We start from the raw sequence: 287101 nt of genomic DNA on the forward strand, positions 1-287101 counted from the left end.
CGCGAAATATGAGAAAAATAATGAAAATATAGGAGATTACGTAAATATTTTCATTATATTAATGACATACACACACCTAAAAATTAATTTAAAAATATCTACATAATCTAAACACCATGATGAATCAAATGATATCAAAATCACACAAGTCCGTGTAGCTGTTTGTAAATCACAGCGACAACAAAACAAGATATTGAGGAAAATTATTTGTTTTTGGTTCGAAAAAATAATGACATCACATTTATTTTTTTAATTGTATACAAGAAATTTCAGAAAAAAATGTTGGGGTTATTCTGCTATTTTACCCGAATTTCGCTGAAAAATTGACATATATAATAATAATCACTTTTTGTGTATAAGTATACGCCTTGCGGATTATATCAAGACCCTTCCGATAAATCTTAGGGTTCTTTAAATAGGAATAAATCTTAAAATAAAATAATATTATGAAATATACATTTTAAATTGCGTCTAAGTCGCGTAATTCTCAAAATCATTTGATGCGCATGCGGTTTCCAGGAAGTACTGAAGTTTATCTTCCAATCCATATATATATTGCAAAATTTCATTTGACGTTACATTGAAGTACCCAAAAAACCGTAAAACGCGAATAATTTCCGAAAACTCCATATGTCATTAACGCGCATCCGATTTCAGTGTGCACCCAAAAAAAATTCATCGATCTATACCGATTTCAATGTGGTCCATTAAGAACCATGGATGTGCCAGCTCACACTATTTTTGAGATAAATTGCGTCTACATCGCGTAATTCTCAAAATCATTTGATGCGCATGCGGTTTCCAGGAAGTACTGAAGTTTATCTTCCAATCCATATATATTTTGCAAAATTTCATTTGACGGCTAATATGTGCCGCACGTTACATTGAAGTACCCAAAAAAACGTAAAACGCGAATAATTTCCGAAAACTCCATATGTCATTAACGCGCATCCGATTTCGGTGTGCACCCTATAAAAATACATCGATCTATACCGATTTCAATGTGGTCCATTAAGAACCATGGATGTGCCATCACAATCTCTTTCGGCTGAAGTTTTTAAAGTTCTCTTTTCGAAAAAGATCAAAATCCGTATGAGGTCATTTATTGAAGCGGAAATGATACACAGAAAACGCAAATAAATCCGCGATATTTTCAAAAACATTTTTTGCCAAATTTCGTGTTTTTGGAAGGCCAGTTCCCGCCGTTCTAGTAGATGGATTTTCACGAAGAAGATTTTATATCATCCGAAACGGAAAAAACCTTATTGATCGCGGGTACCCATATCATTCAGTTGACAGATCTAAAAATTTGGCCCGAAAAATAGGTTTTTTAGAAATTTGATCGCACAAAATTCGCACCTTCGGATGAGTATTACTCTGAAGCTGTGCATGCTACATACACAAAATACATATCAAATTACGCAGATTCGCGACTACAATAATCGTATAATCGATTTTTAGAAATTCCTGTTCGCGTATTAATGCTAGAACTAAAATTCAAAAAACACTCAAAATCGAGCTTCAAAATGTCAGCATCATTTAAAGGTAGATGCAGTTAAAATTTTGAAAAATGATACATAAGGGGCGTAGTCCCCATTTTGTTGGCTTCTAGTTTTATTTTGACACGAAGGCCGTGTAATGAGTGGCTTAGTCACAAATCGATAGAGAACATAAAAAAACTGGTTCGCCTCAACCTGTTTTTACACATTTTTTACATTAAAGTAGACACAGCTTCCACCAAAATAAAGTTTGGAGGTCAATATCATGAGCAGTTTGCAACGACAGATCAATTAACCCAAAACTATTCACTTTTTTTCATATACTTAAGTAGTTCCCGAGTTATAAAGGTGTGAACCTCCGCTTCAGCTATGTTAAAAACTTGGCAATATTGCCCATATATCTCCAATTTTCATGACAGTTACGGATTCCCCTTGTTTTCAATTATTTTTCATTTCTATACACATACATACGTAAATACGTTGCCATGTATGTGTGCCCATTATTATTTCATTTTCGCATTCTTCGTGTTTTTACTTTCAACTTCAACACCTTTAATTGTTGCTATAATAAGTTTAGTTCAGTTTCTCCTTTTCTATTGTGTCGTGAAGCGTAACAGGTAAAGGCGAAGAAGGGTGGAAAAGTTATTCAACCACATATTAGAGGCATAACATTGAGTGTGTCGGTGGTTGTGTTCACGACGATGATGATAATGATGTTGGTATTTTGGTTTGGTTTGTTGGCAGCTTTTTTTTCTAACCAACAATTATTGCTATTTATGCTTGAGATCATTTTCCCACACATTTAGTTTTTTTCTCACATAAGACTTTGAAGTGTTCAGACGTTATACACTCAGGGTAATTTATTAATAAAGGGGTATTAATAACATAACATAATTTTTGAGATATAAATAATAAAAGAAAAAAAAAAAATAAAATTGACAATTTAAGAATTATTTTCTTGAATTGTTAAATATTTTTTATGAGGCATACAATTTTTTTTTTACATTGTATGTCTAATTGAATAACCCTTTGTGCACAACTTTTGCACAAACCGTAAACAATTTCACGCATATATATATGAGAGAATAAATTTACTTAACCCAACTGACTACTATTTATTTAACAAACTTTTTTGGTTTTCTTAGTAAAATTGCCGACTCAAAAGAAAAAGAAAAATAACAATAAGTAAATTAATATTTAAATATTCGCATGGTGGGAAATTGACGCAAAAAAGGGTTGTTCGGTGGAATATATTTTACATGTTTCCCAGATATAAGCTTCTGTTCAAATAAATGGGATGTATGATGGACAGAGAGAACAGGAATAAATTCATGCTGATGGTATGCTAAACTGGGGTGTAGTAGTTCTTTAATGTAGCGGTAGATTTGTAGCCAATAAAATTTTATTTTAATTTTGGATATAAAAATAGCATGGACAGGCGAGAGACTTTGTAAATGAAAGTATAATTTCTAATTTCAAATATTTTTTTATTTTAAATGTGAATTAAGATTCGAAAACATCTACATTTATATTAGTAGTATAGCATTTTTTGTTGACTATGACTGCCCATAACCAAATTTACTCAACAATCTATTGTTACAACACACATCCATTTGCAAAATATCCGCAGAAAAAATATAAATTTCGTATTGACATTAAATCCCTGCATAATGAAATTTACGATGGACTGGCATTGATTTATGTTGACATGTGAAAATGTGTGTCAAATGAAAATTAAAACTGTTACAACCAACAAACAAACAAAAAATAACAATAGGAAATATACATTTTGTGGGAAATATACATTTTGTGTGTATTGTAGACAAATATGTATGTATATTTGATTGAATTTCAAAGGATATGAATTCAATTATTTTGTTTTAGTGCAGATTTATTTTGCTCTTATTTTATTATATTTTATTTATTTATATTTTTTTTCATTTTGTTATTTGTCTTTCAATTCTAACCACGAACTGAAATGTGTACAAATAAATTTATATAAAATTGCATTTGTTTTTAGGCGATGAAATATTTTGATTGCATTTTATGTACATAAATTAAATAATACAATAATACAAATTCAACACACTTTTGCATTTTTTGGCCTTTTTTAATGATTTGTGTTTTGTAACAGAATCGATGTGAATAGAGGTAAATTTACGCGAGTATTAGTTGCTGGCACCACCAAGGGCTTTTGTGTGCTATTGCATAAATGAAACAGTTCTCCAATTGATAAAATTGTGATAACTGAAAAGGAGAATTTTTGGCAAACAATGTCAAATAACGCCATTGCAGTGTGACATGTGCATAATCACGTTTTTCTAAAAAAAAAATCATGTCATCAATTGACAAAACTAACACGACACCGAGATTTTAAATATTGTCAACATCGATGTGAAATTAAAATTTTTTTTTAGATATGCAAAAACGATATGAAAAAAGTGTATGAAATAAATAATTCGTTACAAAAAGAGTTTGCTATATCCGTCGTTCGCTATAAGAGTAAAAATTTGTGTAAAAAATATTAAAATGCGAAAAAAGAAATCCATTATTTTTTCGCCAGGTGGATGTACTCATAGATTTCTCGTAAAGTATCGATCAACAATTTCAGATTTATGCTCGTTGGAAGGGTGACATTTCGCAGTAAAAAAATATTTTTCTGTTTATACCCTTCACCACACTGTGGTACAGGGTATTATGTCTTTGTGCATATGTTTGTAACAGGCAAAGGGAATCGAGATAGACCCAGGGTTCCTTTTGAAAATATGCATAGAATCACTTTCTAAGTCGATTTACGAATGTCCGTCTGTCCGTATGTTCATGTTAAATTGTAAACAAAGTACAGGTCGCATTTATTATTCGAATTGGATGAAATTTGGCACAGCTCATTCATTTGGCCCAAGGACGAGCCCTATTGAAATCGGTTCAGATTTAGATATAGCTCCCATATATATTTTCGTCCGATTTAAGGTAAATGGTGCACCAAAGTCCCTAAATAACTTTCGATTTGCACGAAATTTTGCACAGCGTACTGAATTAGGCCTAGAATGATGTGTGCCAAGAAAATCGGTCCAGATTTAGATATAGCTCCCATATATAGTTTCGATCGATTTAAGGTAAATGGTGCACTAAAGACCCTATATATCTGTCGATTTACACGAAATTTGGTGCAACGTACTGAATTGAGCCTAGAATGATGTCTGCCAAGTTTCGTGAAAATCGGTCCAGATTTAGATATAGCTCCCATATATAACTTCGTCCGATTTCACGTAAATGGTGCACCAAAGACCCTATATATCTTTTGTTTGGGCCAATCACCCAACTTACCACGGCTGGCCACCACGGATACTCCTTCCCTGGACAGCCGAGTCTACCTGCACCTTCTTCACCGTCAATTCGGTAGTCCACCGTAGGCGCGCACAAGCAGATTCCCCTGCGGGCTAGTGGGAGACGACAGACAATAATCGTTGTTCGCCGCACAGCGCTTATCCCCCAAAACAAAACACAGGCTGCTCGAGCCAACACTTTCGATCTCGAATTTCAATGTTTTATTTGTATAAAATTATAGAATAACAATTCAGTTTTTTCTGGGGCACTTATTTTAAAATATTCGTATTATGATTATTAGCTATTATTATTGTTAGCTAACACAAAACTTCAAAAGGAACGTTGGCTCGCGCACAAATGAACTTCTCGACGATAAGAAAAGGAATAATAAATTAAAAAACTTCCAACTTCTTGCAGGTGCCCAATTCCCTTTCTCTCTCTCTCCCCCCACACTCCGGCCTCTACCCGGTGTCACCACAAAACCGGTCTTTGTTCTGCTGTGTGTGTGTACATATGTCGCGAAGCGAGAGAGAAAGAGGGAGAACCAGAGCCCAACAAAACCAAAACAGCGATATTCTATGTTATCAATGTAAATAGACAAGTTCTATGATCTTTTGTGCGGAGAGCCAACGAAAAGCAAAAAGCAATCACATAAGCAAATGGAGAGCCAACGAAAAGCAAAAGGCAATCACATAAGCAAATGGAGAGCCAACGAAAAATAATAATGTAAACAAATAAGCAAATTCTATACTGCTTTGTGGGGGCAGACGACGAACAGGCAAGTGTCGCTTTGTAGCGTTTTTTCTCCACTTCTTGCGTGTTCATCCTCCCCCCCTTGGGACTAGTTCCCAACTTAAATAAAATTAAATGAAATATGGATGCCTCTGAAGGGCAATATAAGGATGAAAAAGGCAGGAAATGAATATCAATTGCTTAGGGCAAACTAATAAAATAATAATAATTCATTTAAAATGATTCCATCGTCCAACGATCCAGCCTTTGTTGTGGCACCAAATCAGGATGAGCCAAATGAGGTAGACGTATCAAGGTGCTGTCTTAAGCGCGGTTGAGGGGCACCTCCCCGAAAAACGCCCATCCAAATATAGTCTTCTGGGCATGTGGTAAATCAGGACGGAAGACCGGCAGCCCCATGAATATTCCTTCGGCGGCATTGTTGCCCAGAACTAGGTGGATGGGTCCAGGCCGAAACAGAGATTGGTCGGCCACTTCTGCCTTAGGGTACAGCCCTTTAAGACAGCGTAAATCGAGGGGACGGCGGGGAATTATGCTCGGAGCCCTTCGGTCTACTCTCAAGGTTGCCGTGTACGTAAGAACCCGGTTCCGGACCGACGTCATCACCACTCGAACCGATGCACCAAACTCCGGTCGATACTCCGGCAGAGGACCACCAAATCGGATGTAACTTCTAGTCCGTACTGGATTTATGTATGCCCGAACCTTAATGGGGACATCAATGATGCCGGGTATATGGACCAACATCTCCGCCGTCATTTTTAACCAGGCATGTGTATCCTCTGCAATGGGGTGCAGCATGGTGTGGTGGTGCTGTCGGCATCTTCTGCACCCCTCGAGCGATGGACAGTCTGTCGCCTGATGAGACATGCCCAAGCAGTTGGCACAATACTGCTGGACCATTACGCACACCGCCTTCTGGTTGGGCGTCATCTGCAGAAATGTGCGACATTTCCTCAAGCCGTGGCGGGCATGACAGAAGGGGCACATATACTCCTCGTTATAGGCCATCTGTAATAGAGAGCAGGAAGATAGTTAGGTGGGACAATTACCGAGACAACTGGGATGCGAGAGTTATGGGACAACATTGGCTGGACTAAGAACGTTTACGCCTAGTCTTGGCGAGGAAGCAAGACAAGCTTATGAACAGGGCGAGAGATAACCCCGTTCTGAGTCCGTAGATCCACGACCCGGACCCTACCATCAGACCCACGGTACAACCGTATGACGCGACCTAGCCGCCACTCATTTGAAGCCATAGAGTCATTGTGAAGCACAACCAAATCGTCCAACTGCAGATCGTTTTGAGACCTCTTCCACTTCGTCCTCTTATGGAGCTCCTTGAGGTACTCGGACTTCCAACGCCGGCAGAACTCCTGAGCCAACAACTTCAACCGCCGCCAGCGATTTTGCAATGACATCTTTTCGGACATCTCTGGCTCCGCCGGGGCCAACAACGGTCCTCCGATGAGGAAATGTCCCGGAGTTAGTGCACCGAGATCATCAATATTGTGGGACAAAGGGCTAAGAGGCCGCGAATTGAGGCAACTTTCGATACTGGCCAGTATCGTGGCAAACTCCTCGAATGTATGGCGGACTTGCCCCGACATCTTCTTCAGGTGGGCTTTACAGCTTTTTACCCCCGCCTCCCATAGCCCACCCATGTGAGGCGCTGCGGCGGGGATGAAGTGCCACTCCAACTTCTGGAAGCCGTACTTCACGACGGCTTCGTCTTTCAGCTCAGAGACAACCTTCCCAAAATTCGCTCGGAGCTCTCGATCGGCGCCAACAAAGTTCTTCCCATTATCTGAATAGATGTGGAGCGGGCACCCACGTCGGGAAACAAATCGGGACAACGCAGCTAGGAAAGCGGGAGTGGAAAGATCGCTTACAGGCTCAAGATGGATCGCCTTCGTGACGAAACATACAAATAGACAGATGTATCCTTTAGACAATCGACAGCCACGACCATTAAACGTTTTGATCTCGAATGGGCCAGCGAAATCGACCCCCGAGGTGGCAAATGGTCTGCTAAAGGTTGTCCTCTCAGGAGGCAGAGCCGCCATGAGCTGAGCTTGGCGCTTTTTCTGAGCCATAACGCACTTGACGCACTTGCGGTAGCGATTCTTCACGAGATTCTTCCCTCGGATGATCCAACACTCAAGCCTCGTCGTGGCTAGAGTCAACTGAATGCCGCCGTGATTGGTCAGCCGGTGGATGTGGTCCACATAGAGCTCTGCGAACCGGCTATTGTACGCCAGGATAATCGGATGTCGCTCGTCGTATGGCAGAGACAACGTGTTCTCCAGGCGCCCGTTTGCTCGGATAAGCTGGTGTCGGTCAAGGAACGGGTTCAGGGACAACAGAGGGCTACCCGAATCGAGTGGTAGCTTCTTGCTGAGACAATCGTAGTCTTGGGGGAAATGACTCCTCTGGGACATTGACATCAATCTGTACCGAGCGAAAACTATCTCTTCTGCTGACAAACGGACAGACTCAAAGCGGGCCAACTTCTTTGTAGACGGGTGCGTCCGGCGGAAAAAGCGGAACACATATGCTATAGCGTGAACCGCGGTCGACAAACGGGAAAACCTTCCCAACACTTCATCTGGGATGGCAGATTGAGCAAGATGGACCTTGACCAGTTTTGCCTCCAAGGTGGTTTCTGGTACCGATGTACACGTGGGCCATTCGTTCCTGTCCCGTATGAGCCAGTCTGGCCCATGCCACCACAAAACAGCCTCCTTCAGCTCAGAAGGAGTCCGCCCCCGGGTTGCCAAATCTGCCGGGTTATCATTCGTTGGCACATGACGCCAATTATCACCAATTTTTTCCTGGATCACAGCCACCCTATTGGCCACAAACGTCGTCCAACTATACGACGGTTTTTTGAGCCAAGACAAAACTATAGTCGAATCCGACCAGGCCGTCAAAGTGGCCTTAGGGAGATCCAACTGCGGGACAACTGAACCAACCAACTCTGCGAGAAGAAGAGCGCCGCAAAGCTCCAAGCGAGGCAACGAAGTTCTTTTCAATGGAGCAACCTTGGACTTAGCCACCAATAAGTTAGAGACAACAGAACCTTCACTTTCTACCCTTAGGTATAAAGCAGCCGCATACGCTGACTCTGATGAGTCACAAAAACCATGCAATTCAATCTTGCTATTTGGGAAATACTTCACCCAGCGGGGTATGCTAATCTGTCCTATTCCTTCAGAACTTGAGACAAAGGCTTTCCAATTTAGAAGAGAAAGGGGCTTCAAAGGATCGTCCCATCCAATATCGTCCAACCATAACTGCTGCATAAGAATCTTCGCAGTGACAATTATGGGCGAGAGCCATCCCAAAGGGTCAAAAATTTTGGCAATAATCGAAAGCACCTGTCTCTTGGTATAAAAACTTCTTTCTTCTATTTTGTCCATCACGAAATAGAAAGAATCCGTTGAAGCGTTCCAGCGAATGCCCAACGTTTTCGCCGAACTTTTGTCCCCTAGTTCCAAAAATTCATCATTTAGTAGATCAGAACGGGCCAAACCTTTCAAGATCTCCTTAGAATTCGACGCCCACTTTCTTAGTTCGAAGCCAGCGGAACTTAGAATATTAATCAATGAATTTCGAGCCTTTATCCCCTCCGGGACAGTATGTACGCCTACCAAAGCGTCATCCACATACATATTGTTTCGCAAAATTCTAGAGCCAACAGGGAAACGATATTCTTCATCATCCGCCAGCTTTAGAAGCGTCCTAAGGGCCAAATAAGGAGCGCAATTTACACCAAACGTCACCGTTTTTAGCTGGTAATCAGCAATTTCATGCTCTGGGGTAGGTCTAAACAATATGCGCTGATATCTCCAGTGATTCGGATTCACCCATATCTGACGATACATTTTGGTTATATCCGCATTGAAGACGTATTTATATACGCGCCAATTTAGGACCAACGAAATAATGTCCTTTTGCAACGTAGGGCCAACATACAACGCATCATTTAAACTCCTTCCTTCCACCGAAGGACAAGAGGCATTAAATACGACCCTCAGCTTCGTCGTTGCGCTTTCGGGCTTAAAAACGCCATGATGAGGCAAATAATAACAGTCCTTGTAATCGACTAAGCCCTGGACCTTCTCCATATGACCTAGAGCCAAATATTCCAGAATCACTTCATCGTAATCCCCTTTTCGCTCGGGATTTCGTGCCAATGACAATTCGTTACGCAAAAATTGCGACAGGGCCACATATCGACTAGATTTACTAGAGACAGAGAAAGGCAACTCAGTTCGGAATGGTAAATCCACTACATATCTTCCATCAGGGCCACGGATTGTAGTCGATCGGAATATTTCCTCACACTTACGATCATCATCTGAGACAACAGGCACTCTGGGAACTTCCTCTATCTCCCAGAACTTGGTCAACTCATCTTTGACATCAACCCTCGAACAATATGAAACCCTGACCCGTTGGCGATCGACCAAATTTGTTGCTGGGCCGGTCAAAATCCAGCCAAACACTGTTTCCTGAGCCAAGAGAGAGCCAAGAATATCCTTTTTAACGCCATTCAGCAAAATAATGGGATATACATTTCCTCCCAATAATACATCGACTGGGGCACTCTCATAAAATTTCGGATCCGCAAAATCCAAATCAGGCAGTTGATCCGACGAAATCTCATCAAACGGTTGAGTGGGAATGTCTCCAGTGATTTCTGGGACAACGAAGGCCTCCAAATCAAGAGCAAACGATGAATTTTTACACGAGCCAATCGTGATTGAAGCAACCTTTGAGCATTTAGTTAGATGCTCACCCCCTAAACCGGAAACATCCGCCGAGACCGAAGTAGTGGGCAGCTTCAGCTTCCTCTGAACCCTAGAGGACACAAAAGTGTCATCCGAACACGGGTCAACCAATGCGCGGACTTTGTATGAAGCCCCATCCTTCAAAATATCTATCCACGCTGTGGCAAGCATTGTTCTCTTTGAGACTGATGTGTGAAAATTTCGTCCATTTGCGGAAGTTGTCGGACTAGAGGCAACATTCGAACTCGACGAAGCGACATGAGACACATTGGGAGATTCATTCACACTCGGGCCATTATTTTGAGAACTTTTGTCCTTATGCAAAAGGACGTGGTGTCTTCCTTTACACCTGGGGCAACCCTGCGCCTTACACTCTGACGCTCTATGGCCATGAGTCAAACAATTTAAACATTTATTTTCCCTCTTAACCACGTTCAATCTACCCCTGAATTCCATGCTCAGGAATTTCGGGCAAGACTTCAAAGTATGTGTCCCTTTACACAAACTGCACTTCGTCTCGCTCACCTTCGTGTGATGGACTTTAAATTGTTTCGACTTTTCGAATTGGCTTACTTTCGGCCGAGACACTTGACTTGGCTGCGCGCCATTCGCCGAAGTTATGTCCGCCACACTCTCTAGGGCGTGAAACCTATCCGTTAGAAATTTGTTTAAATCTTCCCAGCGAGGCAACTCAGTTCTATTTGCTATGGACTGCTCCCATAGAGACAACGTAAGCTTGGGCATTCTAGAAGAGCACTGGTAGACGAAAATCGGATCCCACGACTTCACGTTAATTTTATAGAGCTCCAAGACCGTAATACAATTGGTCACGTCCCGCTGTAACTTTTTGAGACAACTAGCAGACTCTTGTCCACAATGGGCCAAATTAAAAAGTATCCTCAGCTGCGAATTTACTAAAATTCTTTTGTTCTCATACTGATTGCGTAGGTTATCCCAGGCAATCGTGAATCCTTCCGCCGTTAAGGGAATATGACGATTTATTTCCCTTGCTTCCCCCTTCGTCTTTTGGAAAAGATGGTAGAGCTTTTCCACCGGGCTAAGCTTTTTGTTGGTAGCGTAGATAGCCGTGAAAAGATCTCGGAAGCTGGGCCATGAAAGATAATCTCCCTCAAAAACTTCCGTATCACACGGAGGAACCACAACGGAGGACGACGGTCTTTGGCTGACAGTACTCGGGACAACTTTTACTTTCTCCATCCTCTCTCCCAGGAGACTCGTACATTTTATATAACTCTGATGAGCGGCCTTCTTCTTCGTCTTGAGAACTTCCTTATTTTTCTTGGCACATTCGGGCTCTTCCATGCACTTTTTATAAGCATGCCTCCATTCCGACCATATCCTCTGCAGCTCCGCCCTCTCGGCCTCCACAGCTGCCTCATTATAAATTGATGCATCCGACGCCACCAGATCCTCCTCAAAGGATGTGATTTCATCACATTGTAGCAAAAAATCCTCCATTGGCATCTTTAATTAGCCCGTCCGTGAGACAAAACGGAATAATCTAATCCCAAGAATCAACGTATTCACGAGACAACAATAGCAAGGGGATGATACCAAATTTCCGTAATGCAAAAAAGTACACACCAATATGCGACAAAAGTTATCTCAAGACCACTGTGCGACAACAGCTCTCCCAACAAACAGGCTAATCTTCAATTATAGAATGAGCCAACGAAATCGAATCCACAACATATGCCCAACGAGCCAAAGAGCCACAATTTCTGCCCAGGAAGCCAATAAACCCTTGAGCCAAAAGAACCAATGAGAATATCCCACGGAACGGAGCAACAATTTCTGCCCAGGGAGCCAATCAACCTTTGAGCCAAAAGACCAAACGAGAATATTAAACAATGTACGAAAATCTCGAATAATCGCACCAATATGCTTCGAAAAAGTCAACCTTTCAAAATGAGTCAATTCTCTCCCACACGAGTGGCCAATACTGACAAACAGTTCTCCAAACAAACTCAAAATATCGACCAAATCTCCCAGTATTTATTTCATTTATTCCCAATCGTCAAACAATTAATCGTTTTTGTTTGTCTCCCAATTGAGCAAAAATATTATACAAAAGAAATATCTCCAAAATTAATTCCTTTTATTTTGTCAACAGATTTTTATTTGAATCACCAAATTGAGCCAAATAATTCTATTCGTTGAAACAATATTCGTTGATTTCCTCTATTACCACTGTTTCAACTTCCAAAACATCAAATAGTCCAAATGACCAACTGTTGATCTATGATGTAAGGGAATGGTTTTACTTGTTAACATATGGCCGCCACAGTGTTTTCAACAAAAAACACCCCAGAGTTAAATTCAACGTTGAGACCCAGCGAGCCAATACAATATTTCTCCACAGAAACAAAGATTCATAAATTCCAACAAGAATTTGTTCACATCAACCACCTTATTCAATAGTGGAGATAGCCAAAAACAAATCAAAAAAGTCACAACGTTGCCTTTGCTTTGTATTCGTATTCCTTTTCTAACGAGCTATTTGCCTACAAGAGACAACAACAAGGCAAACACCATACACAATATGCAAGTGCTCGAAAAATTATCAACAAAGGCACTCAGCGCGAACAAGCATACAAGCGCGCCGAGTCAAACGTTAGGCCGTCACCACCGCAACAGAGGCAGCGCAATAAAAGCAGCAACGTCACCGCACACGCAGCGAGCCAACAACAACAATGTTCCCCAGAACATAAAATATCCAACGAGACAAATCAGAAGTGCAGGCAAACAAAAAAAAATTGCCGGTTTAGCACACAACAATAACAACAAGGAAGGGAGCCAAAAAACCGTATCAACGGTATCGTAGGTGTCAATCACCTATGCCAGTTGATGCACTATTTTTCAATCAACAACTTGCCAAGTTTCCCTCATAAAAAGGGTTCAACAGCCGGACCAACATTTAACATAATACACAGTTTTGCAATAAAAAATGTGTGTACTCACTGTTATCAATTTACGCCTTTTCTTCCCTGTTCACTTTCAACGGCTTCTAAGGACCAATGTGATATTCGATCCGGCTCGAAGGACCAATGTTTGGGCCAATCGCCCAACTTACTACGGCTGGCCACCACGGATACTCCTTCCCTGGACAGCCAAGTCTACCTGCACCTTCTTCACCTTCAATTCGATAGTCCACCGTAGGCGCGCACAAGCAGATTCCCCTGCGGGCTAGTGGGAGACGACAGACAGTAATCGTTGTTCGCCGCACAGCGCTTATCCCCCAAAACAAAACACAGGCTGCTCGAGCCAACACTTTCGATCTCGAATTTCACAAATAATTCAATGTTTTATTTGGATAAAATTATAGAAGAACAGTTCAGTTTTTTCTGGGGGCACTTATTTTAAAGTATTCGTATTATGACTACTAATGATTATTAGCTATTATTATTGTTAGCTATCACAAAACTTCAAAAAGGACGTTGGCTCGCGCACAAATGAACTTCTCGACAATAAGAAAACGAATAATAAATTAAAAAACTTCCAACTTCTTGCAGGTGCCCAATTCCCCTTCTCTCTCTCTCCCCACACTCCGGCCTCTACCCGGTGTCACCACAAAACCGGTCTTTGTTCTGCTGTGTGTGTGTGTACATATGTCGCGAAGCGAGAGAGAAAGAGGGAGAACCAGAGCCCAACAAAACCGAAACAGCGATATTCTATGTTATCAATGTAAATAGACAAGTTCTATGATCTTTTGTGCGGAGAGCCAACGAAAAGCAAAAGGCAATCACATAAGCAAATGGAGAGCCAACGAAAAGCAAAAGGCAATCACATAAGCAAATGGAGAGCCAACGAAAAATAATAATGTAAACAAATAAGCAAATTCTATACTGCTTTGTGGGGGCAGACGACGAACAGGCAAGTGTCGCTTTGTAGCGTTTTTTTCCACTTCTTGCGTGTTCAATAACTATATAATCGTATAACGGTAGCCCTACTATTAGATACTTTGAGAATTTCAATAATTTTTTTTTCACGTATTTTTCACTATGTTCATGGTCCTATCATAACATGAGTTTTCTCCTAGGAGCCCCATTCATTTTAGATATTTTGATTGTCAGCCTCTTGGTATAACAGATTCCCCAATAATATATTCACATATTCCATACGTTCATCTGACTTTTATAGCTAAAATGGTCATTGTAACGTTCTAACTAATCATATTATTACGGTATAGATAAATAATTCATTACCTATTACAAACTTATTAACTTTTTTGGAGCATTGTAATCGAATTTTTATCAAAAATTCTGTGTACCATTCAACAAGAGACTTTTTTGAACGATTACGAAAGTGTGCGGGATCCAACAAGAACGAAAATTTTTTTGTCAACATTGACTATATCTGGTCTAAGATTATGTATACGGTTTGCCAGTTCATACACTGCTCCAATGTTCTTTTCAGTGAACCCTGGCCACTATTAAATTCATTGATTCAGTTTTGCCAATGCTACAGAAAGATGCTTTATTGCCATAGAAAGATTTATGTTTATCAATGTCCTCTTGCCGTGATCATCCATGAACATTGTGAAAAATTATCGGGCAAATAGGTTCACTAGTTAATTTCAGTGTTCTTCATATATGTTCAATAAACATTGTTCAATTTTTTTATATATAAAAAATTCCAATATTAACCCTGATCCAAAAAAAGTTACATGTATGAGATCTTAAAAGAACACATAAATTAAAGTACACGAACACATATCTGTGTGCGAACTAAATAAAGTGAAGTGTAACCATTGTGTATTGGTGTGATGAAATCTCATGCACATTGCCAGGCTAAAGTTGCACAATAACGATGTTAACTACAAAACTGGATCATTTCTTCGGGGGTAGCAGAATTTATTCCTGCCGGGCTTGCTTGTGCGTCAAACCCGAATGACTACTTTAGAAATGCGTGTAAGGAATTTTTAAGTATGTATGCGAATGTAATGTCGTTAACAATGGTGTTGAAGTTCACAACTTCATGATTTAGTCGCTAAATGTGTGTGCATAAGTGTTTATATATAAATGCAATTCAGTTAATTTTTTAGTATTTTCTTATATATGCATATGAAGAATTATTTGGAAATCAATTATTGTTAAAATATAGCCAAAGAGAGGAATAGCCAATGAGAGGATATCTTTATAAATTATTTATTTTTTTAAAAAGTAAAAATTTCAGAAAAAACAAAAAAAAAATAATAATATAATTCTTTGATGCAGCCACTGAAGTATTTTCAATTTATAATTTCTTTAAATAACATTCATTATATTTAGATGATATTTCTTAAAACTCAGTACAAGGATTAAGATTTTTGACAACATGTTTTAGATTTGAATATGTACGGTATTACACAAAATTCGGATTAACCAAATATCAGATTGTTAACAGCTACATAATCATGGGTAAATTCCTTTCCCATATGATATTCTGTTTCGAGTTGAAAAAAAAACGATTAGAGCTATTAATCCTGTTCTAGTCAACATAGTTGTTTTATGATATTTTTTTATTTAATACCCTGTTAAAAACACATGTTATTCTATTGTAAAGATATCAACTGTTTTAAATAATGCCCACAATTTTCCCACTTTTTTATAAAGTTGTTAAAAATAGCAAATATCGTTATGCTCCAATTTTCTATAGCATTCAAGCATCACGCTGGTAATATATGTGAACGCTTTGCTTCGTTTCGTTTTTTTTTTTTTTTTTTTTATTTTTGCTGTCTTGTGCAGAACTTCTTTTTTTTTTGCCAAATAACAGCACGTCTTTAATGCATAAAATGTGCACAAAATATTGTCGTATACACTCTCCCTTGTTCTTCTCTTTTCGCTCGATTCTGTTATTACATATGCTCATGGACAATGAAAGGAAACAAAAAACGAATTTTTATAACAAAAAGAAAAAATTCCATGTCCTTCAAGACTATCCGTGTCAGCAAGGAAAGTGTGATAAAATTTAGAGAGATTTGTATGGCAACAAAATTATCTATTTAGCACATAATGATCAAACTTTTTTAATGCTTTGGGTGGAAGAGATGACAACAAGCACGATTGGACAAGATTATGTTGTGCCCAAAGTTTAAAATGTTGGTAATTTTTTGTTGTTCATTTTTTTTATGTAATGAAAGTGATTTTGTTTCCAAGGCTTCTTAGTGAAAAAAAAACTAATATTTGACTGATATGTAAAGTTAATTGCAATTACCATTGTTAAATATAATACTTAAATAGGATACCATACCTTGCCATTGCATATAATAATTTCCATACATAATATGCTCTAAATCACACTGTTTGCTTATGGACAAATATTACCTTTAAACCATATGCATATATTTTCTTCAGCAACAACAACAAATAATTGTGCACATTATCTACATCCAATTAAAAGTCCACAACTTACACTAAAAATGAGGACATACTATTTTTAACGTTTATGCTCATTACAATGAATGTGAAATTGTGTACAATGCTAATCTACTACTATTCTATGTAAATTGCTTGTAAAATATAAACGTTTTGCTGTTAACAATTATCGTCTATTTCAACAGTGAATAACGAACGACCGAACCCAACCAGCCTGGTAGTCAGCAACCAGCCTGTCAGTCAGTCAGCCGGGCAGGCAGGCAGCCCATAAGCCAACTAGACAGATAGGGGAAATCATAGCAACACAAACACATGAATATGATGTGTGCGTTTTTTTTTTTTTTTTTTGTTTGTGTGTTTGTGTAATACCACTCAGTCGTATGTACCAAGCGCCGCAACCATTTCATGCCACTTTACACACGGACTAACATTCCACCAGAATGCACACAACATGCGTGTTCTTTATGTATGACTTTTTGACTGAGGCAAACACGGCCTCTAATACTAATCATAAAATAACTAAAACAATGAGCAAGAACAAAAACTAAAAACCCACCCAAGAGGCATTCACATGTAAAGTTGCTCCTTCCTACTCGGTGTGGCGATGTAATACTACTACAAGCACCACATATATACATATATCATTTGTTATTTAATTTGAACAAACCAAATGTGTAGGTTCGAGTGAGTGTGCGTGTGTGTGTGCATATTCAGGGCATATGATGTAAAAATTAAAAATTTACCATTTTTAATGTTAGGGACATAAACAATGTCGTTTTAATTATAAAATAACCTGGAACAGTGGTTTTTTTTATGAAATTTCACATCAAAATTAAAAAAAGACAGGAATTAAAAAAAGACAGGAATAAGTTAATATTGATTGTTTTTGGAACGAAGATTTCACACTCAATGTTGATTCAAAATACTAATTTACAGCCAATTTGGATCCCTATTGTTTTCGGCAAAGATCGGTTAATATTTAGGGGATGACATGGATCAAAAACACTTAATTTTTGTCGTTTTTTTTTTTGCTCCATAGGCCGCAATTATGGCCCAAACATCGCGTGAGAAGGGGATCGGGCCAAAGAATAAGCATGTCTGTTTTGATAAAGATCGGTCAATATTTAGCGGGTCAAATGGACCCGCTATATTTACTCCTGAAGGATATAGACCGTAGAAGTTGATAGTATATCCTAGAGGATTGTTTGACTATTAAATTGATAGCAATTATATTGTCGGATGTGCTCAGATATGGGAGTTATGCATAATAAGGTAAATGTGACTATGTGCATAGTATTACTATTACTCCATTAGAGGACCGAAATGTCGCGCTGATTGCTTTGAAATTGCAAAGAAAGTTCCGATTATGGTCAAGGACGACGCCTATAGTTTTCGGTGATGTCGAGATTTCATTCAGTGGATGCAATGAACGGAAAACTTTAATTTTGTCAGATTTTCTAGTCGCTCTATAGGCAATTATTATATGCAGAACATTGCATATTTTACAAGGCGAAGGGGATGTGACCAAATACTTAGAGCGGCTGTTTAGATGATGATCGGTCAATATTTGTAAAGAAAGTTCCGATTATGGTCAAGGACGACGCCTATAGTTTTCGGTGATGTCGAGATTTCATTCAGTGGATGCAATGAACGGGAAACTTTAATTTTGTCAGATTTTCTAGTCGCTCTATATGCAATTATTATATGCAGAACATTGCATATTTTACAAGGCGAAGGGGATGTGACCAAATACTTAGAGCGGCTGTTTAGATGATGATCGGTCAATATTCCGAGGGTCAAATCAACCGAAACCTAAAGTGACCAGTTTTTTATTTTATGGCGTAAAAATTCACTACAAGATAAAAATGGAAAATATGCCAGGGTTAGAAAGTGAAGCTGTTGACTTATAATCGATCAAGAGGGAGCAAATATCACGAAATATTGCCCAGTTTCAGAATATTGAACGGCATATAGAAAGTTAGAGTTTCGTGGTAATTGTGTAGGGTATCATATGGTCGGCCCCGTCCGACTATACTGCTCCGCTCACTGGTTTTTGAGATGAATATGTGCTACTCAATGAGAACCCAAAAAACCTTTTTTCAATTTTGACTTTGACTTCATGTCACTTGTGTGCAGATCCAAGTTCCCCGATTTGAAATATATATAGTTTTTGCCTCTCTACCTGAAATTGAGTTTTGCCAAAAAAAGACAAAAGTTCCAAAGGAAAAAGCATAAAATTTTGATAAACCATTTACATCACATCGCATACAAATATATAGGGATGCTATATATTTATGAGAAGAAATGTCAACAAAAAATAACAAACTTCAATAACATACTTCACAAATTGAGTCTTGCTCAATTTGTTACGCTGAAAATAGGAGAAATGTATAGTATAAGTTGATTATATCTTGTAAAAATCGCATTTATTGTTCGATTTATATACAATTTGCCATTCACCATGTTATTGGTTCTAGGAGTAACACTATGGAATATGAAGAAAATTGGTCCAGATTTGAATACAGCGTCCGCATATGTTATAACCACACGTCGGATAAATTGATACACACATCCACAACTATCCCAAAACAATGTGGTTCGGTTCGCATATATAAATCCAAAATCTTCTTCATTTTTATTCTGTTCTCATTACTCGTATTTAATTTGAGCAACGGACGATTTTTTATATCAAATTTTATGATTTAACATGATACACTACAGTTCAATGAATAAGTAGGAAAACAATTAGAGTTGGCGAAAGATCCCAGGGTGTTTTTCTTACGCCCTGAAAATTGAGTCCATATTTCAAAAAGCTTTTAGAGAATACTTCGATGTTTATACTCTTCACCACACAGTGGTACAGGGTATTATGTCTTTGTGCATATGTTTGTAACAGGCAAAAGGAAACGATAGACACATGGTTCCTTTTGCGAATATGTATAGAATCACTTTCTAAGAACCCTATTGAAATTGGGAAAAATCGGTTCAGATTTAGATATAGCTCCCATATAGATTTTTGTCCGATTTAATGTAAATGGTGCACCAAAGTTCCTATATATCTTTCGATTTGCACGAAATTTGGCACAGCGCAATGAATTAGGTCTAGAATGATGTGTGTTAAGTTTTGTGAAAATCGGTTCAGATTTAGATATAGCTTTTAGAGAATACTTCGATGTTTATACTCTTCACCACACAGTGGTACAGGGTATTATGTCTTTGTGCATATGTTTGTAACAGGCAAAAGGAAACGATAGACACATGGTTCCTTTTGCGAATATGTATAGAATCACTTTCTAAGAACCCTATTGAAATTGGGAAAAATCGGTTCAGATTTAGATATAGCTCCCATATAGATTTTTGTCCGATTTAATGTAAATGGTGCACCAAAGTTCCTATATATCTTTCGATTTGCACGAAATTTGGCACAGCGCAATGAATTAGGTCTAGAATGATGTGTGTTAAGTTTTGTGAAAATCGGTTCAGATTTAGATATAGCTTATGTATCTGGCCAAATGCACAATTTAGTATCGGTTGCAGAACGGCATGTTTACAGATCCAATTTCATTTTACCGATCCTTTAAAAATGCAACGTCTGTTAGGATTCATCTGTTGAATATACCCAAAGTGGTGAAGGGTATCATGTAGTCGGCCCCGTCCGACTTTCCTTACTGGTGTTTCATTATTGAATCTGATGCTCTAGAATTTGAAAAGAGCAGAAGAAACTACTCTTGGCAATCGTTGGCAACGCGAACTTTTTTCCCATTTAAAATTTAAGTTGTCTTAAAAATTATATAAAATATATTCAAGGCAAAGAAAAGGTAGCTCTGCAAAAACTCTTTTGGTATTTGTTAAAATTGTCTTCCTCGGGAAATATAACAAAACATTCTTTTTTTTTTGAAAAATTGAAGTTATCACTAAAAAATATGTCACTTTGATTAATTCCAGTCAAGAAGATAAGTTACTGGTAACATAAAATCATTAAATAAAATGCGATTTTAATTTTTTGAGTTTTGTCCAACTTTTGTGCGCTGTAGAAAATGGAATTTCAATCTATCAAACGTCTGTAAATTTGAATGAAATCTTAAAACTTAATACAAGTCCTTCTTAACTCTATTTGTTAGTTAATCCACAAATTCGTCTCAAACACCATACTCGACTGATTTGCACGAATTTCAATAAGGTTTGTCCTTGGTCCAAGTATATAAACTGTGGCTTGCTATAATACATGGGTAAAAGGAAGGACATGCATAATTATTTCTATCCATATCTTCAAAAGTAACTGTGGGTCTATATCGCTTCCCTTTTCATTTGCCAAACTTACGGAAAAGGTTCATGTTTCACTTTTTAACAGTGTGTTCTATGTGTACATGGTGGCGTATGATTCCTTAAGTTCAGTATTTTCAAAATGCTTGTGGGTGCGTATGAGTGTTGTCTTTTTATTTCATTAGTTCGTAAACGCAAAATAAAATGTTTACATTTTTTTTTTTTTGAAATTCTCACGTTTATGATTTGCTGAAAAAGGTTAGAAAATTTTTTAAATTTAACTTAGAAAAATTTAATTCTACAATCATTATAATACAGTTCACAGTTAAAAATATTCCCGAATATTTTAACAAACAAATTTCTTATATTTTTTATCTTGTAAGAATTATTGCTTAAGAATATTTCATAATAATATTGAGCTTATAATTATACAGCTAAGTAAATGCCCTACTTTATAAGAATGTACATATTAATATTTTAATTCTGTCCAATAAACCTATCTCTATCACACAATTCCAATATTTTAAAAGTTTACGAAATAACACATTTGCAAAACGTTGCAAACAAACTTTATCACATACATGAAAATATTTGAAACCCACTCAAAGTTTAAGCAGCTTTCGCAGAGCATTTGCACAGCATATAAAATCAATTTAAATTTTATTTTTCTTTCGATTGGGACACAAGTTACTATTCCACTCCCTCAAAAAAAATACCACCCAATAACTTTTCAATAAGACGTTTTAAGTTTTTGATCGATTTATCGTAATTGACTCACAAACTCAAATAGGAAATGAATGCATACGCATCATGTATCTTATATATTACCTAATGAAATCATAGATATGTTAATCGAACTGTTAAAAGGGAACATTCAAGGATACGTAAATTGAAATGAATGGAAATGAATCATTATAAAAAGTTTCAATTAGTTTAAATGAAGGAAAACAAATTAAATTAATTTACACTATGAAAATAGTGCAAAGTTACATATATTTCATTTATAAATAATAATTATTTAACTCTAATATTGATAGTACTAATTATTTACCGAATTATTAAATGCATAATTGCATAGACAAACGTATATCATGAAATTGTTAATGACAATAAAGAGGGAAATTATTATTGATTTAAAAATATTCAACATTTTGGTATATTTTTAAATTATTTAAAATTAAAATATTGAAACATTAGCTTTGTTACAAATACCTTCAAATTATCCTCTCTTACAGCATGTTTTTGTAAAATTCTAAACGAACGAATTCGAGTGACTTACGACCAAACTCCTTGGTTTTGAAAAATATGTCATTTATTTTTGTTTTGAATCAAGAAACATTTTTTTTACATAAATAAAGGTTTGGTAGTTAATCGTTCGAATTGTTTCGTTTCGAATTTTACAAAAACAGGCTGTTACAAGGCAAATTGTCTACCCTATCCCATATTGAATAACAAATAACATATTATCGCATAAAATATGGTTTCACTTCATGATGTCTACCCATAATTATTAATGTCAAATGTTAAGTGTTATAAACCACATTTCCTGCCTCATAAATCCACCACAGCTAATTAGCAATGACAAAATACTGTTTGTTAATGGATGCTGTTGTTAATTTATTAAATCATGATACTTTCTTACAAACGGAAAATAAATTTCATATTTCACCATTAAAACTTTATTCATTGGCCAGGCGTTTAATGAATTTGTACTTAAATTCAATTAAAAATTAATTTCGCTCATTTTCCACAACAACAAAAACAACACCATTACCACACACACAATGATCGACCATGTGGCACCACCAAAAAAGCCGCAAGACATTAAAAGGACTTAAATTGCCATTGAACAAAAAGCCTACTTGAGAAACAAACACATTTCGCTACATATACGCACAGACTCACACACACACACAGACCAACCCATCCGCCCACAACACACTGACTGTCTCCAATAACATCTGGATTTTGAGATAATAAATGTGGCGTGAAGGCCAGGCCCCATGTATGTGTTTAGATACTCGAACACGCATACGTACCACTTCAAAGTACATGAGCTCATGACATAAGGCTGGCTGGTTTTCTTTGTATGGCCACAAAGCGTTTTTCTTCTAACACGAACACTCACTCACCCACCCACGCACACATTCACATTATTTTCTTAATACACACGAAGACGTGGCAAAATGAGAGCAATATAAGATGGTAATAATTTAGAATCATTATCACATCACGTAAATTATAATCACAATACCGCAGACTGTCTACCCCGCCGCCTCATGCCGCTTAAACAAGAGAAATAGTGAACAGTGTAAAAACAATGAGCAAAAACTATAAGCAAATAACAAAGGCACATCCACTTCAACAAGAAACATGTACACACAAAAACAAATACATTCAAAGGCGAAACAATTATGAAAAGTTTTCATTTGCTCTCAAATTGCGGCCTCATAAAGAACGCAATATAAATTTAGCTTCCTCTACAGCCTTCGTTTTGTTTAAAAGTCTTTGTCAGCCATTGTGAGGGTAGTATTGTGTGTGTGTGTGTGTGTGTGTGCGTGTGTATGTTCCTCAAAAGAAAATATCCATATGTGGCTAAACATCAATCTCGCTTATTCTTTAGTTTAGCTAAGCCAAAACCAACAAAGAATGCATAACCTCTCCCACCCAGCCCCATGAAAAGGCCTGTTTATAAAATCGTCCTAACATTATGGTGCTTTGCAAAGTTGTTGGTTGACTGGCTGGCTGACTGGCTGGATGGCCACGCATGGACGCATTTGTATGCGTTATTTTCCACTAACATTGCCTACCTTTAATAACATGAAGAAAGGTCCTGTGCCTATTAGTGTTTTAGTGTATATGTTTTTTTTGCTCCTTATTTGTCTATGTATTCACAAGTCATGCAAGTGTGAGGTGGTACGACGACCCCCACAGGCGTATATGCTACTTGTGCTATTTTGCTGCCCCCCATGTGTCCTTAATGTGATTAATGGCATTTTTAGAAGTGCTTTCAAAACCCCTCCCCCCATTCTTAATTTTGTTTTGAGAAAATTATTTAAATGTTTTATTTTTTCCTTTTTTCAAAAGAGCCATATTGTCGAGACGTGTATACATGAACATTCATAAAACATACATATACACACATGTGTAGGTGTTGTGGAAAACTTGTAAAAGTTCATACAGGTCAATTATAATTTGCTTTTATATATTAAATAGTATATAAATATTATAGTAAGTTCATAAGGTAGACATAAAACATAGATGTGTGTATGTGTTTATTTTATTTTTTTTTAATTTAACACTCATAAATGTATATACATTAATGATATTTTAATATTGTGATTTGCTTCTAAATATATAATTAAAATCAAATTAATTTTATGGTTTTACGGTTCGATATTGGTCACAGGCAACAACATGTTTAGAGCTTGCTAATATACAGCTAAATAAATATTGAACATATATAGATATTTTTTGGTTAGAGGAAAATTCTAAATCAAAATTATAAATAATTCAAGTTATGAACCCTTAAATAAATATTTGGCGGCAAAAACCAGTACCAAGCTTTGTATACACTCCAAGTTATTTGAATGGTTTTGAAATCGAATTGTGCGAGTTGTGTTCTTTATTGGACTCCCGAAAGATTGTACCGTAATTTCTGAATGCAATATGTATTACCGAAACATTTTTTTCATGTTCTATGAGCACAGAAAAATATCTTGGCTTAATGGGTTAAGAAAAAAGAGATGAATTAAATAAATAAATTAGGTTTGTATTCGAAATTTCTGTTTTGTAAAATATACAGACAGCCGCAGCTCGTCTGTACTCTAAATAATTAGACACGGTGCAGACAGCTACAGCTCGTCTGTATAAAAATTAAATAAGACTCGGTGACCGACCGTTCTATTTGAGGGTTTGTAAGGCACTCATTTATGTCGCAGCCAATTTTCTATGGAACCTCGATCGTCTTTCGTAGGCATTTTTTCTCTCCACTCTTCGTTAACCGGAGGTTTCTTCCCACGACGATGCACACCATCGACTTGCTTGAGGCGTTGTCCTTCACTTATTCCTTGACTTCCACGTCCATTGGGACAACATCACCCTTATCTTCTATCTTACTTTCTTCTTGGGAATAAACAACTTATTTTTCCTGTTCCCTAAGATCAGTTCCGCCATCTTCCTTTTCCTTAAGTTGGTCCGTAGATTCTGCCTCGCTAAACTGCTGGGTTTCTTCTTTTTTCTGCTTTACGTAGAATTAAGTTTCTAATTTATGTGTTTTCTCCACTGGACTTCTTACCACTGAACTGTTACTAACCAGCACTAATGGACTGTCTCCATCTTTGATGTTTGTTATTAAATTCCCTTCACAGTGAGGGCTTGCCGGGTGCACCAAAATGTCATTAGAAAATCCCAGGTTATTATGCAGCTCCTTTCTTACATCGGAGTATATGTCCGCCATACGGTTCAATTTGAAGAACATATCTTCAGAAAACTCCACATTTTAAACTTTCATATATGATGCCTTCAAATATTCCATTTCGGTTAGGGCTTTCTTTGTTGATATTATAGGCAATTTCATTTTCAATTCATCGCATCGACTTATCACATAATCGGCTTCATTGTATATTTCCTATAATGCGAAATCATATATTCTGGAGTTCTTGGCGTAGATCGGACAATAGAATTCAATATAAGCCCGCTTGATACCATCCACTTCCTTTAGAATGGTTTCAAACAGGTGACCCTGTTGCAGATCTGAATTTATATCTTCGTCCTTGACTTCGGATGCAAGTTGCTTCAATTCTTTAATAATATTTACCCATTCCTTTAGTAGACCTTCTGGCCGGAAGGGTATTCTTTCAGTTTAATATGCACATATGGCGTTTAGCTCCTGTGCGTCTCGATTAAACCGCCTGTACATTCTCGTTCTCTCCTTTTCAGTCTTCTTTCCAAAGACTCTATGGAAAAATCTATCTCTTTCTTCATTTTATTACTTTTTTAACAAAAAAACTGTTCACCTCGTGGAACAGAAAATTAACACTACTTGAGCTCCTCACTCAAAATTGCTACATTTTTTTTTTCAAAGTCAATCGCTGATTCAACTGAGTCTCCTACCATGGTTGGGGGAAAACCGCAGCTCGTCTGTATAAAAAATAAGACACGGCGCTCCCGACCGTTCTGGGTGAGTGGTTGTAAGACACTCCTCTGTACACAGACATTGAGACACTGTGACCGACCGCTCCTTGTGAGTGATTGTGAGGCATTGTTCTGTACAAAAAATTATTGAGACATGTCACAAAATCTCAACACCAACAACAACAGTTATCAGCGTTGCATGTGCAATTTTAGACTCTCATCTTAAAACACTCCAACGATAAAATCGTCTGTAACATAAAATTATGTTCAAAGCATTTTGAACATATATATATATATATATTTTATATGTAAAATGTAATTAGGAGGTCCTTGAATAATAAATTATTTTGTATCATTTGTTTATTAAAAAAATGAAAAAATGAAACGCACCTTTCTGAAAACACATTTTTAGATATAGTCCCAAAATTTTTGTTTGTAGCCCTTATATAAAATAGGACAAGACATACACTGAAGCAAAACATAGAATATTCGTAGAAGACTCCATAAAAGTCGACTAAGCCATGCCGCCTAACTGTCTGTGTATAACGACATATTGGCTACAAATTAAACCTAGAATATACCTGGACGTCGCTCAGGGTCTGTTGAATATCGTCAACGATAATTCAAAAAGGTCATATTTAGTGAAGAACTGAAGTCTTCTAGCTTAACATTGACTAGCGATATAAGGCTTTCATCTTATTTTATTGCTAATATTGACAAAAATTGATATTTATAATTGTAGTTGTTGGTAGAAATTGTTGGCTGGGTTTCTTCCTTGTGAGAGCCAGACGGCATTGTCAATACAGAAAATAAAAAAAATCAAATTTCAATATATAGGACTCGAATTAGAAACGCTATTCTATCAAAAGCTTCTATGAACAATATTTTATTTTAGTTTTTAATTTAAGTAATAATTTTTCAAATATTTTAAGGCGGCAAAGCCATGTAATTGGCATCCCTTTATTTAAAAAAAGTATACATTTACAATTCTGAACTTTAACATTAAACCCAAGGCAATCATTTATTCAACCTATTTGTTATAGTTTATTGAGAGAGAAATTTCAAATATCGACTTTAAACTAACCAGAATGTGTACAATTAGTAGTGGCTTTTGGTACCTGCAATAGTCACTCTATACTCGTTTAATCATTGCCTATGGCAATCACCGCAAAACCATCTGTCATATCTGTCCGTCGGTCCGTCCAAACGTTCATCCATCTACTAACCAAACGACCATTCCATTCATTATATATTTAAATTTTTGTTTCGGCTTTTAATGATAAAAGCCAAAACATTTGCAAAATGTTCATCGATACACATAACCGCAACACATGAAATGTTTAATAACACCACGAAATTTCGGTTATCAAATACCAACCAATCCGACAAAATAACAACATGACAAAAAAAGGGAAACAACAACAAACCAAAAAAAATGCAATACAGTTACCGTTCGAAAATATCTATCGGTATAAATTGACCATTGACCATATATTTAAGCATTGCCCCTATGTATAACTGTAACAGTTTGGAACACACACACATGCTTAAATACATATGGGTTTGGGGGTATATGGTGTATATATAACAATGTGTGTAGAACAGGTTAGCTGTTTGATTTTTTGAACTTACCTAACCAATTGTTGACCGATCCATTAAGGCCGGGGAATTTGTTAGAAATAAAATTCAGTCAGGTGTTGCAAATTTTATCATAACATATTCTAATTTAGAATTACAATATGTGTGGAATGGTAGTTATTGAAATGTAGATGAATGGGAAGGGGAGAGAAGTGATATCATGAAAATAGTTTGGCAATTATGTAGGTATTCAAATGATATGCGGCTTTCCCTGTATTAAATTGTTTTAAAGATTAAAATTCGTTTTATTTTATTCAAATCGTAAAATTTTATATTTATACATTTTCCGTAGTTTAGTTTTTTTTTATTTCACAATATTACATCTATATAGAGCATACATACAAATATGGAAAATCAAGTTAAAGTTTGTTCTTCGAAAGTTTTCTTCTAGTGTAGCAGTTTTTAAATGCAAAATTCGGGTTGTCCTTCAAATGGTTTAAATGTGTAGATGGTAATTTTAATCAAGAGATTTTGTTGTTTGTCACAATTTGAGTATGAGTAGTATGATATATTGAGTTTTTAAAGGGTACAATATCTCATCGAAGAAATGTTTTATATGTGGGCCCATGTTTTGACATAGTGCCCATGAAAAGTTCCCGCTTTTTTACATTATTACCATATTACCTGAATGCTTTTTTATATAAAAACAATTATTGGCTTGAAAATTAAAAATAGCTTGAATAGGGAGAAATTAAATGTTGATCTAACTAGATATCTAAACCAATTAAAAATGCACATACCATTCTGAAATCAATGAAATATTGCATGCCAATCGGGCAGACATGGATCCTTTGGTGTACCATTTGTATGAAACCGGGCAAAATTATGTATGGTAGCTATATATAAAAACACGTATTGGATTTGGTTTTTGCAACTTTAATGCACATCATACATTAAATCGGACGAAAATATATATAAGACCTATATCTAAATCTGGAGCAATTTCAACATGCCTTAACATACATCATTCTGGCCTCAATGGCATTCGCTATGCAAAATTTGGTTTCAATCGGACAATTTTTGGTGATAGGTGCACTTTTTACAAAAAAAAAAAAATCGGACGAAACTATATATGGGAGCTATAACTAATTCTGAGCCGATGTCAGCAAAACCATTCTGGACCTAATTCAGTACACTGTGCTAAATTTGGTCTCAATCGGACAAATATCGGGAGTATGGAGTTTCACTCACATAAATCGCACGAAACTATATATGGGAGATATATCTAAATCTGAACCGATTTTTAATAGTGTTCGTCCTTGGACCAAATAATTGATATGTGCCACATTTTGTCCAATTCGGATTGTAAATGCGACCTGTACATTGTTTACAATTTAACATGGACAGGCGGACAGACGGACGGACTTACATGCATAAATCGAATCAGAAAGGGATTCTATGTATATTCTCAAAGGAGCCGATTTCAACAAAACTTCGCATAAATCATTCTGGACATAATTCAGTACGCTTTGCAAAATTTTGTCTTAATCGGACAAATATCGGGATTTTTGTGTCATTCACATAAAATCGTAGGAAACTATATATGGGAGCTATATCTAAACCGATTTTCAATAAGGTTCGTACTTGGACCAAATAAATTGATCTGTGCCAAATTTTGTCTAATTCGGATTATAAATGCGACCTGTATTTTATTTACAATTTAACATGGACATGCGGTTAGACGGACGGACATGCATAAATCGACTCAGAAAGTGATTCTATGTATATTCTCAAAGGAACCATGTGTCTATCTCGTTTACTTTTGCCTGTTACAAACATATACACAAAGATATAATACGCTGTACCAAAGTGTGGTTAAGGGTATACAAATTAAAACACGCGTATTGTAATTAGAGCTAAACATATTTTTTGTTGTAGAAAACAAAGGACCACATCAGTTATTTATATTTGAGAAAAACAAAGTGTTCGACTCTTGTATTAACAAATGTTTAAATTTGCAATGAGAACAACATTGCAATTATGTATTCAAATTCATATTTGAGGAAATATATTAGGAAAAAATATATAAACGCGGCGTTGTCATATTTCAAGCATTTTCAAAGTTAACCAACAAAAGTTACTCTATATATTTTTATTCCTAAATGTTTATTAGATATGTTATTTATTTTTTTATTCCACACATTAAATTAAGCGTTATTTCCCACTTTTTTATGGAATTAACGATGTGAAAATTCTTGCAATTTTCTTTAACCAAGAAGTCTTTCATGATTAACATCGACAATACACCGTTTGATGCAATTTTTAACCAGTCATATGTATACACTAAACAAAGTGTACTTATACACCACTCGCACATAGAGTTAGAAAGGGTGTGCTTAACATATACATATCCTGTTAAAAAACCGTTAGATTGCTTTAATAGCGTTTTAACTGATTGCCTCTAACAACAATATTGATGGTTTTAGCTTACAACAAAACCATGAAAATACAACAAAAACCGAAGACCCTGAAACGCTAACCAAACTCAGTCCAACACTCATGCCTTCACTCGCCGCACTCGCACTCGCCCTCACACACAACACCAAACATCAAACTTGATTGATGTACATATTACAAAAATGTTTGTGTCAGAGAGATTGTAAGCTTACTAAAGCAAAAGAAGAGTGGTAGAGGCAGAATAGTAGTATGAGTAAAATATCAACATACAATGAAAGTGACCTTATAGACCTTTTATGTACACACACACACATACATATGTATGTCCTTCGTGCATACAAACAAGATCTCTGTCCCTAGCATATGTACATGTTCGTGTTTTTGTGTGTATTCTGCCACCACACATCCGTGTGTACACGTCCAAGATGAATGGTATTGGATTTTGATGAAAGACATAAAAATTTTCACCCAGCCAAAGTATGTGAAATATTAGGACCTGTGCTTACCGCGCGGGTGGGCCGGCCACCAGGTCAATGTGATGCAAGCGGAAAATGAAACAGCAACATTATGCTGCCAATGGCTATATCGGCCTGCCATCGTCAACCTTTGTCGATGTCAAACTGTCAAATGCCAACTGGGGGAACATTTTAGTGATGCTCATCTCATAGACATTCGTTGGAGAGCGTTTGTTTGAATGTGTTTTAAGTTTCTTCGAACTAAAATCAGTTTGCACGGTAGTACACTATTCGGCGTTATTTTCTTTTAAGAATGAAATATTTAAAAAAAGAGTAGTTAAGTATTGGTGTATGAATGTTTTGATAATTGTCCGCAAATGTACTGAAATTATTAACCCTTTGTGGCCCAATGTTGCCCACAGGAAACAAAATGTTTTAGAACTGTTAATTGATATGCATCTAGCAATAATATATTCTTTGGATTTCATATGTCAAGCCCTGATTATAGACGAGACATATAAAAAATCTACAGTACTACTTTGTGTATACAGTCCAAATTATTTAAATAGCTTCGTATTCGAATTGTACGAATTCTGTCATCAGAATTATTTTTGAGTCTTGTAAAAAATATATATATATAGAGAGAATAATTTATAATGATTTTTCTTGATATTGAACTTCTGTTTTTCAGAAAGATATCAATTTTTGGTCATATCCTATTTAGGACAGTTGCATTAAATTTGTGAACAGTAAATAAACGATTAATAATGCAAATGAATATACGTCCTATTTTTATTTATTGAAAACTGTTAAAAATTACCCAAAAATAAAATTAAATTTACTTATTTAAAAAAGGAAGATCTTCGATTAACCTGAAATTAATGACATTTTTAGTATTCTATCAGACATACTTTTAGAAAGATGTGCCATAAGAACAAGTTCAATAGATTTACAGAAAATTTGTTAAAACTAGCATCAAAATTAGTTTTTGTGTAACTTGGGAAAAATAAATGACACGTCTAAAAAAATAGTAAAAAAAATTAATATTACAATTCCGACTTGTCTACAATATATCAAGAACTTTTTGTAAGCTTTTGACAAGAATATTGATTTAATTAAATCCAAAACACTACTAAAATCTTTCAATTATAATGAGACCAATCATTTATGGAAATCATTATTATTTAATGATACTTCCATAAATATTACAATAGTCAATATGTTTAAATTCTATAATATTTAATATTGCATATTAAATAATAGTTGTTTCTTTTTTTTCATTACAGGTATGTTCACCAAAACAATGCTTTCCAGGGTTGGGTAAACTTCTTCATATTTCTTTAATTTCTCATAAATTTTACTTGTAAAAATTATTTTAAAACAGCCATATTTTATTTTTCGAACACACTGTAAAATTTTAAAATAATCATTTAAGTATATACGTATATTCATGAATAAGGCGTTGTGCACATGATTGGGTGTGTGTTTACGTATGCTTAATAAGTTGACAGGTGCCATTTGACATTTGGTAGAAGGAAAGGTGACCTGCAATACATTCTATCACAGGAAAGAATAAATATATACATGCTCGTATATATACATACACACAAACAATGTTGATGATCTTCATGTGCTGGGTTCAGGTGCAAGAGTATGTCACTAAATGAAAAGAATTGTGAAATCTGATTTGACAAAAGTAACATTTGAGTATAGAGTTTAGAAAAATGGAAAAGGTCAGTTTCCTGAATATTCTGAGAAGAAGAGCAAAAAACAGTAAAAGAAGAAGAGTAAAAGGTAAATTGTTAAAATTTTTCAAAAGCATATTATTATTGCTAATTAGGAACGTATTTTCAAATATATTTACAAATTCCCAATTTATTATGTCATAGTGTTTCCAAATAATACATACAAAAATAGTTTAGCTTTGAATAAAAAATGTGTATAAAACCACTGCAATAATTGTCAAAAACCCTACAACTTATAGGAGGATTACTGACGATCCATCAATTTCGCATTGTAACTGATCAATAAGGCACTGATTTGAGCCGATGTGGTGCACAATATTAGTAATTTGACTTGCCTTTTTCAAACACCGAATTTACCATCATACGTTGCTCAAGCGGAACAGTTACAACATAACAATATACCATTTGCTTTACGGTTATTTTTCAACGAACTACTTAAGTTGGATTTGGTACGTCTACGAAGACCCACACGGCCGATTGCTCTTTAGTTTTGGGCGCATAAGCATAGATCCATGATTCCATTCATGACGATCTTATAATTGTCTTCGGAATCACCGTGATTTCCTTAATGCCATTGCATGCATGTGTCACCAACGAGAACAAACTTCACGACTTGATGTTTATGCAATTTCGAATCGCATATGTACTTAGCTGGCTTGAATCAGAACATTTACTCCATAAGCCAAGCTTAAAAAGGATTACCAGGCGCGTCGGTCTTGTGAACAGTTCTTCCAATTTGACCATGTTTCGAAATGTTCCGCTTGTTCTTTCAATCGGATTTGTGGCCTTCCCCTTTTGCGTGGGTCATCAGTTGGCTCGCTTTTATATGCCTTTTTTCCGTATCTGATTTCGAATTGTATACCATGACTTAATTTATTAAACCAGCTCATAACAATGCTGTAGGATGGCGTTTCATTGCAGTACACATATTTATGTGTATCGATTCTCGATTTTCTTGAAGTATTATTCACGACTTAATTCCATTTTGTGACAAATTGATTTTTGACGTCAAACCGTCAACGTTTATATTGACCAGTGAGCAGATAGTTGGACGGGCCGACCATACGATACCCTATACAACTTCCACGCGTCTTCATTGGCCAGAAACCATCCTACATGCACAGTTTCATAAAGAGTGGTCCATAACTGTGGCCTGTGTCGTGTTTACAAATTATAATGGACAGACGGACGGACACACATGTCTAGATCGACTCAGCTAGTCGAGATATGGCGACCGGTATACTTTAAGGTGGGTCTAGGACCAATATTTCGCGGCGTTACAAACTTTTGGGGCTGCACAAAGCTATAATACCCTGACAACATAGGCTTAACAATTTGGAAATTTCAGGCAGAAACAAAATTGTATACATAGGTATCGTTTTAAGTTTCAGAAAAAAGTTTCAAATACATTTAAAATCTGTGGAAATTTTAAAAAATATTTCATTTGGATACTCAATAGTTCACTAACGTAAGTGCAACGCAATGTATGAATATTCAATCCTGCCAAAATACCGGCCTGAAGCATGCCAAGAAGTATGTCCGTGATCTGGAGAGAAATGTTCAGAGGTACAAAAAAACTGATAGCAGCAGCTATGTACAGCCACAAACTAAAGTGGTTTGTTCATAACATGGTGGGTAATATTTATTTATTTCATTCGCGAGCGAATTTTTGCGCACCCTGCTATTTGTATACACACCTTGAAAAATTAACATAATTTTGTTACAAAATTAAATCTGCTGAAAGAAAAAACTTCAAAAATATTTGTGAATAGGGGTATTACATGATTGATCCCATACGAGAATACTGCCCTGAACTTTATATTTTTTAAAAAATTAAATCTTCTTTACTGTTTTTGATCTATTTTATATAACCACAAACAAAATAAAGTCTTGAAATGATATCTCTATTGCATTATGCAATAAACATGATTAAAATTATATTCCAAATTTCAACAACAAATTTGTTCACTCTTGTTATATAAGCAACATGCATATATACAATATATTTCTATTTGGCCTCCATCATGAACATCAACAAATATTTGGACAAAATTGTATTGCAGTGGCTTGTTGTTTCATATCACTGACGAGCTCCTTTATACAAAACCTGTCCTGTCCATAACATTAGTACCCTTAAGCGACTCTGTGCGGGCATGTTTACATTTTTGGCATCATTTCAAATGGCATTTACAGGTTGTGTCAGGGCATTTCCGTCAAGTTCGTTCTCGTCCTCCTCCTCCATCTCCTGCAGCCTTGTGACGTTTTCATATTATATAGTATAGATGTTTCAAAAATTTTGGTCGGTATATTGGCATTGGGCAACCAACCGATACTACGGGCACTTGTGTCAAAGTTGCTTGTTGTAACATTACTGACATTAAAATGTATTATTACCACAATATCTAAAGGACACTGACTCTAATTTAATTAAAAACCAACACAATGTCAGAATTGGGTAGAAATAAGAGTAGCGAAAAGAAAATAATAACAATAATAGAAAATACACCATCATACCACCGACCGACCAACCATTCATTGAATCGAAAACAAAAGTTGATATTTTTTGAATGATGCAATCGTTAAAATTGACAATGAAATAGCCATCATGAAATGATTCATGGAATAACGAAACTATATTGACATGGAACAAACAGTATTGATATTTGATTCGCATAAATGATGCAAGAGGAAATATGTTTTTTTTTAATATTCAATGAATATATAACATGTACTACATAGAACAGACTTTCTAGAATTATATTTTTTTCGTATCAGTGGAAATTATTAACGTTATTATTGTGGTCACAAAAAAGAAAGACAAATGTACAATACTCATTCTCACTCAATATGTGTACAGTGTTGTTGTGAAGTTTTTTATTTCTCTATAGTTTGAAACAGGGTGCGAAGAGTGATTAAAATAAACTCTTTCTCACGAATGATCACGGGCGAGAATTTGAATGTTTTCAATTCAATTTTTCACGAATGATAAAGTTACAATGGATGCACAATCATTTGCATTCTCTCGCGAATTTTCGCATTGTACGAAAAATTCACGAACGATAAAATTTCGCTGCAAGCGTCGTCGATTCATTCTTTCGCGAGAATTCTTTGCTAAAGAATATGATCGGTGGTTGTTTCCTTTCACGAACGTTTGTTGTTATTGTTGTTGCCGTTTTGAGCATTCTCGAGAATTCGGGAATGTTTGGTTTCATTCGTGAGAGAATGTCAGAAAGAATTTCAACCACCAAACGAAACGAACGAACGTTGTTGTGTGCTCTCATTCGTTTGTTATGTGTGTGCGAACATTCTTTGGCGAATGCTCGTTTGGTAAAGTATTTATCGCCATAAAATTATTCTTAAAATGAGCACAAAATAAAAAGAATGTATTTTGAATCATTCGCGAGCGAATTTTTGCACAACCTGGTTTGAAATTAACATTCTAAATAACCGGCAATACAAAAGCAAGAAATACTGTACAAATGGTATTCATATCAACCTGTCTATTGAAATAATAGATCGTGTTAGAGCCCTTAGAGAACACTCACCTTTGTAGCATAGAAGAATGTCGGAAAAGTGGCAGGAGAAAAATGAATAAAAAATCCCCCTGTAGCTCATAGAAAACCGTACAGCATGGAAAACTGAATATTGCCACAAAATTTCACACAAAAGAAAAACCGAGTTGCAATATGAGAAGGAATTTTAGGGAATCCAATATACACCATTGACCAAATACTTCTACATGTACGCAGGGAGCATTTTGTTCTTTTTTGTGTACTTTTTTTTTGCACACATCCACAAATCACCCAGAGGTTGATGAATCACATGAATTTTGCTTGTAACAACAGAGAACAAATAACAAGAAATAACAGACCGTGATGGGGTCGGCAGGAAATAGCTCACATACTCGTACTCGCACATGCCAAGCTAATACATTAAGCCATTTAAAACGGTATGCCATAAAAAAAACGAAAGGTTCATATACTTTTGGAAGGGATAATGGCATGAATGGTTGAGTTGATGGCTTATTGGTGATGTAATGTGTTTAGGTTGTGAAGGTTAAACATTATATTGAACTTGCAGGGACATGGCACAAATACATGAACGCATCCTGGTATGGTTTAATAAATGATTTTTTTTCTGTATTTTCTTACGTTAAAAAAAGTGTGTCTAAAGGGACTTTGGCATGGAAAATTAAATTTTATATGGGGCAAATATTTTTTTTTTGGTTTTAGCTCTTTTTTATAAATAACCAATTTGTATTGTTACCTATTTAGATCGAAACATTGGATTTTGTAAAAAAAAAATATTTTACTTGATACAACTATATTTCAAAGTATTTGCATCCGCGTCTCTCTGTTCAATCCAGGGTGCGAAGAATGATTAAGATACACTCTTTCTCACGAATTCGAATGTTTTCAATTTATCGCGAATGATAAAGTTACAATGAATGAGCAAGCATTTGCAACCTCTCGCGAATGTTCGCATTGCACGAAAAATTCTCGAACGATAAAACTTTGCTGCAAGCGTCGTCGATTCATTCATTCACGAGCATTTCTTGCTGAAGAACATTCTTTTGAAAACCTCAAAAAAAAATGTTCGCGAATTCTCGCGAGGACTGTTAAAAACAACAACAAAGACAAGTACGTGAGAACCGATTTTTTACGCTCTCCCCGTGCCTGGTGTGGAATAACAAAACACATGTCCAACAACTATTAAGTTCACAAACGTTTGTTGTTGGTGTTCTTGTTGCTATTTCAACCACCAAACCAAACGAACGAAAGTTGTTATGTGCTCTCACTCGTTTGTTATGTGTGTGCGAACATTCTTCGGCAAATGCTCGTTTGGCAAAGAATTTATCGCCATAAATTCATTCTTAAAATTAGCACAAAACGAAAAGAATGTATTTTGAATCATTCGCGAGCGAATTTTTGCGCACCCTGGTTCAATCACCCCAGAACGACCTTTATCGAAGTATTTTCCGGAGACCCAATAAATTATACATATTCTTGATTCGAATATTTTCTGTAAAAAATATGTTACTTGACACAACAATATTTCAAGGTATTTGGATCCCTGTCTCTCAGTTCAATCAGCTCAAAAGGACATAGTCTTGATCCCAATAAATGTCTATATTAATTTACCTATATATGTTTGCCTGTTGAAATCACGATATAATTCGCAACGGTTTGCACATACTTTACTAATACTCCTAAGATAATTGCATTTTAATGCATTTTTTCCAACACAGGTAGTTGCACTTTGGCATTCCAGACCTCCATGTGAGGACTCGCTTAAAGTTTGCTATCTTGAAGTTCTTAACCCAGTTTTTCAACCTGAATGTCTGTAATTTCATATTTATTTATATTTAATACAAACAACCTACTAGCCGACAATTATCAATGACATATTCCCCATATAATATTTCCGATATAGATGAGTCTAGCACATATTGGGCAATTTTCCGTTTACCCTGTGTTTTTTTTCAACACAGAATAATATTGTCATTTTTGATAAAAGAAAGAAGCTTTGTCTGAGAAATTTAACTAATCCATAATCAAGTTTTTTGTAATTTGGAATTTAAAAGATGCAGTTATTTCAATTTCCTGAAAAAGTAATTAAATTAATTGTATATAATGAAGTTATTAAAAATATTCAATGAAAGTCTAGTGTTAGTCAATAAAAAAAAATACTTTATCCATTTACTTTGTCTCTGAGAAAAAACTTCATTTGGCCATTTACATCGAAAATTGATTTCACTTAAAGCAATCCCATTGAAAACAAATCATTGTTCAACTTTTACATTTCCAATAACTAGTTTTGCTTGTTTGTGGAATGTTTGCCTGTAGTGCCCTATGTGTAGCCTGCATGGCAATTTGCCATTTCATAGAGTTGCAGCTGTATATTGTGTTTCCTTAATATGCCTTACTACTTCGTACACATTGAGTATTTTTCATCGTCTCCTTCTACCTTCATGTTTTTGCTTTAATGTAATGAAAAAAGTTTTACCAAAACATGGACGCCAGTTGGTTCTTTTTTTTCATTCTGAATCATATTTTATACCAACAACAAATGCGTTCAAGGTTGTCCGATTCAACGCCCGTTAACAATATGTTTCCCTTGATATTTTTCTAGATTTAAAAAATATCCTTAAGTATTTTTCACCAAACATCATTTACATCAGTGGCAGGCTGCTTGACAGACTTCTTGTACCCCGGGAAACATCATCAAACAGGCACAGTCATCTAAATTGAATTCTGCCGTCCATCTTCCATTCGTTGTCTCTTATCAATGAAGCATTCATAGAAGAAAACAAGTTCGTTCATTTTTATTTTCTTCTTCTTGTTGATACCATTGAGTGATATTGACGATCCTGAATTCTTTGTCATATCCTATTTGCATTTGCTACCCTATCGTTTGCCTTCTTTTCGTATTTTTTTTTTTCTATTTCATCTTCATTTCTATTCGTTTTGCAAACAATAAACTTTAGGCATTCACGTACATACATACATAAGGTTTGGTTACGAATTTGACATAACATTGAATTTGACATGATGTGGTGCCAGGACCGGTGGGGCTGTTTGAGGTATTCTGCGTTTTGTGGATTAAAAAAGTACACGTTTTGACATGTCTGCCAAAATAAGCGGAACAAAAAACGCAAATAACTACAGTCGTGGTTTTGACAACGGCTTAAAAAAAAAACAAATAGGAACGCAAAAAGGAATCTGTCAATTGCAATTATGATATCTAAAACAATGACAAATAAATGATTATTATTCTAAAATATAAAAAATAAACTTAAATATATAATAATAAAAAAAATACACTGATTCGTTGACATCGGACCTTCCATTCGCCTGATATTGGATTTACAAATATTTTGAAATTTGTGTGGGAGGTACTAGAAGGGGTCCCATATTCCTACTTGATCTAGGCTTGGTAAAGATAATAGGTTGTACAAAATTTCATTAACAAAGTTGTACAAAGTTTAATTTGCTTGTTATTATAAAATTAATTTTTAGCACAATTTTGACCATTTTGTGGGGGATTCCAAACGGCTTTTAAAGCGCTCTTGCAATTTAGAATTTCATCACGACGATTAAGTATCCTTCAGAGAGAAAAATATGTTATACAATGTACAATCGAAATTCCTAAGGGACAGGCGAAATTCGCCGCTGTAATACACTGCGTATCATACGGACGAAATCACGATATTTCTTAAAACGATATTTCGATGGCGGTTCCTTAATGGTCTTGGGAGCATTTTATAGCCACGGAAAGCTTTATTTGACATTTCCTAGTTGTCGGATGAATTCAATAGGTTGTTCAAAGATTCATTAACATCAAATAGTCCGTTTGCTTGTTATTATAAAATTACGTTTTTCAGAAGGACAACGCGCCAGTTCATAAAAGTCGAAGTTTAAGTTTGGTTAAAAAATAAATATTGCAAAGTTTGAATTAAATCGGTTGCATGTGTGGAAGTTATCGTCGCGTCTATGCAGAAAACCGACAACGCATTTTACCGGAAAAGGATTATCGATGAATGGCGGTCAAACGCATTTGGAAAAAGAAACAGTGTGATGGATAAAATTTTTGAACTTATGCATTATTTATAAAAGTTATTTATAAAAGTTATTTTATTTAAGTTTTAAAAAATAACTTTATCTAATTTTTTGAAAGTTGACTTTTAAAGCAACACCAGTAATTTTGAAAGTGCAGAATTCGGCGAAACCATAAATAATAAATTAATTATTTTTGTTGAATGATATGTGTTTTTGATCGTTTTATTGTGAACCATAACTTAATGGGTCCATTTTATTTGTCTGATTGAATTAAAGTTGTGTCTATAGTTATTATACGCAGTGTATAGGGCAGAACTTTTCTCGCGACTTTTGGATAATTTTAATGTATATCTTAATGTATTAAAGCACTGTTTTGGCATATTCTGGATACGCATTTCCAAGTTTTGTTTCAGCAAAAGATCACAGGTGTTAGCCGACGGTTAAAGCTCGGTTACCCATGGTGCACAATAATTCGTCACCTCTTTTTTGGATTTAATGATTAATGTTTATATACCCTCATTAGTCATAAGGTTTGAACGTATCTTACTATGGCACAAAAATTCTAAAAGTGGGGTCTAAAACCTATAATTCGGTGAGACATATTTTGTCGTAGCACAGTGTATATAATCTCATTAACCATAAGGCTGAACGCATAATACTATTGAAAATTCCTTATGGAGATGGAAGCCCTTGGCGTGTATAACACTATGAAAAATTCCTTATGGAGATTGAAGCCTTTGGCGAGTATGTTAATAATCCAGAAGGACAATAAATTTATATACTCGCCAAGGGCTATCACCCTTCATAAGGAATTTCGTATTGTGTAAACATCAACTCGAGTTCTTGCGAGTTTTGAAAATCCTAACAAATTAAAAAAATGTTAATAATGTAAAAAAATGTACACAATAAAATGTATGATTAACCATATAAAATACGACTTATAAATGTACGTATTTATAAAAACAACAAACTGGGATTCAACATGACTATTTTGCAAAAACAAGTTCCCTATATAAAAAATCGGTACACCTCTGATAACAAAATAATAGAGAAAACACGACGATTTCTTCATTAAAAATACATGATTTTCCTACAAAAAAAAGTATACAATTTACGATATGTTCAATTTGTTTCCATTCTCTGTCACTTTGCATAAACATATTCTAGCCATGTAGAGCTGCTATTATATACGACAACTCTTTTCACGCTCAATAAAATATGTATATTAAACTTCCCTCTTTAGTATTTTATATGCTCTGGCTGGCTATAGAGTTGAGTTCTTAAATTGTCAACACTTGGTATTATCTTTAACTTTGGTTTGTCATCTTATACACAGCGTCGAGCAGCTAAAGGGTATATACATTTATCCCAAGTATTTTAAATGTAGCTTCATTTTAACCGAAAAAAAGAATGAAAATGCAAATGCAAAAACCCTCGGGTTGTTTTAATTTTGTTAACATGTTACCAGTGAGTCAATGTAAACATCGCTCGCTCGCTCTGTGCATATCGACGATACACATGCAATGTTATGGTGACAATTCGCTTAAATATACGCAACATGAAATGGTAGAAAGATTCATATCTCAATTTGGCCCCCAAACAAGAGGGAAAATGTATGGTGCAATACAACCACCACCACTACCAACATTGTACTTCAGTAGTTTCCATTAAGTATGGCTCTTAGCTTGAATATTCTCCCACGACCCTCAAGGTCTTAGTGTTGTGCGCGATATCATCATCATCAGCGTCAACTAGAAACATGTTAATGTGCTTTCTCTTTTCCTAACCCCCCTCCAAACCGTATGGTAATAATATTCCTAACCATTTGTAATCTAGAGAAAGTGTTAAATACGTAGAGAGGTAACAGAATGCGCGTTGCCTTCATTAAGAACCGCAATACCTTCCATGACATACTGGCAAGGGGGTGCGATGATATTGTTTCAGAATTAAACGAAAAAAAACACAAAACATTTTATGGCAGAAAGTTGCCACTCAACAATGCCGAGGGTTATTAACATATTCAAGGCTTTTCAATGTGGAATTCATTTTTTTGTCGTTTCTTGCAAGGAATAATCCCTAACCAGATAAATAATATTATATAATCAAGATTTATTTATGTTTTTTTTTTTAGAATTGGGAATGTAATAATACTGCAATTCTAATTATAGTTTTAATATTTCTACATTAATTGGGACATTCCATTGAGATGATGCTGGGGCTGCCCATGAGAAAAAAAACAACCTCTGAATTATACATTTCTACAGATCAAAATTCCATTTTGAGACAAAATTAAAGTATTTCTTCAAGGAAAATTAAAAATTGCATTGTTTATTAAAATTTTAAACTTATTTAATATTTTCCAAATATTTTGTAAAAAAATATGTTAATATGTTAATCCACGAACACATGATATAAAAACATTAAATTATACATTTCTCTTTAGAAAATTTAATATTCATATTATTAAACATGATTTATATATACCCCCATTATCCATGACTCACTCATTTCCCCATTGTCTCAGTCTCATTTCCTTGGAGGGAAATATCTCCCAAGTTTTACTTTGCCCCATACATTGTCTGTGAATGTATTTGTGTTCTGCATGGTATGTACAATGCCACCATCATCAATGCAAGATATCCTGTATTGCCTAAGCAATACTCCAACCATAGAATACCACAACCGCACACAACTGCGGAAGTATAAAAACGAATGAATCGTGGCACACCAATACCACTATAGACCATTCCAACAACACGGATTTGGCGATGGTTATTTGCGAATTCAGTTATGCGATAAAATGTTCAGTTACTTGTAGTGTATATATGTATGTACGAATTTGTTACCATAAAGTCATATTGAAATATCAATGCAGTTATGTCGCTAAGATTCATAGAAATTTCCTTCGTACTTCTATTACTGTGGGCTATGTGTCACGGATAGTTGTAAGCTTTGGGGTTTGTTGTTATTGCAATTGTTGTAAGTTTGGTGTTGTTACAGTATTTTAGAATATTTACGAACATATATTAAAATTGTACATATGCGTGTTTGAATTGGACTACAAATTCATACTTATATGTGATCCCCTATTAGCGGCAATAAATATACACTTGGCACCATATAAGTATATACAATTTCAAAAAATTTAATGTTGTTTTTCTATTTAATTCGAACCTACACTAATTCAAGAATATCACCTTAAAATTTCAAGTGAATATTTTAACAACTCTTGAAGATATGGCCGATTTGAGTTGATTATTTTGATAGTGTATTAAGGGAACCCCCCATTCTCGATTTTAATTTTTCAAGATTTTCAAAGGGCTGGTAAATCAATACCAATGCTTTTTAAGGGCCCCATACACTATACATCATGCCGTACAGCATTTATATATATATATATATTTATGTATGTGTGACACACACAATGCATGAAGAAAATCAAAATAGTTTTGATTTTGAAAATGAACCCCTATCAATCTGGTGAATAATATTCATTTTGAAAGTTGTCAGTAAATAATTTTGTGTACAAAAATAATAAAATTGCGACGGAATAAAAAACAACTTAATTTACGACTCAAAATTCATTTTTTGGGACAAAAATCGATTTTTTGGAATAGTGATTGAAGAGTTTGCCATACACTAGTCAATCTCACATATACAAAAAGGGGTTCATCGGCATGACGGCATGATTTATAGTGTATGGGGCCCTTTAAGGTATGTAACTTTGCATATATATACATATATATATATATATGAGAAGAAACATAATTTACAAACAATTTTTGTTATTTCAGTAGTGTTTGGCGGGTTATTTGGGATACCATTTGTATTTTGTTTTTGCAAAATAGTCAGGCTTAATCCCTGTTTGTTGTTTTTATAAAAAACAACTATTTATTAGTGGGGAATGTATGGCAAAGGGGTAAGGCAGGGAAGACTATAGTTTCGGATCTCGCCACTGATCCTCATCAGGTCCCTTAGTTTTTTGTTGGGATATTCTCCCCAGAAGCTATTAATAGCTTCTTTACAAAAAAATGTCTCTTGTGACAATTCGAAGTTCTTACGTTACCAGCGATACGACCCCAATGAGAAGTTCGTTTCGTTGGCGCCTGACTTCGTGGTCAACAAGGCATTTACAAAACAAAAACAAAATACAAATGGTATCCCAAATAACCCGCCAAACACTACTGAAGTTGTAGACGAGGCACGGTCATACTGTTTGGTTTATTGCTTTAACTAGCAATACCAACAACAACGTTATGTGCATTCGTCACAAAGTGACGACACATAGCAGTGGGAAATGTATTGTAGTTGTCTGTAAATGCCTTGTTGACCACGAAGTCAGGCGCCAACGAAACGAACTTCTCATTGGGGTCGTATCGCTGGTAACGTAAGAACTTCGAATTGTCACAAGAGACATTTGGGTTTGAAAGGTTTTTTGTAAAGAAGCTATTAATAGCTTCTGGGGAGAATATCCCAACAAAAAACTAAGGGAACTGATGAGGATCAGTGGCGAGATCCGAAACTATAGTCTTCCCTGCCTTACCCCTCGGCGGACAATGCCATACATTCCCCACTAATAAATAGTTGTTTTTTATAAAAACAACAAACAGGGATTAAGCCTGACTATTTTGCAAAAACAATTTTTGTTATTGTTTTGTTGTTGTTTTTGTAATTAAAGAAAAGTCCTCATTTTTGATGGCGGGCATGATAACTCCTCACTGGAACATCGGAATCCGAAAATTCCAACGGTGTTAGAGAGAACACATGTATGTCTCTCGTATGAACCAGGACTATTGACTTCGCTTTAAAATTAACAAAATGGCGGACCTTTAAAAAAATATTTTTGGAAAATCGCCGATTTTTGACCAAAAATCAAGTCAATAAATATGGAAGTTCTTCACCGATTGGCTTTATCCTAGTTCATACGATAGCTATACACTCACAGAGAAACGTGTAAAAAATTGGAACCGATTGGGTTATTAGTTTTTGAGTTATCGTGCCCGCCATTCGCAAAAGAGAAAAACGTGTTTAAAGTTTGAGAAGCCCTTCAGCCGTCACTTGATGCTGACAGAATAAATCGGCTATATCTTCAAGAGTTCTTGAGATTTTCACTTGAAATTTTGTAGGGATATTCTTGAATTAGTGTAGATTCGAATTAAGTCATCAGTACGTATATAGCTATCGTGTGGACTATTACAAATGTAATCGGTCTATATCTTCCTTATTTTCTAATAGGTTTTGTTGTCAAAAATAGGGGTTTTCCAAAAACCAATTTCATATGTCCGCCATTTTTTTAATTCTTGGGCGACGTTAATAATCTTGGTTCATATCAGAGCTAGATGTGTACTCTTTCGAATATATATAGGGTTAATGTCTTTGTAAATTGTCTGCCTTCAACACACCGAAAATCGGTCAGATCCTTCTTTGTCAACAATAAACTGTATTGACATTTTTGCCATGAAAATATCATAAATGGTATTGTAATATGGGAGATATATCAAAACATGAAAAAATTGGGACATGAAAATTTTCTGCTAGTTTAAGTTTTTATTCCAGAACTGGAAATGCAATTTTCAGCCTTTTGGTTGTAAAAAGTGGCTGAAATCTTCAAAATAGAAAGAAGAGGACAAGATGCAGAATGATATAATTGACATAGAATTTTATGATGATAGAAATATTGAAATATGGGCAAATCGGTCTAGATTTCCTTCATTTGTAGTAAAATGTGTGCCAAGACGATTTCTCCACGTCAGCAAAAATAGAGTCTGAAAGTCTTTGGTTCAAATAATTTTAGTTGTACCACTATTTGGAGCTATGCCATCCATCCTATCGGAAATACGACATTTATCGGAAATACGACATTTACACCCAAGTTCAAATCAAATGAACATGCCAGGAAGATATCTCCCTCACTCAAAATAATGTTTTAAAGTTGTATAAATATAAAATGGGGTTATATTTATAATGGGTTGGCGACAATTTTCTAAGATGATACCATTTCCAAAAACTTGTAGCGTATTTCCCTTTTTCATACCAAACCTATACCATTCAAGCTTTATCATAAAATTAATATCAATTTAAAAAAATGTATTTATATATATATATATATGTGTGTGTGTGTGATCATTACTTGCCTTTTGTCATTTATATCATACGTCCTTGCCCAGCCTTGCCTTGGCTGACATAAAAATTCTATATAGTCATTATAAAACTGCAAGTAAATTAACTTGAAGCAAAGACAACGTTGTTTAGGCCCAAAATTATATTTTTCGGTTAAGATTGAGTTTGTTGGCAACAACATTTGATATCAACTACATCGTTATAACCATACACGAGAAATGCAAGAGCAAATCACCATCAATAAGAACGACATTAACATCAACCAAGCAAGCAACCAGCCAACAGTGCTTGCCAACTACCATCTGCTATAAGCAAATGTTACCATGGCCCATACCAACACCATGAACTAGCATGAACATTATCATTAGTACAAGTATCAGTATTACAACCACAATTTGAACCTACTTCTTTCTCATCGTCTTGCTATAACATCTCTTACCATCGAACTTTAAAATTAGGTTACCACCATATTATAATGCTTCCGTTAATTTCCTCCTTTTTGCCACATTTTGTGTTTATACTATCAGCCACCCTCCATCCATCCATCCCTCTCAAATCCCTTGCAACCTACTACACTATGGAATTGGTTTTGGTTTTGCTTTGGTGGCTGGTCAAGCAATAAATTATGGCAACCAGCCAGTCAAACAATGACATAAAGTTCGATATTAACTTTAGTTTTAGCCATTCAAGCAAATCGCAAAGGCTGAATGGCCATCATCTTGGGTTGGCTGGTTAGTGAGCTAAGTAGGCCGCCAACACAATGTACACAGTTCACGAGTGTTGATGGGGATTTAAAGTGTTGCTGTTAGAGCTAGAAATCGATAAGAATATGAATTATGAGCTAGTTAATGAACAAAATCTGAAAATTGTTATAATTAGAAAAGGGGAACAAATATATTGTCGTAAGAAGGCAAACAATTATGTATTTAATAATATTACAAAAAAAAAATGAAAATTAAATATAATCTAAGGCTACTGTCTAGCTTGGTTAGAGTTTATAGAAAAAGAAACATAGAAGAGTATTTTCTGAATAATTATATATTATCGCTGATATTATAATGGTATTATCATCATTGTTTTTTCGATTGTCTCCGCAGAGAAGAGTGTGCATAGTGTACTATGCAACATTTTCCACAATAACTTCAAATGTAGATTTTATCTTTAATTATAATTGGTCAATTCTAGACTTTTCTAAATGTGTAGAAAACATTACCGCAAAAATGGGAATTATGGGTAACCCTAAATAAAACATATGTACTATTTTTTCATAAAATATATTTTTTGTTATATAGTTTAAATATTGGCATTATGTATGAAACACTACATCATTTAAATGACCTGCGCGTAAACTGTTGCAAGCATTGATTATTTTGAGGTAATTTTCGATCACTGTTTCGTACATATTGGGCGGTATCTCAGCCATTGACGAATTTTGGTTTTTAAGTGCTCAAGAGTTGAAGGTATATCTTCATATACACGGTCTTTCGCGCTGCCCCATAAAATAGTCGAAAGGTGTCAAATCGCTTGATCTTAGTGGCTAGTTGACGAGAAATTACGTGACCACGAAATGACTCCTGCTATAAAGCCATATTTGATTCAATATTGTGTCATGTGGAACCGACCTTTTTGATATCACATATTATCAAAGTCGTATATCGGCGCTTCAATATCGGGCAAAAAAAGTCTGTTAATATATGAACATAAGGCTCCGATAGACGGTGACAATCGTCCCGCGATCTATTCGAAAAAGTAATGTCCAATCATATCTTCGGAGCAAATAATAGACCAAACAATGTTTGTTATGTAATGTCCACTCTTCAATTACTTGAGGATTCTCAATAATGCTATATTCATCAGAGTATTGTAGCCTATGGCACCGACGTGTTAAAATCGCATAACCCACAAGTCGTATTCGACTCCACAGCCCTTTTCACCCCGAGATTGAGCAAAGCATGGGTCACAAAAATGGAAATGATATTTTTGTTGAAAATAAATTTTGTTTCGAGTGGATTTATTTCTGCACACATATTGTTATCACACATTATTTCCACAAGTACCCTCCTCAACCATCCAACAAAACTTCCTACATACCCCGATCCTACACCCCCCACAATGATATACATTTCAGGATTCCAACTCTATTGGTTCACCCACAATTTAAATTGTGTCAAATTTAGTACACATAGTACGAATTTCCAAAACATCCTATTTAACCCAAACCTACACCCCGACAATACTCATAAATCTAACTTTCAGGATTCCAACTCTATCGGTTCATCCGCAATTAAAATTGTACCAATCTACACCCCGACAGTGATTCTAAATCCATGTTTCAGAATTCCAACTCCATAGGTTAAAAATTAAATTGTACCAAATTTAGTACACAGTAGTACGAATTTCAAACACTTCCAACTTAACCCAAACCAACACCCCCTTAGTGATCCTAAATCCAAGTTTCAGGATTCCAACTCTATCGGTTCAGCAACAGTTCAAATTGTACCAAGTTTAGTATACAGTAGTACCAATTTCCAAAACTACCTATATACCCCAAACCTACTCCCCCACAATGATCCTAAATCCAAGTTTCCAACTCTATCGCTTCACCCACAATTTAAATTGTACCAAATTTTAGTACATATTTCTAAAACTTCCTACATACTTCAATCTTACACCTCAACCGTGATACTGACTCCAAATTGCATGATTCTAGCTCTATTGTTTCACCTAATATTCAAATTGTACCAAATTTAGTACCATTTAGTACCCAATACGTATGGGTACTAATTACTAATTTTTTTAAACTGAATCCTGACACCAATCCCAAACCCCTACAGTTATCCTGACTCCAAATTTCATTGTTACCGCTGTATCGGTTCACCCAAATCTAAACTGTACCGATTATAGTACGATTTAGTACTTTCCGTACACATAAGAAACAAATTTTCAAAACTACAAATCCCAATCCTACACTCCGACGGTAATTTTAATTTCAAATTCCAGGATTCCAGCTCAATTTGTATCTCCAAATTAAATTTGTACCACGTATAGTACCATATAGTACTTTTCGTACACATGAGTACACGCTTTCAAAACCATCTCCTTAAATGGACCCTACTTCTCAACCTTAATTCACACTCCAAATTTCAAGTTTTTAGCGCTATCCGTTCACATGCTACATAATTGTACCAAATTTAGTACATTTTCGTACTTTTCGGATAGTTATAGTTCGAATTTCCAAAAAGCCCTTTGCTTTATCTATTCTACACCCCATCAATGGCCCTCCAAATCCAAATTTCAGAGTTCTAGCTCTACTGTTTCGCCAAATACAAATGATACCATATTTAGTACTTTCCGTACCGTTCTAGTACGAATTTCCAAAAACGCAGCCTTATCTGTCACATTTGTACCAAGAGTGACCCTCACCAAAAATTTCAAGGTTCTAGCTTCAGCCGCTTCGTCTGGGCGTTGATGAATCGTTAAATCAGTCAGTCAAAGATTGACTGACTGATTGACTAACTCTTTTATTAGTATAGATAAATGACTCGTCCTTGGTGGAAGCCCCAACTTCATGCTTCTGAAATTCATGACAATATCTTTATTAATGCGACAAATTTAAAAAACTGATATGCCAATTGATATTTCAAAAATGTGAATCAATCATGCATTTCAGTGCTAAAGCATTCCAGTTTTAAAAGTCGACCATATGTTGCTCCTTGAATGTTTGGTATTGAAAAAGTGATATACATTCAACTGCTTTGACTTCATTTTTTTCCTGTAATCAGGAAGTTTTGCAAATGTTCTAAAAGTTTCGTCCTCATAAGGGATCTGGATAATGTAAAGTAAAATGTTTTTCCTGTTTTGTTCACTAAAAATAAATGTCTCGTAAAAATCATAGCAAGCTATTTATGTGTGTGTTCTAGGATGATATAAAACGTTTCAAAAAAAAATATCAATCGACTAAGTTATATTAAAATATTTTTCAATTGTTTGCTATAATTTAGCAGCACTCTCCTACAATTACAGAATGATAGTTGTGTGTTTTTATAACTTAAACACCATGAAATCATGCATGTTTGTTCAGGACTACCCATTTCAAAACCCACTACTCCAACATACCTTTGTAGAGGTTTTTCACTTGCAGTGGTCACCTGTTTTGCACAACATAATGTCTTTGATGTTAAATACTTGTTAACATTAAACAAACAATACACTGATTAATCAATTTTTTTTTCGGTCGGCATCTATTTTATCTGCTAACAAATGGGGTTGGATCACTACTACTATGCGCAACTTGGTGCAGTATTCCTCGTTAAACTTAATTTTAATTAGCCCATTTTTTTCAGTATTGATGCGTTCGATGCGAATTTTCATTGCTGAAGGCTTCGAAGTTTACACACACCGCCAGTTGTTCTAAAACATTCTACTTGTTTTCAAAGTGGTCAAGAGTTCGAAAAGTTTTTGCAACCATCTAAACTATTGGTAGTTGTTTTTTTTTTGGAAAAACAATGCAGCAATGATTGTTTTTGGTTAACGTTAAAAGCAAGTGGTTGGTCGATAGCATGTTGCTCTTTAGTGGTAAATAAGCTGCAAACATTGCCTTTGAAAAATGCCCTAACATTAGAAAGCAGTATGGTAAACACTCCACATAACCACAATGAATTGAATTTTCGCAAAACAGAAAATTTCTATTTACGGCTATATTGCAAAATTTACGACGATTGAATTTAAAACAGAATAGACTTAGGCTGTCTTCAAAAAAAAAAAAAAAAAAAAAAAACCCCTAGTAAAATTCCTAATTTACATAATAAATATTTATATGAACTTAACTTTTAAATTAATCTTTTCATTTAACACGAAATGTATTTTATTTTTTTGCTTCCTTTTGCAGAAATATTGTATACAATATAAGTATACACGATCTACAGGAACAACAGCGTCTTGTATGGAACTCCCCAGAGGATGATCAGAAAATGTGTGTCGTCAAAGGCAAAGATGAGGTAAGTTCGTAGTTTTCTATTGTACACCGTTAAGTAGGCACTTAAACACGCAAAGGAAAATACCTTACCCTTAAGTAACTAAATAAACATGAAATACGATTCAACCTAAATACTTGGATACTTGACACCAAAGTCAACGCTCCTTAGAGATGATGTAAGGTTACACTATAACAAAGATGTTATGAGACAAATGTGGATTCATTAGGAAGAATAACAAATCCATTAAAAATGCATAAATATAAAATAAAGCAACAGTAAAGACACTTTTTGAACTTTTTGCCATAACAAGATGCTCTTTAAACTAACACACATATATATTTTGAAAGCTTATAATCTGAGCGTCAGGATATATACACTAATATTATAACATAAATACCGGAACGGTTTAAGAGAAATTTGAATATTACCCTCCGTACAAAGGATGTGGGATAGAATTATTTTAAACATAATTATTTCTAAAAAAAAAATTAGAAAAAAAATATTTATATTTCCTCTGGAAATAATGAAATTATGCCTTCATTATAAATTAATTGGATTTTTATTTTTACATTTTATTTGATTTAACTATTATACTTTTTTACTCTTTACTCGAATTCGAGCGAGCATTTCGGAGCTCTGTTATAGACACATTTTCCCTCCTAAATAACTGTAATTTTGCATTGCGGGATTTTGGAGACTGGCATAGCCCACATAAAGCAGTATCGCCCAATTGTTGGCATATTGATGGTTTCAGGCGCAACCTCTCTTGAAGTGTCTGAAATTTTCTGCATAGGTCTAAGTTTAAAGATAGCCCCCATATACAGGTTCGGTCCAAATTGTGTACTTTTAGGGATTTAGAAGCATTTTCCATATTTTACAAAATATGTTTGCTGAAATTTGTATGTAGGTTTATATTTTGATATAATCCTCATGATTTTTACATCGCTCCCATTTAGGTTTAGAGTAAAACCCTAAACCTTTTAATAATTTGTGGTGAAGAATATCAAATCATGCTATCATCATTAATTCACCCAATCATGGAAGACTCGAAAAGGTTCGAAAAGGTATTCATAAACTCATCTGTCATCTTCATATAGCAATACAAAAGATTTCAAATGGGAACAGATTTCGTTTAGAACAGTTGTTATTCATGCGTAACGTATTCCAGACCTACTCGTATTATTATTTTTATCAAAATTTTAAAACTAGTTTAATAATTATAAAAAAAAAACAATTTATAAAAATTTTCTACACATGGGCATTCATGTGTCTACAAACATCTAAATACAACGAAATTACGTAAAGACAAATAAGCGTATGTATTTATATGCATTACGTCTTATGTGGCACTTGTCGAATACCACTTTTATTGCGAACCAACGATTCCCATAGTTATAGTGCGCACATATACATATGCAGTTTATTTTAAGTATACTTAAGCATGCAAGCAATTTTATAACAAAAACGGAAACGGAAGTAAGAAAAAAATATAATACGTTGAGAGTGCAATCTACAATTAAGCATGCTCTTATATAGATATATAAACATAACAGCACAACACTTAGACATTTACTTGGGAAAAGAAAATATACGTCAAATACGAGCGGGTTATTTCTGTGTGAAAAAAAATAAATGACAACAAATGTAATTAATACGAAAAAAATATATATGTTTTGACATTAAATATAAAGAATTTTTTCAGAGGTCATTTGTAGTAATTGAGACTTCATATTAAAAATGGGAATTTATGTGATATCCCTTTAGGTGAGCCTAAACGACGCATATCTGGCATACTGAAATCAGTTGAAAATTCATAATTTTTTTGCACAATATCGTTGGATGCAACAACTTTATATAAATGTTTAACATTAATTTGTTTCAACTTTTTACCGTACACCTCCGCTATATATGGCTTGAACTCAACAAAAAATGCAAAAATATGGACATTCTTCATGAAGGAAGTAGCGTAGGGGTTTTGGTTAAATATATAAATTATTATCTGTTTCCTTACAGTTTCATTGGACCTCTCCCGCATCCTTTCCCTCTCCTATTGGTGTTAAGTGTATGCTCTTGTTCTTCATAGTTTTTTTTTTATAGCAAAGACGGGCACTTGACAACATACATCCATCCATTCCCTCACACAATGTGAGGGGCAAGAAACTTTCAAAAAGTAAAATTAAGTAATGTTTTTTATAATAAAACAGCGGACTTGAAGTACTTTCTCTTAAAATGTAGGTCAATGAATGTAGTGTTGTAGATATATGAGGTATTTATTTAATAATACTAAATAATTAAGTAAATCCGAAAATATTGTCTTCCCTGCCTTACCCCTTGGTGGACAATGCCATACTAATTAATAATTTTTTTTAAACAGCAAACTGGGATTAAGCCGGACTATTTTGCAATAAGAAAATACAAATGGGTTTTCAAATAAACCGCCAAAGCTACTAAATAAATATGAAGCGGATCAACTCTATTTTTATTCAAATGTTAAAACTTTAGTATAAACACATACGTTTTATTGATCATTTGAATACTAAAATGCAACACTTATTTAAATATTTGAAAATTAATGGTTATTTATGTAAATAGTCTGTAAATAGTACCAAAACCTACATCTCTGATATTACTACATTTTTATACAACCAATACTAGATAAATGTAGTACATAAGCAAACCCAAATTTCAATAAAATCGCTTCACTCCGAGTCCGGACCCCCCGATTCTAATTCGTTTAAGCGAACACTGAAGGCTTAAAATCATTACCCACACTTGCCCAAGTTGATCGACTAGATCGTAAGCTGGAAGTAGTTCCTAAACAAGGAGTAGCCAACATTATTGTAAATCTTGTTGTTTCGAGTTTCTTCACTGGCGCCCAACGTGGGGCCAGCTTCATTGATACACAACGTGCAGCGAGTTTCTTCAAATATATTTTTAATACGATTTTTTTTTTCAAGTGCCATCGGAGGAAGATTGAAATGGACACATAGGCAGGCAAACTCTATTAACCTATTAACATTTTAAACATTATAGAAGAGGTCGGCCTTCCGATTATTAATAGGTTATTTCTAATCGGTTATACAGTTATTATAAAACAATATTTGCAGCTATAAATTGAAATTTTCCAAACAAAAATATATTGAAATATTTTCTGCGAAGAAGTATTATTTCCCCATGAATCGGATTGCCAAATGGTAGCCACTTTAGATGAAAAATGTAGCGAAATCCTCCAAAATACCTAAATGTTTGACGTCACGAATTTAGGTGAACATTTTATGTGCGAAATTTTTTATCTCTGTATTATATATTACTAGCTCTATTGTGTCTTTGACAGACGGATAAAAATCGACATTGTATTTTACTTTCTTTTTTCTTTATATCGATCATGTATGGGAAGTCCTTTCTTAGTCTATGGGAAGATCATTGACTCTTGTTCTATGAGAATCTATTATCGATCTATTATCGATTGTTTTTCTATAAAGAATTCGTCCAATTATATGAATACTTCTCATACTTTACCTTTTTTTGTGTTTCTATTCTACGAAAATTTTCTAAATTTTCTTATTCCCTGATAGGAAGTTCAGATCATATGTGTTCTTTATTTGAAGATCTAAAGCAATATTGTCATGCCTAAAACTTTTTATTTAACACTTAATACTTTAGTATCATATTTATTGATATTTATATTAACTTTTCTCTTACGGTAGAGTTGGATATTTCCCCTATTTCACATATACTGAAATAACATGCCGATTTCAACAAAAAGTCAAACAATTATTTATATAGAAATGTTATTCCCTGAAATTGATGTGGATTTCGAGACTGATTTGGAGGTTAATAAAATATATAAGTATTTTTAAAGAAGGTTCAAATTTTTGGGATACATTTTAAAATTCTTACAGCTACATTACGCATTAATAATTGTCGTATAAATATATACAGCTCTTATAGAAGACCTCTTCATTATACTATGACATAAATATAAAGATAAAAATACATTTTGTTTTTATCTTATTTAAAATTTCTCAATGCAAGCAAATGATGGTTTTAAATATTCAGCATTTTTCTCCTACTTGTCATTATCATTCACCTTTCTTTTTTTTTTTGAAAATTATGTCTCTATTTGAATGACCATAATTTTACAAAAGATATACATCCAACCATAACTCTCATAGAGATCCTATCAAAATCTAACAAAAATGGAGGAAATGAAAATCCATTTAACATTTCTCAACCCTTCCATTTGCATTAATGCTTCATGAAATAATTTTGTTACTACCTTTACATTCACTCAGTCATCCATTCTTACATTCATTATGCATTGGTCTGACCAAGAATATTTTCCTTTCGTAATTTCGAATACAAATCGTCCTTATTTACGTTGCTTTGCATAATTTGCAATGCACAAAAAAACGAAACAGAACACAGACAGAAAGCAGAGCTCAATTGCTGCACTGCCACGCCAAACTATGTTCGGGGCAAAGATGTGAAATGTGTAAAGGAACCGTTGGTGAAAGAGTTATTGTTATAAATGGGTAACTTCTTGACCCAAATAAATCTTCCAAGCTACCTCAACTTGAAATTAAGACCAACTAGTCAAGTCAGAGTAAAACCAAAAACCCTTGACCAGACATAGATATATAGATGCATGTGGATATGGGTTTGCGTCATGGTGAACTATGTGTGTACGTATATGTGCTGCTTGTTGGCATACAAGTAAACAACATGAAAATTAACCATAGTGTGGTTATAGTTAGTTTGATTGTTATTGTTGTTGTAATTTTTTCTTCTATTTTATACAGCATGTGCATGTATGTATGAAACGTAAACGTTTTTTTTTTCTTTTTTGTACCTTAGCTTAGCAAATTTATTTACAGCAAAAGGTGTTCGTTTAGGTTGAGATTGCAGTTTTGTCTGCACGAAGATGACTCAGTTAGGACAAAGCAAAGCAAAAAATAAAAAAGTGGCAGCGGACAAGTGTATAAATACCAAACAAAATTGCAGTACAAATAACTAACAATGTCGAAAATGTAGCAAAGACTGCTTGAACTAACTCTATACACCGTCGGTATTATCAAGTGGCCTAGAGTTGCCATCATTAAGTTAGTTTGTTGAATGCACGCCATACGACCACCTTGCTGCATTACCACCGTCTCAGGTGGTAATACAATGTTTATGTGCAGAAATGCAATTAAGCTAAAGAAATATTTTGCATAGTCACGCAATTAGTAGAGTACAAGGAGTAAGAGTAATAAGAAACAAAACAATCACACACACACACGCTTACAAAAGAATGCTTAGAAATCTGCAGAGCAATACCTTGACATAGTATTGGGATAAATATAATTGGTTATTGTAAATTTAGTAAAAACGTTGCTTAAAAAAGACCAATATCTATTTATTGTGGTCTGTCATTTCATGTTCTTTTGTAGAGCAACAGCAACACTTAAACAAGCCTTTATTGTGCTCTTCAGGAATAAAAAAACGGTATAATGGCAATATTAAAATTTTTTAACATTCCATTTTCAAAAATCGGATTACTACATGATGACTTTTGGTACATATATAGAGAAAAACGTTTTGACTCCGAATCCGGTCTCGATCAAATTGTGCGCGTGAAAATTATGGAAGTTTTAATTTTTTACATAAAAAAGTCTTAAAATTACGCTGTTTATTATATTGATTTTGCTATATGGTCTCCCTCGTGAAATGTGAATATTTAGATATTCTAAAAATCGCGAAAAAGTTTCGCAAAATATGAGAAAAATAAAAATTCGTAGATTCCGTTCAGGAATTTTTGATGTTAAATATGCACCTCGTACAGGAAGGCTGGTTGTCGAAAATGTCGATAAAATCGAAGAAATTATCTAAGTTGACCGGCATGTCGTAACATCGCCCAGGAGCTGAAAATCGGACATAAAACTGATTTAATCCATTTTCAATTGACCAGAAACATACAGAATTGGCCAACAGGAGAGGTGTCGTGTTCCTCCAGGACAACGCTAGGCCCCACACGTCTACAGTGACTCGGCAAAAACTTCGGGAGCTTGGTTGGGAAGTTTTAATGCATCCGCCATACAGTCCGGACTTGGCACCAAGCGATTGCACTGCCAACAGAAGAGGTGTCGTGTTCCTCCAGGACAACGCTAGGCCCCACACGTCTACAGTGACTCGGCAAAAAATTCGGCAGCTTGATTGGGAAGTTTTAATGCATCCGCCATACAGTCCGGACTTGGCACCAAGCGATTGCACTGCCAACAGAAGAGGTGTCGTGTTCCTCCAGGACAACGCTAGGCCCCACACGTCTACAGTGACTCGGCAAAAAATTCGGGAGCTTGATTGGGAAGTTTTAATGCATCCGCCATATAGTCCGGACTTGGCACCAAGCGATTATCATATTTTTCTTGCATTGCAAAATTCTTTAATGGTAAAAAAATGTATCTAAATGTGCATCTCGCACAGGAAGGCCAGTCGTCGAAAATGTCGATAAAATCGGAGAATGACCTATGTTGACCCCCATGTTAGCAGTCATAACATCGCCCAGGAGCTAAAAATCGACCATAAAACTGATTTAAATCATTTATAATTGACCAGAAACGGCCTGAATTGGCCAACAGGAGATGTGTCGTGTTCCACCAGGACAACGCTAGGCCCCACACGTCTACAGTGGCTAGCCAAAAACTTCGGGAGCTTGGTTGGGAAGTTTTAATGCATCCGCCATACAGTCCGGACTTGGCACCAAGCGATTATCATATTTTTATTGCACTGCAAAATTATTTAATGATAAAAAAATTGGTAGCTAGGGAGGATTGTGAAAATCAACTACTAGAGTTTTTTGCAAATAGAGAGCAGGCATTATGAGAGAGGCATTATGAAGTTACATTTAAAATGGCAACAAATAATACAAAAACGGTGCATATTTGGCTCAAATCGGACATTCCGAAGCATGTTCAAAAAAGTTCTATAGTTCATATAAAAATAATAGATTTTCTTTTTCCCCAATTTTTTTTTTTTTTTTTTTTTTTTTTTTTTTTTTTTTTGTTGCTGAATTTACAACGTATGAATTAAGCTTTACATCTTTATTGGGGATATGACAATTTATTTTGTGACGGCATATATTCTATCAAATCGATTTTTTTTTAATGTTCTCCTTCTATATTGGACCTTTGTACTTTCTTTATTGAACCATAAACTCAATGCCACAATATGAGCTTTTTGACATCCAAACATTCTACAAAAATTTCGCGCGAGAATCGAGAATTCTGATTCATATCGAAACAGGGTACGGTGTAGTAATCTATTTATAATAGATTCCTCTATTTAATTGATATAAATCGCTACATTTGTAATATGCAACATTTGTAAAATTTTACAGCTGTAGCAGCTTTATTTAAACTTTATTGAATTATTAAAAATGCAAACGGAAGTAAACAATGGTAAACCGTTGAATATTTTTGTTGCAGTGAAGGGAATCGGTTCTTTTTTGTGTTTCCAAAAACAAAAACAATGTACGTTATTCACATTTACACAATATTGTGTGGGTTTTTGTTTGTGTAGCCCGATATATTGAGACTAAACGACTTACACCAATACTGTCATATTTTTTAATTACTCTTTTAGTTTTTATTATTTTTTTGTGGTATAAAAATATGCCTTCAGACATAATTTGCTTTTTGCTATCTTTTCAAATGCCAAACGTATATTCCCGATTGCCGTTATAGCTACTTAAAATATATTATATTAATTTATGCAATATATTTCATGTTAGTGGTCACAAACAGATTAATGTTGCTTTTGAATTGCCATATCGCTTGCGTCCATAAGAGTAAAAGCAAAAAACAGCCACACAATAACAACAACAACAAACAAAAATAAGTATATACCCGAAACAAATTGCAAAAATCGCTGTATCATATTAAAAGTTTTTGTTTATAACCGCACTCAATCATTTAATTAATAAAAAATATTTTCATTATGCATAACATTAAAACCGGCAATATTCCAATACCACCACCCATAGTTACCACAATCAGAAATACACACACACTCACACATTGCGAAAAAAAACGTTAACTGATTATATTCCTATCCGACCAAAGCTAGAATTCCGTAATCAAAGTAGGGATGTTAAATATTTTTGCTTTGTTGTTGTTGTTTTTATTATTATTACGGTTGAAATTATTTCGCTTTGAATAGGGAAAGTTTAATTTCCTGTATTCGTGTGCAATTTCATTTTAACAAAGGCCGTTTATATATAATTTTTTTGCTACGACGGTATGGCATAATGCCTGGATGATATGAATTTTTGTTAAAGTTTGCCATATTTTGGTATAAATAAAAAAACAAAAGGTAGGTACATGATATTAAGGTAAAACAACAAAGTCTCCGGCAATTCATTTGGGCATTCATCCGTTTATTGTGAGTTTTTGTATTCCCTGCTTCCACTCTTTGATGATGTGATTATGAGTTTGTGTTTATGTGATTATTTCATATGAATTACAAAAAAAGTGTTTTCCGTTTACGATTAAAACAGTCTATTAAAATGTTTTCATAAATAATTTGTATACGAATATTTTTCAATAAGGGTTTTTTTTAAAATAGGAAAACACTAACCTATGTAATATTTAATAATAAGTTGGACCATGGAAGAAAAAAATATTTTTTTTGTAAAATCTCTATTCGCCGATATAAGCCTTTTGTGGTTAAAATTTCTGACCAATATAACCAATATCAACCGAATTTGGAAAATGGAAACATTTTATAATAATTGAAACATTTGTATGTCCTTCATAAACTTTTGCAAGTATTACACTGTCCAACAAGATTGGTAAAATTTCCTTGGCGAGTTAATCAAGAACCCATAAGGACACATTCGCCATAGGTCATGTTTACGGCGTCAGGCTTTTTTGCTGGTAACTCTAAAATTGGTAAAATTTCGTTGGCGAGTTAATCAATAACTCATAAGAACACATTCGTTATAGGTCATGTTTATGGCGTGATGCATTTTTGCTGGTAACTCTAAAATTCATGAACAAAAAGCTTTATATCATTATTTGCGTATATTGTATGTTATTTTTAAGATGTAATGTTTTCAGTTAATTAGGAATATATTCGAATTATTTTACGTTTTTGTCTTTTACCTCCAAATATTCTACAAAAATTAAACCTATAATAGTTTAGATAGAGTCCTCAATGTGTTTTCCATTTTTACCAGATATTCGCTCCGAAACCCTTAATCTATTACTCTAATAAATTTCGCATAAGTTGTACATTGTGGCGGACTATCGGACTCCAAAGTTTTTCCATAAATAAATCTGGTTGATAACATATATGTGCAGTTGTGTTATGTTAAATTACGCAAATAATTTTAAAGCTATAAACATTGCTATTCTCATGGAATCCATTTTCATGATCCGCTGCTAGAAAAATAGAACAATATCGTTTTAAGTCCACCACCACAATTTATCGTTATAACACCACTATTATCCAAATAATTTTCATCCAAATTATGTCCGCTGATATAGCTCGCAATATTTAAGATAGATATTTGATATTTTATTATTATATTTGATTTAATATTTCTGCCCATTTTTTGACGATCACCTATATAACGGTATCACAAAATATCTGCACTTAAGGTATTTGAGACGTTTTTGAGTCGTATTGCCTGTATTTTAATATCTTGACTTCCATACAAAAATTATCAATATCAGTCAACAAGAAGGAAGGTATAGCGCCCATACAACATTACTCCACAAATTTCGGTTTTCGAATTTTTGGTACGAGTTTCAAACGAATTGTCACTTAATTTGTATTAGTTTGTGAAATTATCCATTATTTTTATATCAACTATAGGACTGTATTTAACATGCTTCGGAATGTCCGATTTGTTCTAAATATGCACCGTTTTGTTGTATGATTTGTTGCCATTTTAAAGGTAACTTCATAATGCCTCTCTCATAGAAGTCCTGATCTCTATTTACAAAAAACGTTAGTAGTCGATTTTCCTCCCTAGTTACCAATTGTTTATCATTAAAGAAATTTTGCAATGCAAGAAAAAGCTGATAATCGCTTGGAGCCAAGTCCGGACTGTATGGCGCATGCATTAAAACTTGCCAACCAACCTCCCGAAATTTCTGGCGAGTCACTGTAGATGATTTTGTGCCATTTTAAAGGTAACTTTCTCATAGAAGTGCTGATCTATATTTACAAAAAAAGTTTAGTAGTCTATTTTCACAATCGTCCCTAGTTCTAATTTTTTATCATTAAAGAAATTTTGCAATGCAATAAAAATATGATAATCGCTTGGTGCCAAGTCCGGACTGTATGGCGGATGCACTAAAACTCCCAACCAAGCTCCCGAAGTTTCTGGAACACGACATCTCTCCTTTTGGCCAATTCTGGTCATTTCTGTTCAATTGTAAATGGTTTAAAACAGTTTTATGGTCGATTTGTAGCTCCTGGGTGATGTTTCGACTGCTAACATGCCGGTCAACTTCGATTGTTTCTCCCTTCCAACGAGCATAAATCTGAAATTATTTGATCAATACTTTACGAGTAATCTATCAGTATAGCCACCTGCGAATAAAAAGAAGGGATTTCTTTTTCTCCAGTTTTTTATATGAAGTTTTCTTATGTTTCGTCTATATATATTGCGCATATAACCGTATCGCCACATTTTCACATAAAACCGTAACGCGCCATATTGTAGGTTTCGGACGCATTTTCCAACACAAGGCTCTATAAATTTGCATTACGGATTGTTGATTGGTAAAAGCCATTTATGAAAAAAAATGTTCAATTTATATTTCAGTTTTTTGTTGTTTAAAATCCCTCTTCACATTTTTGTTCAATTTGGAACTATAACATAACGCTTTTGAAGGTCCCGTCCACTTTTAAGTATAATAAATTTCTAGCCTATACAAACCCAGTCCAGGCTATACACATTTTGGCCAGTTTTCTCTTGCCATTGTTATATTTATTTGTCTATTATTATTCCCTATTCAATTGTTTAAACAAACCATTTCCCTAAACACCGGTCTTTTCAAACTCTTTATTTTATTTTAGTGTTAATGTCCATTATGTGAACATTAGAACAAGTACCCTCCTGATGTCCATGCCAACAAAAAATAATCACAATTTAAATTATTATAGTAACGATGTTGTTTTCTATGTTTGTATTTATAATAATAAAATAATATGTTTATTAGGGTTATGTATTTTTTGCAATCTCGTAGTATGATACTTTGGTGAGTTTTTACAAAGGACTAAATAAATTGTTAATGATTAGGTGATTCTAAACAAAAACGTTACGCATAAAAATTTTTTGAAACTTTGTTATTTATGATTTTTTATAACATAGCAAAAAGACATAACATAAATGACATAATGTCTTTAATTGTGAAAATCATGAAAAGTAGCAGGATTCCATAAAAGCAATTGTAAATAATAATATTTAGTGTTGTAAAATGTAATTTTAGCGAAAATAATTACTATTTAAAAACCAGTGAGCGGAGCAGTATAGTCGGACGCTGCCGACCATATGATACCCTACACAACTTCCACGAAAAACTAACTTTCTGTGGATCTATATTCTGAGCTTGGGCAATATTTTGCGATATTTGAACCATCTGGACCAACTAGAGACCGACAATTATAACTAATGTTCAGTACAGCCCTTCTAATTACTTGTCCAGATTCCCATCCCTTGTGTCGTGATCTTCTTATTCCCATTGGATCCTATAGATCGACTCGAAAAACACAAAAATTGTACCATAACTGGAACTTTATGGAACATTCTAAAGCGATCAGGGCTATACTTCCGCCCTCTAGTGTGGTAAAGGGTTACTAAATAATATCTGAATACATAAGCACCTGTAAATATTTAAGTGTAACTCCCACATCTGAGTACATACGACCATATAATTGGTATCAATTTAAAGGTCAACCACTGCCTTTGGATATAACAAGAACTTTTCGGGTCTATGTCCTTCAGGGGTAAATCTATACGCTATAGAATACAAATTTTGTAATTTTTCACACAAAGGTCAGGGTCCATTTGACCTGCTAAATATTGACCAATCCTTATGAAAACCTGCATGCTTATTCTTTGGCCCGATCCTCTTCTCTATGTAAAAATTCGCGATGTTAAGTATTTGGTCCATTTCATCCCCTATATATTAACCGATCTTTTCAAAAAACAATAGGGGTCTTTGTTGGCCAGAACCCATTCTACATGCAAAATTTCGTGAAGATTGGTCCATAACTGTGGCCTGTATCGTGTTTACAAATTATAATGGACAGACGGGCGGACGGACACACATGTCTAGATCGATTCAGCTGGTCGAGATATGACGATCGGTATACTTAAAGGTGGGTCTATGACCAATATTTCGCGGCTTTACAAACTCTTGAGGCTGCACAAAGCTATAATACCCTGACAACATAGTTGTGTATGGTATATAACGAACTATTAGCTTATTCTATGTGTCCGTCCGGCCAATACTAATCTATAATCAAAGTACATGCCACAATTATGGATCATGTCTTGATAGATGATCGGTTAACATTTAGCTAGTCAAATCACCCTAGATTTTGTGTGAAATTTTTACTTGTGTGTAAGGATTGGGGAAGTTGCCAACATGTTTGTGAGGATCTGTAAAAGATTTTTATTCGGTGATTGCTAATAATATTTTTAATTAATTTTAATTTTTAATTAAAATTTACGGTATTTTCTTCAATAAAGCTATTCGGTGAGATTTTTAAAATGCTATATAGTTTTTCATAAATAGCCCACTGTGATTTTTTTGTTTTATTTAGAAGTGTCGAATTGTGTGGTATTGCATGTAATATCATAATTTTCATTTCTCAACAACATGCAATACCCAATAATTAGTTTGATGTTTTAGCTCTGTGTTAATGTCCTTTTTAGAAAATTTCAACAAAAACCAACAATGTCAATAAACAACACGCACTCCAAACCACGTTGTCTAGCAGTATTAGAGTGAGACGAAATACAGTAAAAACTCGCTAATCCGGATAATTGATTGCAGACCCCAATCCGGATTATCGAGATTTCCGGATTATCGAGTTTTATTAATTGGTTTAAATTTATATTAATTTGGTGATAATTTAATTATTTTTATGTTTTTATTAAAAATGAAAATTATTCATTTCAAAAATATGAACATTGAATATTATAGGTACCATTTTCAATTAAATTTGCAACGATTTTTTTATTAAAATAAAAAGTAACGTATCTTTACAGTCCGGATTTTTGAGTCAAATAGGTCAATCAATCCGGATTATAGGATACGCAATGGGTTGTGAAATGCAGTCCGGATTACCGAATAATCCGGATTGTCGAGGTCCGGATTATCAAGTTTATACTGTATGTAGCAGTTCAATTAAAATTTATAAAACTACAAATATTTCAACAAAAACCAACAATGTCAATAAACAACACGCACTCCAAACCACGTTGTCTAGCAGTATTAGAGTGAGACGAAATATGTAGCAGTTCAATTAAAATTTATAAAACTACAAATATTTGACGTTATTTACAACGCGTTATACACAAATACAAATATAGCATAACAAAGCTTTCAAAACATTTTATTTGATTAAATTGTGGAAAATTAGAATGCGTACTGAGTAACCATTTAGAAAAGCTAACAAGGCAATGCCAAAATACCAAAACTTATTTTTCAAAAAATAGAAATATTCACCTCATTCTAATATTAAACAAATCTCATGTAATAAATGGTTTGTAGATGTAAATGAACATCAATATGAATTTTTATGTAAAATATGGTAATAATAGTTTACACAAATAACAATAAAGAAACCACACCACACACACACAATTTTTAGTTTGTTGTCATTGCTTACATAATTGTACACTTCGTCCCTTTGTTGTAGATATCGGCTTTTTTGTACATATATACTTATAGGCTGCCATGCTTCGTTTATATATGTCTCAATATATTTTTGTTTTAGGTGTCTTCAATAGAATGTATTTGATGTGGACAATTTAAATATTTGTCTACATAAAAAAATCTATATAGTTTTTCTTCTGTAAGTGTTGTTTGCGTGTTTTCCCTTCCCCCTGCACTCAATACATACCATACACACACACATATATAAATATATGTATAACTATTTACATTACATTTATTTGCATTTAAATTTGTATAGTCCTCATGAAATATAGAGGTTTATTTACATTTCATTTCGTGTCATTTGTCTTCTTCGTGTTTACAGGACTGTAATTGTAGTATATAGGTATAAGTGTGAGTGTGTGTGTGGTATATTGCTTGGTTTATTTCCTTTTCCGCTTTCTAAAAGTTAAGCCAAACATTGTTTTTTCTAAATCTTGTTCAAAAACTATATCAATTATGGGACAAACAATTATTTAAATGAATTGTGTAAAAAACAACATTACAAACATCAAGGATATTTTGTGTACAATTTTAGAATTAAAAAAATACGTATGTATGTATACATAGTTTTAGCATAACTTTATAAATTCTTTTGTTATAAATTTCAAATGATAATTTATTGTTTATATTTCAATGAATAATGATTGTACATATATGAATATAAATTTAAAGTTATAACTTCTATATATTTAAGTTCTGTTAGCATAACAATGAAAACATTTTAAAATTTAATAACACAAAATATGTTGTTGACTGCGAACCAAATAATTATGAACAATAATTAAATATTATATTTTAAATGGTTTAAAAATTAGATATTCAATTCTTAAATATCCATTACAATATGTGTGTAAATTCCATTTTAATTGCTATAAAGAGAGGAATTAACAAATGCTATTATCGATATACTTTGATTATGGTTTTTACACAATATTTGCAATGAATTAACGGTATGTAATAATGAATGGAGATTTTTAGTTAATATTTAGAGGATCAAAAGAGTTCCAAGAAATTTCAAGGACAACTTTTATTCTGCTGCTTATATTTTCAATATTAAATATATTATCATTTGGAGGTGGACTTAATATTGACATTAAATGTATTGCTTCTATATGTAATTGTTTAAACTAAATATTTCATTAAGCTTTCGTTTTTTCAAACTATTTTTTATTTCATTCACCATTTTGTGAACATTAGAACAAGTACCATTCTGATACCCATTTCAACAACAAATAATGTAATTTTAAATCATTTTTTGTAAAAATGTTGTTTGTCTGTGTAATAATAAAACAATATATATATATATATATATATATGCAATATTGCCATTTTTTAAACATAGCTGAAGCGGAGGTTCACCCCTTTATAACACGGGAATATGAAAAAAGTGAATAGTTTTGGGTTAATTGGTCTGTCGTTGCAAACTGTTCATGATATTGACCTCCAAACTTTATTTTGGTGGAAGCTGTGTCTACTTTAATGTAAAAAAATGTGTATAAACAGGTTGAGGCGAACCAGTTTTTTTATGTTCTCTATCGATTTGTGATTAAGCCACTCATTTCACGGTCTTCGAGTCAAAGTACAACTAGAAGCCAACAAAATGGGGACTACGCCCCTTATGTATCATTTTTCAAAATTTTAACCGCATCTACCTTTAAATGAAGCTCGATTTTGAGTGTTTTTTTTTTTTAATTTTACTTCTAGCTTTAATACGCAAACAGGAATTTCTAAAAATCGATTATAAGATTATTGTAGTCGCGAATCTGCGTAATTTGATATGTATTTTGTGTATATAGTATGCACAGCTCATCCGATGGTGAACATTTTTTGCGATTCAATTTCTAAAAAAACCTATTTTTCGGGCCAAATTTTTAGATCTGGCAACTGAATGATATGGGTACCCGCGATAAGTAAGGTTTTTTACGTTTCGAATGTTAAAAAATCTTCTTCGTGAAAATCCATCTAGTAGGACGGCGGGAACTGGCCTTCCAAAAACACGAAATTTGGCAAAAAATGTTTTTGAAAATATCGCGGCGCCAACGAAACGAACTTCTCATTGGGGTCGTATCGCTGGTAACGTAAGAACTTCGAATTGTCACAAGAGACATTTGGGTTTGAAAGGTTTTTTGGAAAGAAGCTATTAATAGCTTCTGGGGAGAATATCCCAACAAAAAACTAAGGGAACTGATGAGGATCAGTGGCGGGATCCGAAACTATAGTCTTCCCTGCCTTACCCCTCGGCGGAAAATGCCATACATTCCGCACTAATAAATAGTTTTTTTTTTATAAAAACAACAAACTGGGATTAAGCCTGACTATTTTGCAAAAACAAAATACAAATGGTATCCCAAATAACCCGCCAACACTACTGAAGATATTATCATTTTAGATTAGTCGATTTACTCGTCGTTCCTTCTGTCCATTACAAATTGTAATCAAAGTACAGACCGCAATTTTGAACTAATTGTCATGTAATTTTACATATCGGTTCTGGTCATAGACATTTAATGATCGCTTAATATTTAGTGGACCAAACAGTTTTTTATAGTTTGGTATTCATGTCGTTCAAGAGGCCACATTTCTAATATGAACATCACGAAATTTTACATCAGAAATGGGATTTGATCAAAGATAAGTATTGCTGTTTTGTGTAATGATCTGCCAAGATCTAGCGAGTAAAATTGTCCTAGGGCTTAATATTGACAATTAATGTTATATGCAATCGAAGATATCACGATATCACATTAAAATTATTGCTGAAATCTAGCCCATATGTCTATATTGTAATGGAATTAGAAACATAAATACGACAATATTTTAACGGTCGAAAGAACGTAAACCGATTGAGCCTACCAACTATGCTAATTGATTTCACCATGATTTTATGTCCTCCACCATCCCGTTTGTTACAGCCAAAATATAAATTTCTACGATTAAAACTAATCCGTCTATACGTATGCCTTTAAATGGAACGATACATGATTCGACAACGCATTGGATTGGGCGCATTTAATATTCGAGGAGGCATTATATCCTCTGAAAACTCGATATGCGAAATTACAGGTGCTTCGGTTGGACAATGAAGCAAGGGCCTTCAAAATACCGCAAATGGGGCGGTACCCTTAAATGGGGGCTATTCCAAAACATGAACCCATATATTTTTGCATTCATTGTTACCCAAGAGTTCAATAAATTGAAATTTATCACAAATAATCCACAACCTACCTTTAAATTACTGATCCTCATTACCCGCACATACGGGTCCACATTACCCGCCAGGTTATTTTTATTCGCAGTTTAAAGTTTTTTGAAATATAATGCAATAACATTTTTATAGACAAATATATATAATACATCGATCATGCACAACCTGGTATATTGCTGTCGTAACCCAAACAATTGAAGGTTCGTCCATTTATGGTCGTTGTTAAGAATTGGATATTCCACAAACGCCATTACATCGTGTTTTGTTATCGACATCAACGATGGGTCCTTTAATTGCATGAACATGATTCGAAATTGCATAGGAAGTATAACTCGGTAACTACGTCAATAAATACATCAAAATTGACTTCAACAAGAGTTATTGTTGAGATGCCTATCTTTTCTCAACGTGTGACCATTTGGAATGAGTTATGGTCCGGCGCCATGAGGTCGGAACAGGTTAATGATTGGTTATGGGTTTTTATGGTATTGATCGATACACACATTTTTCAACTAGACGAAGCAACGAGTCTAACAGAAGACGAAGACGTCGTTTAAGGGATATTCTCTGGGCTGTGTTATCTCTCCAAGAGATAACATATAAATTTCTGGCGTCATCTTCTTTGGGTGCAACATAAATGATAATGTCTATGACAAAAGCCCAGGGCCTACAGATGCCAGAGGGCAAACACCTACGCATATTTTCATGAAATTAATAAGGTCCTGTAGTATTGATCGTGAAGACCATTAGCCTGATATGGCTTTTCATTATTAACGATATACCATTCTCTTTAATATGAAATAAATACTTATCTAAAAAATACATTCTTCATTTCATTACAAAAAAAATACATCTTATTGTAAAACCTGGTATGTATTTATAAATTTAATATTAGACAATTTCAACAATGTATTTAACCAGACCGTAAAGACGCCATGACAACAAACAATAATTTATAAAATTTGTTATTCATAATATTCCCGAGGACATTCGGTTTTTTATTTATCCAAAAAATTTGCATTAAACATTCATTTTGTAAATAAGTGGAAAGTTTTTTTGTTTTTTTTTTTCTTTCTTTTCATTCATTCAATTCTATCCAACATTTTAAGTTCAGCGAGTTATATGTTCTAGAAGTGTATACAATTAATTTTCTATTTGTATTCATTGACCTTGAAGAAATTAGTAATAACTTTTTATAACTTGCAGCTATAACAGTAAGAAAGGTCAACGTAGTAGGTACATAATTAAGTCTTTATTTGTTATTGGCTGACGTAAAATCGTGACAAATGAAATACAAAGAAAGAAAAAACAGTGGAAATAAAATGTTATTTTTAAAAGAAAATCATAGGGTCAAAGAATGTAAACAATTGACATTCTCAATGGGTAAATAAATTAACTTATTGTTTAACGGTTATAGAATTAATAAAAAAATAATAGCCATAAAAATACTGAAAATTTGGTGGTAAATAACTTAACTTAAAATAACTTATTTTTTTTCAAATCAATCCGAAAATTCCAAATTAAAGGGTCCAAGGAACAAGTCTAGTTTAGGGCCCCCTTCCGGATCGTTTTGAATTTTTTACCACATGTAGTCCTTGGGGCCCTGATTATAGCAGTATATTTTTTTTTTCTTGCGGAAGTCGGTATTTCCGGTGATATGAGTCTCCAAAGTTCCGTTGGGACCCTTGTACTTTCTCATAAATTTTTGAAATCCACTAAGGCTATATGGGTATAATTTTAAATCATTTGAAGCCCTGATTACAAAAATATTATATTTATATCAAATAAGTCCAGAATTTTTGAGATTCCGCGCGATCATTCAGAAAAACAATATGGGTATCAATTAAAAGCTGCTGAAAGACAAGTTGCAAAAATGTGACTACGGCTAAGCGACAGAATCTCCTTTTAATTAGAATAGTGTTTGTGGGTAGCGGGCCTTCGGCCGGCGATTAAGACTTTCCCCAATGGACAGATGGCAACACCGGCTACGCGACAGAATCTCCTTTTAATTAGAATAGTGTTTGTTGGTAGCAGGCCTTCGGTCGGGGATTTAAAACTTTCTCCTATGGATAGATGGCAATACCGGCTACGTGACAGAATCTCCTTTTAATTAGAATAGTGTTTGTGGGTAGCGGGCCTTCGGCCGGCGATTAAGACTTTTCCCTATGGACAGATGGCAACACCGGCTACGCGACAGAATCCCCTTTTAATTGGAATAGTGTTTGTTGGTAACAGGACTTCGGCCGGGGATTTAAAACTTTCTCCTATGGACAGATGGCAACACCGGCTACGCGACAGAACCTCCTTTTAATTAGAATAGTGTTAGTTGGTAGCCGGCCTTCGGCCGGGGATTTAAAACTTTTTCCTTTGGACAGATGGCAACACCGGCTACGCGATAGAATCTATTTTTAATTAGAATAGTGTTTGTTGGTAGCAGGCTTTCGGCCGGGGATTTAGAACTTTCTCCTATGGACAGATGGCAACACCTTTTAATTAGAATAGTGTTTGTGGGTAGCCGGCCTTCGGCCGGGAATTTAAGTCTTTCTCCAATGGACAGATGCCTACTCTGGCTACGCGACAGAATTTTCTCTTAATAAACATTGTATCACCATGCTTTTCATGTTCTTTACTCTTCAATAAATATATTTAACCTTTAAAATGATAACCATACCGCCTTGACCAATATTACACATGGAAGGTACTTACCGAAATTTGGAGACCCACATCTCAGAAAGTGTGGACATATTTGATATGAATATAAAATGTTTGTAATTTTGTAATGAGAAAATACAACGGTCCTAGCGGAAATTTGGAGGCCCATATCTCCGGAAATACCGATTTCCGCAAGAAAAAAGTATACTGCTGTAATCAGGGCCCCAAGGACTACATGTGGTAAAAATTTCAAAACGATCCGTGTGGGGGCCCTAAACTAGACCTTAGCCCAATTATCTTAAGTACAGTTTTCCATAGACAATTCCATTCCACGAAATCTCCCATTTTAATTTATTTAATATGTAAAAGATCACCTTATAGATTTGTTATTACATCCGTATTTTGATATCAAATAAAATCAAAATATATTTCTTTTTTTAGCCATACTAAATTTTGACAATGCTTTCTAGTTAGATTTTATTTTGATCTAACTACTTGCCCATATCAAACCCTAAGGGGATTTCTCGCCATTTCCCGTGTAGAAGAGATTTTAGTTTATACTATCCGTAACTATTTTTTTGTTAGTTTTGTTGATGTTGTTCTCGTTTTTTATTTTCAAAATAATTTAAAACATGTCACATAGATGGCAAAAGCGAAAAAAGTTTCACGTAACGTTTCGCCTCTTCGCAAACGTGTAGTTGTTATTTTTTTATCTGGCACATCAAATTGTTTGTTTAGTTTTATTGTTTTCTTTTCCCTATAGAGACGAGTGTGTGTGTGTGTGAGAGAGTGTGTGTTTGTTGCTGCTGCTGTTCTGTTTCAAACAAGAGGATATTTTAGTATTCAGATTCAGTCATTCATTAAGTTTTAGTTCGTTTGTAAAAAACAGAGCGAAACTGTTTCTGTTTTCATTTTGAGTTCTGCTGCTCTCGAATGCATTGCATTTCATATGAAATATTTTATATATTTTCACCGTGGATTTTCATGTAGTTGTTCTGTGTTCTGTTTCGAATCCGTTTGTTATGTGTGCATTTCTTTTTTTCTAGATTGAAGTTGTGTGTACGCGTGGGGTATATATTTTTTTTATAACTATCATGTTAAGCTGTGCAAGTATTTCCGGGAAAAAGGGTCAAAAAATGTCGGCCATATCGTTTTTATGTGTTTTGTTAGTTTGCAACTGTTTCCACATACATATGGGAGTGTGAGTGTGTGTATTGGAATACAATGGTATGCATCAAAGTTTGCATTGGTATTGGTAAACTGTGTTATCTGTACAGCACTGTGTTGGCATGCCGAATATCAGTTTACTTCATATATTGTAATAAGGATTGTATGATCAAATTGGATTATTTTACTCAGTTGCTTCGAGACTTGATTTTACATCGTAGTATTGTATATTTTCAAAACTGAGCTTTGAATTTATAATAATTTTCACAAATATATATTCAAAAAATTACTCATAAATATGATATTAGTAAAAAATTCAAGAAAGAAATCCAGTACTTAGGTTTCAATTCATGCTGCTGGAAGATGTGATGTGAAAAATAAAACCCTTGCAAAATTTGACGAAAGAAAACGATCTATAAATTCATTCTGCGCCCTTACAACAAAAAAATTTAAAATTTTACAGTAGTACTGCGAAGACACGTCCACTCTTCTACATCTACTCATCTTCTCAACTGAAAAAGCTAACCAAAGTTGTTGACTCGGCTGAAAAACAAGGTTGCGATATACAAAAGAATGGTTACGGGTCGGACAATTTTTTGAACCGAGATTTTGTGGGTGCTGTTTAAATGTGTTCCCCTCTCCCGTACTAGGTTGACCTATTTTTTCGACACATACACTGGTACTCACATAGCCGTTCTAAGATATTAAAAGGTTTGGGTTGAATATGTTTCAAAAATATTGTTTATTGGTACCAATTTTGTTCGTGGATTTGTGCCCTTTAACATGATAGAATATATAAGTAATATGTTCTGTAAAATTTTCTAGAAACTCTGGATTTGTATCAGAATCTAAAATTGTCTTAAACCACTTTCAAAAAAAGCGACTCATTTCTGCCATATATTCTAATCGAACGAGCCGATAAAGATTCAAATTTCTCCAACATAATTCGTAGGTGTTATAATTTAACGTTCATTAATTTGGTGTTCATATTTAATAGGAAATAAAAATACACTTCCCAAATCCCTGCACTGTTTGGAGCTGACAACATTTTCATTTGGGAACATTTTTTGATCTACTCATCTTCTATGTTTAGAAAAATTTAACTCCTGTTGAATTTACAAATATTATGAAAATATTGATATAAGGAAATATACAAATTATTAGTAAACCCGTAAAATAATAAAATGCTGGCATTTCAAACCAGTAGGGAAAGTAGTAAAGTCGGACTGGGCCGACTATATGATACCCTTCACCACTTGGGGTGTGTTGTACATATGTATCCTTACAATTGCATGTCAACGTTCCCTCGAAGGAACATATTCATGCCCTTCTGCAACCTATGATAAATTTAATTTCATTCGGGCTTATTTAGAGTCATACAAGTCTCATTTTGATACGTTGTGCAAAATTTCGTGTTAATCGGACAAACATTAGGAGTTTGAAGCGATTTTCCCGAAACTTAACAATCATCACTCTACACTTCATTCAGAATGCTATGCCAAATTTCGTGGAAATCCTAGGATATATAGGGACTTGGTACAGTTTTTACATGAACTCGGACGAAAATATATATAGGAGCTATATAGAAATCTGAACCGATGTTCCCGAAACTAAATTTAGTACGCTATGCCAAATTTCGGGCAAATCGAAATATATATAGGGACTTTGGTGCACTATTTACATAAAATCGGATGAAAATATATATGAGAGCTATATCTGAATCTGAACCGATTTCCACGAAACTTCGCACACATCACTCTGGACGTAATTCAGTACTCTATCCCAAATTTCGTGCAAATCGATGGATATATAGAGACTTTGGTGCACTATTTACATAAAATCGGACGAAAATATATATGGGAGCTATATCTAAATCTGAACCGATTTCCACGAAACTTAGCACACATCACTTTAGACTTAATTCAGTACGCCATACCAAATTTCATGCAAATAGAAGGATATATAGGGACTTTGGACCACTATTTACATAAAATCGAACGAAAATATATATGGGAGCTATATCTGAACCGATTTTCAATAAACTTAGACTTAATTCAGTACTATATGCCAAATTTCGTACAAATCGAATGATATATATGTACTTTAGTGCGCCATTTACCTTAAATCGGACGAAAATATATGTGGGAGCTATATCTCAATCTGAACCGATTTTTCCCAATTTCCATAGGGTTCGTCCTTGGGCCAAATAGATGAGCTGTGCCAAATTTCATCCAATTCGGACAATAAATGCGACCTGTACTTTGTTTACAATTTAACATTGACAAACGGATAGGCGGACGGACGGACATGCATAAATTTACTTAAAAAGTGATTCTATGCATATTCTCCTTTTACCTGTTAACAAAAAAAAAACATACAAAAAAACGAAGAAAAGTAAGTTCGGCCCTCCACCCTATAAAATGTCTATAGTTGTTCGGTATCATTATATATTGCATAGGCTGTGCCATGATAACTTTTTGGTAGGAAGATTGAACACACGATGAGAACGAAATTACAGACAATTGGCCTAATAAACGGGCCCATAATCCTCAAAATACCCAATAATAGCTGATACCGTTATATGGAGAATTTCGTAAAAAGTGACCCAATGTTGATAAATTTTTTGTGGGAAGATTTGCTAACCTATTTAAATTCGAAATACCAAATTACAGGCAATTTTAAAGAGTGCTTTAATATTAAAAAGTAATACATAATGAAAACACATGATACAAATTTAGAGCCAATTCGGTTTAAAAAAGTACAAAAAATTTCGAATATCTCATTTTTTTATGGTCATATATACTTTATTGAATTTCCGCTGAATATTTCTCGGTGTAGCAAACGGAACGACAAATTTAATATACACTCAACCTTATTGTGGGGAGTATAAAACTATCATGAAATATTACCTCCGCTTAATCTAATATATTCTATTAAATCCTTTGGCCATAACAGCTGCATAGTTTAATTCCTCGTATTCAGTTAGTAGTCCCAGTTGTAAGGTCATTCAGCGTAGTAGTATGTGTTCTGATATATTCATGTAAAATGCATATGTATTGCAATAACAGCAACAACAATCGTTTCATGTTACCTTTGAGTTCGTTTTCTCTCTCTCTCTCTCTCTCTCACACACTATCTGTGCAAAACAAAACATTGGGGCGGAAATATTCGTTCTTTACCTTTGATCCTCTTGTTTATCTACTATACACGGAGCTACCCAACAATCGTCCCTTTTCTGACAGGAATTCTAGAACAATATTTTTCCGTTTTTTTTGCTTTTGTTGTTGTTTCATACATACTCAATGTTGGAGGTTGTTTTGCCTTGTTAGTAAAGCTTATTTTAAGTGGATTTAAGGTGGAATCCGTTGACTCTATTGTTTCTTTTGAATGTGGTTCATTTTAAGTTCGACTATTTTTGTTTTTTTTTTTTTATGGTTGTTTTTGTTTGAAATTGTCATGTCTACAGTTCTATTGTCCATTATTGAGTAAAGATGCGCTGAAAAATAGACTGAAATGGAGGTTAGAAGGTGAATCTAGAAAATAATGATTAACTACTATTTCAAGGATACTCGATTCAGTGTGAATATTCGTTAAATGTGAGTCTATTTTTCCTTTTTACGTGTGTGTGTTAAAGCTCCGATCGAATATTTAGTTTATTATTAGTTTTATTTTAAAAATCCCGAAACTGTTCCTGATTTTATATACAATAATGATCTTGAAATTCTGTTAGTGACATTCTAATTTTATGATTCTTTTTTAGTTACTTTTTAAGGTTTGTAAACTATTTTTATATAAATCCGAGAGTTTGTAATAACATAAAGTATTGGTCCAATACCCTCCTTATAGTATACCGATCGACATTACTGAATCTATCTACCTCCATATAAAGGTCCCGACTTTTTAAAGATATGTATGTTGAATGTGAACCACATCATGGAGGATATAAAATTTCCGCGGGCCAGGCCGCCATTTCTCTGTGAGAATTTTTTTCCAACACATCAATTAAACGTCCATAGAAAAGAAATAATGACAATTTATATCTTCAAAAGACATCCACAAAATCTCTCTTGGAATTTTAACCAATTTTCTACTTGCAAATTCATTAGGACGACTTATAATAAATCCAGTCCAAATACTATTACATTCATTAGTCTTTATGAAAGTTATTGACACGTGTCAATAATTAAAATCAACATCTATGAAAAATGCATATAAAATACCCAGGCAATTAGTACCGGACATTATAATCATATGTCAGGCACAATATATAAATTTGTACATTTGCAATTCCATGTTCAAGTTCCGTTTTCAATTTAAAAAGGTAACAGAGTTGAATACACATTTCGTTACTCTGTGTTGTGGAGGAAATAAATTGTTGACACATTTTAAACTATGATGTCCTGACGATAACGATGATGGTGATGGTGGTGTATGGGATATACATTTTTTTAATTTGTTCTTTTCTATTTTTTTGTCCATTGCAGGAGGCGTGCCAAAATTATATACGCATCATGGTCGTGACTTCGCCAGGACGTTTATTTGTATGCGGTACAAATTCATTTCGTCCCCTGTGTCACACTTATATAATCAACGAGAACAATTATACCCTGGAGGCAACTAAAAATGGCCAGGCTGTGTGTCCATACGATCCGAAACACAACTCTACATCGGTATTTGCTGGTGAGTACCATTGCTTTAATCCATCATTTGCCATTCCAGTCTGTGTTACTTATTTTTTTATTTTATTAAAAATATACAAATTTTACGCATTTTGTTATATATATATTTTTTATTCCGGCTATAATGAATTAAAAAACAAACAAATATAAAGGAGGGAGAACACACAGAAAAAGTAAATAAGTGTTATGGGGATTTTGTTGCTGTTTTTTTTTCGTTTTTCATCTCTTAACTTTGGTGGTTTATACAATGTTATATTTACATATGGCCCCCAACGACCAACCACTAAAGCCCAAACAACAACAACAGCAACAAAATCCATGTGCGGCTATACCCGTCATGAATATCAAAATAGTAGAATTTACGATGATGATGATGACGTTGATCCATACGGCCCAAAGATAAGCGAAAAATCACCACGTATAGGATGTTAAAATATTTGTAAATCATATGGTAGCCTTTGCAATGTGTTGTTGATTATGTTACATGGTCGTCGGGGCTTTGCCTATGCTTCTTCCGACACCGCCTGATGGTGGAGGCGATGGTGGTTGCATCGCTAAAAAATATAAAACATAATAAATATTTGCAAATTTTTATTGTTTATATTTGTTTTATACATACTCCCCGTTGTATGTATGTATTTATGTGTGTATAAAAACGCCACTAACTCCCACTACATTTGTCATTCCATTTATTTATGTTTGGATTTTCTGATTTTTTGTTCGTCCTTTTTGCAAAAAGGAAATACCATTACTCTCTTATGAGTGCTGACAATAAACAGAAAGGATACATTTTTGCGCCGTTGATTGTCTTTCTGTTTTTGTTGTTGTAGTTGTTGTTGGTGTGTGATAAGTAGTCACTATAACCGCACATATGAAAAGCAATCATTGACGGGTTTTATTTTTTTTCGCAAATTTATAAGAACAAACATCGTGGGATGTTTTCGATTGTCAGAACAGTGGATTGATTGGGATTTTTCGGTTAAATTTTAAATGTTGTCAAAACTGACAAAGACTTAAAATTAGAAAATATAAAAAGCTTAATGGATTCCTATAAGTTATTATACATATCATAAGAATGTTTAAGCCCTTGAAAAGTCAGCTTGTCCATCAAAACAATTTGTATGTCCTAATTCGAACTAGTATTTATTCTATGGATCTGAATATCTTTGTTTGCTGCTATTGCAAGTTATTTTTGAGATCACATGTCTTCAGTCAAAGTGAATGTTGACTATTTTGTTAAAGCATATCCTCCTTATATCTCGAGTCCTTCTGAGCCTTTTTAATCCTTATTTTCTAGAATCGTAATCTAAAGATTTGTTAACCTCTAAATATTCTAATAAACTGTCGTTTGAGGCGTTCAAAGCACACATTGATTAAGTCTACTATTTTAAAAATTATACTTAAAATTATACTAAAAATATATTTAAAAATCTTTCCTGAATAATCAAGATTATCGCCGTTATGCTTTCTACATTATGAGGTTGAAGTCATCGCTTTTCTCAACTTTTTGTTTTAGAGAGTTAATCGATGTGTGCACTGAGCAGCTCATTTATAAGATTTTAGATAGGGTCCTCAAAGACAAGAAATCGATATACGCATGTTTTCATAATCTTTTTATCTACTTTTATCCAATCCATCATTTAGTCAACCGATTAAGGTTATAGGCGTTATAAAGCATTACCAATCACATGGAAGTAATTGTGTGCTTAATAGTTAACTGACCCTCCCTATCGATTTTATTCCATTTCCACTAAACAAAACAGCAAAGTACTGAGTACATTTATGATAAAGAAAAAGTCAAACATTCTAATAGAAATGTCGGAGTAATAAAAATGTTCGGAAGTGGATTAGATGCCAAATTTTCTAAAGTAGAACAAAATAAATCGATCCCATGTTCGTACAGGAACGTGGTATTCATTAACGGGTCATATTTGTAATTCTTCCACCAATGACGTTAAATATTCTTTCGTCCTTAACACTAGATTGCCGAAGGCGATCATTTTGACCGTTTTTTAATTTCAAGTACAAAAACAATTGGGTATATTATGATACAGCTTTTTAAAATTTTGTGACTTTTTGTACCACATAGAACTACGTTTATTAATCATTGTTGGTGCTCCCTCCCCTCTTTCATTTCCCGTATTAATATTGCCTAAAAGCGGTCATTTTGACCTCTTGGGAAATTTTAAATAACCAAATTACTTTTATTATTGAATAAAGAAAATTTCTTATATGACCAGATCAGTACAACAACACGAAAACACGTTTGTTACTCTAGACACACAAACGAACACACAAATAGGCAAAAATCAATTTTATATTTCCAGTCGATTTCACTATTAGAGTAAACACTTACACTTTTTCGAACATTTTGACTCGCGTTCTTATTTTTCTAAAAGAGAATCTCGTGAGCCCTCCCACCGCAAACAAATAATAACAACTTTTTATATGATTGTAAATAATGTAAAAATTATTAAAAAATAAGTTTAAAAAATTTTCTTTACATAATAAAAATTCTTTCAGAATGAGGTCATTTTGACCGCTTTTCGGCAATATAGGTATATACAAAATTCCAGTCTTTCTAGTGTTAATGATTAAATTATTGTATCTGATGATCTTAAACTTAGAATCCAGCATTTTTTGTAGATTCACTATTTCAGATGATATTTATTATTTCGGATGGATTTAGCCATGTTGGCCTGTCGGCTTTTCGGCATAATCACGATAGATATCGGAGTAAGATTGTTTAAATATGGGCACACTTTTCGGCATAATCACGATAGATATCGGAGTAAGATTGTTTAAATATGGGCACACTTTTTTTTAATATTTGCGGATATCAGATATATTTTTAACCGTGTTGGCTCTAAATTGATACCCCACCACAAATTATTTCTTTTAATTATTTTGAATGTCCTCCTTATGATATAGCTCCCATATATATTTTCGTCCGATTTAAGGTAAATGGAGCACCAAAGTCCCCATATATCTTTCGATGTGTACGACATTTGGCATTATGTACTGAATTAGTTCAAGAATGACGTATGCCAAGTTTCGAGAAAATCGGGTCAGATTTATATATAACTCCCATATATATTTTAATCATTTTTCTCTAAGGTAAGGATATCGACATAAAAACTATATATCTTTCGATTTGCACGAAATTTGGCATAGGGTACTGAATTGGGTCCAGAATGATGTGTGCTAAGTTTCGTGAAAAGATACATAGCTAGGCCGATTGACACAACGTACTGATGTTATATAAATTAGTCTCTGGCAAGTTTCCCTGAAATCGGTTCAGATATAGATTTATAACAAAACGCGTCGTCTGTTATGATACATATGTAAACTATACCCAAAGTGGTGAAGAGTATCACATAGTCGGCCCAGTCCGACTTTACTTCTTTCCTTACTGGTTTTGTACATACATTCTAGCTACTCATAGCATGTTTGATATTTAAAATTGCTTATATCGGCCCACTTTTTGCTATAAAGCTTTAAACTAAATTTTGTATTTGGATTCTCATTGTGTAGAAAATCTTCTCTTGTCCAAAAATTTAAGAATTTTTTAATCAGTTCTAGTAAGGAATAGTCAGGTATATGTAAGAATAATATATATTCTTGGAAATAACTGTATATGATAACTGTAACGTTTACACCTTTTTGACAGTCGAAAACCTAAAAATTCTTCACACGGACTATCTCTGGTTGGCTCTAATGTGATAACACCCCACAAATTATTGCTATTAATTAGTTTGAATGCCGTCCTCGTTATAAATTGTTTTAAAAGGTCGGCCCGACCGAACATCCTTTTTACTTATCCATTTAAAATTTATTTACACCCACACATGACAACTTTTTCTTAAATCTCTATTCGTTATTATTTCACAGTGCCATTTTCGAAATGTTTACAAATATTTGCGATTTGTTTGTATAAATCACATCACGCATTCATTTTCATCAGAAATAAAATCCATTTAACTCCATCACATGAAATCATACATTTTCGGGTTATTGTCAACAAAGTCACCCGCTCCCACCACAACAGATTTATTGTAAATTATCACTGGTTCTTATATACAAACATACGTCAACAAAATAAAATCAAAACTGTTACGATGCGAACAAAAAAAAAAAGTTATATAAAAAAGGGGGACGATGTTTAAAAACCACCGAGCTATTTGTTTTTGTTTGTTTTAACGAAACCATCATAATTTGTAAATATTAAAAATTTTGCAATTTTTTTGCACATTTTCCGTAGGTTGAGGAAAAGCCAACAAACAATTTTGTTTATTGACTTTTCTTATTTTTTTCGTTTGTTTGAGTGTGAGTTTTGAAAAGTTGACGATGACAGAGCGAGAATAAATATTTGTCTCTTTTTATTGTTTTTTTGGGAAATGTATAAATATTTTTATCACATTTACATGAACACTTCAGATAATGGTTTTTTAGCCATTTTTGTTATGGCCGTTTTGTTTGCTTGTTTGTGTGAATGGCTGGCTGGCTGGTTGGTTGGTGTTGTCATAAAGCCACTAAGGAAACGATTTGTTTCCATCATTTCGTGTTTACGCTTAATATTCTAGATATTTTTATGACATTTTTGTTGTGTCTGTTTGTTTATTTGTTTCCCTCCCTCTCTTTCATGTTGTGTCTAAATATTAGTCTATATTAATTTTATTGTTTATTCGTGATTGTCTTATGTATTTAGTATTATCAAGGTTTCTGTTTAAAAAATGGCGTGGACAACAACTGTCCCATGTAATAAGGACTCTTTGCCCTCAACTCCATATTTTATAGTAAAATAAATATACAATATATTATCAATTTTCTACGTTTGGTTGCAGGATAACATGACCAGAATTCAATTGGCACACAAACACAAGTTCAAACTTTGTTTGTTTGCTTGTTTTTAATGGTGTCTATTTTGGTAGCCCCCTTGAACTTTCATTTCAGCAATGTCCAGTATCGATGTGTGGTAAATTGTTTAAGTTACTTGCAAGTTATGATCAATAATTTTCATAAATTGCCATTGAAACTTTCTTCTGGTCATAGTTTATGGGATTTGTGGAATGTATTTGGGTCTCTTTTTGGTTATTATTAGCCATAAATTACCGGTACTTGAAATGCTGGAGGTGTTGGTTTTAATAGCTAATACAAAATGGTAGATAGGATCATTGAGATTTATTGCGTGTGTATATTGTACTTGAAAATTGGAATAATACAAAAATTAAAAACATGAAAAATCAGGTTATCTCTTATTTCGAACGCATTATAAAATTAAATTAAAGTTTTGGTAGATAAAATACTTTTTCGTAGAAAAACTCCAATGTAGGTCCATGTTTTCTCATAGTCCCTTACCTTATGTTGGGTTCTGGCCTCATGCTTCAATCATTATGGCTATATAAGTGTTTCGGTATTTCAAAGATAAAATGCCTTTAGGCAGAATATTTTCCAAATGTTCCGCACATTTTTTGGTACTTTCGGGGTTCTAGGAGTATTTGTATATCCTCCGCCCAAAAGGTGCAGTGTATATTAAAATGTCATTCCGTTAGTAACACCTCGAAAAATGCTCCCACAAAGTATATATATATTCTTGATCAGAATAAAATTCTATGTCGATTAACACAGGGACGTCTGTCTGTTGAAATCACGATAGAGATTGCATTTTTTAAGATCTTCTCTGAAATTTTGCACAGACATTACTAATACTCCTAGGATGTTTGGTATTGCATGTATTGGATATATCGGTCCACGTTTTGGTGTAGCCCGCATATAACGGTACCTCCCAACCGATTTGGCTATAATTTCGAATTTTGGGTTCTCATTGAATTACACAAATTTAAATGTAGCCCCATAATATGGTACCCCCCTATATGGGGATTTTTTGGTACTTTGGGTTCTCACAACGTTATCACCAAATCTCCGCCATAAAAATTATTTATATATTGAAAATTTGGGACACGTTTTTCTACAGAATTTGGTATTTTATACTACCAAAAAAATATCGATATTGATCTTCAGTTAATGTAACATCATATATAAGGTGCGCAAAAATTCACTCGTGAATGATTCAAAATGCATTCTTTTCGTTTTGTGCTCATTTTAAGAATGCATTTATGGCGATAAATTCTTTACCAAACGAACATTCGCCAAAGAATGGTCGCACAAACATAACAAACGAGTGAGAGCACACAACAACGTTCGTTCGTTTCGTTTGGTGGTTGAAATTCATTCTGACATTCTCTCACGAACAGTGTTGCCGAAAGTGGGCATTTATGCCCAAAAATGGGCATAAAAATTGTAAAATTTTGGACTTGGGCGGATTTTGGGCATTTTTTCGTTTCCGGAACATTAAATTTTTTTATATATTTGTTTACCCTACACAAATATGTTGTGAGAAATTTTATTGTCCCAAGAATTTGTAAAACTGCGAAATAATTGCTCCAAGACCACCGATATATTTCGACTAGCTGATTCGATTTAGACCTGTTTTTCCGCCTGTCCATTATAATTTGTATGGATTAATCGCCATTTGTATGTGGATCAGGTTCTATCCAAAGACGACTCTTATATGTTCAAATGGATCTAAAACTTTACTTTTGTCTGTAATTCTGGTCGCTCTCGAGATCACAATTATGACCCGAACAAGACTAAACTTTACACGGGAAAAAAATCATGGATGTTTATGTTTGATTCTAATCGCTCTATAGACCATATGTATGATCTGAAAAACATTTAATTTAACCGGAAAGAGGATATGGGCATCGAAGATCATGTCATTCTATGGTGGACATGTTTTTCCACGAACATATGAAATAAAATAAATAATTTGTACTTTGAAATCATTTCAACTATCTTGACGTATGTAGTCGGATATACCAAAATGTTCATATGTGGACAAACGTGACTGAAAATGTATATTTAGTGTTTGTGTGTAGGGTATTGTATGGTCTGCCACGTCTGAATATTCTGCTCCGCTTCCTGGTATTATTTTAGGTCATTCAGTCGGTTTTCGACATATATATACCCTGAATCTAGGTTTTGAAATTACTCTATAGCCAAGGTGGAACTTTTTTATTATATTGTGACCGATAATTGCACCAAAATTTATATTAAGTATAAGTATTAAGGTCTTTCATGTTTAGACCACACATTATTTACATTCGGATTAAATGCAAATTTGGTGAAATATTACCATGTACAAACAATGCATCAAATCAATATTTACAACCTTTTAATATGTTGACCTGAAGTAATGACCCGTGGGTTCCCATCTTCGAACTTGATTTAGGTTTGGTAAAAGTAGGTAGAATGTTTGAATCAGATATTCCGTTCATCTGATATAGAATGAAAAAAATTTCGACGCAGAAGGTTTCTCCATCTCCGAACTTGATTTAAATTTGGAAGAAATGTGATGATGTGCTAAGTTTGGATGAGATCGGTTACTTCTTTCGAAAGACATCGTGCGCACCGGATGACTGGACTGACAAATGGTCATTTGTAAATGGAAAAAAATTAGAACAAAAAGGACCCTTGCTTTTAATATTTAACGTCAGTGTATACTTTTTGAATTTTTGGGCATAAATTGTTGATTTTGGGCACTTTTTGGGGAAATTTTGGGCGGAAATAACATTTTCAAACGGCAACACTGGTAGCAAATCTCTCCACTAAATTAAGGGTACCCGCAATTTTCGGTATTTTGGTTTTCAACCGCCGTCGTATATGGTAACACGTCTCCCAATAATTATTAATATTCGCCCCCCCCCTTTCGGGGGTAGTCTCCATATAACCCCATTTTTATACCTTTCACCTCACTATGGTACCGTGTATTATGTCTTTGTGCATATGTTCCTTTTCAGAATATGCATAGAATCACTTTCTGAGTCGATTTATGCATGTCCGTCAGTCGGTTGATGTTAAATTGTAAACAAAGTACAGGTCGCATTTATAATCCGATTTGGATGAAATTTGGCACATAGCACTTATTTGGCCAAAGGACGAACTCGGTTCAGATTTAGATATAGCTCCCATTTATAGTTTTGTCCGATTTTATGTAAATGGTACACCAAACTCCCAATATTGGTCCGATTGAGACAAAATTTTGCACAGAGTACTAAAGTAGGTCTATATTGATATATGCTAAGTTTTGTTTTAGGTCATTCAGTCGGTTTTCGACATATATATACCCTGAATCTAGGTTTTGAAATTACTCTATAGCCAAGGTGGAACTTTTTTATTATATTGTGACCGATAATTGCACCAAAATTTATATTAAGTATAAGTATTAAGGTCTTTCATGTTTAGACCACACATTATTTACATTCGGATTAAATGCAAATTTGGTGAAATATTACCATGTACAAACAATACATCAAATCAATATTTACAACCTTTTAATATGTTGACCTGAAGTAATGACCCGTGGGTTCCCATCTTCGAACTTGATTTAGGTTTGGTAAAAGTAGGTAGAATGTTTGAATCAGATATTCCGTTCATCTGATATAGAATGAAAAAAATTTCGACGCAGAAGGTTTCTCCATCTCCGAACTTGATTTAAATTTGGAAGATATGTGATGATGTGCTAAGTTTGGATGAGATCGGTTACTTCTTTCGAAAGACATCGTGCGCACCGGATGACTGGACTGACAAATGGTCATTTGTAAATGGAAAAAAATTAGAACAAAAAGGACCCTTGCTTTTAATATTTAACGTCAGTGTATACTTTTTGAATTTTTGGGCATAAATTGTTGATTTTGGGCACTTTTTGGGGAAATTTTGGGCGGAAATAACATTTTCAAACGGCAACACTGCTCACGAATGAAAACAAACATTCCCTAATTCTCGCGAATGCTCAAAACGGCAACAACCATAACAACAAACGTTCGTGAGCGCACATGTGCACTCGGAAAGAGCGCGAAAGAAAACAACCACCGATCAGTCTCGTTTGAGCTGTGGATGAAGATGGTTGTGGGATCGCTTGTTTTCATGATTTTGATCGTAGGAATGTATTATTGCAGACGAAGTTTTTCGAGAGAGCAAGAGTTACTCTCACAAACTTTGTGTGTGGGGGACCAAACAAATGCGTATGTATTTGTTGCCGACCGCTGTTCCACACACATTCTTTCGTTGTTGTGTGTGTTTTTATAATATAAAAATATGAAATTTATATTTTTGTTTGTTGTTGTTTTTAACAGTGCTCGCGAGAATTCGCGAACATTTTCGTACAATGCGAACATTCGCGAGAGAATGCAAATGCTTGTGCATTCATTGTAACTATATCATTCGCGATAAATTGAAAACATTCGAATTCTCGCCGTGAGCATTCGTGAGAAAGAGCGTGTTTTAATAATTTTTCGCACCCTGCTCATATAACGGTAACCCCACTATAAGACGTGTTTCGATGTTAGTTAAGCGTCTAATCTAGTACCAAACGAGGTAATCCAATTGACCCATCTTTAGCATTGATGTAGATTTGGCAAAAGTTGGAATTTCAAATGTTGGAAGTGTTTCTAGAAGGAGTGGACCGATAAGGTTGTGCACACTTTGGTTGAAATCGGATACTCCGTTCGCATTATATTATAAAATTAACTTTTAGCAACATTTTAACCATATTTCCCATATATCTGAAAAAGTGACCGAAATTTCCTATTTTCGAACTTAATCTCTGTTTCGAAGAAGTATAACGATGTGCAAAGTTTGGCTAAATACGTTTAATTCCTTCTAGAGTTTTCATGGTCACCAGTCTAACAGAAGGGCGATGGATATTTGTAAATCGTTTCCGAGTTGTCTGAAGCGGGTGTAGTCGAAAGAAACATGGGGTCTAAAATCGATATTTTGGATTTAAAGCTCCAACATATTCATACCCCGAGTTTATGGCTAATGAGGGTATACATATATATACACTTTGGACTCCAAGTTTCGATGAGACCCGTTTTTTTCGTAGAAAAGTATCTATACCCTCATTAACAATAAGATTGGTGGTATGAAAGTATTAAAATATAGTTTCAATAAAACAATATCGATAGCTCGTCTTTAAAGTTCCAAGTTTTAGACTCGTCTAGGAAATCTATTCTAACTATTCTATTAATTGTTCCCTCACATGGCTACATTTCGTAGCTTATACTCCCCCTTTATAGACAACAAAATATTCAACATTCATCTCAAAGGATTCTTCTTATTGCCTGTTCGATTTTCTGCGAATACAAAATCACTATTATAATGATGCCGAGAATGAAACGAGACGGGAAGAATCATTAAAGTAAGTAAAGGAGGATGAAAAAGAAGCACTAGAGAACCAACCATTTGGTAGTCATTTTCTTTTTTATATAATTTTCTGTTTCTGGTGATGAGTTCACAGCTTCAATGAATCGGAAAAAACGAACGTTTAAAATAACAAAGTATTAAAAGCACAAGCAATACTTCGAACAGATGCAACGAACAAAATTCAAGAAACAAAAGACGATCAAACAGATTGAAGATGAAAGAACACACCTTAAGAATGGCAGCAGCGCTGAATCAACATTGACAATTGATAAAAGTCGAAGGAGGAATTTTCGAACTGACATCAAGACTATACAGTGCCAATGAGACGTGAATCCATATAAATTGAAAAAAATCGAATTTTTGGCTAAAAAATATTTTAAATGACTGAAATTATTCGCTCGGATTATATATTAGGAATCAATATAGAAATATATAGCTGGTAAAATACAAAATTTTATCGTTCAATATATACTGGAGAATTGAATTATATTTAGTCCTAGTGGGAACATTATCATTTTTATAAACGATTTGTATTTTTCTAATATTGCGATATTATATAATCATTATTGCATTTTCCATTCTTATTGGTAAACAAATCTATAAAAATCATTAATTTTACATTAAACACACCATACTCAAAAAAATATATGCATTTTTTATTTGTATCATTATTGTAGAATTTCCATTGTTAATGTTGTTCGCAAACTGCATCTGTTGTTAACATTCACGACATTCTTACATTTTTCCTTTTTTAAATATATATTTGTAAGCATATTGTTGTGGACATTTATATGAAGATATAAATGTACGTTTGCATATCCTGTCATCCTGGAGGGTGATAACAAAACTGTCACAGTTGCCACACACACACTCACATATATTTATTGGGCATGTCATTTACATGTTACACATACAAAATATCTTCCGGTTTTTTCCTTAACACTTCTCCTTATTCTTCTGTGTTTTTATTTCCTTTCCTTCTTGGTTTTTTGTAGCCTTTGACGGAAATTTAATGATTTCAACCGTAATTTATCATTTATACTGTGTATCAAACACATTTTTTTCTTCTTCATACTGTATGTGTCCTGTCTTTCGTTAATGAAGCAATTTCAATACGTGGTGAAGTCATGTGTATAAATGCTATTGGCAATGGATTTTATAGAATGATCCTTGGCATGGATTTTAATGGTATTTACCTTTAATGTGAAATATAGTTTACTTATGCATTTAAAATTTATTTATGGAATAACAAAAAAAATAACTTAAAGCGTTTGTATTTTTTCGGTTTGATTGTGAGAAGAAATATTTACAAGGTTTTTTCTGACAAATCAATTCGAATAATTATTTTTTTTAAAGGCTTAAAATATGTTTGGTGAAAGTATACATTCTTATTGTACTTTAAGTATCAATCGACGTAGTCAGGTGTCCGATGTAGTTTTTTCCAGAATTTATAGTAAGGGAATATCGCCTATTTTTGACCACAAACTATCGTCCTAGTTCATACGATAACTATACACTCACAGAGAAACGTCCCAATATTTGAAATCGATTGGGTTATTAGTTTTTGAGTTATCGTGACCGCCATTCGCAAAAACGCTGTTTGAAGAAAAACGCGTTTAAGGGGACCCCCCATTCTCGGGGTCAAAAAGTATGTTGATATAATTCGAATCTACACTACTTAAAGAATATCCCTACAAAATTTCAAATGAAAATCTCAAGAACTCTTGAAGATATAGCCGATTTATTGTGTCAGCATCAAGTGACGGCTGAAGGGCTTCTCAAACTTTAAACGCGTCTTTCTCTAAACATTTTTTTGCGAATGACTCAAAAACTAATAACCCAATCGATTTCAAATTTTTACACGTTTCTCTGTGAGTGTATAGCTATCGTATGAACTAGGATAAAGCCAATCGGTGAAGATCTTCCTTATTTTTTAACTTGGGTTTTGGTAAAAAATCGGCGATTTTCCAAAAATATTTTTTCAAAGGTCCACCATTTTGTTAATTTTATAGCGAAGTCAATAATCCTAGTTCATACGAGAGCGAAAAATGTACTCTTTCTAACACCGTTGAAATTTTCGGATTCCGATGTTCCAGTGAGGAGTTATCATGCCCGCCATCAAAAATAAGGACTGTTTTTTAATTACAAAAAACAACAACAAAACAAAAATTTTTTGAAAATTATTTTTCTTCTATTTTAATTCTTCAAGTATATATGTGTAAAGTTACAAACCTTAACAAGCATTGGTTTTGATTTACCAGCCCGTTGAAAATCTTGAAAAAATAAAATCGAGAATGGGTGGGGTCCCCTTAAAGTTTGAGATGCCCTCTTGTTGTCACTTGATGCTAACACAATAAATCGGCTATATCTTCAAAATTTGTGAGGTTTTCACTTAGGGACATTATAGGGACATTCTTGAATTAGTGTAGGTTCGGTTAAATCAAAATACAAAATTAAATTTTATGAAACCGTGAATGGGGGGTTCCCCTTAATTCGAAATATTGGTGCTGCATAGCAAGGAGTGCTCGACTGCCACTATAAATTTGGTTCAAATGCAGGTCGATTTTATATACCATTAATTATTCAGCCTGAATCCGAAAGAAAGAACATTTTATCCTGCTTCGTGAATTAAAAGCTAGATTGCGCTTTTTGCTTATATTGGTAACAAACCCCATATTCTTACAGATGGCAATGCTATGTTATTGTTGTAATTATCAATTCTACGTCGTCATATCCACATCGATCCTTCTGTAAGTGGCCTAGAACTGGCTGTAAGTTTGGACACCTCAAACAGTGCGACATTACATCGACAAAAATTAATTTAAAAGTCGGAATGCTGGAAGAAAATGGGCTATATAAACATTTGGGCTATATATTGGGCTATATAAACATTTCAAAGTAAAACTTGAAGCAAAGTGCAGCCAAGGAATAAGTTGAAACATTATTGCACCAGAGACGTAAGGGACTTGAAAATAGTTTTAAAAAATGGAATGGATTCAAAAATCACCCGAATAGGGGTCTACGTGCGGTCATAAAACAACAACGATATTCAATAAAGTATTAATATTTACTAGAATGCATATATATTTATTTTTTGTAGCTTTTTTGACTCTGTACGAATCTAAATCTAAATTAAATTTTAAAAATCTGCTCATTGGATTGAATACTTCGTAAATTATTAATTTTTAGTGGGTGTACGAATATGAAATTCGCCATATATTGGATGTTCGGTATATTTTCCAAACGTATTGTCTACCTTTTGACAGACTGAATCATTTATTTGCAAAAACATTTCCATAGTCCATGTTCGGCATACGTTTTCGCGTGGACCAAAGTAGCGTTCGCAGTTTTACCACATAAAGCGAAGAATATTGGTCCTAGAACCAAATTTTTATATACCAATAGTCATTTCTCGGCTAGCTTAATCGATCGATTATTTACAAAATAATTTTTGTTATTGTTATTGTTTTTTTTTTTTAATTAAAGAAAAGTCTTTATTTTGGCTGGAACATCAAAATCCGAAAATTCCTAATTAATTTAGGAAATGACCGGTCAATATTTTAAGATCAAATGGATTTTATTTTTGTCTGTTTTTCTGGTCGATTTCTATCACACGCAACTCGTACGTTTCGCCAACTACATCTTTGTGTTTCTTTATTCGGAATGTTTTACTTTAAAAAATAAATTCGATTCTCGAAAAAATGCCTTTAGCAACAATTATTAGAAATGATGTAGCGACGTCCTATTTTGTAATACTGTGTGTTTAAAGTAACAAGTTTGGGGCTCAAATGGTAACCAACTTGAAATAAAGTTCAAACATTTCAAAAATTATGTAGAGCTTCTTTTATATATCTAGCGGTTTGAACCCGACAAAGGATTGTTTTTTCTTTGTAAGAATTACAGGACGTCACTGTGACGTTATGTAGACAGTGTTATTTACATTTATTGTGTTATACCTTCTATGATAAAACAATAATTTATCATTAACGTATAATATCCGAATGCTGATAGCATGAAAATAGGGCGATAGCTCCCACAATTGTTAGGTGGCGATTCTCTCTTCAAAATTGGCACTACCATGGCCTGTTTCCACGCCTTAGGAAAATAACCTAAATTTAGGCAGTGGTTGAATAAGATTGTGAGGTAGCTAAACACAATGCTATTCGTTTTCTTAAGTGCTATGTCAGGTATTCGATCAAGGCCACTAATTTTTTTGCTGGCCTAGAAGCAATGGCAGAACCAATATCGTCTGTTTAGATGAGACCCGCATCAGACCAATATGGCCTATCACAGATCACAAACCCATCAGCTGTGAAAGAGTCATGGAATGTGACAATAGGAGATACATCGTTCAACCCATCGACCTCTTGACCTTTTTTGTCGATTAAATCCAGCACCTAGGATGATTCTATGGACAATTCCAAGCAACACTAGTTGAAGGAACCGTAGGTCTATCTCGATTTTCGAGTCTCCCACTTTTTAAGAAAAACAATTTTTCCTATAACATGATTTTGATTCAAAATTCGATTTTTTATTTAAATTATCTTTTTTATGTGTATATGGGTTTTTTTTGGGTCGATAAATTCATTTCTGATATTTAGTTTTACCTATGAACGCCAGAGGTCGTTTCATACATATTTTAACTATTTTCGTTTATTTTCTGAGAAAATTTACAAGTTTTTCGGCAAGATTGATAAAAAGTCGAATTTTAAATTAAAATAGGAAAAATTTCATTTTTTGAAAAATGGGAGACTGGAGAACGGACCTATGGTTCCTTTACCAAAATTGCTTAGGATTGTCCATAGAATCGTCCTAGGAGCAGGTTTTAATCCAATATTTCGGCTCCATAAAATTTGGCCCGCCCTAATAACTATTTTATTTCATTCATTTAAAAAATTATTAATTTATTTATTCTCATGGTTTATTACGATCCTTTTCATACCCTGAGGGTATTTCATAATAAATTAATGTATTATTACATATTTCATCGCCTTCGCAATTTATATAGTTATAATTTTAATAAATTATCATTTCCCTATTATATGTGTTTTTCTAGTGTTTTTCATTCTAATTTTCCCCTATATTACAAGTGATATGCTTAATTCTGCGTATGATTGCAATTCACTTGGTTTAGTTTATCCCTTTTAAAGCAATTTTATCCCTGACCGTTACATTCTCTGCCCTTCCCCCACTTTTTAATTAACAACAAGAAAAAAATATGAATATCTGTTCTTTTTTTAATTGCATAATCTCGTAATTATTTTAGAGTTATACATACATATATATATAATAATAATTTCAATGATTTGTATGCACAAGTAAGAAAAAAGAAAACATGAGAACAACAACAACGCGGAGAGCTCTTTAAATATTTCAATTAAAAAGTTGGTTGGTTGCTTACTTGGCATTGCAGTGCGTTAGTGTTCCCCAGCAACGTTTTACCCTGAATAAATAATAATAATAAAAAAGAAAAATTACTATATTTACTGAATAAACATTTTTTACTCATACCACTCATTATTCACTTGCTTCAAATAAATATTTTCATATCCTAGCCATTTTTTTGGTATGGGGTGTAAATAAATTGTGCATTTATTTGAATTGTATTAATGGAAAAAATATAGTACAGTCATATGCTATGTGTCAATATGTTTATCTATTGATTGCAAAGAAAATAGTTGATACTGTCTTCAGATGGATATTCCAATTTTGAAGGACTACGTATTGATTATTTTCATTTAAGTTGTTTATTATAATGTTTGCATTCAACATTTTTTTACGAAAATGCCAAGCGGTAAATTAAACAAAAAAAAATATTGCATATTTCGGCGATATTAAATTTTGCGAAAAAATATACAAGAAAATAGACATATGAGTTACCAACATTGTTAACATTTTGTACAAGTCTAAAAATTCTTTGTTACATCTGAAAATTTTATTTTGTGTGTGTTTTTCCCCCTCCTTTATTATAATATTTTATATGAATATGCAAACGAACAAAATTGTTAGCATCATAACGTTTTTTGCAAGTGTGTGTGTGTCCTCTACATGACAAGATAGAGGAACGAATAAAATATTTTCGTTTATACAATGGCGCGGCGTTATTTAATTGCATATGTAAATTAATTTACATAAGTAATATTCATTCTTGGTTGTTGTAGTTACTGTCACCAAATTGTACACAAAAAAAATGTTGTCAACAGCTGTCGACATTCCAAACAAATAGTGTTTTTTGAATATGAGGATATCTCAAACAGAACAGAATGGAATGAATGCATGATGGCCAGTATTATTTTGGATATTTGACAGCGGTGTGTAATTGGCCCTGGTCTCAGTTTTCCAATGTTTTGTTTCAATTCCGGTTCCGGAGACTGAAAATTTTCTGAAAAGACTGGTCATTTTTTACCTTCCAACAAAAGGAAAGTTTCAATATATACAATTTGGGATTCGTATCTATCAAAACCATTGATAGCTCAATTGTTTAAAGAGGACTTTCATTGCGCCGAAAGCTCAGCAATTATCCCTTTCGAAATAACATTTTCACTACTACTTCTTTCTAAAACTACCTATGATCATAGACCATATGCAGAAATTTTCAAAATATCGAAAATTAATCGCTACCAGTATAAGTGGTGAGTAGTTCTGAAACTAGGACTTTAAAAAAACTTTAAAAAAAACAGAACCCGTCTGTTGATGTTAAAGTGTAAAACAAAGACGAACCCATATTGAAATTTGTGAAAATCGATTTTATGTAAATGGTGCACCAAAGCCCCCACATTTCTTTCGATTTGCACGAAAATCGACGTAGTGTGCTGACATGAGTCTAGAATGATGTGTGCTATGTTTCGTGAAAATGGGTTCTGATTTCTGTAAATGTTGCACCAAAGTCCCTATAAATCTTTCGATTTGCACGAAATTTTGCATAGCGTACTGAATTAGGACTAGCATGATGTTTGCTAAATTTCACGAAAATCGGTTCAGATTTAGATTCAGCTCCCATATATAAGTTCGTCCTATTTAATGTAAATGGTGCACTAAAGCATTTATATTTCTTTTGAGTTACACCAAATTTTTCATAGCGGACTGAATTACGACTAGAATGATGTGTTCTATGTTTCGTGAAAATTGATACAGATTGAGATATAGCTCCCATAAATACATTTTCTTCCGATTTTATGTAAATTGTACACTAAGATCCAACGTTTACTGAAGTTAGTATAGCCTTGAGTGTCATGTTTTACTGACATCGGTTCAGATTTACATATAGCTCCATATATGTTTTCGTCCGATTTTAAGGAAATGGAGTACTAAAGATCCAAAGCTAGGCCGATTGACGCAATATTTTGCAAAACGTACTGAAGTTAACATACATTAATCTCTAGCAAGTTTCGTTGAAATTCGGTTCAAATTTAGATATAGATCTCATATTTTCGTAAGATTTTAGATAAATTGGTGCAACATTTATCTAAAACTCCTAATGTTTGTCCCATTGGCAAAAACAATGTGCACAACGTTTCAAATTGAGGCTAGAATGACGTTTTTGCTTTTTGATTAAATTGGTGTAGATGCAGACAAAGCTTCGATATACTTTGGAACTAATTCATGTTAATTATGCACAAAATAATCAACGGGTGTCTGATTGAGATTAAAGAGTTATTCTCAAACTTTAAACGCGTTTTTCTCGAAGCAGTGTTTTACGTATGGCGGGCACGATAACTCAAAAACTAATAATCCAATCGGTTCCAAATTTTGTACACCTTTCTCTGGGCATGTATAGCTCTCGTATGAACTAGAATAAAGCCAATCGGTGAAGAACTCCCTTATTTTTTAACATATTTTGTGGTCAAAAATAGGTAATTTTCCAAAAAAAAAAAATCAAAGTTCCGCCATTTTGTTAATTGTTGTGCGACATCAATAATCCTAGTTCATACGAGAGCCAGACATGTACTCTTCTAACACAGTTGGAATTTTCGGATTCCTATGTTCCAGTGAGGAGTTAGGATGAGTGTGGTTATTAGGTACCAACACAGCACTCGAAATGGCAGGATTAAATATGAGAACTATATTTAATGTAAAATTTTCTTTCAACTACGCAGAAGGGCATGCAAAAATATTCGCAAAAAGTTATTTCAAGTGCGTTTAGTTATACTACCAAAACACTATTATGATTTTTAAACACCTCCCACCATCAAAAATTATAAATTAATAAAAAAAATACTCTAACGCAATTGCTCCCTCTAAACAAATAAAGCCTTTAATCTGCTAAATGATTTTCTCTTATTTTCTTTAACTTGTCATATTCTGACCAACAATATTATCGCTCAAGTACACTTAACCAGGCATACTTTATGAAAAAAAAAAAACAAAAAAATAATGTGATTATAAAGAGATTTTGGTTCATAAAGCCATCTACCGTTTCAACACACATTTTAATCCTATTTAAAATGTATGAAAGGCACACGACCATAGCAATAACTCCCATACATACTTACGTGCATACGTGTGGACATTATTTCCCCACCCAATACAAATACAGAGAAGTGAAATACGATTTTTATGCAAATCATGTGAAAACATTAACGTCACGCTGTAAGTGGGAGTCAAGCAGGACCTTAAAAGGTCAAATTGTTGACTCACATTTAATGCGTTATACATATTACCAGAAACAAATCCAGGGACTTATTTTCCTTTTTTGGTATTTTTTAGCTTGCCTCATGGCATGCAACAAGGACGACCGACATTGACGCTGCTGAACGACGAGCATCGTCATAATGCAAATGTTTTTGATTAGCTACGACGACGACAGTTGGCAACAAAAATAAAAAGCGTTTATTTTATGTCTGGGCACACCGCATGCATTAAAGGAATTAAATTTTATTTTTATTATTTTCTCATTTTTTGACATAGAAATTGATTCCCTGGAACAAAGGGACTTTGTGAGACGCATTGCAGTTTTTGTGTACTTTGTGTGTTTATTTTTGAAAAGGTCAAACACGCAAGTCATGTCTGGTATTTTAAGGTCAAAAGCTTATTGTTGCTGTTGTTGAATATTTGAATATTTAATTTGCATAAAAAATGTAAAATGTCGTCAATGCCATTTAGAAGACCTTATGACGTTAAACATGTATAATGGATTTAAATTGTTGTAAATTTAAAACTCAATGGGTTGATTTAGGAAATGAAGGTAATCAATATTTTTTTTACAATTTCCGGCCAAACTTTGTTTTCTATTCTGTCTTTCAGAATGCAATACATAATTATTCTTATTATTTGCATTGGCATAAACTTATATTCGGTCAGGTTAAATGTAATTTTTAAAATTTATTTTATATATTTAAAAACAGCGAACAATTATAAAAATATAGTATTTCAATATTTTTTTGTTGACTTCAAACTAAATATTAAAAAAACTGCACACACTCGACCTAAGGGCAATTTGATCAGTACTTCAAAAATTTGTACAAAATAATCAGAGAATAATACTAAGAAAAAAGAAAAAAACATTGATTATCCAACAAAAAATTGTGCAAACTCTTATTTATCATCAATAAGCAATCAGCGAATCAACCAAAGCCAACAAAATAATAAAAAAGTAAACACTCTCACACACACAAAATCATCGTATAGTGCAAATATTTCTTTAAATTGAAAATGCATTGCGATACTACAACAGCGACTGCTATACCATCCCTCAAATGGCCTTAAACAACAGAGATCTAGAGGGAAAAAACATTGCCAATAAAATTAATACTAATTGCATTTTTTTTAACAAAAAACTAGTTTAGTCTTTGGCTATGGGTAGTATGACCTCGTGGCTGTCCAGTTCGCAATGGCAAAAATTGTGTGATATTCATGGTTTTGATGTTATGTACATACATACGCCAAGTGATGTTGTTTGTTTCATATTGAGGGAATCATGTATACATTCGGTCATCATCAATTCGTATTGAGTTTTAAAATTAGTGCATCATTTATTTTGTTTTATTTCTCTCTGGATCTGAAAAATATTTTCTGCGTTTATCTTTTTTATAAGAAATAATCTTCATTACTGAACAATTGGGAACTTAAGTAAATACATAAAAAATTTGTCTACTACACTAGAAATTTTACTAATTAAAAAGAAAATAATAATAATCAACTATCTACATATTAAAATTGCCTTGAGCAGATCATATATTTTTTTAGAAAGAAATCAACTCATTCATGGTCATTAACATACCGTTAGGCAAACGACTGCATCATACTCTCTTCAGAGTAATTTAGTTGTAAAAACATCGGCTCTCTATCAGACCCTGAATTAAGGATTTCACTCCAAACCAAGAACAAAATTTTACATATACTTAAACAAGTTTAGAAAGTGGTTCACATACCAAGGATCTAGAAAAAATCCGCAGTCGAGAGTGCGTGACGAGCTAAGTTCAACGAAAGTTGTACCTGTACCTTATATTATATAAATAGTGTTCAGAAAGTGTTGCCAATTTCCCAATTTCTGTTTTTTATGAAAATATTATTTTCTTGTCAGAGAGAGCAAACTTTTTGTCATTTTGATTTTTCAAATTTTAATTTATGTCATTTTACCTTCTTCTTCTTGTTTTGTAACAATCCTATACAATGTTAAACATTCGGTTGAGTTTGTTGACCGTATCAACACTTATTTGTCATATTGTATTTGGCGTTTATATCGAAATATATTGGAAAATACATATGCGAATTTTATAACACCAATGCAGAGGTTGGTAACAGTGTAACAATGGAATGCAAAACTTGCAACCCTCGAGTGAATAGAGAGTCCGCGGTTGTAAAGAAGAGAGAGCTTTTACTAGCTTCGTTGGAAAAGGTTTCGATAGGAGATACGGAACTATAGCTGTGTCGTTAGATATCGCCAAGGCTTTCGATTCAGTCTGGCATGATGGAATTTTATATAAATTCCAGTCGTTTGGCTTTGTTGATAGTCAAACATGTAGAATGGTCGCTAATTTCCTTAGAGATCGCGTTTTTAGATTGAGGGTGGGTGATCGGCTCTCTAGCCAACTCCCGATTTTTGCTGGTGTTCCTCAGGGTTCTTTGCTCGGTCCTATGTTGTACAAAATTTTTTTCGTGCGACATTCCGGCTCCTCCCGCTGGTGATCTTCTTTTGACCTATGCCGATAACGTCCTGTTAGCATTTTCTGGTCCACTTGCTAGGGCGGTTAATAGGCGCACTAACGAGTACCTTGGTGCACTTCATCGGTACTTCGTTAGATTGCGTCTTAATTTGAATGTAGGAAAATGTAGCGCTGCGGTCTTCCGTGGTAGGCCCTAATTCGGAGCAGTTTTCAGTTTCGGATAAGCTGAAATACTTGGCGGTAGTATTTCAGGAATGGTTCGATTTTATATATGAGAGGTGTATAATGAGATGAGAGGTGGTATTTTCCAGGAGGTTAGGCTTTTGATCTACCGGCAGGTGATCAGGCCTACCATTGCCTATACTTTTCCTGTCTGGTATGGCATTTCTTCACATCAGATGGAAAGGTTAAGGCTCTGGGGAAGGAAAATACTATCCTCTTGTCTGAGGTTACGCCCTTTTCGGTTAGAGGACGGTTCCTTTAGGAGGCACTCTTGTAGGTCGATCTATGAAAAGGCACAGATTGATAGGATTGATGTTTTCATGGTTAGGTGTGGTCTCGCATTCTTAGACAGATGTCAGTTTGTTGAGAATAGCATCGTTGAGGAGTTAATTTGCAGTGCGGAGGGATCAGATCGGCTGCGTGCTCGGAAGCACCTGCCGCCCGCAGCCCTCGCTATACTTAACGAGCTAGGCTTGCTCTACGGAGAGGAGGGTCTTCTGTTTTACCACAGAAGAGCTTTCTCTTCAGACTGGAGCAATTTGGTATATAATACCGCCCAGCGCACCTAAGTTAGCTTAAGTTATTGTAAATATATTTAGTTTTAAGATTCCAATTTAGTTATAAGTTTTTCATAGCCCTTTTTTAATTATTCTATTTTTCGGGGCATAATTTGTAGGTGGTGCCATAGGGCATAGTCTTAGTGAGTTGGTTGTGTCCTCTGCTAAGCAGAGACACTTATTGTTAAGGGTAAAGTAGGCTCTGAATAAGTGCATGATAAGTTATGAGGTAAGACAGGTTTAAGCCGTTTAACCTGTTATAGATGTAAGATTTGAATTAATAAAATGGGCGTAGGCTAAAATCGCAAAGAAGAGAGACGGTAGACAAACCAAAGATTGCAAAACTAACAACGATACCAAAACAAATCACAGCCGAACAAGAATAGTGGTGCCTTTTTTTGTTATGAGCGCAAATTGTTGTGAAGTAGAGCGAAGTATGAAAATGGTTTTGATATTATGGAATGTTAACATTTTTTGGAAAAAATAGTGGCTTTTTCAAGATTATAAGAATTGTTGAAAATATTCAAATATTCAAAAATATTCTGATTATTCATTATATGAACGAACATATATAACAGTGCACACTTAGGTTAAATTCCTTCATTTTTGATTATTCATTATATGAACGAACTAACCATCTGACAAATTCCTTCATTTTGGGACCCCTAATTTTTTTTTTTTTTTTTTTTTTTGAATGATCTTAGTAACATTTTCCTGGCACCCCAGTGTGAAATTCAATTCATTTCTCAATTTCACAGTATTATCGTTATACGATCAGCATATACATATGTATATGAACTTTGTGTGTGAATCACATTTTTCTACTACACCCAATGCATTTTGCGGAACGGCAGTTTATTATTGTGTAAGCACACATTGTTGGCATTGGTTTTTGGTCCATTGAAAACATTGCTTTATTTGTTTCTAATCAACAACATTTTTCGTGTACTCAATATTTTTTCCATTTATTTATTGTATTTTGTTGTTGGTGGTATATTTGTATGTGTGTGTGTGTCTGTTCAATTTTACCATAGTTTTTGATTATTGTTCTCTTTGCTGCAATTTCTATTGTTATTGTAAAAGCCTTTTTTGCCTCCAGCCAGCAGCCACCAACTAGTCAGCCGAGGTAAATGACTTTTAGTGTCCCCCACAAAAATATTTCAATATAGAACATATAACTGCTAGTTACATGTTTTTTGTTGTTTTTGTTTTGCTCTTCTTCTTTTTCTACTGCTGCTCCTATCGCCGAACAATACTATCGATGTTTTTGTACATGATATTTGGGAAGTTTCGTTTTTTTCACACGATTTAAATTTATGATCCAAAAGTGATTTTTGATTGCATTTGTTGTTCACTCACACAGGGTTGTGTTGTTGACTGACTGTTGGTTGGTCGGTTGGCTGGTTGGCGGGTTGGCACAGTCAGTTCCATGGGGTCATAATAGATTTTTATGCATCAAATTTTTATGATTGTTTTAGTTATTTAGCGCAAAATGATTGGAAAAGTTTGTTCTTTTTTGCCTTGCATATTTGCTCTTGTTGTTGTTGTTGCTGTTCTATTTGTTTCGTTCATATTATATGAATGAGTGAACGAACAACAGAAATAAAACAAAAACCAGGTCAATACATGATTTACACACTGAATGACAAAGCAACAACATATTTATTTGCTAAAGGATAACACCACCATAACTGCAATAATCAAAATTGTTGATAGAAGGCCAAATATAATATTTTAAATATATAATGGGTTTCTTTTTTCCAAACAATAAAATGGAAATTGCCAAAAACTAAAACAAAAATGTTGGACTGGCTAACAGAAATTGTTTATTTGACAAATATCAGTTTTGTTATTAATAATTAAAATACATATGTATATATTAATAATTCATATTGTTGATGAAATTGAAATGAGACAAAAAACAAATTAAAATAGTATAGTGGGCTTAAAACAGTAATGTAGTTTAGTGGTTCCTAAAAATAGTAATGTTTAAAGGAACAAAATAAAATAATTCGAAATGGCATCCAAAATAACCTATATCTTTTTTTCCCACTTTGATCAAAATCGAATATAAAGAATGGCGCACCACTACTTCTAAGGACTCCCATAGAAAGTCGTCAACATTTTGTAAAATTTTAGATCTCATATGAACGAATGGATTATGCGAATTGATTCTACCCTTGAATTTCGTATTACTAAAAAACAAAGATAGACATAACTGAAAAAGCAATAAAAATCTGTTATTTAATATTTTATTATTGTCATTATTATTTTATTAATTTAAAATAACATTTTAAAACTACGAAATAAAAACTTCAAACTGGTTTCCATAATATATATTTAAACCAGTAAGGAAAATTCAAAAGTCGGACGGGGCCGACTATATGATACGCTTCACCACTATGGGTACATGCAAGACATGTTCATATCTACAATATCCTGGAACCTAGTTCAGTACTCTGTGCAAAATTTTGCATTAGTCGGACCACTATTGGGAGTTTGGTGCACTATTTACATTAAATCGGACGAAACTATACATCGGAGCTATATCTAAATCTGAACCGATTTCAACAAAACTTGGCATATAACTATCTAGACCTAATTCAATACTCTGTGCAAAATTTTGTCTCAATCGGATCACTAGGGGGGGTTTGTTGCATCAATAAGTTAAAATCGGACGAAAATATATATGGGAGCTATATCTAAATCTGAACCGATTTTCTCCAATTTCAATAGGGCTCGTCCTTGGGCCAATTAAGTGACATGTGCCAAATTTCATCCAAATCGGATCATAAATGCGACCAGTACTTTGTTAACAAAAATACATGGACGGACTGACAGACGGATCGACTCAGAAAGTGATGTTTTTGCCTGTTACAAACATATGCACAAAGACACAATACCCTGTACCACAGTGTGGTGAAGGGTATAAAAAGGGGGTTATATGGGGACTACCCCTAAAAGGGGGGCGAATATTAATAATTTTTGGGAGGGATGGTGTTACCATATACGACTAAAAAAAACAAATTACAAATAATTTGGTTGAAAAACGCACTCAAGAACCCCAAAATAACCAAAAAGGGGGGTACTCTTATATGGGGGCTACCCGAAAAAATAGTCCTATATTTATAAATTATAGTGGAGAGATTTGCTACCTAATAAGAACTCGACGTTCTAAATTACAGTCAATTCGGTCGAAAAATACGATCAGAACCCCCAAAATACCAAAATTTTGCGGGTACCGTTATATGGGGACTACCAGAACAACTGGACCTATATTTATAATTTTTAGTGGAGTAATTTAGTACCCAATAAGAATCCAATGTACAAAATTTCAGATAATTCAGTTATAAAACGAGCCCAAGAACCCCAAAATACCGAAAAGTGGGGGTACACTTATATGGGGGTTATCCGAAAAAAATGTATCTATAATTATAATTTTTAGTAGGGAGATTTGCTATCCATTAAGAACTCAAAGTACCAAATTTCAGCGAATTCGGTCGAATAATGCGATCAAAACCCCCAAAATACCGCTAAAATGGGGGGTACCCTTATATGGGAGATATCCGAAAATACGGACCCATATTTATAATTTTTAGTGCAGAGATTTGCTACCCAATAAGAACTTAAAGTACCAAATTTCATCGAATTCAGTTAAAAAACGCGCTAATGAACCTCAAAATACCGAAAATTGGGAAGTACCCTTATATGGGAGCTATGCCTAAACGTGGAACGATTTTCTACAATTTCAATAGGGTTCGTCCTTGGGCCAATTAAGGGACCATAAATGCGACCTGTACTTTGTTAACAAAAATACATGGAAAGGAACTATGGGACTCAGAAAGTGATTCTATGCATATTCTCAAAAGGAACCATGGATCTATCTCGATTCTTTTTGCCTGTTACAAACATATGCACAAATACATAATACCCTGTACCACAGTGTGGTGAAGGGTATAAAAATATTAACATGACTGCAAATCTTTTTCGTTGAAATCAAGCCATATTTTTAACAGGAAAACAATGCTTAAATTCACTTGGAAAACAATTTCTTTTTTCCAACCATAACTTCTGTGGTCCCCCGAAACAAAAAAAAACTTGTTTCCATTTCCTCATAAACTTACCTACCTTACCAAGAAAAGTTATTTTTCATACAATTCTAAGAAAATTAAACTAAAGTCCTTCGAAAGTTTTTACTTTCGTTCGATAGTGTTTGTGAACACTGCATACGAGTGGGTGTTAAGTTTCCTTAACACCAGATTATACCTCTACGATAGAGAGGAAAAATAGGATGTCGGCGGGGTGGCAACACAACTCATGTGTATAAGAAGAAAAGTTATGTTGTGAATGTAGAATTTAAATGTAAAACACATATAAATTTGTATGTATACATTATTCTACATTTGTCTTAGTTTGCCGTTTTTATTTCTCTTCTTGTTTAAGACCTTGATAAGGTTATCATGTAATAATATCATGACATGACAAACTCACAATGTCATATAACTTTTCTGTTTATTTCTTATCATGGCAGAAGATTTGCTGCTTGTACAAGTGTTAAATGTTACTGAAAAGATTCAAATGCATTGGAAACATAAAAATAAATTCCAAGAAATTCTAATGTGGCAATGAAATTTAATTTACAAAATAGAAAAGAGAAATTTAGTGTGTAGGAAACTAAAACAGGACAGAGATGCCATAAAGTCTGCGTAAATGTCATACGTTTTAATATATATGTTTAAAAATTAAAAAGGTCTTATTATTTTAATGTTCTTCTCACAATCCATATTCATTTGTACAAGGTTTATTTATGTTGACACAGTTTGTTCTCTAATTAAGCACCATTGTATATTATATAATACAGTGGTCCTTTGTCAGATAATGATTACGTAAAACCAAAAGTAAATATGTATTCTAAAATTGTATGTCTTTGACATGTTCATGTCAAGGTTACTGATGCATCATTATTTCTTTATTTAATTCTAAAGTTTGACCCATAATCCAATATTTTCATAGAAGATAATTGCTGAACTTTTGACATAGAAAGAAACAAAGCATGTTTGTTAAATAGACAAATGAATTAATGAAATAATGGAGATAGAAGACTTGCGAGGGTAGTTCTGAAACTTCTTAGCTTAACACAAAAAGGAAACTTCTTAGCTTAGCATATGTCGATCTGGCAACTCCTTCATATAGAAACAGGAGTTCAAAAAAGACGCATCCGCAATTGTTTTACATTGGAAAAATAGTGATGAAATTTACAATGATATGGTGAATTGGATTGCTGTACTTAATCGTGGTTGCAAAAGCATTGTAAACAGGGATGGTCCGTATGACGAATTTTTAGGTTTTCGACTGTCAAAAAGGTGTAAATGTCGAAAACGTCATATACCTGTATGTAGAAATCGTTATTTATTTGAATATTATCACCATATATCGATATATACAAGAACATATATTATTTTTACATATATCTGGCTATTCTGATAAAAAATTCTAAATTTTTTTGAGAATAAAATTTTGAAATTCAACATGGATTTGGATAAAGCATACGTTTATTCCAAATCCATAAATGGAAATAACTATTTTGTCAAAAACCTGATGGTCTTCGGTGGGTTTCCGACGTTTCTGACGTATGTATTATACGTCAGAAATGTATGTCATTTACGTCACTGTTCGGACAGGCCATCCCTGATTGTAGATGAAACACGTAGTGCCCGTCCAAAAACAGCAACAACAACAACAGAAATAGTAGCCAAAGGTCATGATATGGTATTAAATAATCGACGAATAAAAGTGCGTGAAATTGCTAATATCATTGGCATATCAAATGATCGAGTCCATTTAATTTTGCATGAAGAACTACAGATGAAAAAATTGTTTGCTAGATGGGTACCGTATTTGTTAACAGTCGATTAAAAACGCATAATAATAAACATTTCTCAAGCTTGTTTGGATCGTTTTAAGCGAAATAAAATGGATTTTAAGCATCGTTTCATAACTGTTGATGATACATGGATCCACCATAATACTCCAGAGACAAAAGAACAATCCTAACAATGGACTGAAGCTGGAGGAAGTGTCCCATAGAAGGCAAAAACAATTCAATCGAATGCTATGGTTGTGGCAACGGGGCATTGGGACTTCAAAGGTATTTTATTAATTGAGTATCTGCAGAAGGATAAAACAATAAATTCAGAGTAATATTGCAACCTTTTGGATCAATGAAATGTAAAAAATCCAAGAAAAACGTACTGGCTTACAACACAAAAAAAATAATTTTTTATCAAGCAACGCACAAGAGTATTTTAACAATGGTCAAATCAACAAATTAAAGTACGAGTTGCTTAACCAACCACCTTATTCACCTGATTTAGCTCCAAGTGACTTTTACATGTTCCCAAATGTAAAAAAAATCCTTGCTGCCAAGCGTTTTACCTTAAATAAATATGTAATTACAGTTGTAAACCACTATTTTGACGACCTTGAGGAAAACTATTTTAATCAAGGGATAAAATTGCTAGAAAAGCGTTGGACTATAGGGGAGACTGGGGCACCTTCGGCAATCGCGTTTTCGATGTGAAGCTCTCACCGTACATCACTAGTTTCGATACATAGGTATCGAATATCGAAATAAATAACTGTCGCAAAGTTTGAAATCTCTAGCTAATAAACTTATTTAGATGCACTGGTTTTTGTAATTTTAGAGATGGTCGGCGAATGACTTTTGTTACTAAACTGTAAAAATGTTTAATCTAATTTTTTATATGAAATAAATAACTGTCGCAAAGTTTGAAATCTCTAGCACATTCACCCACTACATCCTTCATGGCAAGAATAATATGGCATGACATAAATTTATATATTATGAAATTGGCTGTTAAAAATATTTTTCCCAACATTCATTTTGGTCATATATTACTGGTCTTAATGTGACATTTATTAACTAATCTTTCTATTTAGAATACTTTGAAAATGATTATCTATACATTAGTCAATTTCAAGAATTGATCGCGATAAACAAATGAAAACAACATTAAAAGTTCATTAGCCATTTTGAAAACAACTTTTTATGTAGTGTTGGCGGGTTACTTGGGATACAATTTGTATTTTGTTTTTGCAAAATATTCAGGCTTAATCCAATTCTGGTTTTTTTTTTCTTAGACTTCTATGTGTAATGACTTTTTGCAAAAGCAACCCTTTAGAATTGTGTACCCTTTTTGTCGACATAAATTTGACCTTGGCTTAACATAAATCTAGAATGATTTGTGAAAATATTTCGAAGGGATTTTTGGCTGCGGGCAGGATAGTGGCATATAAATTATTTCTGTCACAGTGATGACAAAAAATTACGACGAAAAATAATATCATACAAATTCGTATATAATATCGTAGGAATATTGCTATAGAATAAATGTTGAAAGATACACATTTATACAAATGGGTCAAGATAATATCAACGAGTTTCACTAATTTTTGATTTTTTAAAGAAAAAGTGTTTTATTTTTATTTTTTATTAGAAAATTAGATTCTAATTTTTTCTTTTCTTTTCATTTATTTAAAGAATGTAAGTCATAGTAAAAAACTAATATTCATAGTACTTAAATGCTAAACACATATAAGTTTTGAAATTTAAACCTATTTTATAGAATACGCTGTGTAAACGTGCCACATTACAACTACTAACAGCTCACAAAACACAAACTATTTCTATAAGATCTTACTTTGTTCATTCATAACAAACTTGAAGAATTTTTTCCAACTATATCTAAAAAAGGCCACTTAAAAGACTAGGTCAAATTGATGATGAATATCTTGGCCCTTGGTTATTTACTTATTTCACACAAGCCACGGCTTTGGTGACTTACTGCCTGACACAACAGCTGAAGGTAAAACCTATTTAACCACAAAATGTGCTATCCCTTGTTGAGGTTTTAATGGTTTTTCCCCCCAAAAAAAAAACATTGTGAACATTTTGATAAATGGTCAAAATGTTTAACGTTAAACGAAACTTTAACGGAATCATTGTACCCAACAAAGGAATTTTTGTTTTGTAAGTTAATCCTCCATCCCTCGTCAGTGCATGTTTTGAGCAATAAATTTAAAACACAAATGGTCAGTTTAGTTTTTTTTTCATGGATTCAGGACATTAACACACACATCAGAATACTGACCCATTTGTCTAACTAAGGATGTAAAAACACCTATATATATTGCGGTGAATTCTTGAATATCCTTGGCTCAAAAAGGCAGGCAATAATATTACACAAACACCTTCCCTTGGGAAATATTTAGATTTATAATTCACGTATTACACTATTAGATATAAAAGTCCTCGTTCCTTAAAACAATTTAGCTGTTCGAAAAACCATTTTAAATTTAAATGAAATTTTTCAAAATAATAAATATTGATCTAGCCCTAATATATACATTTGATTTAAGAAACTCTCAAATTTGGCGCTATTGCCTGCAAATAAAGCAGATCAACATGAGAAAAGCAACCCATAGCTAAAACAAACAATGTTAAACATTATCAAAGTCATATAACACTTTAGGCAAACATATAATTTATTATAAAATGACGGAAATAAATCCAAACAAACTGTAAGAACGGTAGAACGATGGTTCTCCTTCACTTCTGTTATTTTGTGTCAAATACAAACATCGATAACGATAAACGGTTATAACGACCTTCAGGAAATGGATCAAATCACAACATAACATTGAACAACGACCCGGGTGCAAGCTAGCGGATATGTTATGTAATAATAACATATACACACAAACGCGGGCGCGAATTTATTACTGGGGAGTTTAATACGAGAACAAAATTCTCTTTAACAAGAGTCCGTCAGTCAGTCAGTCAGTCAGTCAGACAGACATCATATCAACGACAATATTGGTGACTGTGACAACAAACAAATAAATAACTGTCACACGATTTAACATAAGGCTGTGTGAACAAACATACATACAATAAATAATGTCTCATATTTCAAAAAGAAAAAAAAAAACAACAACAAGATGACGTTAAAGGACTCTAAAAACAACATTCCCATTGAGCTGACTGACAGCCTGACAGTGTAGCCCCCATCTCTTTTTCGCCTTGTGACAAGTTGTGCATGCTAGTGAAAATCCATAAAAATGATGAGGGTTTATTATGGTCCAGATTCATCATACGGAAATTTATGTGTGTACGTACATGTTTATATATTCCTACATGGTATATTTTTAAAGACATATTTGGCAAACTGAAACACTCTAAAATTCTGAGGTTAATTACCTAAAATCGATGGTATCTAGGTATTGGTATCAAATAAAAACTATCTGCGGACTTTGGGGGGTTTGGGGTCTAGGCATAATATATCGCCCTTGGTATTTTTTATACCCCGTTATAAATTCTTTCTATCATACACCCTGGAAGTATATACTCATTAAAAACAAATATGAACGTTTCGTTGTCTCTTATTGCCATTCCGTTTGCAACATTTTGAAAAAATTATCCTATCAGAATAAAATTCTATGTTGATTTAGTCATGGTCTTCTGTGTGCTATATTAAATATAGAGCACTGAAATGTGTAAATACATTGCTAGTACTTCTAGGAAGGTTAGTACTTCAAACGAGGTATATCGGTCCACGTTTTTTTTAAAGCCCAAATTTAACGGTACCCCCATAAGTCGGTGTTTTAGGGATGTATGACATGTTTTTCAGCGATATATCCCAAAAATTATCAATGCTGACCCAAGTTGCAAGGTAGAGCCCATATAGTCACAACTTCCAATTTATATTTTGGAGAGTTTTGAAACGCTTCTCCCGGAAGCCCGGATCAATATTAAATATCAAAAAGTCACAGGGTCCAGATTTGGAAAATATCGGTCCACGTTTTTGTAAAGCCCCCATTTAACGGTACCCCCCACAAGTCGGGGCTTTCGGGATGTTTGACATGTTTTAATCGATATATCCCAAAAATTATCAATGCTGACCCAAGTTGACCCATTAATTAATGAAAAAATTAATTCGAATCCCGCCGATTTGATTTATCCAAGTCTATGCCATATTTATTAATTGACATATTGAAATTTTGTACAAATAATGGTTGTAATTTTATCGTAAGAAAAAACATGCATAATTTCATATCATTGGCCAGAGATCTCATAAAAGAGCAGTGGGTTTAATTTTAGAGCAGTGAGTTAATGAAATAAATGTCACATATAAGGGTTTCATTACGATTCTGCAAGAAAAAAAATAGAAATTCAATAGGGTGGATCGAAAATGGTGGTCAAATTTTTTTTTTAAGTTAAATTAATCACATTATTTTTGAACACGTTTTGTAGAGCTATGGTCACTACACACAAATGTGAAATCAAATTTTGAAAATCAAATAAAATGGATCCCAAATGTCGTATCAAACATAAGAAAACAGTAAGGAAAGTAGTAAAGTCGAGCGGGGCCGACTATAAGATACCCTTTACCACTCTGGCTATATTCAAGAAATACATCCTTACAGACCTTGAATTTTTGAAGGACCATTGACATGAAATTCGACTAAGTTAAATATGTGATCTGTGTCTATATGTGAACCGACTTAACCCAACGCTCAATAACCGGATATATTTGTATAAAGAATATATATATTCTTGATCAGCGTAAAATTCTATGACGATTTATGCAGGTCCGTGTTTCTGTTGTAATCACTCTAGGGTCTAAACGAATTGAGATAGATCGCCAAAATTTTGCATAAAGTTGTCTATTGCTGCAGGTCCGAAGATGAAGTTTATCGGTCCACTTACCAAATGCCTCCAATAAAATTATTTACATCGGTCCCTCATGAACCGGGTAACCCTCATGAACCGATTTCAATAAAACTTGGCACATGTTAGTCTATTCTAATTTCAGTGCGTTGTGCAAATTTCGTGCCAATCGACCTAAATTTGCCTCTTTGGTGCACCATTTGCGAAAAATCGAGCGAACATATATATGGGAGCTATATCTAAATCTGAACCGAACATATATATGGAAGCTATATCTAAATCTGAACTTATTTCAATAAAACTTGGCACACATACGTTGTGCAAAATTTCGTGTCAATCGACCTAAATTTGCTTCTTTGGTGCACCATTTGCTAAAAATCGGGCGAACATATATATGTGAGCTATATCTAAATCTGAACCGATTTCAATAAAACTTGGCACACGTTTGTCTATCCTAACTTCAGTACGTTGTGTAAAATTTCGCGCCAATCGGCCTAAAATTGACTTTTTGGTACACCATTTGCGAAGAATCGGACAAACATAAATATGGGAGCGAACATATATATGTGAGCTATATCTAAATCTGAACCGATTTCAATAAAACTTGGCACACGTTTGTCTATCCTAACTTCAGTATGTGGTGCAAAATTTCGTGCCAATCGGCCTAAATTTGACTTTTTGATGCACCATTTGCGAAAAATCGCACGAAATCACAACGCATAAATCAACTCTGAAAGTGATTATATGCATATTCTCAAAAGGAACCATGGGTCTATCTCGTTTCCTTTTGCCTGTTACAAACATAAGCACAAAGACATAATACACTGTACCACAGTGTGGTAAAGGGTATAAATACAAATTTCATTTTTAACATTTTAACTTCAAAATAACATTATATCGCCATATTATATATGAAACTATGAAATTAATTTAATAAATTTTAAAATATACCCTATTTGGGTAAAAATCGTGCTCAAAATCTCCAAAATACCGAATAATGTGATGTCCGTTTATATGGGACCTACCCGAAGTTTATATCAATATTAATAGTTTTTGGTATATAGATTTCAAACCTAATGACAATTTATTTTTTTTTTAATTTTAAAAAATACACTTAATTTGGTTGAAAAAACACACATAAAATTCCAAAAGTATTGTAATGTAGGATCTACACTAACAAATTAACCAAAATATATCATTTTTGGTAGGAATATCTTCCAATTTTATCTCAAGCATGATATGTTAGTAAAAGTAAATTTTAACTTTTTAATTAAATTTTTACATGGAATTTTCTACGACTATTTTTATATTATCAGCAAAAACTCTTAAGTTAATGAACTGTCGCAAATTACGGACAAAAACATGTAAAGGCGTCGATTGGAGCTATAAATATCCTCTGGCACTGCGTTATGGATCGCAATGTTTTTTGAAAAAATAATATTTATACATTTTAAATACAAACTTTTTATGTTTTTTTTTTTCAATTTACTAATAATTTGCACTTTCTTTATAATCACCAGTTCCATCCATTTCATTTTGATATTTGTCAATGTTATATAAAATTTTTTAAATATAAATTATATTCACAAAAATATGAAATGTTTAAATGTTATTTGAAAACCGTGACTAATAATGATATAAAATTGTACTGGTTTAAAGCTTAATGTCTCCAGATTTGAAAACCAAATCAAATTAATTCTTCCCGTGATTAACTAATTAATTAAAAAATATTATTCCAGAAAGAGATTACGATTTTTTGGTCATGCGATATTTTTTCAGGTTTCAAATTAACTAAAGTAAGTTTTAATTACTTTTATCTGGCATCGTTACCTGTTCATATCGTATTTTTGTTTTTGCCAGCCACTCATTAACATTGTCCTTGTTGACCTCTTTAAGGAGAAACTGTAGCGTTGGGATGTTATTTTTTTTTATTTCTTTCTGCTTTACTTTGTCTAACCACAATAATTATTTGGCACTTTCATTTCGTATCTAGTATTGTATGTTGGAGAGTGTTCTGCTATTAGTTGTCTGCCAACATTTCTTTTTGTCTGTTCGTTTGTTTTGTGGCCTTAATAAGCGATGAGGTGTTTTTGGCGTGCTTTCCTACTGCCTATGTGGATGTGGCATCGCTTTGCCAAATGCTCAGCTATTTGGCAGAAGGCATTTTTGTGTTTGTCACTGGAGAAGAAATGGTATGCTGGTCACATTTCTATGATTCTACAGTTTCCGCTTCCTAGTCTACACTTTCTCTCCGTTTTCTTTTTTTATGTTAGGTTTCTAATTTCTGTTTTTACGATTATTTGTTACGTTACTGTGGTTTTTTCCTCTTTTAGAAAAAAAATATTTCATTCCAAGAGTTTGTTTTTTTTTTTTGGTAATTTCAATATTTTCCTTTACTGCTGTTTTAAAGGGTTTCTCTTTGCACCATGTAATTGCTGTGACACACAATGTTTGCCTAATTTCTCGTTTTTCTTTTGTATAAAATTAGTATAATTTGAATTTTATTAGGAAACCACAGAAAAAAGAAGAAACATAGTCACACAGCCGTCGTAACCAGAACACAAGGACTTTGAAAAACAAACTAACAAATGTTCAGTGGGTATGCACTTCACTTTTGGTTGCATTCGAAGTTGGCAAATGTTGAGAGGTTAATTTTTTGGTGCTAAACGGAAGTTGTTTTGTTTTAATGGCTAAGTTATTGTAATTATTGAGGCAATGAGGTATATTGGAAGCAAATGTTATTATTAACAAATTTTGTTTTTCTTAAAAGGTTGTTTTATTATTGACATAGAAATATGAATGCATGTTTTTCGCGTGGATTCTTGTATAATACTGATCTTGGTATAAATATATATTACATCAAGTTAAAGAACTTTTTTCGAATATGTTCCAATTGGAAATAAAAATATTTTGTGGATAATTATTGTAATGGGATTCACATTCTGTAGAAATTAACTTTCAAAATTTCTCATACTTACTTACTTAACTGGCTTGTGACAGAACTTTCGTTCCATAAGCCGAGCTTGGAAAAGATTTCCAGGCGCGTCGGACTTTTGCGCAGTTTTTCCAATTTGAAAGACCATTTTCCATTCTCATATCATGACCTAGCCAACATAGCCGCTGCAGCTCAATGCGTCTAACAATGTCGATGTCCGATAATAGCTGGTACAACTCATGTTTCATTCGACGGCGATATTCACCGTCAACGCAGATCAGCCCATAGATCTTTCGGAGAATTTTTCTCTCAAACACTCCAAGAGCTGTCTCATCTGCTTTCGCAAGTACCCATGCTTCAAATCCAAATAACAGCACGGGTAGTATCAGCGTCTTGTAGAGTGTGAGTTTGGTCTGGCGGGAGTGGCCTTGCTTTTGAGTTGTTTGCTCAGACCATAGTAGCATCGGTTGGCCATCAATATCCTTCTCCGAATTTCAAAACTGATGTCATTCGTTTTATTTATGGTGGTAGCAAGGTATATAAAATCTTTGACTACCTCGAAGCTGTAAGTCTCAAGTTCCACAATTGGTCCGAGTCTTCTGGACATCTTGCGCGTTGATACCATCAGCTTGGTCTTCTCGTCGTTTACTGCCAGACTCACTTTGGCAGACTCCTTCTCAATTTGTTCAAATTTGGCTGTTACCGAACTCAATGTTCCACCCATTATGTCGATGTCATCGGCGTTGGCGAGTAACATGTGTTGTTTGGTGTACAGAGTGCCATTTCTGTTCACTTCTGCCTCTCGTATTACCTTTTCCAGTAGGATGTTAAAAAGATCACACGAAAAACTATCACCTTGTCTGAATCGTCGTTCTGTATTAAAGGGCTCCGAGAAGTCCTCTCCGACTTTAACTGCTGATCTTGTGCCAGTTAAAGTTATCCTGCATAGCCGAATTAATTTTGCAGTAATGCCAAACGCAGGCATGGCTTTATACACTTCTGAACGGATAAGGCTCTCGAATGCGGCTTTATATTATTTCTCATGGTGTTCATATTTGTCGTAACTTCTCACTATATTTTCTGAGTTCATAATAATTATTATTAATTTATCAGAGTTTCGTTTAAAATCGGAATGAGTTACCACAAAATTCAAAATTATACCCAGGTCCTAATTTATTCAAACAATCGCCATCTGCTTTAATATTTTTTCTTCATAATCATGATGCTAAATTAGTGGTCCAGTTTAATTTTAGATTTTATAAAATAATAATAGCAAAAGTCGTCCTGCACAAAACTTACTTGCAAGTTTTTCTTACATTTTATTCCTTCCACTTCCTCCTCCTCCTACACGTTGTATTCAATGACATGAATGGAATACAAAAACAAGAGAAGATGCATCCGATTATACTACATTACTTAAGGAACGACGAGCGAAAGGAAAACTTTACCATTCGGTGAGGCGTTAAAACAGCTTCAGATCTCGGTAGTTGAGGTTTTTTCCTTAGGTTTGTTTTTCCAACAACTACAACAGAGTAACTTCCACAAAAACAGAATGGTGGATAGCAAATGGATGTTTTAGATATGCTAAATATAACGTTTTGCAACCACAACAGATTTTAACGTTGTTGTTTTTTTTTTCAAATGCCATAGATTGTGTTTAAGGGAAAATAATGTTGGTAAACTGGCTGCTGGTGCCGATGTTTTTTTTTTTCGTTAAGGAAAAAGATGTAGAAAATCTCAGTGGATGTAAGAAAATCTTCTATAATGGCTGCGTGCAAATGATAGCTTTAAAAACTAATTGCTGTTGTTAATGTTTTCTACGGTTTGGGGCTTTTTATTTGGATGCTATCAGGCAATGCATAGGGTTTCAACATAAATTAATGGATTTTCTCTTTTTTTTCTTGTGACTAACGGTGGTCTATATAAAAAGGTCAAGACATAATTTGTAAGTGTGTGTATATGTGTGGGATTGCGAAAACGAGATGAGTGAAATTTAATTTATTAAAATAATATTTAAAAGGCTTTTTTTGTACATTACAGGCCACGTATTATGGTAGAAATTTATTTCGTTGTTATGATCGGACATTTAAAAGGTATAGATTTATAGAAGCGTTTCAGCGGGTTGTTTGGTGGGTATTATGCCATTAACATTTTGGCTAATGAGAATATATACACTGTGATTTCGCTGATCGGAAAATTGATTTTAGACCACAAAAAAAAAAACTAATTTGTCAAAACTCTACATAACCCAACGAAGATTTAGTGCAATGATTAACTATATGTATATATGGGCCATATTGCCAATTTTTTAATATTCCATTTTCAAAAAATCAGCTTTTTTGTTTTTGTGGCACATCTATGATTTTTGGTACACATATAGAGAAAAATGTTCTGACTCCAAAACCGTTCGCAATCAAATTTTTGGTTGATGCGCGCAAAAGTTATCGAGGTTTTAATTTTGGGCATAAGGAAAAAAATCTTAAAATTACACCGTTTACTGTATTGACCAAAAACGTTGATATAGATCTTCCTCCGCAAAATAAGAATATGAATATATTATAATAATCGCGATAAAGTTGTACATCTTCGCGAAATATGAGAAAAATAAAAAAATATAGCAGATTACATCAATATTTTCATTATATTAATGACATACACACACCTAAAAATTAATTTAAAAATGTCTACATAACCTAAACACCATGATGAATCAAATGATATTAAAATCACGCCAGTCCGTGTAGCGGTTTGTAAATCACATCGACAACAAAACAAGATATTAAGGAAAAATATTTGTTTTTGTTCGAATAAATAATGTCATCATATTTATTTTTTTAATATTATACAAGAAATTTCAGAAAAAATGTTGGGGTTATTCTGCTATTTTACACGAATTTCGCCGAATAATTGACATAAGTGGCGTAGTCCCGATTTTGTTGGCTTCTAGTTTTACTTTGACACGAAGACCGTGAAATGAGTGGCTTAATCACAAATCGATAGAGAACATAAAAAAAAACTGGTTCGCCTCAACCTGTTTTTACACATTTTTTTATATTGAAGTAGACACAGCTTCCACCAAAATAAAGTTTTGAGGTCAATATCATGAACAGTTTGCAACGACAGACCAATTAATCCAAAACTATTCACTGTTTTTCATATACTTAAGTAATTCCCGAGTTATAAAGGGTTGAACCTCCGCTTCAGCTATGTTAAAAAATTGGCAATATTGCCCATATATTGTTTAAAGCATTTCTTACTTGGAAAAATAATTAATCCAATAACTGGCAAAATGAGTCCTTGATCTGATAATAAATATTCGCTGATCGACCGTAAATTTGTTCGGTCGACTTAGATTCGGACTCTGATGAAATGAAACTATACTTTATGCCGAAACGTTATTAATTATTTTGAATCTACAAAAAACAAAATAATCATATATTGAAGTCCTTCTTCAATTTCTTCAAGCCGATCTTGAGTTATCTAATATTCGTGCATCGATGATATAAATTTCATTCCATTCACTATTTAGGCGCCAATATATCATTCAAGAATCAGAACGATTAATTTCGAATTTATTAATTTTTGTCTGTTAAAACTGTATTAATGTTGGGATGTGGCGAATGATCGATCAAAACTATTTTGCCCATTTCACTACTCCATTGAACTTTTAAACTTTTCAATTGACTTTATGAGAAATGGTTATGAAAAATCTACTTTACTCCATAAAAATTCTAGCATAATAGTCAATGTATAAACCTTAAAACTTTTTTCACAGCACCTTTAAACACTTGATATCATATTTTCTACCAGCTCGTAGTCTCGTTTCATTTTGTTCTCTTTTTCAACTGCAATAATTTCATTAAACACTTGATATCATATTTTCTACCAGCTCGTAGTCTCGTTTCATTTTGTTCTCTTTTTCAACTGCAATAATTTCATAAAATGTATTTCTTTTCTAAAATGCTGTACAGCTCTAATATGTAAATATTATAAACAAATTCATCACGTAGCTGGGAATTATTCCCTTGAGAGTAATTGCGTAGAAATCGGAAAACATTAAACAACTAAACGTGTACAACATGAATGCTTAGACATGAAAGGGGATACAACTGGACCCAATATATTTATTTCATATAAGACACAATAAAACAATTTTAATACTCCTCCCCCACCTACCCAGAGCAAATCAAAATTGTAACCCATAATAAATTTAGTTTTAGCCATAGTGTCAAATTCCTTTGACACTTCTAAGTCAAAATAACATGTTGTTGTAAACTTTTCCCAACGAAAATTCGCCCCATTTGCGTTAGAAGTCGTCGCCCAGCACATTCATCATCAATTCATATTTATACGCGTTTTACTTTGGCTCACGTAGAAACCCATAGACCATACATACATACACACGAAGCATAACAACATTGTCTCAAAACATAGCATACCCCCAGGCGCAAATAATAGTCAAAGCGTGTGGCATAATTTAACAACAATGTTGTATGCCAGGCATAAATTATGGCCAACCAAAGTGATATGTTACAAAATGAATGTGATTCTGTGCGTTTTATGCCACACACACATATATACAAACATACGTAAATGGTATGGTACAGGATTTACCTTTACAGGGACTTTGGTGCGACATTCAAATGCGTAGGTCTGGCAACGTTTTGTTGCAGTGGGGTTTAAAGTTTACATACAGGGAATTAAAAATAACTAAATTATTTTCTATGCATACTATGACATTTAAATATTATATCCTCCATTGAGAAAAATTAGTTTTATCTTAATATATTGATAAAAAAATTCATGTAAAGGTAAATTTTGACAATTTTATACCCGATTAAAAACCTATAAAGTTTCTTCCGATTGACATTCTCAGAAAACCATCAAATTGGCAAATTTTAGAATGCAGAATCGTGTTGTAATTCAATATTTTGAGTACCAAATTCATCACAAATACTCTCGGAATATTTCATACCAAAATTGTAAAATATTGGTCAACACAAGGTTTACAAATATCATTTATGAAGGACTTTTCAGTGCTTATATTCATGGGCATCTATTTACCGTATTTTAATAAATCAACACTGTTTCAGTTATGCCCCTTATTCAATGCCGTGACGCTTCGTTATGATGGAAACCTTTCATGCCCATAAACTTTTTGGAACAAATCTCCTATAAAATCCGATAACATATTTCCAAGGTTTCACTATTTATGCCCGAATTAAATAAATTTCATTACTTTACAAATACACCAAAGTACTCAGTTTGTAGAAGTTAAAATTACACAAAAAATCTTAAAGATTTCTATTACTTTCTCTGGAAAAAAACACATTACTACAAAGAAATGTAATAACAATGCGCCATATCAAGATTAAATTTCAAAGCTAACCAAAAGCGTCATTATCACACTCCACAACAATGTAACACCCTAGTGTTATGAAATATGCCCCGGCTCCACCTCGTCTGTCATTCAAAAAAAAAAAAAACAAAAACAAAATGTTTGTATAGCCTTAATGAACGATTGCTGTCAAGTGTATTTGACATTGGTAATAAATAATGACCGTTGACATCAAAAAATGCTAATTTTTATATAGGGCCTACAAAAGAATATACACCAAAACAAAAACTCGTCTGTTAATAATAAACGCTGTATGGAGTGAGGCAGAGGTATTAAAAGGGAGCACACTAATGAAGCATGCTTTTAGGCTAAAATTTCATATAAAGTGTTGGGGAAACTTTTAATAATTATGGTAATAAATTATGGTCAACGCTAAGCTGGCCTATATATAAATAATACGAGATGGATTAAAGTATTTACTGGGATTTTTGTAATATTTATGATTGTCTATGGAATGCGGTGAAAATACACAGTATTTAACTGCAACTATAGCCTGCCACTTATTTCACAACTTCAACTTTATATACATTTTATTACATACAATTAGCAACTGTCTTCTTTATACCAATTCAGTATTTTAGAAATACACACAATAAAAACATTCTATCTAGTTATTGATCAATCAAACATTTCACTCGGATGTGTTAAAAGTTCTTTTTATGGTTTTTTCATTGACCTCAGAAAAATAACAACTTCGAGGATTAAAACCACAAATAGAAATCAAAGCCACCTCCTTATCTTCCTAAGGTTGCACAATATGCAGTTGCATACCATTGAAGAAAAATATTGTAGTCTGTATGGGAAAAAAAAGTCTGTCACTACAAAAAAATCTGCTCTGAAAATGAATGTTCCGGTGTGATGCCAAATGTCCGAACCTTGACACGGTTGAATTTAATTCGTAGATGCAATTTCGCAACAATAGTCGACATAAATACAACTTAGCAACTAAAGACATTTGTAAGCCACATTGCCCAATATGCCTGATGAGCCGCTTAACCAACGGCGAAACGCGTCGCATAGTGGTGGATATGTAGTATCTCTCTGGCTTTCCTTTTCATTGCAACTCCGATCATGTAGCTCATCTCTAAAGAGACATTAATAAAAAACATTTACATGAATGATCCTTCGCCCTAAAAAGGCATAAAAACAGAAATCAAAATAATTCGGCATAAAATATTATTTCTTAGGAAAGTTAAAAATACACTTTGAATCGATAATACGGTCTAGGGATAAGTAAATCGAATTTGGACTAATTTTTAGGACATTTCCATGTTGTCGGATGAATTCAATGGAGTACGTTCAAGTCTTGGAAGACAAATTATTGCCATTTTGGGAAAGCAGCAACAATCAAGGACACGTTTTTAGCAGGACAACGCACCAGTTCAAAAAAGTCGCCATACTCAAGTATGGTTAAAATCGAAAAATATTAAAATTTCCGACCAGAATCCGATCGAGAACATGTGTGGAATCTTGACTCATCGTGTCTATGCAGAAAACCTCCAATACCAAACTGTATTTTACCTCCAAGAAGTGATTATCGATGAATGGCGGTCAATCGATGAAGACTTGCGAATACTTTTGATCAACAGTGTGATGGATAAAATTTTTGAACTTATTCAAAATAAGGGAGGCCCTACCCATTATTTATAAAAGTTATTTTATTTTATTTAAGTTTTAAAAAATAAATTTTTCTAATTTTGTAAAAGTGCGTCTATAGTTATGCAACACCAGCAATTTTGAAAGGGCAGAATTCGGCGAAACCATAAAGAATAAATTAATTATTTTTGTTGAATAATATGTGTTTTTGATCGTTTTATTGTGAACAATAACTTAATGGGTCCATTTTATTTGTCAACTAACATACCAATTGAATTAAGGGTGCGTCTATAGTTATGATACGCAGTGTAGTATCCATTGAGCAAAATGTGAGCTTCGCACAATTTTTCGATTAAACAATGGATCTTCGACCAAGAGCTTATTCAATTCTTGCGAATCGATAGTTGATGCTCATGATTAATACTGATATTTTCTATTTTCTTCTGCGATATTTTCTTCAGTTCGCACTCTACGTAAGCGTGTTGGTGGTTTAGTCACAATAACCCGAATAGCCGTTTTATCGCGTCGATTAAACTGACCACAAAATGGAAGAAGCTCGCTCAAACTTGTAGAGTATTATTCATTCTTTCATTCTTTGAGGAAAGCACTGGTTCAGATTTTTATTGCAAGGTATTAGCTATATAACTCATATAAACTAAACGATCAATCACGTAAGCGACTGAAGAAATCAACACATCTACTGTTGATACTGTAGGACCTAGTCGGCGGTCGATAGTCAGGTATATATAAGTCGTATTAATATAACATCAAAAGCGGTGCATGATTGTAAAGGTGCTCTGCATGATATATGACAGAAAGTTAATTTATGTTGGGTTCTAGGACATAGTAACATAGATGGGAATGATATTGACTAGCTTGGTCGAGGGGTTATCGCAGTCGTCCAATCTATCGATTGAGGGATCTATACAACCTCCTATTGGCTATTTCATTGGCAAAACCCGAATGAGCTACTGCAAGAAAGCCGGTCAGCAGAACCTGGATGCAGAATTTCAAAAACTTTCCTACCTAAGTTCTCACGACGTAGAACAATTTCGTTGTTGTATTACAGTAAGAGAGAGAGATAAAGATCATTGTTGAGATCATAACAGGTCACTGTAGAATTATATCGCTCACATCCAAATGGGTCCTTAAAGAAGTGGTCTTTTGTCGATTATGAGAGGATGAGGAAGAGCTGGAAACAAGTAACATATACTCTGTATAAGTCCAGCACTATTGACTGTTTGGAAATTATGAAATTAACACTCTTGCTGCCTTCTGCGCAAAAGATCCCAAAAAGATATTTGCCTTTTTTAAAACCTTGGCATGCTAAAATAACCGCCAATTGTACACTCTATAAAATACTTCTGTCCCATTTCCGCATGTTTCCTATTTCTGTTTTTTCATGTACCCAGGATGAGCACAATGTCTCCGATTAATACGGCTGCTAATGGCGGCCGTACATCCTTTAACCATACATTGAACTTCAAATCGTTAAGGTGATATCGACTTATAAATTTACAAAAATATTAGCACATGTTCTATAATTGTGGAACGATCACCATTACGGATCACATATTCATTGCATGACTTGGAACAGTACGGTTGTGTCAGTCTCCGGTACAGTAACTAAAATGAAACGAAGTAAACATTTGTAGTGTTTGTGCGCCGGTATGTTGTGTACCCATTGATTATTGGTACGGCCCAGAACACTATGCTACGATATTATTTATTTGCGAACTATGTCCATTTTTTAAGGCAGTTTTTAGATTTGTGCGATCCCTTTTTCTCTGTGTTATTCGAATCTCCCTATATCTCTGCGTCGTTCAAAAGTTACCTTGAAAACCAATGGGTTTTTCATAATTTTATCAGCATTTCAAGAACTCAGTGATTAACATATTTTTCAAAATCTGCTAAAAATAAATTCAATAAATATTAAATTAAATCAAACAAATATTGCAGACCCCCAACAAACTCAAAAACTTCATCCGCAAATAAATGTACACCTTTTTAAAAATATATGCAAAAACGTCTAATATCCCAGAACGTATAAACGCACACTAAGGTAATTAACAATTGGGAATGTAATTTATAGCACTTTTTCTACGCACTCCCCTCGTTCATTTCACCTTTGAACAATACCGGAATTGCAAAGGCTATGACATTTGTAACCCGAATGAAAGGTAATAAACAGCAGGTTAACTACACACAATTTGTAATCCAATGAAGTTGCAAAGGATAACAAATGCGCGTTAGTGGTTGACAGGCTGGGAGAGACAGAGCGGGAGAAAGGGTGTGCGTATGTAGTAATTAAGACATTGCATGGAAAGGAAGTAAAAGAGTTTATGGCAAAGGATTTGAACATTTCTGCTATGTGTTTAACAAAAACAAAAAATAAACAAAGCAACATTAACTGTTCGCAGTTAAATTAAAATAATAACGCTATGTGTCAGGTGAAAAGAAATGGTTAAATTGTACCTTTACATCCAAATAGAGGGGGGTAGAAAAGGTAGACTGGGGAATAACTGATTGTGACGCTATTGAATCAAAGTAATTTGTAGCAATAACAATTGTTGACGTTATTATATTTCATTGTTTAAAAGTCAGTTGTTCGGCTGTTCTTTTCTTTGTATCTTTGGTTGGAAAACTCAACTGAAATGAAGTCGGCTGGAAAATCTGCAAACGGAGCAAAATTTGCACAGTGGTCCATTTTTGCAAAAAAATTAGGAATCTAAAAAATCATCCAGGAATCATCTAGGAATTAGTTGTGTGATCCCATCCAATTTTAACGACAATATTTATAACACTTTTGCAAATAACTATAATTTTGTGAGATTTAAAAATTTTTCTAGACGTAAATATGAATTTTCATGTGCTAATAATGCGTCTAAATTGCACCGAATTTTGTCTTTAAAAATTCTATTTTTCCATCAAAAATATTACGTAACATTTTACCCCATAACCACTGTGCGGCGACGAGAGTTATGGTAAATAGCAAAGGGATATAAACACCACCAAGGTATGGAAAATTGTTTGCATCAAACAAAGCAGCCATTTTTAGTTCCTAAAAAAAAGAGCAAAGTAGGAACGTTTAGAAAAAGAAACAAAAAGGTGACGATGGTGGTGGTGGCCCAACGAAACACAGTAAATAGGAAACGGAAGAAGTTAGTTGAAAACGTTTTCCGCAATGGCGCTTAAGTTATTTTAAATGACAATGTGGCGTGTATGAATATTGTAACAACAAAGCAAATCAACAGCAGCGACAGAAATAACAACAACAACTGCAAGTGTCACGGCCACGTTGAAAACTTTGCTTTCCACGAACGATATGCTGGTGTAGCGCTGGATACGAATATCAGAACCACATTATCCTGGTACTACCTCCACCACCACCACCAATACCGCAAATGTTATGCTTAACTTTTAGTAGGTCTTTACCTTGTTTTCAGAGGGGCGTTAAGAAGAAACTTTAGCCAGGCAACAATAGAAAATAATATATAAATTTATAATGGCACCAAACAGCCGTTATAACGTGCTACCGTGACATACCTTCGAAATGGGCTTGCTTTAAAATGAGATGCGCAGGAAAATGGCCAAAGACATTATCAAATTGTCAGCTTGTTGAAAAACGTTTTTTAAGTGGTAAAGATTTACAAGCATGTGCCATTTTGAAAAAAAAAAACTTAGAGAAATGGACAGAAGAGAAGCTATACTTTCACAAATCCGCATATAGGCGAATAGTTTAAAGAAGATTAAAAAAACCACATGTGTGGCTTTCATATGAACTAGGATTATAAACTTCGCACAAAAATGACGAAGTGGTTCTTCGTATTTTTTTTCTAATTTGAGTCCAGTATTAACAGGATGTTTCGCGAAAAGTGCATTAATTGGCTATATTTTTAATAGAAATTTCCACATGTTTAAGAGTAATTTTACAGTACTAACCTACAATTAATCTCCAATACCAGACCCATTGTAATTTTTTTATATCTATAAAAGTCTATCTGTTCATGCATTTTTTAGCATATCGCATTTATTATCTTGCAATAAAACTTGGTATAGCCTTATTCTATTGGACCAAAGACGAATCCTATTGAATTTGATGAACTACGGTGGTCCCTACATTAAAAATTGGTTTAAAAAAATAAAAAATCTTAGGTTTAATGTCGGTGATCGTCTAAAGGCTAATTGGAAACCATTTCCCTTCTGTCTTAAAATATGTACACCATTATTTCATATATTATTACCCAGAATCGAAATATGTGTATGTTTTGCATTTTCATGTTGTAGATTATGTAAGGCTTAAGCTAATTTAAAATATCCTGTCTTACAATATTTATTATCCATGTACAATGTGTGTATGTGCAATATATAGATATTAAGACATTTGTGGCTGTATTGCCAGTATGAAATAATAGGAAACAATTGTATTCGATTACATATATCGCTGGGGAAATGTTCCATTTACATGTTTATATATTTACAATAAGATATTGGAATTATACACAAATTTTACAAACCGATGTATTCTTTGTGGAATACATTGCACCATAAAAGCCTTCCATTAACATCAATTGTTTTTAAATTGTAAATTCTTTAAATATAAATTTCTTTAAGAAAGATTAAGTGTGTCTGAGTGTTTTTCCGTAAAATTTACTTTGTAAATTCTATTGAGAGAAATAAAAACATAAAGTAAAAAGTCAACACTTTGTAAAAAATGTTGAAGTTGTTTTGAAAAATAAATGAATTGACAATCAGCAACATTTTGTATACTTATACTAAACTGTACCTTGTAAATATGTATTTACAATAAATATATTTAACTTCTCAGTAAACAAATCTCTTACAGCTGTCACAATTCATTCTCTTTTAGTAATCGTTGTAATACAAAGACAACAATTAATACAAATTTTACACTATTTTGTAATTATTTCATTATTTTTTTATACTTTTTTATATTTAGGATAAGTCATATGTGCTAAATATAAAAAAGTGGAACCAATCCTAATGATAAGAAACATTAATTTGCAATTCACCATTGGGAGTCATTCAATACCAACTTCTCACAAGCAAACATTCAAAATGCACATAAATGTTTCCCTCTACCCATACGAAGAATTTTATAGTCCCATAAAAATGTCTTTATTTAAGTAAGGAGTTATTTCTCTCATTTTCATTGCATTTCACAAAAATTTATTGAAAATACTTTAAAATTGTACTTATTTCCATAAAAAGCTAACACTGTGATACAAAACAAAACTAAAATTTTTTTCAGGAGTTCTAATGTACCAATACTGTTTAGTTGGAGTCCCTGGACCACGAATATACCTTTGGTTTTTCTGGGTCACTTCGAAAATTTGTTTTATAACGGTAAATGTAGGAAAAAACGTGGTTCCATAGATTTTCATTTTAAAACGCGTATAACTTCTTTTCTTTCTAACGGATTTTTATTATTCTTCTTTTCATTCGAAGAGTAGAATTTTATCTTTCAAACAAGATATATATTTGGTAAATCGGTTGAGGATTGGCTGAGTTACAGCGGTTGAAATGTGAAAAATACGCATAAAATGGCAAAATTTATTTTTCTTCGGACTGTACGATGAAATTATGATATCAAGCCATATAAGTTTTATTATATTATGGGGAAGAAAATTAAATTAGCTTTCGAAAATGATAAAAATCAAAAAAATCGGTTAAAAAATGGATGACTTATACACATTTTTGTATTGATTCTATGCATATTCTCTAAAGGAAATATGGGTCTGTATCGTTTCCTTTTACAAACCGTTATGTTTGTAACAGGCAAAAGGAAATGAGATAGACCCATATTTACTTAGAGAATATGCATAGAATCAATACAAAAATGTGTATAAGTCATCCATTTTTTAACCGATTTTTTTGATTTTTATCATTTTCGAAAGCTAATTTAATTTTCTTCCCCGTAATATAATAAAACGTATATGGTTTGATATCATAATTTCATCGTACAGTCCGAAGAAAAATAAATTTTGTAATTTTATGCGTATTTTTTCACATTTCAACCGCTGTAACTCAGTCAATCCTCAACCGATTTACCAAATATATATCTTGTTTGAAAGGAAAAATTGTACTCTTCGAAAGAAAAAAAGAATAATATAAATCCGTTATAAAGTAAATAAGTTATTCAAGTTTCAAATGGAAAGTCCATGAAACCACGATTTTCTCTATATTTACCGTTATAAAATTAATTTTCGAAGTGACCCAGAAAAACCAAAGGTATTTTCGTGATCCAGGGACTCCAACTAAACAGAATTGGTGCATTAGAACCCCTGAAAAATTTTCGTGTCGCACAGTGTAATTATGCCGAAACCCAAAGTAACTGTTTGAAACAATAATCCCTTACACTTATCCCAATCTAAAATGAAATGATAACATTTTCTCGAAAAAAAAAAAACACTTATCCACCTTATACAAGACAATAAAAATCAAATAAAATACAAAACAAGAACAAATACATGAAAGTACAGTCTAACCGACGGTAACATACCCTCCACCAGAAGGTCTTTCAGTAAGAGCTGCTATGTTGAAAACAAGAAGCATTCCACTATTTGAAACAGGGTGCGCAAAAATTCGCTCGCGAAGGAATTAAAATACATTCTTTTCGTTTTGTGCTCATTTTACGAATGAATTTATGGCGATAAAATCTTTACCAAACGAGCACTCACCAATGAATGTTCGCACACACATAACAAACGAGTGAGAGCACACAATAAAGATCGTTAGTTTCGTTTGGTGGTTGAAATTCTGTCTGACATTCTCTCACGAATGAAAACAAACATTCCCGTATTTTGAATTTTTCAAAAGAATGTTCTTCAGTAACAATTGCTCGCGAACGAACGAATCGACGACGCTTGCAGCGAAATTTTATCGTTCGTGAACTTTTTGTACAATGCGAACATTCGGGAGAGATTGCAAATGTTTGTGCATTCATTGTAACTTTATCATTCGCGATAAAAGGAAAACATTCGAATTCTCGTTCTTCGCACCTTGGAACATTCGCGAGAGATTGCAAATGCTTGTTCATTCATTGTAACTTTATCATTCGCGATAAATTTAAAACATTCGAATTATCGCCGTGAGCATTCCTTAGAAAGAGTGTGTTTTAATCATTCTTCGAACCCTGATTTGAAAAATTAGGAAAATGATGTAAAGAAGCAAAGAAGTCGTTCATTTCGCAATCTCCATTCAAACACGATATATAGTATCAATCTAAAAAGATTGCGCAGAATAATAAATTGTATTTTTAACATCCATAATTCCCTCTTTTTATTTTGCTACAATCTCCGAAGCAAGGCCGTTTCGATGACCGTTTCAACGTAGCCCACGTCACATTGGCGCCCAAGGTGGGGCCATTTTATTGACACCCAAAGTTGCCCATGTTACATTGGCGCCCAACGTGCGGCTCGTTTGAAAATTTAAATTTTTTGAGTTATTAATAAAAAATATATAACAGCCAAATAGCCATAATGATGACGTCATGGTCAGAGTGCGCGCTAGAAGCGATTCTATGTAAACCTCTACGTTTCTATTTTTATGATATAGCGCAAAAGCTGTCAGAGTGGATGCTACGCTACAAGCGATACGGCGATATAACGTGTTGTGCAATGGTTTATAACAAGAACTCCCTTTGTCTCTGTCGAAGTTTCTTTGTTTATTATTTTAATTTACCGTTATTGATCGGTTTTTGGCATCGTTCTTTTGCATTTTTTCGCTTTTTTGATTTTTGCTCAAACTTGTCGCATGGTGGTAAGTTTTCTGAAAGATCGAGTATTCCGTGTTAGAGTGGAAGATAAAATGTCTGAACAGCGAATGGTCAAAGCAGGGGTGCCACAGGGATCACTGCTGGGACCAGTTCTTTACAACCTGTACGTATGCGACATACCGGAGCACTGTGGAAAGAAGATTGAATGTATACATGGAAACACTTCACAACTATTTCAACAAATGGGGACTCAAACTCAATGTTGGAAAGTGTGTAACTGTGGTTTTCAAGGGCAAACCAAAGTCCAGGATGACAGGATGAAATACATTGGAATCATCCTGCACGAAAGGTTCGACTTGTGTCGCCATGTGGATTATGTGCTTTCAAAGGCCAAAAAGAATGATTTCTCATTTCGAATGAGAGGAGGGCTTTCTTCGGAGGTAAAGTTGCTATTATACAAGCAAGTGATTCGTCCCATCATCATCTACTCCTTTGCAGCATGGGCAGACATTTCGTCTGCCCAGATGGAAAGGATTAGAATATGGGAGAGAAATATATTGACATCATGCGTAGGAATGAGACCAACACTGGGTGGCAATGGAATATAAAGACGTCCGGCCAATAGGAATATCTATAATTCAATCGACTTCAACCGAATCGATGTCTGCATGATGAAATATGCCCTCAACTTCTTGTAAAGGAGTCAGCTTGTGGAAAATGGAATAGTGGAGCGATGCCTGGAGTGCAACAAGGAACTCCACTCCATACTTAGAAGGAAACATCTCCTTCCTGCAGCTTTGCTGAAGCTGCGAGACGGAGGAATCCTTTACGACGAAGAAGGCCGTCTGATGTACTATCATCAGCCTGTATATAGAACAACTCAATAAACCATAAATAGTATATAATTTAACTGTAAGTTTAGTTTTAAGTTAATTTAAGTTTGGCCTATTTTTTAAATTTTTAAGGCACGTAAAATTTGAAGAGTATGTATAAGTACTAGTTTGTTTAAAGACTCGCCTAGCATTCCAAATCCGGCGCCAGATATAAAATAGTTCGTAGTCTCCTTCATTGTAAGCCATATGGCATTGGAAAAATATATTTTAAGTTTAATTTTATACTGTAGCCATTATAAATAATTTTCTAAATAAATGGCAATTTTCAATTTAAATTAATAATAAAAAATATGGAAATCGATGCAGAAATCTTTTGTTAATTTCGTTAATTTTCTTTTAAAAAATAAGTTGAAAGTATTTTGCGTTAATTTCGTTAATTTTCTTTTAAAAAATACGTTGAAAGTATTTTGCGACATGAAAAATTCTTCATCTGAATCAATATTGAGCCAACTGAAACAGTCGATGTAAATAAAGAACACGCTTTGCTCTCTATAGCACTCACTCTGCCATATTATAGCATTGAAATAGCATTTACTATTATAGCATGTAGTATCGCTTCTCGCTTGCTGCCAAGAACTTAAGAATTCTGTATTTGTGGTCCTGAATCGACATTATCTTTTACGTTGCCCTAACAGAAGTGGTCACAAAGATGTAAAATCCTAAGATCTCGGGGATCAGTTGTGATCACTCTCTTAGGGGGATAAAACGGTTCGGAAAATTTTCCTGTAAATGACCACTGGTTTCGTCGCTAGTGTTGCACGTAGCATTGTTTTGTTAAAACTAAACATTGTCCAGATCATCTATCGATAGTCCACTCATTCACCGTAACTGTTGACCAATCCTAATTTTCTAAAAAGTAGGAGGTTAGACTAGAGAACTCATGAAACAGACACACGTTGCGATATGAGAAACTTTAGACAATAACCCACCGAAGTGAAATAGGCGTCATCAGTCAAATCCTTTATTTTAATGGAATTCTACATTATTTGCATGTATTTCAAGAACCCAATCAGACATTCAGCCATAATATAGACATTTGGGAATTTGTTTTATGTTTTGTATCAAACTTTTTTTTTTATTTCAGACGAAAAATAATTGTGCATCTTTATATAGATAAACAGTAGTTTTGAAGAAACAGACTGCAATATGAGTGATCCCCTTCCTAGTTGCTGCAAACCAAATGACAAAATGTATTTACCCATCACCCCATATAGGTGACATAACAAATAAACAATCGAAAAAAAAAACATTTCTTCTTCTAAATCCCTAAGTAGAGCATTTAAACACCAACAACTGTAACAACTTAGAAATCCTAGAAATGGGAAACAAACAAACAAACAGACCCTCCACTTTGCCATTATTATTATCTGTACTTCTTCTCAGCTTGGTCTTAACTCACTATCTGACAAATACAATTTATTTTGGAGAAAATTCTTTACAATTTGCCATGTCTTAAGTACGGTATAAATTTCATGGAATCAATGAAGAAAATCCTTACGACTGAATAAATGTTGAAATGTGTGTGTTTTTTTTTCTCTATTTATATGTATGTTGGAATCCGCACATTCATGACTTGGTATTTGAAATGATAGATTTACGTTACGTATTCGTTTTTTTTTTATTTGGCCCCTCCACATTTCGTTCATTTATATTAAACGCGCCTTCTCACAACTTGGCCCTGGACCAGTGATTCTTTTCAATTGTATTGTATTTATGTACTCATATACATATATACATTTGTATAGTGTAAATAAAATAACAAAAAAAATTAAATCAATATACTTAGCGAAGTTTATTTACCCGGGTAGGGGATGGTGTGTGGTGTGCAGGGAGAAATAATACTGAATATAAAATAACTACTAAATAATGCAATGTAAAAATTTTTGTTGTTGTAACATTTGTAAAAAAAATGCAGACATGATTGTGCGTAATAAACACTGAAAAATATTGGGTTTATGTTATGCATATATTTAATTAACCCACTGGCCACTTTTTTGGTTAATTTTGGAAATTGTTATATTTAAAAATAAAAATGTTTCATAACAAATTTTAAAAATTCAGAATGCGTGTGGATCTCAAAATACGGAAAGCTGTCATATCAACGCTAAATATAGCGCTGGATCAATGTTTATAGATTTTATTCGGGATATTATCTATCCTATTAGAAATATTATTCATCCTATTAGCAATATTGAAAGTATTGCAAAATATAGAAAACTTCGGGATACAATTTGTTGGGGATATGAAAGTGGGCCAATATAGATTATTTTTGGTAGGGAGAAGAACTCACGTACTCAGGATCAAGTAATTGAAGAGAGGTCATTACATCCAGGAAAATACACTATTTGGCTCGAATGTGTGTTTGGACCTTACTTCTTCGAAATCGTTATGGTCATGTGATAAGCAACTTTTTTTGCCTGCTATTGAAGAATATGACTTGGAGAGCTAGACGGTGCCACATAACTCGAGCGAATGTGGCTTTATTACAAGAGACATTTCCTGACCGCGGAATTTTTCGATGTGGCAATATCAACTGACTTTATATAAGGCTACGCGAAAGGCTGTGTTTGTGCAGATAAACAAATTTTCTTCAAGTTAATGCTGAGTTTACCTAATATTACCTCAAAAAGAATCAATGCTTGCAAAAGTTGGCGTGGAAGCCTTTTAAATGATGAAGTATTTCACACATAATGTTAACGATCAAAATTTTAAAACCTATATTCGACCATAGTAGACTTGTGATTGTTCAGACTTTGCTAATGCCTGATGTTTCATTCCAATGATTATGTTTTGGTTTTCCTGTCAAAATCGAGCCATTCATTTCTTATGAACTTTGTAACTAAGTACATCATATCCTGAGTAATTTAATGCTATCAAAAATATTAAAAATTTCCCACCATGTCATCATGTGTGACGGATTCGACACATTCAAAATGTTTCAAAATTAGTAAATATATTTGTAAAATCGAATAACCGTTCTTCACTTGATTTATTACGCTTCAAAATCCAAATGCTTATAATTGGATAACTATACCTAAGTCTTGTCGACTCAACATTATCCCGATATAATACCAACCTCTACTGCATATACTTTCTTTTTTCTCCAAGTGGATAGAAAATCCTATGTCTTTTCTACTACTACTTACTTGTTATCATCGCCATATCAATAAACGGAATTTTCCTTTTGCGCTTTATGTTTACTTTACTTTAACATAATCCCATCTTAACCATTTTGATTTTATTTATTTTATATATCGATGTCGATCTATCCTTGGGCTCTTAATGTGCTCATGGTTGTGCTGCTGTCAGCTACCACCACCATTTCTTGTTAGTAGCACTCAAAACGTGATGTGTAAAGATAAAAATCAATAAGATACAAATTTTATACTTCAATCATTCGGTTTGGTATAATAACAAAAACTTCTTGTACATTGGCAAACAAAAATAATACTCAACCTTATAGTTGTTTCTTTTATTATTGTTGTTGTATTTTTCTTTTTTTATTTTGATATGAAATAAACCAAATAACAAATATTGTATCTTTACACTCAACTAACCATATCCTTTGTGTTCGTTTTTTTTTTCTTCTTCTTCTTTCTTGCAGATAATGAATTGTATTCGGGCACCGTGGCTGATTTCAGTGGCAGTGATCCGATTATCTATCGAGAGCCACTACAAACAGAGCAATATGATAGTTTAAGTCTTAACGGTAAGTGTACTCCTGCTGCTGTACTACTATTACTCGTCATTTTGTATTATGCAGGCATTGTAGAACGACTATATATAAATGTACATATGTATAGCCTTATGATGTTACATAAGGTTTTGCCCAAAATATGTATTTTATTTATTTTTTTCTTTTGGTTTACTTATAACTTTCAAGTTGTTGCCTCGTCAATACTGTTGTTATTAATATTGTATTTGCTGTGGTTGTTGTTGTCCCGTACACTGGAAGTGACTGCTGGCTGGCTGCAGCGCCACTGATATCCATTGTTAGCATATTATTTCATTATTTATTATGATTGTTAAATTTTAACAATATTGTTATAGTTTATTATTGTGATATACCATCATAATATTGTGCTTGTCTCTACCACAACTACATTAACTTGAAGGGTCTTGTACAGTATAATCTCTTATAAATATATTTGTTCATATAGACTATTTCAGGGTATAGAACTTTATTTGTATACAATGCAAATGTGCATGGATTGTTGTTTTTTTTCGGTATATGTTTTATTTATATTTTTAATTTTTGTTTTGCAGACAATAACAAATTGTCTGTCAAAATTATCTTATATTGAAGTATAACACAAGGAAAATAATTGCATACGAAAAGCTATTGCCTTCAACTATGTTTTTTCTTAGTATGGTTTATAATTCATTATATATATATATATATACAACTTTCGTAGAAAAATAACTGACAAAAGTTACTAAAGAAAAAGTCATATACTGAAAGTCGTTGAGGTCTTCTCTTAAAAATTGGAATTGGAGAATAAGTGCCGCTTATTTTGAAAGTGGTTTAAGTCCATTTTCTAGAAAAATTTACAGAACATTTTACGATATATATTTTATCATGTTTAAGAGCACAACGCCACAAAAAATACCAGTAAGTAATGTAGGGCTGGGCCGACCATATGATACCCTTCACCTCTTTGGGTATATTCCACCCATGTCTTCTAACAGAATCCCCTTTTCGAAAGAACATTGACATGACATTTAACAAACATGAAAATGTGATCTGGAACCTTTGCTAAATTTCATTCCATGTTTAGAGTCGGGCATGTTTAGAGTCGTTTGTGTACAATGGGACAAATTTATGTAAATCGATTTTATTTACATAAATTTAATCTCAATCATATACCCGTTTGTAATATACATATGGAACCTGGATCTGCACCAATTAAAAAAAGCTATAACGTCATTCTAGTCTCAATTTGATACGTTTCGTGTCAACCGGTGCAACATTTACCTAAACTCTAACGAAAATACAAATGAGAGCTATATCTAAATCTGAACCGATTTCAAAAAAATGTGTGTCAATCGTACAAACACACTTTACATAAAATCGAAAGAAAATATAAATGGGAGCTATATCTAAATCTGAACCGATTTTCACGATATTTAACACACATCATTCTAGACGCAGTTTAGTTAAAATCTAACTAAATATATGGGAACTATATCTAAATCTGAACCGATTATTACGAGGCTTAGCAGACATCATTTTAGAATCAATGCAATACGCTATGCCAAATTTTGTGCAAATCGAAATATATAGGGAGACTTTGGTGCACCATTTGCATAAAATCGGACGAAACTATATATGAGACCTATATCTAAATCTGAACCGATCTTCACGAAACTTAGCACACATCACTCTAGACTTAATTCAGTACGCTGTGCCAAATTTCGTGCAAATCGAAAGATATATAGGGGCTTTGGTGCACCATTTGCATAAAATCGGACGAAACTATATATGGGACCTATATCTAAATCTGAACCGATCTTCACGAAACTTAGCACACATCACTCTAGACTTAATTCAATACGTTGTGCCAAATTTCGTGCAAATCAAAAAATATATAGGGACTTTGGTGTTCCATTTACATAAAATCGGACGAAAATATATATGGGAGCTATATCAAAACTGAACCGATTTTCCCCAAATGCAATAGGGTTCGTCCTTGGGCCAAACAAATGAGCTGTACCAAGTTTCACCAAATCTGATTACTTCAATGCCCTCCAGGTATGCTTTGTATGTTTCTCTTTCAAAATGGAGAGTAATTTATTTATGATTGCTGTAAGATTCCGGATGTCAGCTTTTAATACTGCATATCTGCCCTGATCTAATGTTCTTCGCAAGGTAAATTTCATCCTTTTACGTTCTTGTATGAAACGAATGATATTACGTGGCAATTCTCCTAGTAGTGGGCTACGGCATTTCATTTTTGGTACTGACGACTTAATTGCGTTTTGAAAGGTGGAGGTAAGTCCTTCAATACAAGAATGTATTTCGGCTACATTTACATTTCTATTTATAGGAAGAAAATGATTACCAATATTAAGCTCTAGAGTTCTACCTCTCCTGGCCAAGGTGCAATTGTCCATCTCTTATTTCATAATGTCTCCTTTTTCCTTCCTTCTAATAAAACAACAATAGAGTAGGTTATGTGGATTCTCGGGACTTTTGAACGCATTTGTATATGTATTGTAGTTACATTATTATGAGTTAAACAACAATAGGTGAGGTTATATGGATTATAGTGGTGAACGGAACTCCCTTCCCAGACAATCATAAATGCCATACTTTCATGCCTTGGATTATGGAATATCCATACCGTATCCATCGTAGAGGATAATTCAGACATTTCCTTTGGCGACAAAAATCGCTAACCATGCCATTGGGTGTCATATAAAGGCTGTACACAGAATGACCCATCTATTCCAAGGTTGTGCCGGTAAAAATGTTCTGACTTGAGCCGGAATGTGGGATGTCTCATCGTCAATAATATTTCTTCTATTTATTTTAAATTCTCCTTAGGCTTCATTCAAATAAATTGTAGTGTATCGTTGAGTAGTGACCGCGACCATTTACCTATGCCGCATGGAATTTAATACAACCTCACCTAGATATTGATACAGCCAGATTTGAAATATTTGGAAATCCAAGTTTAACTGAAGTTGCTGTAATTTGCGATTGCCAATTTCCTATTGATGAAAGAATACATCCAATAGAATTTGAAAAATCATACCAGATATCTAATATTCAATATTTTGAAGTTATTAACAATAATTTGTAATTTCATATTATAAATGAACGGAAATCTTCCATATTTTTATCCGGTTTATCTTGAGACTGACATATATGCCCAAACTTTGATTACTTATTGCATTTTGTCCTGTTCTTGAAATGATAGCATTCCTCTCTTTGATGTGCTTTACCACAGCCAGGGCAAGATTGCAATTTCCTTGAAAAGTTCATTTTGTTTGACTTATTTTGTGTGATATTGTAACGGTTGGCAGCATGAACTTCATTTTCCGAATCCTTTGAGTCTACTATTTCACTAGACGTCTTGAGAGTTGCTTCAAAAATTGAACAAATTTGCAAAACTTCTTCTAACGACGGATTTTATTTCTGCAGACATGCTGTTCGGACCTTCTCATGCGGAGTATATAAAACGACCTCTAATCTTATTATCGACGTACGATTGTTTGCAGCCTTTATTTTCACACACAAAATAACATTCTCTGGCAGCGCCTCTTAAATCTGCAACCCAATCTACATACTTTTGATTCTCCTTCATTCGCGTCTGATTATAGAACTTAAATCTGGCTGCCAAAATATGTTGTTTACTTAAAAAATATGTATCCGATGCTTCAATTAATTCATTGTATGTTTTTGCAATAATTCTAATGTGTCAGGCCCGATCCAGCTAAGGAAACAGGAACGCTTCGTTTCTTCACATATTATAGAGCATGCTTCGATATGATGATCCAATGGAAATCGGTATGTTGGCCATTGATCTGTTTCAAGAATTAAGCTCTTGAAAGATGGTACCACGAAAGGTTTATTATTGCTCGAAATAACCTTCTCCAACATAGCTTTATTTTGAGCCATCATTTGGGTAACAATTGATCCTGCAGTTGAACTAATAATAATATCTGTGAAAGAGCGTTTAGATCGATTGTTTCTTTATTTTTTTCTTATATTGGATCACAATATTTACAAAACATATAAATATTTTTCTTGCATTCTTTATATTATTTTCCCCTTAACATGAAAACGAATCAAAAACCCACTTAACATTTACTTATACCTAGACAGTTAAACAATAAAGATAATAACTTTAATTAGTAGTTTATATTACACAACATTTTTTTTACAATCATTAAATTAAACATTTTATTTTCAAATGTTGTTGTTTTACAAACACATAAACAACAGTTATTAACCTGTTTCCACCTATTGAAAACGTTTAAATATACATACATATGTGTAACCTTTAAAACAATAAACAATGCGACATCTGGAAAAGCAACCTAAACACTCTTATTCAATATTTTGTTTCCTTATTATTTATTATAACTACTCTATATTTTTATTGTCATAGCCTTAGTATAGTCATGTCAAACATGTATGCTCGATTATACAAAAGCCATCTATCACTGGTCAAGTACAAATAAAAATAATAATAAAAAAACAACAACATACATACTAGTCTTATGGCATTACCACCTTCTAAATAATAGTTTTATCACTTTGACTAGCTTGTCAGAGATATAGCTTGGCTGAGTGAGCATATCTTATAGTCCTTTTGTATATTAAATTGCTATCGTTGCTTTGATTCTATGCCATTCTATTCTATTTTTATACCACCCATCATATTTTCATTGTTTATTTACACAAGCCACTACACCAACCAACCAACCAGCACATCAATGACTAGACTCAAACTTTAGTTATTTTCATAATGCTGTCAATTTTTTATACAAGTTATATAACAATACTATTTGCTCGTTTATAATAACACAAATCAAAACTACCTTCAGCCAAACTCTATTCTATGTTTGAATGTTTGTCTGTCGTCATTCTATTTGAAGGAGACCTCCAGTATTAGCTTAGCTAGGTTAGTAGATTTGGTCGGTTTCCTTTAGTCATTTGTCTGTAGGCAGGCACTCACTGTGGGTGTGGGTGGTATTGGGATTTTGTGAAATAGAAAACTTTTTTTTTGACATTGATAGAAAACTTCCAATAAGTTTGATGGTTCGTTCGACAATGACATTTGACGGGAAACTAAACAGATTTTAGTTGTTTAGTAGCTGCGATTGTTTTGCTGAGTTTGTGAGATATAATATCGTTGCTAGATTTAGTTAATATTTATGATAGCATATTATTATATTTATGTACAGGGATATACGATTTTTTAACAATTTATTAGACGAATAATGCTGGGGGTTTGTTCATATATGGCAACATAACAAAAACGTTTCATAAAATTCGATAGGAAAATAAAATAAGAAAATGATTGAATTGTAGATACATTTTTCCATGACCCCTTTGTAATTAAATTTTTTTTATTATTAGATATATTAATTTGTTTAATTCATTTGACTATTAAAAGCACAACAAAAATTACAATAACACTGCTAGAAAACAATCGTATCATATTCCTAGCTTCATGGCAAAACTTATTCAAAAATAGTTTTTGATTAATAAAAAATATTTAAGAGTTAAACTAAGATTTTGATGAAAAAATCTCTGGACTGTCGCCTAATTATGTGGCGATCATTTGGGATTCTCGATAATTTTGAAGATCCAACCCTATTTTTTATTTTCTTTTTGAAGAATGTCAGCCATTTCAGCTTAGCGGAGGGTAAACTGCATTATCACAAAAAATGTTCAGAGGCACTAGTTGCATTTCATTATTAAAGTGACAATAATTTGACATTTTTAAGGTATGTCGAGCAAATTCCAACTTCCCAGATGTGACGTTGAAAAGGGCAGGTAACGTAGTTTTCACCTTCTTCACCATTAATTTGAATTACTGTCGGAATTTATGATAAATGTCCAGTCATTCGAGAAGTTATTCGAATCCTGGCCATGATTAGAAGGACAGGTGGCGTTGGACGAGGTTTTGATAGGAAGTATGAAACTATGCCTGTGTCGCCGGTCAGTCTGACACGATGGAATTTTGTTTAAATTCGAGACGTTTAGCTTTGACTGTCAAAATTGGAGAATAGTCGTCAATTCCATTAGAGGTCGCATCATTAGTATGAGGGTGGGGGATCGGCTTTCTAGCCATCACCTTCTTTTTGCTGGTGTTCAACAAAGTTCTTTGCTCAGTCCCATGTTATAGAATATTTTTTTGTCCGACATTCCGGTACTTCCTTGAAGAAGACCTTCTCGTGAATTTTCTTCTTTGAATTTTCTGCCCACTTAATATTAATCTTAATACGTAATCTTAAGTTGAATGTAGGAAAATGTAAATGTTCGGATCAGATATCGATTTTTGATAAATTGGCAACTGGGGGATAGTATTTCAAAGCCCTCATGAGAATAAAAGAGCTAGTCTTGTTTCATCTATTACAGGAGATTTTTTCAATTGGATCAGTTTGGTATACGATACCGCCCAGCACACCTAGTGTTATAAGTTCGTTGGTTGTATCCCCAGATATGCTGAGACACATTAGTTTCCCTTAACTTCAACAATTATATACGCATTAATTTTCTATTAAATTCTCTTCATTTTGACTTTCCACTTAAATTTTACATTTGTTTTCTTGAAAAGAAATATTCATTTTCATTCACATTTCATTCCTTGATGTAAACTCTCTATATTATTAATTTACACATTCTATTATCATGTTTGGTTAACCTTTTAACCTAAACATAATGAAAAAAGGAAGCAAAACATGTATATAGGGCGTAATTATTTTTCCTTATTGTAGATAAAAATCTATGATGGTAAATATAAATTAAATTTATTGTCAAAATTGATCCAATGAACCCCAAAATAATTACTAAGTATATACATGATGATTCGGTATAGTATGGACGATGTGAAGAATAATTGGGAGTGGGTTGCGTGCGTGTATGTGTTTTATGTCCAGACACCAAAGAGAGTGGGTAATAATTTGTTTGATATATTAATTTATTGTTGTTTGACTATTCATGTCGTTATCTCCCTGTAAGATAAACACAAAATAATATTTATGTTCACTATTAACGTTTAGCACGCAACATACATATTTGTTATTTTGATTTGTTATTATGTGAGGCATTTAAATGGAAAATTTAACATTGGATAAACATTTTTTGATTTTAATTATAATAATTCAAAATCAAAAAATTTCCTTAAATTTGATTTCTTCAGTCCGAAAGTGATGATGAATTTCAACTCAGATTTTAAAAATATTTCAACGGTGTTAAAGTAGTCAAATTCGATATTCAGAATTATACACAACGCTCCTTTTTTATACTTTCCATCATAAGGTGCAGTGCATATTAAATTCACCAGACCCCAGGAAGTATAATTATTTAATATAATAGCTCGAAATATTTAAGATAAGTAGGTAGTTTAAGTTCCTATTGAGTATTACATTTTACTACTAAAACAATTTTTGGGTAGCTTCCTATATGACTATATGATACCCTTCATCACTTTGGGGTTATTCTACATATGTATCCTAACAGACGTCGCCTTTCAAAGGAACATTGACATGAAATTGAACGAACTTAAATATGCGATCTTTATATAAGCAAACCGACTAACATCAATTCCAACACATGCCATTCTGCAACCTATTCCATACTTTGTAAATAGATTTAAAGCAAACTTTACACACGCTATTTGGTATGCTTCACTGTTGAAAATGTATCAATCAGGCGCTCATTGATTATTTGGTGTACAATCAACATGAATAGGTCGAAATTATATATGGAAGCTATGTTATATCTAAATCTGAACCTATTTTAAGGAAACTTGCTAGATATTAATTTTTATTAATTTTAGTACGTTTTGTCAATCGTATATATATATATATATATAAATCTGAACCAATTCCAAGAAAACCTGACACACGAAAGGTTATAGTAACTTCAGCACATTGTACAAAATTGTGTGCCGGTCGGCCAATCTTTGGGAAGCTATATCTAAATCTGAACCGATTTTCACGAAACTTACCACACATCATTCTGGACCCAATTCAGTACTCTATGCAAAATTTCGTGCAAATCAAAAGATATATAGGAACTTTGGTGCCACATTTACCTTAAATCGGACGAAAATATATATGGGAGCTATATATAAATCTGAACTGATTTTCTCGAAACTGGGCATACATCTTTGTAGACCTAATTCATTACGCTGTGCCAAATTTCGTGCAAATCGAAGGATATATATGGACTTTGGTGCAACATTTACATATAATCGGACAAAACTTTGCACATATCATTCTGGACCTAATTCAGTATTCTATGCCAAATTTCGTGCAAATCAAAAGACTTTGGTGAAAATATAATGGGAGGTATATCTAAATCTGAACCGATTTTTCCCAATTTCAACAAGGTTCGTCCTTGGGCCAAATATGTGACTTGTGCCAAATATGATCCAAATCGGATCATAACTGCGACTTGTACTTTGTTTACAATTTAACATCTACAGACGGACGGACTGACGGACATGCATAAATCGACTAAGAAAGTGATTTATGCATATTCTCAAATGGAACCATGTGTCTATCTCGTTTCCTTTTGCCTGTTACAAACATATGCACAAAGACATAATACCCTGTAACACAATGTGGTGAAGGGTATAAAAATGATAAATATCTGTCCAGGATTTGAAAAGCCCCTATATAACGCTACCCTAACTTTTTGTGTATTTTTTCGAATAAATTTCCATCCCGAAAGTCTGTAGTTTGATATTACGTTTTTCACTGAAATCAATTAGCATGTCATAGCATTCATATAAAAGTGCCGAATGATTTTACGTATTTTGAGTGTGTATCTCATAGTTGAAATAACGAAATATATCGAGGGTTACCCTAAAAAGTGGACGTTGTGAGACTAATGTCTTTCAATTTTACCACCAAAATGCTAATTTTTTTTATTAAATTTTTACATGTTATTTTTAACGACTATTTTTATATTTTCGGCAGTAATTACTATGTTTATGAACGGTCGAAGACTGTCGTAAAATTCTGGACAGAGGACATATCAAGCAAGGCGTCTTCAAAAACTAATAATTTTCACCTTCATTATAAACACCAGTTCCATCAGTTTAATTGACCGTCAATTTTCAAGTATAAATTATATTCTCGAAAATATGAAATTTTGATTTGAACTCATGTCATTTGTAAACCGTGACCCACAATGATATACAATTTTACTGGCTTAAGTCTCAAGGTCTCCAGATTTGAAATATATAACTATTTTTCCACACTACCTGAAATTGCCATAAAATTGGTTTCCTGGGTTTGAGGGTTGGGTTTTAAAAATTCCAGCAGCATTTTGAAACAAATATGGCACTAATATCTCACAGTGTGGTGTGAACTTTTCGTTTATAACGCTGCTAATCGACATTATGTATTTTGAATGTTCAATATAAGGACTTATAAGTAATTTTTGATATAATGTCTTATAAGTAACAAATTATAGTTTATATTTTTGCAGTTTCTTTCCTTATGTTCTAACTATTCTTTTCTCCCCCTTTCAGCACCAAATTTTGTCAGCTCTTTTACACAAGGAGACTTTGTATATTTTATGTTTCGTGAAACGGCTGTGGAATTCATAAATTGCGGAAAAGTAAGTAAAAATTATAATCATTTTATTTAATTCATGTTTTTCCTAATAGTGTACACAATTAAAATAATCATCCTTTAAATCGTGTTATTATTATTTTAATATCAAAATAAGATATTAGAATAAAATAAAATATTTAAATGTAAAACAGTAAAAATGTTTTGACCTTGAATAGTTTACTAAAAATCAAAAATCTAAACCAATTATACAATAATCCTTCTTTTTCCAATTCATTTTATATTACAAAATTTTGTAACATTAAACATCTACAACCAAAAGGTGTATCGAATTTTCGAAACCCTTAAGCCAAAAAAATAAATTCCCTCTGACCATAAAATCTCACACCCCAACTCGTTTTTTCACCTAAGAAAAATATAGAATACCAAACATTTTTAACAGCATTAACGAAGTAAAAAAACTTTAGGGACTTCCTGTGTCGTATTTGTATTTCCTTTTCCCTACCCACACTTTTCCTTTTTTCTGTTCGTTTTACATGAATTTCCTATAAATAATGATTAATTACTTGCTACATCCGACTAACTTTCTGTTCTTCTTCATACCTTTTGCATTCTGCTTCTCGTTTTACAGTCAATATTTTCGCGTGTAGCTCGTGTTTGCAAATGGGACAAAGGTGGACCACATCGTTTTCGCAATCGTTGGACGTCGTTTTTGAAGTCACGTTTAAATTGTTCAATACCTGGCGATTTTCCATTCTATTTCAATGAAATACGTAAGTATCAAATGGAGAAATAAGAGTTTTCCCACTCAGAATTCTGTAGAATGTTATTATGTATACAGAGTTCTTGTTGTTGTTATTTTTATATATCATTTTCTTATATTAATGGAAATTCTTGGAATATTTCCCCCAAAAGTTGTCTGTCTTTTACTCTAATATAATTTTGTTGTGGTTGTTTGTTTAATTCGTTTTTTTTTCGCAGAATCTGCTAGTAATCTTGTCGAAGGACATTATGGTCACTCAAGCGCCAAATTGATTTATGGCGTTTTTAATACACCAACAAATTCAATTCCTGGCTCAGCAGTTTGTGCATTTTCATTGCAGGTAAGTTCAACATTTATTGCCGTTGTTTATAACCTCACTCGCTCGCTTTCTCTCACCATGGTATCTGGTTTTGGTTCCGTTATACGCCATATATACAAACACACTCACATAATATGACCAAAATTGAAATTACTTTAGTCCGTTTTCATGGTAAGCTGCTGCTGCCGCCACCAAAAAAGAAGAAAAAGCTGAACAAAAAACAACATACAAAATCTTTTATTTATCCCTTTTAACGGCCGAGCTTTGGTATGCTTATATATAAGTAAGTGAGTGTGTGTGTATTTTGTGGGCCGACTTTGGTTTGAAAAGCAGCCAGATATTGTAGGGTTTGAGGGAGGCAAAGACATCCATTAAATTTATTAAAGCAATTTTTTGTGTATATTTTCTTTTTTTGTTTTGCATTTCTTCTTTACTCCTTTCCATTCAATATCTTTCTTTACTCCTTTCTTTTTCGTCTGCAGGATATTGCGGATACATTTGAAGGCAATTTCAAAGAACAAAGTGGTATCAACTCTAATTGGCTGCCGGTCAATAATGCCAGGGTAAGAAGAATAACATTGTGAATTCTTTACAATCTCCTCAACAATTTAATCCAATTTGCTACATCGCTATATCTTGTGGGCTACTTACAATTTCATTGAACTGAATAGTATTTAACACATTTACATATGAGACCCACACCGATTTATTTGATACTGATAAATCCGTTTTTCTTAAAACGATTGACGAACCTATCCAACTTGTGTATATAAATTTGAATATTCGCATTAATATTTAATGTCATGTATTGACTGATTGAGTAACTGTAGCGAGAATTGAAACGACAGATGCTAGAATCATGAAACTTTGGGTAAGGTCAATCTTTATCCAAAGGTGTCATATAAGGTATTTGGGTATTTGGAAATTCGTACAAGAACGGAACGAAAAATACTACATGTGGTACCATTAGTATTTCGCGAACCAGTAGAGCTAGAACTTGGAACGAGGGTCACCGATGGAGTGTAGAATAGATGAAGCAAACAATTTTTTGGAATTATATGTATCCGAAAAATACTAAAATGTACGAAATTTGGTACAATTTCGAAGCATGTGAACGAATAGATCTAAAAACTTGAAATTTCGAATGTGAATCAATAATAATAATTGGTACAATTTGGATTTGGGTGAACCGATGTAGGAAGTTTCGGAAATTTGTACTAAAGTGTACTAAATTATTTTAAGTTAAGCAATAGAATTGGAATATTGAAATTTTAATGAGGATCGCTGTTGAGGTTTAGGATTGAACTATGTAAGAAGTTTTGGAAATTCGTACTAATGTATACTAAATGTTACGAATTTTGAATAGATAGAGCTATAATCTTGAAAGTTAGGATCACTGTTGCTACACACAACAGTGAATGTACTATGAAAGAATTTTGAAGAAATTCGTACTAAATTTGGTACAATTAATATTTTGGGTGAACCGATAGAACTTTAATCCTGAAATTTGGAGTTTGGTGTCACTGTTGGGGTATAGAATTGGGGTATGTGGGAAGTTTTGGAAATGTGTACTAATGTGTTGTAAATTGTACCAAATATGTATTTTGGTGAACCAATTGAGCTGGAACACTGAATTTTGGAAATAAGGTTAATGTTGGATTTTAGGATTGGGGTATGGATGTAGTTGGAAATTCATATTTATTGCTACTAAATAGCACAGTATTTTGTACAATTTGATTGTTGGGTTAACCGATAGAACTGGGATCCTGAAATTTGGAGTTGGGACCATTGTTAGGATGTAGGAAGTTTTGGAAATTCATACTAATGTCTTCTAAATGACACTAAATTTGGTACAATTATATTTGGGTGTAGCTATCGGGCTGAAATTGGGAAATATGATTTCTATTGGATTTATACTAAGATTACTAAAATTGGTAAACTTAAGATTTGGGTGAACCTATAGAGCCCGAATCATGCAATTTTGAGTTAGTTTTGGAAATATGTACTGCAAGAGAAAGAAAGGTAATAAATGGTACCAAAATGAGTATAGAACTAGATTTGTGTTAGGATCACTGTTTTGCTACACACAACAGTGAATGAGCTATGAAAGAAGTTTTGGAAATTCGTACTAAATATTTTTGGTGAACCAATAGTGCTAGAATCCTGAAATTTGGAGTATGGGGTCACTGCTTGTGTGTAGTATTGAGATATGGAGGATGTTTTGGAAATACGTACTATAAGATAACAAAGGACCTAAACGGTACTAAAAGTTTAGGCTTCTGTTAGACATGTTTAAAAAAATTCTCGCATCCGTTAACGTTTTTTTTTTTGTGCGTGGTAATATCATTGCATATTTATTTTTGAACAACTTATTTTATTGACCAAATGACGAACACTATTGGTGATAACAGATTATATAGATGAGTTTTATATATAGCTATCATATATATTTGCGTCTGAGGTAGCATAGGTACTAAATGGAGCCTAAAAGTGACGTATTGCATTGACAATATTTCAAATTGAATTACATGGTATTAAATTGTCGACTATGCCAACAATAATTTCACTCTATACAGTTAATATATTACAATACCTTGAATGAGCCATATAATCGTATTCACAAACGTAGTAAAATCCATGTTAAATTTTATTTAAGCCATTTCTGTTTCATACGCTTATACCTACTGATATGGTGTAAGCGTTCGAGATATTTATTTATTTATAAAGTGGCAGTTTGCTGCAGTACTTCAAATGTAGGTCAAAGTTAATTAAAAGTTCCTTTTGCATATGTACTCACACATACACATGCAGTAGCCAGCCGAATGTTACCAGAAACTGATGTATTTAGAACGAAAATGTACGTGCAAAGAAGCCTTTGAAATGCCAGGTGTTAATTAGGAACATATTTAATTACATATAAATTAAAATTCAAATATTTGTTTTTACTAATTCTTGGGATATTAATCTAAACTTTAAAAATTTCTGTATTTTTTCGGTAATCACACTTTTTCAGGTGTTCTTTAAAACATTTCAGTTTAAATTTCAAAGATTTATTTTTAAATTCGGAATTTCCATTTGAATTTCAAAACTTTTTTGTCGAAGGTTTAAAAAATGTTCCCTTGAAGTTCAAATGATTTCATTAATATTTCAATGAATTGCATTTTAAATTCAAAACATATCATTCCGTTTTTTACTATGTTTGGAATTACGAATCAAATAAATTGAATGTCAAATATGATGTAATAAATTACAATTTAAATAAAATATGTTACAAATGGAATAATCGAATTACAAATGAAATGTATTGGAATACAGTAATAATTGTCTAATGTTTTGAGTTACTTATCAAAAGGGCAGAAGTAACAGATCAGTAGCAATATATTGAATTTTTTCACGGTATATAAAAAGTTGTTTCGATCTGAATGTTTGCAATCCAAAAAGGTCGTGATTTGTCCAATATTAATTTGATTTATTCATTTAATACACTATTTTCATCGCGATAAGTTGTTAGACCGGAAAACGTCTGCAAATTATAAAAGCATAATTCTCGAATCAGTAGAGAGGCACAAACCAAACATATTAGGTGCAAAGTTTTAAGTTTTACTAGCACTAATTTTATGAGGCACAAACCAAACATATTAGGTGCAAAGTTTTTCCGAAAGAAAGGATGTAGCGACGTCATAATTTGATATATCCATACAATGGTTATATAAAATTTTGACGTTTAAATTCTATATAAATTTCAGTTGAATTTTAAATATAGTTTGTTTTGAAGGCTTAATTTATTGGAAATGGAGTGGTAAAGGAATAAAGTTCCCCAAATAAAAAATATTAACCAAGGTGTCTCCTAGATTTCATTCTTCTATAAAATACCTGTATAATGAGTTTGATTTAAAATGGAACCGAATTATGTTTGGCTTGGTATCATCAAAATGTACTACTTAATCATTTGTATTAATTATATAATTTGTAAGCGCATTTTTCCTAACAAATAATGGAGTTAGAGTTTGGCTTATCGAAGAAGAAATGTTCTTCAATATGTCCTCTTTATTTTGTACTCTCACTAAAAAAAGCTAAATCGAGATTTAATGGTTCAAACTCGCACTTCTGTGAGATTGTTTTTAATAAATTCATATTTTCTTTGTTATAATATTTATTCAAAATATGTTGCAAATTTCTCGAAAAAAGATTAATGGCAGAACTTAGCTACCGCTGGAAAAATTGATCCTTATGATGTCCTTAACATTTCATCCTCACATGTTAGCCCTCTACAATAAGGTATAATAGTAAAAAATTCGAAATTTTTGACTTTGGCCTTGACTAGAACATGTACGTTTATTAAAGGGTTTTCAACCACAAAGAGTGGTTCGAGGAGATAACTTTTGGAAGAAAAAGGTTTCCCTAAAATATCCTCTACAATTCCTGTTCCTACAAGAAACACCTACAGTATGTTTTAATAGGCCAAACCCGTACTTCTTTCAATTCCGTTTTAATATATTCATCATAGTCTTATTGGTTATAATAATCGTTCAATATGTAGTACAAATTTATCGAGGAAGGAACTGTGGAAGAACTTAGCTACCGTTGGAAAATTGTTCCTTAAGGCGTCCTTAACATTTTATCCTCGCATATCAGACCTTTTTCTGAGACCTATTTATAATTGCATTAATTCTTACGTTTAAAAATTGTTGTATTATTGACAAGGAAAAAAGCGGGGCTCATTTTTCCATTTCCAGAGTCAATCCAATTCGTTGAAATACGAGAACCTTCAAACTCGAGCATGACTAGACCTATCCGTAGCAAACTCAACATCCCAAATAGTACCGTTTCAATTATATGTTAAGATATTAACTACACAAAAATGACTGTGTTTGGAAATTTTATTCTAAGATTTTCTAAATAGGCAAAATCGAGCGGAACCTTCATTTATCAATATCAAATGGGATTCATAGGATTCGAATCAGCTTCCTAAATGCTGAAGCATTTACCATTGGCTTTTATTAATTTAGCTTCCGACAGTAACTTTTCTTTCTAAAAATAGTTTCTGAAGACACTATTTATTTGGGCCTCAATCGTTGTCTCCATTTATGATGTTACCACATAATTTATACTTTAGCCATTGAACTGAGAGTATACATAGTGTCCCACACATACAGCATTACATATTTAGAACGTCGAAAGGACAATTGTGGATCCTTCGAACTTGCTGAAAATAAAACACTTTATGACATTCAGTTTCACAACAACAAAAAATTATAATACCCTTTCACGTATTGTGTAGAGAATAAAATACAAACCCAAAAAGCATTTGTTAGATGATTTTTATCACATTTCTATTTAGGGATTTCAATCACGTACATTTTACAGCCAGAGTCATTTTTTTCTCTCCAGCATAAGAAATAACAAAAATTGCTAAAAGTGACAATTTCTACCTTTTATGACAATATATATTTTTTTTGGTTATAAATACAAAATAAATTTACTCTTATGCCCTGGTTCATACCCATCCATCCATTTCATTGTCTTTTTTGCTGTATGGTGTGCTGTGACACCGACTCTTCATGATACTCATAAATATAAATCAAGTGGTTCCCTACAAATCTACACATGGCCTCTTGATATTTTAACCAAAAAAAATGGAAAAAACATAAATAAAAAAGAGGAAAATGGAAACTGAGTACAGACAGCATTAACAACTCAACATACATATAAACAGTCAAACGCCACGCCCATTCCAAAAAAAAAGAAAAGCAGTAGACATACCAAAAAAAAGTTTATGAAAAACAAAGGACCCATAATTCTAGTGTATGGAAAAATGCTGAATGAAGAGGTAGACAAAAGGGAAATTGGGAAAGCATGACAAGACATGCCATAAATATGCACCACCGGCAAAAGAATGCAGAAGAAAATTATTCGAGCCACTATAGAATTGATATCAGAGCATATTTGTCAGCATTCTCTTTTTTTTGGATACAAATGAACATCAAAAACTACCAGGAAAGGACACAAATCTGAAAGTGGCACTGTATGTGATGTCAACTGAAAATTTAAATCTTCTTGAAAATGGATATGGTTTGACGCTCGAATAAGAGGATTACATTCGTTCATTCATAAGTTTAATAATAAATTAAGGCGATTGTTGTAGTATTAAAATGTACGATAATTACATTTGTAACGTCTTGTATATTCTTCTTACTAAATAATACACACATATAATTTTTTTTTTATTTTACATTATTTTCAGGTACCCGAACCACGTCCTGGCTCATGCCACAATGATTCAAGAACTCTACCGGATCCAACATTAAATTTCATCAAAACACATTCACTAATGGATGAAAATGTGCCGGCATTCTTTGGTCAACCCATTTTAGTTCGAACGAGCACAATGTAAGTACTCCAAAGCCCACCCTCCTTCCATCATTACAGTCATATTTTTATTTCCATCATCATCATCAGCTCGCCAAGAACATACGTTTTTATCATAAGGATATAACAACAACAATACAATACTCTTTAAATCCAGCAACGAGCCGAACGCCGAAAAAGGCAACAATAAACATGTTTCTTGGTTGTTGGTTAGTTGGATGGCTGGCTGGCTTTTTCAGTTAAGTTGAATTGTTCTTGGAAGTCCTTGTATAGCCCTTTTACCCATCATTTTGCGTTCATTTGTGGTCGAAGCGAAAATGAGAAGGTATGGGAAGAACAGATTTTCAACTTATAAAACGTTCCGCTTAAGTTTTTTTGACGTTCCAACAACTCGTCCTCGTTGCGTTTTGTCTGAGGATAATATGTTGTAGTGTTGTGTGCTTTACTCCATCTTTCAGCAGACAGTTTAACATTTTTATGTGGAAAAATTTTGGGGTTTTTTTCTCCAACATCCGTTTTCATTTTTTTAAGTCGTAAGAGTAATGGTGAATTTGAATGAGTATATGTGTGTGTGTGCGTTTTGTATAAACAGGAATGCATGAGTGAGTGAACCCAGAGAAAGCTAGAAATATCATCGTAATCATCACCAGCTACAAGAACCACAGTTTGGCAACAACACGGGCTTCAATGATACAGATCCGTTAAAAGTTTAACTATATCTTTGGCCATTTCTTTTTGTGGCGTTAGCTGAAAATGTTGTTCATTTTTCGTAATGTCGTATCGTTGTCATAGTCATTGTTGCACAATGGGGATGAAATGTTGTTCAAAGTCAGCTTTGAAACTCTTCTTTGATATACTATCAATTTATCGGGTCTATATCCTTCAGGAGGAAATATATATGTCAAAAATACAAAAGTCAGGGTCCATTTGATCCGCTAAATATTGACCGATTTTTATCAAAACAGGCATGCTATTATTTGGCCCGATCGCCTTCTCCATGCAAAAATTCGCTATGTTTAGGCCATAATTGCGGACTCTGGAGCGACCAAAAATTAGACAAAAATAATGTTTTTGGTCCATTTCATCCCCTAAATATTAACCGATCTTTTCAAAAAAACAATAGAGGTCTTCATTGGACAGAACCCATCCTACATGCAAAATTTCGTGAAGATTGGTCCATAACTGTAGCCTGTATCGTATTTACAAATTATAATGGACAGACGGACGGACACACATGTCTAGATCGATTCAGCTGGTAGAGATATGACGATCGGTATACTTAAAGATGGGTCTAGGACCAATATTTCGCGGCGTTACAAACTCTTGGGGCTGCACAAAGTTGTAATACCCTGGCAACATAGTTGTGTAGCGTATAAAAACTACAACAAATTTTTATTTTTTTTTTTTTTAATTTTATTGAATGAAAGCAAAAATTTCGGAAATATCATCAAATTAAAGAATAAGTTTAAATTTGATCGAATTGGTCACCTTTGGCACGAATTATGGCCAATGACCAATGAAACCTTCACACGCTGCCCGAATGTTGATCAACGAATGTTTTCTCATCGGAGAAAATCAAATTCGGCAGTTCACCACTTTCGGCCAAGCGAAGCAACTCTTTAGCTCTTTTGAGTCTATTTTCTTTCTGTTGCGGTGCAAGTTCTTGCCCCGAGCTCATTTTTCAATCTTTGCCGAATGAAATATTGCGATATGTTCAGCTCACGAGCCATTTTTTCGGCCACTGCGACGCGGGTTTCGATCAAGTCGCTTCTTTACTTTTCAAACCATTTGTGCTGATGTTGCTGTTTTCTTCCGTACGAGACACAAAAGATTTTGCCCACATTTAAATGATGGAGTGCTCTAACGATAGCCACTTGTGGTTTTCCAGCCAAATATAAAGAAATCACACTATAACACTTGAATTCCATCACGAATAATTTTTTTTCTGGAATATTCTCACCAAAATGATTTTGTACGCTTGTAAACAATATAATGAGCTGTCACTGGAATAATTTTGAAAGCTGTCGGACGAGTAGCTTAGAAATGACAGAAGTCTGAAGTTGGTTTCAGTTTCTTCATCTTACCCTGTATATACGGTGAGTGTAATAAGTATTTTGCCTCGATACAAATTTGACAAAATTCTAATATATACGCCTAAAACCAGCATACTAAAGATATAAAATTAATTATGTATGATGGGATATGTTTGTGGACATATTTAGATCTTATTTCTGCAAGATCCACTGCGAAAGACCTACTGGTCTCGAAGTTATAGGCAAAAATCTATACCAACCCAAAAATGATTATCACAAAAAAGTATTTTGTTTTTAATTATTATTTTTAAAAAAATCATTATATAAAACACGCTTTGTCTTTTTATAGTTACCATTGCGGGTAACCACATACTAAAAGCGATTTGGCGACAATTCCAATAAACCACTGCATTTTTTCGCGAATATTTTCTCACATTTACGTTCAATACATTCTCCAGCAATTTTTCATTTAATATTTGGTAATTCCACGTCCTAATTTCAAAATGAGGGTATTAGATATAGTCGTCGCGGCTTCAAAACATCCCAAATAAGTTTAGATTAATAAAAAGGAGGTTTTGCAAAATATATCGCGAGGACAGGACCCTAAAAACTATTGAAACCAAAATCCGACAAACAAATTGTTTAAAAAAATATCGCGAAACCCCATTTTTCAGACTATTAAAACTTTATGGTCCATTAATATTGATCTAGGAACCAATATATGCGATGAAAATAGCAATAAGGAGGTCAGATTCAAAGAAATGAACAGTTCTAAAACAACAGAAACTACAAAACAGTGCATGAAGTTGGGAGAAAACATCATTCTACGTCAAATATTATTGCGTTTTAAAAAACTGTGGTAGCTGGTGATGAATACGCAGTCAATATTTTAGATCCATTTAACACTATCAGTTGCGAATAAAATACAGCAGCGAATAAACTGGGCGATCTATTTATTTTCGAAATAAACCGTTCATATCTTAGAATCTGACCTCCTTATTGCTATTTTCATTGCATATATTGGTTACTAGATCAATATTAATGGACCATAAAGTTTTCAAAGTCTGAAAAATGGGGTTCCGCGATAGTTTTTTTTTTAATAATTTGTTTGTCGCATTTTGGTTTCAATAGTTTTTAGGGTCCTGTCCTCGCGATATATTTTGCAAAACCTCCTTTTTATTATTCTAAAGTTATTTGGGATGTTTAGGACGTGAAATTAACAAATATTAAATGAAAAATTGTTGGAGAATAAATTGAACGTAAATGTGAGCAAATATTCGCGAAAAAATGTCGTGGTTTATTGGAATCGTCGCCAAATCGCTTTTAGTATGTGGTTACCCGCAATGGTAACTATAAAAAGACAAAGCGTGTGTTATATAATGATTTTTTCAAAAATAATAATAAAAAGCAAATTACTTTTTTCTGATAATCATTTTGGGTTGGTATAGATTTTGGCCGATATCTTCAAGACCAATAGGTCTTTCGCAGTGATTCTTGCAGAAATAAGATCTAAATATGTCCACAAACATATCCCATCAAACATAATTCATTTTACATCTATAGTATGCTGGTTTTAGGCGTATATATTAGAATTTTGTCAAATTTGTATCGAGGCAAAATACTTATTACACTCACTGTAGATGTATGAAGCTATTTTAATTAATCCATCGAAACCGGACTATCGAAACCGTAAAATTGGTGCCGTTATTTCAAAAAATGATTCTATATTTCTCATTTTCATAAAATCTATATTGATGTAGAATTTGTCATTAATAGAGATGCAATGATGTTTATATCAACCCCGGATTGACGATTTGATTTACAAAATGAAAATTTTATAAACTACGATCTTCAACATTTCCACACCCATTGTGCATCCACCATTTGTCAGCTGCGATGGTTGGTTGTTACCACTGACGGTATTGCTGTTGCTGCTGAAACTACTGCTGCTGTTGTTGTTGTTACATTTTTAAGCACGTAATGTTTAAAATGTTGCCATTATTCTGATGCAGCAAACCAACAAAAAAAAAATAACATTTTGTTACTGCCACAACCATTGCTTTTGAGTGTTATTGTCATCATTTTTGTAACAACCACTGCCACTTCTTCGCTACACAACACAGCATAACGCGCAAAGCTGTACAATCCCAGACCCAAACTACTCGACCACGACGACAGCGACGAGCTGATGTTCGCGTTCTTCACTGAGTGTGTGTGTGTGTGCTGTGGTGCTTTGCCAGAACTTAACCTCAGACTACCGTAAACTGTTGCTGTTGTTATTTCTTCCATGGTACTGCAGTCATTGTAAATATTATTATACAATAATAGCAACAACAATACAACAATAATAACAACAACACCAACGGGGAACATAGTTTAACCCTTTTCTGTTTCCTCCCAAAAAATATATAAAAAGGACTCATTGATTGCAACTCTGGTCTGTTATTTTATGTTTCAACCCGGAAAATGAACATAATACACAACAGCCAACCAACCAAACAGCCACATTGAGCGTGAGAATGAGGTTTTCGCTTTTGGTTTGCCTCAAATGTTTTTCATTGCATTTTTTTCCACGGATCAGGTTCTTTCCACCCAAACTATTTTTTGAAAATCTTTTTATATTGGCGTGATTTTTTTCTTCTATGCCATAAAGTACGTTGTTTTCGTCTCTATGATTATGATTACATTTGTGGTAACAGCAAGCGGATGTTGTTGATGATTTGCTCAAATGTGTGTGGCTTTGGTTAGTTTTAAATGTTAGAAAAGTTGTAGCAATTGTATGTATATAGTCAGACATTCAGGAATCATTAGATGTAAGAATATGTACCAATTAGATGATATAGTTTTTAAAAGTTTTTGAAAAAATAGAATAAGTGTTTGCCGGACTGAAATTGTTATACCATTTTTTGTGAAGATATACCTTACTCATTAACAAAAGCAAAATTGTGTTTATACCCTACACAACTATGTTGTCAGGGTATTAGACCCACCTTTAAGTACACCGATGGTCATATATCGACTAACTGAGTCGATCTAGACATGTGTGTCCGTCCGTCTGTACATTATAATTTGTAAACACCATACAGGTCACAGTTATGGACCAATCTTCACGAAATGTTACATGTAGGATGGGTTCTGTCCAATGAATTTTTTCTAAAGATCGGTTAATATTTAGGTTTAATTTTTGTCTGATTTTCTGGTCGCTCTTGAGGCCGCAATTATCGCCCAAACATCACGAATTTTTACATATTTACCCCTGAAGGACACTGGACCGAAAAGTTGATATATTGATAGTATATCCAAGAGGAGTAGGGGACCTTTAAATTGATAACAATTATATTGTCGTATGTACTCGGATGTGGGAGTTACTCTTAAATATTTACAGGCGTTTACGTATTTGTATATTACTTAGTAACCCATTACCACATTAGAGGGCGGAAATGTAGCACTGATCGCTTTCAAATGTTCCATGAGGTTCCAGTTATGGTCAAGGACAACGCCTATAATTTTCGGCGATGATCAGGTTATAATTTAGAGTATTGCCCAAGCTCAGAATATAGAAGCACAGAAAGTTGCATTTTCGTGGAAGTTGTGTAGGGTATCATATGGTCGGCCCCGTTCGACTATTCTGCTCCGCTCACTGGTTTATTTCCTACAATTGTTCTTAATACTAAAGCGACGTAACTTTTATAAGAACAATTCTGTTTTGAGAGTATATTAAGCATCCAGAGTTATTTCGTTATGAATTTTTGGCTGATATCTATAAAGTCCATAAAGAAAAGGATAAATATTGTTTGCAGCCTATGCAAGTTATTTTTGAGATCACATGTCTGAAGTCAAATTGAATGAGGAATATTTTTGTGAAATATAACCTCATTATATCTAGAGCCTTTGTGCGTCTTTTCGCCCTTATTTTCTTGAACCGTAAAATAGATACCACAATATGAAATTTGAACTCCGACTATGTTTTGAAAAATGTCGCTCATAACCTTTTGCATTGGGTCCCAAAGACTAGGAATTTATTTTCGTATATTTTCACCGTTCATTTTTACCTTTTTACCTTTTACCGGATCGCCTAATATTGGAGTAGATCAATCGATCGACTTGATCTAGGCTTGGTAAAGATAATAGGTTGATTCGATTCGCCTAATATTGGATTTATAAGCATTAAAATTTTTGACCATTTGTGGGGAAGATACCAGAAGGAGAGGGCCGCCGGTTCCCATCTTCTGACTTGATCTAGGCTTGGTGATGATAATAAGTTGTGCAAAGTTTGGTTCCAATCGGACATTCCATTCGCCTAATATCGGATTTGTAAATATTGAAAATTTTGACCATTTGAGAGGGAGGTACTAGAAGGAGTGGACCGGAAGGAGAGGACCGCTTGTTCTCTTCTTTTGACTTGATCTAGGTTTGGTGATGATAATAAATTGTGCAAAGTTTGGTTCCAATCGGACATTCCATTCGCCTAATATCGGATTTGTATATATTGAAAATTTTGACCGTTTGTGGGGGATTGGACCCTTCGCATATTATAAAAAGTATTTTTTCACAATTTTGACCATTTTGTGGGTGAGGAACCAGGTGTGGACGAATATTCCCCATTTTCGAACTTGAACTAGGTTTGGAAGAAATAATACGATGTGGATGAAATCGGTTACTGCTTTCGAGAGTTATCGTGCGCACCAGACGGACGTAAATTTATAACTCGACCCCCAAATAGTCTGAAACGGATTTGATTCAAAAATAAATCTTGTCTAAAACCTATATTGCTATATAGCTGAGGGTATAAAAATTACCACTTTGTGAGGGAGGTGCCAGAAGGAGTGGAGCGATATTCCCCATCTTCTAACTTGAACTAGGCTTGGAAGAAATAATACAATGTGGATGAAATCGGTTACTCATTTCGAGAGTTATCGTGCGCACCAGACGGACGTAAATTTATAACTCTACCCCCAAATAGTCTGAAACGGATTTGATTCAAAAATACATGGTGTCTAAAACCAATATTTCTATCGGGCACATTTTTGCCGTTTGCCGTGGACTATGATTTTTGTCTGTAAAAAGTGCCAGGATGAATCAGGATGAAAAAAATTTGAACATATTAAAAAAATATACAAATCATGCAGGGTGTACAAATCATGCACGCACATTTTGAAAAACAATTAAACTATTTTTGATATAAAATATTCGCATTTTTATTACTGCATCAGAATTATATACGATAGACCTCGTTCCATCAAATTTGATATAGGCCCCAAAAATGCATGTAATTTCAATAATTCCTATGTGATACAATCAAAATTGTACCTCTTACGATAATAAAAAAAAACAAGAAAATATTTGTATGTACTTACTAGTTTATTACTTATAAGCGTTTATCATCCGCCTATAGTTGTTTTGCAAACAAAATTTAAACTTTATCCTTCGTTTATGTCTCCTAAGGAAAAACGGGCCGCTTCCTTGTTGAACTGATAAATTCCCATGTATAGTTATGAGCCACTCTAGACAAGCAAAAGAAAATGCCCTACCAGAGCTTTAACAAAACATAAACTTAAGAAAATTTACAATGCTTTACTTTTTATGGCATTTCAAGTGTTGTCCTTTGCTATATGACGACGACGAAGATGATGATGATGATGGCCACAGGAATTTGTCGAGCAAACACATTACATTAACCCTTAACCCTTGAAAGTTAGTCTTTGTTGATTCACTATGGTTACCCCACTCCGCAGCTGGGTCTGTTTGGTTGGTTGACTGGCTGGCTGGCTGGTTAGCTGACTGGGTGGTTTGTTAGTCTATACTGCAGTTTTTAACTATTTTGTTTTACAATCAACAACAACAGAATCAGCTGAAAACATGGTTATTTACACAGCAGAAATAGTGCTACAACGAACAACTAACAAGGAGGAAGACACTGAAATAACAACGCCAGCATTTGTGAGCATACAAAGCAAAATAAAGCATTGCTCGATGTATGGGTACGAGTAGTACGAGTAGTACTTCCGGTCTTTCTTTTAGTTTCCGTTAACAGTATAATGGCATGCTTGCACTCACTCATACAAAACAAGCGTGCAGTTTTTCGCTTGTGCCTGTGTGAGTGTGAGTGTACATGTGTTGTATGTGTGTCCGTGTAAACGTATAGCAGCTAATCCTTTTAACAATGTTGACTTTTCATAATGAAAAAGCCATGTCCAAAAACAACCAAAACAACGACAACAGCAACAAAAAACACCAACCAAACCTTAATGACAATGATACATGCCATGAGGAGTTACGTTAGTTTTACGTTCTTCATTTCAGTTTTTCCCCTGTTCTCCTGTTGGAGTGAAAGGAAACTCGAGTGTTTTTCTTTACTGTTTTTTTGTGTTTTTATTATTGTTACCGTTTAAAGAACATCCAAGAAACGAACAGTTTAAATCGCTAAAATCCCTCCCCAATACAAAGAAAACAATACATTGAAATAACTGCAAGCTTTGCTTGGCGATGATAGCGCCATATAAAAATAAACAAACTTAATTTAAAATTCCATTGAGGAGAACATTATACACAGCTTTAGATAGAACATTTGTTTTTTTTTTTCCTTCTTTTTGAGGTACTTGACACGTTGTTAGCGAAGTCACTTCACCAAGGGACACTAGGGGAATTTCTAAAAATAACCCACAAGGAAAACTTATTTTTTAATATATACAAAGCAGCAGCAACAACACCAACAAGAACAAGCAATCCAATTAGTTTCACATGTGTACTATGTATGTGTGTATGTGTGCTATGCTATTTATGTACACTTGTATAATTTTTCCACTATCTTTGCATTCAGAACACATCCTTGTTTTAAAAATCCCCTTAACCAAAAACCAAATTTAAGAATACTCTAGTTTCGGCCAACCCTTCTTCTTTCCGCCATTGTCATCATCATCACCCCCTGCATGGATAGGAAAATTATCATTAAATTATATTGTTTATGTTAACTGGTGCGTTGATTTTAAGACCAACACTAAAACCCTATTTGACATCAAACTCTGTCCCTCTGGCCGGCCGACCGTCCTTCCTCTTCTGTCTCTCCTTCTAATCTCACATTTCACACATTGTGTATAATTTCAAAAGCATGTTTGTACAATAATCCTGGCTATATTCATTCAAAAGGGATTTTCTGAGAAAATCTTCGAAGACATATGACTGTCGTTATGTTACGAAATAGTTTTATCAACAACGACCAACTATAATGAATTGGTTAATTGTAATTATAGGGATAGTTGTGCTGTTGTCCCATGCATTTTGTAGAACACACCAAGATAACATTTTGTTAAAGTTAATTGGATGATGGTAAAATAAGATAAGGACATTTTTCGAATATGTACATTTGTAAAATGAGAAAATAATTATTACATGCTTTAAATAATCGTGTTACATATATTCTACATTATTATGTGATGGGGGTAACAAATATTTTGTTTTTGACGGTATTATTATAACGCTTTGAAATAGTCGTCCAGGAGGGATAGTTAACGATTAGTATATATTGGCAAGTAGATACAAGAGGTTATGCCTTTTGTATATTGTATCCTTCAATAATTTTTGTTTCAATATGACTATGATTTTATATATAGTAAATTATTATTAATTAGAAAATTAATTAATTATTAAGAAAATATCAGACAAATGTAAACCCTCAATGGTCAGTAAAAATGCGAAAATATATATTATAAAAAGAGATTTAAACTTCAAATTTTTTATGTTAACATATATATTAAACATTCAAAGTATAATTAATATACTACGATATTTTTGATCCAGATCGAAAACTCTGCGTGCAGGAAGATCTTGTGTACTTTTTTGCCAATTATTACGAGTTGAATGTGTTGAATGACTACCAGAAGGAGGGTCTCCATTTACGAATTGTGGGATTTTTCACTTTAGAAAATCTTTATATTAAAATGATCAATATTTTTCATTTTTATGGTGTATATAACGACACTTCCTAAATTTTGGGAGAATTTAGTCAGGTTTTTAAATTTAATTGGGATTCTCATTGATTTTTTTAGGTTCACATAATGTGTCAAATTAATATTTGGAATCAAACATACATTTAAAATACATCCTAAATAGCGCGACAAAAAGTAATTATTTGTCACATTTTATCGAAAACACTATGCGACAAGATTTTTGGGGGTAGAAAATTGGTATTGAGGATGAAAGCCCATGGTGAGTTTATGAAATCCCCTGAAAATCGAGTTCACTGCAGAGATGTAATCTCAGGAGGTTTTCATATTCTCCAGGAATTTTACGCCACCAGATCATGACCTCGATTTTGTCTCACAGTGTTATTAGGTAAATAGAGAGAGAGAGAGAGAGAGGTCATCAATTCGGTACCGGCCTCAAATTATTTTAAATCCTTCATTTCAGTACAGTTGTACACGCCATTCTATATTGCTAAATACCCATCTGACGGGTTTATTTAAATATTAGGGAATAATACAGAAATACATTTTCTGGAAAATCTCGGCAGATGTCAATTTACGCTAATTTTTAATTAACCACCTAAAGTCCATAACGCTTCGACGACGATCTACCAATGGTACATCATTTATTGAAGTCATCTTTCCAGTAAGGAAATCAAAAATATCCTAGAATGTTTCTAATTTTCTTCGAAAAGTCAGAAACCTTCCAGTTTATGTCATTTTTATAACCTACACTACTATGTTGTCAGTTCTTTTATAAATCCAATAATGGACTAGCTGAGTCGAACAAAGCAAATGTGTGACACCATCATCTGTAGTCCATCCGTCCAAAACAGCCATAATAATTTGTAAACACGATACAGGCCAAAGTTATGGACCAATCTTCACGAAATTTTGCATGTAGGATGGGTTCTGGCCAATGAAGACATCTATTGTTTTTGGTAAAAATCGTTAAATATTTAGGGGTTGAAATGGACCAATAACGTTATTTTTTTCTGATTTTCTGGTCGCTGCAGAGGCCGCAATTATGGCCTAAACTTCGCTAATTTTTACATATATAAGGGGATCGGGCCAAAGCATGCCTGTTTTGATATTTAGCGGCTCAAATGAACCCTGACTTTTGTGTGAAAAATGACAAAATTTGTATTCTATGGCGTATATATTTACTCCTGATTGACATAGACCCGAGAAGTTGATAGTATATCCAAGAGGAGTGATAGATCTATACTCGTATTTGGGGATTGCACTTAAATATCTGCAGGTGCTTATGTATTCAAATGTTATTTAGTAATCCATTACCACACTAGTTTCACCCTATAGCGCTGATCCCTTTGACATTTTTCATGAGGATCCAGGTTTGGTTAAGGACAACGCCTACAATTTTCAATGATAATCAGAAAACAATTTCTGGAAGAAGTGGACCGAAAACTTAATTTTTTGTGTTTTTTCGCTGATCCCTTTGAAATTTTTCATGAGGATCCAGGTATGGTTAAGGACAACGCCTACAATTTTCAATGATGATCAGAAAACAATTTCGGGAAGAAGTGGGTCGAAAACTTAATTTTTTGTGTTTTTTCGAGGTGATCTATAGGCCACAATTGAACGGCGAACATCACAACACAACCCACGGTGAAGGGAATCTAGACAAGTAATTTGAAGGGATATACTGTAATATTTGTTGACTTCTAATTGGTCAAGAGCTACAAATATAACGAAATACTGCCCAAGCTCAGAATATAGAACCACATAAAGTTTTATTTTCATGGAAGCTGTGTAGGGTATCATATGGTCGGATATATCCTAAAATTTTTCTAATTCACAATATGTGACATTTTTAATATTCTCATTTGGCGCCACCGTCCTTTTAAAAGAACACCAAAAAATAAAAAAAACACTGCTAGAAAGCAACCGTTATTTTAGTGAATTTCTAAAGAAAGAAATAAAACTTGTATATTGTTCTAAATTCTAGCTTAATGCTAAAACTACATTTTATTTAAAAATACTAATTTAATAAAAAAATGTTTAAGTTTTAAAATTTGAGATTTTGAGGAACAAATCTCATGCGTCATCTGGGGTAACCACCACTCGGAAAAGGTTCGATGACGGTCTACCAACGGGCCACCATTGAAAAGGTCTTGAAGTCCTCTTTTCAATATCCTCATAATGGGGAACCGACGTGGAAAATCTCTCAGAATCTTCCGTAAATATTAATGTAGCCCTGGATAATCTCCTTTAGAGTGTGCATCAAATTGACAATTATTTATTCACATTAACTTATAAAAAAAAAAAAAGCTTACAATAAAAACCTTTCTAATTACATTAAAACATAATATACCTATCTTTATTCTCTTTAAAGTGTCTAAAATATGTCCTAAATACCCACTACACGCAAATGCACTAGAAACTACAGAAAATTTAAAAGCATTGTACTTTTTCCATTTTTCGCGGTTTTCAAATTAGATACAATACCAAAAACAGCAACTATGCAATAGAGTCTTCCCCAGGACACATGCTAATAATTTGAATAATTTAATTATCAGCACCAGGTATATATTTTCAATTTTGTGTCTCTTCATAAGAATACAAAATGCAAAGAAAAAAAAACTGTAACCACAAAACTTTTGCGGTAATGAAAATTTACATAGTTTTCACATTTACATTCATGCACACATTCATACATTCTATATAAAATGTTATGTAGTAGTATAAAATTATACCAAGCCATAGCATATTACGGAAGAGAGAGAGAGAGAAAAGGAACACGAACTTAAATAAGGAAATGCAAAAAAAAGGTAAAGATATATTCAAAAGAAAATATATGAAGCATTGAGTTACTCTGAATAGTGTTGTTCAAATATTAAACGTGGTCCATAAGGGTAATTTTTAACTGTTATATGTCTTTCGAATTGTTAAAAAAACTAATGGGGTTTTATAGACGAACATTGCTATTTATTATTTAAAACATAAATTTAACCTAACCAAGGACAATATTTTCAATTCCATATATTGCGTTTAAATTATTATTATTTCAAACCATTTTATATAAAATTTAGCTCTGCTCATCGAAAAGTGTAGTTGTGTCATTGATTGTTATTTTTTCTTGATAATGTCATTATGAATGTATATGAAAATATTTGTTTTTGTGCCAGTATATCTATATACGAGTATCTCGTATATACTCGTATGAGTATATCTATATAAGAGTTTCTCTTTATTATATTAAAGAAACAATATTTATTTCGTTGTATAACCCATATGACAATAAACTTTTGGGTTTTCGATGGAAAAAATGAAGCAGAAACCCCAAAAGAATAATTGATGGGACATTTCAAACGAAAATTTGTTATGTATTCACATCAAAGTAAGACATATTGTTATACCTCTTCGTCTGCATATTCAATAATTGTATTTTCTCTTTTTTTGGCAAGTGGAGCGGCAGGCAGATACCACAGAATATTTTTTTCTTTGGTTATAAAACTAAGCATTCACCGAACAATGTTTTGTGGCCATATATAGACTGGTGGTGGTCACTACATGATTCCTTGTTAAGATTTCCCCATATATGTATGTTGGAGTTTATTTTTTCCAATGCCACATAACTATTTGCACATGACCAGCAATAGATTTTCATTTCATCCATTCATTTTCTTCCGTTACAATGGATATGACTTCTTTTTTTTCTTTTGGAACGGATGTATTTTCAAAAGGAAATTCAATTTTCGTTAACATGTTTTTGTGTGTCTGTCTTTGTATTGGTATTAAATTTTGCCTATGTACATTCTTTAGAGACTTAAATGAGAATAGGAATATTTGGAGGGAGTGATGGCGAAAAGAAAATTGAGTGTGCCAGCCACATTTGATATATCCGTTAGTGGTAAGTCTATAGACAACCAACCGACAGAGAGAGAAAAAACACAGTAAAATCAAATAGAAGTGGGTGATTTGAATTCCACAAAAGCGGACATAATAATGCTGCTGATGATGATGATGTGACCTCAGTTTGTGTCAACGACAACAAAAAGTAAGAGAAACAGTGTCAATAGAATTACAAGATGTTGAACATGTCACTATTGAATGACACAATACAAAAATTCTATAATTGTATAAAGGCAATTTTTCTTTTCTTGTCTTTCTAATCTAGACATATTTTGTGTAGGTGCCACTTCAAATTCAATCAATGGCTATTGTCCTACACTACGATTGAAATATACAGTCTTAAAATTTAGTAAACTTTAAATGACACGAAAAATTGAATTAAATCCTTTGAAGAAATTATAGAATAATGTCAGAAGGTCTTTTTCATAGAAGAGCAGAATGTTTACTCATAGAAGAGTAGAAGATCTACTCATAGAAGGTCTTCTCATAGAAGAGAGGAAGATATACTCATACTCATTTTCTCAACGAAGAACAGTAGGTCTACTCATAGAAGTGCAGAAGTCTTCTCATAGAAGAACAGTAGGTCTCCTGATAGAAGTGCAGAATCTCATATCATAGAAGAGCAGAAGATTTTCTCATAGAAGTGCAGAGGTCTTCTCATAGAAGAGCAGAAGGACTTCTCATAGGAGAGCAGAAGGTCTTCTCTTCTCATAGAAGAGCAGAAGGTATTTTCATAGAAAAGCAGAAGGTCTACTCATAGAGAGAGAGAAAGTATTCTCATAGAAGAGCAGGTGGTCTTTTCCTAGAAGAGCATGTGGTCTTTTCAAGAAGAGCAGCTGGTCTTCTCAAAGAAGAACAAGAGGACTTCTCATAGAAGAGCGGGGGGACTTCTCATAGAACTGCAGAATGTCTTCTCTTAAAAGAGCACAAGGTATTCTGATAGAGGTGCAGAAGGTCTTATCTTAGAAGAGTAGAATGTGATCTCAAAGAAGAACACAGGGTCTTTTCATATAAGAGCAGAAGGTCTTCCCATTATAGGGCAGAAATCCAGGTGGTATATGAATCCAAATTATCTTCTTATGTGCCAGAAGGTATTCTTATAAAAATGTGAAAATCTTCTTATAAATGATCAGAGGTCAGCACACGAGGCCTAATGTATTTTAACACAATAATAAAAATGAGAATTTTTACCATACCAAATATTTTTATAGTTTTCCAAAGAATGATTTAGGCACAGTTTTTTAACCAATTGTCGAATACTTTCCCACACCGTTTAAGACACCTCACGAAAACCAAACGCGTGGCTGCTGAACGACACAACAACATCTTCTGGCGACAAAAAAGAAATATAACACATGAATACCAAGTTTTGGACAGTTACGTTGATGTCTGATCGTGGTGCACAATAATTCGTTTTTGGAATTTTATCGAAGACTTTAGGCAGTCAAACTGTGGGGTATCACTCAGTATTGACCTCTTACGGTGCTCCAGCACGATGTGATCATTCTTGACAAAAGAAAAACCGAAGACTATTTGCTTCAAAGTGTTTCTTCCACGGACACCTTTCGTTGAATTTTGCTCACATACTCTATTGATGTTTTGTTTCGTTATCTTTGACATTTGTTACCTGTGAAAATCTTAGGGACGTCTTCTGAAGCACCGCGAGCCTATTTATTTTCAAAATTTCTTTGTACCAATCGAGCCTTTTGAGCGATTTGAAATTGAACGGGATTCATCGAGAATGAACATTTTAACGGTGGAAGTGAATGGAGAAAATAATATCCAATGATGCCTCAATTCCATTGTGCACTATCACTACACTTACGGCATCAGTGAGCTGAGGCAAAACTTCTTTGTAAAATCTTACAAAAATGTTTTTTAACAATATTTTATTTTCGTCATCCTTAAGGAATAATGATTTTCCTTATGCCTTTCATTTCTATCCTTTCTCCCTTTTAAAAAAATTCCTTTGTTGTCAACCTCCTGGTTCTCACATTTCATTTTGTTCACCAATTAACAAAAGTTCAACATTTACATTACAACACAATACGAACAGCAGACTTTGTTCTTATGGTCATTACACCATTTCCACCATTACACCCTTCGGCTATCCAATGTTAAAACTATCCGGAACCCGAAACAGTAGCAACGGACATTAACCCACAATTATATACGCATAACTTTCTGGAAAAGAATAAAAAAAATTGAATGAATCAACAAAAAAGTACTTCCAAACTATCAACCGTAACTGTCTGGAACAGCAGGCTTTGGCCAGAACTTAAAATGTGGAGAGAAAAAAAGAGAAAACGAATTCATAAAATTTTAACACGTAAAGGACATCGTGTACATCAGAACTGCAAATGAGGTTAAAACTTAAACCAAATGACAACTATCCCATGATGCATGGCTTGGCATTGCTGGATTGGATTTTTTGTTCACTCTTTAAAATGAAAATACAAATTTTGAGAAATTTTCACATGAAATGTATTGATTTAAAAATTTTAAGAAAAATAAATAAAAATATGTTCCGCACAAAAATTTTTAAGTTTTTAATGCATTTTTTATACCTTATTTCTAATATTCTTACAAAAGTATAAATTTAATCAATCATACATTTATTGTAAAAAGTAGAAAAGGTTGCAATATTTCGAAGTCATAAATAATTTAATATTTTCTATTGTAAACCTACGCCGATCCATTTTTTGTGTTGGAATTACTCACTGGGAATAATATACCATAATTTTGTTATTAATTTAAATTATTATTTTTTTTCTACTTGCAGATATCGATTTACACAAATAGCTGTGGATCCGCAAATCAAAACTCCCGGTGGCAAAACCTACGATGTGATATTTGTGGGAACAGGTAAGATTATTATAACTATGCATTACATGGAGCGTATACGCAATATTTCGTATATAAAAATATTAAATCTATCCTCTTCCCATTTTACAGATCATGGTAAAATTATAAAATCTGTAAATGCCGATTCCGCAGACTCGGACAAAAAAGTAACCTCCGTGGTAATAGAAGAAATCGATGTTTTACCCAAAAGTGAACCAATACGTAATCTAAAAATTGTTCGCACAATGCAATATGGTATGTACACACATTTACGTGAGCGTCTACTACTACTACACATGCAAATGACGTGCGATTAAACCAGACATGCAGAGAATGAATTATTCTAACAATTTTGTTTTCTATGTAAATGTACATTTTTTTCTGCAGATCAACCCAAAGATGGCAGCTATGATGATGGTAAATTAATCATTGTCACTGATAGTCAAGTTATTGCCATCCAATTGCATCGTTGTCACAACGATAAAATCACCAGTTGCAGGTAAGTTTTGGTTTTATTGTTGTTGCATATTTTGAACATTTGAAATGGTTTGTGAAAAAACGACAATAAAAAGGTCATGCATTTGTTATTCGCGAAATGTGCAGCCACATTGTTCACTTTTGTTTTTACATATGGACTATGGCGGGAGCCATGGTGGAGGGGTTAGTATGGCTACACATAAAACTGGAAAGCACAAAAATATAGTACAGGCTACAATCGGATCTTCAATCAGTAGGTTTGAGTCAGACCAAATATCTGAAACAAAATTAGTCACATCATATGAAACTATGATACCGAACAGTGATTCATGAAATAGTGGAACACTAGCGCAAATGCCCTTGGCAACTGGTGTTGCACAGATGGCACCCTGGTAGTAATAAAGTCGGGACTCGAAAAAATCTATGACGATTTTGACATGTCCGTCTATCCGTTTATCAGTTGTAATCACTGTAGCCTCTAAACGAATAGAGATATATAGCCAACATTTTTCATAGAGTTGTATTTTGTCTGCAGGCTGATGGGCTCTATCGGTCCACGTTTAGGCATAATTTACATATAAGGGTATCCCCAATTTATTACATGTTGAGGTTTTTGATCCCGTTTTTCAACCTAATTCGCTATAATTTGGAACATTCGGTTCCATTAAAAATTATATCAGGGTACTCCCAATTTTCAGTATTCTGGGGGTTTTACATTTTTCAACCGAATTCGCTTTAAATTAGTACATTAACTTCTTATTGGGTAGCAAATCTCTCTACTAAAAATTATAAATATAGATATATCTCCCATATATATTTTCTTCCGATTTAATGTAAATGGTGCACCAAATGTAAATTTGGCACAGCGTAATGAATTATGTATAAAATGACGTGTGCTAAGTTTCGTGAAAATCGGTCCAGATTTATATATAGCTCCCATATATATTTTCGTCCGATTTAATGTAAATGGTGCACCAAAGACCCTATATATCTTTCGATTTGCACGAAATTTGGCACAGCGTAATGAATTAGGCCTAGAATGATGTGTGTTAAGTTTCGTGAAAATCGGTTCAGATTTAGATATAGCTCCCATATATATTTTCGTCCGATTTAATGTAAATTGCGCACCAAAGGCCCTATATATCTTTCGATTTGAACGAAATTTGGCGCAGCGTAATGAATTAGGTCTAGAATGATGTGTATTAAGTTTCCTGAAATCGTTGAAATCGGTTCAGATTTAGATATAGCTTCTATATCTGACCAAATTAAAAATGTAGTATAGGTTGCAGAATGACATGTTTATGAATCCACTTTAATTTTACTGGTCCTTTAAAAATGCGACGTGTGTTAGGATTCATCTGTCGAATATACCCAAAGTGGTGAAGGGTATCATATAGTCGGCCCCATCCCACTTTACTACTTTCCTTACTGGTTAATATTTAGCGTGAAGGAAGGAAAAATGAAAAAAATGATGCAAAAATGTTAACTTCGAAATTTAGATATATCGGTCCCTGATTAGACGTAGCACCTCACATAATAATAACTCCAAGAGTCCGGTAAAAATTTCTGAAATTTGTATTTGGTTTATAACAATCGCGCCGTACAATTATCGGTATAGCTATACTTTTTTGAATGTTCCCTATATTTTCATTTCAAATAATTATCAGTATACCTATGGTGAAGGGTATTCAATGTTCGGCCTGGCCGAATTTAACGCTTTTTGCACTTGTTTATATGTTAATGGTCTTAGCCGCATTCTACATCGAAGTCGTTGTAAATTAGCATTCCAGATTATCTGAGGGTAAAAATTAATTCAAAAAGGAATTTTCGTATTTGGATGTTAATATTCAATTCAGAATATCCGACTGCCAAAGGAAAATTGCCTCATCGAACAGCAATTTTCAATATATGTTGCAATTTTGAATATATGTCCTTGTGAAAAAGTGTTGATATACCATAGCTCCAATCATTATATCGCCCATTTTTCCTCATAATTTAAGTTATAAAAAATGTTCGACCTTTTCGGTTTTTATTTATTTTCTATGTTACCTAACATTCAATTATATCGTAATTGTTTTTATTAATTCAATATTTCTCTCTTTTTTTATTATTATTTTCTAATAACAGTGAATGCGTAGCTCTGCAAGATCCATACTGTGCCTGGGATAAAATTGCTGGCAAATGTCGTTCCCATGGTGCACCACGATGGCTTGAGGAGAACTATTATTATCAGAATGTCACAACTGGTCAACATGCAGCATGCCCCTCAGGTTGGTATTAAACAACATTTACACTATAAAATCATTGCCAACATACAACAACAGTGGGCGAGCAGAGGCGCGCGGGGGTTAAACATATGTATATATGTGTATACATCAAGGATAAATATGCTTATCGTAAAATGTGTATCATGTACAAACTTGTGTGCACAAATGTTGTTAACATTTGGTTGAATTTGTTAGTTGAATTGCTGAAGTAGTAGTTGTTGTTGTTGTTTGCAAATATCATTACATATATCTATCAATGGCGCATATGTTGCAGACGAACAGTATGGCTATTCAACAAAAACCTTTACTGCTGCAGGCTACCAGGGGTTTTTTTTGTTTTTGCAAGGATTCCTTGCCATATACATCATTCAGATGCTACTTTCCAGTATTGCCAGCCAGCATTCACTGCTGTCGCCATCATCATCATCATCGTCACCAACACCAGTAGTAGCATCAACAGCATGCTTTCCAAACAAAAAGAGAAAAATTGTATTGTAAATTGCTATCTTTGCTGTGTTGTTATTGTTTTTTGCTCCTACTCACATACACTCACACACACGGACATTAATTTGTGAGAAAGATCTGCGTCTATGGATAGATGTGTGTGTGCGTCTTTACTTGTGATGTTGCATTTTGGTTACATTGTTGTAATAAAAATTTCATGTGTAATTGGAGATTTGGATTATTGCCAAAAGTGAAAATTGCAATTTGTTTTGGTAGTGTTGTTGCTGGTGTATCGGTTTGGGACCACTACTTCACATGAGCTGTACCATTGCAGATATACTGCATTCGATACTCTTTCTCACTCTCTCCGCAGCAGCAATGTTTTATATGTTGTTGATTTTTTGTATTCGCTCAGCTCTTCTTTTTCCACGGCTCTCGTTTTTATTTTTTCCTTGTCCTTTAACGAGATTTGTACACCATATGTATTATTAATGTAATTCAATTTTTGGCTATCGCCCGCCTTGTATTATCATACCGATGCGAAAAAAATAAATGGCCATGGGGGTCGCAGGCCACCCAAATGTCTCTTAAAAGCCGACACAGGGTTTAAGTTGAAAAGTTCAAGATAAAAATCTCTCCTTTTTTCTGCTGCTGTTGTTGTTATACTAAAACGTTTCGTTGGTCTGCCGCCTGCAAAGATGACAGAAACAAAAAAATAAAACAAAGAAGGTAGATGAATGAGTTTTGCAACATATGGTTGCAGAAAAATATTACACACTTGGTTGCATCTTTTGAGAAATTGAGGTAATTTAAAAGATTATCTTTTGCAAAGTCTAAGAGCAGGGATATAAATGGATGTCAACATTGGAAATGTGTGTTTGTGATAAGAGATATTAGCCTTAATATGTGAATGCCATTTGTGTGGACATTAAGTCGGAAAGATATTAAAAAAAAAATATTATACATTCCAAAGTGTTTAAAATTTGTTTCATTTTACCATATTTGTGTTTATAGAGGATAAAATCAGAATTGTAAATTCCTTGGAAGAAAAATAGTTCCTATAAAGGCAAATATCCTGAGATATGGTTAATTAAAGACTAAATTATAATCTCTTAAAGTCCATATCAATAACAACTAAGAAACAAATATACTTCTACAAATGAATTTACAATACACACGTGCTAAGTCAATATGTCCCATCCCTATAGGGTTTTGTTAAAATTGAAGCCTAAGACTTTATAGTAATTCATAGTTTACTAAATTCCGACAAAAATACATCCAACACAACACCTGCAACAACAATTTAACAACACTGGATTTTTTTTAAAAATATTTTATTTTCAAAAACAAATGTTTATTCCTTTTCTTGAAAAAAAAAATATTTCTTCCCATGAAGAAAATATAGATAATTATTATTGACATACCTAATCAATACAAATTTTTGTTTTTATAAATGTTTCTAGGTAAAATAAATTCAAAAGATGCCAATGTCGGTGAACAAAAAGGCTATCGAGATGATATGGGCCTATTGGATCAACGCCGCCAAAGCAAGGATCATGAAGTCATCAATTTGCAGGACAAAAATTTTGAGGGTATGTTTTTCTTCTAACAAAAATGATTTATTTTGAATGTTTTTCTTTAATTGTGCTTTAAATGTTGTTAAAATATATATTTTCATTATAATATATATATCGTATAATATATTATATTTTTGTTTAAATGTTGAGAGCATTGTTTTTATGTTTCTTGCATGCATTTTTGTTATATATTGATATTTGTTTTACATTATCATTTAATGTGTAATATTTAATTTTTATATTCAAGGATTTTTTGATCAGATTTCTTTAATTTAATAGAACCTACTAGGACCTGAAAAATTATTTGCATATTAGTTTTTTATTCTATGAAATTAAAGAGAAAATGGGCGTTTTCCTCAGATTTTTTATTTGAAAAGTACTAGGACCCAAAAATCTTTTGCATATACTTTTTTATGAAATTAAATGGTGAAATGGTGATTATCCGGTAGACTCCCTTGTATTCTTTTAGAAGGTTTGATCAATACAATATGACATTGTGGACAAAGGGAATATTGTATGGCTTTTCCTCCTATTATTTAATGTAATTTAATGGTGTTTATCCGGTGGACACCCCTGTATCTTGTATTGAAATCATTTATTTAGACCAGTGGTGAGCAGAAAGTTATGTTAGTTATTACAGACGGTGTGTAAATATCCATTTATTGTACCTGAGAGTAAACTGTACGAAGGCTGAATTTCAAAAGCGTGCATCGGGCAGCAGTTGTTTGCATCTATATCCAGACACTTAGATCGTACAAAAAATGTTCATAGACTCTAGAATGCGGTGTACCGTCATTAGGATGTTTGATATTTAATTCGATATATATTGTTCAAAATGCTTTGAACAGAAATTTAATTTGTCTGCTCTTTTTGCTAGTCGTAAGTATGTTCAAAATACTTTGAACAGAATTTTATGTTACAGAAGATTTGATCGTTGGTGTGTTTTGAGATAATAGTCTAAAATACCACATGCAACGCTGATATGAATGTTGTTGTTGGTGTTGAAAATATTGGAAAACTCTCCACAGATCAAATTCTATTATTAGAACAAATAAGCAAGCAAGAGTTGTTTAAGTAGAACCTAAAGATAACTATGTTACAATAAAATTAGTGCATTACAACCACTCAACAAGAACGGTCGAGAGCACTATGTCTTAATATTTTTGTACTGTCTGTATAGTTTAATATTTTGGTCCTTCGAGCCGGATTGTCTTTGGATTTTACATAATTCCATTGAACCTCCGGCAACAACTTCCTTATACCATTAACCTTTGTTCTAATAAATTTATCTTTGCTGTTGTTGTTTTCAATCCACGCCAGGGTTATGGTCGAGTCACTCCAAGCATAAACGCTCTTCTCATTTTTCACCACATCCATGATTTTCCTCAGCAAGAGAGCTAGAAGGTGAGCTGCACAGAGTTCTAGCTTTGGAAGAGTCTTCCTATTTTTATGGGATTAACTTTACTTTTGGCTGGCACCAATTTCACTCCACCAGAAGTCTCTACGTAAACCACAACCTTCTCAGATCCATAGTTTGCATCCATCTGGGAATTTTTAGACCTTGCAGCACCGTCACATTTTCTACTATCTGCAACCAACTTTTTCTAACTCCTCGTCCAGCTTCTCATCCCATGACATTTTCATCAGCCATAGAATAATTTCGCTGTAATTACCACGAATACGATAAAGCTGTCCTTTTCGTGAATGTCGTATTCTTTGGCTCCGATATTTTGAAATTAAACGTATCCTCCGTTGGTCGCCATTGTTTTGACTTTCTCGTTTTCCTGCAAGTTTATTACTTCATTTTTTGCCGTTCTGTCATTTGCTGCTACTATTTCTCCACTGTTAGAACACCATTTCCTCAAATGGAATCCATATTTTAACAGGTGTTGTGATGTAGGTAATATTTTCCTTTTCCGTTTCACTTTACCTCCTTCATGTGCCCCAGCGCCTTGTATTCGTCCATGATCTCCGAGTACTACTTCTTCAACGCCTGGTTCTTGTTCAAACTCTTTTCCATACTTATAAACCGCGACATTGCATTTTTATATGAATCGCCTAAAACCTTTTCATCTTTCAAGGGAAGCTGCACAACAAACCTGTCATCTTCATTTTTCTTTGTAGTCGCTGCATACATATCCAAACACTTTTCATCCTCATTGGAAGCATCCTCTGCGTCGATGTCTTCAATTTCCCAAAGTCTTTCCATTTCCATCGTCATATTCACCGATCGTTTTTGTTGAGGAATCCGGCTCGAAGGACCAAAATGTACGAAGAATGGAGACGCGTTGATGTTGAATGAATGTTTCTTGAACACTGATTTTATTTTAATTTTCTTTTACTTAAGTGTAGCGATGCCTAATAATTCTTAGCCTATTTATTCTTCACAATATTCTTATCATCTAACTCTTTCATTTTCACACAACGCCGTGAACGTTGGAGTTTCCCACAATGTGTGTCATACTTATCACAACCATGATCCTAAGGGACATCGGCTAATACAACTACCCCCAACATTGGGTCGTAAAATTCCTAAATTGTGCGATCATATCACACACAGTACTTGAAACGGCAACAAAATGCGAGTCATCATTTACTTAGCCACAAATAGTGACAAAAATACATACATAAGAAATAGTACTTAAGACTAGTGGAAAAAACATAGTGGAAAAATAGTTCTCATATAACGGCAATGGTGATATGTTCCAATCCACTTAGTGTTCCAAAAATATAAATAGAAACCCTCGTAACAGGAGATAATGTCGCAAAAGATTTATATTTTTTCGAAAGCCTGACAAGAGTCAACAATATTTTCCTGTCCATTAGGAAATACTATTTTCCGGTGAATTGTTTTCCATGGCTTCGAGCTTTCATTTTTATACCCTTCACCACACTGTGGTACAGGATATTATGTATTTTTTATTTAATAGAAAAAAAAAAAATAGCATTAGATAATTTTAGTTTTATATATAAATCAACAATCCATCATAATAATTTTTTATCTATTTCGTTACATTAATTTATTACAATTATTGCAAGTTCTTGTTGTTGTATTATTTATATTAAACCTTTTTTTCATTTTAGAAAATTTCCAATCAAATATAAAATTTTAATCACGTTGTATTTTTTTAATGTTTCTCTTTGTTCTTTTTTCGTCTTTTTTTACATGTTGTTGTATAATGTTATAAATGTTATCAAACGAACAAAAACCAAAATCCAACAACAACAAAATCAATCAAATTCTATTATATCTGTGTCCTGTATGCATCCTTTCGAACACACACATATATATAATCGCATATTCCATACACAATATCCACACATATCTATATATTACCTACCTACCTATCTACCACATATTCATATGGACAACAATTTAATTTGATTGGATTTCCTTTTATGTGTGTCTGTGTGTTATTGGGTTCTTCGATGTTTGATGTTTAATTGATGTTATTGCTGTTGCTGTCTCAACACCACCCTCAAATATGGGTGGACGGTTTTGTGGCACAAAATAAAACAAATCAACACAAAAATAAAAAAACCAAACACATATTACCTCTATCTCACACGAATTGATTGGCCAATATTCCCATCATATAAATACACAACCAATATACACCACATATACCAACATTCACATCAATGACACGAACTAACCTGCCCGTAATGTGAAACTAATCAAAAAAGGTCCGCACATTTCTCCAGATATCATAAATGCCCAGTACACGGTGGAAACATTGGTGATGGCGGTTTTAGCGGGCTCCATATTCTCGCTGTTGGTAGGCTTCTTTACAGGCTATTTCTGTGGCCGTCGCTGTCACAAGGATGAAGATGATAATCTGCCATACCCTGATACGGAATATGAATACTTTGAACAAAGGCAAAATGTTAATAGGTAAGAATGTGTATCTCCAACTGATTGAATATTTAATTAACTTTTCAAATTCTTATTTTGTCGCTTTAGTAGAATACAAGCAGAACCCAAGCTATTACCTCAAGTTGAAGAGGTAACCTATGCCGAACCGGTTTTATTGCCACAGCCACCACCAAAAATGCATTCGCCTAAGAGTACTTTACGTAAACCCATGCCACCTCATCATGGACCCAACTCAGAAACGTTCTTCCAATTCCAGCCAGATGGTTATAATACCCAACAATCATATCGTTGTCGTGATAATTTTGGTACTTTAAGATCTCATCAAGTTATGGTAAGATAATACAATAACGGTTTAACAATTATGCTAATCTATGTTTATTTTCTTAATTAGGGTGATAACTATCGTCGTGGTGATGGCTTTTCCACCACTCGCAGTGTCAAGAAGGTGAGTTCAATTCAATAGATATTACAAGAATTATCTACATTGTCATTATAATATCACTATATCTGTGTGTGGTTTTTTATTTATTTTTTATTATATATTTTAAAATAAGAAAAAGTATAATTTTTTATTTTCTTCATAAATATTTTTTTATTTAAAAATTATATATTTTTTGAAGCCTGATCTTTGTCGTCGATTGGTGTATTATTTTTTAACATTAATCATATGTGAACTTGTAGCTAAAACTATTTGATGTCATATTCACGTATAATTGTTGTAACAAATAACTGAATAACGTCTAGAATATATATAAATGTTCAATGTGTAGCATTTGAATTTATTTCGCATGAAATCTAACATTTTTTCCCATTAAGAATACTTTTGAAATATGAAGGATTAACACAAAAAATAACTTAATTACTTTTTCATTAACAAAGCTATCTTCTTTTTTTTCTATAACCGATATTGTTTTGTTGTGCTGTCTGTCTGTCTATCTTTCTCTCTTTTTACGGTCAAGCTGAGAATTGTAGTGTATTTATTTACTAATCTAATAATATACAAAATTGATGGCACACTGTTCGTCATCTGAAATATTTTTAACATTACAAACTATTTTTCGTTATTGCAATCGTATTTATGAAACTATAAAAACCATATTAAAAAAAATTGAGCTGTATATAAATTCTCTGCAATTTAACGATTATTTCATGTGGTTATATCGACGGTGCAAGGACATAATTAAACCACCTCAATGAGGACATCTATTATCCCCATTACCTGGACCAATTTTCTCACCATTAATCATGTATAACCAAGGATTTATAATTTTAAAGTCGACTTTTGCGTTCGACTGGGTATACCTACATTAGATGTTGTCTTAGTATCATATCAATAAAATTATTAGACTTCATATACTTTTTATTCAAACTTATTTTCAAAATATAATATAATTTTCAAAATATAATACGCAAATTTTAAAAAAAGTTATAAAACAATTAACCTTATTTCTTATGTCGATTAAAAGGTCATCGATTCCAAAACTGGGAATTGAATATAAAACATACAAATTGTTGTTTCTAAAAACAGTCTTTTTCCCAATTTAAAAATAATAGTGTTCTCCGTCGACATATCTAACATATCTTTTTATGAAAATGTTTAATTTTTCAAACCATGAATGGTTTGAAACACATTTGGCACCACTGGCCAATAATGAGACGCATTTAAGTTATTTGGACTAGTTTTTCAAACATTGTAGTTTATTTGATTGTTATATCTTCCGATCATACCTTTCCGATCATACATTGTCCTAATTAAGTACTTTTATATAGATCCACTTTATAAATTAAAATAATAATCAAAGGTTTTAAAATGAATTATACCGATTTCAAATCTTTACAATTTTCTACCGGCGGGCAAATGAATGTGCATTATATTAAAGACTTTTAACCTTGCAATTATACATTTAAAGAAAGTTTATTCAGATGCTTTTATTGTTGTTTTTGTTTTTTAGTTTTAATTAAATCTCGCCAAAGAATCTCGCCAAAGAATCTCGCCAAAGAAAATCAGAATCTCGCCAAAGAAAAAACTATATTCGAATCTCTCCGAGGAAATATTCTGCCCTTTATTTGATATCGTTTATAACGGTTTCTTGTCCGTCTTTATAACGATTTCTACTGTAGAATTTTTAACTTCGCACAAAAATTAACTAAATGGCGGACCTATCAAATTCGATTTTTGGAAAAGCCACTATTTTGGACCGCAAACCGAGTTAGAAAATATAGATGAGATCTTAAACGATTACATTTATCCTAATTCACACGATAGCTTTATACGTTCTGTTTAAGCTGCTTTCTTGTCGTCGCTTGATGCTGGCACAATAATTTAGCTATATCTTTAAGAAGAGTTAATATTTTCACATGACATTTTAAAGTGACTGTCGAATTTAGTGTAGTGAATTAAAAGTAAAATCTGAACAATCAATTTGAGAGGCAATCCCCAAACAAAGCTATCTGTGACCTATTTCTTAAACATGATATCCATTTAAAAATATTTATACAGGGGTCAATATGAATTAATTTATTTAGCCCAGCAAAGGCATTGCTTAAAATCTGCTTAAAACAATTTTGGAATACCACTTCATTTTGCAATTGCTCTATATTTAAGAAATAAAATTAGACACAGAGATGGTCCGTCAGAAACAGTGACGTAAATGATATACATTTCCGAAGTTTATAACAAAGCTTATATTTCCATTAATGAATATCGAAATTACAAATGCTTTAATGAAATTCATTTCAAATTTAAAAATTTAATTCTCAAAATGGTTTGGAATTTTGTCTCAGGACAATAAGAAGGGTATAATCAGAAATATGTAAAAATATTATATATTCATGAAAATAACTGTATCTGGCGTGATGACGTGAGATGACGTTTACTGCATTTATTACATTTTGTACAGGAATATGGTCTTTGCGACGTTTACAACATTTTGACAGTCGAAACATTAAAAATTCCTTAAACGACCCTCCCTGTTAGACACGTAATCATGGTTTGTACATAGAACCATGTTTCCATGGCACATTTTCCCCGATTATGTTTGATCATACTTCTAATTTTCCTAGAATTAGTTAAAACCGGAGAGGATTTGTTATTAACATGTCAAGTTAATTAAAAATTAGACATGTTGTATTCATCTTAAAACAATGTAATTTGGATTTATACATAATATATAATATAGAACTAAATCTCTCCAATATATTTAAATAGTGTGCTAAATTAAATAGCAGAAATATAAGTGTTTATAAAAACACATATAATAATTTTATATTAATTTTAGTCTGGCAGTTGTTAGTCACTTTTTTTAATTGAGACGAATTAAACCTTTTTTGTTATTTTAAAATTGGAAAACTAACTAGTTTTTTTAATTGTGATCACATTGAAATGCAGGGAAGATTATAGTTATGAATTTCACAGTTTTTTACTTTTGCTTTTAGGATATTCTCTCGGTGAGTCATTTATGATTCCACTTAATTTTTTACCTCCATAATCAGTTTCACATGAAATTTTATAACAAAGAACAGGGCTGTCTTCTTTAAATTAAAGAGTTTGTAAAATGTTAAAACAGAAGGTAGATTTTCGATAACTCTGGTTCCAAATATTTATTTGAGAAATCGAAGCCAAAAGTTAAAAACTCCGTTTTTTAATGGAGTTTACTGGTTATGTTCAAGGGTGCCCCACTTGTGGTATTTTACGGAAATTTATAATAACTTTTTTGTAGGAAATATATATGAAAGAAAATACATTAGTTATGTTTTAAATGATTGTTGGAATGCAAAAAAATTGTTTAACAAAAGAAAACTATCACTAAATTCTTCCTGCGTCCTTACAACCAAAAATTAAAAGTTTACAATTGCAGTGCGAAAACATAGTCACTCATGTAAATTTTGTCGATAATTGAAAAAGCTAGCCAAAATGGTTTACGCAGATAAAGAACAAGAATGGTATATAAAAGAATTTGGTTGCGGGTCGGAAAAATTCTAAACCGAGATTTTAAGAGCGCTGTCAAAGGTGCCCCCCTCTCCCCTACTTAAAACCACTATACCGATGATCTAGCAAATTTTACTTGAAATATCCTTTATTCTAATGGAATCCTTTATTATTCTATTCAGCAAAAAACAACTTCTACCAAAATTTAGCTATTTCAAAAAAAAAACCAAGATCAGGTACTCCCATTTTACGGTTGGAGTTGTCGTAGTGTTTTTTTTTTTTTTTTTGTAATACTCTAAGAATTTTTTTCTTTAATTGTACTTAAATACGTGAAGTAATGGCAAATATTTCAAAGACCATAAATACATACATAATGACTATAAGAGCAGTCCATAATGTGGACATTGTATAATTAGTTATATGATGCATTCTGCACAATTTGCCATTAAAAATTAATTTCCTGATAATGTGAATTCTTATGAATAATATATAAATAATATAATAAGAATATTTAACAAGAGGTTAATCGTATTGTAGCGACATTCATAATACCGATTTGTTATAAAAATGCGATAGTACACTACTTTCCATATGACAACAGTAATAAGTGTAAATATTCATGAATAATGATTCGATAACAGTTTGGGCGAATATGTAAGCAATTGTCGTTATTCCACTGATCATATATTGTTATATATAACATTTCCAATATAGTATTTTTTAAGTTATCTGTGAATTTTAACTTGAATTTTATTATTCTTCGTGAAGTTCGTGAAAATATTGCAAAGGCAATTGTTTGATATTTAATGCATTGCAATCAATTCTGTATAAAAAATAATTTTATTTTATTACAATTAGAATTTCCAATAAATCTGATGTTATTGACAATTTTCTCGTACACAACGCAATAATAAATAAGGCACCACTTTCACATATGCATATCTTTTGATTTTAAGATAATGAAACCAAAATATAATTCTTCACTAACACAACAAATTCAAAAATTTTCTGTATAAAGTCTATTACCACTCTCTCTCATAATTCTTTACCAAAAATATAATAAGTACTAAAATATAATTGTATAAAAATATAACTTCAAGTTGGTTTAATTGCGAGATACTTCGACTCCCAGTGTGAAATTTATCTATGTGAATATTGTACATATAAATGTTGTATTGGGCTGGAAATGAGATTTTCAATATCAATGGTTTAGCAAATGCTGCAATAATAGACGTGTATCCAAAACTTATGTAAATAAATATTTCTGCTATCCAAATTTGTCCATGTATTAAAAAAAGCTTACTAATAACACGAAGTAACGAAAAAAATACACCAATCGATTTCACAAAATTGTCAGTGAATTCTTTTCATTTTAAAGCCTTTTTGTCAAAATTGTTACTTTTTTATTTCGTTCTTTAATTATTTGTGTTACACACAATAGAAATACGAAGCAGAAGAGCAACAACAACAACTCTATACTATCTTTCTACTTTTTTCTTACCTGTTTTCCTTTCTCTTCCCCATTAGGTTTACCTTTGAGACGGGAGTGGGGCGGCTGAAACCAGTCAGGGATTAATTACCCAAAATATGGTAAATAAAAGTTGTTTTTGTTTCTGGCTTCCAAGTTGTTTTATTTTATTTATTATAATTATTAAACAATTAATTTAATTTATTCGATAACTACAAAAAAATAAGGAAAGAAAATGCAAAAGAGTTTGTTTGAAAATGTTTCCTTTGTTTTCAATTTGTTTGCTCAGCGAATTTTGCTTTGGGTTATACAAATATTTTTCAATCTCCATTTTTCATTTTGTAAATAATAATAATATCGGCTTTAAACTCAAAACCTATTGTTCAGCATTTTTTTTGCACACTCATAGCTAAATTTATTTCTATAGTTAACAACATACAATTTCTATGCGTTCCATTTTATATTCCTCTTTTCTTCATCTGGCTAAAGTTCTTTGGCTTTTATGATATAAAACGAAACGGCGATAATGGTAACTTTTATTTTTTACCGCTTAGCCAAAATAATGGGTGTATGAATCCGCTATCAATACCGTTACACACAAGAAAAAACTAAAAAATGAAAACAATCAGCCATCCCGCATCCCCTATACTCTACATATTCTTATTTATTTTACTATCTCCTTTAGCCTAAACTAAGAAATTAAAATGATTTTAATTCTTGTATGAGACATGTGTTAAAAATATGATCTGTTTAGAGCCTATTTTAGAGATTGTAAGGTTTTGGCTGAAATATATTTCATTACATATTTCTATAATTCTGAGAAACTCTCCTACCTATGCATGTACATATGTATATGACTAGCATAATTAGTCAATAGTAATTACTTTACTTTAAAATGTTTTAACAATTTTTTGCAGCACTTAATCAACTCGTATACATAGTTTAAAAAACATATTTTAGATGCACATACAATATTCGCTCTAAAATGTTATATTTTTTTAATAACTGAGTTGACTTTTTCTAATGAATAACATTATTTTATTATTCAGCCATAACCACAAAAACTAAATTAAAAAAATTATAAATTCTTAGGGTTTTTATTTCAAAAGAAAATCTTCTTTTACTTATAGATAAATATATTTATGTAGTTTCTTACTTTCCGAGTTATTAGCCATTTTGTTTGTTCGTGTGTATTTAATTTAAATTGTTAACAAATTTATAAAATTTATATTAATTTTTTAAGTAAAAAATTGCATTCTTTGGAATGCCTTGAATTAATGTATTAAGGCTTTTGCAACATTATTGCAAAAAAATCCAAAAATTTGAAATTTGAAAATTTGATTTGATTTAAAATGTAAAATTCAATAACTTTTTTGGCTAAAGCCATTTTTATTGAAAATATCATTAAATTCTTTGAAGAAGACAAAATGAACTGCCAGACAAATATCTAGGTATTGAGACGAAATGGCAAGATGTCAAAATGACAAGATTAATAAGATTGATTTTTTTTATGACACAGACATTTCGCAGCTTGGTGACTGGTGACATCTTCAAAGAGGACGCAAATTGTAACGAAACTGTCCGCTTTGAGGTATCGTGAAATGACTTCTAACTTATTTGCCCGAAATGCAAGATGTTCAAAATTTTGAAAAATGAACAGAAATTTAATTTGTCATCCCTTCTTGCCCTTTGAACAGAATTTTATGTTGCAGAAGATTTGATCGTTGGAGGGTTTTAAGATAAGAGTCGGAAATATTTCTTATGCAGTGTCTAAATTATGTTTATACCCTTCACCACACTGTGGTACAGGGTATTATGTCTTTGTACATATGTTTGCAACAGGCAAAAGGAATCGAGATAGACCCAAGGTTCCTTTTGAGAATATGCATAGAATCACTTTCTGAGTCGATTTATGCATGTCCGTCTGTCTGTCCATGTTAAATTGTAAACAAAATACAGGTCGCATTTATAATCCGAATTGGATGAAATTTGGCAAAGGTCACTTATTTGGCCCAAGGACGAACCCTATTTAAATTGGGAAAAATCGGTTCAGATTTAGATATAGCTCTCATATATATTTTCGTCCGATTTAATGTAAATGGTGTACCAAAGTCCCTATATATCTTTCGATTTGCATGAAATTTGGCACAATGTACTGAATTGAGCCTAGAATGATGTCTGCCAAGTTTCCTGAAAATCGGTCCAGATTTAGATATAGCTCCCATGTATATTTTCGTCCGATTTAATGTAAATGGTGTACCAAAGTCACTATATATATTTCGATGTACACAATATTGGGCATGGCATGCTGAATTACGTCAAAAATTATGTTTTCTAAGTTGGAAATCGGTTCAGATTTTGATATAGGTCCTATGTATTCTTTATTCCGATTTTATGTATATTGTGCACTAAAGACCCAAGGTTTGTCCGATTGCCACACAATTCTGTACAATGAACTGCAGTTAATATAAATTAATCTCTGGCAAGTCTCGTTGAAATCGGTTCAGGTTTAGATATAGTTTCACAAACTCCTCAGTTTTATCGGATATTTATACAAATAATCAACGGGTGTTCGATTGATATTTCCTTTAAATTAATTTACATAATTTTGTCCAATTGTATGCAGCAACTCTCTTGTGTAGGTTGCAGAATGACATGTTTATGGATCCCACTTCATTTCACTGGTCCTTCAATAATGCGACGTCCATAAGGATTCATCTGTTGAATATACCCAAAGTGGTGAAGGGTATCATATAGTCGGCCCCGTCCGACTTTACTATCTTCCTTAGTTTTTTTCATATCATGTCTCATGTGTATACAGACAAGACTGCATCAGTTGACACTTTGTAAAATATCTTGGAAAGAGTATGCCAAAAGTGGACATTTGTATCAGCATTTGCATTAAATAATCGTCAAATATTAAATTATATGGACCGTACTATCGATTCAAATAAGTTGCATTAATGAAACTAGAATTGTAGTAGCTGCTTTTTCATGTCAGGCGTAGGCCAGTAATATGTTGAGACGGCAATGCCTTCGGTCCTAACATAATCGCGTCACTTTAGCCTGCTTTCACCGAGACTTCTGCAGTAAATGAGATTGCATACAGTATCTCTTCTATAAGAACTACAAAAACTTTAGTTAGTAGAAAGTCGTCATAAATAGGTACATCTAAGCTTGAATAAAAAATTTTATAAAAGGTCGCCAATGGTGCAGTACATCTTCCAGAGCTCCAGCTCTTAAAAGTCGCCAGTAATAGAACCGTCAGTAGATAAAAAGTTTCCTGGAGGCTTAGATTTTCATTCAGCTCTTGTGTTTTTTCCCAATTTAAATTTTATTTGAAATTGGTATGAATAAATTGAAAATTCGTATTAATAAATTGAATCATTGAATATCCATACATTAGTCTAAAATTTAGCAGACATATTTCATGCACTATTTAAAATAATACAAAGAACATTTTTTCCAAATCTATTCTCAAACCTCTCCTTAGTTCTTTGTTTATAAATGAATGTTTTATTAGAGGGAAAATATGGCATTATTCTACAAGAGTTAAAGAAGATTCGTTAGATACATAAGTACTTTGATTTACATTTTTTTTTTTTTTGTAAAGAAGTTATTATAAATTGCTTGTGGGCGAAACCCCTAATAAGATCCGAAATATTCTTCCCTGTCTCACCTTTTGGTGAACAATGTCATATTTTGCTTTATAAAAAAACAAATTGGGATTACGCCTGACCATCATCACTTATTAAAAATTGCCGTATAAAATTGATGAAGATTTAGAGTGCCAAATGAGATTGCTTCCGAAAAGGGCACCGAATTTCTACAATGTTAGCATGATCAAATCAAGTCACTGTTGAAAAGAAATAAATTCTTTTATTGATATAGAAATTTGTTAACTTTAAAAGCCAACTTCGCATGTTGCTGTTAATCTCTAACTCACACCTTAACTATAACAAAATAATCCATTGTGCAATATAATTAATGCTGACGAACAGTGGTTTTAATATACACCTTTTTAAGATATTTTTTACAACTCAGCATGTATTACAAAAAAAATATATCTAGATTTTTTTGGCAATACAAAATTCATTAGTTTAGGTTCATTGGAGACACACGATCATTTGTCATCATACAAATCATTTGCATTTTCATTATTAACTAACCAAAATAAAATATTGAGGAAAACACAATAACTTTGTAATCAATTTACAATATTTATTTATTTTTATTACCGTAAACTATATTTGTTTATTTTTGTTTTCTTTCATTTAATTTTTTCTTTTACAAAATGTACCCAACAACAACTACAACAATTGCAAAACAACAATTAAATAAAAAATAAATTCCAAAATATCAATCAAAATCACTTTAAAATTCAGGCTGTTAACACAAATACACGTAATCGAAGTCTTGGTCGTATGAGAAGGCAGCCGCCCCGTCATGGTATTGGTAAGTTTTTGTTGTTTTTTCTTACATTTCATATCAAATTTAACTCTCTTTCTTGTTTACATACACACACACAAATATCAAATATTTGTTATATATTCCTTTCACTATTTATACATTGTTTCGCAATATGAGTGTGTATTTTTATTTAATTTTATTATTGCCTTTCATGTCTTCAATGTTGTAATTATTCCTTCACAAAAAAACACCTTAATTTTCATATTTTAATTGCACATTTTGTTCTAAATATATTTGTTTTTTTTTTCATTAATTGTTTAAATTAATTTGTATTTTTAAAAATTAAAATGTATTCAAATATTCAATATTCGTATGTATTTGGTGCATGTTGCAACATGTAAATGTTATCGATGTTTAAGTGTGGCAATATCTCAAAAAACAGCTATAAAAATATTTGCATTTATTTTTATATCTGCTTAGTTGCAACATGCATTATAATTATAAGAAAAATAAATTGTTTATAAAACAAAAGAAATGTCCCTAATTAACCAGAAGGTTCTTAAGAAAGATTTAAATTTTGTCCCTATAACTTCTTTGAAATATTTTGGGCCAAATAATCAAATAAAACGATAACGTTGAAGCTAAGCAAATATCTCATTGGTATTATTTGTTGTTTGTTTACGCCTGCACTTCAAAACATTTATTGGCAATCCTTATATATTTTATTTAATTTATTTATTATTTGGTCCTTAATATTGCTATATGTGTCACAAAAACTCCTATTCACTATTTCCTCAATCAACAAACACCTTGCTTTCGATCACAAAATTTTTCTCGCAGTGTTAGTGCCCACATGTTTCGACCACTACAACCATTTTAGAAAAAAATATTCTCACGAAACAACTACATGAAAGACTATTAATCATAGCAAATAAAATACAGAACCTCCATAGTATTCAAATCAATAATAAAATTCTTAAGTTAAATCAAATCCTAGAACATTTCAGTACCCTACACCGGCAAATTTTTCAAGACATACAACCATAAATTTAAAAGTCGACAAATTCCATTAGAAGACATATTATGTTTCGATATATTTTTTTAATGGAATTGGTGGACAATAGCCGACCAACTTTAGTATTTTTAAATTAACCCACAAGCCTATAATATATATATATATATATATATATACCCTTCACCCACCACACTGTGGTACAGGGTATTATGTCTTTGTGGATATGTTTGTAACAGGCAAAAGGAAACGAGATAGACACATGGTTCCTTTTGAAAATATGCATAGAATCATTTTTTAATTAGATTTATGCATGTCCGTCCGTCTGTATGTCTGTCCATGTTTAATTGTAAACAAAGTACATGTCGCATTTATGATCCGAATTGGATGAAATTTGGCATAGGTCACTTATTTGGCCCAAGGACGAACCCTATTGAAATTGGGAAAAATCGGTTCTGATTTAGAAATAGTTCCCATATATATGTTCGTCCGATTTTATGTAAATGGTGTACCAAAGTCCCTATTAATCATTCGATTTGCACGAAATTTGGCACAGCGTACTGAATTAGGTCTAGAATGGTGTATGTTAAGTTTCCTGAAAATCGGTCCAGATTTAGATATAGCTTCCATATTTATTTTCGTCCGATTTAATGTAAATGGTGTACCAAAGTCCCTATATATCTTTCGATTTCCACGAAATTTGATGGTCTACCAAAGTCTATAGCGTACTGAATTGAGTCTAGAATGGTGTGCATTAAGTTTCGTGAAAATCGGTTCAGATTTAGATATAGCTTCCATATATAGTTTCGCCCGATTTTATGTAAATGGTGCACCAAAGTCCATGCTAATCTTTTGATTGGCACGAATTTTGTTAGAACGTACTAAATTAAGTCTAGAAAGATGTGTGCTAAATTTCGTGAAAATCGGTTCAGATTTAGATATAGCTTCCATACATAGTTTCGTCCGATTTTTAGTAAATGGTGCGCCAAAGACTCTGAATATCATTCGATTTCCACGAATTTTGGCATAACGTATTGAATTAAGTCTAGAATGAGGTGTACACCTCCTATATATATTTTCGTTCGATTTTAAGTAAATTGTGCACTAAAGATCCACAGCTAGGCCGATTGACACAACGTACTAATATTAATAACAATTACTCTCTGGCAAGTTTGTTTCAAATCGGTTCAGATATAGATATATCGTAGCTTCCATATATAATTTCGATTTATTTATGTTAATTGTAAACCAAATAATCAATAGGTGTCTGATGGAGATTAAATTTTAAACAGTGCAGCATACCGAATAGCGTGTGTCAAGTTTGATTTAAATGGATTTACACAAATCTGTCCCACTGTGCGCAAACGACTCTAAACTTGCCCAAATGAAATGAAATTTAGGATAGATTCCATAAAGACATAAAAATCACATATTTAAGTTCGTTCAATTTTATGTCAAAATTCCTTCAAAAAGGCGGCGTCTTTTCGGATACAAATGTAGAATATACCCAAAGTGGTGAAGGGTATCACATAGTCGGCACAGTCCGACTTTACTACTTTCCTTACTGGTTTTTAAATGAAAAATATGGATCATTGTTGTTATACCCTACATCATATGATGTAGTGCGAAATATATTATTGCACAGACGGCAAAATTCTATGACGGCATGAATATTCATGTCCTGTAATATTAAGGAATGTTGCAATTGGCTCACATAACTGGTATCGGCTAACACCTGATGATTTACCATTCCGAGTCCAAAAATGGTCCCTGTCCGTAAGGAAAAATATTTTTCTCGCGGATTGGTTCCTCCGATCATGAATAACTTGAGACGAAATATATGAAATAAATACCCTTTCTAGCACCTTCTGTACCACCCTCGCCAAACTTCACTCAAAATTCTGCTATATCTGCACTCAAATTGATATAGCAGGCTATGCTACCCAGTTTATTATAACATTTTGTCGAAAAAAATTCATTCTAATACAAGTTTTATTTGTAGATGCCCACAACATTTGACCCCATATTCGGAAATTTATATCCAAATGTATGGCTTTGAAATTTTAGATATTTTGGCCTTCCTGTTACATTTACAAACTATTTGTTTCCAAATAAATAAAACCTTTTCAAATTATCGATCAGCATTTTTATATTATTGTACTTCCTCTTCGAAGAAAATAAATTTTAGTCTAGGTAAACAAATATGTACAATATTATTGTCCTTGGAATGTTTCCTACCTTTTACTTAAAGAAAGCATAGAAAAAAACAAAACAAAATAGACATGCAAGCATATTTGCTTGAATTTTCTCAAAAAAATATTGTGAATGATTTTTTTATTTCAATTTCATTGTCCTTGACTTTTAATTAATTACAAGAACTATATAATTTTCTTAATTCTAAGATTTTTACTAACTTAACAAAAAAAAAAAAAAAAAGAATTATTTATACATGATTTAATGTGTGTTCCTTTCCACTAATCTAATTGATATGAAATAATTTGCTATAAACAAACATTTTTTATATGCTTTGTCCCATTACCATTTTGGTTTTTTTATTTGTATAGAGATGAGTCCCGAGGAGAACAAATACCATAATTACAACAACTATAATGAAAACTTCATATTTTCTGGAGGTAAAACTTCTACATCATTCTATTATACATATACTAACTACTACAACTAATTAAAAAGTAAATACTAACATCATGGGGAACCCTAAGAATATAACTAGGTTTACACATATACTAACAATATGATGATATTATTTCATTCATTCATCCAATCATCCAGTCCTAGAAATTCATACTTTTCATCATGGCAAGCACTAACCAACACTAATCAATCAATCATTCTTTCATTCCAAGACTATCGTAACACGAATCTATCATCCTAATCTGTTCATCCATTTGACCTGTTTTATGTGACCATTTTTATTATTTGAAATATTTTAGAAAACTGTAACCGTTTGTGTGAGATTTAATTTTGAACATACATTTTCAATATACCCAAATTTAAAAAAAAAAAATAATATTTTTCCATATATTTAAGGAAATATATTGTGGCATTATACCACTTTTCCATTTCTTATTACTATATAGTTTAAAGAAACTTATCTTTACCTATGGTCAAGTTAAATCTCACACTTCATGTCCCTTTTAGCTTACTAAAGAAAATGAATATTCTCTCTTGTGTTTTCCTATCATTTATATTCACTTATTTATCTTTGCCTTTTATGGCAATATTTGTTTCTTTTTCGTTTTATTTTTTCCAGTAACTCAACAACACCGTTCCAATAGTCCACAACACTCCAGTTCGGCCTCATCGCCTGTTATGTCAAATAGTAGTTCTAGTCCAGCACCACCATCCAGCAGTCCATCACCGCAAGAGAGCCCCAAGAATTGTAGTTACATATATCGTGATTGATTGATCACTAATACCAAATCAATGCCACTAATCAAAACAACATCCAACAATACAACAACAACAACCACAACAGATGCAAATGCAGCAGCAACAGATGCGGTGGCAATCGAAGCAGGAACAAATGATGCCACTAATGCTGAAACTGCAATCACCACAGCTAAAACCATAGACGAGCAGAGATCTGCCGCAACAATGCCACTTTGTAAAACAACTACAACAACAAACAACACTGCCAAAAAAACAAACGAACAAACAGCTAAAACTACAACAAAAACAACAACTACAACTAATCATAATAAATTAGAAATGAAACGTAATAGACATAGACACCACAACAACAGCAGCCACAACAACACAAACAGTAATCGAAGACATAAAAGCTCGTTGGTTAAATCCGTTCCTGCCACACCTGTACAAGTAAATCCCACAACGAATCATTTTGTGCCATCCTCAACTGATTACAATGATGATGATGACGATGATGACCCAGAACCAGTCTACACTGATAGCTATCTGTATACACCACCCTATTCATATCCAATTTTTTCTTTAGACTATCAGCACAGCAACAGCAATAGTTCGCAATATCATATGGAGCGACATCAGCAGCAGCAGCAGCAACAACAACAACAATATTCCAGTGAATATCAAAATCATCACCAGCAACAACAACAACACCAACAGCAGCGGCATCACGAAGATGATGAGGAAGAAATATTTCGTGAAGCCTGTTCCGATCAACATCCTTTAGAATTGGCTCGAGATCTTGAAGATGACTCTTCCTCCTTGGCCATGATTACACCGCCTCCACCATATGATACACCCTACAAGAAACAACAGCAACAACAACAACACTCATCATCGTTACAGCATCATTCAAATAAGTCCAAACATCATTCTGGACCACATTACAGCAATTATAATTCCTCATCGTATGCCTCAGCCAAATCACGTTCCGATATGCCGCCTCAAGCTCGAAAATATCTATTCAACAATCGTGAAACATTTACCATTAGTTCCTCGAATGGCAATTCCAGTTCAAATTCCATACATCAACAGCCATTGCAATCCACCTCGCTGGCTGGTACGCTGACCAGTGCCATTACACCGACGAAATTAAGTGCAGCTGCTGCAGCTATGTTTGCGGCACCACAAATGGTGCATTTAAATCGTAAATGGTCGAATTTACATCGCAAAAGACGTCGGCGCAATAGCAGTTCGGGAGATTCAAAAGAACTGGATAAGTTGGTACTACAATCAGTGGATTGGGATGAAAATGATATTTATTGACAGCTTCAGAAAAGTATCACCACATTTCATTTATTATAATATATATCGTATCGTATATAGAGTCCGCACAAGCCATAACGAAGAAAAATCTGAAAACATGCACACACACACACGAAATAATTTCCATATCAAGACAACAGTATGCTGAGAATGGCGATGATGAAGAAAATTATGGAACAATTTATATATTTTAAACCACCACCACAAAAAGTACAAGTATTAGTATTTTAAAATTAATGATATTGATCAAACATTTATTGAAGAAAAATTAAGTGAAGTTTGAAAAGCACGGACATTAATGCAAAAAAACAGAATCCATGACATATATACATTTCATTTTAATGTACAATTTTAATATATTTAAATAAATTTCTTTGACATACAATTAAATAGAAATTATGTAAAAAAAAACATTATTTAATGTTATAAAATTGAGAAATTTTAAATTGATGATTTTTAAACATACTGACTCATTTTTCCAACATTTTTTAATACTTTTATTAAAATATAACAACTGCTTAGTATAAGCATATACATTTTCTTAATCAACATTCCAAATATTACAATTTCTGATTGTATAATTTACGTTCACTCTATATAAATAATTGCTTGAAACTGGAAATGTTAATAATACAAAGCAAATACTTCATATGATAATATACTTGACAATCTTAATATTAACTACGCGCATGTTAATTTTTATTTTCTCCATAATTGACATATATGATCGTATTTATTTCATATCTCAAAAGGAACATAAAACAGCACATTTGAAAATATTTTTTTATTTTAAACGCATACTTTATGAAATATTCTTTTATACCAAGATCAGATTATTATAAATTATTTAATGGATACTGTCAATATATTTAATTTTTTTTCGCTGAATAGTTTCTAACAAATTCTTAGATTTACTTATGTGCCATATTTAACCAGGTGTCAAGTGCTTTTCAAACTCACATTCATCATTATTTAAAAAAAATATATATAAATATCAAACAACATTTTTATACCAGGTCAATTTTAATAAACATTTTAACCGCAATCATTCATATTCGAATATTGTTTTGATATAGTAATCAAATTTAACGACTTTCAAAAAAAACCGAAATCTAAACAAAATATTTGAAACTAAGATTATTGAGATTTCCCATTTTCGAAATTTTTCTAAAGGATTTCCATACGAATTCTTGTATTTAATTCGTAACACAAATTTCAATAATTCGTTTCAAAATTTGAAGTGTTCCATTTGTCATTTAAGCAATTAATTTGTAATAACACTTGTCCAATTCCAATGAATTCCCAATCTCTTTTCTCCGTATGTAGCTTATCCTAGCTACCATTTTCAAAATATATTTCGCTTAAATACTTTAAATCATATTCTTATAATCACATATCTTCTATTCGAAAAATAGTATTTCATACTTGTGTTGTGCATAATTCCAGTTGTGTTAAAAAAATTAAACATACGTATTTACATAAATGTAACTGAAATACAAAACCGAACGCCTGTTGAAATACAGAACCAATAACCGAACGCCTGTTGAAATACAGAACCAACATGGTCTAACAGGAGTATAATTCATACCTAAGGTTATGTTGAAGAGAGGGGTAGTTTTCCTGTAAAAATACCCTTTGTATATACAGATTCGTCTCCCTAAACTTCTAGGATTTCTGTGTTCTCAGTTAAGTCCTTCAGTTTTTTCCATTCACACCCCCTTAGGGTTCAAAGACTTGGAGAATCTGAGCTGTCTTCCCCACACGCTCAACATTTGCTTTTCCCCCGCAACCAATCTTGTAAAAATGGACCTGCAGGCAAAGATGTCCTATGGAAATATCTGCAAGTCTGCTGATTTCCTTTTTCGTCAAACGTTAAGATTTCATCAGTCTTATATTCATTTGGGTCTCCCCATAACATTTTTGTGTTCCTTCCAATCCCCTCGCTATTCAAAGATTTTTGGTGGCTCTCTTTCGGGCATGGCCTCATTTCTAGACATGTTGCGCAAAACGTTTTGACATTGCTCACATGTATAGTGGGTAGGTCAGTAGTACTACTGGCTAGTTGATTGGCTATATCTTTGCCTATCATACCTTTGTGTGACTCGGTACCCATTTTTAGACAGTATTTCATTAAACTGTTTTGTAGGTTATTCCATTCAGAGCATATTTATTATCTTTCATGATATTTATTGTATTTTGTCCAGAATTCGAACTTGACCAGTTTAGACACTCCGTTATAGTTTGAACCTCCGCCTGATGGATCGCATAGTAATGTGGCAGGTGAGATGAAATTTCGATCTACGGTTTTTCAAAAAAAGTCCCACTCCGACCTTAATTGCTTTCCAGGAGCCATATGTGTAACAATATTTGATCTGCCTCAAAAATCCTGATTGAGGATCCGATTGCAGCCGGTAACATATTTTGGTGCAGTATTGGGCGGAGTGTCGATCCTAGCTTCAGTTGGACATATACAAATAAACCTGGGACAGAAAAAAAAGAAAATATGAATTTGTGTGTGAGCATATGAATTATTTTCGATGATGCGACCTCCAAGTATTTGGGTAATAGGTTCGTACAGAACTCGTCAAAGGACTATCCATGATCTGGATCAAAATTCGGCTTTCGGTATTTATTTATTTTTTTTAAATTCTCAATTTTATTAAAGACAAATATCAAAGCAATGAAAACATCCAAAATGTGGTTAAAAAATACGTATCTCATCATCGCCATAAAATATTTCATCTAAACCAATACAAAACACAACTGTTACCCCTGTTAAAATTCAATTTTACATTTTTTATGGCTGTTCCTTATGCATAATTACAACGTTGGGGATTTACAATTACATATATTTATACTTACCAAAATACAACAAAACTTTAATTATATTTTATACTAACAAACTAAAAAAACCTATATTACACCCACACAAAACAAACCAAAATAAATTTGACAGTAAAGAAATGTTAATCAGTGATTATTTATATCTTTTTAAATGAATATCAACTAATACATACAAATTAGTTTGGAAGCATGCATCACAAAATTAATACGCATTGATTTTTAATTTACGATACAAACCAACAACAAGAAACGAATACTTTATTACAAGAAAAAAAGAAACAAATATATAACAAACATTTAACAACAAAATGACAATGCATTTGTTTAATTTTATAAGAAATATTTATTTATTTGCTAAAACAAATTTTTTGATTATTATTAATTTTTTATTGCATTTTTGATTATGGAAATATAAACAGAAAATATATATATAAACAGTTAAAAACCAAACATTAACAAATTTAGATAAACTTATGCCAGAAATATACAAGAATGTTTCCCCCAAAACAAAAGGCAGCAAAACAGCAACAACAACAAATGATGCATACAAAAATAATTAAAGTATTCTACAAAAGCAAATGCAAAGAAAATACAAAATAGAACTCCAGTAAAGCTAAGATTCTTGCAAAAAAAAAAAAAAAAAAAAAAAAAAAAAAAAAAAAAAAAGCATTAAATAAAAATTCCCTTAGTATAACTGAATGAAATATTGAAGCTTAAGATTACAAAATAACAAAAAACAAACACAGATTTTGTAAAAATATAAACAATTTGCTAAGCAAAATTGAAGGAAATGTTATTAAAACAAGCAAACAAAATACCATTAAAATATTATTTATAAAAAAGCAAATACCAAATAATTTATTATAAAAACAAAAACCAACTTGTTAATGCTAAATTATATTAAAGAAAAAACCTAAAAACACAAAAAACTTTTGTAATTAAACTTGTACATTTTACACTTATATATAGCATATAAAGTAATGAGAAACAACTACAAATTTAAAAAAAATGAAAATATACATAGATATATAATACAAATCGCAACTCATTATAGAAAACTCATAAATTCTAAGGTAGAAGAAAATATATTTAAAAAAAAAATAAGAAAATGAAGAAGAAAAAAATACAAAACTTACATAGTAGCAGTAGTTTTAGCCGCGTTTTTTACAAATAAATTATTAATAAAAATAAAATAAAAAATAACACCCAAAACAAAACTTTACATTTATAAATTATAAAACGAAAAAAAAAATCGACAAAAATATAAAAGAACAAAAATTATAAAATCCAATCCATAAGAAATGGAAATACGCCACATTCACTCACATCCCTCAACATTACAATACTCCAATTTCAATATATATGAAAGAATAATAAAAAAAAACAACAAACTAACAAATCCAAAAACACTTCTTTTTGAAATTAGTAATGTTATTTAACCAAATAGAATTTTATATATACTTATATTAAATACCTATACATTTATATATACATATATGAAAGAAATATTACAAAAACAAAACAAAAAAACATAAATCCATTAAAGTTATTTATGAACCAACTATTGACTTAGATAACGTTACTTTTATAGAAAACTTTAGACTTAGAAGAGTTTTGAGAAATATGGGTAAATAACTCCAGTGATCCGAGGATGGCAACAAATTAATAGCCAAGATTGTTGAACAAATTTCTATTGAAAATATTTTGAGAAATTCTTTTAAATTCTCTCATGTCAGGGTGTATTACACCCGGATTACTACCGGTGTCCTGTATGCCATTAGTTTCTTCCACAATTTATAAAAAATAAAATGCTCATGAATTGTGTTAATCTTGGCCGTAACCTATAGCCCTTGCTGATAGCAGTTGTTACCTTAATTTCCAATCTCTTCTTAAATATTGCCTCTAAAATTAACTAATAGCAATTAAAATATATTTATAAAAAAAATAAAAATTTAAGTTTGTTGACTTTTTCTTTTATTTAAACTTATTTAAGTGCTTATTATAATTGAATCCATATGGGAAAAAGTATTGTGTTAATAACTTATTGCAATTGTATTTATTTTCAGTTTTTGTCGTTATTCTTTTTGTTTTACAAAATTACCATTAAATGCATTATCATCTTTATGAACTAAAAACAAAAACAATACAAATTTAAAACAACAACAACAAAAAATACTCATCCATACGTTTAAGTAGTGTTAAATATTTTTAAAACAAATTATAAGCTAAAATACGAGTTTAATGACAGCAACAAAAATTAAAAAAATATACAAAAGTGTATACTTTGGTTATTTTTTACAATAAACTGATAAAAAAAGAACAACCAATAAGTTGAGTTAATATTACAAACAAACGTTTAAACTCCAGAGGAAGACGAACAACAACAAGAAGAAGAAAAAAAAGAAAGTTATTGCAATTATTTTATAAAATAATAACAAATTATGTGCCATACTTGAAGAAGATAAACATGATCCGTAAAAAATAAATTATTCATGAATTAACATTTAAAACAAAAAATATATTGAAGACGAAAAAACGCTTTATAATTTTAGTTTTCGCTATTTAATTATTACATACTTACATACATTTACACTTACACACATACTACATGATTCATACATTGTATTATATATAGTAATATTATTATTACATAATTAGTTTCGATTCCATTGATTGACAATGGAAAAAGAAAAGAAAAACAAAAACAAATCAATTTTAATAAAGACACTCAATTCAAAATTATACATCAAAATATTTCTGTTTTCTCAATTTATTTTATAATGGAATTGGGCATAGAGAGTACTATGTTTTTTTAATTGAACGTTACAACAATTGATTGGTGGTGATGGGAAGGTTTGTACATTTTTATATGAGACGCCATTATTATTTTTATTTCTTCAAATTTCAAAACATAATACTAAAAACGCTAAAAAACGTAAAAATTACATACATAATAAAATGTAAATGAAAACATTTTATAGTACGTTTACAATATACCAGATTTAGTTAACCCAGTGGGTTTCCAATTCCATTGTATACATGCCAAATAAATCCTCATAGAGTAGGTTAAGCCGGTAAAATGTTCTAATGTAAATGCCGTTTTAACATCGAATTGTATTAATTCCATTGAATTTCTTATAAATTTAAACATTTTTAATTAAATCATTCATGATCGTTTATTTCTATTTAAAAATAGATAGAAGCTTTACCAAAGATGTAATTTTAGATACATAATTAAAGGGTATGTTTTCTCCATTAAGAGAAATAAATTTCTATATATATATATATATATATATACAAAAAAATAGTTGAAATAGAATGTAAACATTTTTGGAATTCACCTAAAGGAAGGAAAATTGCACCTTTATCAACCGTCGCAAAAATAATCCTGTTAGAGAAACAAGAAATGGAAATTGGCAAAATATTTACTTAAATACAACTTCAAATGTGTATCGACACCTCCGAACCATAGTATGCTAAGTCTGAAAAGTGAGTTTTTCAGTAGAAGCTCTCAAAGTATGGAAGTTTCATATATCTTACGGGCTATGCTACGTACATTTTTGCTTATAACATTGGTTTGGATTGGCCAATGATTACCAAAATTTTAGAGAATATAAATTAAGGACCGTAGTATCTAAAAACGTAAAGAACTTTAAAACATGCTAAGTCGACTTAGCATACTATGGTTCGGAGGCGTCGATATGTCAATTATAATAATTGGGTTTTCCTTTCCGATAAATAATGTGTTCAAATTACTTTGTAAATCTTGTTTCTATTGTTTATGCCGACTAATTACTTTAAACAAATTCTGATTGTATTACGCTTGTCTATTATTATTTTCTAGGATCGTCAATATCTTTTATTTTAAATCTATAAACATTTAGTGTTTTTGAAATATATCAGGGAAAACACTTCTCGACAGAATATAGGGATAATTTTGTATTTACTAATATATTTTTAAATTGAATGTGAGGGCGTATTTCGTTTTCCAGGGTTTCACTCTTAATTTGAAACATTTAATAATTATTACAACATTTTCTGAGTTATGTGTGAACATAGTTCAGATAGAATTAGAAAATTATTTTGTCCGCGTTGTGTTAAATTTTCAATTTCCCCCCGATTTTTATACCAAATATCCTAGTAGCAATTTATGTGCAATATTCAAAGCTCTATCTAAATTATTTCGAGTTCTATTGTGTTTTCGTGTAAATTATGTAGCTCTACACCCTTTTCACATGTTATTCAAAACATATCAAATGTAATTGGATAATTCCATTTGTAATCCACAATACATAATTTGCAATTCGAGAATTCCATTTACAATTCATAATATATCTGTTTTAATTCGATATTATATTTATGATAAGCTTTAATTAATAATTAGTGTCAATTATCTTCCCACTGGCATATATTTTTAACGCAAACTCAATTCATGGAATAATGTTGAATGAATAATTTTGGTTTTCCACAATCTCACAAAATTTGCGTGGCAATTCTTCTGTGTATTGTAATATTTGTTCTCCCAAATGAGGAGGTGATACATGCGGAATTTTAATATTTGACATCATCATATAACATTTTAGTTGTGACAATATTGTCTCTATTGGGCATAATTGAGGGGAACACGACCCCAATCTTAGCAATGCTGCTGGTGATTCCAGAAATATTTCGTCAAATGATTTTCATACATTCTTATAAAAACTACATATATATTTCATTGAATTTGAAATGAATTGTTACGAATTACAACTGAAATAATATGGGTAATAATATTATAAGTGAATTGTTATGAATTTCAAATCTAATTCTTTGAATTTGAAATTCATTTCAAATAACTTCAAATGGAAGTATACGAATTACAAATGAAACTTTTTAAATTTCTTATGGATATTTTTAGATTACATATGAAATTTAGTTTTCGAAAAACAAATAAAAAAACTCAAATTGCAATTGAAATGTTTTGAATAACATCTAAAAAATGGGTAGTATACAATGCGAGTCACAAATTGTTTTGTCTACTACTATTGTTTAAAACTTATGTTATATGCAGGATATCATTCTGTTGACCATGAACTAAATGAAAAAATAACTGTTTTCTAGGTCAGATTCTTTATATCCTTAATAATATGTCTATATTCATTGCCACGGACTGACAATGAATGTGTAAATTTACTACATTTGTCCATCACTTTGGAATCGCATTTTCCCCATTGTTTAAAATTTACTCATGGAATAAAACTGTGTCAAAATCTAAACATCAATGCATTAACATGAATAATTCAGTATGTACTTTATTCGAGGGTGCCATTAGTTCTATACACACGAAAAAGAATACAATTCGGTTCATCCAGGTGTAATGTCGGGTCAATAAATTAAATCGTATTTTACCACTCTATATTGTCGGCTTATCGAACGTCTTAAATATTCACCCCTATTCCGTATGTCGTCGTCGACACAAAACGACGACGTAGAGAGTCGTCTTTTGCAAATTGGTATTCCCTATGTCGTTGTCGACATTTATCGATAACTATTGAAACATTTTTGGTATATTTTTGGTAACAAAATGTGACGACGACGATGTCGAAGATTTCTTCTTGTTTTAGTTGATGACTCAAGTGTTGGAACATTTTTTTTTTTTTTTGTTTGAGAAAGACAGTGATTTAAGACATTCTCCTATGGTCAGGCGGAAATCAATTTTTTTCAACTCAACCTAAGCCAAAATATCAAACAAAATAAACAGCTGACTATAATTTTAGAGATGTGGTTTTGGTTTTGTTGATATTATCGATAAATAGTCGACATCGTCGTATGAGTGTTACGGAATACCAAATCAATGTCGAAGTGATGTCGATGCGAAATGATGTCGGCAAAGAAACGGCGACGACATACGGAATAGGGGTGATTATTCTATTGAGAACAACAAAATGCAAATGGGTTTTTAATGAAATCTATGAATTTGTTTCATAGTGGTAAAGTACACCGAAAAACAGCGTATGCAATTTAATTCAATAAAAATGTACTACCGAATTTCGGAGTAGGTGACCAATTTTTTTGTCGTACTTCAAGAAGTGACAGTAATATGCGGTGTAATGTTGCCGTGTCAATGAGACAACGGGTTAAGTCGAAGTACCGAGAATATCGCCGCAATTCAGACGTACGCAGCGTACGTAAGACCAAAATTTGGTTACCGAATCCGAAATTCGAATTAATTTTTTTATTAATTTCATACGCGTAAGTCGGTGTACTTTAAAACATGTGATAAATTGGACTTAGCGACTTTACTTATCGCTTCAAAACAACAACAACAAATAAGACAATTGTAGATTTTTTTATTTTTGTAGTTATTGAACATGTCTGGATCAAAATCTCAAAGGTAGATTTGTTGCCTTTCTACGTTGAGCCAGCGATATGAGTTTACAAAATAAGGCTGTGTAAACAAATTTTGAAATATTTCAATATTTTTATTCTGAATAATATATGCTTTATTATTACGATTGGTATAAAATAATACATATTTTTAGATTGTACGAAATCGAGAAAAGTTGATACATTTTGCAAAGCGCTCTTAGTACACATCTCGCTTTGATATGAACTAGGATAATTAATTTCACATAAAAACTAACAAAATAACGTGTTAAAAATTCGAGTATTCGAACGACAGGTAATTAAATGAACTGTCGTAGATTTCAAATACCCAACATTCCATTGTACATTAAAATTGAGAAATTCAAACTAAGTTATAATTTATACAAAAATCAAGGAATTATAAAAACTATGAACTATATTTATTTCAATAATAAATTATAGATATTTTATGTTTATTTTCGCAAAAAAAAATCAAATGTGATTTGGTACAAATTTTATATAAATACGAAAAAGTAAACGAACTACAAAAAATTAAGCTAAAATCATTGCAGTCCAATTGTATTTCTTGGCTTGATTTTGTTCTACACCTACAGACAACACAATATACATAAGTATAGTTATATAAAACAGTTATTTATTTTTCTATTAATTATTCCACTGTAAAAAGCTATTGTAATATACAGTAATACCAACAAAAATAAGTATAAAATATTACAGTAGGAAATAGAAAATAAAAAAGTTTTCCTTTTATATAAATATATATAGTTGATGATACACAAACATTTGTAATAAGTTTTATATACAAAGCATACAAACAGTGATGATAAATTTATAATTATTTATACAATAAAATATATACGAAATAATGTATAAATATTTATATATACATAACTATACATACCGTAAAAAAGCACATCTACTTTATTTTAAAACCAAACTAAGAAAAAAATCAAATATTTGTAAAAAAATTTTGAAGAATAACACTCAAGTAATATGAAATATGGAAGTAGTTATTTTAATGAAGAAGAAAAGAAATCAAACTGTAGTATTTGCTAATTGACAAACAAGAATTACAAAAAAGCGTAGAAATATCTAAAGTAGTATGAAGAGGTGAATGATTTTCTGTTTTCTTTATTATTATTATTTGTTTACAAGGTATTTCATATTTGAATTTTATTTCTACAGACAAGTTTTGTACTAATTTTTTTAAAGTTGCCATATATGTATATATTTTTGAAACTGTATGAAATTTGTTTTATATAAACTATTAAATTCTATATTTAATTGGACATTGGCTTTATAGGGTTTTCCACTGTGGTTATTCAGGATTTTTCTTTTCGTTTTATAATAGTTTTGGTATAATAATGCTCTTAAGGAACTATCGTAAAGATAGTATTTGGAACTAAGAATTTTCTGCAGGAAGACCATCATCTGTGAAACTTGTCAACGGCTAGCTATATTTGGTCTTTCCATTTTTCTATCTAGGGTTACTTCCAGGTGTTCAACATTATATGAAATGACTAATACTTTGTTTTTTGTCTTTCTAGTGAAAATATATATTTCCGTTTTCTATATATGGGCAATATTGCCAATTTTTTAACATAGCTGAAGCGGAGGTTCACCCCTTTATAACTCGGGAATTACTTGAGTATATGAAAAAAGTGAATAGTTTTGGGTTATTGATCTGTCGTTGCAAACTGTTCTTGATATTGACCTCCAAACTTTATTTTGATGGAAGCTGTGTACTTTAATGTAAAAAATGTGTAAAAACAGGTTGAGGCGAACCAGTTTTTTTATGTTCTCTATCGATTTGTGATTAAACCACTCATTTCACGGTCTTCGTGTCAAAGTAAAACTAGAAGCCAACAAAATGGGGACTACGCCCCTTATGTATCATTTTTCAAAATTTTAACTGCATCTACCTTTAAATGATGCTGACATTTTGAAGCTCGATTTTGAGTGTTTTTTTAATTTTACTTCCAGCTTTAATACGCAAACAGGAATTTATAAAAATCGATTATAAGATTATTGTAGTCGCGAATCTGCGTAATTTGATATGTATTTTGTGTATGTAGTATGCACAGCTTCAGAGTAATACTCATCCGAAGGTGAAAATTTTGTGCGATCAAATTTCTAAAAAAAACTATTTTTCGGGCCAAATTTTTAGATCTGTGAACTGAATGATATGGGTACCCGGTTTCGGATGATATAAAATCTTCGTGAAAATCCATCTACTAGAACGGCAGGAACTGGCCTTCCAAAAACACGAAATTTGGTCACAAATGTTTTTGAAAATATCGCGGATTTATTTGCGTTTTCAGTGGATCATTTTCGCTTCAATAAATGGCCTCATACGGATTTTGATCTTTTTCGAAAAGAGGACTTTAAAAACTTAAGCCGAAAGAGATGTGCCCAATTTATCTCAAAAATAGTGTGAGGTGGCACATCCATGGTTCTTAATGGACCACATTGAAATCGGTATAGGTCGATGTATTTTTTTAGGGTGCACACTGAAATCGGATGCGCGTTAATTGTATATGGAGTTTTCGGAAATTACGAGTTTTTGGGTACTTTAATGCAACGTGCGGCACATCTTAGCCGTCAAATGAAATTTCGCAAAATATATATGGATTGGAAGATAAACTTCAGTACTTCCTGGAAACCGCATGCGCATCAAATGATTTTGAGAATTACGCGATATACACGCAATTTAAAATGTATATTTCATAATATTATTTTATTTTAAGGTTTATTCCTATTTATAGAATTCTAAGATTTATCGGAAGGGTCTTGATATAATCCGCAAGGTGTATACTTATACACATGAAGTGATTAGTTTTATATATGACAATTTTTCGGCGAAATTCGGGTAAAATAGAAGAATAACCCCAACATTTTTTCTGAAATTTCTTGTATAAAATTAAAAAAAATAAATATGATGACATTATTTTTTCGAACCAAAAACAAATATTTTTCCTCAATATCTTGTTTTGTTGTTGTAAACGGCGTAATTTAAAGATTGGTTTCTTATGCCCAAAATTAAACCTCGATAACTTTTGCGCGCATCAACCAAAAAATTGATCGCGAACGGTTTCGGAGTCAGAACATTTTTCTCTATATGTGTACCAAAAATCAATGATGTGCGACAGAAACAAAAAAGCTGATTTTTTGAAAATGGAATATTAAAAAATTGGCAATATTGCCCATATATGGTTTATTTAACATGAGGTATAAATTAGTTTATTATTTATATTATTTATTTATATAAACATAAAATTTTATATAGAATTGTGAGTGTGAGTGTTAAACTATTTTCTGGAGGCTATACTGATAATCGGATTTATATTGTTGAAATTTTCCATGATCCACAATTATCCAAATATTGAATATTATTATTTTCTATATATAAATTATGAAAATAATATTTTTATTTATAATTTTTTCTTTTTAAGGCAGCTAACATTATTTTATTTATATTTTTATGAAAATTTTCAATTTCTCTGTTTCTTTTTTGTTACATATTACTACATTCTCAGTATACATATACTTGAAATATAAATATTATATTTAGACATACAAAAAAAAAAAAATAAAATTCCAAAAAAAAAAAACTTTTTTCATTAAACACAATATATATTCAAGTGCTTCTTAAATAAACATAAAATAAAAGTATATATACAAATTGAAATATTAGTAATAGTTTATAAAAACTAAGTAGATAATAAGCATTATAATTAGTAACGACATTAAAATATATATTCGAAATAAAACACACAGATATATACATATAAGCTTAGAAAATTACATTAATCGCTTTAGAGATTTAATAACAAATAAATAAATAGTAACATAAAACAAACACTTGTTTCATTTATAAATAAACAATAAATTAATATATATAAAGTTTTTCAACATTGTTAGTAGAACATAAAATACCATAAGCCATAAAATAAGTATTCACTTTAAAACAAAAATTATAATCTAAAAACATATATATATTATTTTTCAGTTACATAAATATCAGTATAATGAAAATAGTTTAATGAAAAAAATAAAATAAAAATATAGTTATGTTAAGATTTAAAATTTACACAAAAAATGAATGAACCTCAGAAAAGTGTAAATATAGAAAATATTCTTGCAAAAATGACACAAGGCATGAGTTATTAAAATACGTTATTTAATTTAAAGGCTTTGATATAATTTCGAATTGAGAAAGTATTTTATGATCAATTTTTCATATAATACGTACAGATATAAACAAACACACGCAAAATCAGAATCAGAATTAGACAAGAAAACAAATGTTGGTTGAATTATTATATCCAAAAACTTCCAATACATTCTATAAAAACAAAAAAAAACCCACATTATTATAATTACTATCGTATAGCATAACATTGTAAAAACCAGACATCTTGAACAAATTCCATAAAATTCATCATTAACTTATTTCACATTGAAACCTATAAATCGTAGCAAAGTTATTCTAATCCCAAACCTGCAAAAATCTATTCCCTCAAAAACAAAAATTTTTTGCAAAACTTGTAGTGATAATTTAGCAGATATAATAAACTAACATAAGAAACTATAATAGTTAAAGCCGCAAATAAGATGATGAAAGAAATTTTTTATAAAACATACATACATTATGATAAAAACACTTATACATATAGAAGCGAAATGACAAAATGAGATTAAAAAAGGGAAAAATATTATATAATAATAATATATCGCTCCACTAAGGAGCCACCCACATACACACACACATCTATAAATACATCCATTGGTAACATAATGTCTTAAATTATTTTATATACATATTACGAAAATAAATAAAATAGCAGGCCACAAACTAAATCCACATTCACAGTCACACAAACAGTACTTTTAACAGAACAAACAAAAATAAATAATTACCAAACAAACACAATAGTTTACAAAAAAAATGACATAAAAAAATTGCAAAAAAATAACTCATAACTGAATCATCAAACTTTACAGCTAAACTACAATTACACATAATCAAAGTCATAATTTCAGAAACAGAATCAGAAGTAGAAAAACTATTCCATTCCATGCATTCAAAATGGCAACAGAAAGTGCTGAAACCCCCAAATGTATTTTTTATTAAAATGAAAGAAATGAAAAAAAGCTAAGTCAATTTTCGGCAAAGAAGAAGAAGAACAACAACATCTTATATACTACATACATACTTACATTACTTACTTTTTACACATACACAAAATAAAAAATAAAGGTTTTCATTTAGGGACTGAACAGGATTTTATTTATTATTTTTTTATTAATAGGGTTCAAATTTAATTTATTCCTACATTAGTATTATTTGAACATTAATTGGAATACTGCAAATTTGAAATTTTGGAAATGTGTACTTACATGTATATAAATTTGTCCTTGAATAAACTATCTTGCTTGAAGACGCTTGAAAGGCGAATTTATTGAGAGTAAATATTTACATCTTACACACTAGACAAGAAAACTTAACACTATAAATATGTACAGCCCTTGTGTTGAAGTCGCTCTAGGCGATCTTATCGCAATTACCCTACGCTTTCAATAATTACAACAAACTTCGTCAATTGGGGTTTTTGTTTTTGTAATTTTAGATCAGTAGTGAAATATTAGTTAAATTAAAATTGAAGAAACTCGAACTTGGGTGTCAATGAAGCAGGCCCCATGTTGGGCGCCAGTGAAGAAACTCCTAAACTTCCTAAACAAGGCTACTCCTTGTTTAGGAACTACTTCCAGCTTAGAGTCTAAATGCAACCGTAGAGTCAGGAGTCAGCGGCATACTTTTTCGCCGGCGTGAAAACCAAACGAAAGAGTTAGCGTTAGCGGCACAAAATGTCAATTATTTGTTTTCATTTTCTGACAGAAAATTTTACGTTGTGCAAACCAAATTCAATTTATCATTTAATAAACAACAATGTCAATGAACTTGTGGAAAATTATTTTTTCCACTTTATTTTTAAAATTTTCTTCCATTTCATTATTAATTCGTTAAAAAACGTCCAAATGTTTGAAAATGTTGGTAGCACTGCTGATTTTTTCCTAAAATATGGCAACTCAATTGAGAGCAAGAGAGAAATTTTGAGTATGACGCTGAGCAAAAATGAATAAAATCTATTCTAGAATAAAGCCGCTAGACGCGAACGTCAGCTATCGCGATTTCCCGTTGCCAACCAGAGCGTCTAGAGTCAGCGACGGTCGTTTAACGTGTATTTCTTTTTGGCAACGGGAAATCGCGATAGCTGACGTTCGCGTCTAGCGGCTTTATTCTAGAATAGATTTTATTCATTTTTGCTCAGCGTCATACTCAAATTTTCTCTCTTGCTCTCAATTGAGTTGCCATATTTTAGGAAAAAATCAGCAGTGCTACCAACATTTCAGTGGAAATTTATATCAAAACACATGACAGTGCTGTTAAAAAAAACAAATATTTTCAAACATTTGAACATTTGGAATTTTAAAAATAAAATGGACAAAATAATTTTCCACAAGTTCATTGACATTGTTGTTTATTAAATAATAAATTGAATTTGGTTTGCACAACGTAAAATTTTCTGTCAGAAAATGAAAACAAATAATTGACATTTTGTGCCGCTAACGCTAAGAGTCTAAACGCAACCAGAGAGTCACGAGTCAGCGTCATACTTTTTCGCCGGCGTGAAAACCAAACGAAAGAGTTAGCGTTAGCGGCACAAAATGTCAATTATTTGTTTTCATTTTCTGACAGAAAATTTTACGTTGTGCAAACCAAAATCAATTTATTATTTAATAAACAATAATGTCAAGGAATTTGGATAAAATTATTGAAAAAAATATTTTTCTTCCATTTTATTAATAATTCATTAAAAAACATCCACAATCTTTGAAAATATTTATTTTTAAACGTACTGCCATATGTTTTGATATAAATTCTCATTGAAATTTGGTAGCACTGTTGATTTTTACCTAAAATATGGCAACTCAATTGAGAGCAAGAGAGAAATTTTGAGTATGACGCTGAGCAAAAATGAATAACATCTATTCTAGCGTCACGCCGCTAGACGCGAACGTCAGCCGTCGCGATTTCCCGTTGCCTATAAGAAACACACGGCAAACGACTGTCGCTGACTCTAGACTCTATGGTTGCGTTTAGACTCTAACTCTTTCGTTTGGTTTTCACGCCGGCGAAAAAGTATGCCGCTGACTCCTGACTCTACGGTTGCATTTAGACTCTAAGTAACCGTTAATTTCAAATATTTAAATAAGTGTTGAATTTTCGTATTCAAATGATCAATAAAACGTATGTGTTTATACTATAGTAATAAAAATTTGAATAAAAATAGAGTTGATCCGCTTCAATATACAAAATGTTAATATAAGAAATAAAATGTATGTCAACTTCTTTATATCTGTCGTTAAGCCATAACGACTTCTTTATCTTGGCCGAAAATTTTTCTTAATTGACGATGTTATAAGCAAATTGAAATTTAGAGTTAACGGCAATGGTCGTTAATTCTATCGTTAAGCAGATACAGAATTATTGCTAAATCATGATATATTTATACTGATTTGCTATACAAAAATACGAATATTACGAGTCGCATCCGGAAGCAAAAAATTCAAATTATAAATAGAAACATATTCTTCAACACGAAAATTAAATCTTTCTATAAATAATTCGATTAAAGCAGTTCGACATTGGTTGTCAATGAAGGAAGACCCACGTTGGGCGCCAACAAAACAGCACGAAAGCAGTAGCTGGTATGGCTTCATCCGAAACAAACGATGAGTTAATACTTTTTACTCCTTGTTTAGAAATTACTTCCAGCTTATGATTTTAAGATTTCAATGTATGCTAAATGAATGAGAGTCGGTATCGTAGTGACTTTATTTTTTTATCTCTTTAAAAACTGGAGGCACGTCCACCTCCAGCTAGTCCACTTTCTATTAGAATAGAAGGTATAGGACCATACACCATATGAACGAGATTTTCTTATATTTTTTAGTCTAGTTCGATAAAACACGCAGCGCCATTTTGTAAGTTTTTAAGCCCGTAGGCGTGATTAACTCTTTAAATGCGTCTTTCTGTGAGCCGTCCGAAAACGAACTGAGTGACTTTATTGAAAATATGTTCTGCTTATGAGAAGCAAGATTTTTATCTAGTATTGGTTATACAAAAAGGTATTAGGATGAAAGATGTAATTTTATGGTAGTATTTACATAAGTAACCGTTTAGTTCAAATATTTAAATGCTAAATGACTCTAAGTGTTTACACTATCGTAAATAAAATATATACATGGAATAGACAAATATTTGGCGTTTCACGATATTTTATTTCCATATTGATTACTTGCAGTATTCCATTTACTTATTTTTAGAGATAAAAAGTAATTTTTATTTTCATCATTAAAACAAATAGCTAAGAAAAAGTTTATTTCATATTAATTATTATCTCAGTAAAAGCAATCTGTTACATTTATATATGCTAATAATAATTCGGTACATTAACGTAAAAAATATACGAAAACTTATTATGGTAGACTAAAAAAAAATTGAAAAAGCAAAAAAAAAAACATTAGTAAAAAAGACTGAGCTACAAAGAAATAAAAAAAAATAAATAAAAAACTACTGAGAAATATGTGAAAACCATTTTAAAAAAGAAATGAAATATCTACAACAAATATGTAAAGGATTTAGCAGAGATTTGTTTTTTATTAATAACACAACTAAGCTACACTCTGTACAAACAAAAAATCATTGACATTTCTAAACAAACAGATACAAATCAATTTAAAAATATATATTCATTAAACATATAGACATTCTAATATTTTTAAATAGATCTTTTTTAAAAAAATATTATTATTTAAAATCATAGGTCACGATACACTTTTTAATTTATATATTTCATTAAACCCATTGAGGTAGAAATACTTTCCATTTATGATATATTTCCTTATTCCATAAAAAGATAATTCAGTCTTCAATAATTATTACTAAACAGCGTTCGTATCCAAAGTACTGTTAAAGATAATTGTTTGCAATTTTCCATTACCAGTAAGTTAGGAAATATAACGTTATACCTTAAAAAGACAGGCCAACATAAGAAGTATCGGAGATAAAGATATGATGGAGAGTTCGAGGTTCGACAAACTAAAAGAAAATGCGAAGCATTTTATATATATATATATATATATATATATATTTATATATATATATATATACATATATATTATTAATATTGAAAGAATACAATGACATACGACCACACAAAGTTTGATGTGATCACCTCCTTGGATGTGGAGCGGAGCCTCTTTAAAACTCCTGCCTTTCTGCATGCATACCAATTGTGCGATTCTGTAACTGTTTTACGACAGAATTACCGACAAGTGTCTATAACTACAAATGTTAATTTGCTATTAACGAAAATGTTCGGAAAGTTAACGACCACAATTAAGTAATCAACCAAATATGAAAGGATTGAAATAAATTATATTTTTGACTTGGCAATCATGTGTTTTGATTTTACTAAAATTGTGTCGGTAACATCAAAGAAAGTTACAGAATTTCTCTATGTAGGCATGCAATGTCTACATTGCCTTAATAGAACTGATCCCCGCAACTCCAAATTCAACTACTGATCTAAACTGAGCATCAATTGACAGTAGCAAAAGTCCTCTATTTGCGAGGCTAATCCAATCCGAGTTGAAAACCCTGTCCACAGTATTGTCCCACTACGTCCGAGACTAATTGGGTACCCTCGTTCGTAGGTGGAAAGTGATAGCCGATGTTGAAAATACCCTACCTAAAGTCAAAAACAGACGTAACGTCAGCATTGGCTGCTTGGCTCATTAAAAACACCTAGTTCCATCGAAAACATCCTTTCACCAAGCATGTGGCCTCTAAAAAGATGCAAATGAAGACTCATTAACATCCAGATCAATGATGAGCGTAATAGCACTATATTCGCATACTCAATTTGGCAAGAAATCATGGACAGGTGGCTGACAAGATCATATCTTCTGGGTCGATTTCGACCCGGATTAGGGCATAATGAAACATCATGACCAACGGTATGACTTGGACTCATTTCCTACATCACCTTCTTCACTACTTCCTTCCTATTTCATAATTATAGGTCACATATGGGTTGGTTTACTGTCCGGGCGGTCGATAGGAGTCATGGGCACCACAGCCATGGACACCACACACCAATTACAATCATTAAGACTGTCTCGTGTTTCCTATATATATATATAGCCGACATCGGACACTGATGCAAGCAACCATCAATTTCTTTGTGACCTATTTCAGTTTTTTTATCTCTTTAAAAACTGGTGGCAGTTCCTCCTCCAGCTTGTCCACTTTCTATTAGAATATAGATAAACGAGATTTTCTTATATTTTTCGTTAGTTCGATAATAAAACACGAGGCAAATTAAGCGAAAGCTTATCACAGATCCATTTTGTACTTTTTTTAAGCCCGTAGGCGTTATTACCTCTTTAAATGCGTCTTTCTTGTGAGCCATCCGAAGACGAACTGCCTCTTTCAGTTTGGAAATATATGTAACAGTTTCCCTTTCGCGCTACATCACTGCAGGGCACAATAGTCGCTGTTTCCCTATAATAATTCACACCAGAGTTTATTAAGTGGAGCTAGCTTGTATTCTATGAAGACTAGTAGAATACATCTCTTCTATCAATATTGCAATTATCATTGACTTAATATATAATAATTTTACTAAAATATATATATAAATATATTTTTATTTTTATTACATTTACATTATTATTTAAGTTTAGTCAAAAAGAAGTTCCTATAACAAAATAAATGAGATGATGCATTTAATTTTTTGTTTACGGTATTAGATAAATCATATTATATTAAAATTGTAGAAAGCGTATTATAGAACATATTTTTATTAAGGAACTTCAGGCATTTCTTTTGGCAAAAAACATATTTAGTTTTATATAGGTTTAATAAGAGAAGAAAAAAATCAAATCATAAAAACGTATTATTACGCACAATTATATGCATTATCATTAGAAGACAAACAAACAAAAATACATTAAACGAGCAAACAAATAATATTAAAAAACCATTAAATACGTAAAAACGGATAACAACAGAAGAAGAAGAAGAAGAAGTCAGGATTTAGTTTTAAAGCTATTGAAACATTAATTGCATATTTTTAATAGTCTATTTAAGGATGACTATTTTATCACTTTTTTCCAAAATTGTTAAATAGTTCCCTTCCCCATTTTACGCAAAAGTCCTTTCTCTGATAAAAGGCACATAAATTTATTTGTTAATATGTATTTTAGGTTTCGTTAGTTGCGATTACAGCTTATTATTATGCCTGTTCAAATCATAAACATATATTAGACATTTAATATATATATATTTTACAAGTAATATAAAAATAATTAAAAAAATACTACATTAATTTTTTAATTCATTGAAGCAAACTGAACATTGACATACAGCCCCGTATCATTCACAACCAATTAACTCATTCCCTTCTTTACTATTTTGATAATATATTATAATAAATATGTTAAATAACATTAAACTTGAATTAAAGCCCTCATGAAAACCACATGCAAATCGAATTCATTACATAAGTCAAATCATACCAAACTAAACAATGATAAGAACATAATAAAAACAAAAACAATTAGCAAGATGAAAAAGAAATGAACATACGAAAAAGAACAACAACAACATGGTTAATAAATTATTATTATAATACTAAAACAAACAACTTATTATTAATGAACGATTATTATTATATTGTATTATTAACTGAAATATTTAGATGAAATGAAAACATAACAGAAAAAAATCTTACATTATTATTATATATTATTATATAGAAAAGTATGAAGAAGAAGAATGCATAACAAAGCAAAAAATAACATTCATAAACAAAATAATTATTATGAAACTTGAAAGTCAAACATTCAAAATGATGAAAACACAAAAAATAATGATTAACAACAACAACAAGAAAAAAGGAAGAAATTAATTAAAAATATAGAGAATATTATATTAAAAAAATACATCAATTTGTGTTCTTTATTTCGGAAGGAATTACATGAATGTTGTACGCTTAGTAAGGGTTTTTAATAAAAAAAGGGGTACATAAGATACGCTGAGGAAAGTATGGAAACATAATTGTATCATATTACCTAGTTTTAAAAATACATATCCCAGATGCGATATTTGTAGCTATGACTTCTGGTGTTACATTTTATGGGTCTTAGATATATAGGGTAAAATGAAAAAATTGCAACCAACTTTAGACTGCTGTCATTTCTAATGTCTTTATATTTGGCTGGAAAACCACAAGTGGCTATCGTTAGAGCACTCCAGCATTTAAATGTAAATAAATCTTTTGTGTCTCATACCATCGCTCGTTACCGTGATACTGGTAGCTTAACCCGACGTCAAGGAAGTGGACGGAAGAAAACAGCAAACATAAGCAGAAATGGTTCGAAAAGTATAGAAGCGACTTGATCGAAACCCGCGTCGCAGTGACCGAAAAATTGCTCGTGAGCTGAACATATCGCAATATTTCATTCGGAAAATATGGAAAATTGACCCGGGGTAAAGCCATTGAAATTCCAAAAAGTGCAAGGACTTACACCGCAACAGAAAGAAAATAGACGATTAGCACTAAAAAATATCAAAGTGTCGATCACCTCAAGCAAGCGCTTCCGGGAATGGGCCAATTTGAATGCCATAATTCGTGCCAAAAGTGGCCAATTCGAGCAAATCTTAACATATTCTAAAATTTGATGCTAAAATGTAAAAAATATTGCGTTTGACTTCGTTACAGTTTTTTATCTCTGTATTTGAATTTGAAATTCTATAGTCGCATTTCAAATATAAACAAGTTAAATACATGTACATGGTAGATATATAAGGTAGCCGCAATGGCGAATTGGGAACATGATATGTCAAAATTGTCAACAAGGCGAATAATAATTGATTCGCCGTGACATATAACATTTGAAGCGAATTCTTCCAAACAATCAGATCAACGATTTTTTTAAGTATCAAAAAATTTTTAATTTTTTTTAAATTGTGTAATTTTGTTTAAATTTAATATTAGTTTAAATTTAATTAAGGGAACCCCACCCATTCTCGATTTTAATTTTTCAAGATTTTCAAAGGGCTGGTAAATGAATACAAATGCTTGTTAAGGTTTGTAACTTTGCACATATATAATTGAAGATTTAAAAGAGAAGAAAAATAATTTACAAAAAAATTTTGTTATTGTTTTGTTGTTGTTTTTTTGTAATTAAAGAAAAGTCCTTATTTTTGATGGCGGGCATGATAACTCCTCACTGGAACATCGGAATCCGAAAATTCCAACGGTGTTAGAAAGAGTACATGTCTGGCTCTCGTATGAACTAGGATCATTGACTTCGCTCTAAAATTAACAAAATGGTGGACCTTTGAAAAAATATTTTTGGAAAATCGCCGATTTTTTACAAGAAACGAAGTTAAAAAATAAGGAAGATCTTCACCGATTGGCTTTATCCTAGTTCATACGAGAGCTATACACTCCCAGAGAAGCGTTGCAAAATTTAGAAGCGATTGGATTATTAGTTTTTGAGTTATCGTGCCCGCCATTCGCAAAAAAAAATTTAGAGAAAAACGCATTTAAAGTTTGAGAAGCCCTTCAGCCGTCACTTGATGCTGACACAATAAATCGGCTATATCTTCAAGAGTTCTTGAGATTTTCACTTGAAATTTTGTAGAGACATTCTTTAATCAGTGTAGATTCGAATTATATCAACAAAAATTTTGACCCCGAGAATGGGGGGGGTCCCCTTAAAAGTATAATTAAAAATACGATACCTGTTGAAATACTATCAAGGAGATTGACCAAGAAATATATTTGGCGAAACCAAGAGGCTGATCAATGCTAAACATGTTTTTCGAGCGGTTTTTAATACTTTTTTTTGAGAACCAAAATGTAATAATAACTGCATATGTAAATGATACGAGTGATGAATCGTCTAAATGTTTTCAGATTCGATTACACTTCGCTATAAAATTGGGGGTTTAAAGTATGCAAAACCACCTATACCTATAGAAGAGGTTACGATGCTACTAATCGAGTAAAAATCTAATATTGTAAAAAATATTCTGTTGAAATCTCTTAAGGGCTTTAGACCTTTCCACAGAAAACAAGTATAATGGAACAAATAAAGACAGGTACATTTCGGAAAATATCCTGCACGTCCATTTAATTACTCTTGATTTATCTGCAGATCTATTATTTTAGAAGCGCCTACGATGCTACGTAATAATACCAAATAATTTTTTTTAGAAGACAAAATCAAGGAGCTGGCAAATATGTTTCTTAAGAGGTTTTGATAGAAATCCCTAACTGCGAAATTAAACAAGGACTTTTCCTACCAATTGGGGTATCCATTTACTAAAAACATCTGAGTATCTGAAAATGGGAAGAGCAATTTAAACTCTCTTCTAATATTGATTGTAATGAATTTACTTCATTGAATAAAATTAAGCATAAAACGTGTCCTTTTACCAATTTAAGGCTTTTTTCTCCACACTGTGGTACGGTCTTTGTGCATAAGCAAAAGGAAACATTGCCGTTCCTGTTCAAGTTTTGTGGTAAAAAAGTAAAGTTCGAATTTATAATCCGAATTGGCTGCAATTTAGTACAGGTCATTTATTTGGCCAAATGACGGGCCCTATTAAAATTTGTGAAAATAGGTTCAGATTTAGATATTGCTCCCATATATAAATTTGTCCGATTTTACAATAGTGCACCAAGGTCCGATTGAGACAAAATTGTGTACAAAATAGAACCTGAAATAAGGTGTATAAAGTGTTGTTGAAGTCGGCTCAGATTGAGATATAGCTCAAATATATAATTTCCTCTGAAATTTAAATTTATGTTATGTATCTACCTACGGCGAATTCAAATCAAAAAATGTAATTGACATATAATGTTACCATCAGCTGGCTTGAGACGGTTACCTTATTAATATACCTTGTACATGTACAATTAATTTTTATTTTTCAATCGTCCTAACGCATTCTAACCCGTCCTTGTCGATCGAGGGGGACACCTCCCCATAACGCAGGGAGAGCGTACACTTCATAATCAGGATTATGGAGGGTAAAGGTAAAAGTTTTACTAAAAATACAGCTCTAAGCATTAAACGTCTTCGTTCTAATGTTGGCAGATCAATAAGTTTTAGGGGGTTTCAACTGTACTCCATAGCAAACCTCTAAAAACAAATAATAGAAATTGAATTTGGACAGATGCATTTTTTTTTTTTTTTTTTTTGAATAACAGGAAACAAATTCATAACAGTAAAGAAATTCATAAAATACATCCGTACTTTAATGTGGGGCTACCCAGAATAACAAATAAACATTTTGTCACATAAGGGTCGTCAAACTCCTTAGACCACCGTTGTTTTATTAAATCGCAAGTTCGCATCTAAGGTGACACCAAAATCAACAAAAGAATCACATCCAATTTGCAAGAACCAAGAAAATAATCGGCAGAAATTTACCGAGATAGACACAGACGAGATAAATAGGCACAATTTTTTGCATTTCTTAAGTTGAAGTGACATGCCGTTAATGTTGCACCATATCTGAAGAAAGTGTAGATCATTTTCAAGATTAAGTATTTTGAAGATTATGTTGCTAGTCTAAATTGCTGATTAGCTTCACATCATTAGTAAACATTAAAAAGGAAGATCATTTAACTATAAAACAAAGAGTAATAGATCTAAATGGCTACCTTGAGGAACGCCAGAATGAACATTAAAAACTACACTTTGAGTACCATTTTGCAAGTAGGAGGGAATCCAAGACAAAAAATCCAAAGGGAGTAATAAAACTCGATCTCCAGGACATGGTGAAGTATCCTAAAGACACCGAAATATTAAAAAAAAACAGTAAGGGGCTTATATCATTCATAAGCACAGATTCTTAGAATGTTCGCCGGTACTCCATCAGGTCCTGGGGAACAACATATCCTTATTCGAATATACACCAATTAAAACTTCATTCTCTGTTAGAAGAAAATTAGGGAAATGGCTAATTTTGTCAGTATTAAAAGCCTAATTTGAGTTAAGTGCTTTAAAAGAAATCTGCTAACATGTCTGCTATATCGGATGTATCAATGGATTCTTTACTACCATGCCACATACAATTAGGAAATTCGCGAATTTTTCTTTTAGAAGTAACAAAATAGTTTTAGAATTATTAATGTAGTTCAGAAGAGTATTGTATTTTTTAAACTGTTTAAATAATCTGCTTTTAACCTTACGTAAACGTCTCAGATAAGGAGTAGACCCAGCTGGTCCTTTATCAAAACTAACTGTAATAACTGGGACTGACATTGAGAAAGCATTGTTTAACATGGTATAAAAATATGAAATACATGAGTCTAAGTTATTTCCACTTAGTATTACAATACGTTTAACGTAATAGATTGAAGCTAGTCTTCGCAAAAATAAATTTACGAGTGGGGTTTCGCTTCAAAATGTTAATTAAAGAATTATCCAGCAGTTCTAAAATTAATTTCCGATTTTGCAAATGGAGACAATGACACATTTGGGAAAGAAGAAGAAACCATGTCGAAATTTCTGTTATTGGCATTTCTTATATTATTTATTTGTAGTAAAATCGATCAGATACTGCTTCAACATCTCCACCGAATTTTGTTCAATAAAATTCCATTATTTGGCAAACTTCCTTTCTAAAACATCTTGTTTTTTATTTCTTGTTTTTTTTTCATAACTATTCCGAGGAGAAATTATTCCTATTCCATTACTCCATTCCTGTCTTAGTCTCCAAATTATTTGATCCTGCCGGTTGGTTTTCGCCATACATAGTTGTAGCGAAAGTTATTATGCAGAAGATATGGTCCGATTATGAAGAAGATATGATCCTATATATAAGTCCCTCCACATTGTCCGAATGGGAAATATTCCAGTTAAACTACTCAGTTCTTGATCGAGTTCGGATGTGGATCAATTTTACTCCTTCGGCTGGCATTCAGTTCCATGGCTTTTGCGATGCATCCAGAAAGGCATACGCAGCCGTTTTTTACGTACGAATAGCTATAGGTACGTCCGTATTCACTCACCTGGTGTATTCCAAGATAAGAGTTGATCCAGTGAACACACTAGTCGCTATTCATGTCGATTATATTCCATTGTTTTTTCTCCTTCCCAAAAAGTACAAACATTCCTTTACAGCAGATTTTAGTATCCAGCTTTGAAGTGGATAGATGAATCCGTTGGAATGTGTTGTAATTCTGGAAAAGTACAGTTACCTCCTTTTCGACCTTTGCCAGATTATTTAAAATTTATTTTAATAGGAAATCGTACCGACCACTCTCATTTTATAAACTTAATTCGAATATACAATGGGTGTTTCCAGATGACATCTTTTGGTGTCACGAATATAATTGAAACAAAGTATATGCCTACCTTTAAAGTTCAAGGACAAGTTTACCATTTAGTTGGAAGCTTGGAATATATTTTGTGGAATTGAACAGGGCATACGACGCTCTGCAATATCCATTAATGTTTTGTCGCGGTGAAGATGGATATAGTACAAATATACCACTTCGAGATTCGTTTTCAAAGCAACCTTTATCGAAATTTGTTTCAGCGGCTAGCTTTTATGCATATCGCACAGATGAAGAGAACCATATAATGTACTACCGTATATTATTCAGCCAATATTTAGTCGATGTGTACGCAAAAATTGAATTAGAGCGATTAAATTATATTCGTTACCACCAAAAAGAACTTATAGCTGAAAGCTACATTCACTTAAAGGATGCGTTAGGAAGACAAGACGCTGATATATCCAATTTAGGGCAATAGGTAGTACTCCCTTTATCTTTCACCGGGGACCCTTGGTACATGCACGAACGTACACAAGACGCAATGACATATGTCCGTAAATGTGGAAGGCCCGATCTATTTATAACATTTACTTGTAGCCCAAAATGGAAAGACATTACAGAAGCACCTTTTCCATCTCAAAGATCCCATGATCGCCATGATGTGATTGCAAGAGTATTTCACTTGAAAATTAAAAAGCTTATAACTCTATTAACAAAAGGTCATTTATTTGGTAAAGTCAAATGCTTCATGTTGAATGGCAAAAGAGAGGTTTGCCCCACATCCATGTATTACTATGGTTAGAAGATCGTATATAATCAAATATGATTGATAACGATGTATGTGCGGAAATTCCTGATCCTGATAGAGATCCATTATTACATGAAATAGTTAAAAATAATATGATACATGGTCCTTGTGGAAATTGTAGTAAGAGGTATCCCCGTGAGTTATTGAAGGATACCCAAATACCGTCGAAGGTCCATATGTGATGGAGGTTTCACAACAAAAATAAAGGACATGATCTTAGATAATCGATGGGTAGTTCCGTACAACGCTGTATTGCTAAGAAGTTTTTTTCTGCTCATATCAATGTAGAAATATGTAACTCCTTTAAGTCTATTAAATATGTATGTAAATATACAAACAAGGGCAGTGACCAAGCAGTATTTGCTCCGGAAAATGAAAAGGACGAGATTAAGGTGTACGAAACAGGCCGTTATATAAGTAGCTCAGAAGCAGTATTTCGAATTTTGGCTTTTCCCATTCATGAAAAGTATTCGTCTATATTCCATTTAGCTGTACACCTGGAAAACGGCCAACGTGTATATTTCACCAGAAACAGTTTAGAACGCCAAATAACAAATGCTCAAAGGACTACGCTCTTATCATTTTTCGATTTATGTAAATCGGATTCATTTGCAAAAACTTTTCTTTACCCTGATGTTCCATCGTATTATGCTTGGAAGTCAAATAAATTCGAGCGAAGGAAAAATGGAACACCTGTAGACGGATGGGAGAACATAAGAAAGGGTACTACTATGGGTAGGGTTTACACCATTCACCGAATAATTCAGAGTGTTTTCATTTGAAAATGCTACTGCATGTCATCCGAGGCCCAATATCTTGTTCGTATTTGAATACTGTGAACGGTGTAGAACATCCCACATTTCAATCGGCATGTTCAGTATTAGGATTGTTGGAAGATGACAAACAATGGGACACTACCTTAGAAGAGGCATGTTTATGTCACCACCCACATAAAATTCGAGATCTTTTTTCAATAATTTTAGTTTTTGGTCGAGTCTCTATAGCAGGACACTTTTATGAAAAACAAAGATAGCCTTTCTGAAGATATTGCAAAACAATATAAAAATAAAAAACCCGAGAATACTGCATTGATAGAAAATTTACGTTAAACCAAATGTCTCCAATTGCTTGAGAACTCTGTCCTTTCAATGGGAGGCCATCCTTTAAAAGTATATGGCCTACCAGTCTCAGCTACTGCTGAATTTCCAGAAAATAGACACTACATCCTTCAAACAAACTACGACGAAGCTACATTAGCAAGAATAGTTGAAAATAATGAATCCTCGCTTACGGATGAACAAAATAAGGTATATCAAACAATTGTTTAAAGCGTTATCAATAGGAAAATTATTTTTCCTTGGCGCCCCTGGTGTGGTGGTACTGGAGAAACCTATCTTATAAATTTGTTATTGGCCAATGTAAGGAGTAAAGGATTAATCGCATCAGCAGTGGCATCATCAGGTATTGCCGCAACTCTTTTAGAAGGACGAAAAACAGCCCACACAACGTTTAAACTGCCACTAAATTTAACTCATGTTGAAGCTTCTGTTTGTAAGATTTCAAAACAAAGTGACATTGCCAAAGTTTTGAGAGACTTCGCATTAATAGTTTGGGATGAAAGTACCATGTCACACAAAAGAGCCTTTGAAGCAGTCGATAAAACCTTGCAAGACAAACGAGATAATCTTTCATGTATGGGCGGAATCACAACGTTGTTAGCCGGAGACTTTCGACAAACTCTGCCAGTTATACCTAGAGGGACAAGAGCAGATGAAGTTATGGCATGCCTCAAATCATCAATCCTTTGGAGTAAAATGGAGAAGTTATCTTTAAAAACAAATATGAGAGTTCACGTTTATGGAGATTCTATGGCGAAGGTTTTTTCTGCAACATTAATGAAAATTGGAAATGGTGATTATAGCGGATTAATAAATATACCTAAAGGTATATGCAAAATAGTTCAGTCTTTAGACATGTTAAAGGAAAATGTGTACCCCAAAATATCCGAATTAAAAGAAACAATGACTGGTTATGTGAACGAGCAATTTTGGCCCCCAAAAATTATAGAGCAGCCACAATTAATGAAATTTTAATATCTTCTTATGATGATTATCAATGTTAATATCTCTCACTAGTGCAATGGAAACAGATGATGCTGTAAATTATCCTACGGAATTTCTGAATTCACTAAACCCCCCAGGATTTCCCCCACATAAACTGACACTTAAACTTTGGGCTCCAATCATGTTATTAAGGAATTTAAAACCACCAAAGTTGTGCAACGGTACCAGACTTCGCATAAAAACGTTACATAAACATCTTATCGATGCAACAATACTGACAGGGCGTGCTAAAGGCGAAACCGTTTTTATACCAAAAATTCATTTAATACCGTCAGAATATCCTTTCGAATTCAAGAAACTGCAGTTTCCCGTCAAATTATCGTTTGCGATTACTATAAACAAATCCCAAGGACAATCTTTTAAAGTTGCAGGGGTTGATCTTACAGATCAATTTTACTTTGCCTGTTCCCGGAGAAAAAACCACATATGTTGTTTATAAAGAAGTTCTTCGCTAAATTCATTATATAAACATCATTGGATATGAACATTACTTTATTTATCCCCAATGTTATCAAAGAATATATAAAACGAGCATTTTTTCAATATTCTGACCATCACAAAAACAATAAATTAAATTTTAAATATAATTGAATTTTAAATAATAATACGTACACAGGTCATGGACATTATATACGGTACTATTCATAGTTAAACAGTTAGGGCTAAAAATTAAACATTAGATTTTTAAAACAAACAAGTGGAAAAGCGTTAAGTTCGGTCGGGCGAAACTTTGGAAACCCTCCACCACGGATATACTGAAAGGAACTTTGAAAATATAGGGAAAATACCAAAAAGCGGACTCATACCGACATTTCTACAAACCGATTATTTAAACCATGATACAAATTTCAAAAATTTTTAATGGATAATTCAAGGTGTATTAAATAAGGTGTAAGTGACAATCATGTTTGTTTTAAACTTTTTTCTTTATTGTTTGTAAAGTAAATTGTCAAAAATATTTGTCAACGTTTCATTTCGATTTAAAATATCGTCTTTTGTTTTCGATTATTATTTTTTTATTAATAAAAGGGACGGAATATTTGTTAATTCCCCAAGTGACGACAAGGAAGCTTGAGCTTAAATCAGTTCTAAATCCGGCCGCTGATTTGTTCCACATATTTGCCGCAAGTACAACTTGGGTTCCAGATTGCAAATATACATATGTATATGCGTGTTCTTATGATCGATTTAATACCAAAAGGAGATTGTTAAGGAAAAGGAAATCTGCCCCTAAATCCCCTGTTTCCCTCATAATTAAAGAAAATGGTTTTATATAGCTTGTATTAGAATTTGTCCATTAGTTTTCTACAAACGCCTGGCTAAATACAATTTTTTTACAAATTAAAATGAGATTCTGTTGCGTAGTCTATTGAGAGTTTGTGGTGTTTGACCGGGGATTTATGTCCTACAATTTTTCTACCAAAAGCAACTTTTTCCAAAATTATATTGTAATTTAAAATATATGCAAAATCGCCAAGGAACCCCAAAAATGGGGCGAATATTAATAATTTTTGGTGGGGAGATTTGTTACCATATACGACTACAAAATACCTAATTGAAAAAATGGGGGTACCCTTATATGGGGGCTATCCAAACAAATTGACCTATATTGATAATTTTTTGTGGAGAGATTTGGTACCTATTAAGAACTCAAAATACTAAATTACAGCCAATTAGGTGGAAAAATACGATCAAAACCCCCAAAATACTGAAAATTTGGAGGTGCCGTTATAAGGGAGCTACAAGAAAAAGTGGACCTATATTTGGACCATAATTTTTTGTGTATGGTGGAGGGTATAAAAATCTGACGTTATCAAAGCTTTGTCTGTTAACTCGATATTTGGAAACAATTGTTACTAAATGTTGTCTGTTTACACAAAAATCCAGTAAAAGAGAGTCAAGTGAGAGAGCAAGTTTGGCAGTTGAACAACAACAAAGTTGCTGGAGTTTACTGAAAGAAATTTTATTCAGTAAGATTTTGCAACTCAGCCATTTTCTGATCAGCTGTTTTCTGACCAAAAACAAAAATTATTTAAAACATTTTTTTTTTAATTTGCAAAGTTCAATTTGAAGTTAAGTTGTATAAAAATTACAGAAAATTCGTAAGTAATGTAAAGATTAATTGAATTAGAAATTGAATTAGAAACTAATTCCTTATATATTTTTAGGCAAGTTCCAGATAGAGGGCAATGTATTGATGCAGGGAGCTTAAATGTTCCCGGGGAACATACCAGATCAATTTTTCTTTTATTATTTATTTTATTTTTAATATTAAATGCAATACAAATAACTGTGTTCGTCCTTTGTTTGTTGTTTATTTTGGCGCAAATGAAATGTTTTCTTGAATCAGCTGTTTATTTGCTAAATCTTACTAAATGTCTGTTTACTTTTTTAAGTATTATAGGAAAAGAAAGTAAGAAAGGCTGACCTATATTGATAATTTTTTGTGGAGAGATTTGGTACCTATTAAGAACTCAAAATACTAAATTACAGCCAATTAGGTGGAAAAATACGATCAAAACCCCCAAAATACTGAAAATTAGGAGGTGCCGTTATAAGGGATCTACAAGAAAAAGTGGACCTATATTTGGACCATAATTTTTTGTGTATGGTGGAGGGTATAAAAATCTGACGTTATCAAAGCTTTGTCTGTTAACTCGATATTTGGTAACAATTGCTACCAAATGTTACTAAATGTTTTCTGTTTACACAAAAATCCAATAAAAGAGAGTCATGTGAGAGAGCAAGTTTGACAGTTGAACAACAACAAAGTTGCTGGAGTTTACTGAAAGAAATTTTATTCCGTAAGATTTTGCAACTCAGCCATTTTCTGATCAGCTGTTTTCTGACCAAAAACAAAAATTATTTAAAACATTTTTTTTTAATTTGCAAAGTTCAATTTGAAGTTAAGTTGTATAAAAATTACAGAAAATTCGTAAGTAATGCAAAGTTTCATTGAATTAGAAACTAATTCCTTATATATTTTAAGGCAAGTTCCAGATAGAGGGCAATGTATTGATGCAGGGAGCTTAAATGTTCCCGGGGAACATACCAGATCAATTTTTCTTTTATTATTTATTTTATTTTTAATATTAAATGCAATACAAATAACTGTGTTCGTCCTTTGTTGTTTATTTTGGCGCAAATGAAATGTTTTCTTGGATCAGCTGTTTATTTGCTAAATCTTACTAAATGTTGTCTGTTTACTTTTTTCAGTATTATCGCAAAAGAAAGTAAGAAAGGCTTACTCTCTGAACTAGAACTTACTGAATAAATGTTACTGGAAAAGTAACAAGACACACCTAATATTAATACATGTGACAATTACGTTGTTATTCAATTCTAATTAGTGACATCTGTCTTGGATATTTGGTAGTTGTATAAACACAAACCACAATGTTTTCGTTGCCCCATATACCCTTATCTAAACACAGCGTTGATCAAAATAGGCACATTACAATTTTCAAATGGAACGTTTTTAAATTGTTTCTTAAACAAAAAGGATATAAAATATCCCTTTTACATATTTGATATTCCCAATTATTTTTGGGTTATTTGAGCGCATCCTATATGTTACATAGGGATATCTATTTTGTGGATTTAAAAGTAAACGTAAATAAAACACATATATAATATTTTTATGATAAATGGTTTTCCTCACAAGGATTCTCAGTACTCCAATTTGTGATTATTAACACTAGATTTACGGAGTGAGACTAATTTCATATTAGATAACTACATGTATTTAAAACATGAATATTATTTTTAAAACTCGAACATTGGGTTTTAGTTACGTAATGAAATATATATCCATAGGAACATTTTAGGAATCTATCTATATTTGCCACTTTTTAAGTTCTAAAACCTTTTGGGAGTTACCATAAGGATTGTGCCGATTTCTTGCGAAGTTCGAAGTCAAATCAGATAATCAAAAAGATTCGTATTAGATTTACACATTTTCCAAAAATTTGGCCCTTTATAGGCAGAGGTACTACAAATCTATAAATCCCATTTTTGGATTCAAGTGCATCTTTTCCAAGATATTGTATTTAGGTTCAACTGTTACTAAATTTTGTGTACTCCCCGAAGGAATACAAATTTGTTTAATTAATTTGTATTAAAGTAGATTAAATTAATAATTTGGTAAAATAGTGCCTTTGTGCCAATAGTCGACACTTTTTTTCAAATTGTCGACATGTTATGTTCCAATAGTCGGCATGTCTAGAGATGGGCAGTGGGTAAATACCCAAAGGGTAAATACCCGGTAAATTGGGTAAATACCCGGTAAATTGGGTAAATACCCATTTGTGGGTATTTATTTGGGTATTTACTATATTGAATCGGTAATACAACATCTTGCACCCTATTTCCGGGTTTCTGTTATCAAATCGATTTAGAATGGATAGTTTTACGATACTTTAAAGACGTGGGTAAATACTTGGGTAAATACCCGAGTTTTTACCCAAAAATTGGGTATAAACTCATTAACTGCCGAACCACTTGACGTAGGCGGCCAAAATTTTGCACACATGTTTCTAATGACAAAGCAAATATAGAAATCCAACATGGGGACCCTGGGTCCAAGTTTTGATATAGCCCCCATATAACCGTATCTCCCGATTTAAGGTATTTTTTGCCTATTAGACACATTTTAAGGCCAAATTGGCTGTAATTTGGCACAGAGTGTTCTTTTTGGGTACCAAATGTCCATGCAAAATTTTATGTATGTAGGTCCACGTTTACTGGTAGCCCCCATACAAAGGTACCCCTATTTTGAGTATTTACCCAAAAATTGGGTATAAACTCATTAACTGCCGAACCACTTGACATAGGCGGCCAAAACTTTGCACACATGTTTCTAATGTCAAAGCAAATATAGAAATCCAACATGGGGACCCTGGGTCCAAGTTTTGATATAGCCCCCATATAACCGTATCTCCCGATTTAAGGTATTTTTTGCCTATTAGACACATTTTAAGGCCAAATTGGCTGTAATTTGGCACAGAGTGTTCTTTTTGGGTACCCAATGTCCATGCAACATTTTATGTATGTAGGTCCACGTTTACTGGTAGCCCCCATACAAAGGTACCCCTATTTTGAGTATTTACCCAAAAATTTGGTATAAACTCATTAACTGCCGAACCACTTGACATAGGCGGCCAAAACTTTGCACACATGTTTCTAATGTCAAAGCAAATATAGAAATCCAACATGGGGACCCTGGGTCCAAGTTTTGATATAGCCCCCATATAACCGTATCTCCCGATTTAAGGTAGTTTTTGTCTATTAGACACATTTTCCAACCAAATTGGCTGTAATTTGGCACAGAATGTTCTTTTTGGGTATCAAATGTCCGTGCAAAAATGCATGTATGTAGGTCCACGTTTACTGGTAGCCCCCATACAAAGGTAACCCTATTTTGAGTATTTACCCAAAAATTGGGTATAAACCCATTAAATGCCGAACCACTTGACAAAATTTGCTCAGATGGTTTTTATGTTAATACAAATACTAGTATGAAAAATGGGGTCCCTGGGTCCAAGTTTTCATATAGCCCTCATATGACAGTATCTCCTGATTTAAGGTATTTTTGTTTGTATATTAGACACATTTTGCGATCAAATTGGTTATAATTTGGTATAATGAGATATCTTTTTCCACAACACATTTATGCGAAATGTCGTTTTTGACAGAATGGTTCAAATATAAACATTATTTCCTGTATGGGGTCTTCAAAACACACGTCAATTGGTTCGGCTGTTAAAGAGTTTATAAATATATATAAATACCCAAAATCAGGACCGGTGTATAGGACAGAAAACGTGGATCAGCGTAGACAATTTTTTGCATGGATAGTTGGTACTCATAGAGAACTCTCTGTGCCAAATTCCAGCCAGGAAATTACCCAAAATCGGATATATGGGGGCTATATAAAAACTTGGACCCAGGGACGCCATTTTTAGATTTGGCATTAAAAACATGTATGCAAAATTTTGGCCGCCTATGTCAAGTGGTTCGGCAGTTAAAGAGTTTATACCCAATTTTTGGGTAAATACTCAAAATAGGGGTACCTTTGTATGGGGGCTACCAGTAAACGTGGACCTACATACATAAAATTTTGCATGGACATTTGGTACCCAAAAAGAACACTCTGTGCCAAATTACAGCCAATTTGGCCTTAAAATGTGTCTAATAGGCAAAAAATACCTTAAATCGGGAGATACGGTTATATGGGGGCTATATCAAAACTTGGACCCAGGGTCCCCATGTTGGATTTCTATATTTGCTTTGACATTAGAAACATATGTGCAAAGTTTTGGCCGCCTATGTCAAGTGGTTCGGCAGTTAATGAGTTTATACCCAATTTTTGGGTAAATACTCAAAATAGGGGTACCTTTGTATGGGGGCTACCAGTAAACGTGGACCTACATACATAAAATTTTGCATGGACATTTTGTACCCAAAAAGAGCACTCTGTGCCAAATTACAGCCAATTTGGTTGTAAAATGTGTATAATAAACAAAAAATACCTTAAATCGGGAGATATGGTTATATGGGGGCTATATCAAAACTTGGACCCAGGGTCCCCATGTTGGATTTCTATATTTGCTTTGTCATTAGAAACATGTGTGCAAAATTTTGGCCGCCTATGTCAAGTGGTTCGGCAGTTAATGAGTTTATACCCAATTTTTGGGTAAAAACTCGGGTATTTACCCAAGTATTTACCCACGTCTTTAAAGTATCGTAAAACTATCCATTCTAAATCGATTTGATAACAGAAATCCGGAAATAGGGTGTAAGATGTTGTATTACCGAGTCAATATAGTAAATACCCAAATAAATACCCGCAAATGGGTATTTACCCGGTATTTACCCACCCCTTGGGTATTTACCCGGTAAATACCCGGTAAATACCATCTCTAGGCATGTCGCATTTTAGTTAAACAAAAATTATATATTTAATCGATTTTTCTGCTATTTGCAATAATAAATTATTATTATGAGACGTTTCCATCAATGGTGTATTGAACAAGTTATAAAAATAATATTATTTATTAAAATATTACAATTATAAAACATTGTGCCGACTTTGGGAACCTGTTATCCAATTCTCGGTATGGCTAAATAAGTCATTTCAGAGGTTAAAAAATTTAAGATTAAGGGGACCCCCCATTCTCGGGGTCAAAAATTTTGTTGATATAATTCGAATCTACATAAATTAAAGAATGTTCCTACAAAATTTCAAATGAAAATCTCAAAAACTCTTGAAGATATAGCCGATTTATTGTGTCAGCATCAAGTGACGGCTGAAGGGCTTCTCAAACTTTAAACGCGTTTTTCTCTAAACATTTTTTTTGCGAATGGCGGGCACGATAACTCAAAAACTAATAACCCAATCGACTTCAAATTTGTAAACGTTTCTCTGTGAGTGTATAGCTATCGTATGAACTAGGATAAAGCCAATCGGTGAAGATCTTCCTTATTTTTTAACTTGGGTTTTGGTAAAAAATCGGCGATTTTCCAAAAATATTTTTTCAAAGGTCCACCATTTTGTTAATTTCGGAGCGAAGTCAATAATCCTAATTCATACGAGAGCCAGACATGTACTCCTTCTAACACCGTTGGAATTTTCGGATTCCGATGTTTCAGTGAGGAGTTATCATGCCCGCCATCAAAAATAAGGATTTTTCTTTAATTACTAAAACAACAACAAAACTATAGGAAACCCTTAAAAATGTTTGTTCCTAAGGGCGGCATCGATAAAAATATCATAATTACAAATATTTTTTAATAATTTTATATTCTAAAGTATTCTAAGTATTATCCTCTATGTTCTTTACAATTGCGAAGAAGATCCTGTAAAAATATATAATTTTAATATAATTACAAGTCTTTTGAAATTGACATCCCCACTAATTTTTTCTTAAGAAACATGAATTATGGCTAGTGTTGACAAACCTCATTGACCAAATGCCAAATTTTGACTGAATAAATGTACTTAGCTCGGATATTAGACATTTGCTTGAGCAAAACTGTGAAACACGTTTAAAATATCCTTCCATTTGCAGGGGAGTTACTAGGAGGAGTGGTCTGATACTCTCAATCTTCGAGGTAAATTTGGGATGAAATACTACGATGTGCAAAGTTTCCTTTCAAGGGATATCATGTGAACCACCCAGCCAGCCAGGCAGGTATTTGTCAGCCAGACAGACATTTCTTCCTCTAGGCCCACTTTCGTAAAAGTTGGTATATACCCAACATCCGTAAATCTAGTGTGAACATCGTAGTGGGACGATTAGACCATAATTTTGCCTTTTCGATTTTAAAATTTCAAGATTTTCAATGGGCTTATAAATCAATACAAAAGTTTGTTAGGGTTATAACTTTGCAGATATGTATTTGAAGATTTAAAGGAAACGAAAAATGATTTACAAAATACGATAGCTGTACAGTCAAAGGAACCATTTTCAAAATTGCTTTTGAACACGTTTTGTAGAGCTATGGTCACTGATTACAAATGTGAAATAAGATTTTATCATATAAAATGAATCCAAAATAGCGGATCAAACATAAGAAAAAAATTAAATATGTATTTCATTTCGTGCCGTTTTTAATATGAAAATACCATGAAGTCCTTGTTTTATGTATTATGGCCAAAAACTATAACATACCTTAATAAAATTTGAAAATTTTGATGAAAATCCTCAAAATACCGCCGAAACTAAGAGAATACAAAATACAGTCAAGTAGTTTGAAAAACGCGCACAAAACGTGGAACTGATAAATTTTGGTAAGAATATGTGCTACACAATGCTATTTTAGAGACAACCAATTTTAATTTTTTTCATTGAAGTTTTACATGTTATAAAGGCTAATAATTTCATAAAAATGGTCGCAAATTTCTGAACTGAGAAAATTCTGAAAAGAGGTCGATTGGTGCTATCACGATTAAAATATACGCTGAGACGTTTGTTTGGAAAATCATATTTATGAGTTTTATGTAAAAACTTGTTGATGATAATCTTCAAATTAGTAATATTTTTCACTTTGGAATTGAAATTTTTTGATTCCTGGTCCGTAGTGCGATCCACGGTGGCTTCCATCCATCATAATAAAGGTTCCAACCATCATAACGTCAGAATATATCCCTCGAATCTTCCGAAGGAACATTAATCGGTTCTTTCAAGCAAAAGGTAAGTAGAGCCATTATTTCTGGTATATATTGCCATGATCTAACCATTACCACATTTCGCATTAGTGCTTCCAATAACAGTCATAGTCAAAATAAAACATTTATATACATAAAACGTGTAAATTTATTTTTAATCAAATTTTATTTTAATCTATTTCACACGTTCACAATTTATTTCGAATATATTACATTTTTATAATACTTTTACCTATTTATCTAATAAAATAATAATCTATTTTATTTTAATATAATACAGTTAAAACAAATATTTTATTTGTATTATATATGAACAATATTTTTAAATAATAGATATATTTTTAGAATAACGTAAAATACACATCTACATTGTTTTTTTGCTCCTTTATATTAGTATATGATTATGAATTAACATTTATCTACTTCTATATATGTTTTGATCGATTCTATTGTTCTATATATAATTGTATGTATATGGCTTAAACATATATCATATGTACTTTATGTTATATAAATACTTATTTTGTATACTCTAAATAAATAATTGAGTTTCTGGATAATTCATAATGGTATTGGTGTGCAATATGCTCACATGCGTCCATTATATTTATAAGTATTTATATACTTTCAGAAGTTATCATATTTTCAGCAAATAAACACATGTTTAAATTAAATCTATGTTTCTTAAGAACTAAACAACAATTTAATGAATATTATTAAAGGAAATGAACATGATTAAAGGATTTTTTTTTTGCTTTCAGCTAGTTACCAAAGTATGAACAATTTTCAGAAAACATTATTTCGTAATAAATATTTCATAAAAAAATGGATATAATATTTCAAATTGCATATAATTCCGTTTCCAGTCATCAAGGAACAACAAAGATTTTTTATCCTGATTTTAAAGAAAAGGTAAGAGATATCGATATTAATATTAGTATTTCATTAGTATTTAAGGAAACATCTTTGGTTTCTTGCTATTCAATGGAAGTCAAACACACATTTCTGTGTGTAAAAATATATAAACTCTTTGAAATCACTATGGAATCCTGCGAAATGTTGAACTATAGAACAAGTTGACTTGTATATATTTATATCCCATCCCTTCAATAATTTGCCATTGCGTATAAATCACAAATTCTTCAATAGGCGCGTAATTTCTATTTATGTGGCGGTTGGGAAGTATATCGTTCAGTGAACTTAATTTGATTTAGCAAATACTTACCTTTTTTTCATACTTTTGTAAAGATGAAAAGCCAACATCGTCCGGAAAATACAAATTTATATCGTAAAGCACCCATCATTTATATAGGTTCTACATATTTCTATAAATATAAATTGACACACGACGTTCTTCTATTCCTAACTTGAGATTAAAAAATACGCATAAAATCATTAGGGTGAAATCTGACGAAATATGATATGGCACAAATGCAATTTGGTGCACTGTTCACAAAATAATATGTGGATCTATATCTAAATTTTAAACTATTTAAACAAAATTATGTCTATGCTATATCTCCTGTGGGAGCTATTTCTTAATTTGAAGCGATTTAAACAAAGCTTAACATACGTTATTCTAGTTTTAGTCTACGCCAAATTACCTGTCAATCGGACAGACAGTGTCTCTAATGCACAAATCATATAAAATCGGACTAACTATATCCTCAGAGTTATCTATGGGTGTATTTTATTTCTTTCTATACATAATACATTTTACCATACCAATATACCATCTACTAGAAAAATGTCAGAACCTTATGGCAATTCTTGAAAACCTACACAACAGGTCGTTTTGTTGTAAAATGGTTCAAATGGAAATCTATTTTCGTTAGTTCTTTCCTAAATGAATATACAATTTGTAATACTTTTTGGGCACTGGAACGATTTTTTACAAAAACTTAAAAAACAAATTTTTACATCCTAAACGGAGCTATTTACATATGTAGAGTAGAAACTATTGTTCAAACGATTCTACATTGTCAATACCTAACCACTTCTTAAGCCTGTCAGAAATTGTTGGTTACTTACGTAGAATGGTTATCCAGAACGTAGAATGGAAATGTTACACAAATGTATTTGTCCAATTTGCATTCAATGTACCACTGAGTCGTTTGAATATGAATTTTATTCGTCGGTTACACGAAAAAGAGCAGATACTGGGAAGTGCAAAAAATATATATACTGAAAGTGTAGGACAATGACCCCTTTAAGTGGAAGTTGGTATAACATCTTAATAGGGATATGTCAGGGCCGACAGCAATCGTTCCGTTTTTACAACTTAGTTATTTTAGTCAAAGTCAAAGAAAGCAAGTGTTGTATATGAAACAATAGTATATAACTTTGTTAAAATAATTAAAATTATTACAAGTTTGCTTTGTAATTGAAATTTTCAAAAGGAATTATTAATTAAAGTCGTAATAAAAATGGGGCTTCTGATGGCACCGCCATTGTATGACAATGACAAAAATTTATATTGACGATCTGAATCTATCTAGCTTTATTGTACTACCAAATATAATTTAAATCAGGTCCATACAAAATTTTTGCAATGATCATAATTATCATTAAATTAAATGTCCAATGACTTATTTCTGAAATATTGTTGTCATATTAGCTCTTTCATTATTTTAATTTGCAAAGTTGTATAAGAATTACAGAAAATGGAAGAAAATTCGTAAGTAATGCAAAGTTTCATTAAATTAGAAACTAATTCCTTATATATTTTTAAGCAAGTTCCAGATAGAGGGCAATGTATTGATGCAGGAAGCTTAAATGTTCCCGGGGAACATACCAGATCAATTTTTCTTTTATTATTCATTTTATTTTTAATATTAAATGTAATACAAATAATTGTGTTCGTACTTTGTTTGTTGTTTATTTTGGCGCAAATAAAATGTTTTCTTGAATCAGCTGTTTATTTGCTAAATCTTACTAAATTTTGTCTGTTTACTTTTCTCAGTATTATCACAAAAGAATAAAAAACGCTTACTCTCTGAACTAGAAATTACTGTATAAATGTTACTGGAAAAGTAAACCAGACGGTTACAGCGAACTAGTAGGGACTAAAATTAGTTCGTTATATTCAAGGTAAGTCAAAACCAAGGATTAGCAGAAAAAATATTAAGTTCTGCTTCTTTTTTCCTTTGATGGTCCAGAGATTTTTTGTGAAGTTTGCCAGCGTTAGCTATAAATTAATTTTTGAGGAGGTTTGTAATCGTCATATTTTGTATATTTATAGCAACTTCATTATAAAAATGGAACGCTATAAGAGTAAAGATTTGTATGAAAACTAGGTCTTAAAACTTCGGGACTAGGAAATGTGTTTGCTATAAAGAAAGTTCGTTATGACCGGTGTTCGTTATAAAAGTACTCGAATGTATTAACTTTATTCAAATTAATATCATTCAAATAGAAAAAATCTATTTTAATTTTTTAAATGTGATGAATGCCAAATATGGATTACAAGATGTTAGTGATAAAAGAAAACGATGCAATTATTTTTCTGGTCAAATGTCATAGGCTTAGACACACGTTTTATGAGCCTAGATAATATTATTAAAAATAAATATTTATGTGGCATTTAAAGATACTCCGTGTGTCCTGAAGAAATGCTATTATGTTCTATTTAAAAATGGATTTATTATTCTATACAAAGACCTGGATGACCGGTCTTTGCGTACGAGTTAATCATTTAAAATGTTTTGTATGCAAAAGGCAAAAGTTGATAGCAATATGGGCTCAATCAAGAAGAATCGACCCTAGTTTTGAGCTAGCGGGTTTAATAGTTTAACTGGTCACTGTTTAATTAAACAAACATTTTTAAAAATACTTCAGATAGTTTCGATTCGTCCTTTTTTGTGGCATCAGTCATTCCAATAAATAAGAATCCAAAAAAATAAAAATAAACTTGCCCAGACTCACGTACTTTAAAAAAGTGACCACTATTTTTTTCGAATACTGTGGTATACCGTTATATAGGGGCAACCCGAAAAATTGGTACGATATTGATCATTTTTGGGAGGGAGATTTACTATACGATGATAACCCAAAATAACAAGTTACAGCCAATTTTGAGCCAACATTGAGGGGGCATAGCCCGCCCATTTTTTCTTTAATCCATTTTTCTACCATTAGAATTCTACAATCAAAATATAGTAAAGCTAGCTTGTCGGGAAGTATTTTATGCCCCTAAAATCGCGATTCATTTTTGGGAGGGAGATTTCCTATACGATGATAACCCAAAATAACAAGTTACAGCCAATTTTGAGCCAACATTGAGGGGGCATAGCCCGCCCATTTTTTCTTTAATCCATTTTTCTACCATTAGAATTCTACAATCAAAATATAGTAAAGCTAGCTTGTCGGGAAGTATTTTATGCCCCTAAAATCGCGATTTCAGCCGTTGATCATCGGCTTTATTTGTACACAGTGGATATTTTAAAATCGCGTAATTATATAACGGAAAATGCGTTTGGATACTTTCTAATGACAAAACTGCTAAAGGATAAAGGAATTTATGTTTACATATGTGTAATAAAAACTAAAACCTATTCAGCCCGATTATGAATATTCGCAAGGAATTATCTCTAGGTAAACAATTTTCAAGAGAATAAAAAAACCGTTTATGAATAACTTGCAAATATTGTATCATTAACGTTTTTTTCTCTTCCAGAAGATTATTTTTGTTGTTCTTTTGTTACAAAACTATGGAATTAAATACAAAAGTAAACAAATAATTATTTTTTAATTATTTGAAAACATGATTTTACAAGATTATAAAGTCGGTATATTGTGTGATATACATTTTCCTCATCGTACCTTAATCGGTAGAATAATTTAAGGGCATCTGAAGTGCATCATTCGTTATAAGCTTTTGCACATAACGTGTTTACAATAATTTTTGGAAATAATATGTTTTTTAAGCCAACTCCCGTCAGTTTGTATTATTATTTTTAGAAAAAACACAAGTAAGTATATTCCTAATTTGTGCACAAATTTGACATGCCATCTCTAATATATTAACATCTAATTTTACAAATGAAAGTTTTACTAGGCTTTACAGGAGTCTTAAATTGTCTTTTTTACTTTAAAATATTTCCTTTTACTTCGACGAATAATTTTTTTTAACACATTTCCATGGTAGTTTTTTGTCCATTTTCTTACAACCGATTTTCGACCAATATTTTAAAATGAAACATAAACAAATTTCTTTTTTAAATACAAATTGGTTTTGTTTTTTTTTTTATTTACGAGAAATATTTCTATCTAAAGACCTTTTCTAAAGTTTAGAGAATATTTTTTTAAGGATATAACAATATCAAAAGGAGAATGGCAATTAATTTAATTTAAACTAATTGCTAAACAATAGTGGAAAATAGCATTTAATATTTATATATGTAGGACGACATTGAATTCAATACACGAAAAAATATGTAGTTACACCAAATACAATACAATTAAAGCGTGAAAGAGAAATATTATTACATACACAGAGTAATCAAAAACAAAACGGGATAATTAAATTATTTTACAAAATAATAATAATTCAGACAGTAGACAAAAAATATGGTTCTGAGGGAAAAAGTTATTCTTTAAATAAACTAAGACTTAATAACAAAACATTAAATTCATTTTAAGCGTGAAAGAAAAAAACAAACAAAAACAATTGTAACGTTTAAAATTGACAAAATTTCCAGCTTCATTTGCTAACATGAGGTGGTTTCTCGCGTATAATATTTTTTCTCTTTTTCGTGTGTCGTGTCCATTATTGAAATGGTTTTCAAAATTCATATGAGATCCCAAAAAAAAAGAGTTTCAATAAAAATTAAGGATATACACATATGTAACTAAACTATAAAAATAATAAAATTAATAATAATGTTTATATAATATTTAGTTTTTGCACTTGGTTTTTGTTGTTGTTGTTTTCAATTCGTTTCGAAGAGTTCTTGATGCTGAATGTTGTAGCTCTGGATCAGAATTTTCCTTGTTTTTGTTTAATTTTGTGTTGATGTAAAAAAAGAATGAAAAATGACAGTGTTGTTGTGGTATGTTCGGTGTGTTGTTGTTGTTACGGTTCATGTGGTTAATATACTATAATAGTTGTGGATGCCACTGATGTTGTTTTAATTGTTGTTCTTCGTGTTGTTCCTATTGCAATGTTGTAAAGCTAATACTAACTTTTACTTAAAGCTTTTTTCTTTCTTTGTACTAAAATATCATAGAACGGATTGTGACTAATGGATTGTGTTAGCCGTTTTATCCATTCCTGTTGATCTTCCTCTGTGGCAGCAGACATGCGATAAACGCTATGTTTGCCCTCAACAACCTGAAAAATAAGTCACATTAATCGTTGTTTTTTATGAAATATAATTTTATGGTCTGTGCTGACTTACCTTGCCTTCCGAATCAGTCTTACATGCTTTAATAATTTCTGCTCCACCAGTAGCAAAGAGTTCAAAGCAATTGGGTTTACTGCGATCATGAATTTCTCGAACCTGTAAACAAATCAATACATTTTATAGACAATGTTAAAAGCGGATCAAAACAACTCCCCATGCTCACGAATTGAATCAGCAAAACGGATGAAAGGATTTCTTATATGAAGCAGGTTTGAGGAAATAATATAAAAAAACAATTATATTTTTAAGAGGATGCATCATTTCCCACAACCTTTATTAAATACGCAACAATTTTGTTTAGCTAACATCAGGGACTAAAATGTGCAATCTATGTCAGCATTATGTTTTGGGTGAAAGAGGTGAAGGAATATGTTTCAGCACACAACATAGAGTGGAATTCAAACGCAACATAACGAATACATGGCATAGGACATTTATGGATTATTTTCAAATGGATTTGCTATTGCCGTCATAGGCCTTTTAGTTTTGCATAAAGCGAAAAATGGTCAATGGTATATTTAATAGTAAACAAGTTTTGTAAAATAGACAAAGAACAAATATAATATTTATTTATTTTATTTGAACATCGTAAATCGGTTTCATTAAAACTTGTTTACAAATCCATTGTAATTATAATAAATCAATAATTATTATATAACTAGTTTGTCCGGACCAACATTTTTTAGTTTCAAAAATTAGGAAAACTACAATAATATCATTAGTGAAATATGTGTCTTTATGGATCATTTTTGTGGTCATCAGTGCTGTTGTGTTAAGAAGTCTTTGATTTATTGACAACATTGTGAAAAATATTTCCGACCATTAATAACTTAATATGTCAAATCACAAGCAAAATGATTCTGACATCTGACCAGAATTTTCGTAATCTGGCCATAGGGTTATAATAGAACAAAAATACAATGAAGGGAATAATATCTGAATTTGGAATTCAAAAAACTTGCATGCATAGCATACCATTACTTGCCGATAAAAATATACACTTTTAGAGTCTGGATATAATATTCCGAGCACACAACAAAATTATGCTTTATTATGTTATAAGGAAAGTTTAACGACGATCATAGATTTTGTTTTAATTTTATAATGCGAACGACAAGGACCTTAATATCAAACTATCGGGAGATGTTGCAAGGTTAACATGATTTTCTTAATTGAAAATATGGATATTTAGACGACTACAATTATTGGAATTATTGGAAGCAATAGAAAGAGCGGAAAACCATAACACCAAAAAAAAAATTACTAAAACACTTTTTGTGTCTACTTTTATTACATTTCGCTCAAACACACACACGTCGACAAAATAATTTCTTATACTTACACATATATTTTCCAATGGTATTATCCCTCTGGGCTCTTTATCTGTTGTATATTCAAAATAATATAAACAATTGTCGTTCAATATAAACCAACGTCTCTTCCATGATTTGTATCTGGAGAACATACTAAAAAGGTTAATATCATTCCAAATACTACATTGCAAATAATTCGAAATCGCTTACCTGCCACCTTGTTTCCATAGCCAACCCTCCTTATCGGGATTGAAGAAGGTATGCATTAAATCATTACCATCATCCTGGGGTATTTTGAAGGGTTCCGTTCGTATCGATTCGTAGAGAGATTCAAGCAGGGTACGTGGCAAATCACCGCCGTTGTTAATACCGCGATTCATTGAAATGAATTGTTCAACAGTGGGTTTGTCTTTGACCTAAGTGAATAGAATGGAATTAAAATTGAAGTTATTGACTATTTTTTTAGATTTGATTATTTATAATCAAATCCTGATAGAGTTGCTCAAACTGTCATATTTTTCGTTATTATTTTTAGACATAATAATTTTTAAAAATTTGTAAACTCAAATAATTAATGCACTGCAACATGTTTCGAGTTGGTTTTATAAATTTGGAGCTTAATATGAACAATTTTAACAGGCATCTATTAAGAAATAGGTCGAAAATATACAAAATATACCCAATGGTTGTTCGATATAAAGGTGATAATAACGGTAAGGTTACTACGTATTCAGTGCGGTTTTATGTACGAATAGGTATATATGAGTTTTTTTATTTTGAAGGTGGTTTATGTCCATTTAAGGTTCTGATACATATCTTGGTTTTCTAGTAAAGTTTACAAAACATATTACGTTATATCATGTTTAAGGACACAAAGCCAAAAACAAAATTAATAAAACTTAACAATATTTTTGAAATTTTTTGAAACAAAAACTAATATCTCATTATAAGAAAACAATGGACTTAAAACCACTTTCACAATAAACGAATCGTATATTTTTAACCAAGGTAAGATTAGATGTACCTAGTACGTGAGAATAAGGCATTTATTGGTCAACGATTTTCATCGCCAGAAGATGCTGTCGAAGAATTCAAACCCCGTGTGTTGGAGGATCTTCAAAAAAAGTTTCGTTCATCTACAATTGGACACAAAATTTATCCTCTTATTAGTTCCCTGTACATCATGAAAGATCTCTTTAAAAATACATTTTCAAATACAAAAATTACATATAAATTAAAGAGTGTGTGCCTAGGCATGGTTTAGCCCTGATGATGCAGCAAATAATAGAATACTAAACATATATCTTTTGATATAAATATACAATGGTGGCGATAAAAATAAACTATTTTGGCACACGTTGATTTGTGTACAAAGCACACACACCGCTACAAAGGCCTTATACTAATGACAACAGGAGAATGCGAACTGGATGGGAATATTCTAAAAGTAGCCGGGTAACAATATCAACTGAGTGGCTAAAAAATGGCAAAATTATGCATACAACAAATGTTGATATACGACGAAAAACTCTTCGCTTCCCCTTTCCATAGTCGTTTTGCCACAACATTTACATTATAAGGGACCATTGTGTATAGAAAATGTAAATAAAGCTTCCCTCCTCTCTAACAAAATTAAGGAGATAACATTATTAGGAAGGAATGGGAGGTGGTGGGGGGTGGAATAATATTACATACCGATGGATTGTGTAACGATGTATTTAACATGATGATGGCAAAACTTAAAACATAACAGGTATCGGTATTCGTGAATATATCAGGGTTAAGTTGACAATAACGCTGGGCAAAGCATTCCATCATGCGATCAATTTTTTGCGCCTCACCGGGCAGCCGAAAGGACCATAAAAATTGTCTGCAAAGCGTTAATGAGAAAAAAAGAAAGAGAAAAACATAAATGAGTTTTTTATTGTTGGCAAATGCAAAAATATAGAGATAATGCTTACCTTAAAGCTTGAACCAATATTAAATTTGTAAAGTCATGCAATGCCACGAAAGCCTTTAAAACTTCCTTGTTAAAGTCATTATTTTCACCCAAATAATCACCTGAAATGAGGAAATAAAAAAAATGGAATTAGGGAATTTTATTTAGAATCGATTTGTAGTTATTTAAATATAAATAAGATAAGATTGATCTGCTTGGTTGACCAAATTGACAAATTAAACGTTAAAAAGGCCTTAAGAATACTTTTGCTAAGAATTTAAAATAAAAATGCAATGTATTTATTGGAATTTTCTATACAACAAAAATATTTCAATGTTAAGGTCAATAAACTGTTTTGGAGATGATGCCAACCAACAAACATTTGTATTTTCTGTTCTCTTCCGTTGCATGGCCGGGCGGGACCTTGGTGGTTCTGTACTATTTCAAAGGTTTGTAATTGTTTACCTTTTATTTGAGGTTATATCGAATAATTTCAATTTATATTGAGTGATTGTTTTCTTTTGTTTTCAATTTTGTTTGTATGCACGTACATACATACATATGTGCCATGCTATGTAAATTCTATTTGATAAAATTTGTTTATATTGCTTCTCTCGTTGTGGCCTTGTATCGCTTAATTTGTTTATTTGATTTGCAAAGAATGCTTCTATTGTTTTTAAACGAAACCAAAAAAAAAGAAAACAATTTGGTTTTTTTCTTTCTTGATTTCTTTGTCATTGTAATTGAATGCATCATCGTCAGCTTAGGGTGTTAATAGTTTTAGAATGATGTCGTTAATAAACTGTGAAATGAATATCCACAGAAACCAACGAATAGGTGTGTATGATATAATATTGTTTATATTCGTGTATGGGGAATACATACCTATTGCCGTTTTATTGAGACCTTCACCCTTGTAAAGGAAATGTGCAACATCTTGTGGATCGTGTCGTAATAACCGATGTTCAACCAAGTGTTCGATACCTAAAAGAAAACAAAACAGAAACATAAATGAATTGAAAAAATAAAAGGGAAGTAATAATAATTATAGATAACAATGTGTGTAATGGGTATTTTGACTCCGAATATAAGTTTGAAAATCAGAAAAAAGTATAAATTGGTAAAAAAATAATCTTCCTGTATTGTTGTTAACGGCGCCATTAAAATTTTTTGTTCCACTGTGTGGTTTGTGGTTTAATTAGCATTGCTCATTTAAAATTAGTATGTGAAAGTAGTCTATATAAGATTCAGAGAAAGAGAGTATACGTGTGAGTGTATTAAACCTGTCGTATTATCATTTGCATAACCAAGATGAGTCAGACATCAAGATTTTGAATGAACTTCAAATTCTCTGAATGAAATACACACAGACAGACAGCAACAACAAAACAAACAATTTCCAGTTCAATGAAATACAAAATCAATGAATTTAAATTTAAACAATATAGAATTGTGGTATCAAGTATCTAAAATTAAATACTAACAACAACTGCTGGCATTATGTATGACAATAAATATATTCAAGTTCATATTATATCGTCGTATTATTGCATAAAACGATAAATTTACGTTTGCCAAAATGTAATTGATTATCAGGAAGTTAATATGAAATAAATGACTTTATCGTAAGTTTGTTATTTATAGCACATATATTTGCAGACTACTATATAAATTTAGAATGATTTAATGTTAATTTTGTATTCAATATAGTTTCACTTCCATGTGGGTGAGTGCGTGGCAAGCAGCAACCACAACAGGAAGAATTAATATAGAATTTCCAATAAGAAATTTTAGCAGAAAGTCATTTTTAACGAGGGAAGATCAAAAATTCAAAATACTTGATCTGTTTATAGACTATTGTCAAATTTTGTACAGAGGAACGACTTTAAGGTAATATATCCCACAATACAACGCATTTGGTTGGACAATATATTTAATAGTTATTTGAATTCTATGTCATATTGAGGAACTTTTATATAAAAAAAAATAATTTAGGATACACTTAGTGTAGAATCAGGTACTATTAGTTCTAAAGAATCGGATTTTTAACTCGATATGCTCAGCGACCTAATATAGAGTTAACGTATATCCTTATTTGGACTCAATAGTCCCGAGGTAAAATTTGCACTCAGTCCTTAAGGAACATTTTTTATTAAATTTAGCATTTGTTAGAATTGTGACAGTTCGTGTGGATGGAACCAGAGATGATAGTCCCATATAACCGATAATTGCACTATATCTATGGTTAGTATATTAAGGATGACATGTTTAGGCCACATGCTATTTACAATTCGCTTTAAATAAGGTATATGTTTTTATGTTTCTGTGGGAAGTACAAAAAAATCATTCGTTTTAAACGAAATTTACACATTTTCAATATTTTCACCCTTTGTGGGGGAAGAGTGGACTTATATATTTAATGTATAAAGATGGGAAACATAAATTCATACATTATATATGTTTGGTAAAATATCAGGTTGTGCAAAGTTTGGTTTAAATCGGATTAAAAAAATCTGTCTTATTGTGGGCGAAGTTCCAGAAGGACCGAACCGATATTCCCCTTCAATTTTAATTTATGTTTGGAAGAAATATTACGATGTGTTAAGTTTGGAAGAAATCAATTACTTTCTTACTTTGCGCACTACCCAGACTGACGGACGGACATTTGTAAATCGTCTTCAAATTGTATGAAACGGATTTGGTCCAAAGAAACCTCCTCGAAGGATGTTAAAATCGGGAATTGGTGATCATTCGTCATTTGAATGACAATTTTTAAATAAAAATTCAAAATTTTCATAGTAAAGATCTATTTAAACCTACGATCAATAACCGGGTACATTTGCACCCATTCAAACATTGTGCTATAATTTATTTAAAATTTGGACGATCATGCAGATTTTTTTCTAAATCGACTTATACTGATCTGAGGTAGATGTAAACTTCTTGTTTATACGATAATCTGCAGCATTTTTAATCAAAAATGTACGCGGTTATTGATCGTAGGGTTGAATTTACCAGCTTCGATCCATAAATAACTGAAATTGTGGGTATTTTATATTATTTATATGAAATTATTACTTTCAAAAATATATTTGAAACGTTTTACCGGTTTTTGAGTACAGAAACACCAATTTATATATAAATATATATTTTTTCAATGACTTAATTGTTATTATTCCTCCCAAGTCCCGCAATAATATTGTAAATTACCGATAACAAAAATTCACCGAATTTCAGCAAAATCATTTAATTATCAACTGTTTACCTTATCAATTTTTTTTAAACAGTAATAATAAGAAATATGTGTGTTTGTTTGTACGTTAGTTATATATCAACGTCATTGTCAAAGCAAATGAGTAAACAAAAAAAAAAAAAAGAAAACGTCATCAGACCTAGCCATCCATATTTGTGTGCATACGTTAAACCCTTGATAATACAGACGGTAATAAAGTGTATTTTTAACAACGTCATACTTTCAATATGACAAACCCATCCGTATGACAATGAAAGGTAGGCGGCAGTCATACTGACTGTCATCCTACCAACCAGACATGCAAAAAGGACACAAATATTTTGCGGATAAAATGGGCGGGGGGATACACGGTAAAACTCCATAGAACCCAATTGGCAATGAACATTCAGTGGTAATGTCAATATTTTATGGGACTTTTTGGTCTTGGTTCGGTCGGTTGTGGTTTTATGTTTACACATTTAATTCATGGCTGGTGAATATAGAAGAATTTAAAGAAGAATGAAATCTAAAAGAAAAATTCGAAAGAAATATTTGGTTGTCTTATATGTTGATGCTGATTGTATTGATTGGTTACTTTTTGGGTGTTATTTTTATTGTCGTCATTTCATTACACCAGGAGTTTTCGGTTTAAGGTAATACATGAAATTGATTGGCGATATTTTTTATATTGAATATTTTAATAATGAATTTGTATGTTTAATTATTTACAAGTAATATCAATAATGTTTGCACAAAACAAAATATTATGCTAAAATATTGAAACATTTTCTCATATCTAAAAATTAAAAAAATAAGGGATCTACAACCATGGATTTATGAAAATCCTAATATAGAAAAATACACCATCTTTAAATAATGTTTACATTTCAAAATTCTAAACAAAAAATGACATATTTTCAAAATTTGTTTAAAAAAACCCACAAAAATGCCTTAACGATTGGCTCATGTATGTGTGTGCATTTTTGTGTTATCTGCTTGGGACATGTATTTGAAATTTGTATCGTTAACACATCGATATTATCATTATCGTCTTTTGAGATACACATGTTTAGAAAACGACATGCGGCCAATTGTCTCATGTTATTTTTCTAGAAAGGAATGTTTATATTTCTATCCTTGAGAGATATTATCAGATTCAGACACACAAACACATGTTTTGGCAGACAATTGTGGGATGGATAAACGAGGATCATTACAAAACAGATGACATCGTTAAGGAATTATCTTTTAAAATAAAATTATATGTATGTAGCAAAACGTTGTGTAATGTTACGATTATGAAGTAATAAAGAGAAATAAATTAAATAATAATAAATACAATAGAAAATAATTGTTAGACGCCTGATGCATACGAATGCCATCCTTAAAAATTGTCAAAATTTTGTAAATTTATGAACATTTTATTATCCTGGATAATTCTATGTTCGCTCATTAAAAAATCAGGGACTGAAAAACCACACCTTTCTGCGTACATTTTCGTTTATGTTCGAAAAAATCAAGTAGTATTGAATTAAAATGTGTATGTTGTATCCAAATGAAATAGTACTTGTTGTCCGATAATTGTTTCAGCTTTCAATTTCGAAAATTAAACTCCACACCATAATTTATAGGTCAAACTTTTCTTTTAATTTGTTATCCAATGGATAACATCGTTTTGTCGTTCGCTATTGGTTTCGTGATGAATGGCATTGTTGTCGTTACTTTTATGTTCTCATATTCGTTACGGTTTTATTTCCGCTCGTTTGACACTCTCAGACACACAAATTATTGGACTCACACTAACGGTTGTTGTTGTTGTTGCTGGAGAAGCTCCATTGATAAATTGTTGCAGGAAACTGTTGACAGACCCATAGCTCCAATGCCTATTTATCCCATACAAAAAAATAAAAAATCAACAACATTGTTGATATCCCATTGTTATTTAAACCATTTGATGTGGAGTGTAGGCAGGCATTTGCCTTTTTTTTTGCATCCCATCCCATTCCATTCCTGAACAAAAAGTTTTGTGGTCAAATTAAAATTTCAATTGGAATTGTTTTGGGGCGTGTGTATTTAGTTGAATAAATGGCAATTTTTTGTTGAAATTCTTTAGACATTAACTAAAGTTTTGAATTTTCTAAATTGTTGATTTCCATTATTAAAAAATAAAACATAGATCAACGAACGAAGAGATGTAAATTAGAAACATTCAATTGGTACAATTTAGAAGTCAAATCGAATCGTTCTAAAAGTTAGTAGTTCCTTCGTATAACGGCCAATTTTTTTCAATTAAAACTAAAAATTTAATTTTAGTTTATTGTGGTTTACAATTTTGTTATTTTTCCTCGTTTTAATGTCGTTATTTAAATTTCCACTCTCACTTCAGATATTTTACCTTTATTAATACCGACCCACCTTAATACATTTTTCGGAAATGTGGTATGTTTTGTTATGGTCCATTTAAGATTTATAGGTTTCAAGAAATGTAATTGAATGCGGTAGCTATTTCGGCAATATCCGCATAATTTATGTCGGTTTGGATATTTTGTTGGTTTGTCCATTTTTACAACGAATTTCATACAAAAATGTGTTTGAATGCTGAAAACATCCATCGTTATTTTATTTGGAAACAGTCTGTGTACACCATTCATTGTTTAACATTTTGGAGACAGTCATATAGTGTTTAAACAAATGAGTTTCTCCATTTGATTCGAATGAGAAAAAAATGCGTTTTTCATAATTAAAAACTTATCAAAACTCATTCAATAAAAATAAATATTAATTATTTTATATATTATTATTATTAAAATAAATTTAAAAAAATATCTCCTTTTAACAGTATTCTATTTTTCCAGATATTTGGTATTATAAATAATTATTGCCAATTTATGTTCAATAATTTCAAGGAAGTCGTTGTAGAAGACGTCATTAAATATTAGATGCTGTTAAAAATCAAAGGTCAAATAAACCTAATTATTGCCAATTTCAAAATTTCCATAATAATACAAAATTCGCGAAAAAACAGAAACTATTTAATTATATAATAATTTGACTTAGTGTTCAGTAGCAGCAAATGTTTTGCTATATTTAGCCTTAGGTTTATTTATAACGGTCAAGTTAAGCACACGGTTTCATATTAACACTTTTGCCGTATAGATTTCTCATTATGCCAATGATTAATAGTTAATTTTAAAATACCTAGGAAGACCTTCGTCGAACATCATTAACATGAATTTTAATAAATCAACCTCCAATGAACAATAATTGTCGTAGTTATAGTTCCTTTAATTAAAATAAATAATATAAAATAAGATATGATAACCCCGACCAGAAATTCATTTCAGAAGCATAATATTATCATTATTTGATGGATATTATACACAACATCTAATAAAAATATATACAGGGTTTTCAAATAAAATGTGTCAATGTGATATTAAAACCAGTGAGCGGAGCAGTATAGTCGGACGGGGCCGACCATATGATTCCCTACACAACTACCACGAAACTGTAACTTTCTGCGGTTTTATATTCTGAGCTTGGCCAATATTTCGCGATATTTGCACCCTCTTGATCGACTAGAGGTCTAGAAATATTACTAATATTCAGTACAGCCCTTCTAATTCAGTGTTGGGCAAAAGTAAATTGAGAGCAAGTGTGTGCGAGCGTAACTGAGAATTCGCCATTAAAACGACTGACGTAAAGAGAAAGAAAGAGATCAAGTGTTTACCCATCGACCCTCAGTTACGGTAGCGTATATGGGTAAGCATGCCTGTTCTAATTACTAGTCCAGATTCCCTTCACCGTTGGTTGTGTTGTGAGCTTTGGGTATTATTTGTGTCCTTTCGAGTCGAAATTACACACAAAATTAAGTTTTCGGTCCACTTCATCCCAAAATTATTATCTGATCATCACCAAAAATTATTGGGTTGTCCTTGAATATACCTGGATCATCATGGACAATTTCAATGTGATCAGCTCTATATTTCCGCCCTGTAGTGTGGTAATGGGTTACTAAATAATGTATAAATACATAAGTACCTGTACATATTTAAGTGCAACTCCCACATCCGAGTACACACGACAATATAATTGGTATCAATTTAAAGCAGTGTTGGGCAAAATTAAATTGAGAGCAATTGTGTGCGAGCGTAACTGAGAATTCACCATTAAAAACGGCTGACGTAACGAGAAAGAAAGAGAAAATGTGTTTACCCATCGACCCTTAGTTACGGTAGCGTATATGGGTAAGCATGCCTGATTTAAAGGCCAACCACTCCTATTCGATACACTATCAACTTCTCGGGTCTATATCCTTCAGGGGTAAATATATTCGCCATACAATACAAATTTTGTAATTTTTCACACAAAAGTCAGGGTCCATTTGACCCGCTATATATTGACCGATTTTTATCAAAATAGGCAAGCTTATTCTTTGGGCCGATCTCCTTCTCCCTGTAAAAATTCGCGAAGTTTGGGCCATAATTGAGACCTCTTGAGCGACTAGAAAAACCGACAAAAAAGTTTTTAACCGATCTTTACCAAAAACAATAGGGGTCTTCATTGGCCTGAACCCATCCTACATGCCAAATTTCGTGAAGATTGGTCCATAACAGTGGCCTGTATCGTGTTTACAAATTATAATGGACAGACGGACGGACGGCCACACATGTCTAGATCGACTCAGCTAGTCGAGATATGACGATCGGTATACTTAAAGGTGGGTCTAGGACCAATATTTCGCGGCGTTAAAAACTCTTGAGGCTGCACAAAGCTATAATACCCTGACAACATAGTTTTGTAGGGTATAAACATGCTTAGATATATTGCTGGCTTAACATGTAATGGCAATAAGGCCATATTTTAGGACAAAAAACAGCCAATGGCATGTCATAAGTTGGACTTTACTCATCATTACAGAACAACAAGAAATGAAGTAATTGCATTTTTTATTAAATTGATGTATTTTTGTATTATTGAACGTGTCTGTATCAAAATCTAATTTTCTAGAAAAGTGGACTTATTGCCTTTTCACGTCAAGTCAGCGATATTTAGTTCGTGGAAGTAATAATTTAATGTTTTTATTTATAATTTTTTAGAACCCATCATATATTTCGTTATCAATGTACACAGGTTTAATTAATTTCCATTTTTATATTAAGAACGAAAGGCATGTTTTTGTAGAAGACTTTTTTTTGTGATTTTTCCTATACAGTCGTTTTCTATTAGCTGCCTAGTACATAACACATACTAGGACTTTTGTTTTTAATGCAGTAAATATATTCGTTAAAAACAATAGTCCATCTGTTTCATTAGATACTTAGCGTTGAAGGCGCATCAAAAAAATTAACAGTGACATATTTTTATTTTTATATGTGCACCTCGAGGCAGTTAAGATATTTAAGATATCTGCATTTTTGACTTTCCTGCACAGAAATAAATGCAAGTGTGGTTTGTGCAGGTTAGTCTAACTTACTTTGTATCTTGTATAATTTTTCAGTTAAAAATTTGTTTCTGTTATTTTATTTCGATTTTTTATTCAATTAAAATATCAAAGTTATCCGCTTTTTATTTTGGTCCAATAATTTAATTTCTTATTTTTTCATTGTCTACATCATATTTGGCTTAAAAATACCATCAGTATAAAAAAAGGTTTACTTTTAACACAAAAATATGTAAAACATGAAAATATCGTCCATACCTATTGTCTTTGAACTCATTAGAACTTCAATATTAACATCGGATTACATATAGGAAAAAATTAGATACACATAGATTGGTTATCTAAATATCAAATCTATCACATTTTGTATGACAAATAACCCTCAAATAATACAACAACAAATCACATTTTATTGTGCATTGAAATAATCATAAATTTATGATTGTATATCTTTGCCATCATCATTAGTTCACAATAATAATCTAATGACAAATGACCCCCATCATAATAATCCTCTTCAAACATGTCAACAAATAATTTTCATTTTAAGGCTATTAAAAAGAATATAAAATAATAAATTAAACAAAACTATAGTGTCATTGTCACCACCACCAATAACCGAATTTACAAATACAAATTTAAAAAAATCCATTAGTGACAAATTGTCGCATCGTTAGTATGAGAGAGAGATGATGGTTGTCGACTGTCACTGTCATATAATGACAGCGGACCATGCATGATTTTTATCAAATAATAATCATCTACGCAATATTTCAATTGACACATTCCATGTTGGGCATATAATAATAATTCAGCCATCATCAGAAGGAAAGAATCCAAAAGACCGTGTACGTACGTGGTATAGATTCAACAACATCACATCGCGCATATATCCAGCCGATGATGTTGTTTTTTTGTATGGTACCTGTCGTCTCTTCAAAGAAATATTGTCGCAAGGAGTGGCTCACGTTTGTGCTTGCAACAAACGGATAGCCACCTTTTGTGGTTGCTTGATTTTTTTTGAAAAGAAAATCAAATGTCAACGAACTGTCAAATTTGTCAAAAAAAAAATATATAAATTGTATATGTACATAATCGTGTAATGGTGGATGTTACAGTTTTTGTTTTTTTTTGGTTCCTTAACATCATAATCATCATTTCTATATTTGGAATGTGGGTGAGAAGACAAACTGATCTTTGTGCCATGGAATATATTTGCTTGCGAGATTGAATGTGTAATTGAATTATAACATGCCACCATATGGGTACATTTAATGAAAATAATGCCGGCGTTTTGTCAGCGGCACTACTGACTGGCTGGCTGCCGCCTGCCTTTCAAACCAAAGGGCGTCGGTATTCTTTGTAAAATGTAATTCTCACTGAAAGGGTGGAAGATTGGCCACCATCATCTTCCCATTTGTGTGTCTCTCTTTGTCTTGGGAATTTATGCCTATTAAGTTGTTAAATTAATGTTGAAATTACTTTGATAATTTTTTGTTGTTGTTGTTGCTGCTGTGAAATATAATAGCTTTGTTGTTGGTATATTAAATTTTTGCACATTATTACAAAACACCTTTTATTATACCCTTCATTTATGTTTGAGTGTTTACGCTTCCTTTAAAAGAAGGTGTACACTGACAGACACAATTTTTAACAGAATAACAGAATTTGTAAATATTATAGCAAAATAAGTAAAAAATAATCATTCATTAAATTGATTGATAACTCAATAATTATGAAAATAATTCATAAGATCCGTTCGTAATTTTTTTAAGTATACACAATTTTGTTCTCCACTGTATAAACAAGTGAAACCAAATCTCCCCTCCAATTTTATGCAAAAACTCAACATAACTATGTGCAAAATGCGTGTGGCATAAACGACATTGTAAACATTTTCATTTCGATGGGGGAGAAAAACTAATTGGAATGGGTAAACAAAAACACAACATTGAAGTATTAAAAAGTGTTATTCCACAACACGAACTGACGTCATTCGAGGCATACAATTAATAAGTGATGATTTATTTTATCTGTTAACGCATTGCGAACATTTCAGCAATGTTTGTAGACATGTGTGTGTGTGACTGACTATACTACACTTAAACAAAAGTAAACAAATAATTATTTTAATTATTTTAACACGTGTTGTGGTTTGAAGCAAACAAAAAAGTTTAATAAAATGTGAAGTATAAATGCTGGTAATTCGGAAGGGAAAAATGGAAGTGATAGTAGAGAAGGTTTGGAAGTTCCTCTTAAAAAAAATCATTTTTTATCCCCATCTTGCAGCAAATGAGCGATATTGATAAAATGATCTTCCAACTGACAGGAATAAAAATAAAAACATTTACATTTTTTGAGTTTTTTCGAAAAAAAAAATCAGCTAGGCTATGATATGAACCCTGGTTCCTATGGTTGTTCGGTGCTTTAACGTTCAAAGCCTTATCTTCCTAAGGTTGTACAATATACAGTTGTATATCTTGAAAAAAAAATATTTTAGGTAGTATGGAAACAAATCCATCACTACAAGAAAAATGTGTTCTGAAAATGTATGTACTGGTGTGATGACCAGGGTGCGCAAAAATTAGCTCGCGAATTAAGTAAAATACATTATTTTCGTTTCGTGCTCAAAGAATGTTCGCACACACATAACAAACGAGTGAGAGCACACAACAACGATCGTTCGTTTCTTTTGGTGGTTAAAATTCTTTCTGACATTCTCTCACGAATGAAAACAAACATTCCCGAATTCTCGCGAATGCTCAAAACAGCAACAACAATAACAACAAACGTTCGTGAACTCAGTAGTTGTTATTCCACACATTTTCTGCTACACACACATTCTTTCGTTGTTTGTGTGTGTTTATTTTTTTATGATATTTTTATTTGTTGTTGTTTTTAACAGCGCTCGCGAGCATTCGTGAACATTTGTTTTTTGAGTTTTTTAAAAGAATGTTCTTCGGCAACAATTGCTCGCGAAAGAACGAATCGACGACGCTTGTAGAGAAATTTTATCGTTCGTGAATTTTTCGTACAATGCGAATATTCGCGAGAGAATGCAAATGCTTGTTCATTCATTGTAACTTTATCATTCGCGATAAATTGAAAACATTCGAATTCTCGCCGTGAGCATTCGTGAGAAAGAGTGTGTTTTAATCATTCTTCACACCCTGGGATATAGCTTAACACTGAGAATTATCGAATTTACAAACTCGAAAGTCTGAGTTATAGATATTTGGTTATGAAATGAAAATTACTGATTCCCATCATGAAATTCCGACCAATATATCCCGTCACCAATACCAAACATTCTGGGAATTATATTAATACTCTAGCAAAGTTTCCAAGCTTTATCTTAAATATTGACAGTTAAATTCAAACTATAGACGGACATGTCTAAATGTAATTAACATTTTTACGGAATTAGAAAATTGAAATATTCAAAATAATCAATACTGGCCCATGTTTTGTGGTTGACCGAAATGGCTACAATTTTATATTTTGTGTTTCCAATGGTTGTGAAGTCTCCCTAACAAAATAATCAATACTGGCCCATGTTTTGTGGTTGACCTCATATATCGATTTTTCTGTCATTTAGGGATTTTCTGCAAGTTTTACCATCGAACTGGGTCTAATATGATATATTGGTCTGCTTTTAGGGGTAAAATTTTCCTCAAAAATAAAAATTGTCAAATTTTTTTACGATTCTGAGCCTGTCTACTTTGAACTTATTTGATATACATTTATGAATTTTATGTAAGAGTCATTTTTCTGTTTTCCAAAAATTTGAAAAACAAAAATATAATATTGCTTACCTTTTTTGGGATCCATATTGAATTTCTTACGACCCATCGACATTTGTTTATCTTTATTGGAATGTTTAGAATCTTCGGGCACATCGAGTGCCTCCATTTCGGAAACCACCTCACATAGTTCATCTTTGATTTGCTAAAAAATAAAGAAAAGAAACAATTTTCAATTAATATATGAATTTTATTACAGAATATATAAGATAATCGCCTAAAAAGAAAATCAACTATTATAGGAACAACGTTCAATTCCATTTGACATATTTTCGTTAAAAACGAAACTAGTCATACCGATATATAAATATAATAATTAAAGATAAATTTACCAAAAACTAATTGCTTTTTTATTAAAATTCGAAAACTTTTTTATTCAAATTTCGAATGGTAAATCGTGTGGGTTTTATATTTTTGTGGCAAAAAATTATAGATGTTTAAGAAATATAAAGACGAAAACAAATGGCTTTTTTTCTTAAAATTCGAAAAAGTAAATTAAGAAAACATTTTTTTATTAAAATTTCGAATAATTAACCGTGTGTTTTTTTTACAAAATATTTTGTTTTGGAAATATGTAGTTGAATATTAAATAAAATATTGCAAATTTCCTCAATGTTTTTCTCAATTTTTTGACATCTCCTGTTTGGACACTTGACTATAAAAGTATTGAACAATTTATTGTCGATATTATTGATCAATATTAAAACCTTAATTAACTATGCTTCAAGTAAATTTGATTAAGTATCAAAAATATAAAAGGGAAATCCACAATCAATCACTGCAAAATAACAGTCATAAAAAAGTCAAAGTTAAATCATCTCTCAAGAATTTATATTGCAATCATAATATTTATATAGAAATATTTATTTATTGTTTTCGTTGTTATTTAATTGTGTTATTATTCAATGTGTCTTGTTGTACCTGTTACGAAACGTCAAATATAATTGTGATTATCTGTTTTGTTTTGTTTCGTTTTTATTTTTTGCAAGCCACTGACATTTTTCGATTTAAATTTTATACAACGATTTTTTAATCTCCTTTGTCAGTTTCCATTGAAGTGTGTAGATGGTGGTGTTGAAGTGCAATAAACTCAATAAATAATTGGCTTTATATTATATAATGAAATATGTATGTATGAAGTAAAATAATGTATACATGATTTTATTTAAAATTTATCAAATTATGTTCTCTAGCTTTGTTCGCTTTTGGTGAAACCATCAGAAGTGGATATTGTAATAAAAAATCCTAATGAAATAGACATTTAAATATTAGTATTCTGAAATTTGATTTAAATTTTTATTGGAAAGAGAGCAACGACATAATATGTATAATTTTTGAAAATAGAATAGTTAAAAACCCAATTTGTTTGACTGTAAATTCCTTCCGTTGCAAAAGAAATCAGATAACCAGTTTTTATTATCGTATTGCCACAAAAATCGGTTTTAAATTCACACGGCTATCAAACTTGTGATATAAAAAGAATAAATAAATATTTTTTGTCAATAGCAAATTAAGTATAAATATTGTATGGTATTATTTTTTATTACATTAAACCGGAAAAATATCAATAGCACTTTTTTCGAGTTTATATGTCGTTATTGTCAAGTTTGAATTTTTTCCAGATTTGTTGAATGGTTTTTTTTTGTCATATATCCGTCAAAATCAGCATTCTTAATTTGTGATATGACACACGTAGCCCCCACATAGTATGAGCGGACAAAGTGGAAGGGCGGTTGTGTCTGAATCGTTTTTTCCCAGAGTAACTTGAGTGGCTTCTTAATAACAAATTGTTTGTTTGTCTGTCTGTCAATTTCGTCTTTGGTTTGTACGTATGACTGACAGTGCGTCTGTCTGTCAGAATGGCTGGTTGGTTGTGTGTCTGTCTGTCTTCGTTGACATATCAACCATGATCTACATTTTTTTAAATATCGTTGACGAGACATGACAGCCAAACCCTGCCGCCGGCCGGTACATTTCCCCCATATTACAATTTGTTTTTTGCTTTTTTTGGTGTTACTGTAAAATTGTCAATTTGACAGTTCATTTTACAGAACCACCAAAAGAAAATAATGACATATATGATTTTTTTTTATTCTGTAATTGTAGACATTATTTGTATGCTTGGGCTTTTCTACGCTATATGGCTTGTTCTTGATGAGGATGTTCTGCTTTTGTATGACTTCAATAATAATAGTTTTGGTGTACCCGACAATTAATGTGATTAAATTCAAGTAGGAGATGATTTCTTGAGAAAAGAATGAAAAAACCGGAATATGAATGGCGTCAAATTGTAGAAAAATTTATAAAAAAAAGCGGAAATAATAACAGAGAAAATGATAAAAGAAATAAAGAATGGAATGATAAATGATGAACTATTGATCGAATGTTGGGAAAACTGTACCCTTTAACCCTTATCGTCTCCTTAGAAAACTTACAGAAATTCTACACAAGTGATGATGAATTTTTGGGAAATGAAATATAAATGTATACCAATTTTTTGTTTGGTTTTAAATTGTCTGGAATAATTTAGCTAATCAATTCCGTTGATGTTGGAAGGATGTTCATAGTTCATAGAGGTTTGTTCAAAAAATCTGGCAATTCTCATATTTTTTATTTTCAATCCAATCCAAATGTTTCAGATAAGGCTGGGTTTTTGGAATTTCGTAGCAATTTGGGAACAGATAGAGCTAGAACTCTGAAACTTACCGACGGGGTTTGGGATTGGGATATGAACCCAGTTTTGGATTTTGAACTATAGAGCTCGAATCATGAAATTTTGAATTAGTTATGGAAATAAGTAATACAAGAGTACAAAAGTTAATAAATGGTACCAAAATTAGTACAGTGCTAGGTTTGTATTGCGGTCAGATTTGGTGTGTAGCAGAGATGGCCAGTGTGACGAATTTTTAGGTTTTCAACTCTCAAAAAAGTGTAAACATCGAAAACGTCATATACCTGTATAAAATGTAATAAATTTGAATATTATCACCATATACAGTTATTCAAGAATATTTATTATTTTTACATATATCTGACTATTCCTTAATAGAACTGATAACAATTCTAAACTTTTTGGAAAAGAAAATTTTGAAGTTTTATATGGATTTGTGTAAAGCACACGTAATTTCCAAATTGATTAATGGAAACAGCTATTTTGTCAAAAACCTAATGGTTTTGGGTGGGTTTCCGACGTTTCTGACGTATGTATTATACGTCGGAAATGTATGTCATTTACGTCACTGTTTCTGACGGACCATCTCTGGTGTATAGTGTTGAGATATGGAGGACTAAATGGCACTAAAATTTTAATTATGGTCAATATTGGGGTCTGTGTTGATTAGCACTTCTGACATATGCAGTTCTATGTGAAAACAAAATAAACTATTTGGACATGTATAAATAATTCTCACATTCGATAAGGAAGTAGCGGGCATATGCCAGTAGAAATATAATTTTCCTTTAAATAATTATAAATTTGGGAAACATTTTGCTCATCTCAAAAAATACAATTTTATTTTTCAAAATTCGGATTTTTTTTGTTAATTTCAAATTTGTTATTCTGTTGTGGTTAAATTTCAAGCACAAAAAAAATCACATATTTTGTGTCAAGTATTTTATTGCAAGCATATTGACAGGGACGCTGTGCTGTGTGAGTGTTTACTTAGAAAATGCATTTGAATTCATTTGATTTTTTTAAATAGAAATGACTTCATAAATTCAATGAACAAGAAAAACACAAACGTTATATGGCTGTCGCTGAGTTTTGGGGATGCAATATTATTTTTTTTTTTTTTTGTAGAGAAGCATGTTGAAATATTTACTTAAAAATAAGACAACGTCATAAAATTTATTGTTTTGTTTTCAATTATTTTATTTAAATTATATTGTTGTACAAATAAACAGTCAAATAATCATTAAAGTAATAAGACAGAAAAACGTACAAATTCTCACATAAAAATATGACAATGATGATGACGGTGGTCGGTCATAAGATTGTTTGATAATGTGATCATTTGAATTTATTAGCAAAATTAACAAGGTTCAATGATTAAATAATTTGACAAATAAAAAAGAAGGTAATTGGAAACCGAAATAAAGATTTATGTGAGATTCATATGGCATACACAGTGAAAAAAATCCGATTAGGTCAGAACAAAAAAAATCAATGACTTCATTAACAAAATATTTAAAGTTGGCAATTCTGATATGTGAAATTTGGAACTAAAAATATGTTGTAATAAATTTCGAACTAAAATAATTATTATTTTTCCTGGATAATTGCAAAAAAATGTGTTAGTTCATTTTAAACACAATTTTTTCTAATTTTTTTATTTTAACACATTTTTTCTTCCAAAAACCAAAAGGTTTTTTTTCATGTCAAACACAAAAACATAATTCCACAATATGGAAACTTTTTACCTTAAAATTTCTCACTTCAAAATTTAATGACACAATATTTTTTTTTATATAATCTACTTTGAAAAACAAAAGAAATAAAATAGTTAAGCCTTACATGTCATGTTATTCCTTTAATGTTTTTTTTTTCCTATTCTAAGAATTCAAATATTTAACTTTTTATGGTATAAAGTTGTGGTGAGGATCAAAAATAAAAACATGATTACATATGACAAGCAACAGAAGAAATGGGCATAACACAACAAGACAGAAAAAAACAAGTGGTTTTTCTTACGATGCACAATGTGTATCAACGTCCGCGTTCGCCATCAGCTATGTGGCGGCCAACAACATTAGTATTATTTCAATTCTTCTAGACATGCAACATGGGGACACACTCGATGACAAATGTGAGCGAAATAAAGAAATACACATTTTTCCTAATTAGTTTATTGTTTAGATAGGAGTAAGGAAATACATAGGAAAAATATTGGTGGCGAGAAACGTTTAAATTAATTAATAATAAATTAAGAAAAATTTCAACACCAAAATTCTTTCTTTATAAGAATGTTTTATATACAATGTTTTTGAATATATTTATGTACATATATAAAAATTTAAAACAACAAATAAATTTTATTCAATTTCTGTGCAAAGAATCGTATTCGTTTGACAATCGGAATGACATTTTTGGAAGCGGTAACTCGACAACGGATAATCGGATCCACATATGTTTACGTGGGATTATTATACATACACAAATCTTGCCATTAAGATAGAGATTTAAAAAAATGTTTGAGCGAGATTTTTGGAAACGAAATTTTGACTTTGCCAATTCTCATATTTTTTTCATTTTGCTTAAGAGCAAGGAGCAACATCTTAGAACGTGGTCTTCCAAATTGGTAGACTTGCGCACAAGACCGACGCGCTTGGAAATCTTTTTTAAGCTCGGCTTATGGAACAACCGTTCTGTAACAAGTCAGCTAAATAAGTAAGAGCAAGGAGAATGATCCCACAAAATATATGCTTATCGGTTCATTCGCTTTTGAGTTACAATGGGCACCGCAATCTGCTTTGGTAAAACGGTGTTTCGTAATCGGGTATTTGTCAGAAAACTATGCAATATTTTTCGACAAAAACTTCTAGAAAAAGTTCTGTTGATTTCTTGTAACAAAAATTATAAAAATTTACCATTTTAGACTAAATGATCCCTTAATCAAATCAAATTTTTTATTTGATGATTTGATAAACAAGAATTTTGGTGTTAATGAACTAGGGATTTGAAAGGCATTGAAAACTATGGCAAAACTGAGTTCCAGATCTTGGAAGTATTAAGCTTCCTAGGATTATTGCAAATTCTCAATTCTATTGATTTTACCTGCACAATAATTGGAAAATGAAAATGAATGAAAAATTTTAATTTTTGAAAATTAAATGAATTAATGAAAACATATAATAATTGCTTTTTTACAAAGTTTTGATTTTAACTGCACAATTATTGGAATTATTGAAAAAAATCGTGTGCAGGAAGCTGCAATAAAAAATAAGGAATAACATTTAAATGCAAAGACCAATATTTTTTCTTCCATCTTATATTGAAGACATCGGCTTAAATATGCAGGTACATATATGAGGTACATACATTTATATATAAGAAGATAGAGATTCGATACAAGTAATTGAAAATATTTATCATAACTGCGTACACAATTATAACTGCATACAATATTTTTATATCCGCAATGAATGGGAAGTGAAATTTTATTTGATTTGTAGCTGTTTAAAAATAAATTTTAGTTTTTGAATATTAGGAAAACAATATTTTTTTACACAGTTTTGATTTTAGCTGCACAATATTTGGAATTATTAATAAAATCTTGTGTAGAAAGCAATAAAAAATTACCAAATAACATACAAATGCAAAAATACATATTTTTTCCTATTCGCACTCGCAGTGTGGTTAGAAATTTTTCTTCCATTTTATATTGAAGATGTCTGCAAAAATATGCAGGTATATGATAAATCAAGTTTCTTTCATGTGCCGTTAGCAGTGCAGTTATTGCAGAAGGCTGCAATAAAAAATTACCAAATAACATTAAAATGCAAAGATAAATATTTTTTCCTATTCGCAAAGAATGGTTAGAAATTTATCTTCCATCTTATATTGCAGATATCTGCAAAAATATGCAGGTATATGATAAATCAAGCTTCTTTCATGTGCAGTTAAATTAAAAATTATGTATCGTAACACTTTTTCGATGAATTTATACAAAATGTAAATGTATAAAAAGAAAATAAAAATTAATATTAGATTGAAAAAATTTAAATTAAAAATGTTTGTGATATATTTTTTATTTTATCTTTAAACTCTTTATTAACCAGAAAATGTCAATTTGAATATTTTCCAACCATAATTTGGTCATTGAGGATGCCATAAAATGTTTCCCATGGAAACTTCTCATTCCTGCTGTGGAGTTCTCTAATCAGAATTTTAAAAATTTTCAGAAGGGAAACGAAGCATTTTTTTCTAATTTACTTTACATAAATAATTGTGTAACTAGTTTTGATTATAAATTATCCATGGACGAATGTCTTCCGTTAGATTCCGTAAACTCTTGAAATAACACACAAAAAACCTGTCATCACCCCATAATTAAAACAGCATCGAGGAGCTTTCTCTCTTCCTCTCTGCATGAACGCAATAAAAACCGGTAGGGTTATTTCATTCCTTAGCGTTTCTCCATCTAATCAGTAATAATTGATTATAACCATGGTTTAGATATGGTATCTTGTCAGCTACCTACCAATATAGATATCCGATGGAATGTTAAAACAACTTAATAGATGGGAACACAACTGGATGATAAAAAACAACAACAAAGATAATGATGCGACAGGTTTTTTCTTCTTCTATTAGAAATATATTCTTCATGTTGTCTTCTAAATTAAGTTTTAAAGTATGGTTAGGGGCCGGTTTTTTTATAGAGGGTTCTTTGAACTTTTTGTTATTGTTTAACGAGCTTAATTGGTAGTATTAGTATGAATGTATATGAAATGGTCGATAGGAGGATCTGGTTATATTGACAGTTGATTTACAACAATAATACTAGCAGTTTCTAATTAATAAAAAATGCGGAAGTTAACAGGTATATGTCCTTGTGTGCTGTAAATTAATATGTAATTCTATTGTCGATATAGCCTAATATGAAATATTTCGAAAGAATTTTTGTAAAATTTAGTTGAACTGAATTATAGATTTATTTAATAAAAAATATGTTCCATTATAAATTCTAATGGAAAATAAATTCTATGGAGACGCTATGCAGCACTTATTATACGACTCAATTATCCGAGGGTTAAAGGCCTCATTACACATTTGAGCAGTGGTTTATAAAGGCCGATTTCGGACAAGTTTACATTTATAGTGAAGATGTAAATATTTTTTCCGATTTTTTAAAAATAAACATTTTGATTTCCAGCTTACCTTATTCCTCAACATCATGCTTGGCTGCTGATGCATATCACGATTATTGCGATTTCTTTCGATGACAGTCCGGCAGTCATCGCATAAACTTCCGATATTATTGTTATAGTAAAGGCCAGCCTTTACATTTTTCGATTTGCCTATACCATTGGAAATGCTCATGGAGCGCTGTGATTCACGTGAAATTTTTTTGAATTTCGATGGCAGTGTATAGTAGTAATTCTCTTTATCCTGTTGTGATTCGAATTGTTGTTGTTGTTGCTGCTGTTGATCCATTGCAGTGGAGCTTTGCTGAGAATTACGTTCATTTTCCGATTGTGATGTTGATGAATCATCGATAAATTTAAATTCATTATTGGCAGAGTCGAGTATCAATGGCGTGGACCCACTCAACGGTGATGTGGGTGTGGATATGGGTATTATATGTTCCACTGGATCGTCCAAAACACAGCCCAAACTACTGGAACGTGCTGTTTTCTCGATCGCTTTGCCTTTGGCCGATATCAGTTCACCTTTGCTGCTGATTATCAGTTCAACGGGGCGGGATACCATAATGGTGCGGGTTGAGGTTATGGTAGTGGAACGTAAAAATTCGGTTTTATGTGTTAGTATGGGCGGGCTGTTGCACTGTGATAGAGGTGATTTTGGAGTGCAGGGTGCAGAGGCGGGCGGGGAAGTGGCATTATAGGATTTTGTCGAAGAGCCTGATGATGACTCAAGGCGTACAATTTCTACATTTTGCCTTGTCTCCGCCGTGCCATAGTGACTACTTGGTATCGCAGGAGGTATGACAACATTATCATAGGGTGAGGGAGGTGGTTCTTTAAATGTCGCCGAAGTCGGCGTAGTGGGCGTGGTTGCATCCGATGGCGTTTTATACGAAGCTATGCTGGCATAAGGATTAATCGAAGGAGATCTTGGTGGTGAGCAGGTAGTTGGCGTTGTGGAATCCGGTGTTATGGTAGCGCTGGTATCATTACTACTGCTGCTACTACTCGTAACCGTATTGGGTGATAGAGGCGGGGTGTGGGAACGTGATTTTGGTGTAATGGCACAGCAGCAACGGGCACATATTGATGCTGCCTTCGATTTGCGCTCATTATCAATTAAATTATCGGTCGAAGTACCGGGTGCGGTCGCGGGACTAAATGGTTTTTGATTCACATAGAATGTACTGGAGGGCAGATCTATGCAACTACGTTGATATTGTTTATCCACATCGTAGAGAGAATTGGAAGATTTCTTATTTTTTGGTTGTCGTCTTAGAGAGCTAAACCAATTTGATATTGAAGGCCGTTTCTGTTGCAAAGAAGCCATGATGATGGTGGTTGGTTAATGGTGAGAGGGTTTAACGCCAAATTGTTGAGTATTTCTTTATTGTTGTGTGGTTGTTCTCCTTCTTCTTTTATTTTTGTTTTTATATTTAATGAACACTATTGTTTTGGAAACAAGTTTCTTAAAGTTTTATGTTTTGGATCTTTAATATCACAATGTATTTCTTGTTGTTTTTTTAAATATTATTTCTTGGTCAAGTTGTTTAGATTTCTAAAAAAATGAGAAACATTTCATTGATGTTAAAATATTTGCGACATTAATTTACACTTTGTCGGCTTTTTTCACTTGTTTTCTTGTGTTTGTTTGTGCTCAGCGTTTTGTCATGTGCAAACAACAAGGCTAACAAAATCAAACTGAAGAAGTCAAGAGCTTCGTGGCAGAGATTTCTTAACCAAAAAACCCGTCTGTCTGTCAGTCAGTCAGCTGCTGGTCAGGCAGCCAACTAAAACATCACACCGATTCCGAAACCGAAACCAACAACATGCAATTATTCTTCGAATATGTCTTCATTGAAAAGTTGGATTCCTTTGAAAATGTTACCCCTGGGAAGTTTCCGTTTTATTACCCCAAGAAAAGCGCACAAAGCAAGTCGCTCACATAATAATAATAAAAAAAAATAAAAGTCAAAACAAAGTAAAATGTCTTTGTTCAAGAAAATATTCACAGACACACACCACCAAAAGATCTAACACCTAACAAGAACAGCAACAACAACAGCTACCGCTACAAACCGAATCTGACCATTAAATTAGATTTGTTGCTCCCCAGACTTTGGGGACGTCGTCATCGTCGTCAAAGCAAAGAAAACAAACAAATTACGCTAATGCGTGTTCAAATGCAGACAAAACAGTAGCAGCAAAAGAAGAGGGAAAAACACCAGACATAAGAACCGACCGAACGACCGACCGAATGAGAGACAAAAATAAACACCTCAAGGGTTTGTGGCCGGCTTACAAGCAGAAAAGTTGCAGCAACAATACAATTTTCAACATGAAATTACTTCCGTTTCCCATGAAACGCATTCAAACACACACACACACAGAGTGACAAACAACCGAACCGCTAATACCAACCAACCGACTTGATCTAAATCTTGTAAATTTTACACAAAACATGTTTTTAGGTTGGAAAATATTTGGCTAATAAACAACAACGACAAAAAGGGTTCTGACATTGAGACTCGCTGTGCTAATTTAATCTGGAGATGTGTGTTTTCTTCAGGGGATTAGAAAATATAAATTAATCTCTGTTCTATACCTTGTCCTAACTTGTGTGTAGGGATTGAAATTGGCATTTGTACTAAGGCTTGGTGTATTTTTCATTTGGCGTATATATTTGAATGTCTTGTTTTCATGAAAATATTTGGCGTAGTATTTGTTGTCAATTTTTTTTTTTTTTTGCAAATCAAAAACCATTTATTCAAAATAACCGGTATTAGAAAAGTAGCCGAAGAAAATAGTAAAGTTAAAATAAAAACTATTGTTTAACTCTAGTTTTTTTTTTAATTTGTCCACAGATCGGTGTTTTTACTCTAATTATGGGGATATATTATTTCTTAGGGGACGTACCCGTTTGCCCGGTTATTTAAACCGGAATTTCGGGTACGGCCCATATATTTTGATACACAACAGATACAGACACCGATGCACCGTTTTGGAAAGCGCAAATTGCAGTCTATCATTGTGGGAGTCAGGATTGGTGGGACTATAATGGACCCAAGTTCGACTTTTAGGGAGTTTTTCAAAAAAAAAAAAAAAAAAAAAAAAAAATCCCAAACGGTTTGAGATAAGCCCTTCCACTTAATGGAATAGTATTTTCATAAGCATTAAAATGATACCCATTTTATTCATATTATATCGTAGGGGACATACCCGTGTGTCTGGTTATTTAAACCCGAATTTCGGGTACAGCCCATATATTTTGATCCACAACAGATATAGACACATATAACACCATTTGGAAAGCGCAAATCGCAGTCTTGTCAATATTGATGGTGGACTGTAATGGACCCAAGTTCGACTTTTAGGGTGTTTTTTACAAAAAGGGGTCCAAAACCTTTTTTTACTACATCTCTCAAACGTTTTGAGATAAGCCCTTCCCCTCAATGGAAAGGTATTTCACTAAGCTTTAAAATAATACCCATTTTAGTTAGTTAATCGGATCCGTATCCCAACTTCTGGGTCAAATAACCTGGAAAACGGGTTGCAGTCAAAAACCCCGTTTTTTCCAAAAGGACAAATTCCTCACAGGTCAAGTTTTTGAGTTATGGCGTGATTACATTTTGTTCATGGTAAATGAACGAATAACGGGTTATTTTTTAAATCACATTTCTTAAATCAAACAATTAATGAAGAATATTTTTGTAAAACATATCCAACTTCTTTCTCGAGTTCTTGTGCGTCTTTTTTTTCTTGAACCTTTCTTTGAAAGCTAAATACATTGCTAAAAATTGTGTGCTAAAAAGTCAACTAGATCGGAGCGAAGTCTAGTAAATATGAGGTGTGTAGAAGTCGAGGTTAAGTCGCATTTGGTTTAGAACGATTTTTCAAATAATTAAAAATGTTCGTCTGTGGTTATGTCGTCAATATTTGGAAACCGACAACGTTGCCGGAATCCCCAAGATGTGTTATCCTCAAAAATCACCAAAATAATTTATCATCCCCAATATATTGAAATTAGCTCTGCGCCAGAACCTACACGAATGGGTTTAATGGAAAAAACGTGTTCTACGTGAACATTGCTTGTTGGTACACAAATCAAATTTAATACTAGTCCTTCAAATACTTTTGACTCAGCAGAACCCTAAGATAAATAAACTTTCCTCTAAAAAGAAAATAAACTGGTTGAAAGATCATCTCCAAATTATATTTTTCGTCATGCCTTCTACAACTTTAATTCGGTTGTTCAACTGATTAGCAGAGTATTTTTATACTTATGTAAATACAGTAAAAACTCGATAATCCGGATAATTGATTGCAGACCGCAATCCGGATTACCGAGATTTCCGGATTATCGAGTTTTATTAATTGGTTTAAATTTATATTAATTTGGTGATAATTTAATTATTTTTATGTTTTTATTAAAAATGAAAATTATTTATTTTCAAAAATATGAACTTTTAATATAATAGGTACCATTTTCAATTAAATTTGCAACGATTTTTTTATTAAAATAAAAAGTAACGTATCTTTACAATCCGGATTTTTGAGTCAAATAGGTCAATCAATCCGGATTATAGGATACGCAATGGGTTGTGAAATGCAGTCCGGATTACCGAATAATCCGGTTTGTCGAGGTCCGGATTATCAAGTTTATACTGTACTTAAAACATGCCGTTTTAATTTTTACCGATAACAATTAGGACTGTAATTTTATTTCCTCCTCAAAATCATATCGCAAGATAATTGATTATATCGAAAACTTAATCCCCAACAAATCCTCAGATATCCAAACCAAAAAACGAATCTCCATTTCCAAACAAAAATCCCCAATTTGGGGATAAATCCCTTAAACTGGCAACACTGGAAACCGATTATGCGATTTCCTACGAATTCGTTTCAACGGTCGAAAGTCGAAAATAACGGCGAAGTCAGTAATGCAGTTTTTTACATTAAAACAATTTTTTGGTGAAAAAAATGTGTAGTTGGCCGTCAAATTATTCTCTTCAATTTGTAATGAAATAGAGTTCTGTTTATTTTGAACTTTGAAAACAATAACGTAAATCGAATGGATTACAGATGAGCAAAGCAGTGTTACATTTCATATAACTCCAAAATTTTGAAAACATCACAAAATTGTTGTTCAATTCTTGTACGTATTTTCCAGTATTGGTGGTTCGATGGTCTCGAAATCAATCAAATTTTTGTATCGTTTTTACAGCATTTAAATTCAAACGCTGAGCACAAACATTATTAAAATAATTTTGTTGGGTAAATTTTATTATTCCTCCATTGGTCTTCTTATAAATATTGCACTTGTTTTTTGTTCTTATTTTTTTATTATTTTTTTTTATTTTATTTTTTATCATTTAGTGTGTTTGACCCTTGGTCAATATTAGCACTAATAAATTTTACACAATACACAATTTTTCTTTTGTTTTGTTGTTGCAATTTCGCAAAAATCAAATATTTTTTTAGAATTCTATTTGGTGGGCGTTTGTGAAAAAATTATCAAAAGACATTTAGGTTTATATTTTTTGCTCATTATAAGTGTATTCAAAATATCGTCAGCTGTAGGTCATTATAGCCGGTATCAACTGTATATTTTTTGGCTTTTCTATTTTTATTTTGCATTCTTTAGTGTTGATAAGTAAAAATATTTTGTGGTTTTGTTTTCATAACAACAACGAAAATAAACGGAATTTTATTTAAGAACATTTTTTGGATATTTTGGAATTTATTTAATCCATTTGTTTTTTTTTAATGGTTATATCCAGAATTTTCACATTTTAACACATTTTTTGTTGTATTTTAAAAACAATAAAATACACATGTAGAAAACAAAATTTCTCCATTAATTATTTAAACAAAATCACATCTGTTTAGTTATGCAATTATATATCCTTAATATTTACACATATTGAATTCTATTTTTTTTTTCAATTATTTTGATTATTTAACACAAATATTCGCAAATTTGTTGTTGCTGTATTTTTCAAACCTTTGTATTGTGTTTTGATTTTCGTTTTTCATTTTGTTTCTTTGCACTTTGTATTTAATTGATATTCTTCATTGTATGTATGTCGGTAGGTGTGTATGTATTTTGTTTATAATTTCGCACTTCCTTTTCACACTGGTCATAGGTACAATAATAAAAAAAAAAAAAAAACAAAAAATATCATTCCATTATCATAGCAAAATTCTGCTTCATTAGTTAATCACAAACAGGCAGGCTAACCAAACAACAAAAATATTCGACGCTGAATCACTCTTAAAATATATTTTTGTTTAAAAGAAAAAAAATACTTTGCTAAATACTTTTTGGTTTGTTTTTGCATTAAAATTCCACAGAATAATATAGAACGAAATGTTGACGTACATTTATTTATTATTATTTTGTTTGTTTTATTTTGATGATTTAGCGCAGAAAAATCGCGCACACGAATTGGCCAAATAGCCGTAACGGCAATAACATGTTTCTCCCACGGCGTACAAAAATCAACTAACGACGACAGTGTGCGTTGTTTTGCTCACATAGTTCATTCATAATATCGTAAAAACAATAAATCCCTCTCTCTCTCTCTCGCACGCTCTCCCATACTACATACGGTCTCTCTCTTAGTTTGTTTTTCTTTTCCATTGCACTCTCTTTGTTCTGGGAGAGCAAACACATGCGGTTGTCACGCCGTTAGGTACTGGTGTGTACGTTTGTTAGGGATGGGAGTAAATATGAATTCTCAAAATGTGCCAAAGAGGTAAACAGTTGTTTTGGGCTGTGGTGAGGTTGATATTTTCTTTGCCAATTTCATGTGAAACCAAAGATGACACATTTGTTTTCCTCAAGAAGAACCCTATATTACGATTTGTGGTTAGAAGTAAAGATATGAAAGAAAAGATGTGTGTCCACAAGTAGCCAATTATGGAGACACATTTACTGAAGCACGGACAAAGATACATCCATAACGGTCCGAATTTTTTTGCGAACCATAAATTATTATTTATTCACATATGGTTATAGCTTTAATAAATATGTTATAAATAAAATTGTTCATTCCTTACGAAAATATTTCATAAAAATAAGAGTAATAATGCAAATAAAAAACGTTTTTTGTAGTTCTTTGCATCAAATTTTCTCTACAAAACATAAAATTCAAAATATAAAGCATCAGTTTCTAAGAAAAACAAAAAATATGGAGAATGAAAATCAAATTAAAAAATCGTGCTAATTTTGTAACTGTGTAATATTTTTAATAGTTAGTCTAATCATCAGTGTTTCTGAAATTGGGCATTAATGCCCAGAAGAAGGCGTAAAAATATAAAATAAATGATTTGGGCGCATTTTGGGCATTTTATTGTATCTGGTATAAAATTTAATACAAGGTATCTTCTCAAGGAATAATAATAGATTTTATGATGAATACCGGTCAATATTGGGCTGGTCAAATGGACCGAGATTTTTGTGTAAAAAATTACTAAATTTATTCCTGAAAACGTAGTCTGTGGAAGGTCACAGTCAGTAATTGACCTTTAAATTTATACCAATAATGTTGATGGATATTCTCGGATGTGGAAATTATAATCCAACATTTTCGCTCTATTAAATATAGAGCCGATCGTTATAAAATTTTTAAAGTTCCCAGTGACACCTATAGTTTTCCGTAATGATCGGTTAATATTTATGGTATAAAATTGTTAAGGTTTGTAACTTTGCACATATATATTTGAATATTTAAACGGGAAAAAAACTAATTTACAACATTTGTTTGTTATTGTTTTTTTTGTGATAAAAGAAAAGCCCTTTTTTGATGGTGGGCATAATAACTCGTCACTGGAACATCGGGATCTGAAGATTCCAATGGCGTTAGAAATAGTAGTCACTTAGAACATGGTTTCTTCGAAAGACTTCTTGTCCTGGAATAAATTTCATTATCCTAGCTCGCTGGTTGTAGCGTTTAGCACTCCTCTCATAGGCTTCGTGTAGATTTTGAGCTATCTTTTCTCTTATAATTTCTAACTTTTCCTTTGGTATGGTCGCATAAGGATTTTAGTTTCCTGGCTAGATTGTAGTACATTTCGTAACCAAAAAGGGCAAAGAACGGAGTAACCTTCGTAACTGCACGGACAGAAGAACGTAATGCGCATTAAATTTCGGTTAAATAGGTATCCCATTCCCTATGATCTTCGCCTAAATAGGCTCGTATCGCTGCTAGCACGGATTGGTTTACCCTCTCCGATGCATTCGACTTTGGCGAGTAGGGTGCTGTTTGAATATGATTAATTTTAAACAGTTCAATCATATGTTTAAATCTTTTGGAGGTAAACTGGTCCCCATTATCCGTGTTGACAGTTTCTGGTACTCCAAATTTCCTGAAAACCTCCTCTATCAAAAATTGAACAACGTTCGCAGTGGTTGCCTCCTTCATGGCTTTTAGAAAAACAAATTTTGAAAAATGGTCAACAACTATAAATATATAGCTGTTGCCAGATTTCGAGCGTGGATATTTACCTAAAAAGTCCATGTACATTTTTTGGAAGGGTCTTTCCGTCATGACCTCGCATCCAATCATGGGTTGTGTATTTCGATTAATTAGTTTTGTCTCCTTACATATTTGGCAATTGGCTATATCGACGCCTCCGAACCATAGTATGCTAAGTCTGAAAAGTGAGTTTTTCAGTAGAAGCCCTCAAAGTATGGAAGTTTCATATATCTTACGGGCCATGCTAAGTACATTTTTGCTTATAACTTTGGTTTGGATTGGCCGATGATTACCAAAATTTCAGAGAATATAAATTAAGGACCGCAGTATTTTGGCCAGTAGTAACATTTGTGTAGGCGAGGAAGCGTTTTAGAAATACCTCCGTGACCAGATGTTGAATCGTTATGGGCATTTTCTATCAATAGATGGGTTAAGGATTCAGGAATCCATAGTCTCCACGGCATTTCATCCGATTCCAAATCAGTCTCCTGTAGTGTGCGTTTAAAAATTAATGCATTTTCAATTTTTAAATAGGGCAATTTATATTTGTTTTCTTCGATATGCTGAATTAACTTTTTATATTCTGGATTTTCGAATTCTGTGGTCTCAAAATTGAATAAGTTATCCAGTATCTCATATCCATCGACGACTTCTAAGCGAGATAGCATATCCGCGACTATATTATCCTCGCCTTCTCGATGTTTAATGTTAAAATTGTACCCCTGCAGCGTGAGGGACCATCGGGCAAGTCTTCCACTCAAGACTTTTACCCCCATTAGCCATTTCAAACTAGCATGGTCGGTTATGAATGTAAATTTCATCACCTCCATATATGGTCTAAACAGCCATAACGGCCGCTAAACAATCTTTTTCAGTTACACTGAAATTCTTTTGACCGCTGCTTAGCTTTTGTGAGTAAAAGGCTATGGGAAACTCTTCCTCATTATCTCCCTTTTGGAAAAAAACTGCTCCTATGCCATATTCGGAGGCGTCACATTGCATGAAAAATTGCTTCGAAAAATCTGGATGTTTAAGAACTGGTGCTCTGGTCAATGCTATTTTTAGGTTCTCAAAGGCTTCTATGGCTTTAGAATTCATGGTGACTTTCGGGCTTTTCTTTAGGGTATCCGTTAATGGAGCAGAAATACTTGCGGTACCAGCCCGCCGTACCTAAGAAGCTTCTAACTTCTCGAGGACTTCTCGGCACCCTTAAATTTCGGATAGCTTGAACTTTTTTCCGGATCAGTTTTTAAAACCCCGCCTCCAACAATGAAACCTAAGAATTTCAATTCTATTGTTAGGTTAGGTTTCTTCAGACAATCTGCTACCTGTTCTAATAGCTTCAAATGTCTATTTAAGTCTTCTGAGATAACGAGTAGATCATCTAAATATATGAATACATCGTATGAACTAGGATTATTGATTTCGCTCAAAAATTAACAAAATGAAAAAGTTTTGAAACCTTTTTTTTTGGAAAATCGCCTATTTTTTACCAAAATCTAAGTTACAAAATAAGGAAGATATTCACCGATTGGAATAATTCTAGTTCATACGATAGCTAAACGCTAACAGAGAAACGTGTCAAAATATGAAACCGATTGGGTTATTCGTTTTTGAGTTGTCTTGTCCGCCATTCTTAAAAACACTGTTTCGAGAAAACGCGTTTAAAGTTTGAGAAGCACTTAAGCCGTCGCATGATGCTGACACAATAAATCGGCTATATCTTCGAAAATTTTGAGATTTTCACTTGAAATTTTATTAGGAGATTCTGGAATTAGTGTAGGACCCAATAAAATCCAAAAAACAAAATTAAATTTTTTGAAACTGAGAATGGGTGTGGTCCCCTTAAGTAGTTTATACCCAATATCTGGGAAAATGCTCAAAGAAAGGTACCATTGCATGGGGGCTACCAAAAAACGTGGACCTACTCCCACAAGTTTTTGCACGTTTATATGAGGATTTCATCAAAACATGGACCAAGAGACCCCATTTTCCAGACCAATAATTGTTTTGATGTAAAAACAATAAGTGATCCAAATTTTGGCAGCCTACACAGTGAAATAGTGTTCACCTATATGTGGGTAAATACTCGGGAATTTACCCACGTGTTTAAAGTATTATAAAACTATCAATTTTGAAATGTACTTGCGATTCAATACTATAAATGTAGTTTTTTTAGAATTGATTGTATTTTTTTGTATTGGAAGCTTAAACCTTTTATGATTTTCACAATTAAAGACATTTAGTGGGGTACAAACGATTATGTCATAATCTGTGGCTCTGAAGCTTGTGGTTAATTATTTGCTAACAATGACTAACATTTTTTTTTAATTCTTATTAATTAAAATAAATAAAAAATCAAATGTTTTTGTGTGTAATGTTTATTTATAGAATCAATTCATCATTACGATTTTATCTAATTTTATGTAAAATCTCTTCAAATGTGGTACTGGGATACAAGGTTGCAAAAAAGTCATATCCCTAATGTACATAAACTGTATTCCAATATATTTGTTAGAGAAATTACAGTATTGGAATACGGGAAATACCCAACGAAAAAAAATCCTGCAAAAATATCGACTCTTAATTTTCTAATAAGAAGCCTTTTCCCAGAAAAGGAAGAAAATATGCCAAATTAGAAGTGGCTATTTTCTACCTGAATCTGAAGGTTATAGAATGTTTGCGATCTAACAAGCCTTCGGAACGTCAAATGTACGCCTTAAATGTGGTTTTGCCAATGACAATAAGATTTGGCAATCATGGAATTTGTGATTTACAGCACGGAAAATATGACGGGATTTTCCCGAAAAAAGTATATTCGGGAATAGTTGTTGTTATTGGTTGTCAATAAGAATTTCCAAATTCTTTACATTTGTAATACATTTCAGTGCAGCGTGAATCAAAAATGAATGCGAAGTTTTTGTATAAAAATTTTTGAAACCACATTATAATGATTTTTACTTTTAATTTATTTTCAATGTTATTTTTTCAATTTTACTCGGTAATACTAATTCTTATGAATTAATAACTAAATAATTTTAGATTAACACAGTTCATAAATCGATCTCTGGAAATTCGTATTGATGTAACGTCTAGTACCTAAAAATGTTATTATGCAGATCATGCATTAAAATTTGGAATCTATTTTCATATTTGCGTAGTTTTTTCTTTGTCTATACGCAGAATCGGAAAGTAATAACTGCAAATTTCCCGATTACAATTATTTTCCAACAATAGCCAATAAGAATATTAAATTCAAACATCCGTGGTAGTCTGGCGGGATCTTTTTGGATTTAGCCAGCCTACCTAATCATTTGGTGTTTTGGGAATAACCCTTATTGAATAATACAGACTAAATTTGCAATGGGATGTGATATGTCATATTTGTGTGTACGATATTTCTAGTGGGTAAATTTATTTTCTTATTTCTGGTAATAAATGCCATAAATTGTGGCCCTGACGGTAAGTGCCCACCTTAAAATGTGTTTTTACCATTGTCAATAAGAATTTAAATCCCACAATACATATTACATACATAGTGGGAATTCATAATCTACCGTCCATTCCACAAAATCTTCAAAAAAATATTTTCATAAAATATCGGTTTGGAAATACATACACTGCATTCGGATGCATTTAAAATTTAAAATTTCTGTGCCCAAAGATTAACAATTTAAAACCAGGGTGCGAAGAATGATTAAAATACGCTCTGTCTCACGAATGCTCACGGGCGAGAATTCGAATGTTTTCAATTTAACGCGAATGATAAAGTTACAATGAATGAACAAGCATTTGCAATCTCTCGCGAATGTTCGCATTGCACGAAAAATTCACGAACGATAAAATTTCGCTGCAAGCGTCGTCAATTCATTCTTTCGCGAGCATTTGTTGCTGAAGAACATTCTTTTGAAAAACTCAAAAAACAAACGTTCGCGAATACTCGCGAGCACTGTTAAAACATAACAAACAAAAATATCATAAAAATGTAAACACACACATACAACGAATAAATTTGTGTGTAGCAAAAAGTGTGTGGAATGACAAAACACATGTCAAACAACTATTGAGTTCACGAACGTTTGTTGTTGCCATTTTGAGCATTCGCGAGAATTCGGGAATGTTTGTTTTCATTCGTGAGAGAATGTAAGAAAGAATTTCAACAAAACGAACGAACGAACGTTGTTGTGTGCTCTCACTCGTTTGTTACCCACTAGCGAACATTATTTGGCGAATGCACGTTTGGTAAAGAATTTATCGCTAAAATTCATTCGTAAAATGAACAAAAAACGAAAAGAATGTATTTTGAATCGTTCGCGAGCGAATTTCTCCGCACCCAGTTTAAAACGATGTTACGTTTGGCCAGGCCTTAAATCGGCCTTAAAGGCCTTAAATCTATAAAGATCAACCTATGCGAATAAGATTTTTTTATTAAGAAACTCGGAATATCAAATTACATCTACTTCAGTTAAAAAATGCGACTAAAAACTCAAAAATACCGGAATTGCAAAACTTTATTTTAAATATTGCCACCTCTGATTTCCCACAAAGATAGATAGGCCTTTCTTATAAAAAGTCATATTTCTGTTTATTTTTCAAATTAATTCCCCTCTCCGCCATTGAATTCAATAGTGTGTCAATTTATCCTTCATGTAAAGTTTGAGTAATTTTTTAAATATATTACAAAATATTTTTCTTTTTTATTAAATCTAATAAGAAAAACCTACATTTTTATGACTCATATAAATACTTATCTCACAATGTTGTTGGGAAATAACAAACATTTTTGGCATACTTTTATGTATTTTTTCAACGATTATAATCAATATTTATGTAATATGTATAACCAGACCAGACCACACACACAACATTTTTTTATTGTTGTTGTGAACACCTGAAGGAATGTTGCACAGAAACAGAAAAAAACTCCAAAATAAATACCATGCAATTGTTTGTCGGATACACTTGACTGAATAGAACAAACTACCGTTGGAATTTTTTTATTAAATGCTTCAATTAATTCCGTTTTTTTTTCTTCGTGATGTTTTTTTCAGCTAACAATTAAAATAAAATCAAAACAACAAAACACAACTAAAAAAATATGGACTTTCTAAAAATTTTACATAACCTCAATTAAGAATGTGTGACTACCAGCAGTGTGTAATTAAGTAATGGAGCCGGGTATGTAAAACATACAATGGCTAAAAGACATTGAATAAAAAAAGATATTGTAAACCCATGAAAATTAAATAATGATTTAGGCAATTACCGATTAAATACAAACAAAAAATTAAATTACAACAACAAGCGGTAGCGAGAATAACCACAAAAAAATGTCTCCCCTTTTCCAACCTAGCCCATATAAATAATATTTTGTTTTATAATAAAGGGAAAGGTTTAATCAGACACTGACTGTCTCACTCACTTGTCAATGGGGAGATTTTAAATTCAATACTAAAATTACAAAACCAGAAAGAAAAAAGCAACAACAACAAACATTAAATGCAGTATCAGAAGACTTTGCCGCTACGTGTTACGAATTTATAATTGAGAAATCAAATACAAATACAGGAGCGGAGGTTCAAATGTACCCACGAAAAAATAAAAAAAACTTTACATCAAATTCCAATATAGAATAAATTATAAGAAAATTAAATTTTATTTTCTCATTTTCGTTGGTAATTATTTTTAGTATTGTCAGGTGGCGGTGGTGATGGGTGAAGGCATGGGAAAAATTTAGTGACGTTTATCAAGAAACACAAGTGTTAATTCGTAAAGGGAATGAGGGGGGAGGATAACTAAAATTATTGTTTATAGTTATTGATATGGGGGGAAACAATCAACAAGTACTTAGCTTGGCCTAGCTGATTGTCTGCCTGTCTGTCCGTCCGTCATTTGTAATCAAAACATCATATCTAACCGAGCGCATATACACACACACCATCCAACAAACACCCATTGAACATTAAGTCATAGTAATTAATAAAAGGGGAGGCAAACAGGCGTTGACTTATACCACCCCGCCAAACCCTGTGTATTTCACAAGTGCTGGCGGTAACAAATGGCGCTTACAAAACAAAATATTATTATTGTATCGAATTTAGTTATAATTGACAAAATAAAATAGAGGTGTTGTTGTAAGTAAAATTGTCTAAACAATTATTTGCCTGTACTTAATAGTTTTTACCACAGCCACTTCGGTAAAAAAAAATCACTTAGGGCCATTAAAATACATACAACGGCGAGGGACCTTAATATGGGGGCTATGCCAAAACATGGACCTACATTGAACATTTTATGCATAGATTTCTTTCAGTATTCAAAAATTTTGAATGCCAAATTATATGACCTTAGGTTGGAAAATGCGGTTTAAATCTACAAAATAGTAATAATATCGCTATACTCAGAGATGGACCAACATTAATATATTATTAGGAAGATTTGAAAATATATAAAATTAGAGCCAAGTAGGTTAATACGTGTGTCTAGAATACTTCGAATTATATATGTTTTCTACCCCTATTTCGATTCTTACAGATCATTCATTAAAATGGATTTTATTACAATAACATGTCGACGCCTCCGAACCATAGTATCACAGAAAATGATAGTTGGATATAACCTCAAGAACAGAGTATGGACGAGCTATGGTATAAGGCCTACATGTCCGGAAACTATCTAAAATATTTTTTAATTTCTGAAAAAAATCGGTAAGCCGATTGCCTTTCGAAAAAGGTCATACTAATTGAAATCCGACTCAGTAGAGACATATTATGCTCTCGGATGAATTCAAGTTAAATGTTAAAGAAAAAAGACATGAAACAAAATTATCGTGAGAAAGTCCAAAAATTAATGGGTCATGCCACAGTATTGCAAGGTCGCTGGGAAGTATGGAGGAGGGTCAAGAGTGGTATTGGACTTTTTATACCTTCACCACACTGTGGTACAGGGTATTATGTCTTTGTGCATATGTTTGTAACAGGCAAAAATAATCCTTTTGAGAATATGCATAGAATCACTGTCCATGTTAAATTGTAAACAAAATACAGGCCACATTTATTATGGCAATTGGATGAAATTTGGCACAGCTCATTTGTTTGGCCCAAGGACGAACCCTATTGAAATTGAAAAAAATCGTTTCAGATTTAGATATAGCTCCCATATATATTTTCGTTCAAATTAAGGTAAATTGTATACCAAAGTCCCTATATATCCTTCGATTTGCACGAAATTTGGCACAGTGTAATGAATAGGGTCTAGAATGATGTGTGCAAAGTTTTGTGAAAATCGGTTCAGATTTAGATATAGCTCCCATATATATTTTCGTCCGATTTAATGTAAATGGTCCACCAAAGTCCCTATATATCTCTCGAGTTGCACGAAATTTGGCACAGCGTAATAAATTAGGTCTAGAATGATGTGTGTTAAGTTTTCTGAAAATCGGTTCAGATTTAGATATACCTCCCTATATAGCTTCGCCCGATTTTAGGTAAATAGTTCACTAAAATCCCTGGAAATCTTTTGATTTGAATTAAGTCTACAATGATGTGTGCAAAGTTTCGTTACAATCGGTTCAGATTTAGATGTAGCTCCCATATATATTATCATCCGATTTAAGGTAATTGGTTCATTTGGCATAGCATAATGAATTACGTCTCTAATAATGTGTGCTAAGTTTCATGGAAATCGGTTCAGATTTAGATATATCTCCCATATATAGTTTCGCCCGATTTTAGGTAACTATTGCACCAAAGTCACTGGAAATCTTTTCATTTGCACGAATTTTGGCATAGCGTACTGAATTAAGTCTAGAATGATATGTGCAAAATTTTGTGAAAATCGGTTAAGATTTAGATATAGCTCCTTTATATATATGGTGCACCAAAGTCTGTGAAAATCATTCGATTTGCACGAAATTTGTGATAGCGTACTGGATTAAGGCTGGAATGACGTGTGCTAAGTTTCATGAAAATCGGTTAAGATTTAGATGTAACTCCCATATATATTTTCGTCCGATTTTATGTAATTGGTGCACCTATATGTCTTTTGATTTGCACGAATTTTGGTATAAGTTTCGTGAAAAGATCCATAGCTAGGCCGATTGACACAACGTACTAAAATAAAATAATTTAGCCTATGGTTCGTCGTCTGTTAGGATACATATGTAGAATATACTCAAAGTGGTGAAGGGTATCATATAGTCGGCCCAGTCCGACTTTGCTACTTTCCTTACAGGTTTTCTTTTTATGAAGTTCGATATATTTACGAGATTTATGAAGTAATGGATCGGATTCAATGGTCCACACAATAATCAGATCTTTACCCTATTGACAAATCTTTGGAGTACCATATATAGCAAAATCAAAAGAGTTTCTCAAACAAACAAACAGGCACAACCTCTTTCCAAAGGTTCAGGATGCGAGGAATAGTATACCCAAGGATGAGGTATTGATTTATTAAATCAATACCTCATAGGTGCTATGCCGTAATGAAAAGTAATGGCTGAGCTGTCGATTACTAGCAAAATTTGCATATTTATAAGAATAAATCAAAAAGTTGCTTTAGTTTTGACTATGCGAAAATTGCGTCAATTTAGTTTTCCATACAATATTTTTTTATTTCACAATAAAATTTGCGTTTATATTTTTTGTCATTTATTCAGTTTGCAATTTCAGTTGATTTAGTGTAGATCAAAGTTGACATTGAAATCCTCTGAATTGCCGAAAATGGAGTGTACAAAATTGTCAATGCCGAACATCCTAGAAACGTCTATTTGAAATTAATATTCCACTGATTTGGCGACAATTTTATAAAAATTCCCTCTAGGTGCTTTTTTGGAAAACAAAAAGTTCGCACCTGAGCGATTCTTTGCGAAAACCGTAGATTTACTTTGTCTTAACATTCCAAAGGGAACTCATAAAGGGAACTCATAATGCTACCACACCTTTCTTTAAAGTAATTACATTCTACTCATTCATTTTTCGTCTATGTACACTGAGCTAACATCAGTTTCATGGAAAAAATGTGTTTGCTAAAATAAAGTTTAATTAAATGGAAATTATTCTTAATGTTTTCTTATGTACATATTTAAAGTTGAAGAATCGTAGAAACTAATTGAGCTCTTCTGTATTCCATACACCGGGGTTTTTTTTTTTTGTGGTCATGCAATAATAAATTTATTTGGCATGGAAGTGGTCAAGACGTTGAACGGTTTTTGTTTTTTTAGGGACATGGGAAAAAATGAACGACTAAATTATTTTAAGTAAGAAAAGAACGGTTAACCCAGATTTTTCGCCAGACGGTTTTCCTTATAAATTGCAAAGTCATTCAGAGATGACGTAGTGTATGGTAAGAAGAATGAAGTTATATTTAGAAAATTATCTTCAAGAATGAAATAAAATTTTAATTTGTTTTTAGAAAAAGACTTCGCCACAGAGAGAAACTTTTTGTTATAAAGTTATTCAAAGAAATAATAACAAAAAAGTAATAATCAATATGAAAAAATGGTGAAAACATATCGATATATTTTATGTGTATTTTTTTAATATTTACAAAGAAAGTTCGCTTTTTTGAATTCAGACCTTTCCCACTTCTTTTAAGAATAGGCCTTAAAACTACTTTAACATTTCTTGAAAATTATCAAAAGAGCTTTCAAAATTATTTTTTTTTTCAAAATCGAATTTAATATCATTACCACATATATTTGAAGTGCCATGAAATTATAAACGTTATCTCCCCCATTGGCATAACACATACCCTCTCCCCTCCCTTTTCCTCGCTTTCCCAACGTGCACCTTCATTTCAAGTGATTAATGACCGAGGATTATTAAAAACAAAAACGTTTTTCTAATGATTTCTAACTGTAATCGCTCAAACCCCCCGAAAAAAACAAAAAATAAGTTTATTTTTTTACATAAGGTATTAACATAAAATTGATGAAGGGCTTTTCTCATGTTTTGTTCTTTACCTTTTGAAGTGTATTATCAAACATTTTCCAAGGGCCTAAAGGAATTTCAAAGATAGGCAGGTTATAAGAACAACAACAACAGCAATCAGCAGATTGATAAATTTCATTTTAATTTGATTTGTAAGTTAAATGAACTCTAACTGGAAGCCACAACAATAGAAAACAACCAAATTGTCCAAATTGAAACTGCCATAACAAATTCTATTAATAGATGAAAATTGTCATGACCATAACAACAACAGCCATAATCACCTACCAACAACATCAGAGCTTACATTGAATGAGAGACTGCCCCAACAATAGCAACAACCTATTAAGGAAGTGGAGGAAGATCTAAATCAATCCACAGTTTGACAACAAATTATATTAACTGTCAACAAAATATTTTGTTGCGAAAAAAAGAAACTGTCGCATTTTTCGGCACGTGCCACCAAATCACATTATCGATGTCTGATGGATGGCAGAGTTTGTATTATCCGCATGTGAATTTCTTTCCTTATGTGCCTTAATATCTGAAAGCGAGAGCTCAGTGCAGGACGTTGAGCACATACCAACCAACAAGTGGCGAAATATACTCATATATCAAACAAAGAAATCTAAAAATATCTAAATCAAATTATGTAGCTAATGGGTCAACACACGGTTGTGGCAGATTATATTTCATTTTGGGGAATGACAAATTATTTTTGACAATGAAAGACCTCCGCGAATGTAATAAGAAATCAGAATGCCTGATATGGTATATGTCAATGTTAGACTTTAGATGTGATTTAGATGAGGATATTGAATACTGAACTATGTTAGGGAAGATAGATATAAATCAGCTGTTGTTATAGGCTGTAACTTGACGGAACCATGGACCATCTTAAGCTGTAATCTGGGTAAGGTAGACTCTTAAGAACTATAAAATATTTCTCTTTTAGAGTTTCTGTTTGTTATTCTCTTTCGAGTTGATCAAACTTTTACAATGAAAGGAACCTACTTCGGATCACATGTAAGGTCGAAGCTGGCTTGCGACAGAACATTTGTTCCATAAGTCGAGCTTAAACCAGAATGGAAAGTTCAAAAGTCGGACGCGGCCGACAATATGATACCCTTCACTACTTTGGGTACCAATCTGAAATTTATGAAAAATTGAAGGTCAATCATCGAGCAAAATATGTAAAAGATCTATATATAAATGGCCAAAATTTATCTCGACACAAAATCTAAAACCTAATTCAGTACTCGGTGCAAAATTTTGTCTCAATCGGATAAACTTCCCTTTGCATAAAATCGGAGGAAACTATATATGGGAGCTATATCTAAATCTGAACAGATTTCAACAAAAATTCGCAAACATAAATTTGGACCTACTGACCAAAATTTTGAACTGACCAAAATTTTGTGCCAATCGGCCTAAATTTGACTCGTTGGTGCTCCATTTACATAAAATCAGACGAAACTATATATGGGAGCTATATCTAAATCTGAACCGATTCCAACAAAATTTGAAATACATCAATATGGGCCTAATTCAGTACTCTGCGCATAATTTTGTCTCAATCGCCCAAATATAGGGAGTTTGGTGTTCCATTTACATAAAGTCGCACGAAACTAATATGGGAGCTACATCTAAATCTGAACCGATTTCAACAAAACTTGGCAGGTATAAATCTAGACCTAATTTAGTACTCTGTGCAAAATTTTGTCTCAATCGCACAAATATTGGGAGTTTGGTGTTCGATTTACATAAAATCGGACGAAACTATATATGGGAGCTACATATAAATCTGAACCGATTCCAACAAAACTTGACATACATTAATATGGGCCTAATTCAATACTCTGTGCAAAATGTTGTCTCAATCGCACAAATATTGGGAGTTTGGTGTTTCATTTACCTAAATCGGACGAAACTATATATGGGAGCTATATCTAAATCTGAACCGATTTTCTCCAATTTCAATAGGGTTCGTCCTTGGGAAAATGAGTGACATATGCCAAATTTCATTAAAATAGGATAACAAATGCGACTTTGTTCACAAAAATACATGGACGGACGGACATGCGTAAATCGACTCAGAAAGTGATTCTATGCATATTCTCAAAAGGAACCATGGGTCTATCTCGATTATTTTTGACTGTTACAAACATATGCACAAAGACATAATACTCTGTACCACAGTGTGGTGAAGGGTATAAGGGTATAAAAAGATTTTCAGGCGCGTCGTTCCTGTGCGCAGCTCTTCCATTTTGAATGACCATGTTCCGCGATATTGTCATCCCCTTCTACGTGAACCATGAGTTGGCTAGCTTTTATATGCCTTTTGAGCTGGGGCATCCTCATACATTCCCTCAACATGACCTAGCCAACGAAGTCGTATGTCGATGTCCGATAATAGAAATTACAACTCATGGTCGACGCAGATCGGCCCATAGATGTTTCCAGATCCTCAACACGCTATCTGTATCTGTCACCACCAGGTTTCCATTTTTATATCTACAGGAGATGTGTACATTTTCAAAACATTTATTTTAAATATTTCGACCCCTATTGTGATTTAACTGACGGATGTATATGGCTAAATCGAGATGATGATCAAGCATGCTGATCAAGTATGCAATTTTAAGAAACTTTAACCTCCTTGAGAAGAAGAAGAAGTTCAAACAAAATTTGAGCCTACAATCCCAACTTTTCCTTTAAAACCTTTTCACATTCCATACATATTTTTTTTTTTTGAAAGAGGAGGTTTAATTGTGCTGAAAGAATCTGAGTAGGCCTAGAGTAGGTTAAATACCATTAACAAAAGACATTTAATATCCAAGCTACCCATCCCACATATTCTAATTCCGAGTTTCTATTTAGATCTTTAAGATTTTAAAACAAAATACGTTAAGTACAAAAACAAAGAAATTGTTTTCACTTTCTTTACGACAATTTCACTCGGGTTTCTGTCACTGAAAACTAAAGTCGCATTCGTCTGTGAACTGGAAATTAAGTCTTATTGTTTCTATTTATTTGTTATTTATTTTGCAATCTATTTTATTCATTCTTACATTTGTCTGACTGTTTATGACAATTTCTTTTGCTGGTTTGGTTTTTAAGTCTACTTTTTCCAAACTATTTACCTTAACCAACAAAGAGGAGGAGTAGAAAGAGGGGAGGTGGTAGGGTTTAACGAGACCTTTTACAAATGAAGTCGTATAATAGCTCTTTTCAAAATGAGAAGAAAAAGAAGAAGAAAAACATGGCTTGTATGTATTTCTCTACAATTCTGATATCAATGAAATAGTTGACGATGATGATGATGTGATGAAGATGAAAATGAAGCATAGAAATGGAAAACCGCAGCAAACAAAGCCAACACATTTGAAATGCGAGTAATCAGAGAGTGTGTGTGCCGGTTTTTTAAATGGTTGAGGGTATTAATGTCACATTTATTTTGTCTCATTTATTTCAGGTACTACTTTACGAGCGCCGTGTGGTTTTTTTATTACGATTGTAGTGTAAATAAATAGGAGACAGAAAATCAAATGTCACATTGTAAATCTAAATCAGCTATGCACGAATTAGTACTTTGCCGTACTCTTCTTTTACTGTCAGCTAGAGACTTCTGATGTTCAAGTTGTTTTCTAAAATGTTAAAATAAATTTATTAATGATTATTTGAAACTAATCGAATATTAATCGATCTCTAAACGATCACCCAAAAGCTTTCAAATGGTGGAATACTCACTGGAAAGAGGAAAAATTCGAAATCAACATTTCCCGAAACAACCGGCGCTATCAAATGTATAGCATTTATTTATTTCCCATTTCATTTGTATTACAAGGTTTTCTAATATCTATTACATAGTTTATATAGCTCCTTACAGTACAACTTTTTCGAGGAATATCGATTTAAAATTAAGATTAAGATGTATCAAGCTCATGAGGGAGAGATGACCATCATTTTTAATGTGTCTAATGAATTCATCTTCACTTATCATTCCATTTTTATACCCTCCATCATAGTATGGACGGTATATTAGTTTTGTTTTTCCGTTTGTAACGCATCGAAATTATCATTTCCGACCCTATAAAGTATATCGTTAGCTAAAATGCAAAAAGGCGTAACTAAAAAAAAAATTTGAAAATTGACTTTTTGAATGAATATTGTGAATGTGAACAAAGTTTTACACGTCTGCGGTCAAAAAAGGAGCTTCTATTAACAAAAAACAAAAAGACGTAACTACAAGTGGGATTATTTGATAAATGCAAAAAGGCGTAACTTACAAAAAATTCAAATTTTTACTTAATTTTTATGACTGCCATTAAACTAAATAACTAAATTTGTTAAAAAAAGTATAGTCTATTATTCGACATATGCAATATCACCCTGCCGGGCATATATATATATGGGCAATATTGCCAATTTTTTAATATTCCATTTTCAAAAAATCAGCTTTTTTGTTTTTGTGGCACATCTATGATTTTTGGTACACATATAGAGAAAAATGTCCTGACTCCGAAACCGTTCGCGATCAAATTTTTGGTTGATGCGCGCAAAAGTTATCGAGGTTTTAATTTTGAGCATAAGAAAAAAATCTTAAAATTACGCCGTTTATTATATTGACCAAAAACGTTGATATATATCTTCCTCCGTAAAATAAGAATATGAATATATTATAATAATCACGATAAAGTTGCACATATTCGCGAAATATGAGAAAAATAAAAAATATATAGCAGATTACATCAATATTTTCATTATATTAATGACATACACACACCTAAAAATTAATTTAAAAATATCTACATAATCTAAACACCATGGTGAATCAAATGATATCAAAATCACACAAGTCCGAGTAGCGGTTTCTAAATCACAGCGACAACAAAACAAGATATTGAGGAAAAATATTTGTTTTTGGTTCGAAAAAATAATGTCATCATATTTATTTTTTTAATTGTATACAAGAAATTTCAGAAAAAAATGTTGGGGTTATTCTGCTATTTTACCCGATTTTCGCCGAAAAATTGACATATATATTAATAATCACTTTTTGTGTATAAGTATACGCCTTCCGGATTATATCAAGACCCTTCCAATTAATCTTAGAATTCTATAAATAGGAATAAATCTTAAAATAAAATAATATTATGAAATGTACATTTTAAATTGCGTGTAAATCGCGTAATTCTCAAAATCATTTGATGCGCATGCGGTTTCCAGGAAGTACTGAAGTTTATCTTCCAATCCATGCATATTTTGCGAAATTTCATTTGACGGCTAAGATGTGCCACACGTTGCATTGAAGTACCCAAAAAATCGTAAAACGCGAATAATTTCCAAAAACTCCATATGCCATTAACGCGCATCCGATTTCGGTGTGCACCCTAAAAAAATACATCGATCTATACCATTTCAATGTGGTCCATTAAGAACCATGGATGTGCCAGCAAAATCTATTTTTGAGATAAATTGCGTACATCTCTCTTTCGGCTGAAGTTTTTAAAGTTCTCTTTTCGAAAAAGATCAAAATCCATATGAGGTCATTTATTGAAACGGAAATGATACACAGAAAACGCAAATAAATCCGCGATATTTTCAAAAACATTTTTTGCCAAATTTCGTGTTTTTGGAAGGCCAGTTCCCGCCGTTCTAATAGATGGATTTTCACGAAGAAGATTTTATATCATCCGAAACGTAAAAAACCTTATTGATCGCGGGTACCCATATCATTCAGTTGACAGATCTAAAAATTTGGACCGAAAAATAGGTTTTTTAGAAATTTGATCGCACAAAATTCGCACCTTCGGATGAGTATTACTCTGAAGCTGTGCATACTACATACACAAAATACATATCAAATGACGCAGATTCGCGACTACAATAATCTTATAATCGATTTTTAGAAATTCATGTTTGCGTATTAAAGCTAGAATTAAAATTAAAAAAACACTCAAAATCGAGCTTCAAAATGTCAGCATCATTTAAAGGTAGATGCAGTGAAAATTTTGATAAATGATACATAAGGGGCGTAGTCCCCATTTTGTTGGCTTCTAGTTTTATTTTGACACGAAGACCGTGCAATGAGTGGCTTAGTCACAAATCGATAGAGAACATAAAAAAACTGGTTCGCCTCAAAGTGTTTTTACACATTTTTTTACATTAAAGTAGACACAGCTTCCACCAAAATAAAGTTTGGAGGTCAATATCATGAGCAGTTTGCAACGACAGATCAATTAACCCAAAACTATTCACTTTTTTTCATATACTTAAGTAGTTCCCGAGTTATAAAGGGGTGAACCTCCGCTTCAGCTATGTTAAAAAATTGGCAATATTGCCCATATATATATATATATATATATATATATATTTTTTTTTTGACATGCATATAGTTCTCATTCAAAACAGTTTTTTGCTTCTCCTACACAATTATGATTTTGTTAGTTACGCCTTTTTGCATTTTAGCTAACGATATATATATATGGGCAATATTGCCAATTTTTTAACATAGCTGAAGCGGAGGTTCACCCCTTTATAACTCGGGAATTACTTAAGTATATGAAAAAAAGTGAATAGTTTTGGGTAAATTGAACTGTCGTTGCAAACTGTTCATGATATTGACCTCCAAACTTTATTTTGGTGGAAGCTGTGTCTACTTTAATGTAAAAAAATGTGTAAAAACACGTTGAGGCGAACCAGTTTTTTTATGTTCTCTATCGATTTGTGACTAAGCAACTCATTGCACGGTCTTCGTGTCAAAATAAGACTAAAAGCCAACAAAATGGAGACTACGCCCCTTATATATCATTTTTCAAAATTTTCACTGCATCTACCTTTAAATGATGCTGACATTTTGAAGCTCGATTTTGAGTGTTTTTTTAATTTTACTTCTAGATTTAATACGCAAACAGGAATTTATAAAAATCGATTATAAGATTATTGTAGTCGCGAATCTGCGTAATTTGATATGTATTTTGTGTATGTAGTATGCACAGCTTCAGAGTAATACTCATCCGAAGGTGCGAATTTTGTGCGATCAAATTTCTAAAAAACCTATTTTTCGGGCCAAATTTTTAGATTTGTCAACTGAATGACATGGTTACCCGCGATCAATAAGGTTTTTTACGTTTCGGATGATATAAAATCTTCTTCGTGAAAATCCATCTACTAGAACGGCGGGAACTGGCCTTCCAAAAACACGAAATTTGGAAAAAAATGTTTTTGAAAATATCGCGGATTTATTTGCGTTTTCTGTGTATCATTTCCGCTTCAATAAATGACCTCATACGGATTTTGATCTTTTTCGAAAAGATAACTTTAAAAACTTCAGCCGAAAGAGAGATGTACGCAATTTATCTCAAAAATAGATTTTGCTGGCACATCCATGGTTCTTAATGGACCACATTGAAATGGTATAGATCGATGTATTTTTTTAGGGTGCACACCGAAATCGGATGCGCATTAATGGCATATGGAGTTTTCGGAAATTATTCGCGTTTTACGATTTTTTGGGTACTTCAATGTAACGTGCGGCACATCTTAGCCGTCAAATGAAATTTCGCAAAATATATATGGATTGGAAGATAAACTTCAGTACTTCCTGGAAACCGCATGCGCATCAAATGATTTTGAGAATTACGCGATTTAGACTCAATTTATCTCAAAAATAGTGTGAGCTGGCACATCCATGGTTCTTAATGGACCACATTGAAATCGGTATAGATCGATGTATTTTTTTAGGGTGCACACCGAAATCGGATGCGCGTTAATGGCATATGGAGTTTTCGGAAATTATTCGCGTTTTACGATTTTTTAGGTACTTCAATGCAACGTGTGGCACATATTAGCCGTCAAATGAAATTTCGCAAAATATACATGAAATGGAAGATAAACTTCAGTACATCCTGGAAACCGCATGCGCATCAAATGATTTTGAGGATTACGCGATTTACACGCAATTTAAAATGTATATTTCATAATATTATTTTATTTTAAGATTTATTCCTATTTATAGAATACTAAGATTTATCGGAAGGGTCTTGATATAATCCGCAAGGCGTATACTTATACACAAAAAGTTATTATTATAATATATGTGTTAATTTTTCGGCGAAATTCGGGTAAAATAGCAGAATAACCCCAACATTTTTTTCTGAAATTTCATGTATACAATTAAAAAAATAAATATGATGACATTATTTTTTCGAACCAAAAACAAATATTTTTCCTCAATATCTTGTTTTGTTGCCGCTGTGATTTAGAAACCGCTACACGGACTTGTGTGATTTTGATATCATTTGATTCATCATGGTGTTTAGATTATGTAGATATTTTTAAATTGATTTGTAGATGTGTGTATGTCATTAATATAATGAAAATATTGATGTAATCTGCTATATTTTTATTATTTTTCTCATATTTCGCGAAGATGTGCAACTTTATCGTGATTATTATAATATATTCATATTCTTATTTTACGGAGGAAGATATATATCAGCGTTTTTGGTCAATATAATAAACGGCGTAATTTTAAGATTTTTTTCTTATGCCCAAAATTAAAACCTCGATAACTTTTGCGCGCATCAACCAAAAATTTGATCGCGAACGGTTTCGGAGTCAGAAGATTTTTCTCTATATGTGTACCAAAAATCATTGATGTGCCACAAAAACAAAAAAGCTGATTTTTTGAAAATGGAATATTAAAAAATTGGCAATAATGCCCATATATATGGGCAATATTGCCAATTTTTTAACATAGCTGAAGCGGAGGTCCACCCCTTCATAACTCGGGAATTACTTAAGTATATGAAAAAAAGTGAATAGTTTTGGGTTAATTGATCTGTCGTTGCAAACTGTTCATGATATTGACCTCCAAACTTTATTCTGGTGGAAGCTGTGTCTACTTTAATGTAAAAAAATGTGTAAAAACAGGTTGAGGCGAACCAGCTTTTTTATGTTCTCTATCGATTTGTGACTCAGCCACTCATTTCACGGTCTTCGTGTCAAAGTAAAAGTGGAAGCCAACAAAATGGGGAATACGCCCTTTATGTATCATTTTTCAAAATTTTAACTGCATCTACCTTTAAATGATGCCGACATTTTGAAGCTCGATTTTGAGTGTTTTTTGAAATTTACTTCTAGCTTTAATACGCATACAGGAATTTCTAAAAATCGATTATAAGATTATTGTAGTCGCGAATCTGCGTAATTTGATATATATTTTGTGTATGCAGTATGCACAGCTTCAGTGTAATACTCATCCGAAAGTGAAAATTTTCTGCGATCAAATTTCAAAAAAACATATTTTTCGGGTCAAATTTGTAGATCTGTCAACTGAATGATACGGGTACCCGCGATCAGTAAAGTTTTTTACGTTTCGGATGATATAAAATCTTCTTCGTGAAAATCCATCAATTAGAACGGCGGGAAATGGCCTTCCAAAAACACGAATTTTAGAAAAAAATTTTTTTTGAAAATATCGCGGATTTAATTGTATTTTCTGTGGATCATTTCCACTTCAATAAATGATTTCATACGGATTTTGATCTTTTTCGAAAAGAGAACTTTAAAAACTTCAGCCGAAAGAGAGATGTACGCAATTTATCTCAAAAATAGATTTTGCTGGCACATCCATGGTTCTTAATGGACCACATTGAAATCTGTATAGATCGATGTATTTTTTTAGGGTGCACACCGAAATCGGATGCGCGTTAATGGCATATGGAGTTTTCGCAAATTATTCGCGTTTTACGATTTTTGGGTACTTCAATGTAACGTGTGGTACATCTTAGCCGTCAAATGAAATTTCGCAAAATATATATGGATTGGAAGATAAACTTCAGTACTTCCTGGAAACCGCATGCGCATTAAATGATTTTGAGAATTACGCGATTTACACGCAATTTAAAATGTATATTTCATAATATTATTTTATTTTAAGATTTATTCCTATTTATAGAATTCTAAGATTTATCGGAAGTGTCTTGATATAATCCGCAAGGCGTATACTTATACACAAAAAGTGATTATTATTATATATGTAAGTTTTTCGGCGATATTCGGGTAAAATAGCAGAATAACCCCAACATTTCTTTCTGAAATTTCTTGTATAAAATTAAAAAAATAAATATGATGACATTATTTTTTCGAACCAAAAACAAACATTTTTCCTCAATATCTTGGTTTGTTGT

The 287101-nt window shown here is 32.7% G+C and overlaps 4 protein-coding genes across 6 annotated transcripts; 2 read left to right on the forward strand and 2 right to left on the reverse strand.

The window, feature by feature from the left end:
* Nucleotides 1–6284: 6284 nt before the first annotated feature.
* LOC133325129 (uncharacterized) lies at nucleotides 6285–11860 on the reverse strand (the record flags this gene model as incomplete). The annotated part of the gene is made up of 2 exons (XM_061533951.1): nucleotides 6860–11860; nucleotides 6285–6590 (listed from the first exon to the last, which is right to left on the reverse strand). Coding segments are annotated over exons 1-2 (5307 nt in total), but the record flags the coding sequence as incomplete, so codon positions are not given.
* Nucleotides 11861–50956: 39096 nt separating this feature from the next.
* On the forward strand, nucleotides 50957–188535 carry LOC133325130 (semaphorin-1A). 3 transcript variants are annotated; one of them, XM_061533953.1, is made up of 19 exons: nucleotides 50957–51062; nucleotides 76490–76685; nucleotides 131746–131850; nucleotides 141365–141453; nucleotides 142039–142180; nucleotides 142389–142510; nucleotides 142972–143052; nucleotides 148734–148879; nucleotides 165511–165593; nucleotides 165684–165827; nucleotides 165960–166071; nucleotides 168177–168319; nucleotides 170224–170352; nucleotides 174025–174232; nucleotides 174302–174545; nucleotides 174606–174659; nucleotides 179670–179732; nucleotides 183996–184065; nucleotides 188304–188535. In XM_061533953.1, the coding sequence occupies exons 1-17, from the start codon at nucleotides 51036–51038 to the stop codon at nucleotides 179679–179681; spliced, it is 2037 nt and encodes a 678-aa protein (XP_061389937.1). In that variant the 5' UTR covers nucleotides 50957–51035; the 3' UTR covers nucleotides 179682–179732; nucleotides 183996–184065; nucleotides 188304–188535. The 3 variants fall into 3 exon arrangements, with proteins under 3 accessions (XP_061389937.1, XP_061389938.1, XP_061389939.1); XM_061533954.1 differs by lacking the exon at nucleotides 183996–184065; XM_061533955.1 differs by lacking the exons at nucleotides 179670–179732; nucleotides 183996–184065.
* Nucleotides 188536–188761: 226 nt separating this feature from the next.
* LOC133325131 (myb-like protein AA) lies at nucleotides 188762–189745 on the forward strand. The gene has a single exon (XM_061533956.1). It carries the CDS (start codon nucleotides 188762–188764, stop codon nucleotides 189743–189745), a length of 984 nt encoding a protein of 327 aa, XP_061389940.1.
* A 44839-nt stretch (nucleotides 189746–234584) lies between these two features.
* On the reverse strand, nucleotides 234585–259893 carry LOC133325132 (uncharacterized). The gene is made up of 9 exons (XM_061533957.1): nucleotides 258504–259893; nucleotides 250637–250769; nucleotides 239032–239130; nucleotides 238169–238268; nucleotides 237903–238077; nucleotides 236418–236623; nucleotides 236237–236348; nucleotides 234889–234990; nucleotides 234585–234821 (listed from the first exon to the last, which is right to left on the reverse strand). Exons 1-9 carry the CDS (start codon nucleotides 259818–259820, stop codon nucleotides 234669–234671), a joined length of 2397 nt encoding a protein of 798 aa, XP_061389941.1. The 5' UTR covers nucleotides 259821–259893; the 3' UTR covers nucleotides 234585–234668.
* Nucleotides 259894–287101: the final 27208 nt, after the last annotated feature.

Source organism: Musca vetustissima, unplaced genomic scaffold, assembly GCF_032173495.1.
Source record: "Musca vetustissima isolate MV318-11 ecotype Yass unplaced genomic scaffold, APGP_CSIRO_Mvet_v1 utg17705, whole genome shotgun sequence".
NCBI classification, from domain to species: domain Eukaryota; kingdom Metazoa; phylum Arthropoda; class Insecta; order Diptera; family Muscidae; genus Musca; species Musca vetustissima.

What these genes read in the sequence shown, in the direction of transcription:
- LOC133325130 (XM_061533953.1), top strand. Translation starts at nt 51,036, where the DNA reads ATGTGTGTCGTCAAAGGCAAAGATGAG. An exon ending in TTAGTTCGAACGAGCACAAT is followed by an intron (nt 148,880 to 165,510) that starts GTAAGTACTCCA and finishes TTCTACTTGCAG; the next exon opens with ATATCGATTTACACAAATAG. An exon ending in TAAGATCTCATCAAGTTATG is followed by an intron (nt 174,546 to 174,605) that starts GTAAGATAATAC and finishes TTTCTTAATTAG; the next exon opens with GGTGATAACTATCGTCGTGG.
- LOC133325131 (XM_061533956.1), top strand. Translation starts at nt 188,762, where the DNA reads ATGAAACGTAATAGACATAGACACCACAACAACAGCAGCCACAACAAC.
- LOC133325132 (XM_061533957.1), bottom strand. Translation starts at nt 259,820, where the DNA reads ATGGCTTCTTTGCAACAGAAACGGCCTTCAATATCAAATTGGTTTAGC. An exon ending in TCTCAATAAAACGGCAATAG is followed by an intron (nt 238,269 to 239,031) that starts GTATGTATTCCC and finishes TCCTCATTTCAG; the next exon opens with GTGATTATTTGGGTGAAAAT. An exon ending in CTATGGAAACAAGGTGGCAG is followed by an intron (nt 236,349 to 236,417) that starts GTAAGCGATTTC and finishes TATGTTCTCCAG; the next exon opens with ATACAAATCATGGAAGAGAC.